This window comes from Xiphophorus hellerii, chromosome 15 (genome assembly GCF_003331165.1).
Source record: "Xiphophorus hellerii strain 12219 chromosome 15, Xiphophorus_hellerii-4.1, whole genome shotgun sequence".
NCBI lineage: Eukaryota > Metazoa > Chordata > Actinopteri > Cyprinodontiformes > Poeciliidae > Xiphophorus > Xiphophorus hellerii.
In genome coordinates this window covers 15,490,519-15,734,311 of record NC_045686.1, presented here as the reverse complement: position 1 = coordinate 15,734,311, position 243,793 = coordinate 15,490,519, and the positions used below count along the sequence as shown (strand labels likewise).

At 38.9% G+C, this 243,793-nt stretch overlaps 12 protein-coding genes across 31 annotated transcripts; 5 read left to right on the top strand and 7 right to left on the bottom strand.

The window, feature by feature from the left end:
- The first annotated feature begins 334 nt into the window (after window positions 1-334).
- itsn2a (intersectin 2a) lies at window positions 335-35,852 on the top strand. 6 transcript variants are annotated; one of them, XM_032585144.1, is made up of 40 exons: window positions 335-460; window positions 6,252-6,324; window positions 10,833-10,925; window positions 12,045-12,108; window positions 12,526-12,701; window positions 12,845-13,066; window positions 14,704-14,797; window positions 16,939-17,081; window positions 17,221-17,284; window positions 18,493-18,630; window positions 18,709-18,815; window positions 18,906-19,168; window positions 19,246-19,395; window positions 19,476-19,616; window positions 19,693-19,780; window positions 19,858-19,997; window positions 21,276-21,356; window positions 21,755-21,894; window positions 22,001-22,385; window positions 22,995-23,149; window positions 23,276-23,336; window positions 24,056-24,276; window positions 24,369-24,403; window positions 24,611-24,696; window positions 25,298-25,331; window positions 25,440-25,561; window positions 26,127-26,223; window positions 26,387-26,578; window positions 26,805-26,849; window positions 29,936-30,057; window positions 30,156-30,262; window positions 31,706-31,889; window positions 31,974-32,072; window positions 32,166-32,333; window positions 32,953-33,165; window positions 33,249-33,370; window positions 33,463-33,545; window positions 34,171-34,254; window positions 34,341-34,514; window positions 35,415-35,852. In XM_032585144.1, exons 2-40 carry the CDS (start codon window positions 6,318-6,320, stop codon window positions 35,564-35,566), a joined length of 5,052 nt encoding a protein of 1,683 aa, XP_032441035.1. In that variant the 5' UTR covers window positions 335-460; window positions 6,252-6,317; the 3' UTR covers window positions 35,567-35,852. The 6 variants fall into 6 exon arrangements, with proteins under 6 accessions (XP_032441035.1, XP_032441032.1, XP_032441036.1 ...); XM_032585141.1 differs by having other exon boundaries at window positions 24,530-24,696; XM_032585145.1 differs by lacking the exon at window positions 12,845-13,066 and having other exon boundaries at window positions 24,530-24,696.
- A 370-nt stretch (window positions 35,853-36,222) lies between these two features.
- fam228a (family with sequence similarity 228 member A) lies at window positions 36,223-41,574 on the bottom strand. 2 transcript variants are annotated; one of them, XM_032585148.1, is made up of 6 exons: window positions 39,234-41,574; window positions 37,739-37,924; window positions 37,583-37,660; window positions 36,733-36,927; window positions 36,538-36,625; window positions 36,223-36,446 (listed from the first exon to the last, which is right to left on the bottom strand). In XM_032585148.1, exons 2-6 carry the CDS (start codon window positions 37,916-37,918, stop codon window positions 36,364-36,366), a joined length of 624 nt encoding a protein of 207 aa, XP_032441039.1. In that variant the 5' UTR covers window positions 37,919-37,924; window positions 39,234-41,574; the 3' UTR covers window positions 36,223-36,363. The 2 variants fall into 2 exon arrangements, with proteins under 2 accessions (XP_032441039.1, XP_032441038.1); XM_032585147.1 differs by having other exon boundaries at window positions 37,739-41,574.
- Window positions 41,575-43,411: 1,837 nt separating this feature from the next.
- Window positions 43,412-51,599, bottom strand: gnpat2 (glyceronephosphate O-acyltransferase 2). Of its 2 annotated transcripts, none has more exons than XM_032585632.1 (16): window positions 51,468-51,599; window positions 49,890-50,090; window positions 49,615-49,791; window positions 48,851-48,980; window positions 48,608-48,735; window positions 47,933-48,008; window positions 47,634-47,785; window positions 47,289-47,419; window positions 46,123-46,361; window positions 45,504-45,761; window positions 45,348-45,427; window positions 44,852-44,992; window positions 44,481-44,580; window positions 44,292-44,385; window positions 44,108-44,169; window positions 43,412-44,012 (listed from the first exon to the last, which is right to left on the bottom strand). In XM_032585632.1, the coding sequence occupies exons 1-16, from the start codon at window positions 51,477-51,479 to the stop codon at window positions 43,960-43,962; spliced, it is 2,034 nt and encodes a 677-aa protein (XP_032441523.1). In that variant the 5' UTR covers window positions 51,480-51,599; the 3' UTR covers window positions 43,412-43,959. The 2 variants fall into 2 exon arrangements, with proteins under 2 accessions (XP_032441523.1, XP_032441524.1); XM_032585633.1 differs by having other exon boundaries at window positions 49,890-50,085; window positions 51,468-51,594.
- On the bottom strand, window positions 48,015-68,148 carry lpin1b (lipin 1b). 3 transcript variants are annotated; one of them, XR_004342206.1, is made up of 21 exons: window positions 67,954-68,148; window positions 62,174-62,377; window positions 61,986-62,081; window positions 60,316-60,602; window positions 59,880-59,993; window positions 59,040-59,163; window positions 58,626-58,923; window positions 57,896-57,989; window positions 57,609-57,793; window positions 57,434-57,527; window positions 57,211-57,280; window positions 56,617-56,709; window positions 56,475-56,533; window positions 55,777-55,915; window positions 55,522-55,670; window positions 55,209-55,295; window positions 54,168-54,320; window positions 53,958-54,072; window positions 53,762-53,865; window positions 53,421-53,667; window positions 48,015-48,596 (listed from the first exon to the last, which is right to left on the bottom strand). XR_004342206.1 is itself a non-coding variant. In XM_032585630.1 (20 exons), exons 1-20 carry the CDS (start codon window positions 68,023-68,025, stop codon window positions 53,496-53,498), a joined length of 2,709 nt encoding a protein of 902 aa, XP_032441521.1. In that variant the 5' UTR covers window positions 68,026-68,148; the 3' UTR covers window positions 52,396-53,495. The 3 variants fall into 3 exon arrangements, 2 of the variants coding, with proteins under 2 accessions (XP_032441521.1, XP_032441522.1); XM_032585630.1 differs by lacking the exon at window positions 48,015-48,596 and having other exon boundaries at window positions 52,396-53,667; XM_032585631.1 differs by lacking the exons at window positions 48,015-48,596; window positions 67,954-68,148 and adding an exon at window positions 64,295-64,499 and having other exon boundaries at window positions 52,396-53,667.
- Window positions 68,149-69,743: 1,595 nt separating this feature from the next.
- gpatch2 (G patch domain containing 2) lies at window positions 69,744-76,395 on the top strand. 2 transcript variants are annotated; one of them, XM_032585977.1, is made up of 10 exons: window positions 69,744-69,908; window positions 70,593-70,836; window positions 71,657-72,207; window positions 72,375-72,439; window positions 72,870-73,067; window positions 73,384-73,483; window positions 73,872-73,911; window positions 74,062-74,126; window positions 74,244-74,332; window positions 75,594-76,395. In XM_032585977.1, the coding sequence occupies exons 1-10, from the start codon at window positions 69,859-69,861 to the stop codon at window positions 75,761-75,763; spliced, it is 1,572 nt and encodes a 523-aa protein (XP_032441868.1). In that variant the 5' UTR covers window positions 69,744-69,858; the 3' UTR covers window positions 75,764-76,395. The 2 variants fall into 2 exon arrangements, with proteins under 2 accessions (XP_032441868.1, XP_032441869.1); XM_032585978.1 differs by having other exon boundaries at window positions 69,745-69,908; window positions 71,657-72,204.
- Window positions 76,396-77,224: 829 nt separating this feature from the next.
- LOC116733617 (estrogen-related receptor gamma-like) lies at window positions 77,225-115,641 on the top strand. 3 transcript variants are annotated; one of them, XM_032584392.1, is made up of 8 exons: window positions 77,225-77,583; window positions 93,969-94,217; window positions 94,311-94,468; window positions 95,426-95,542; window positions 103,931-104,041; window positions 106,050-106,229; window positions 112,628-112,897; window positions 112,992-115,641. In XM_032584392.1, exons 2-8 carry the CDS (start codon window positions 93,982-93,984, stop codon window positions 113,234-113,236), a joined length of 1,317 nt encoding a protein of 438 aa, XP_032440283.1. In that variant the 5' UTR covers window positions 77,225-77,583; window positions 93,969-93,981; the 3' UTR covers window positions 113,237-115,641. The 3 variants fall into 3 exon arrangements, with proteins under 3 accessions (XP_032440283.1, XP_032440282.1, XP_032440281.1); XM_032584391.1 differs by lacking the exon at window positions 77,225-77,583 and adding an exon at window positions 87,004-87,316 and having other exon boundaries at window positions 106,059-106,229; XM_032584390.1 differs by lacking the exon at window positions 77,225-77,583 and adding an exon at window positions 87,004-87,316.
- A 3,155-nt stretch (window positions 115,642-118,796) lies between these two features.
- LOC116733811 (usherin) lies at window positions 118,797-121,644 on the top strand. Its single transcript, XM_032584668.1, has 5 exons — window positions 118,797-119,125; window positions 119,199-119,303; window positions 119,679-119,750; window positions 120,665-120,838; window positions 121,004-121,644. The coding sequence occupies exons 1-5, from the start codon at window positions 119,069-119,071 to the stop codon at window positions 121,091-121,093; spliced, it is 498 nt and encodes a 165-aa protein (XP_032440559.1). The 5' UTR covers window positions 118,797-119,068; the 3' UTR covers window positions 121,094-121,644.
- Window positions 121,645-122,836: 1,192 nt separating this feature from the next.
- On the bottom strand, window positions 122,837-139,402 carry fez2b (fasciculation and elongation protein zeta 2b). 3 transcript variants are annotated; one of them, XM_032585219.1, is made up of 11 exons: window positions 139,022-139,402; window positions 135,418-135,526; window positions 134,497-134,625; window positions 131,752-131,893; window positions 131,239-131,366; window positions 129,894-130,043; window positions 129,556-129,636; window positions 128,796-128,871; window positions 128,608-128,673; window positions 127,084-127,111; window positions 122,837-126,695 (listed from the first exon to the last, which is right to left on the bottom strand). In XM_032585219.1, the coding sequence occupies exons 1-10, from the start codon at window positions 139,324-139,326 to the stop codon at window positions 127,101-127,103; spliced, it is 1,197 nt and encodes a 398-aa protein (XP_032441110.1). In that variant the 5' UTR covers window positions 139,327-139,402; the 3' UTR covers window positions 122,837-126,695; window positions 127,084-127,100. The 3 variants fall into 3 exon arrangements, with proteins under 3 accessions (XP_032441110.1, XP_032441109.1, XP_032441111.1); XM_032585218.1 differs by lacking the exon at window positions 127,084-127,111; XM_032585220.1 differs by lacking the exons at window positions 127,084-127,111; window positions 129,556-129,636 and having other exon boundaries at window positions 139,022-139,401.
- Window positions 139,403-141,753: 2,351 nt separating this feature from the next.
- wdr26b (WD repeat domain 26b) lies at window positions 141,754-162,402 on the bottom strand. The gene is made up of 14 exons (XM_032584710.1): window positions 161,688-162,402; window positions 159,453-159,552; window positions 157,373-157,429; window positions 153,960-154,096; window positions 151,805-151,902; window positions 151,531-151,687; window positions 149,885-150,023; window positions 148,942-149,082; window positions 148,274-148,393; window positions 146,737-146,882; window positions 146,568-146,646; window positions 146,298-146,427; window positions 145,306-145,500; window positions 141,754-145,221 (listed from the first exon to the last, which is right to left on the bottom strand). Exons 1-14 carry the CDS (start codon window positions 161,993-161,995, stop codon window positions 145,196-145,198), a joined length of 1,833 nt encoding a protein of 610 aa, XP_032440601.1. The 5' UTR covers window positions 161,996-162,402; the 3' UTR covers window positions 141,754-145,195.
- Window positions 162,403-163,985: 1,583 nt separating this feature from the next.
- adcy3b (adenylate cyclase 3b) lies at window positions 163,986-178,646 on the bottom strand. 2 transcript variants are annotated; one of them, XM_032584708.1, is made up of 22 exons: window positions 178,545-178,646; window positions 175,080-177,101; window positions 174,254-174,986; window positions 173,478-173,627; window positions 172,389-172,528; window positions 172,164-172,275; window positions 170,968-171,095; window positions 170,593-170,751; window positions 170,359-170,518; window positions 170,138-170,245; window positions 169,902-169,978; window positions 169,611-169,769; window positions 169,402-169,489; window positions 169,146-169,262; window positions 167,491-167,762; window positions 167,290-167,371; window positions 167,032-167,190; window positions 166,285-166,431; window positions 165,598-165,714; window positions 165,380-165,506; window positions 165,177-165,301; window positions 164,644-164,826 (listed from the first exon to the last, which is right to left on the bottom strand). In XM_032584708.1, exons 3-22 carry the CDS (start codon window positions 174,929-174,931, stop codon window positions 164,644-164,646), a joined length of 3,288 nt encoding a protein of 1,095 aa, XP_032440599.1. In that variant the 5' UTR covers window positions 174,932-174,986; window positions 175,080-177,101; window positions 178,545-178,646. The 2 variants fall into 2 exon arrangements, with proteins under 2 accessions (XP_032440600.1, XP_032440599.1); XM_032584709.1 differs by having other exon boundaries at window positions 163,986-164,826; window positions 174,254-177,101.
- Window positions 178,647-179,821: 1,175 nt separating this feature from the next.
- Window positions 179,822-184,859, top strand: naga (N-acetylgalactosaminidase, alpha). 2 transcript variants are annotated; one of them, XM_032586123.1, is made up of 9 exons: window positions 179,822-179,975; window positions 181,023-181,179; window positions 181,389-181,529; window positions 181,904-182,115; window positions 182,208-182,302; window positions 182,618-182,779; window positions 183,600-183,797; window positions 183,909-184,049; window positions 184,190-184,378. In XM_032586123.1, the coding sequence occupies exons 2-9, from the start codon at window positions 181,025-181,027 to the stop codon at window positions 184,376-184,378; spliced, it is 1,293 nt and encodes a 430-aa protein (XP_032442014.1). In that variant the 5' UTR covers window positions 179,822-179,975; window positions 181,023-181,024. The 2 variants fall into 2 exon arrangements, with proteins under 2 accessions (XP_032442014.1, XP_032442013.1); XM_032586122.1 differs by lacking the exon at window positions 179,822-179,975 and having other exon boundaries at window positions 181,025-181,179; window positions 184,190-184,859.
- A 38,322-nt stretch (window positions 184,860-223,181) lies between these two features.
- Window positions 223,182-242,196, bottom strand: vegfab (vascular endothelial growth factor Ab). Of its 4 annotated transcripts, XM_032585149.1 has the most exons (8): window positions 241,451-242,193; window positions 239,040-239,082; window positions 237,964-238,160; window positions 236,320-236,396; window positions 232,824-232,856; window positions 229,096-229,170; window positions 227,389-227,532; window positions 223,182-224,997 (listed from the first exon to the last, which is right to left on the bottom strand). In XM_032585149.1, exons 1-8 carry the CDS (start codon window positions 241,502-241,504, stop codon window positions 224,976-224,978), a joined length of 645 nt encoding a protein of 214 aa, XP_032441040.1. In that variant the 5' UTR covers window positions 241,505-242,193; the 3' UTR covers window positions 223,182-224,975. The 4 variants fall into 4 exon arrangements, with proteins under 4 accessions (XP_032441040.1, XP_032441043.1, XP_032441044.1 ...); XM_032585152.1 differs by lacking the exon at window positions 229,096-229,170 and having other exon boundaries at window positions 241,451-242,190; XM_032585153.1 differs by lacking the exons at window positions 227,389-227,532; window positions 229,096-229,170.
- Window positions 242,197-243,793: the final 1,597 nt, after the last annotated feature.

Here is a 243,793-nt window from a genome sequence, read left to right as displayed (position 1 = left end):
GATTTCAGATTGCTTGCGAGACTGGCTGCTACCTGCACATAGCATCATCATTCACAGCGACTCATTTAAGATACTTGGATTACACGAGTTTGGAAAACAGTCAATATACCCTTTGAATTAAGTACGGTATTTTTTAAGCGAATTGAACTGAATTTACTTTTCTGGTGTTTATCAATCGAAGTATGTAGCGTACCACATAGGCCTGTTGGGTAAAAAAAAAAAAAAAAAACTTCATTCAAATCCCAATTTCTTCTTTCTTTTTTTTCTTTTCTTTAGGCAAATTAACTTTATTTTTTAAGACCGACGGAAATACTTAGGGTAACCCACCGAGCTTGACTCGGAGCTGGAGACGCCCATTTTCAGTCGGCGCCCGCCCCGGCTGCTGGAACGGTTCCTCCTTCTCTACGAGCTTTGATTGTCAGCCTGGATGTTGATCCCCGCCGCTATTCCACCGCAACAGGTAAATTATTAAACATCATTTTACTGCTTTAAAAAAAAAAGGGAAAGGAAAGGAAAAACACCACATAACGTAGCACCTCTTCCAATTAGTTGTCGTGAATGTGATGTGGATTTTTTTTTATGATTATTTATTAAACCTGTTCCTTTGAGGTAGGTGGGATGTCCTGCTTTTATTAAATGAAATACGGAGCCTAAAAGCGATGCGGCGACGCGTATTAACGCCGTGGGTTGATTTGCTGCAGTGGACCTGCCGTCCTGACAAGATGTGGGTTTTATGAAACCTGTCCTGAAAAGCGACCTATTGTCTGCGTTTGAGAGAAGGGAACACACCATATGGCTACAAAAAAATAAAAAATGTTTCCTGTAAATGACAAACTTAAAATTAAACTTCCTAAGTCATAGTCTGTTGGCTGCAAAAACGCGATTTTGTTGTCTGATGAGGGCTAAAGGGGATTAATACTTTAAGTGATTTTCAACTAATTATCTTGAGATGTCGTGTCACATGACATCACTGTTTGAAGACAACACATCTCATTCTGGAGGTTAATAATCCCGTTTCCCGAGAAAGAGACTCAATCTGACGCCGACAGTGACCTGGTAAATCATTAAATCCAGATTTATAAAGGAGGGAAAATACACCTGAAGCGTAACCTGTTTATTTATTTTGTTATAGTGCGGTAGTTGTATCTATTATCTTACTGCTGTATCCCTTTGCAGCACCTGACAGGTAAGCTTGTCTTCAGATGAGAGCCTATTTTCAATACTGAACTTGACAACTGGAACAAATTAAGCTGTTTAGGTAGGCACACTCACTGCAGTGGAGAAGACGAATTACAGAGATAGCTTACAGTGTGTCTTGTGTGTGTGTGTGTGTGTGTGTGTGTGCGTGCGCATTGGTTCTTTTGCTGCTTGGAGGTTTTCTTTGCTGAAGTGACAAAGTCCATTTAAACCGCAGCAGTTGTGACATCTGGCCCAATCTCAGCTGAGGCTGTTAAATATCCACCTGCCAAGACATGACATAACCACAGAGCCTTGCAGGAATATTCATACTTTGACATGTGACAGGCCAACACAAGTAGAGCAATATTGTAAACTGGATGACTGGATTGATTTCTGCATTTTTTTCCCCTCGCCATTTGTATTTAGCCCCTCTATGTCAAAACTTTACAAAACCATTTACAGCTGCAAGTCTCCAGCGGCTTTACACATAGGAACACTGAAACAACTCTCTTTTATTCTTTCTAAAAGAAACGTCTTCAGTTCAGTAAGATTAAATCTGTGAACATCGCCTTTTCTGGGCCACAAATTCTCAACTGGACTTTATGCATAAACATAAATACGCTTTAATCCTAACCATTCCATTCTAGTTCTGGCTGTATGTTTAGGATTATTTTGTTATTGAGGCACTTTTCTGAGATTGCCCTGAAATGATCTCACACCATCTAACCTTCAACTCTAAACAGTTTACGTGTCTTTGTTGAAGAAAATCACCTCCTCTGCATGTTGCTGCTACCGCCGTTTTTCTCTGGGAAAAAGATTTGTCTCCTTGCCCTGGCCAGACAGTGTTGATGGACTGCCATGTCTTATAACCCGTGTGACGCTCTTAATATTTTCAGATGATGGTAAATGATTACACTGCATTTAATTTATGAGTATCAGAGACTATACAGGAATTAAGGTCACACGTTTTGTTATCTGTTCAAAAATCTTGAAAACAACCTAGCATTTTTGTTGCTTTTCACAAACATCTTTGTGTTCTTTCCACCACATAACATTCCAGTGAAACCCAGTTGATGTCTGTGGTTGTAATGTGACAAAATGTGGACGAAGGGATTGAGATTTTTTGCAAGAGGTCATACACAAGTCCATTGTCCATTTATTGTGGTCATACAAGTGGCCAGAAAAGGACTGTCAGTGTCAAGTTTTTTCTGACATTTTCATATAAATATATATGGACATAAATACCAGTTAATTTGACCTTAATCTTAAGGCAACAAAACTAAACTAAACAAAAATAAAAACAACATATAGAAAAACCGCTGAGGTAGGACATGCTGTTATGTGTATTGGGGGATGGAGCATTTTGTGTTAAAGAGAAAACAGTTATTTATTGAGTTGACCTGTAACTGTGACATAAAGATATGAATGAGTGTCCTAGCAGAAACGTCCTGGATTTTACCAGAACAGAGGAAGACGTATATGTCTGTGTGTCTGTGCATCCGTCTGCTCGTGTGAACTGGCAAAACACACAGTGCTTACACTCACACACACGCGCGCCCCCACGCACACACCCACACACACACTGGGGTCTTTATTTCCACAGTTCCGCAAGGCTTCCTGGACTGTGTCAGCCAGAACAGGCCCCTCTTCTGTGCTTGCAGGGTGTGTTGGACACACTCGTGCGCACAGGCCGAAGCATTGATATGCCACATCCATCTAGCCTGGAGTGGTGCACACAGGTGTCAATCAGCATGCTGGTTAGAGTGAAAGGATCTTTGATTTGTTCGTGACCTCTGTGTGATGGGCCAGGAAACAAATCCACTATCCCTCTTTTGATATACCCAATGCCTCAAATCCAGCTTGGAAACTGTTTATATAGAAAAAAAATCTAAACACGTTCTGTTGATATAAAGGGTGTCTTTGTTTCCTTTTGTTGATTCATTATTGGATCTATCCAGGATATGTCCTGTTTAAACAGTGAAGGCTGTCTTCCATAGCCAACAGGAGGTAATATACCTCACACACTTCAAGACATTCAAGTGTTTGTGCATGAGGGCGGATAAGTGTACTAAATACTACACGAGTTTGCATACGACATTTAAAGGCACACATAAACAGCACATCCAGATAATTTTTTTTTTTTTTGTATGTGTGTGCTTTACAAAAGTATTGTAAAAAAAATTTCCAAACTGCATCTTAGTATGATTTTTATGTGGGGTATCAGTGTGTGCATTATTGATGTCACAGAAGATTGTCTGGAATGCAAGAATTGCTGGCTTATATATTAAGTGTCATAAATTCACAGTTTGCATGTCGGAGTGCTGTTTAGCCTATTGCACTCGCTGCAGTAAACATACACACCTCACATAGATTAAAGTGTTTTAAAAATGATACTGACATAACAATGTTTACCAACAGTGTCACAATCACATGGTTTTGTAATGATGAGCCCCAGTGATGAAGCAACATAGTAGTGCACCATTGTGGACTGGATGAAAAAGGACAGCTTGATTTCAATTGTATTTTTCAAAATAATCTGTAATCTCTTCCCATTTTTCCAGGTTTATTACTGGCAAGAGTCTTTTTTAGAGGAGTCTAACATTGGTCAGTGGACCAATGTTAGTGGACAGGAATTGACCAGGGTCACCTAAACCAACCCCATTGCAAATTTACATTCGAGTTCAATGTTTCACATTCAAGTCTACATCCCAAACTCAAACCTAAACTGCCTCAATTTGAAGTCATTCTTACAAAAAAGGGCTGAATTGTGAATGTTTCCTGAATTAATTAAAAAAGCTTAAAGGGTTCGTGTTCTCTCATGTTTCTAATTTATTTTTAGAATTTTATTTTGAAATGGGGTCTGTGCCTTCTCCTACACCATGAACAGGTTTGTCCATAAATGACTCCATAGATTAAATCAGGAGCATGCAGGGACAGATGACACAATGGGTGGTTTAGTGCTCTTAAGTAAGTGGCAGAGCTGGTGTGTACAGACACTATTTTATATTACGAAATAATCGCAGTGTCCCCTGTAGTCACACATTAAAAAACAGGAAAGACAAATTTAAGCAAACAAAAGGGAAAATCTCCCTTTCTTTTCTAAATTGTGGTAGGGAGGGGAATCCTGGACAATTGCTGAAGAATAAACCTGAATTAATAGGAAGGAAAAGATTAAACGTTTGAATCTGAACTTTGGAGGATTTTATTATTTTTATCAATTGTGCCAATTTTCTCCTGACAGAGCTTTGTAAATATGACCTGCACTTTCTGCAGCCATGAATCCACATTGGTTTCTGCTACAGGCTTTATAAGGACATTTCTTTACTTTAGTAACATTCATACATTTTCATCCTAACCACTTGAGTCTAAGCCTCTGCTTATTTTTCCTAAGCTCTGCATGATGAGTAAGGTAGCAATAGAGGAACTAGCACCATCTGACTGTCAGTCAGTAGTTAGCTACATTTAACTCAGTGCCTCAGGTAATGTTTTCCATGAAAATAAGACTCCTTATTATCCAGTGGCCTCTCCTTACCCTCTGTATCCACATAAACATCTCTCTCCATTACGTCACAGTGATGACGCTCTGTTATTAAAGCAGCTTCTCTCTGCTGCTGACCAGCCCACATATTTTTTCTGACAGACTGGGAGCTTTTAGCGCAAAGAGTCATAGCAATGGTTCTGTACGTGTAGCCTTAAAAAAGAACTAGCTTACTTAAATTTGTTGCATCATTAAAAACCGAAACCAAATCCATTTGAATTTGACAGCAGAGGTTTTATTTTATGTCATTCTTCTTCCAAGAATAAAAGGGAATTGAGATTTGTAAACCAGTAGGGTCTCAACCACAAAGGTTTGGAATAAACCAAATTCATTGCTGTCAGCTACTTCCAGGACTGAAGTTTTGTAAAACATTGACCTGGCAGTTTTGATGTTAAATTTTATTCACTCCCCAACCCAAAGTGTTAATTGTTATTTTTAGTTTCACTGAAAATGTGTCTAGTCATTCTAAAGTGTTTGCAATGGGGAAAAAAAGGTAATTTTTTCTAGACTTGAAACATTTAAGAGCTTTTTCTCTCTGTTACTGTACAGAGACCAAAAACATAGACTAAATCCCTTCAAATTGTTTTAGTTTTCATGTAGGCATTGTAGTAACAGCTATTAGATGGGTAATTAGTTGGCTGTCTGCTGGTGCCTGCAGTCGGCTGCTCACCAAACATGATGCTTATCGCTAGGTGCTCTTTCATTTCACACATGATGAGTGTCCACATTCTTTCATAACCGGAAACACACTCTAAAGGCTTTATATGTCGAGAGCAAGGGGAAAACCTGGTTGCCTTTCTTCAGCTTGCTAACCAGCAACGCTCAGCAATAGCTGTGTTACTCAATGCAGTTAGAGATGGAGAAAAACATTAAACTGTATGAGCTGGATGATGGGGAAATTTGCTCGGTTTTTCTAACTGTGACCTTTTAAATTGTTGACATACCTTGATGCTGCTTATGAATTCTGTGCTTTTTTTCACTTCTCTACCGATTTATCACATTTCTAACAATGAGTGATGTTAGTTTAACAGAAAATGAACGGTTGGCTTTTATCTAAAATCCAATACAACCAGGAAATAGGTGGATTTTTGAGGTATTAGATGCAACGCATGTGAGACAAACTGAATTATCTCTTGTCTCCAGCTAAGAAGTTGGTGCTTACTAGTTTGTTTTTGTTTTTTTTGGTGAAGCCACATCTGTCAAAATAAGCAAAATAAAATAAATAACACACAGACACAAACCAAAGCAGCCTGTTTCTCACACACCATCACTTCAGCAGCCTGTTTTCTGTTGACATCATCTGTCTCTGTTTTCTCTCTTCCCTTCCCATCTGTCCTATTGCCATTATCATCCTTATTAGCCATTCACTGTTTTTCCATTGCATTTCTGGAAAGTGATTGGTTTTGTCTTACTTTTTTCCTCCCCCTTTTTCAATATTTTTCTCCTTCGTTCACCCCAAACAGATTCCTACACCTCTGTTACTTTGTGACTCACACACAATCACACTCGGATCTCTGTCTTTTTTTTTCTGCAGATGTCTGATAGCTAGCCAACTGAGTAGAGGACCTCCCTCTCTGCTGGGAGCCTTCCACCTGCAGCCATGAATGGTGAGGACACAGTTTAAAATCTTGTGCATGATGTGCATCTCTATTGAAAATACATAGGGATGAAGAAGTAAATAAAATTACACTCAACAGATATGAGGGTAGGTATTTCAGGGCCTATTTTTAACATTATGATTGTTTATTTATCGTTCAGGTCATCAAGACAAAGTAGTTCATTGATTTGCTGCCAGTAATAATTACTTGTCTTTGTACTATGTTGGGCTACTGTAGCTTATTGGTATGCATTCAGGGATAAAAGGTCTTATAGGACTTATACTAAGTCCTTTTTTTTATTTTTTGTTTATTCATGAAATTGGTCTTATAGATGCTTAGTATAAGTCCTATAAAAGGTCTTATAGGACTTACACTAAGTCCTTTTTTTATTTTTTGTTTATTCATGAAATTGGTCCCATATTAAGTTTTCAATTTGAACACAAAACTTTAATTGCTTTTGGGTAAAATATAAATTTTTTGGTCTCTATTTCCTGTACTGAAACCTTTGTTTTGTTGTCTTTAGACATGTCTTAAATTTTTTTAAGACTGATTATGATCTAAGTTGCTACATATTGGAAAAAAAATGTGCAAAACTTAGTTTTCCTCATACTATTATTACTGTTATTTTCCATTCCATGAAATAGCACAGGAAGAAAAGAAAAGCAGTTTGCATTTCTGTGCTCTCACTGAAGCAGTTTCTCAAAGTCAATTCCTCAACCACGTGGACAGTATGCAGCAAGCCTTTAAAAAAAACACACACACGCACAGGTAACTTGGGTATCTAAAACGCTGCAGTGTGCAGAGACTATTGATCCACCATCTGGAACATAAACCGATGAGTCTCAGGTGAAGTGTTTGATATGTAAATATTGAGGAAAGCCTTGCTGTGTTCTCCTCCATAGACGGGAGCGGTACACTCAGGGGACAGACTCGAGTATCTCCCAAGTGAGGACCTTACAGTACCTAGACAACAGCACACAGGCCAACAAAGGGAAAAGTCAGAAGGCAGAGTCTATGTGCAGCAGCTGCTGTGGAGGCAAGATGCGGTGCAGGTGCTTTAAATTCAGCTCCGGTGATGTTGCTATAGAAGCCATTCTATATGTGTTTACAGTGGTGCTTTAACTGTTATTAGTCCATTTCATGTCAGTGGTACTGGTGAGACCTCTGATCTGAGGATTTATTATATCTGAGCCGCTTTAGTGAAGTTGTTTTAAATGCACTGAAGAAAACGGATAACAGTGGAATTAATAAATTGTAATAGTAGAGTTCAGTATCTTCCACCATGCCTGCCTTTTAGTCAGCAAATCCTGTTCCCTAACTATACAAAACTGTCTGTGAAATTCCGGAAATATAAAACCAACTGCCTTCAGAAGTTAACAAAAGGAAAATAGGGACTATCTGGATACATTTTGCATAAATGCAGCTGTTGTGTGAAGGCCTCAGAGGTTTGTTAGAGAACATTAGTCGAGAGGTCAGGGACTAAGTTGTAGACACATTTAAGATGAATGTGCACTCCACAAATCTGACCTTCCTTAAAGATTGATTATAAAAAGTCTTTATTTATTTATCTTTATTTTATCACAAATTAATACTCAATCACCAGTATTAATTTGTGAGCAATAACGTAAACGTTAATTCAATGACATTAGCTGCTGGAAATTAGACACAAGTGTCAGTGAGTCTTTCTCTTTGCGCTAGATTTATTACGGTAGCAATGCATAAATCTGGCATGTTTTCATGTGGCCTATCATAGAACATCTATAGGTCTCCAGCAGCACAAATGTCAATCCGTAGTGGCCTCTTTTGAAGCTTTGCACTGTCCCAGTTACTCACAGACCATCAGGCCTGCTCTGATACATGCAGCGCGGCGACTGACAGTCTGTGGATGTGGCCATGCTAGCTGCATGTCCCAGTGGCCCTGTGCTGAATGTCTTTTCATTTGCAATAACTCCAAACGGGGGGCTGGTGCAGCCATCCAGACAATGTGGAGAATACTCACATCTTTCTATGAGATTAATTACTTTCTTATTGTCTACAGCAGCTTTTTGCTGAAGATGCCAAAAGTAGGCCAGGCTCTCTGAGTTGCTATAGCATCAGCTTTGTCAGGGGGGAAAAAAACGCACACCTGAACAGCTGTTGCTGCTGTGGTTTAGGGCAGCTTGTTTAGACAGAAATACCAGATTGTGGACAAGTTGTCTGCTTTTTACTCACAACACTTTTTTTGGCTGCTTTTTGTGCTGCTATTAAATTCCAGATTTCTAAAGTGATATTCTTCGTCCAAGACTGTGTATAGCTGCCACAGTCTTGTAGGTTGTTTGGGTTTGTTGCCAGGGTGGAAGTTCCATCATGGGCAGGGTGGCATTTCCTGGGTTTGTAGAGTAAATTACAGCCTAGACACCATATCTCTGCAGATATGCACCCACAGTGCATGTTCTTCTTATCTAAGATGAAAAAACATATTTTTTCTAGTACATAGCTGGCACATCAAAATTATCAGCCTAAGATCAGTGTGTGTGACACTGCAATCCCAAAGGAACGCTTGGACGCTGTATTTGCTCGGCAAATGTATCATTCTCTGTATACTGGTAATATATTCAGCCTTAGATCACAGTTCTGTTGACCCCATGAAGCTAGAGCTCAAAGAGAGCTTTAGCTGTGGACATTGTAGCATTGGAAAAGAAAGAGATTAGTGACAAAAATGCAACTTAATTGCAGTTGATACTGTCATTCCAATCATGTGTTTTCTTAAACAAATTAGAGGTAACTTTTTATCCAGTGCTGCTAACAGGTCACCAAAACCATCAACAATATTTTTATTTGCAAGTATTAATAAGGAAATATATTGTATGTAATGTCTCTTATATTTAATTGCCATAGCATAAAAATATTTTCATTATATTTCTTTGGCGAAACCTATGAAGGACCTTGACCACAATCATTTGCCTCAATATTCAATATCGGCTACTGATGTCTGCCCATTGAATGTATGTTACAATTCATAGAACACATGAATAATAATCTGGCATAATTATGTCTTAAAGCAGAATAAAAGAAAGATTAGTGTCTCCTGAATTCAATGTTTAAGATGAGAAGCCCATAATGTTTTACCAGTTTATCCATTCTGTTGGTAAAACATGTGAAATTCTGAACTTTCCATAAAAGAAGGAACACTGGTTAAAAACTGGTTTCAATATGAAGCACTTAATCAGATTAAGTCACAACCTTGAATTTTTTATTTTATTTTTTTTTGCAAATGCTGCACACAGTTTCAGATGAAATTTACTCATTTTGTTTGCAATCTGCGATCACCATGGCAGCAGTGCTTGGCATCAGGAAAGCCCATCTGTTGAGCAGCAAGGGATGAAAGGTTTGAGAAGCCAGCTCAGATTGAGCAGTTCTTTTTTTAGCTGTCCCATATTACTGCTTCATTTATGTTTCAGTTGATTTAATGGTTGAATTATAATTAATACTCCTTAATGAGTTGTATCTGTTGCATCACCAATATTTGTTTTTCTGCTGTTTGACAAAGTAGCAGCTCTGCTAGAAGTTTTTCTGCTTTGTAAAGACTTTTCCCCACAAGTCTTACAAGGCCTTAAAGGATTATTCACACCCTTTTTAAAAAATGTGTACATTTTGTGATGTTATGGCCACAGCTTTCAGTGTACTTTGAACACAAAGTACATTTAAACGCATTTTCAAGGGTATGACTGTAACACTGTACCTGTCCTTGTCTGCTTGTCTCCCAATCAGGTGAAATCTGTCCTCTGGCATGAACTTTTTTTTTTTTTGTAATATATTGTTTTATTCTCACAGAAAACAATAGTGAAATATTTTAAATGTGAACTGGTGTTAGAATTTACATTTGCATTAATACGTACTGAAGGCAGGATGTTTCAGTGAGAGCAGAGTGAGTGGGGTGAAAAGTAGCTGCGTGGACACTTTTATAAATTAATAATCTTCAGTTGAAAGTTTGCTGAGGTTCCATTTGGAATACAAATTATGAATGCATTATTGAATGGCAAATTGAATTCTGCGTGTGCGATGAAGTCAGTATAATCATTTCAGCTTTTTGAAGGTTTATCATTGGCTTTTGGTTGCTTGTGGTAAATAACCTGTCCTCGTATAGCGCTTTGTCAAGTCCAGAGGACCCCAAAGCACTTCACAGTACATCCAGTCACACGCACTGATAGTGGTAAGCTACAGGATTGTAGCCACACCTGCTCTGGGGCAGTCTGACAGTGGCACCACTGGGCCCTCTGACCACCACCAGCAGCCAAAATGGGTGAAGTGTTTTGCCCAAGGACACAATGACCTTAGTTGAAATCTGTGTGACTTTTTCTCTAACACAAAAGCAACAATTAGAATATTGTTGCTGCCAAAACCACATTCATGAGAGTAGCATCATGAGAAATGATGTAGTAAAGAACTAATCTAATTAGATCCACGGGATCTAATACTGTGTGACAAGTTTTCAGCCCCTTTCAGAATCGCCTTTTTGCTCCTATACTTTCTTTCAGGTGGTTCCAGCGTTTGGGCCATCACTCCAGAGGAGAGAGGGAAGCATGATAAACAGTTTGACACCCTCGCACCGATCCTTGGCTACATCTCGGGTAGGCTGATCTAACAAAAAGGTTCAACACGTTGATCAGATAAAACAGTATGTCCACTGTCAGCTAAAGTGACCCTGCTTATCTCTTCATGATTCTGCAGGGATCTTTTTGCATTCCTGGTATTCCTTCATAAGTTTATTAGATACAGATAAAATCTCAACTCTTACGTAGAAGCTGTGCCTCCCTGCAGAACATCCTCAGTAATGCTTTAAAAAGCACAATAAAGAATCTGATGTGGTTACTCAGCCTCTGAGCTCCCAGGATGCTAGACTGATGTAATCTGATGCTATCAGTGAGAAGTTGGCTCAACGTTTCTCCCAGAAGACCATCTGATACGGACACCAAAAGACAGAAACGAAAGCTGCGAAAGCTGTGTTTAGAGTAAAAAACCAGGGGCCCCACGCTGTTTTGAAAAGTCTGGAATTTCCCTCATTCTTTTTCTAAGGAACAGAAGTACAGACAATTTTAATGAATGCAATAGTTTTACACCGATTCATTTTCAGTTTACTGGTGTCACCACATCCGATGCTAATTTTAGTATTCTAATGATTTGTGCTGTGCGTTTTTACTTGCTGAAACAAAATAAAGTTATAGAAATCCACCAATGAGCTTTAAAGGATCTACAATTAGTCCAGCAACCTTCATTTCATATAGATTTTTTAAATAGAGTTAATCAAGTTAATCCAGATGCTTCAAAGGCAGTGGGCTTTATATCAGCCATTCATCCATAAATCCATTCAAAAATCCATTGCAGGTTCATTGAGGAGTAAGAGGCAGGGTGCATCCTTTGAGATCGCCACTCCATCATAGGAGTCTATAAAGATATGTAATAATTAAAAGTTTGATCAGTGTTGTTTTATTATGTATGGAAGCTACAGAGTACAAGGCTCAGCTACTTGCAAAGGAGCTTTAAAGTTACTCACAGTCAAATGTAGTGAATTTTGTTAAAACTGTAGAAACGTTTTTGTGAAAATTTAAGTCTGGAATTCAGCAGCTCCTGGATAAAGAAGCCTCCTTAGTATTAGGTCATAACGTTGTGGTTTAAACCATTTTTACATCTCATAAAAGATCTGTATCAGATTCCCATCTCTCAGCCCCCCTGTCATTGTTTGCCCGCAGGGGAGCAAGCGAGGAAATTCTTTCTCCAGTCTGGCCTGCCGGCTTCTGTCTTGGCGGAGATCTGGTAACTAAAAATTCTGTAAATCGTCATCAGAATACATTTTTTAGGCTGTAGCAACTGGGTCAGTGGGTCCAAGGCTTTGTGTTTTGCCGGCGTCAGTTTAATTCATCGAGTTGTTTTTGACTTCCTGTTGAGAGCTCATTTCCTTCACTGCCTGCCACACCTAGTAAACTGTGTATATGTGTGTTGGGCGGGGGTGCAGGGCGAGTATTGAGTGTACTCTGTAGTCAGAAGTGTGTGTGTGTGTATGTGCTTGTTGTTTTTGTGTAAAGAAAAATGTTGCTGGAATTCAATTCCACCAGCGCCTTGTTCCTTGTGTGACTGGCCTTTTCTATTGTCTCTCCGAAGGGGGAAACAAACCCCAGGAATAAACAGCTCACTGGACTCTATGCACCAGTTTTACCAGTTTCTCTCCTACAGGAACCTGGCTGACATGGACAGTGATGGGAAGATGGACAGATTGGAGTTTTCCATCGCTATGAAGCTTATTAAACTTACGCTTCAGGGCAGGAACTTACCCTCATCCTTGCCAGTTACCATGAAGCAACCTCCGACTTTAAACAGCAGCTCAAACATGTCTTCTTCAGCACGGTTTGGTAATATTCTTGAATCATGCACTGTATCTGAGTTTCACCTTGATTACCTGTAAAAAAAAAACAAAAAAAAACATACAACATGAAAGTGACTCACTTTAACATCATGATGTCTGCATGTTTACCTGTGTGCTTCCTTTGTATAGGAATGGGATCCATGCCAAACCTGTCAGTCGGTCTTTCATCCATGCCAACTATTTCCACCATGCCCGTTCTAACACCCATGCTAGCTAATCGTCCTTTACCCTCTGTGCAACCCCTGGTGCCAGTGCCAATGACCCTGCCCTTGATCACCTCATTCGGGAGCTCTGGGCTCCCCAATGGCACTGTCAGCCTCCTCACCTCGCCACTTGTTCCCAGCAATGCAGGTCGGTTCTACACTAGAACCATTCAGATCTTACTCTTGGACAAATCAGAGTTATGCTGACAAGTGGATTGGTAATGACTCAGTTGGGTTGTACATCCAAAATATTGGGATGTGTCATCTATTTATTCAATTACTCTTACTAGATTTAGTATATGTAATAGCTATTTGTGAACAGCTCTGGAGACGTGGGCCACTTACCAGTATTAGGGCATATCGCGATTTTGAAATGTTACAACTTTAAAATTGCTAAAACTGATGCCTCTCTCCTACCTGTTGCTGTGCATTGCCGGTCAACTGATTGGAATAAGGCAATAACAATTTTTCCCTCAGTTACAAAATGACAGTTTAGAACGAAAATTAAAGTCGTATGTTTTCCTTTTCAATACATAGTGTTTTTACTTTGATCAAAGTGTCAAAATAAAAGTAACCTTGACATAATGAAATATAACACAATTTCAGCAACAGTAGCAATAATTGTTACTTTTCTGTTCTTAGTCAAAACAATTAGACAGTGTAGTAATTTTTGTTTTGTTTTTTAAGCAATGGCTTATGGTAGATACCCTAGCCAGGGCAAAAGCTAGCTGAATGGTAGTCTTAAATGTACAAACGAGTACAGAAAACAATGTATTTCTTTATTGGCAACAAGGCTAACACCAACGTTGTTGAGGGTTAAATGAAGCTTAATCTCCACTTTTTTTTATTCTTGTACAACATAGCTTTAGCAGCCTAGCACAGATTTCTGCTACATGACTTAGACAAGCTGCAGACTTAGTTTGGAAAACTAAGACCATGAATCACAGATTCACACATCTTGGAAATCCCATTAGTCCAGTGGCTGATGCGATGTAAGGCTAAAGCAAGGTCACATCGGAACTTTATTGGAAGTATGATTACATAAAATTAATTCCCGCTCATCATTTGGGGATGTTTCCTTTTAACTCAGCATAAAACAGTTTGCGGGTAACATGTTGGTAAGCTGGTGAAGTCCTTTAGAAACCATATGTTTCATAATATGTTTGCAATAAACCTAAAACAGAAAAACACAAACACTGTTAGATATTTGACTACATACTTTAAGCCATTTTTTATTGTGATCATTTGCAATGAATAAAGGATACACCAACATTGTTGCACTTGTTCAGATCATGCTGCCCTACATCTTGGTTTAAGAACAAGCCTTTTCTAAAGAGCTTAAAAACAGTCTAGAAAAAACTGTATTTATTTATTTATTTATTTATTTTTGTATCTCATGTGTCTCCTTTTGTTACTCTCTCATATCTTTTACAAGTTTCCCAATTATATAACCAGTTTGACTGGGAATTCATTACATTAGATCATTTAGGCCACTGCCTCTTTAAAGTAGTCCTGAAATCAACCATGAAAATGTATTTATTTTGAGCTACATGTCAATCTCCTTTCTGTTTGAGCTCAATGTACTCAGTCTATAAAATACAAAAAGATAAGATTAGATGTGCTCAAAGTCAAGGACAACTGTAATTAAGAAAGTTTCCAGATTATTTTATACTATTTTATGGAACTTGCATTCTCTCTATCTGACTTTAAATATCATTATTGAAACATTATCTTGATATTTGATTTCTTTTTTCCCAAACTAAAAATAAACTGCCCTATATACAGGTACTCCAATGTCAGGCTTTTCATCCCCTATGGCTTTTTCCCCATCTCCGGGTGTGTCAAAAGCCAACTCTCTTTTGGACCTTGGATCCAGCAGGTATGCCTATTTTATTATTATTATTATTTTTACAATACCATTAATCTCTATGACTGTGTTCAATGGTAAAACTGAAACATAAATATAGACTCAAATGTACCATATCTATGAAAGATTTTGCAGTCCCATCTGTGTAATTTACAAGCACCAAATTTACATTTTCTCATCGTGGGCATTCATTTCAGGCATTCGAAGATAAATTGGAATTGTTCTTCACGCAGATGGATTGATTATAGAAAACTTTAATGAATTTCAAAATGATCTGGGTGTGCACATTCAAATTTATGTAGGATTTTCAAAATGACAAGAAATAAAAGTTTGAAATGTATCACCCTATGTGTAATAAGTCTATATAAAGTATGAGTTACACTTTCTGAAATTAGATTTTCAACCAATTTTTTTGAGACATACTTGTATTTACTGCTTATTGTTTTAATCTCAAATTATTCTCTCAATAATGTTTCTGCTGCAGAATGTTTGACTTCAACTTTACATGTTTAAGGCAAGATAAAATACTGCAACAGCTACTTGTCAACATCTGGCTTTTTGTGAAACATCAAATCTCTTCCTGGAATAGGTGTAGTGAGAAGAAAAGAAAGACGATGCCAGGATGTATAAAGGTTTTGTGTTAACCCAGATTCTTTGTGGCTATCTTGTAACCAAGTGACTCCTCCTGGCATTTTTGCGTGGGTTTGAAGAAAGGATAGAAATGGGATCTTCACTAATTTCACAGCTTCAAATAACATGATGTCTCTATAACCTCAAATGTAGGCGGCAGGCTGTACGTAAGGTGCAAGTATGCAGGGAAAAAAATACAAGCTAATCCATATTTACCTCTTTCTGTATTACAAATCAAGTTTTCATAACACTGTATAATATGAAAACACATTTGTGGATATCCTGGATCTACTTTTTACTGTTGTCTCAAAGAATGCATTGGTTACCAAAGAAATTTTAGACTCAGTAATTTTCTCTGCTCCCCTCCCTGATTTGACCAGTGACAACATAGTTAGCCGTTTGTCACTGCTGAATGTTTTTTGAAGTCAGACATGTGTTGTGAATTTGCTCTATATCAGTAAACTGAATTGAATTTAGTTTGTGCCTTACTTTAGTAATGTTTTAAACCATCATTCATGTAAATGTTGACAGCCAATATGGCCCCACGCTCTGTCCTTGGTACAAGGGAGAGCAAACAACTCAAAAACCCAAACGGCAAAGCGATCAGGCGCAAGGTATTTTATTACCAAAAAATAATAATAAAAGTCACGAATAGTGGCACAATAAAACCGCCCTCTTGTCCTCAATAAAATCCAGGGCTCAGTAATTGTCTAAAAGTCACCAATCCGAGGCCACAGGCTGGGCTCCGCTTCTTAGGTTGCTTCTGGTGGAGGTAATCCGTCTGCAGCGCACTCCGTCGCCAATCCCCAGCTGACGGGACGATGCTCCAGCACCGCTCCACTCTTCGGCGTGCAACGCCCCTCTTCCGCCCGATCCAGCTAAAAGAAAGAGCAGGAAAGCGCCAGCATCCCCGCACCAAAACTCCGCCGGAAGACGTACTTCCTGCTAATGGCTACTCTCTGATCAAAATAGAGCACTACTTACAGGCGCGGGCAGAGGTTCTCCTCTGCCCTAATCCTCTGTACTGGGCCGTTTATCTAGCTCCCGGTCTTCTGCGCCTGACGTGCAGATTCCGTCTTCCCCTCGCTCCGCAGCGTGTCGGTTTCTGTAGCCTACGGAAACAGGTTGTTTGTTCCTCTCCCCTCCTTCCATCCAGGCTCCTTTTATTTTGGCTTTAATCAGCCTCTGCTGACACCTGTATCGGCGGCCAATTAGTGCGCTCCGCCTCCCTAGACAAGCACCTTCAGTCTAGTGCGTTTGGATTGTTAACGGGAAAAAAAAGAAAAACAAACCCCAAGCATGCAAAGCACAACAAAAATAAAAACACAATCATATTTTCCCCTGTACAACATAAAATCCCTCTCTGGCTTAGTAAGAGCAAATAAAAAGCAGCAGGGAGCCTGTCATTTAAAAGTTTGGGTTTGGATTGGAGCAGAAAAATGCTGACTTCCAATTTATTTTGTCTTTAGTTAAGAACTTGCAATATTATAAAATTTTGTTTTCTTCTTTTCTTTTTTCCTTAGTTCAAACTCTTCCTCCACCACATCACTGGCCAGCAACTCTCCAAAAATGGGTTCAGGGGACTGGGCCGTTCCACAGGCCTCGAGACTCAAGTACCGTCAGCAGTTCAATACACTCGACAAACTCATGAGCGGCTACTTGTCAGGTCGGTCCAACTAAGTGAACTCAAAGGTCTTGGTACCAATTGGCTGCTCATAAGTGGTCTAGACTGTTATACAGATACATATTTTATCCAAATTCACATTTTATGTATTGAGTGTGTTTTCTTTATTTTTACTTTGCAGGACCTCAGGTTAGAAATGCGCTGATGGCATCAAACTTGACCCAAACTCAACTGGCTACCATCTGGTACGTATGATGTCTGCTTTGTAATTCCTGCCTGGCGTTGTTTCATCTTTAAAGTTCAATTTCTATTTTCTGGTATCACTATTTTTACTATTTAGTCAAATTTATTTCTCTCTGTTTTAAAACAAACAAGCTGGTTAGAGCAGCATTAAAGAAATTGTCTTAAGTTTCTTTCCTTCCTTCAGAAGTTGGGTTGGACGATTTGGATCAGATTTTTCTGCTGGTTCTGCTGGTTTAAACATTTGTATTTGTCCAACAAACAAAAAATGGGTAACTGCAAATATACCAAGAAAAACTATTAAAAAAAAATTATGCGTATTACGGCACAATGTAAGCATTACTGTATATACAAATGCTTTAGAAATGAAATGCACCCACAATAAAGTTGGCTAACCAATGTGTAAAACAATCTTTTATTATAGTAGGACGATCTAAGTAATGTTAATTTTAAAAAATCACACATTGAAATAAATAATTTTAACTGTCCATGTCAAAAAATGAATATAAGTAACATTTTTAAATTGTTCTTTTTTAATCTGATCAGAATTTTCTGAAACTTTTATCAATCTGTGACTTCCTGTTTGATGGGGTATAAATATGAGGGCTTCTTTAATAGGCAAAAAAATACAAACATACCATTTAAGCAAGGCAGATTTTTATTAAGTTCACCTTTACACCGCCAGAGAGGAGAACATTAAAAGTCTACAAGCAGTTTAATGTCCAAACCTGCTATCAGATTCTCTCTACACGTCCAGTCTGTTTGTTTTTGAGAAATATGTAAGAAAAAAAAACGTATCTTAGTGCATCATATCTCAAACATAAACTTGTGAAGTTTGCCAACCTCTGACTGCATTTATAACAGGGGTCTCAAACTCCAGGCCTCGAGGGCCGCAGTCCTGCAGTTTTTAGACGTGCCACAGGTACAAAACACTGGAATGAAATGACTTAATTACCTCCTCCTTGTGTAGATCAGTTTTCCAGAGCCTTAATGACCTAAGCAGAGGCACATCTAAAAGTTGCAGGACTGCGGCCCTCGAGGACTGGAGTTTGAGACCCCTGATTTATAACTTGAACTTTGTGCTTTGGTCAGATTTGACTGTATTTGAGATTTTTGGCAACAAACACCACAGGTGTTTAAAAAACGCCTTTAGAGAATGTTTGCCTTCTGTTAAGTGAGAAATACTTTACAATTATGTGTCATTTGTGCACAGGAGCCTGGCAGATGTTGATAAGGACGGTCAGCTGCGGGCTGAGGAGTTCATACTGGCTATGCACCTGGTGGACATGGCGAAGACTGGACATCCACTTCCCCTCACTCTGCCTCAGGACCTGATACCCCCCTCCCTCAGGTAGAACAGAGAGTTTGGTTTGAATATGCAAAGACAAGCAGCTTAATACAGCAAACAAGGCTCTTCTTTTCATTTCAGAGGAGGAATTAAGTCCAGCGAGCTTCTCAATGGAACAGGACCCTACATAAGTCCAAGTTTAATAGACACAACAGAGATCGAACCTCCTCAGAAGAACAAGAGCAGTGGTGCGGCCATCTTCACGGTTCATGATTTTATTTTATTTTTTTAAGGTATCTTCTCTGGTCTCGTTACGTCTCTGGTTCTCGTCCCTTCAGTGTCCTATGAGGACAAGCTCAAGGAGAACTTTGCGCGCGGCAGTGCTGAGCTGGAGAAAAGGCGGCTGGCTCTGGTGGAGGAGCAGAGGAAGGAGAGGGAGCGCCGGGAGCGGGAGGAGAAGGAGGCCCAAGACCGGCGGGAGAGGGAGGCCAGGGAGCTGGAGAACAGGAGGAGGCTGGAGGAGGAGAGGCGGATGGAGCGGCAGAGAGAGATGGAAAGGCAAAGGGAGGAGGAGAGGCTGAGGGAGCTGGAGAGGAAGGAGGCGAGTGGGAGCCGTTTTCAGATGGACAAGCGTCGAGATGTCTGCTTTTCGCTAACCGCCTGTTATTGTACGTTCAGGCGGCGAAGCAGGAAATGGAGCGCCAGAGGAGGGAAGAGTGGGAGCGAGCGAAGTTAGAGGAGCTGGGAAGGAGAAAAGAGACAGAGCAAGAGGAGATCATTCGACTTAGGGCAAGAAAGAAGAGCCTCGAGTTAGAGCTGGAGGCAGTGGTGAGGCTGCGCTAATGTTGATGTTTAAACCCCTCCTGGTCAAATCTGGTCAGTTTGACACCTAGTTTATTGTTTATCAGGGCAACAAGCACAAGCAGATCTCAGACCGTCTCCGTGACGCTCAGAGCAAGAGACGGATCCAGAAGGCCGAGGTGGACCTCATCAATCAGAAGAGAGACGTCCGCATTGCTGAGATCAACACTCTTCAGCTTGAGTTTGAGGTCCGAACCTTTCTCTGGCCTCTTCCAGCTCTACTCTTCTGTCAGTAATGGTTGCAAATAATACTATTATTATTAGGAATGGCAGAGGAAGCTGTCACAGCTAGTTCCAGAGCAACAGCAACTGTCTGAGAAGCTGCGAAACATCAGTCTCAAGAAACTGCCCTGTGAGTCAGACGGCCACAACATCCAGACACGACACGGGTGGCTGAATTGTCTCTGACCTCTGACCTGTGTTACGTAGCGGCCACTTTGACATCTCTCATGGGGAGCGCCGCAGAGTCGAGTGGGAACTGCCGCCGTCTCAAAGATCAGCTGGACATCCTGGAAAAGGAAACAACAGACAAACTGACCCAGATGGAGCAGTACAACAAGGAGCTCAAGGTCAGTGGTCAGCAGCACACAGAGCTGAAGACTCTTCACTCAGGTTCAATGAGTTAACTCAGATGTTAGCATATTTCTCAAAGAAATCCAAAATAGATGCTACCTTTAATTTGCATCTCTTGTTGAGGTTATTGCAAATCGGGTGTAGGAAGCGTTGCAGTGTTGAACTTTCAAGTTGGAGCCAGAAATATTAAGGAATTTTCTTCAGGTTTTAATTGGAGATTTTTTTAGATAAATTCCTGAATAGAGGGTTTTGTATATTTTATTCAGCCCATTTTTAGGCTTACATGCAAAACATTATGTTGATGGAAATTGTCTGCAAATCACTCAGACAAACTCCATCCCTGCTATTATTGTGGGCAGTTTTGTGAGGAAAAACAATCCTTCTTTAAGGAATTGATGTCCTGAAGAAACAGGTTTTTCAGAGCAGTATTTGTGTTTGCCCATGACTGCATTGCAGTTGCTAAGAAAAGACAGCAAGATTCTATTATTTTATTTCATAATTACCTCAATAAATATCACAGAATATTATGATAAAAGTCAATATTCCCCTTCCTTACTCTGCTGTTTTTTTTTTTTTCTTACATCACTGTCATGCGCTGCTGGATTCATTAAGATTAGCTGCACAGATTTGTGGCCCTGCGCAACCTTCCTGCTCATTGCCAGGTTTAAATGGTTTACCTCTTTTGTTTAATTGCAAATTGTGTCCTTTCTTTCCCATATTTCCCACCACATTGACTGCGAAACGGTAGATTAAAAAATGCCTCTCGAGCTAAATGAAAAATAAAACAGCTGGATAAGATTTTGCAGCACAGAAAACCATGTCTTGTAATTATTTTTAAGAACCTACCGACTCAGAAACATATATTAGCTGCTAAACCATCCGTGGTTCAGTACAGGCGTAAAGTAGGGCCCTGTCACGGGCAAATGTTTATGTAATTCTCAGACTTGCAGCAGCATCAAAAATTGTCATCCTTCCTCCGTTTCGGTTTAACGTAACGATTTCTTGACTGCTGTTGGAGCTTTTAACTCTTTGTCTTCTTCTTCTTTCTCTTTCTTGCTGCCAAACCTGGATCTTTTTGTACTTCATGTTTTTTTTAATGCATCCAATGTTCCATCTTTCCACTTCCTCAATCTTTTCTCATATCCTCCTTGAAATGATGTTTTTCCATCTTTTATTGGATTCACCCCATTTACTGTCCTTCGCTTTCACCGCCTCCATCCACTTTTCTCCTCTATTTTCTTTTTTATCGTTCCGACTTGTGTTTTACTGCATAGCTTGGGGATATGGATGACTGCCTCCTGCGAGGCCTCCTCTCCCTGCTGGCCTGCCTCAGCCAGCTCTTCCTCCTCATCAAGGTCATCCCTCATCCTTTCTTTGCCTCCCACTCTATTATCTTTTTCGGCAACCCCTCTGAGCTGTCTTTTTTTTTCTTTCTCGGACATCTTCACCTCCTGTGTTCTCTCTAGCCACAATCTTTACTCTTTTCCCATTTTCATCCAACAATAACATGTTTTTTTTTTCTTTGTAAACAGGATGTTCCCTCAGGGTAAAACCCACGTACACACGCACAATGTTAAATTTGCTCCTTTTCTGTTCTAGAACGCATACACATCCACACACAGCACATCCAAAATGTCTGCATGTCACTTTAAGTTTCCAAGTAAACACCAGTTTATGATGACTTGTAAATACAGAATATTAGTGGGATTTTACGTTGTTCTGAGAGAAATCCTCATGTTGTTGCCTGAACCAGGAGCTGCGGGAGAAGCAGACGAAGCAGCAGGCCGTCCTGGATGACCTGCACAGAGTCAAAGAGGAGAAGCTGAGGGAGCTGCAGAGGCGCATGGAGGAGGAGAGGGAGCGGAGGAGGAGAGAGGAAGCAGAAGCAGCAAGGTGAATCCCAGTGATCTCTTAAATCAATCCCCGTCTGCATTTCTCCTGTGAAACTGCGCGTTTGTCACCTAGGCCGGGTTACAAAAACACGCTTTGATTCTTGCAGACTGGCGAAGGTGGAGGAGGAGAAGCGCGAGCAGGAGCGGAGAGAACAGGAGAGGAGGGAGAGGGAGGAAGAGGAGGCCCGACAGAGGAGGCTCCAGGAGGAGCAGAGGGCCAGGCAGAGGGAGGAGGAGGAGAGAGAGGCGCAGGCTCGCCTCCGAGCGGCTCAGGAGAAGGCGCAGGAGGAGGAGAGGAGACGGAGGGATGAGGAGGAGAGGAAGAAGAGGGAGCTAGAAGAGGAGATGAAACAGAAAGAAATGGAGGAGGAAAAGAGGAAGAAACAAGAACAGGAGAGGGGAGCAGCCCAGCTGACCTCATACAGAGCCCTGTACTCCTTTCTCGGCCGCAACGCAGATGAGCTGAGTATAGATGCAGACTGTCTCATAGAGGTGAGAGGCGCACACTCTGCTAAATAAGCGCTTCCCTCTGCCAGCAAGTGTCCCGAGCAGCAGCTCAAGCCAAAACATAATCGACCCTCTGAGAGGTTTTTCTCTCTTTTTGCATCTTATTTTCTCCAAACATAACATTGCTAATTCACCCCAAGAATCCACTACATCTTCCTGAAAGAGTTTTTGGTAGTGAGTGACCAAAAAAAAAAAAGTATTTACTTTTCACCCAGTAACTCATTTCACACTGCTTTTATTTTTAACAATTTTTTTTGTTATGCTGTCAAATACAGACATGCTCCTTTAAAAATGTAAATAAATATTTAGACTCCGATTTTGGAGAACGGTTTGTCATTCTGTCACAGTAATTTATCATTTCTAAGACTTTTGCAAGTAATTGTATTTCTATATTTATGTAAAGATGAATATATATTTAATTTAAAATTTTCTTTTATATGCTATTGACCTATTTCTGCTCCGACATGTAGATTATCACTGTAACATGTTTGTGTGGCAGGTGTTTGAAACGCTAAAACATATTGTGTTTATCACCTGACCATCAGCCTTTTGGCTTTGAATTACTGAGATCAAAGTGTGTTTCTCGTGATGCAGGTGGACGAGCACACTGTCGGTGAACCCGGCTGGCTGTGTGGGAACTACCGAGGAAAAAGGGGCTGGTTCCCCCAGAGTTATGCAGAGAAATGTCCCACGCCTCCCACCTCTGAGATGGCCCCTGCCTCGTCAAGTCTTCCTCCTTTAAATGCAAGGTAGCGAGAAGCAGCAAAATCCAATTGATGCTGTTGGTCAAACTTTTACTTCCTAAGTAGAAATGTGTGGAAGTCCCAAAAGGCCTCAGTGATATTAGAGCGATCTCTCCTTCCTGTTTTATCTAGAAACGTTGCCGTGGATGCCACAGAGGATAGCAGGGTTCCTTTGTTTCCAGCAGCTTCACAGGTGAGGCAAGCTTCACTAAGTTGTGTCGTAATCCCAGACACATTGTTTTATTAACGCTGCTGTTGCACTGCTTCTTGTAGTGCAACACCAGCGTGAGTATATATATGTGAGTGTGTATAAAAATGTATTTCACATTTTAACTGAAGCTTTGTAAATACTGCAATCTGAAAATTGCACACAAATTCTTATTTTTTTTTTTGTTTTCAATATTTAAATGAAAGTCTAAGGCTCTATGCACAAAATCTAAGGTGGTCCAAGTGTTAAAGGATTACCCAAATTTATCAAAAAATAGTCCAGCTCCCCTGCAATGTCAGACACTCTAAGCATTCAGCATGGCCAAGTGAGTTAATCTTCATCAGTGTAGACCGAGCTTCTGCATAGTTTAGCATGAGATTAAGTAAAATTGTTTTTGGATCATTGCTGTACATTTAAGTATACATACATTAGTAGCGATGTATGTATATATGGCAGTATGTTTTAACCCCAATTTTAAGGAGTTAAAATAACATTTCCTGTTATTTTAACAACTACTTCACTTGGCTAGCATGTTAGTAGAGATGACAGGTCTTTATGCAAACAAATGTGAAAAAATTCAAAATAAATACTTATGCAGGGTGCCATAAATATGTTTTTTGGCTACATTAGTCCTGTTTCTAAAGGGTTTAGCTGTCACTAATTATGGTGACTCTAATCTTGGCTCCTGTATTTTGCCTTTCTAGTCCACGGTTCTCGCCGCTCGAGCCGTCTCTTCATGGTCGCCTGCTTCAGAAACTCATCTCAATCTCTCGCCGGACATGGGCGGAGCTCTGCTGAGCTTCTCGCAGGGCGACCTCATAAGCGTGCTGCAGCAGAGGGACGACTGGTGGTTGGGACAGCTCAACGGGACGCGGGGATGGTTCCCAAAAAGCCACGTCACTCCGGAGCCAGGCAGCAACACAGAGTACGAAGACGCACATCAGAACACAGACTTAAGTGTAGCTTTGAAATTTAATCGATTGCTGGACTCTAATAAATGTGTTATTCTAATTGTAGCGTGGACACAACAGACTCAAGTGTTCAGCTAGGAGGTGAGTTTCATTCATCATCCTGTCTGTACAAAAACAAAAAAAATCATAGCCGTGGCACAGCTGTGCCAAAAGAGGCTTCGTATGGACTCTTTATAGTTTATTCTGATCAGAGTTTGTCTGAACTAGAGTATGTGGCCCTGTACACATACGAGAGCCCAGAGACAGGTGACTTGACGTTTGATGAAGGAGACGTAATTATGGTGACAGAGAGAGAAGGAGAGTGGTGGAGAGGATGCATCGGTGACCAGACAGGACTGTTTCCCTCCAACTACGTCCGTCCCGTTGAGCCAGAGGTGAGAACAATCTGGTCGCTTTTCAAAACGTGGTGTTGCTCCGTACCTTTATATCTATAAAAATGCAATTATGTCAAATGATTATATTTCTGAATGCTAGAGAAATTATGCCTTTGTTTAACAGCTTCTTGTGAAAGTTTTTTTTTTCATTTCCATTTTCAATTTTCTACATTTTGCTTCAACCATATTCTATTGAAACTGTATCCAATGGGCTTATGTATTTAGTATTTATTACCTAAAGAAAATACTTTGAAGAACCACTTTTTGCCCTAACAAGTCTGTTGGGAATGCTGGCGAACTGTATTTTACTAATTAGGTGGGGTTAAAGGGGCTGAATACAACAGTACAACATACTTTTATTTTCATTTACAAAAAAAAAGATTTATCACTTTTCCTTCATTTTACAGTTTTATTCTTCTTTATGTTGATTCTTGGAGTTAACCTTTAATAAAATACACATGAAAAAATTTATGAGTAACTAAAACATTTTGTTGCACGATAAATGTTTTTGGTAATAAATAAAAATAATCTAAGATTAGTCATTTCCTATTTGTTATTGCTATGTCCTAACGCCTTTTTTCATTTCGCTAACTAATTTCAGGCATCAAAATCTGGAGTTTCAATCAAAAAACCTGGTGAGACAACGGCCTTTCACTCTGTTCCATTCAACTCAAAGACAAACACAGTCAGGTGGACAAATGTTGATTTAATTTCATTTTTGGATATTTCTGCTTGATTACCAGAGATTGTTCAGGCTGTCACTGCCACAGAGGCCCCAATGGCTTATCAGCTGACTCTGTCTCCAGGACAACTGATTGTGGTCAGAGCCAAAAACTCCACCGGGTGGTGGCTCGGAGAACTGCAGGTCAGATATCACAGCCTTGGATCCTATTTTTAAATATGACCGTATAGAAATTATTTTGTATTTATTAACCAAAAGATTTTTTCTAAATACCACACTTTCTGATTACTGCTCAGTGAGTTTGGTGTGGTTAATTATCTTTTTTTTTTTTTTTTTTCTACTGTGTAATGATCACGGTAATTAATTTCATTGATAGCCAATTGTAGCTCAGTGTGTGTTGCTGCTTTAATCATTATAAGTAAAAAGTAAAGAAAATAATAAATGAAGAAATTTTCTATTTTTTTATTTGTGAAGAATACATTGACATTTTTTTGAAAAATTAAGTCATATTTTTCACCGAATTATTTAACATTCTTTATTTTTCACTTAACAGTATTTTGAGGTTTGTTTCTTTTGCGACTGGGAACCCACACATATTTGGGAATACATTTTTGACTTCTTGTTCCTTTGAAATTGTTAATGTTCCTTTAAACTTGTAAAAATCAATTAATTTCATTTTTATTTAGAATCCAAAACAGATGAAGCTGTTGAAAAATGGACTCCTGGTCACTATTTTTCATACTTCCAGGCTCGGGGCAAAAAGAGACAGAAAGGCTGGTTTCACTCGTCCCATGTCAAGCTACTGGGACCGTCCAGTACCAAGACCTGCCTCTCCCCTCTGCCAGGTGACTGCCACCACACTCTGCGCCCAAAGATTTGTTGCTACCCAACATGGAGTTTACTCATAAATGCATGTGTCTGATATTAAAACCTAATAACCAGGACTCGTCTCCTCCTTGTAAGCTGACACCTCATTAACACACCGTATTTCTCCCTCGTGTATCCCAGTGTGCCAAGTTATCGCAATGTACGACTACGCTGCTGCTAATCAGGACGAGCTGAGCTTCTCCAAGGGTCAGCTCATCAACATCCTCGACAAGACCAACCCCGACTGGTGGAAAGGTGAAATCAACGGGGTCACGGGCCTGCTGCCCACCAATTATGTCAAGATGACAACAGAGTCAGACCCCAGCCAGCAGTGTAAGTAAACCTCGCGCTTTTGTTTTTTTTTCCCCCTTTTGAACAAACAATTCTCGTAGAAAAGGCGTTTCTTCCATCGCAGCATTTAAGAGAAAAAGCAGTAATTGACACCAGCAGCTGGGAAAAACTGTGTGAGAGCTTCCTCTAAGGAGAAAATAAAAGCTGCAAATACAGAGAAAAACATTGAAAGTTTTACTTTCTTATCGATTACCTTGGTTTGATCCAGGTACATTAAATTCCTCATCCTTATCAGAGCTTGGAGGTGGTCATGGTAAGCCAGATTTTTTTTTCAGTAACAGAGGGACTTGGTGTTCTCCAGCGCTTAAAAGGCCTGATTCCAGACATTTCTCACTGATTGCTGCAGAAATTAATGAGTAATTTTAACCTTTGCAGTAACAAATTAGGAAAAAGGAGGAATCAGGCTTTTTAAGCCAACTCGCTTCAAAGATCATTTGAAGGAATAATACAACATATTCATGATAAACTTTTTTGCCAAGAGTCTCTTGAACTCTATAAATTCATCAATCTCTGGGCAAAAAAGTTAAATGTAATTTCTATAATTTTAGATTCTTACAATTTGCTATGACAATCAAGAAGAAAAATCACTGATAACCTGCCACATTAATCATTTCGCTCACATTTCTGGAAATTTAATTGAAGAGGTGATTCCATTGGACATTTAGCACTGATTTATGAGCGCAGCACTTTCTACAAATATTCAAACTTCTTTACTTGTTTTATATATATATATATTACTTGTTTTATATATATATATGTATGTATGTAGGTAGGTAGGTATGTGTCAACACATTACAACCACAATTTCTAACATAATTTTACATCATTGGTCAACACAAATCAGTACCTAATTGTGAAACGGAAGGAAAATGAGGCGTGTCTTTGAAATGTGTCTAAAATGTTGCGTCCATTTCCTTCCACCTCATAATGATGTACCATAAATAAGTAAAACACATAGAAGGTCTTGGTTGTGACATGACAAAATGAAGCAAACTCAATATTTTAGCAAGATGCTGTAGCTGGGTTTAAGCATCTGTTTAATGAGAGGAGCGCGTTCGAATTAGTATTCATAGGATGTGTGTTTTTCGCCCACCGCAGCACATTTCTTGTTAACAAGAGCGAACACAGTTGACATTTAATTAGGCTGAGCCACGCTCACTAAAAACAATGAAATTTTCACTTTAATGAACGTCTTCCTGATGGACGCACACGCAGCCCCGGCACACACACACGCCCACACGCACACTCTGCGCTACGGTGCAGAAATGAGAGGCGATAAAAGGTGGGCACGCACCAGCTCGTAATGATTAGTAACAACATTTACATTTCCAGAAATGCATTATTAATGCATGTGCATGTTAAGACTCCTGCATTAATATTAAAACAATATTAACCGTCTGCTGTCTCTCTTCCCCTTTTTTTCCATCTCACTCATCTCCCCGCCTCCTCTGCTTCATCCACTTTTTTTTCTCCTTCTGTAGGACAGTAGTGCTGGTTTTACTCTCTTCTTCTTCCTCTCCTCTTCCTCTGTCTTGCCCCTCCCTCCTCCACCACCACCACCCCTGTCTGAGCGAATAGCCCTGAGGCAAAAGGGAACCCGGCAGCCAGCGAGAGCAGAACTGCCCAGCTCCTCACTTTCCTCTTGAATTATTTGGGACTGTGGTGTCCTCTGCTCCTCTGTTACAATTCCTCTTTTGATTGTTTTGCTTCTTACCTTTTCCTGTTAGACTATTGATTTCTTGCCCTTCACTTCTTCCTGTTCCCCTCCACTAATTAACCAGGGTGAGTGTGAGGTGGAGGCAACTCGACACAAGCAGGGGGGAGGTTTTGTACCTTTAACACAGAAATATGGAAAGTCTAGTTTTAATTTTTTTTTTTTTTTAAATCAATCATTCCCAAAATCATTCGTGTACATGCCAAATTTTGATTTGCTGGGGAATTTTTTAAGTTAGTAAACTATTTTGTTAATGACTCAGAATGATATAAACAAGTGGAAAATAGATTTGATTATTTATTAATGCATTTATTATTATATCTGTTGTTAAAAATGCAATAGTTATAGGTTTCTGCAAACTTTTAAATCACTTAATAAAAGCTTACATTTGGTATTTCCACAATTAAGCATTTCTTACCCTTCACAGTCATTGGCAAACTGGTGAAGCATTTTGCTTAGTAGTTTTGAAGCACCTTAAATTGAACTAAATTTCTCCTGTAGCAGGCTAATCTCATAAGTAATAGGAAAATCCAACCTTTAATGTTGTGAAAAATTTAAGATTCCTTTTCAAATCAAAAGCTCAAAAATAATTTGCACTCAAACGGATTTCAATAAAAGAAATGTAAATGTAACAATCCCCAGCAGAATGCATGCACATATATGATGGAAAAAGGGAAAGAGAAGCAAATAAAAAAAATATTCCAAAATATGACAATTTATGTCATTTTAGCTATAAACTCAAAGATCAATGCAAAAATTAACAATAAATTCTAGCAAACTTTTGACATCCATGTGGGTTATTTTGGGCCAAACTCTAAAAGAATCTGGAAGAAATTAGCTGCAAGGTATTAAATACACTATTTAAGTAACTAGTTTTCTACACTAAGCTTGTGTATTAGAGGTATAATAGTATTTTAATAGGGTCACTCATTCTTGCACTAATACTAAACTTTACTGAACTGGACCAATGAGAAGATTCACTGTTGCTTAAATCTCCTCCTCGCTGCTCGCTGCCACATAGCAACTACTTGAATGGTATTTTTATGACTCAGTTCTTAGGCGCTCTTATTTACATTACTGCTTCATAGTTTAAATTTTAAGTACTCAACTGTGATATCACCAGCAAAAAAAAAAAGAGAGAGAGAGAGAGAAAACATAAGCATACAAAGCAACATTGCAGACACTGAAAGGACAGTGCTGTGCTGACATTTACATGTAAGTATTGCCACGTTTGAACCTCAAAGACTTGAACTACCAGCTGAGTCTTCCGCGGCTCTTTTGCTTCAGCTCTTCTGCTACTTTTTCATTTACACCTATGCAATCATCAGGAGAGGGCTCTCTGATGTAAGAGGTGCTTTAATTTAATGCAGTCTTCTTGGTAGCACTCTTGTTAACATCGCTTAGTATGTTGTGTTCATTCATGCACTGCAGCTACAATGTGCCTCACTCGGTGCGACAACTGTAAATATAACATTAAAGGACTGATAATAAAAGAGGATTTTGACACGTGCGCTTGTGGAGTGTTTTTATATGCTTTGTTGTGTGCCATCCACCTCTTATGCTTGTGTGAATCTGTGTGTATTTGCACGTGCATGCGTTTGGGTGCGTGTGTGTGTGTGAAATAGGGTGTGCAGACCTGATCACGTTGGACACAATGACTCCTCAGGAAAGGAAGAGACAGGGTTATATTCATGAGCTCTTCCACACTGAGGAGACCTATGTGGACGATCTGGAGCTGGTCCTAGAGGTACAAAACAAATGTTTGTTTGTTTTCTTTTAAGACTAATTGAATTTCTTGATCTACAACGGCTTAATTGACTTTTTGGACTGTTGACGGGTGCTCAGGTGTTCCACAAGCCCATGTCCGAGTCAGGTCGCCTGACAGAAGCTGAGATGGCAACAATCTTTGTCAACTGGAGGGAGTTGATTATGTGCAACACCAGATTGCTCAAGTAGGTACCAAGTGTCACAAAAAGAGAGAGAGAAAACATAAGCATATGTTTTCTTATGAAAGTATTTCAGCCTTTCATAAGAAAGTATGAAAGTATTTGTAGCCCTTGAAGTCTTCCATACTTTGTCCCTTTAAAAAAATAAAAATAAATCAAATGTAGAGACTTGAATCACAATGTCAAAAAAGAACATACCTGTCCATCCAAGGGCAACACAGGGCAATAATTTTGTTATAAAAGTATTACTGATTAAACTTTAAAAAATATGAAGCTTTATGTTATTAAAGCTAAAGTTTAATCAGTAATACTTTTATAACAAATTTATGTCAGCTCATGATTCCTTGGTTAATGTCAAGCTGTCATAGCAAAGACATTTTGAATAATGTCAACTTTGTATTAAAAGTGTCATGATTTACCAAATGACACTTTATGACAACAGTCATAAATATTCATGAAGACTTATTCATGTTCATGACAGGTTGTTATGTCATGTTTATGACAGTGTCATGACAGCCTTATTCACAACCCGTCAAATAACGTGTTACCCAATTATTTATAAAAGAATTTTTATATAATTAATAGCATTTTCTGTCTTTGAAACACTTGTCTTATACAACATATTTCCCAATTAGTTCCTTTTTAAGCAGCTTTTTAAGCTGGTTTATTTTTGTACCTTTTTTGAACTCATCATTCAAACCATTCCATAAATTTACTCCACACACTGATAAACAAAAACTCTTTTTGGTTGTTCTAATACACTGTTTTTTTTTAAATGTCCATATCCTCTTAAATTATAGCCCCTCCCTCTCTGTCACAAAACATTTTTTGTATTTTGTGTGGAAGTCACCCTGATGGTGATGGCAGTAACATGCTGTGCTCCAAGGAAGGAGAACGTGCTAAAAGTCGATAGGCCGATGCATGGAAATAAACACATAAACACAACTCTGGAGAAAAAAAAACGTTAGAGGAAGAACTGTAGTCCTGACTACAGTGATTTTTTCTTTTTTAAATCAAAGCATAATCATATTTTGGAATGGCCCAGTCAAAGTCAAAGCCTAAATCCAAACTAGAATCTCTAGCAAGACTTGAAAATTGGTTTTGTACAAAGTCTTCAACCAATAGGCAGGGAGAAAAAAGTGGAGCAATTTCTGTCTTTACAGGTGCAAAGCTGGTAGAAACATACCCTAAAAGGCATGTAGCTTTATTTTGACTGGATGTCTCGATGGACTTTTCAGACTCTTATTGCAAAATTGTGGAAAACTGTAATTTCTCCAATTAATGCACTAAATTATGTTGGAGTCTCACACAAGATTCACAGGGGTTTGATTTGGTTATGTGAAAAGATGTGACAAACTTCCAAGTGGCATGAACACTTTAGCAAGGCACCGCATGTACAAACAAAATCTGTAAAATGTGTAAAACATCCTCATCATTTGTGTGCGCCAGTGCTCTGCGTGAACGCAAGCAAACGGGAGGAGAGAACATGCCGGTCCAGCTGATTGGAGACCTGCTGGCTTCAGAGCTCGCTCACATGCAGCCGTACGTTTGCTTCTGCTCCTCCCAGCTCAACGCTGCCGCTCTCCTGCAGACCAAAACCCACAATCAGCCTGAGTTCAAAAATTTCCTCAAGGTACAAATGATAAATACTCAATTCACGGGCAAATGTTTTTTCACGATATCTATTTTCCTAATATTTTCCTTCCTTTTTGAGCAGAAGGTTGCCACAAACTACCGCTGCAAAGGAATGCCACTGTCCAGCTTCCTGCTGAAGCCCATGCAGAGGCTCACCCGCTACCCTCTGCTCATAAAGAATGTACATTCATCACATCCTATTTATCGCCATCTCTCTCCTTTCTCCTTTACTTCCTGTGGTAACCTTGCGCCTCATTGTCTTCCCGTTGCTCAGATCCTTGAGCACACTCCAGACGGCCATGAGGACCGCGAGCCGCTCCGTGAAGCCCTGGAGCGAGCCGAGGAGCTGTGCTCTCAGGTCAACGAGGCGGTCAGAGAAAAGGAGAATGCTGACCGCCTGGAGTGGATACAGAACCACATTCAGTGTGAGGGCCCTATAGAGGTAAACACACACAAACGTGGCAGATCTTTGTCGAGCCAGGGCTTAAAGGGGGCAATAAGCTAATATTTTTTGGTGTCTGGAAAACCTCACATTTGATGGGCACTGCGCCGTTACCTAGCAACCCCAGCAGAGCCCAGCCCTTCACCTAGCAAACCAAGCGGAGCTCCAGCCCATTTGGTCAGCTGGTTTTACTTCTGTATACACTGTACAATGGCTGCTGGAAAAGACAAATGTTATATTGTTGACTTCCCATTCAAAAGTCTTTTTGCTGCTTTGTTGTTGGTTGTGCAGGAAGTCCCACTTTTGCTTTTCAAAAGTGGGACTTTTGATGTATACTGTAGTTGTACAATTGCACATCTGTTTGCAGCTGTTTTCACATGCGAGTGTAAACATTGAGTTGAGGGGCGTGGTCACCCGCAGCTTATTTGGATTTAAAGGAACAAGTGACCTTAAAACAACTAGAAATAGAAAGAACTGAGCAGATTAAAATCTCATTATCTGAGAAGGAGTTTGTGCAAAACATGTAGCGACCACGTTTTGTGGAACCCATAGATCCATCCTAACTTGTTCAAGAAAGCATATTAGGTCACCTTTAAGCTTCTCTCCATCTGTATTGCAGCACCTGGTCTTCAGCTCTTTGACTAACTGCCTCGGGCCCCGCAAGCTGCTCCACAGCGGCCGGCTGTTCAAAACCAAAAGCAGCAGAGAGCTGTGGACTTTCCTCTTCAATGATTTCCTCCTCCTCACACACAGCGCCAAGCCTTTCTCCTCCTCAGGATCAGAAAAACTGTTCAGCCCCAAAACCAACATGCAGCTGAAGATATACAAGACGGTACGCCTTTAAGGGAAGGCTTCTGGAGAGTGATAGTTTTTAAAAAATTTTTTTAGGTGTTTACATATTGTGTGTCTTCCCAGCCACTGTTTCTCAATGAGGTTTTGGTAAAAATGCCGGCGGACCCGTCCAGTGATGAGCCGCTCTTTCACGTCTCGCACATTGACCGAGTCTACACCCTGAAAACAGAGACTTTAAGCGAGAGGTAGCCATGAGCGGATGCTGCTCTTCAAAGCACTATGACCTGTAGTAATGATGATATCCCTGGGTGTTAACATGTCTTCTTTGTTTTGGTAGGACAGCGTGGGTCCAAAAAATTAAAGCAGCCTCTGAACATTTCATAGAAACAGAGAAGAAAAAGAGAGAGAAGGCATACCAAGGTTAAACACATGCTATTGGGCGCATTTGCAATCTGTCTGAATGTTCAACTTGAGTGGGATTTTAAATGTCCTGCAGAAGCATTCACATTTTTTAAAAATATTGGAAGTGTTGTATGAATGACGACTAGATCAAAATTTAATTGACTTGAACAAAACAAAGCAACAAGTTCTTGCATGATTACAACTTGAACAATTTTGGCAGATTCTGTTCCAACAGAGCCTCAGGTTTTGCAAAGTCTTTAGGCATGAAATGACTATGGTAATGCACATGTAAAATCTGTAATTTCTTAAATGACATTTTAACGAAACGGTTAAATCTGTTTACACTTGAGATGTTTAGGAAGACCTCATAAGCAAACACCATCCTGACTGAAAAAAAAGACTGAAAGTTACTGAGTTTTGAGAAAATCCAATGTAAAGACATGAACCAAAATGTAAAAAATACACAAAGATTAAATTCCTTTACTAGAGTATTTTTTGTAATGGACATATATAGCTTTTACTCCAAGCTCTTCAAACTCTGAGACTGAATTGCATGATATAAGAACCTGTTTTAATAATTTTGCTCTACACAATGAGCAAAATGTGTCCTTTGTTTACATCAATTCTTTCCTATTTATTTCAGCACGCTCCTTAAAGTCTAGTGGAATCGGTCGCCTGCTGGTGACGGTCATAGAAGCTCAGGAGCTGAAGGCCTGCAAGCCCAACGGTGAGACAGAAACAACAGAAGGCAAATCAGTTTCCATCAATTAATAATCAATGTTAAGAGAAGCTGAAATCTACCTCTTTCTTTAGGTAAGAGCAATCCATACTGTGAGCTGACCATGGGGGCTCAGTGCTACACGTCACGGCCGGTCTTGGACACTCTGAACCCAAAGTGGAACTTCAATTGTCAGTTTTTCATCAAAGACATCTACCAGGACGTCCTGAGCATCACTGTGTTCGAGAAAGACCAATTCTCACCCGACGGTCAGTGATATGTGAGAACATGAGATGTGTCGGCCTTTAATCGTTTTCTAACAATCTACCAGACATATCAGCAAGGTTTGTTTAGTTAAAGGATCAGCTAACTGCTAAGTTAGCAGTACTTTCTAGAGAGAACACAAACTTGAAAGCAGCAAAAATTAAGGATTGTCTTAGATATGTAAATACTTCCTTTAATTGTATCCTGGGATAATTAAAGATCTCAAAATTGAAAAATTAAATTATTGAAAGTGAACAGAGACAAAAAAAAAAATAAAGGAAGCCATAAAATACTGTATGTTGTTGTCCAAATCTACAGTTTATGTATGTGTTGTCTGGACTGGATTTTGCTATTGTACAAACTGTCAATTATAGCTGGTAAATGTGATTTAGATGAATTTTTTGTTTGGCCAAAGCTGAATAACAGATTATTAGTCTGTGAATGGGTGTACTTACATATTTGAAACTGTATGTTTCATTATGCTTATTTTAAAGCTTACACCAAAAATAAATGCTGCACATTTAGTTCTATTTTTTTTATAAGTAATACTGTAAAGTAATTCTGGTTCAGAAAATAAATAGGAAGTCATTTAAACCACAGTATTACCCTAACATTAACAATTCCATATAAAAGGGATGTGCAGGTAATCCTACATTAGCTAATGAGTCTCAAACTCATCCAGATACCAAAAAGCAAACAACAGTCAAAACTTAGACAAAATAATATCGGAAGGGTCATTTTTATGTTACTGTTTTCATCTTTTCACCAATTTTGTTCTAAACCAAAATTAATCAAACATCCACCCTGCTAGCCTCAAATATTCACAATCAACTGAGATTTAGAAGCAGCTGACGATGATGAAGTCTGAAGCAGCTCACTGGCGTGACAGATGTCTTTCCCTTCAGATTTTCTGGGTCGCGCTGAGGTTCCTGTGGCGACTATAAAGAAAGACATGGACAGTAAAGGAGCGGCAACCCGTCGCCTGCTCCTGCACGAAGTCCCAACTGGAGAAGTGTCGGTCAAACTGGACCTCCAGCTGTACGAGGCAACCAAATGAACCCCATTGGACATCTGACCCTTAGCTTATTGATGGAGGAGATTTATGTGCTGAAAGTGCCTGTCTGTTGTAAATTATGCAGCTGAATAGTTTGGGTTCTGCTGTCCCTACTGTGTTTTTCATTAGCAATCAAGGCGTTTTATAATCAATTCCAGTCTTAAATGTAGCAAAAAAAATTGCCAATATTTTCTTATTCACAGTGAAATCAAAATCTTTAAAAAAAAAAAAAAGCTTTTGAATCAAACCATATAGTTTTGCTAAATGGATCAATTTTTGCAACTAAATATATTAACCAATATATTTGACTAGGGCTATTTTATCACCAGCAGAAGAGATGAAATATCACAAGCAACATTGCCAAATATAAATATAGTTGCACAGTTCCTTCCATGTCAATATGCAGTAGTACACAGCACCTGATGTTGCACACAACTTCAACTTGTAATCCTGAAATTCAGAATTTCAAATTTCATTTGAAAATATACCAATAAATGTGCACAGTAGAATAAATGAAACTGTTTTTGTCCCTTTCACTGTTACCAAGTAGTTCAATTATTTGAGTCTTGAAGCTCTCAAAGGTAGCTTTAAATGACAGTTTACGTGACAGTTAGCAACATAAGTAGGTTTTATTTGGATGCAGTCACTGGTAAGGGTGAGTTTAGATGCGGTAAACCTCTTGGTTGGAAGCATTCACATCTAGAAAGCCGGCAGCTTCTTCGATTTCCTTGACTTCATCCTTTTCTGGAGCATTGATGAATGTAGGAAACAGATGAGACTATAAGGTCTGAAGAAGCTGGTTAGTCTTGAGACATCAGAGAGTTGGTAAGAGAGGAACCAGTCTGAGGTCGCTCCAAGGTTTTATTGGAGGTGGGTTTAGATCCTACAGCAAAGGGGGGGCATAAAACACGTAACATAATAAAGCATAACACAACTAACTTATTAAACTAGCAACTGATTAGTGCTCATATTACCTGCTTGACAAGCACAAGATGGTCTCTTAAGTTTTTTTTTTAATTGAAGATTTAATTGACGTATCTCCCTTGAGCCCGATGTTCTTATCTATGGATGGAGGAGAGAATGTAATTGTCAGATCATTGCATGTTTTAAGTCTCTTTATGTTGTTGATGACAGAAGGATGTTTTAGTGATCACCACAATTGAGTTCACCTTAGATTGACAGTGTAGGAGGTAATGACTGTGCATGATTTGGTGTCTCATGGAGTCCATGAAGTAGCAGGAGGAGGTATGGTTCTCCACTCTCATCTGGATGGGAAACCACACGTTTTCAGTCCAGCGCTTGTGTATGAGCTCCTTCTTCCTGAGCTCTTCTATGTTTCTCTGAGTCAGGAAAGACTCCTTCTCCTACAAAACAAAAAGAGGGAGATTTCAGCCAGAATGAGAGGAGCAGGTGAATAGGTTGCACAGTGTCAGATCCCTCTAACTCTTTCTATGTTTTGTTATATTGCAAACACAAGCTTCTCTGTATTTGGGTGGAATTTGTGTGATACATCAAAACGAAGTAGGACATTTGTTATGAACAAGGAAAATGATGCATGCCTTTACCAACTTTTTTGACACCTTAACCCAAAAAAGCTGATGTAAAAACGGAATGCAGGCATTCCGCTGCTTAAGATACAATCTGTAAAGCCTGTTATATATTTGTATTCAGACCCCTGGTCCAATGAAATGTAGAACAACTTTCTGTGCAACTATAGCACAGAAAATGCTATAGTTGTGTCTTAGGACACAAGATATCCCATCTTGGGATATCTTAAGACTGAAATTTTAGGCCATTCTTTGCAAGATAGCTCAGACTCAGACTGGTTGAATGAAAAGTATTTATGGACATTTCTGAGTTTTGAGTCTGAGATTTGTTATGTTCATTTAGCTCTTATACTTTTTTTTGCAAATACTTTTGAAAACCATGTTTCTTTTTTTTTTTTCAGTTCACAATTATGCGTGTTGGTCTGTCAAAACGCAAAATGTCCGATCAAATGAACCATTTTCAAGGCCTTACCTTCATGAACCCATTTTCTCGATTTGATAAACGCTCAAGTAATTCTTGTACCTCCTCGTTTTCCTCTTTTATCTTAGCCTAAGCAATAACACAAGAAGTGAGGAAAATACACAGGCTTTCTTTGTCAGGAACACTAAGCTGGGATGAATGTAGTACCTGCAGTTGCCTGAAGGAGGGATGACAGAGCTGATCCTGTTTAAAGCTGTACCTTGGCCCGCAAAGAGATGGGACCAGATTCCATGTTCCTGGTTTGACACACGCCAAACTGCTCTTTGCCCTCACACTCGGCTGAGCTATACTCCATCTCCTTTCTGTGGTTTCTTTCACAGCAGCCATGTAGTTCTGAAACATAATTTGTATGAATTAGGTAGCCTGTTACTGCTTTTGAATAAAGGGATCAGTTTAATCTCCATATACTGAGAACTGTTTATAAGCAGATCCTAGTCAGAAGCTCACAGGTAAAGTGGTTTGCTACCACATCCGGTTTAAAGATACAAAATAGAGGAATAAAAAAATAGAAATTGCTAAGGTTGGAGTGAAACATAATCCGTCACTGAATGAATGCCACCCAGAGCTCACAGAACATGGAACATAAACACGCAGGTGAGCAGGGGAGAGCTGAAGTCAGCACAACAGATACAGCCCATCACAGCCTGGAAACATGATCTGCTTCCTTTTGTTATGCAAATGTTGCAAGTAGAACATGAATGTTATTTCAAGTGTATTCAAAATTGTTTCTTCAATGTGTTTCTTCCTGTAGTCCAACATAAGTTGCAGCATCCCTCAGAAACCTAAGATCTTCTTATTCATTTAGTTGCTCAGCAAGAACATCCCCCCCACACATACAACCTCCCTGACATTCGGAGAGTGGTGATAAATTATTAGTTGATAGGAATTTACAGGCTTGTACTCTTAATTAGAGCACAAAAGTACATGCAGAAAAATTATGCTAAACTACAATGGGAAGTGCAGTAAGACTACACATAATCAGAAAGTTAAAGTTTGATCGCAGAACCTTCAACTTTCAGCATCATCATTTTGAAATATAGAAATTGCTGTGGAATCTTTTTCTGCTATTTGCTGAAAAAATGGAAGGTCCTGTGACATTTTGCTTAATAATCTCACTACACTTTCCACGTTTTAGATTGCTGCAATTTAAAAAGCCCACTTTTCTGTATGACGTCTTTAGGTCCCCCCCCCCCCACACACACAGACAACCCCAGTTTTTAATACTTTTTTTTTTTCCTTCAGGAAATTAATTGTGCTTGTCAAAATGGACAAGGGAAAATGATCAATCTTACTTATCCTAAAAAAAATTTGATAAAACTGATGTTAAGTTTTGACTAAACAAAAGAACAATGCAATTTAGGTACTTAATAAAATCATTTAAATTAACTGGTTTGAAATATTTTCAGAGGTAAATTAAATTGAGTTAAAGTTTGTAACCACGTGGTATTTCAAAGTGGTTGAACGCTCATTTTTATTTGCTGATACTGTTGAACTTTAGTGCCAATGACTGATACCAAAATGAACACAAAATACCGTACATTAAAAACGATTTATCGAAAAATAGTTAAAAGGTCAATTTTAGAGTTTCATTTGCTCAGGAAGCTCACTTGCCACTCACAATATGGCGAACGTTACGACCTACCGTTTCTACTTGCAATCAAGTGTTCCTCCTCTTCGTCTTTTGTCGCAGTATTAAATCTAAATATCCGCACACAGGCTAGAGCTGACGTGTGGTTTCCAACTACTCCGACTGTCTTAGAACAGACTTTAACTTGCATAGGAAGGAGGAGGGAGCCAAGGTTCCTTTCAGCCTCCAGGTGTCCTACCAACCTAAAGCTTTCCGTTACCATGACGACCGCGGAACGCACCTAAAAGGCTTTGAATTTGAACGTCTCAATCTGGTTGGGCCTTATTGGAACGTATGTTTCTGGATAATAACTGGACCTGTTTACATATAAAGCGTCCGCGGTTAGGCAAATTGAACATTTATTTATGTAGGCTTCCATATAAACCATGTGTGAATACTTTACGGTGCAGCTGGAAGAGAACCTGAACAGAGGAGTTGAGGGAAAATTACTAATAATGAAACGAAATGACATGAGACTTATATTGAGCTTTTCAGGACCTTCAAAGTTGCTTTACAATAAAATAGTCATTCCCATTCAAGTACACATTCACACACTGACTGCTGGATTGTAGGCGCAGCTGCCCTGGGGCAGATTGTAAACAGAGAAATACACACAAACGGCATGGAGGATCAAAACTAATTAAAAACAAAAGCAGAAATCTGCATTGTTTGTTCTTCCTTTTCCTTACACCCTACATATAAGGGAAGTGCAGAAAAACACAAAAAACTAATCATAGGATGAGAATCTAAACCAAAACCCTGGGAACACAAATAACTAAGCTCTTCAACACAAAGAAATAATTTTTGGTTATTGCAAAGAAAATCAATAACCAAAAATAAACCAAATACAAAACCAATTACAGTTCATACCAGATTTCATAGTGACTGAAACACATATGTTGCAAAATTATTTTTGAGAAACTAAACTTTTTGTTTTTATTAGCTGCATGTATACCACAATCATTAAAATAAACTAAGGAATCTGAAATTATTCCTCTTTTGAAGGAAATTACTGAGCTATATAATTTTTTTTAATAATCCAGTAAATTTATGCCATTCATTTTTTTTACCTAAGTTCAGCTTTTTCAGCAGGGCTGCTGTTTCCCCATAAGCAAAAGCATCCACAATACACTTTTAAAAATGCCTTTTTAACCATATATATCATCCCCCAATTCTAGTTTCTTAAAAAAAACACACATTGCTGAACATATTGAAAGAGATGAAGTTAAGAGGAACATTTTCTTTTAAGGCTTGTGCAAATGTAAAAGTTGGCAGTGTTTGTAATTTTCTTCTGGAAGCAATCATTGATCAAATGAAGTTGTCCTACAACACACAGGCTGTAATCCAGCGTAAGTAGCTGTCTGTAATGGTTTGTGACACGAGTCAGAGTGTTAAATCAGTCTCCAAATCACCCATGTTTGAGGTATCACCATGCTCTTTCATGCTCTCACCAAAACCACTTGTACCATCGATCTGCAGCACCAGACTCCCACCCATTTAGCTGATCAACTGGGTGGTACGTGATCCGTCATGTCCAGTAGAGTTCATCCCTTACGTCCAGCAGGACTCCTTGGAATGACTGCAAAATTAATGGGGGCTGCCATTTGGAGGTTTCCCCTCTTCTTTTTGAACAGGTCTTTTCATAAATATGTTATTAAAATCATTTCAAAATAAGACAGCCAATAAAGTAATATAGATAACTTTCGACACTAAAGCAGCATGTTGCATATTCTCTCTATTACTTGTAATGTGCACATTAAATGCATGTGCAGGAGTTGCCAAAAGCCACAAGCTGCGGTAAATTTACACATTTACCCTCCTTTCCTTCATTCATGCCACGACTGGGAAGCTAAATGACTGAGCTAATGAATGGATTGCTTCACAAACATGTGACATGTGAATCGCAACAGTTAGTTTCTTTACATGAGCTCTTAGCGTAGTTCCACTGAATCAATATACATCATCATTAGCAAGTTGGCGGATGTTGATGTTTATCATTTTGAGATGGTCATACCACCCTGTCTACATAAAAATAAAAAGATTGCCAAAAATTTGTCAGTACTTTTTATTTAGATTTATTGAAAGGATATGCCTGCACAGCCTGGGAACGGAACTGAACTTAGAGGTCACCTTCAAGACATCAACATTAATACTCCAGAACCTGAACCTGGGGTCCTGGACATTAAAATGTGTAAGGATGCTTCGAGGTGACAAAGCAGATAATTTTACATTAAAACAAAAGAGACAACAAGGATAGATGTCATGGTTGGAGATTCTTTAGAGCTGCAGGCCTCAAAAGCAGGCAGTCGAGACAGCCTGCAGGAGGTCTAAGGTCTTAATGCGACCTCTATTAGCTAAGGAGTTCTTATTAGGTGACCATTTGGACACCTTTAGAGAAAGCGCCTGTGACATCTTTGGGTATTAACTGCGCACCGACAGGCGGGGCAGGGCTTGGCCAGGTCATAGCATATCTTTTCACCTCCTTCTTACTTTCTTTTTGTTGGTGGATCCGGGACGGGACAGGGGGGAGGCCACATGGATTGGTGGACTTGGTTGGCAGCGAGTATTGCTCTACTCTGGATAGTCTGCTTCATAGACGGTAGGTCAAAGCTGTTGGTAGACATCTGAGAGTTTCACTTCGATATGTGGCAAGGCTGCTGCTGACTTACTTTGGCTGCAATTATTGTTGGTATTAGAAGGTAAAACAAAGAAATTAATCTTATAAATGGGTTTATTTTTGATTAAATCAACTTCAGTGACTATCTGATACAGAGCTGACAAACGGTGGATCTGTGCTTCCTATTTATGTGACTAGAACAGGTGAACAAGAGCACGTCATCACATTTTAAAGTTTAAAATATTATGGTGTTATTAGAGTCAAGTAAAAAAATAAAAATAAAAAAAATACACCCTTGTTGGAAAAACTCAAAAATTTGTGAATTCTTTTAAGTTTGTAATATTGGTTGTTTTGTTCTGCATGGATAGCAGCATGGGTTTGTCCGAGCAGCCTTTAATCCAGCAGTAGACACTGTTTGTAATGGTTTGTGACACTAGTCACAGAGTTAAATTAGTCTCCAGCTGACCCGGCTCCCGTCTTATCTCCAGGTAACGCCGTGCTTGAGCTGCGGTTGCTCTTCCATGCTCTCACCAAAGCCGCTTGCCACCTGTACCTGGCCCTGCTCCCGCTGCGCAGGGCCGCCACCCACTTCGCCGACTGCGCGCGGTACCTGCTCAATCATGCCCAGCAGAGTCCGTCCCTCCAACACGGATACCTCCACCAGGGCCAGCAGCAGCCGCTGGCCAAGAAAGGCACGCTGCACTTCCTGGAGGGCCTGTGCGTAGTGTGCGAGACGGTGCCCAACCTGATGGGCGCGGCGCTCAGTGTGGGCGCCGCCTTCTGCCACATGTTGCAGGGAGGCTTTTACATCCTGGCCGCAACGCTGCGCACCATCCAGATCAACCTCTTCTCTCAGATGAACGGCGAGAAGGAGAGGTGGGACAAGGAGCGAGTCAGGGCCAAGGAGAGCGAGAAAAAGCTGAATTGCAAAGTGCTGGAGTACATCTCGGTGTTCTGTCAAGACCCTGTCAGCGCTTTACGCATCAAGGTGGACGTGCCACCTGTGTACAGATAAGCGTTTGTCTGCTTAAGTGGCACTTAAGAGGCCTTCTCTGAACTGGTCACAGGTTAAAGGTACACTTGATGGGTTTGATCCGATAGGAGGGACACCTTTGACCACTGGCTTTAACTTACTGTTGAAGTCAACCATCTTACTTGGTTATGGAAGAGGACCACTACCTATGGTGCGTTTTGTTATACCCATTTTGATTTTGTTGAAATGAAAATAAATCTCTCAAACAAATCAAAGTTGAGATCTTATCTTAAAAGGTGCTAGTCCAACTTTTTCATAAAAATACTCCTGTTCACTTTAAATCTAGATTGTTGCTTGCAGAACGTCACCTCATGGGCTTTTCAGTTGGTTTTGAAAGTTATTTAATGAAGATTAAATCAAATCAAAACCTCTCGAAAGTCACTGTTCACCCATAATGTATCAAAACGCTAACTTAGGTCCATTTTTAATGCGTCTTGTGATGTCGACCTTAATTCACACAAAGCAGAATTAGAAAAGTTCATTTTCAAGTAACTAAAAGCACAATGAAACATTCAACTCAATAAGACCTCTACAGTGACTGGCTTAATTAATCCGGTTTATTTTTAAAGTGCCCTGTTGTTCATTCACAGTCAGTCAACAATAAATCTAACATACATTTAAGAAAATCAAAGAATAACTGAGAATTGATAATGCTGGTTAAAAATATCCTTAATTCCTTGTTAAAATAATTAGAATATCTAACATTTGTGTCAATGTTGTAAAAATTTATTAGGCAAAAACTAGCATTTTTACACATCTTTACATTCACTAAGCTTTATTATTAAGAAATATGGTTTCTGACTTAATTTTGCATGGTGAAAAAAAATTTAGTAAAAACATGTACCTATTAAATCACAATGAAAAAAAACATTAAACATGACATGATTAATAAATATGAAAAAATGATTTATTCATTCAAATGTTTTCATTGACTTACTATCCCTATTTTGTGTTTAAGCAGCAATTTTTCAGTGGTACAAAGTTTAGTTTTACACTTCCGGCATTAGCAGGGAGGTATAAAAATATGTAGAGGCCCCAGAAGAGCAGAAGTCGGGCATCAAGTGATGAGAAAGGATCAGTTCCAGCTGAGACTACAGTCTGGCATCAGGTGCAGCCTGGACAATCTGCGGAGGGATTCTTCCAGCTGCAGCAAGAAAAAAAAAAAAATACCCAGAAGATGTCAGGGTGTTGGTGTGATCTTGGGGGGGGGGGGGGGGGGGGGGATTTTACTACACTTACCAAGCATGTCTCCAGTTCTTCTCACAGCTGATTTGTTCACTTTATATTCATTATTCTCAGATCTGCAATCAGGCAAGAATAAAATCTTGAATAACTGTTGTAATAACGCAATATCTGAACCACCAAATAAAGTGAGTTTAAATTAAATAAAACAGATTTTCAGGGCCCGATCTCATTAACTCACATCTCTGTCTTAGTGACGGCCCCCAGCCTCCGCAGCGATGACAAAACGTTTTTCTGCATGTCCGATGAGAGGGCTTCATAGGTGTGGAGTTCCCCTAAAAAAAAAAAAAGAAGACCAAAAACAAACTGATTTGTGAGCAGCTGGAGGGAGGGCAGTTGTCATTTTTACTTTTTTTTTTTTTTTTTTTACCTGAGACGATGAGTTTTGTAGCCAGAGTTCGCACACCAGACAGGAAGTCTTTCTCTCTGAATACACAGTCTCTCTCCTCACAGAGGAATCTGAACATCAGCTGCTCATAAAAAAAAAAAAAAACATACATATTAGATCCTCAGGCATGATCACTTTAACATAATAGTCTATGTAAAAATCCCCTTTTTATTTCTGATTTTTGAAAAATGACATGAATTTCGGATTTATGAGACAAACATAAATGATCAAAATTAAATAAAAAATTTTAATATATCACTGTGTGTATTTAACCTGCGTGTTTCACTTTTTGAATTGAATGACTGAAATAAATTGATATGATCCTAATTAGTAACACAGATTGTAAAGGACACCTGATAGGACTCTATGAAGGGTTTCAGCAGCTCCTGCAGGAAAGACAACACCTCCAGTCCTGTGTCTGAATCCGTCACTTCCCACTGACTGACATGGACTGCTTTACATTCGTGTAGCAGAGAGCATGCCTCATCAAAGTCCTACATATTGGGGAAAAAAAACCAAAACATGCTCATAAAAAAAAAAGAACATTTGTGGAAATCTTTGGAGTCCCCCCCAGCCCCAAATCAACTAACTTTCTGTCATTTAATTTAAAAAAAAACAAATAAATGTGTTTGTTCAAATTTCTGTACTGACATTTGGGCATTTTTACCCAATGTCAATACATTGGGTAAAAATGTACCAATGTACATGTACATTGGTACTTAATTCCTATGTGTAGCAGTGTAGTACTGCTACACCCCATAGTTTCTGCCATGAGAGCATGTTGAGTTTAATACAAGCATTTTAATTTAAAGAATAATTAATATCTGAGCTGACAACGAGGGGATTTACCTGAGAAGATTTGCCAGGAATGAAAACAAATTCGTTGGAGAAAACTTCTTGCAGGAAGCAGAAGCATGTGAGGAGCTCATCTGTGAACAGACAGTGAGCTATTTACATGAGTTACTAGAAAAAGTTAATGATGTCACGTCCTTTCAAACTCCCCACCTTTCCTTGTGCTTTTTCTGATACTCATGGCCAAAGCAAGCAGCGCAGGACGCACAAAAACATGCAGGCACTGATTTCTGTATGAAGCCAGCATCAGGAACGCAGCCGCCGTCCTCATCATGTCGTCCTCTGGGACGATCGAGTGTTTCCTCTCAAGCTCATCGTTTCGCGTCAAAAAGACACGTCCCGCTTTACGGTAAACAACAGATCGATGGAGAGCCACGGTGGAAGACATTACATCTGAATCTGGGACTTTTTCTGCAAAAAAAACAAACAAACAAAAAAAAACAGTTCAGATATTGCACTCTTAGCATTAGTCCTAAATCACTAGAAGTGCTTTAATCCAGTGAATATGCTCTAAGTGAGCGTGAGCACTTGTGCCAACTCACATTCATCTAATCTGTCTGATCTACTTCAGACCAGATCAAGGAACCCGTTTGTCCTGAAAGTGTTACCTCACTGTGTGGCCTCCACCATCACATGCCAAAACAAATGCCACCTACTAGCCATTGAAGGAAAACATAAGTCAAAAAGCCTATAAATGCATTTACTGCAAGTAACCTGTACATAAAAGACAATAACATTTGTAGAATATATGTGAAAAGCACCTTACACCCACCAGGCCTAAGATGAGCCCTAAAATCCAGCGCCAGCTTCCTGAGCCAGAGGGTTTGCTCTGTGAGCTGGTGAAACAGCAGACCCTCTTCTGTTAAGACTGTAGTAGGAACCTGGAGCAAGATGCAGGCCATCAGAGACCAGGGGCTGGTCAGAGCGCCCTCCTCTTGGAGCCGTACAATCATATGAGCCAGCCAGCTTCCACAGGCTTGAGCCTCTGCATTGGGTTTCTGAGGAAGATCCCTGAACAACGGGAACAGAGAGCTGGATGAGACAGATCATCATATTTGACTACAGCCAATTTAAAATTTAAATGACTACAGTTTTTCCAGCTACATCAATGTTTCTTTTTCCCAGTTTCTTGGACATTTATGCAGTATATATTTAAACGTTACATTACAAGAGAACCCATTTGTTACATCTGAGCTCTAAATTTAAAACCCATACACAGGTCAGGCAGGAGAATCCGTAAACTATTGTCGCAAGCCAAGATGGGGACATAGCAAACATGTGAAAGAGGGTGCTCTGGCCAGTCCAGTCACCCTGAACGTGTGTCTCTTTGGTCAAAAATGGTGGTGGCAGCATAGTGCTGGGGAGATGCTTTTCTTCAACAGGAACCAGGAAAATGGGAAGAGTTGATAGAAAGATGGAAGATACTAAAAACAGGGTAATAATAAACAAAACAAATTGCAAGAGGCTGCAGAAAACCAGGGAGGTAATTTCTAGTGTGACCCAGTAAAAGACCAGTCCTACATCCAACTGGTAATAAATAGGAATGCATGAAAATTTATGTTCTCCTTCTAATCTGACTGAAACTAACCTTTTTTGTGCAAAGATTTAAGTCATTTTTACGTTTCGGGGCAAAAGACTTAAAAGCCACAATTGCAGCCTAAGGTTGTACTTACAGAATAACTCAGAGGAAATAAACAGAGTTGCAAGAAACACCTTCAAACTTTCAATTACCAACCGAGTAGTATTGTACTTACGCCACAAAAATTATGCAGCATTTTGTTTTGGTCTGTTAAATGAAATATATTTAAATCAGCTTTTTTTTTTTTTTTAATGAAGTAGCAAAACAAATATGTGAAATATGGATGTTTTTGTTTAAAAAGCTGTTGATACTGCAGGTCACTAGTGAACTATATATGCTCAGCAGGTGATTTTCTCTACCTAGGTATAAGGTTGTACTGGCAGCGATTTATCTTGCCCTCACACAGCTGTCGGACAGACAAGGGACGGCCAAAGTTCACGTGCATGCAGCCGTAGTTCTCCTGCAGAACTTTGCTGGCCTTCAATAGACCCTGCAGAGAGAATGAGACCAATCATAACAAAAGGAAAAACTGCTGATATGTGCAGTATGCATCATCTCAGACCAGATCTAATGATGGTTGAGCTGGTATTATATTCACCCTATTTCTGTGTTTATAAATTGTGATCTTTGGCAAACCTACTGTAGGAACTTAAAGAAAATACATTCTGAGAGCTGAATGGATTTATAAAAATAGCAGGTCATACCACGGTGCTTTCTCTGGGTTTGGGGACACCCAGTAGCTCATGTGCGAGCAGCGACTCCTCCAGCACCCGGTCGTAGCTTATACTGATGGGCAGCAAGGTGATGTCATACACCTCGCCTTTAAAGAATGGCTCCAGGATCATGTTCATCATACCTGCAGACATTTCCAGATACCATAATGCATTTGGAACCAGAGAACCCAATAACGAAAAGAAAGATCAGAATGTAGTAAAAATATTAAGACATACTCTTTAAAACGGAGAATTGACTAAATGGCGTCGACAGATGTGAGTGAGCTCACCTAACTTCGGTGGGAGGGACTTCAGTGTTCGACTCCGGAGACCTTCCACGAAAAACTCCAGAGGGGCAAATCCTGTCTACAGAAAACATTTCAAAATGTTAGTTTGCCTCTTAGCAGATATCAAAAACTGAAGTGGGAATATGGGATCAATTTATTGTAAACACAGTTGCCAACATGGGCTTCCTCTTGTGGACAAATCTTAGTTATAGCTTGAAGATGTCAATGTTGGAACAGAAACATCAGTCTTGGTTTACTCTCCAAGTCCAGGTTAATACAAAACAGGCTTCAATCTGAACAGCAGTTTTCCAGAAGTCTCCATTTTATAGCATAACTTGAACAGAGAGTGGTAACTGGATTGTTCTTGAACATCCTAACAAATTTTCCTTTTTCTGAGGATGACAGCTTGGGTCAGACAGCCGAAACCTGGAGAAAAATCTGGTGTTCCACAGGAAAATTATTCTTAAAGGAGGCCAACATTAAGCCTCTGGAACCTCATATTAACTTAAAAAGATTTTTGGTCTATGCTAAAGGCGCAATTGGCGTAACCCCCCCCAAAAAAACAACTAGTTTAACAAAGCTCTCCCTGTCTGCTTTATGATTACATCTATTTTTGAATGGAACTGTAGTTAAAGCAGTTTGACATTACATCATCCACCAAATCATCATATGCCTTACTCTGACAATTGTTCGAACATATTCTGACAGCACAGCCCAGTAGAGTTTGTCAGAGCGAATGGCACGTCGGATAAAGAAAGCCCCGGAACGACGCAGTATCTCTCCCACAATCTTCATCCCTGCAAGAGCTTTAAGGAGGAAAAACAAAACAGAACAGGATAAGAAAACTGTGAGACTGCTTGTCAGAATAATTTCTGACTGTTCTAATTATAATGGATCGGTCCAAACTGAATAGATACTTGCGAATTCCTGCAGCAATTACGGGCACTGGAATGTCGTAGTTGAACAAGATGTAGGAGACAACAAGGAAATCGATGTAACTCCTGTGATTGGGCATCAGGATAACGGGGAACTCTTGAGTGGCTTGTTGGAGCTGCAAAGAAGAAAAGAAATAAGAAAAAAAACATCTTGTTTGATAAATCAACTGATGAGTATTGACAAAATATATATCAAAAGGCAATAGACGAAAAAAAAAAAAGACTGTAGCCCACACAACAGTAACTCCTCTACTTCTACAGTAGACTGGAATTTTTAAAAAAAGAACATTATTTCATATCAGAAGAGAAGAAAAAAAGAAATATCCCATAAGAACTGATAAAAAGTTGACACTACTACTTTTTATTTGTACAGATAAAGTGACGCACTTAGTGCACAGGTGGAAATAAAAATACTTAAAAGCAAAACTGCACTGGTTACCAATGACAGAGATCAAAAACGTAAAACTACCTCCCACATGTGTCAAAGCAGTTTGGGTTTTTTTTCTGTTTCTGAACACGACCTACAATTTAAATTTAGAATTCTGTACTTTGTAACTCCTGGAACATTGGCAATTTCATATGATATTTGGGCCAGTTTAAATATGTGTGAGAGAGCGCCTAAGAATCTCGTTATCGAGAGTAGATACTTATTTCTGTATAGAAGTTTCTTCATGCATCAGTGTGAGTGAACCACAAAAAATAAATAAATAAAAAATGGTATTCAGTGTATTAATCCCATCTCATTCTCACCGCCTGGAGTCCTTCCATGTTGACATAAATGGCGCTGAAGAGTCTCTTGAACACCTTTCTGAATGTGAACCCCATCAGCCTGATGAACCTCAGCTGCAAATTTTGAGACATTTCCCGCATAATTCTGCATACTTTGTCTCTCACTTCCTCCACAGATGACTCCGTCTCCAAAGCAACCTAAGCAGGGAAAGAAGGGTTGAAGTCAGACTGCCTGCCGATGTTGCTACAACGTCACACTTCACATGGTTGCAACTTTTCGGATTGCTCAATCGCACCTCTTTTATAACGTAGCGAAGATACTGAGACTCCAGCACGGCTTGGTTAAGTTCAGCAGAGGAGCAGGCGGGCGCTCCTTTATACGGTGGAGGACTAAAGGTCCTGAAGGCAAATCTCAAGTCATTGCAGTGCCTCTTGTCCTCCAGGATGTCCACAAATTCCTCTTCATCTTGCAGACGAACTTTATCCAAGACTCTATACTGGAGGAGAGAATAATGTTTGTGTTAAAATGATTAACTTTTAACAACCATAACACTACATTATGATCACATTTAAAATATGTGTGAAGCAAAAAGAGCATGCAGAAAGCATATGGATTTGGTTATTACAGGAAAGTTGAATGGAAGGAAAAAGTGTACAAGGAACATAAATAAAATTGGTGTAAGTTACATAGAGGTGGGCTTAATTGTTGTATTTCCTGTAGTAAAGCACTCCTGGTCAAGAGGCTGTCAGAAGTGTCTTACCTAGGCTAATGAGGAAAATGACTGCTGTTCACTGTTCCAAATTCCTCTTTACAGAGGCAAGAACGTGATGCGTTAAATTCACAAATCAAGGTGAAAAGAGTTTGGAGAAGCAGTGGAGAGGCACAGAATCCAAACTGCTTGACATACAGTGTGACGCTTCCACTATCAGTGATGGCTTGGAGTCATCTGATGGTGTTGGTTCACTGTGTTTTATTAACTCTAAAGTCCACGCAGATGTCGACAAGTTCATTTCCAGCAGGACTTGGCATCTGCCTTTGTTGGCAAAAGTATCAATACCTGGTTTAATCACTATGGTAACACTGCTTGATTGGCCATCTTTATTTTGTCCTGGAATAACCTGAAAGGCAGAGTTGTAGTTCCAGCAAACAGTGAAACTGAATTTCAATTTAGGCCATAATAATCAAAATTAATTAAACCAAATCAGTGATCAGTGAGCAGTGATCTTATGATGACTAAGATCACTGCTTTTTGAATGGGGTTATTGAAATTAATTTTCTTATAGTTCAAATAGCTGAGAACCTTGTGCTCCATGTTGTATTTTTGTGGGCAATCAGAAAATTAGAAAGCTGCGTGCACCGTTTTATTTTCGCCTGATGCTGTAGGTTTTTCTAAGTTTACTTTTATGACATTATAGAACTTTAAAAATCTTTTTGTAGGGCAATGTGTTGCAATACACACATTTGAGAAAATAATTTGTACAGCTTTAAGATTATTAGGCGGAGGGATATTTGGGGGTTAAACGGAACCTTTCCTTGGTGTTAAGCAATGTAAAGCATTAAGGTTATCGAGGTAACCCAGAAGGTTTTTCAGTTCTGTACTATGACCCAAATAGCTGCCTATTAAGCAACAAGTGGCGTGCTTAGAAACACTGAACAACTTTAAGTGGGCCAAAGTTTGAGCAGCTAAAGTCGACCCCGTTCTGCACTTTTAACAGCTCATTTATTTTCTCAGGTTTAACCATTACTTCTACTCTCTTCAACAATACAACTTCGTGTAAACATAACAGTAAAAAGGTACGGTACGGCTAGGGTACGGTAAATGTCGCGGCTGAATACAAGAGCATATTAATGCCATACTAACAAGGTATCTTACCGTGTTTGCCATTATTTACAAAAATCCGTCCTTCCCTGCTGTTGACGATCCTTTTTCTGACTTTCGGTTTTTGTCTCTTCAGTACTTCACACAAAACAGCAAATGCCTCGCAGCTGAAGCAACATGAGCCGCAAGCCAATAGAGTTGCTGAATTTCGGAAACTCCTCCCCGCCCGCTTGAAACCAGCAGCTCTTTATTTTTGCCCTGGAATAACCTGAGGGTCCCCTGAAAGGCAGAGATGTACTGTAGTTCCAGCAGTTGTTCACAAGATGAAAGTGTTTCTCTTATTCACTGTATAACCTTCTTTTATTCCAATGGTGATTATCTTCTGCTGTCATTAGGCTAGACTAGAGACGCCATGGACAAGTCACCTGTCCATCACAGGTCAAGACACACAGGACAAACTACATAGTTTTTTTTCCTTTTTTTTTTAAATTTCAAAAATCTGTTTTTATTGTGAGGATTATCTTTGGTGTGTTGCGTTCACCCATTCGTATGGTCCTGTCCTTAATTTCTTACGTACACTAACAATTTTATATTACTTGATGTTCCACTTTTTGGATAGATTTTGTCAAAATGAGTGCAAGTAGCTTTAATCTCTGTTGCATTGTAATTTATATTTCCATCATTTCCAAAGTCTTTCTATCTTAGTCAGTTTCTACTGGTTGTGGTCCTGATTTAGAGTTTGGGTCTGACGCCTAATTAATTATTATAGTCATGTCACCGCAATCTTTAATTCGAAACAATGAGCAACTGTTGATTTACAGTTGCTCATTGTAAATGAGTCTGAAAAATCTGCAAAAGCATGAATTCATAAAAACCAAAATGAAAAAACCTCTGGTTTAAATATCATAATTTAATGCTTATGTGTCATGCAGATGAGTAAGTTGAGATCACTCTGTTATTGATTAAAGAAACAAAAAACACATTCCCTGTATACCAGTGTAATTTAATATATTTAATGAGACCACTTTGACAATAAACTGGTCAGTGCAGGCCAGTAGGGGAGCGTTTCACAGTTTGAGGCAAAGATTAAAAGAATGTCAATCTGTTTTAGCTCTTTCATGGAAAGAATAAAAACATTTATCACAGAGCTACACATCCTCTCTCATAAACAATACTGCAGGTTTGATGCTTTTACACAGCTCAGGTATATACCTGTCTCGAAAACTGCTATAACAGTGGTTCCTGCTTGTATTCAACCTCATACTGTCTCTGGCGTCATCAAACAAAAAGATTACTACACAGAAAAACATTCAAACATTCCTGTCCAAACTGTGACCAGCTGTCTTTTTAGATGCTGCAATAAAAAAAGCCACACAACTTTAAGGTCTATTTTAAATTGCACCAGTCATGTAGTTAATTAAAGGAGATAAATTGGACGGAATAAGGTTGTTCTAGTTATACCTGTGATATAAAAGACATCTGAACACATGCGCACAAGTTTGGATAGAAAAATAAACATTATTCAACAAATCATCTTACAGATAAAACACTGCAGGGAGCTATTGGCTACAGCTAATAGTGCTGTGCTTTTATGTTCTGTATAGTTGCAAATAAAGCTACCGGTACATAGATGATTGTTTTTAAACCTCGTTTTCAGAAATGTTGTTACACAGCAACTTTTCAGCAAACAGCACCTGGAATCAGTCAAACTTTGGCACACATTTGAGTAACTTGCAAAGCTGGACTGTAAGCTCACACAGTGCATCTATTGAAATAAATAAGAAGTCTAACCATTGAAATAAGGTAATCTCCAAAATAAAAACTCTGCTAAGCTGCCTGAATACATACATGATAATTCATTCTAAATATACACATCCAGTATTTTGATAAAAGAGCACCTTTGGCTCTTAAGACTAAACAGAATATTGTCTTTGTTGGTTGTCTCTATACGAAAGTGCATAAGAATACTTGACCTATAATCAGATACATCACAAGGAACTATCACTGTCCACATCACGGCTGCATTTCAAGGACGCTATCAGTCATTCAGAGCTCTTTTTGCTGGTGACGTTCAGGTCGGAATCAGCTGGAGCTCATAGTCTGTGGACATGTAGTTTCCTCCTCTTCCACTTGGGGGAGCTGCTCCCTCCAGTATGTGAAATGGCTGTAGGTGTCGGAGCAGGGGAAGTCTGAGGAGCAGGAACGCATCTTGAGGGGGAACACGTGGTCTACAACCTCACTAAGACGTGCATACCTGGAAAATAGATTAGAAAGAGGTGGCTGTATTGAGACAATGTGATTTAAGACAAAATATTGTCATAATAATAATAAAGATCAAGCACACTTACGATGAGATGTTAGTCTTAGCATGTTCCTGCACTAGCTCCCCTTTAGGATTTACTGTAAAAATCCGGTTCAGTGGCACCCCTACTTCCTTATAAGAATACACATCCTACAAATGTAAAAGAAAAAATATCTCCAATGACTTATTTCTTTAGATCAAATGTTATTTATTATATGTGTCTAAAATATATGATTCCATACCGTGGATCTGTTGCCAAATGCTGCGTAGAAAGGTTCTGTGTTTGGGAAAAACAGGTGTCTGATATCTGTGAGACACTCCACCTTGAATTTCTCAGGTTTCTTCTCAATCACTTCCCTGTTGCATAAAAAAAGCATGGTTTCCCCTGCTTCTGATCTCTTTCTGATAATGTTAAATAAATACAGAGAAGTGGGTAAGGGTTGGAAAATTACCTGTGCAGGGCTGAAAAAAGGCTGGATGGGCTGAGAAGGACAGGGCCCATAGGAAGCATGGTGCCTCTCTCATTGACCCAGTTGAGGTAGCCTCTGGTCATGTCAGCCATGCCGATTGCTCGAGCTGAACAATATAGAAACTTGTAGCCATTTCTGTTAGACAGACAAAGAGGTTAGCAAACAACAAAACCCCCCTAGAAATAGAATATGTCCAGAACTACAGAATATCAACTGGCATGAGGTGTGTACATTAAAAATACTTTATGTATTTTCTGCTAGATATCTAAAAAAAGAAACTGTGAAACGCTCCCCTACTGGCCTCCACTGACCAGTTTATTGTCAAAGTGGTCTCATTAAACATATTAAATTACACTAGTATACAGGGAATGTGTTTTTTGTTTCTTTAATCAATAACAGAGCTGTAAGTGATCTCAACTTACTCATCTGCTTGACACATAAGCATTAAATTATGATATTTAAACCAAAGGGGTTTTTCATTTTAGTTTTTATGAATTCATACTTTTGCAGATTTTTCAGACTTTTGTGTTACTTTGCTTCCACTTTTACAAGTGTTGATTTGTAAGTGTCAACAATTGTTGACTCTTGACTTTTACTCATTGCAAACTGTTGATTTACAATGAGCAACTATAAATCAACAGTTGCTCATTGTTTCCAATTAAAAATTGTGGTGACATAACTATAATAATTACTATCTACCAGAAATGGGTCACGCATCACTTTTTTTTTTTTAGTTTTAGTTTTATGAGCATAATCCAACACTAAGAAATGCTGAAAATGTTATTCATTAATTTAACTACGGTTATGGATCTTACGTAATTATTGGTGCCTCAACATTTTTTTATTTTTTCAGTGTGAGATTGTACTATTGGAAAAAAGAAATAATTATTTCAAGACTCTTTACGCATCTTTACTTTGCTTGTATGTTTGTACAAACATTAAACTACGTTTTGCTTCACTTCATATTTATAGTTTATAAAGTATTTGGACATTAGGGGTTCAAATAAGAATAAAAATGCTTACTGGCTGACTTTGTGGTAGAGTTGTGCAATTCCCTGGTGAGTCCAGTCTTTCCCCAGTGTGGGCAGGATGTGACCCAACGTGTCGGACCTGAAATGAAGTTGAGAGGAGTTTTTAATTTAGACAGACTGCTATTTCCAGAAACTGTGTAAATGACCACATGGGTTAGGTGAATAAGTGTGAACCAAATGCAACTACTCTAAGGAAATATTAGGCAACAATAAAGCATACAGAATGGAAATTTTATTCCATTCTACTCCAAATAAGCACAGTTTTATTGTAGTAGAGGTGTTTCATTTGCTAAAGCATCAAACACCTGGTAATGGTTCCATCTATGTCAGAGATGATTATCTTGTCGTCCCAGTTCCAGAGGTAGATGGTTCCCTGACAGCGACAGGTTCCCTGGTACTGAGTGGTCACACTAAACACAACATCATTAGGACCATCCTGCAACTGAAGGGACAGCTGCGTGTATGAGAGGGAGAAGAGACAGGAAAGAAATTAAAACCATAATTCAGCTATATGGAGAAGAAAATTAGATTGAAAGTTGTAGTCAAACTAAGGTCCTCACCAGCTGCTCTGACGTGAGGCGGAGAGTTTTCTTATAAGACACGCCCCCTGAAGAGACCCCAGGTTCTGACTGGATGATGGAGGAGGTTTGATTGCCTGCAATGTGATCTTCATCGCTAGATGATGACTCTTCTTTCAGTCTGCCATCAAAGAGGTTATAAAATACTAAATGATGCAGCTCAATAAAGTAAAATGTCATTGATAAATTCACTTTAAGATGGATGACTTGACTGTTATCCACCAGACACTCATTGAATAAGCGGACTGTTCACAGAGTGCTGTTTCCAAGCCCATAAACGGAAAGTTAAATGGAAGGATAATGGGTTGCGGAGTAAGGTGCACAACCATCAGGGATAACCGTAGCCTTAGAAGAATCATGAAGCAAAGCTTCCTTAGTTGGAGCCAGGGAATTAAAAAGCGCATATACAGATATATTCAGGACAAAGATTACAACTGTTGAACTCCATGGATTTAGCAACTTTTGAATGAAAGACAACATCAGACGTGTGGGCTAGTTACAAAAAACTTAACTGTAGCTCAGAAGGCATAATCATCAAAATTAACTAAAATAAATGCTAGAAATATATCACTCACTGTACCATGAACCTATATATTACATGGGCTTCACTTTTTAACCTTTAAACATTAAATATTAAGATGGATCGATGGAAGTTTTCTGAGTTCGAATTCTTTACTAACCTGCTTTTCATTTTTCCAACCTCAGCAGTACCACAAGCCCCACATTCAGCGACTGAATCCTAAAAGAAAAGATGTTTGCTCATTCAGAAATAAAATGCCAAAGACAATTTCTTTTGGATATGAACAGAGAGGAAGAACTTACTGATTTTGCATTATTATTCCTGCCTCTCCACGAGAACCACCACCTCCCTCCTTTCTTAGGCATCTTCTCCTTCATGATGTTCTCCACCGTGGCCTGAGGAGGAACACATACACCGCCCCAACATCCACGACACACCATTAAATAAGAAAAACGTAAAAAAGTAAAACACAAGGAGTTTATAAATCAACTAATGATAACGCAAAACTAAACCTTCAACTAATTGGGAAAAATGAGTGTGACAGACTGACAGGGAGGATTTGTGAGTGACATGAGACTGACAATAAATTAAACAAGAGCAGGGTGGAGTCTTTTCAAACATACAGAGCTGAAGCTGAAAACACTAGTCAGACAACAGAGGAGGAAATCCAAGGATGAGAGTAAATAACTGAGGCATGAGGACTAATATGTGAAAGGAGGGGTGGAAACAAGAATGAAACAAGAGGAGCACAGAACACAGAGAAGACAAATTTAATCAGATTAGGTTGACTGATGTTACCTAATATAAAACTTATTTTGAGGGTGCAGAACTAAACGTGGTTACAGGGTGGTGTTGTAAACACATGACTGAGTACATCTGTATGAGCGTGCCATCACCTTTGGGAGAGGTTTCTGAAAGGCTTGTATGGCGAGCACGAGTGGGGCTGCGGTGCTCCAGTTATAGTACCTACGTGAGACGGCAAAATATATTTTTAATTCAATCAGGAAATACATTAAAAGAGGCATAGATAGACAGTATTTCTGCAAAACTCTCCCAAATATGATTAGGGTTAATTGTTAAATGGCAACTTTATGCATAATTTATTTAAGAGTTTCTTACTTTGAACCGATTTTAACAACTAAGTTTGGGTCGTCTATGATGGAGGGGTTTTCTGCAAATTGCTGATAGGAGACGATCTTATCACAGAATTGCTCTAAAAGAAACAAAAGCAAACAGTCAACAATCAGATTCTGAAGTGTCTCGTGGAGTTGATTTGTCACTTGTGATAACGTACCTTTAGTAATCTCCTTGTTGTCAGTGAGCCCCCCACACAGGGAGATGACCATTGATGGCATGTCAGACATGGGGTCACAGTAGCTGTCCACACCGCTGTCGCCCCCCGAACTCATAGACTGTGGGGACAAGCTGGTGCTGTGGAGCCCCGGGTCGGAGATACTTCTCATGGCTGAAGCGCTCTCACTGCAAGTTTTAAGTGTTAAAATGATCACGTCAGATTATACTGAACTGATTGATCAGAGTTATCACTGTGTAGTCTGTGTGTGCGTGTATCTGTTTTTGTACCTCTTAGGAAAATAAAGAGCAGCAACTTCAGGCTCTAACTCTGTAATGTCGTCCAAGTAAATTCCATCGGAACCAAGATGGCGGCTTCTTTTGTCTGCAGGAGAGAAGACGAAATCAGGTTTCCTCATCTGTACTTCTAGTAAGATTACCCATTGGAAAATAATTTCTTATAGGTTGGTCTAAAAGATTTATTTCTTGTATTTGATTGATTGAGTTTAGGGGAATCCTCTCCCAGAAGTTTAGGCAAATTGAATGGTTGGTCTGGTTTGCCATTTGGGGATATGACAGAAATAGGAAATTCCTATAGATGTACAGTTATGTGTTGCACATGAACATATTCACCTTATGCTTAAAACAAACACAATTCCTCTCACTTCAAAACGTCCTTGCAGACCTTTTAGTCACAACTATTCGCTCACACTGTTGGCCTTGCCTGGCCGAGTCTGAGCCAGGACTGATATTATTGAGTTAGAGATTTTTGCTCCCATCATAGCCTTTGATACACTGGCCTAATTTTGAGTTAAGTTTCTGCAAGGTTTTTTGTTTTCCTTCATGTCTTAGATGTTTTTAGTGCTGCTAAATAACTTTCATTAAGCACAGCACCTTATTCTGAAACCTTAAAATTATTTTAAAAGTCAGTAACAGAAGAGACCGACACCATTTTTCTTATTGGAATAAACTCTGGGAAGATCATAGAAGCGCTTTCTTTATAGACTAACAGCACTTTTACCCTTTTTCTTTGATGGAGAGTCTGTTTTGCTGGATGTACAAGTCGCTGTTTCCTCTGAAGGTAGCATCTGAGTCTCCATCCTCATGGATTCTGATTCCATCGTGACCGGGTCCGGTGTTCCCCTTTTGACCTCAGCTTCCTCCTCAATCAGCAAAGAGGGAGCTTGTGTTTTAGAGCTTGGCGCACATTGGTCTGAAGGTGTCTGATGAGGGATCGCTCGGAAATGTGTACTTTTGGACACGGGAATGGATACGGGGCAAACATGTGACCCGGTAGGCTTCAGTGAGAGAAACAAAGGCTAAAGGGGTGGAAAAGGAGAGAGGTGTGAGAGTTGAAAATTGAAAACTGCAACAAGATGTCTTTATTTCTATAGTGTTAGATTTTTAGATGTGTGCATGGTGGACATTTGCTTACCGCAGCAGCCTGGGGCAGCTCTCCCCAAGCCCAGTGCATGGCTGGATTCTGACTGTCTGCTTCTGAATGATTGGTGATCAGCTCTGAATCACTCTTTGGAGAGGTGGGGCGAGAGTTATCACGACTGGAGGGGAAAGAAATATTGTACAAAAATTAAACATCTCCTTGTCAACAAAAAGAAGAGTAGAGTATCTTGGACCCGCATTGGGAAAGTGTGTGAAAAGAAATAAAAAAAATTTTGTAGTGCATATTCTCAAACGACAAATCTTTTTTTGAAAAATTCAGCTTTTAATTTGAGCACAATTAGATAATGCATATCATTATTTCTACTTTTCTATTAACACCATGTTAACCAGAAGTGGTATTTTTATTGAAGTTTACTAAACAGTGAGAATTTCAATGTAGTACATGCTGAGGTGGTACTAGTAACAACGAATGTAAAAACTTAATTCTTGTCATTTATTAGTTACATTTTCAAATTGGTCACATTGATGTTAAACCAATTTTTGTTGAAATGTGGCTCACTTCTTTTTACTGGCCTACAAAATGGGAAACAGAAGGGTACGTACCATCATAAACAACACATACGACATATATTTGATTATGTTTCTTTTGGAAATCATAACATTTCTAATAAAAAACAATTGAGTGCTCTTAGCATTCATATATGTAGAGTTAAAAAGAAGACTGAAATGGGTTTATTTTGTCCCAAAACGAGGAGGCCGATAGGGAAGGTAGGAGCAACACAATTGTCCAAAGTTCTCTGCTTTAGAACTACAACAAATACAACTAGAATAAAATGTTATTATTTTCATTGAAAAGGCTTTTGTTTAGAATTACCTATGAATCGGGCTCCACTCTCCATCTGAACGAGTGTAGAGCCCAGCCTGTTTAAAAGAACAGATCCCTGAAGCCACTGTTGGTTCGTCTTGTAAGGCGTCCCTTGGTAAAGACCTGCAACAAAAACACAATATCTGAGCTTGTGTTTCAATCTACTTGCATGACAGCATGTCTTGTAGCCAATCAAGGTTAGCATGTTTACATCTATCAGTTACGAAAACATGCATTTGTCCTTTTTCTACTTAAAATATTGTGTATTTGAAAGTATTTTGAATTAACTTTAACAGCTGAGCTGATTCACATCACACTCAATCATGTCTATTAGATAGAAGTCAGTTGGTTCATCTCTCCATCCTCGTACAGTCATAATATATCTCATTCCCTTTCATATTTGCTTTGCCACATCTCTTCTTCTTCACCCTTTCTTTTTCTTTACCTGCTGCTCTCCATTTCAGTCTCTTCATCAGAACTGATGTCTATTGAAAACATGTCTTCATCTGCTGAGTAGTCACCACTCTCCTCCCTCCTTGTGCTCTCTGCCCGACTCTTCCTCCTCCTTTTCCTCCTCTTCTTTGTTATTGCGCCACTGCTCTCGCCATTGCTCCCTAAGGAGCCCAGGGTCTGCGCAGGAGCCCCTGAGCTCTTCCCCATCAGCGGGGAGCTCATTGAAAAGGTAGCATCCGACAAGATGGGAGAAGTAGCCAAGTAGGAGGGAACCACTTCCTGTTAAGATGGCAAACACAAGAAAGATGATAAGTTATCTCACTAGAACAGTTACCTGAAGACATAGACATAAAGGTCTTTAAACATGGAAGACCTCACACAGTTCAAACTAGAAATCAATGAAGGCCATTCTAACTCCTTAAAACAGCTAAAGGTAAAATATCTCAAAAACATTTGAAGTCGATACTTCACACTGGTTTATGGCGAGTTTCCCCATATTTTTGCATTTTGGTAAACATTCTCAAGCTTCCTGAGAAAGTTAAAACATCTGCATGAAGTGAATGCAGGTGAAAGACAGAATGAGCTCTGTCTGACTGTATTTGCATATTTAATGATGAGCGCAAATGGGCCTTTAAAATGTTTAACAAAACTAAACACTTTGTCTGAAAGTTACATTTTTCTTGACATGCATCTCAAGCTTATGTTATGCTGAGCTACAAAAACGCAAGCAACAGGAATATGTTACACAGTTTGAGCCTGTAACAGGCTGAATTTCTATGAAAGGAAAACAGTTTCAAGAAAAGCAGGGTTTTTTTCCAGACCTATGGAAAAAAGGAAAGAAAAACATATGTTTAACCACATGATTTGTGGTCTGACAGTACTGCCTCCCGTTTTTGCTCTGTGGTGCTTCTCAACCAGTCTACTGGTTGAGAAGCAGTAGACTCCTCCTATCTTCTTTGCCTCATCAAGTCTGGGAAATCTGACACCAGTCTGGAGAACATACGGCACCCACTTCCTTTGTCTGAGCCAGCCACTATTCAGCTTTTTTATTACTTTTGGCAGACCACATTTCTATCAGGTTTAAAAAGTAAGTACCCAAGCTGCATTAACTTGTTCGCAAAGGAAAACCTTGACAAGTCCTACGTAATTGCAGCAGCTTCCCAAAACAAAGGATTAAATACGCTTTTTAAACAAACTGAGTTTGTTTAACTCAGTCTCTTTTTTTTATTTCTATGACATATTTTCTAACAGCAACGCTAAACGTGTGAAGTTCTTAAAGGTCTGTAGGTATATTTTCACTGTGAGACATACAGCTGCAACATCATGAAATGCAGGTATAACTGGCTCCAATAATAAATGCTGCCTTTATAAGTCTCTCTCTCGTAAATAGAGAAAGGTTGTTATAAAAAAAGGAAACTAAAAAAATCCAAGATGGGCTGCACACAGCCTGACTGATTTTCTGCGATGAAATGTAAGGAGGAAAAGTGTTTAAAGCTTTGTGGTGAAATATATGAGTGGTTGGGGTATACCTTTTTGATTTACCCATTCAGCTAAACAGAAATATTCTTGAAATGGCAAATAATTATCAAACTCTTTTTACCCTTTCCAGCTGATATGGCATGACCAAAGAACCCATACAAAAGGTGTTATCCTGATTATTACCTGATCATTGTTTGTTTGTTGCACAAAGAATGCCTCTCCATTGTCGCCCAGCTTCATGTGCAGATCCACTGGTTCTCCATTGATTTCTATGTCAACCTAAAGAGGAGAAAATATTTTTTAAAATAACAAACTAAAACATTCATTACCGTGACAAAATCCACAAGTTTGTCCCATTTGAGCCTCCTTACCACTTTCTCTCGGGACCGGAGGACGCCCATTTTGCCAAAGCGAACATGGAAGGGCGAGCAATGCAGCGAGCCATCAGGATGTCTCACAACGATGACGTCGATGCAGCCAGAAAGCGTTGCAGGGTTGAGTCCTCGGTACAGCTCTTTGACCTGGACGAACACCTGACCTGCGAGCTGGCCCACGTAGTTCATGGTTTGACGGGTCTGTAAAAATGGACATTGAAAATGGGAAAATGAAAGAGGAGAAAATAATTGATTTAGGATTTGTCCCTTGATTAATAACAAACAGACCAACAAAAATGAGTAATGGAAAAAATGAAGAAAAAGGTGACATTTTTTTTTTTATTTTTGACAAACAAAAATCTGAAATGCATTTATATTTGGCACTCCTGAGGCATGACTTAGCAGAAACACCCTTTGCTGTAGTTACAGCAGCTCGTCTGCTGGGTTTTGTCTCCACCAGAGTAACAGTCCCGCTGTAAAGTGCCCTCTGCCCCACTTGCATGTTTTTTGCAGCGTCAAACTTATCTTGTTGCATGGCACACTAATTCAATAACTATTTCAGGGTATCAGAGTTAATCAGGCTGAATTACAATGCTTTCCACACTTTTCAAATCTCTCATTAGAAACCTTTTTTTCTTACTTTTACAATTATGCACTACTTTTTTTTGTCCATCATATAAAATCCCAATAAATCCCATTAAAGTTTGTGGCTGCAACATAACATATGACAAATTTGACTGGTATGACTACTTTTTCAAATCGCCATATGCTGTGCTATTTATTTCTACTTCACATTGCCACCCATCTCACTCCTTCTCCCGTATGGAAATTACATCCAACTGTTTTCCAGTCAGTAACCCCAGACACCAGAGCTCAAACAACACACTTAAGCCTGCCACCACTTCTCAAGCGATCATTTGATCATAACTGTTCATGTCTTAAATTAGCTGAGCTCAACTTGCAGCGTCACGACATTGAGAACACCAGAAAGACACAGTTACACAACAATCCATTAAAATATCAAAAATAGCATCTCTGCCACTGCTGACGTCTGCATTATCTCCCTGGAACACAATTTTACATTCAAGTGAGCTCCTTCTTAAAGCATTATGCAAATAAGGGGCTATCTTGAACAGGCTTGAATGTAGCATGCAGGCTGATTTTATGACTTGAGGCATTTTAAATTCCAGATGAGGTGTAAAAAGACAGGAAACGTAACCTAAGCATGTCAAAGTTGGATTATAAACAGACAAGGTGAATCCGACCTTGATTTATTTGGCAGATGCCCCCATCCTATTAAAGACTGATATGTGCCTCATCTCTTTTTTATGATCAGGACACCTCTTGAATAACAAGAACCCTGAGTTTCAAGCAGTAGGTCAGACTGAGAATCTGTACTGTCACCTGAAACATTTATTGTAAATAACACCCCCCCCCTACATCTAAGCTGATACTAGAACACAGTGCTGAACAGATGAGTCTAAAAATAAACTGTCTGCTGTGAGGGAATTTTTTTTAAAAAGAGGAAGAGTGGCATAAAACGCCCTTGACAGCTTTTGGTTTCACAAGTATGTTTAAGAAAAAAAACTCAAGTTCAAACAGTGACTTTAATAGAGCTATGCTCACGAGATTCATGAGGTTAACAATCACAAGTTGCAGATGGAATTTCATTGGTCCACTCCGAAGATATTATGGACTGAGTCTTTTGTTGTCAGCCAAGTCTCATATTACAACACAGACAAACGTAATCCTCTGAAAATTAAACTCATCGTATTAATTTATTATTGAAGTGAGCTTGGTCAGTTTTTAAATGGGAATATTTAATAACCAAGGCAATAAATTATTACAAAATGGACCAATACATGCCAGTACACTAGACTGGGGCAAGCAGCCAATCAGCTTCTTAAAAAACCATGAAATTTTTAAAACAATTAAGTTCAGGAAAAATAGTTGAGACATATTTATCCAGCGTGTACGAAAATGACTATTATGAACGATAACAACTATGTAAGGACAAGAATATGACATGAGAACCCAAAGATGCAGTAAAAATTTCCATTCATACATTTGAAGGAACAGACTTGAGGACGTAGCCCATTTATAAAAGCACGCACATACCTGTTTGTAATGAATATGCCAGTCTTTAACGAACACTTCCTCAAGGTGGAGCAAAACAAAAATGTTTAAAAGTTCCGTTTCCCTAACAGAGCGTTACATTGCCTTGTGTTTTCGTCAAACAGCCGCAGTGGTAGACTCTTTAAGTGAAAGCGAATCACATTTCTCCATCCTTGTTTATTCTCTTTAACTCTTCGTGTAACCTAGTAGACGATAATGTCACATGCAGCAAAACCGGCCATCTTGTCGGCCAATCAGCTTCGAGCTGGCCAGCTTACTTTATGGCAAACCATTTGTATAAATAGTTCATGTCCTCGACTGTAATTTTAGACTTTACTCATTTTATTTCCTACACTCTTAACTAGTTTTTTTTTTTAACTACTTTGAATGATCTAGTGAGGCCAAAAGTTCTACTAAATATATGGGATTTAAAAATCTGTTATCTAATTTGTTACCCATCATCGCCAAAACCTAAATTGGTTCCCAATCAGATTTTTGCAGAAACTGGCTATTTAGTCAACACAAGTGGGTTCTAAACAGGAAGTATATTATGAACACAGGGACTTTATGGGTTATGGGTCAAAATGGATGCAAAACGTCCTCTTGGTGGGTATGGCATGACCAGTTCTGGAGCACTCCTTTTCTTACATAAAAACGTAGGAAACAAACAGAAAAACATCAAAGGAACGAAATAGAGAAATGGCCATCACCAAAACAAGATCAAATATTTGCACAAACGGCTTGCCATAATACCTTTCCTAGGCCACAGAGGTACACTACTCGGTTGTAAACGGAAATCAAGTCGCGCCACTTTCTCAGAGCTTTATAAGGTCATATAAACAATTCACACTAGAATGCGCGATTTCTAAAAACGTTTAAATAACTACTGCTTTATCAAACTACAAATTGTAAGATTATATAGTTCTTTTATAGTTGTTTTATAGTGTGTAATAAAGATCCACCGCCACATGGCTTAAGTGAAACATTTTGACCACACTTTTTCAGGAGACCGTGCAGAGATTTAAAGAACATTTAACTGAGTTGCATCCTGCAGTTTTGCAGCGACGGCGGGAAGCAGTTGGGAGCTACGTCAGCGGTTACAGTCGCTCGGTGAGCGTGACGCAGTGAGGTGATCTTCCTGACCAATCACAGCCCTACCTCGCAGCACAGCCGATGTTGGCTGTTGTAGCAAGAGACCCTTCAGAGAGACTGTGTTAAAAGGATGTGGCTGACTGGTGGTTTCTGCTTCATGTTGCTCAACATTGACAAGATATTTTTATAACAACCCATCTATCGATTGTTGCACAAAATTCCCCTTCTTTACATAGCACACAAAATATGTTCACTTTGTTCATCCCTCTTAGGATTTGTCTACTAGCTTTACACAAGTAAGTTTTTGCCAGTTCTTCTCTCTTCTTGTCTCTATTACCTTTGATTAAATTTGAATAGTTTAGAAGACAGCAATTTTCCAGACTTGTCAAATTCTTAACTAGATATAAATTTGGACTTTGACTGGACCATTCAAACAGGAATATGTTTTGATGCTATTCCTCAATAGATAATATTCCTCATGTGTGTCTGTGCAGCTCTTTTGACACACGAGATTAATTAGGCCCTCCAAAATGGCTAATAATTTGGGTCAAAGATGCAATTTAAATATCTTTTACAAATAAGTGACAACCAGCAATCTTTGACTTCTTCTTTTTTTTTTTTTTGGCAAAAACGTTTTACAAACAAAAAAACTGTTGCAAGTGGTCTGCATTTGTTTATGGCCTTGGGACTCCAAAGTGCTTTAAAGTATAATAAATCATTCACCCATTCAAATACATGTTTACACGCTGATGGTGGTAAGCTACCAGTTCCTCAGACCACCATCAGCAGGTGTGAAACTACATAGACTGTAACAGTTTTCCATCAACAGGGGCATCAGTAATTTTACTAAAATATATATATTTCTTAATCTTTTCTAAACATGGGATTTTAGATCCACTTCTAAATGTCAGTGAACATGTTCATCTTTATGAAAAAGAAGCATTCTGCCAAAAGACTTAACCCCAAACCCGATAGCTAACATATCTCTCAGCTGGATGGTTTACTTATACAAATATGGTCTGACATCCCATCAGTCTTTCTGTCAGTTTCAGAGGGACCTCTTAGGATATATGAGCTTCACAGCTGTCTTTACTGACATGTTTCTAAGAACAAGTCCACTGAGAGTTGATGTAAACAACTCATGCTGGAAGCTTCGTGCTCAACATGTTTAATCACTTAGATGAGGAATATCATAAAGAAAAGACAGTTTTGATGGCACATTTAAAAAAAATAAATAAAACAAAAAGCACAAACATTTATGTTAGTCTGCTTGATTATGCACACAAAAGTGCAACACTGTTTGTCACATGACTGAAAATACTGAATTATCAGAACCATCTTTTGGCTTGCATACCAATTAAATGTCAGATACTGTAGCGGTCAGCTGGAACTCTCAATGTGTTAGCCAGATTCTCATGTCTACCAAGGATGTACAAGTATTTTCAGACTGTTTGTTTTATTATTTTATTTATTTATTTGTATTTTGCAAAGAAACCATTATAACAAGTACTTTGCTTAACCTTATTATATGTGATCATTTCTAGTTTGCTCATCTCACATTTTTATTTTGATATGCTTTTATTCAAAGAAACACTAGCACACATTTTTATCAGAAACTCACAAAACTCGCAAAATCAGGCAGATTTTGCCCGAAAGCCCTCAAATACAACACGTTCTGTTAAAATTAATAAGCAAGGGTGGATTGTTTTAACAGATACAACGCTTTATGTTGTGACAAGTCAGACTAATATTAAAGCTGCTCTGACTGACTTATGCTGCTCTGGCCTGAAAGTCGCAGGGCTTGAAAGAAACATTGATTCAGAGGTTAAGTTAACCTCTGAATCAATGTAATTTACCCTCTTAAACCTCTGTAACCTCTTAAACCTCTGTAACCTCTTAAAGCAAGCTTTAAGAGGTTACAGGAAACCATTTTGATGGCACATTTTCCCAAAGGGCCACCGGTTATTGTATTTAATTTAAAAGACATTGTGTTAAAACAAAAAAGCTTCCCTCAAAGCGCACAGACTCACCACATTTTATTGAATTTGCATAAACATAGCCAGAGTTATGGAATAATAATTCCACCATAATATAAAGGAACTTAAGAGGGTTGAATAAAAAGTGATTTTGAAAGAAAAATGTTGCCCTTATACATTTTAAAACTTTTCAGTCTGAGCTAGAAGTTGTCATCTTGTGTGATAAATGTGTTGCTTTGATCACATGATCTTCTCATGAACAGGGTCAGAAGATCACGTGATCGCTGGAGCGTTTACCCCGTCCACCAACCCAGCCTGGCAACCTGTTACCCCCACCTCTTCTGGCCTCTTGACACTCTTCCCAGATTTCACTTGTACCAGGTCGCTTTACATGTGGGATTATCTAAACACACCCGGCAGCTTGGACGGCCCCTGTTATTTGAACCTATTGGGTGACTTCTATAACAGGTCTTCAATATTTAACTCAGACCTAAATTTGCATTGGAACAGAATGCACTAGCTGGAAAGGACAAAGTGCTGTAATCCCTGTTGATGTCTCTTTCATACACGCTTATAATTTGTAAAACACGTTACCCAGCTCCAGGTGGTGTCAGTAGAATATTGCTGAACGGCCTCATCGAGCTCCTCTTCGTCCACTGATATCATGTGTTAAATCTCAGAAATAGGAAGGCTGGAATGTCCTCAAAGTGGATGTTTGTATTTTGCAGAAACTCCACAGGTCTTAGTTGCGTTCTTGAACATGCGTCTGTACTCTCCGAGCTCGGCAAGTGTCTGACTGTCAAGTGCAAGTGAACTAAATTTACCTGGGACCCCCAGTTGGAAACCTGAGTCAGCCCTTGAGTGTGCATCTTCCATTGGAACCTCTGACTTCTTAGGCATTTGTTGGGATTGCTGGGATATTTTGACGTAATGTTATTCCTAGAGGTTTTACATGATTTCACAGCTGACCTTCCCACTGAGGAGTTCAAATGCATGCCTGTCAGTCTTCTCAATAAGTTAATTTCCTTAATTACTTAGGAGAAAGGCTATAATATGTGTGACATTTATTGCCCCATGGAAGACCACAATATTGTCGTCAGTCACATTCATATAAGGCCACCTGTTATGTGAGCACATGGTCCTACTGGTACACAGTGACCACTGTAAATAATATGACCCTGTTATCGCCCATGTGCTTTGTGTGACAAGAGAATTAACGCCATAATACAGTGCCTTGCCAAAGTATTCATTCTGCCTTAATTTTAAAATTATGTTTAAAGTTACACCCACAAACTTTAATATATTTTCTTGGGATTTTGTATGACAAACCAACACAATACAGAGCATAATTGTGAAGTTGAAGGTAAAGATATATTTTAATTAGAAAACTATCTCAAGAGAGCATCAGGCATTTGTTTTCAGCCCCTTTCGTACTGATGCCACTAAATGAAACTTAGTGAAGCAAAAAACAAAAACAAAAAAACCCAGCAACGCCAAGGGTAACTCTGGAGGAGGTGTGGAAATTAATATCTCAGGTGGAAAAATATGCCAACAGAATATTAGTTGTGCACTTCACATGTCTACATGGAAAATGACAAGAAAAACCGTTTTTGCGAAAGAAAGTCACAACTCCTGTTTGCTGTTTACATCCAATCCAATGACCAAATCCTGAACTTGATCTGAAAATTTTATAACCAATAGGTTGCAGGTTCGAACCCGCACTTTATCTACTTCAGTTGTCTCCTTGGGCAAAACAACTGCTTGTGGTGGTCAGAGGGCCATGAATGAATGTGTATGAGTGAGTGACTGATCGTAATGTAAAATCCTTGGACTAGATGAAGTGCTGTACAAACACAGGTCTCTTAAAATCTCTGAAAAGGTCAGTCTCTGGATGTTCAAAGCTAGTAGAGTTGAGTCATTCAGTTTTTCCCTGAGTCAAAGCAACTAAACACAAATTAACCAAATGTATAATTTCCCTTGCAGGTCATATTTATATCTTGATTTATGTTTAGAATTTAAATTCATGAGAAAATCCACCGAAGTTTGTAGTTGTAACAGGGCAAATGTGTTAAAAGTTAAAGGGGTATAAAACAGCTTTAACACTGTGGTGGGAAAACTTGTGACTACAGCTCACTCTGGTGTTTAATGCGTGTATATACATTCTAGTACAAATTAAAAATTGCCTTCACTTTTTTCTGTTTGTCACATAGCCAATTAAATGTTTTTAGCATACAGAGTAATATATACGTGCGACAACATATATACAATAATGTTTTCATATAGATGGAATTCAAATTTTGAACTTTTTTGTTAAGTAAGTAACAATGAAATCTTTCTATGCCTTTTAATGTTAATGTTCCACTTTCCCGAGGTACCTGAAGGCAGCACCCGGTCTTGTCGTATATCCAGCTAACTGACTGTTAGCTTTTGTGTCAATATGGAGTCTGGCTGTTTGTTTGTTGTTTCTGGCTAATAACCCGCTGGCACTTGGTGGCTTTAATGTTTCGTGCAGGTCACCTAAAAACCATCGGCAAAGCGGGAACTGGCTGGTAGGTGGTCTTTAAAAATCACTGAGACGTAGGATAACTCATCGCTCACGTTCATTGAACTCGCGTGGATCAGCTGGTTGCAGAGCACACAGGCTAGCTACATCAACAGGCTAGCATCGAAGCTTTCTTGAATCTCGAAGGGGGTTTTAATTGTTTATCTTGACGGCGATTCTCACAGCAGAACAACCAGTTGTGTATTTACGCTTATTGCTCGCTAGACGTGAAGCAGCTATGTCTTTATCATGCGTTTATTGACGTGGACAGGTCTAACTAACAAGAAGACGTTAGCTTACGAAGCTAAGCAGTAAAACCGCTGGCGATATAAGAGATCTGCTGTAAATTCGTAGAAACGCCGCAAACAATATCTGCCGTTTTCATATATTTCTAGCAGCTGTTGCAACGTAAGTAACAGTCAATGTGCGTGTTGTTTAAACCATCCCTCTTCTAGTTAAAGAATGTCATTTAGTTGTGTCTTGTCTGTGCTTAGCTGTTTTGTTCGTCACCGTTGAATATTGTCAATAAAGGTATTGCCACTTCTGTTTGTTGTTTATGGGGTTCTGTCCGAGAGAAAGTGTATCTGCATCTCCCAAAGCAAATGCTTATCTTCACATATAAAGTGCTGACGTTTGTAAAAGACAAGCAAACGCGAATAATCATTTTTTCAACATTTGCCCTCCTTCCCAGGCACTTTCACCGGACAATGGACGAGCTGGTCCATGACCTGGTGTCGGCACTGGAGGAGAGCTCGGAGCAAGCTGCCCGGGGTGGCTTCGGCGATGGCGGGGACCACGCACTAGCAGTGGGTTGTCTGCTGAAGAGACAGGCTCGGAAACGGAGGGGCAGGAAACGACGCTCAGACAACCCCCATCCGCCCTGGGATACGGGCCACCTCAGTGAGGGTTCAGAGTCCAGTGTGGAGGAACATAAGGTGAGGCTGGGGGTGTGTCCTGGCTGCTGGAGAGGTTTTACTAGTCAGGCAGCTTCCAAGTGGATCCCACAGGTGTTTTTATTTTTGTTTGTTTAGACAATAACTTATCAGTGCAAGGTCATATTTTGCAGTACTAGCCAATGAGAGGCAGGTACTCTAATCTGTTTTCAAAAGAACCTAGTAAAACCAATCAAGATTCTCTTTCAGATAGTTCATTCAATCATTGATCTGTATTTGTTCTTTATTCTTTGCGATCAGTTGAAAGATCGCAAAGAATAAAGACATGAAACGCTTCTGATTTAACATGAATTGGTTGTTGCAGTTTTCTTTTGTATTTGAAATAATGAATGTGTTTGTACACCCATACAAAAGGATCAGTACACTGTGTCCAGCCAGATACCATTGGGTTTACAAGAAATGCCCTGAAAAACTTTTAATAAATGTTCTCTTGTTAGTGGTGCTATGGTAAATAATAAACCACGGCCCTTCAGCACTGAAGTCTGAGCTGTGTCGTCTGAAAGCATGCACAGCACCCAAATATCTACTTAACTTGTATGATGCGAATAACTAAATTGATTCATAAAAGGTGGGTATTTGTTGCATTTTTGCTTCAGTTTTCCAACTATCTACCAGATCTAGATGAAGTAAGAGTAGCTCTTGGATAAACCTAAGATTTTGTACTCTGGTCACTGTATTAGCTGCTTCCAGCGTCATTCTTTTCATCTTTAGACAGTGAACTGGATCTATCCTTGCTGACATTCGAGCACCTTTCGACGTCTCACAACTTACCGAGCATGTCACATTTCCTTGTCGCCACTAGGACTACCGTGCCAGCTCAGGAGGTGTTTCCGCTGCCAACAGCCACGCCCGTGACAACAGCGACTCTGATGACCAGCTTGGCCCCAAAAGACGACCGCCCCACGCTGCCGACCCGGGACGAAGCAAGCGGCCAATTTGGCCCGACGACCTGGCCGTCCTGGGGTCAGCAGAGGGAACTCGCAGCCTTAGACGCCGGCGTAAGGTCAAACGTATGGCTGTGGACCCGCCGGTAGAACCAGAACCTCACTCCTCCATCCTACTCGGGCCCCCGCCGGTCCCCAAGGCTCGTGTCGGCAGCAGGCCGCACAGACTCTGTGGTAACGAGAGTAGGGGCGCCATGGAGCTTTGTGGAGGTGGCCTGCTGGGGTCTGTAGGAGAAAAGAACCGTGTGAAGAAGAGAAAACTGGCAATGCAAAGACTGGGGCTGGAAGCTGCAGACGAAGGGGTGGTTGTTGAGAGTGAAGACCCTCTGTCTTCACCAAAAGAGGGATCTAAAGAGAAGATGGAGCTGGACGAGCAAAAGGGCTCAGATGAGGACATGAGTGACAGGTGGTTAGTGTTTTGGCTTTCTTTTTACTATTTCCACCGATTTTCAAGTCCCCCACCTTTGTTTCTGTTATTGACGAGAGTTTAATTTTAGATCCGGGTTGTGTTTTGACTATTTTTCCATCCATGGTGTTTAAACTGTACATTTAATGACCTTTTGTTGTCTTTTACAGTGAGACCAGCAGCGTCAGTAACAGCAGTGATGGTGGCCTCTATACTAATGATGAGGGGAGGCAAGGTGTGTATGTAGTCCTGTTCTTCTCTAGGTTTTAATCCAAATCTCTCCTTTAGAGGAACAACACGTAAATAACCTCTGATGTAAGTTATAAGTGTTTTCCTGGACTGAACAAGTAAAGAAAAAAAAGCTAAAATAGATTTATTCCCAATCTTTATTCCATGAGTCCTTTAATCATTAGATACATTCATCCTTCCAATCTGTAGTTTTTGTTGTTTCCATATTTAAATCCAAACTACTGCAGAAATATCTGCCAGCAGTTGATAGTGAAACTTTTTTTTATCCTGTTTGAAAATTGCTAAAAAAAAAAAAGAACTAACAACTTTGGAAATGTAATTATGCAAAACATTGGTTTATTACATTAACTGTGTGGGAAACCAAGCAGGCATATTTTAGTTCTACTGGGAGGTCACAGTTTCTATCTTTGCTCCAGGTGATGATGAACAGAGTGATTGGTTCTGTGACGGAGAACCGGCGTCCGGATCTGGGCCCGGGGGTGCATGTGGGATAGCAGGAGTGGTTCCCTGGTGGGAGAGGGAGGCGGCGTCGGAGGAGCTGGACCTCGCCGACCCGGTCTTCAACAGCATTCTCACAGGATCCTTTCCTCTCCTGAGCCCCGCTGCACAGAGAGGTACATTATGAACTGCTGGACCCTTAAAGATTCATGTCATTATGTCATTCTTGACCAGTAGGGAGCAAAATAAACAAAAAAAAGTGGAAAAATATATTACTTATTCTATAAAAAAAATCTTTGTTTTTTTTTTTGTCGTCTCTCAATAAGAAGAGAATACATTTAAATTCGTTTTACATTTATTTGAGCACCCTTTTTAAAAGCCAAAAAGTATGAATCCAAGATGAATTCTGAATTTAGTTTAATCTTATTGGCCAAATGAAATTAGATCAAAAGTGAGTTGATCTGTGAATAAACTTGCATTGATGTTGGGCAGGGTTCCAGGCCAGGTTGAGTCGTCTCCATGGAAACCAGCAGGGATCCGAGGCGGGATCCAGTCAGGGCTTCAGCGAAAGGCTGAGCCAAGATCCCCATGAGTGAGTTATCACCTGCTACTAAATCTGATTTATTTATTTATTTTTTTGCTTTCTTGTTTTTTAATTTCTTTTGTCACCCTTCTGAAAGTTATGTTTGTAGAGGAATTTGGGTTGTCTTTTGTATTGGAAAATATGACCAAATTATTAATAACATACGTCAACAAAGATATTTTGTCCTTTCCTACTTTATCTTTCCTTTTCTTTTGATTCATGTCCTTCCTTCCTTAGAGTTTTTTCCCCAGTCTCCAGGTTTCAAGCCTTCCTGTTGTAAAAATACAATAAATTCATTCATTATGTTCAAAATGTACATAAAATAATGTGAATTTTGAAACAAGAACAGTGAGTTTATCATTCGGATGTTTTAATTACACCATTTCTTCCTAATCAGACCTTGGTTTAACGCAAGCTCAAGGAGGGACCATGGACAGGTGAGCTATGTTTCAAACTGGTCGAAATGCTAAGTTCAAGGTTTCACCCACTGCTGCAATAAAATCTAGATGTATTGCTGGAATCGTTCAGATTGCCTAAAAGATGAAGTTTTGTCTTTTTTTCTTTCTGTCTTTTACCTGCCACTGCAGTTGCACTGGGATCCACGAACAGACAGAGGGCATCGGAGGAGCTGTTCGGTAAAAACAGCAAGCAGGTGAGAATAATTTAAAGCATATAATGTCCAGATAAATTAAAACTTTTTTTTTTTTCGTGTTGTATGCTGTCAGAGATGAAACTTAAAACCATTTTTGTTCACCCACCTGTTCTGCAGGCAGACCAGCGGACACCTCGGCTCTCTATGCACAGGCGACATCAAACGGAGGCGAAAGGCAGCTCCTCTAGGTACCGTTGTTCCCTCAGGTAACTGATGGAAACACACTCCTTCTGCTGTGTTATGCCTGATAGACTTTTCCTTTCATGGATCTATATGCATCTTATCTCACGTCTTCTTAGCTAAAAATATTGGGAGTTGGGCCATGAGACACATAGCAAATGTTGGTAATGACAGGGGAACTAGCTGTAACCAGATCACTTGGAGACCCCGGAGTGAGAAGCTTTTACTCAGCCCTGCTTACAAACGGAGGATTAAAACAGTAAGTAGTTAGCCTCTGTGACTAAAGCAAAGTTCCTAGAAAACAGAGAACAGCAAGACCATTATCCAAGGCGGAAGCTAGTCCTTACTTCTCCGGATGCAGTTGTTGCACGACAGGAAGTGTGGCTAAGTCAATTACCTGGTTACGTTTGCAGAAAGGCCGGACAAGCAAGCAAGACCGAATGTCTAATCTCTGAGATAACAGCAAGTAGCCAGGATTACAAACTTTTCAGTGGACTTTAGGTGACCAGTCTGTGGCTCGTACTATAAGGAAAATAGCAGTTGTAGCTCATGTGCCGGATACATTTGTGTGTGGCTGACTCCTTATGCTCTGACTCCATCTGAACTTTACATTTTCTGAATTGTCTCAAAACACTTGAATGAATTTGGTATCATATTCTTCCTGGGGCTGCAGGAAGAATGTGTTGTTAGAGCATTTTAAAAAAACTGTTTCTCCTTCTACTCAATTTTCTATTAATTTGCTTTGATTCAGTCTTCTGTGAGAAGTTAGATTCCTTAGCTACACCCTTTTTGGCTTATCCTTCATATAACATGTTAATAACTTTATAATTATCACACTTTGGAAAGCTGTCGGCGATAATCAGCAAAATTAACAGGAATACATGCTTAAATCACAACCGTTTGCAATGAATCTTTATTGTCAGAGTTTCACTATTTGAATTGAATTAATAAAAAATATGTATTTGTTATATTATTCTACTTTATTGAGAGGAACTTGTTTAGCACCCACCAATTTTTTGAGCCAGGCTAATTCTGTGTCAAAAATACAAAACATTCATGAAAGTAAAATCTCATGTTTGATCCACAGGAACCAACAATCTGTGTATTGATTTCAGGCACAAAAAAACGACAGTTTTTTTTAAAGGTTCCTTTTAAGTCGTAATCTTTATTTTTTCTTTATTTGTGTTCTGAAAAGACTTTTTGATTTGCTGTGTTTTTTTCCTTACAAACTTTAAATGTGCCTTTTTGTTTTTTATTTTTGTTAACTTTAGAACATTTTCTTCTCAGGTGTGGTTGGGGAAAACGCAGCTCCCATCCCTGACACGAACATGGGGAGCCGCATGTTGCAAAGCATGGGCTGGAGCCCGGGGATGGGACTCGGCCCTGAGGGGAGGGGTATCACCGAACCCATCCGGGCCACACAGAGACCCAAAGGGGCAGGTTTAGGTTTCAACTGATCTGTCGCTTCCTGGACTCTGAGACACGATACTGCAAAAAAAAAAAAAAGAACGCCAGATGAAATTCTCCTCAGGATGATTCTTAACCAAAGTCCTGCGAGCTGCAAGAATGAAACGGTTCTACCAAGAACGTCTGTGGTGACAAACTTTCCCCATATTGGGGAAACTTTTACAAAATCTGGGATTGAGACACGTGACAGTAATGGGTAGAAATGAGTTCTCCATGTTGGAGAACTTGACGGTGAAGCTTGATCACATGTTACCTCAGTGTTTAAGGGCAGACTGCTGAGTCTTTGAGCTCATTCTGGGTGTGAGCCACTAACAGTGCAACCCGTTAGTCAGCCAAACTGACTAACGGGTTGATCAGAAATGTTTTTTGTTTTTTTTTTTCTCTGAGATTGCACAAGAGTTTTTGAATCAAATATTTGATTGGGCCATACCTCAACACACCTTTTTAAGTTGCTTATTTTATCGTAATGAAGTTGGCATACTTTACTTTAATGTGAGCAGATTTATCTGGATGTCTGTAATAATCCATTTTCTTGATTTAATTGAGGAATTTGTGTCATTAGAAAGTTTTTACTTCTCCACAAACAGGGAAAATAATAATAAAAAAAAAAGATCTAAATTTGTTTTTGTGTCATTTAGTGGATTTGCATGTGCCCCCTTGATTAGAGTTCAGTTTTTTCAATTAATTATTTTAGATTTGTTATTTAGTCTTGCACATTTTAAAGGGTTTTGCTAAAAGTTAACATTTATTACTCACTACACATTTCACATTGTATTTTAAAGTCAAAAGAAATATCTTATCTGTTCTGGCCAGAGAAAGTATTTGAAACACATTGCAAAGTCATTTTACACCCAAACCTATATGTTTGTTTTTGTAGAAAACATTAAAAAACCCAAACACACCAGGATCCTAACATAATGTTTAATTTTCTACAACTAGACCTTAAGGATTAATAAGTGTTACGCTGCTAATGGCCTATTTCTAACATTTTACCTACCCTAAAGGAACATTTGGGTATAATTTCTGTTTGGCTTTTTGGTTTGGTTCCCTATCTAACAACAACTTTTGTTATCTCATATATCTGCTAGCTAAAATAATGATTACAAAAGAAAAAAACCCCACCAACAATTACTCAAAGTGTGTAATACCTGACCCAATTTATGGTGTCAAATGGTGAAATGAACAACTTTTCACTGTGGTCTCATTAAAGATTTAACCCTTTTTTTAAACCAGAAAATCCCTACACCCTTCCTCTTTTTTCATGAAATAATTAACCCTAAGCTCTGAGTATTTCCAGCTCTAATAAAACACACGCTGACTCAACATTGCCTAAAATACAATTCAAGAATCCTCTGTGTCCTTCTTTTCCCCCTCACATATTTAGCATGGCTGCAACAGAAAACCCTCCTCTGACTGCATCCAGAGAGAAGCAGGAGCACCGTGTGTCCTCTGCCCGTCGGTCCACCCCGCATTTAAAGGGGGGAGCATTCAGCTGGGTCCTCCCTCCTTCCCTCCCTCCCTTAGACACACTTTCTGTCTGACACGCTCACTCAGGACTCCCCTGTGAGCGAACCGGGGCAGGTGAACTCAGCACTGGATCTGAGCGAGATGCTGAGAGGAAGGAAAGAGGGAGGGGGGAAATCTCTGTGTGTGTGTGTGTGTGTTTATGAATTTGTGTGCACGCTGCTGCATCGCTGAGCTACAGAGACCGGAGGCGAGGAGAGCTGGAGTGTTTGTCCTTGAGACCGACTGACTGCAGCTGGAAAGCAGAGCCACTGAACAGCCGACCAGCCAGTGGATGAAACTGACAGTAAGTACCGAGCAGAAGCTGTGAGATGAGCAAACCAGAAGGAGCAGATGTGGGTTTTATTGCAGTTGCAGCTAATGTACTGATGTCTTTTTTTTTTTTTTTTTTTTCTTTTTGCTCTTGTCTGCTTAGAAACAGTCCGGTGTGGTCTTTGAGCGGAAACGGGTGTTTGTGTGCGTATGTGTGTGGGTAAATATCTACTTTGAACCCTGGTGAACTCTGCCTTTTTATCCCATCCACACTTAATTTAAAACCTTCATGGGTGACTTTGTGAGCACTTCAGCAAAACTGTTCAGCTGCTAAATGCATCTGCAGCAGCATTTGTCCAAGTGTGCTGTATCTAAAAAAAAAAAAAACTGTCACCAAATATTACTGTCCAGAACATTTTTTCTTCCTCGTCTGTTTCTTTTGATAGATTGATTGTTATGCCTGTGTAATCGGAAGGCAATGTGTGTAATTTTGCAAATGATTAACTTTTGATTGGTGTGCCTTTGGTGTGGCTGGGAATTAGTAGGCCATCCTGGACAGGCTAACTGGGTGAGAGAATGACCAGAAGGTGGTGGTCCCTGAAAGAGCACTATGAAGAGGGAACAGAAGGAAGAACCAGGGCAAAAAACTGAAACATCCTTGTGGCACACCATAAAGAACCTAATCAATCTAATGACATGAGACCGAGAAGGAGGGACAGAAAAGAAACATGGATTGGATAGATAGGATTAAAGGAACAAGGGAAGAATTCCTTTTAAGAATTTAATTTTGGATCTTTATCATTTTTTAACAAATTCAATTCAGTTTATTTATCTAGCACTAATTCACACATCATCTCAAGCCACTTTACAAAAAAAAAGTCATTTCAATCTATAGTACATACTCTCCAACTGAACCTAGTTATCAAAGAGTTCATTAAGTTCAGGTCATCATTTTAATTTTTATTTTCCCAGTTCACTATTCAAATTGGTTAGAGTTTTTATCTAAGGAATCCCAGCAGAGTGCATCGAGTCATTGACTTCACTCTTCCTGCATGAGTATGTAGTGAGATACGATAGACTGCATTGTGTTGTTGACAGTTTACAGCAATCCTTCATACTTGACATGCATGCAGCGACAGTGGAGAGGAAAAACTCCCCTTCAACAGGAAGAAACCTCCATCAGAACCTGGCTCAGTACGAGCGGCCAGCTGCCATAACGAACAACCGGGGGTTTGAGAAGAGAGAGCAGATAAAAAGAAACAGGAGACCAGATGTAGGAGGACTTTCTAAGCTAATGAAACTTCAAAGGTTAATAGCAGAAGAGGAAGAAGCAGTTTCTTTTTTATAGGTTTTGGTTTAAATATAACTAATTCTGTCTTTTCGGAATTGGAAGGCAGAAAATTTAGATTCATCCGAGTTTCTGTGTCTTTGAGACGTGCCTGTGATCTAACTGATGGGGCTCATCAGACACTTTGTGTCACTCTGTGTGTAATGAAACCATTTGAGTTTCACTCTTTTCAACTGATTTGTAGAAATTAATTTACTTTTCAGTGATAATCTAATCTATGTAGAGATGCAGCTTTTACTACCTTTTCTGGAGCAGGACAATATCCAGCCAAAGGTGAGCAGTGGAGCTGCTGACAGTCATCAAAAAGGTGGGCAGATGGAAAGGAAGCCAGGGGCTGGACGCATAGAAGTAGCCTTATTTTCCTCTGTCTCTGTGTGTTTTCTGTTGACTTGTTCAGCCATGACATGCTGACTCTGAGCCAGAGGGCTAAATTTGCCACCTGTGGAGATAAAAGTGATATGATGAGTTCGGGAGCGTGTACATTGTCTCTGTGCGAGTGTGGGTATGTGAAAGTGTGTGGAAGAGCTCCTGACATCAGCATTAAACACGTGCGGTGCTGACTCCCAGGATTCTGTGTGTGTGCTGGACCCGCAGTGGTGGCTCCTCACCTGGGACGAGGCTGGGAACCAGGTGCAGGAGTGAAAAAGCAGCTCTGATAAGTAAGCAAGAAGCTGACACACTGGTATTATCCTCTTGTTGCAGTGAAAATCAATTGCGAGTACTTAGACTTATAGGTTGTATTTTTTAAATTAGCTCCTTCTTTTTAATCATACTTTGCATACACCAAATCCAGAAAAACATGCAACACAGAGACTGAGTAGCAGAAAGCCTGACAAAGGCACTTTCTTGCTCAACAAGGAGATGTGGAAGGTGAACTTCAGCCCATTTTTCTGACTTTTAAAACCTCTAACAGGTTTTCTTCCAGCATGTCCTCTATTTAGCTCTATCCAAATTCTCATCAACTCTGTACAATTTCCTTTACCCTGCTGGAATCTACTTATAGACTGTTTTCAGTACAGGGAAATGACTGATTTTAAATTCTTTTGATACCACATTAATTCCCTTTCCAAACTCATAAGAACTTACAGTCGTCATTCTTAAGGCTTCAGACAGCCCTTACAATCTCACTAGGGTGCTTAATTGAACTGTTAGGAGCCCCAAGATTTATAGTGGGTGAGCCTCCTTTTGAGTTCTGAGTAACAATGTGTTAATCTGATGTGTTATTTTGTCCACTGGGGGTAAAAGAGGTATTTAAGGGTGTAAATGTTAACATCAATGTAGTTTTAAGAAATGCTATGCATGCCATATGTTTTAATACCTGCATACAGAATTTTTTGTGGTTAGAATAATTATGACGACAAACCCCTAATGTATCATTTATGGCACACAAAGCTTTGAGAAAACAAGGTAATATTTCTATTTTTAAATTATTTTGTGAAGAGCAACAATTTTAGAAAGCATAGTTGTCTTTGAAAAATGTCAAATATTTAATAGCTGAAGAAAAGTGAATAATTTGCAGACATAAATCGGTTTTAGACCAGGTTTCACTGACAAGTTGACGGTCCTGTTGACAATGAAATATGAGTCTGGAACTGCTCCTTTCGCTTCCACCATATGAAGAAAAGGGGCAGAATAAGATGACCAACAGATGACCATTTAATCCAATTCTGCTTGTTGAGAATATGAAGGGTATTTGCTGCCGTAATCCTTATTATGTTGTTAGGAGAAGCTTGGTTACATAGACTAATCACCCCGAGGTTCTCCAGACTGCCAGAGGCAATATGTCCGGATGGCACGACAGAGCTGAGGGTTAAACTCTCAGTTCTGGTGAATCATCATCGTTTGTGATCAAGCTGCACTTGTTTTGTCCCTTTAATAGAAAGAATTTCTCCTCTAGGGGGCAATCTAGTCAAGTTATTACAGAACGAGCCTGAAGCTGAAAAAGGATTCATCAGTGTGCTTCCTGGTCTCAGATAGTCATTAAATGAGCTTAAATTTCTCAACATGAAATCCAGCCTGCCTGAAAGCCTTCCTGTGCGTGTAAGGTTCCCTGCATTTCCTTTGCAGTGCTACTATATGATGCACAGAGAAGTGAAAACCATTTGAGGACCATTGACCCACTGTGGAGAAGCAGCAGCAAGTCCCAGTAGATCTGAGTGACATTTCAGTGGTTTTGTTTCTTTAGGCTCCTCTCAGAGGATTTCTAGGGTTTCTGCCGTGGATGTATGTGTGAGCGAGGGAGATCTAGATCCCTATGCTGTGTGCCTCAGATCAATGTGAAACCAATCTCGGTCCGAGTGCTCATCTGTCAGCCGGTTTGTGGATCATTTCCCCCCAATCCATCTATTTAGAGCCACCAAATAGAACACCGTATAGATTCGAGATATTGTTTATTCTCACTGAATGACCTGTTTGTTTATTTATTTTTTCCTGACTGCCAGGCACCTCAGGGCCTCTCCTAACTCAAATACTTTTTAAAACTTTTATAAAGCTTTATTTTTGTTCACTGGCCTTTAAACCTGTCTAAACTGATGTCTTGACAGATCACTTTTCTGAAATGTTCTTCGTGAACATATTTACTTCAACTAATTTTTCTTTTTGTATCTCTGTGCACTTCCGGGAAATATTCAAAATCGTTTGTGGGGCGGTGGAACAGTGGTGTTCAATGGTCTTTCCCACCGTCCTGGTAATTGATAGATGGGTAAGAGTCAGCCATAAACCAACCAGATTATGTTCTTTAGTTTGGAGGCTAATGCCAAAGTGTTTGGTGGAGCCGGACTTGCAGGGTGACTGTCCGGTTTGGGAAGCAAATGCGACAGCTGTCCCCGGAGGATGAGAATCAGTGGCTGTGAGTTTAGGGATTGAAGAAAAAAGAATGAAAACATACCCACATACACACACACACAAACATTTCTCCTTTTTCTGCAGATGGCAATGTATGCATCTGGTATATGGGGTCAATAGCTGGCAGCTGGGTGCCCTGTTACAGACAGCTTCCCTCCGGAGCCGGAATTGAGCTTCTGTCTTCAGCTCAGCCTCGGTGTAAAAATATTGTTGATGTCTAGCAGCATCCATTCTTGTTGACTTTCATTCGTTGCATTTAGAGTGTGTCAGTGCTGTTTTTTTTTTTTTTTTTGCTTTGCTTCATGTCATTTGTCCCCAGTGATTTATTTTGCTTCTTTTCTCTCTTTTTTTTGGCCTGGTTTAGGTTGTTATTTCCTCAATAGTATGTTTATAGCTACTAGTCAGACTTTTCACTAACAGATTCATTATTGACCTACAGAACAACATGTAATGTTACAAATCATTAATTATGACAGAATCTACCCTTTCCTAAACAAGCCTCCACATCCACATGTATCTGATAACACCAAATGTAGCATCCATTTACATTTTACTTATTTTTGTTATTCTTTTAATCAAATTCCTTCTTTCTTTGTATGTGTCCCATGTGGCTGCAGCAAAGCATTTCAGCTAATGAAAGAGATTTGTGAAAGAGGATCAAAGCAGACTAGAATGTTCAAACTTCATTAAATCTGGACATTGACTTTGAGGGACCATTTGAATCCACTTTTTGTAAAAAGCCTAATATACTGTGTTCTTATCAAGTTTCCTGGAGAACCACTGCATTGCTGCTACTTTCTCTTGAAATGATTCCCAGGTAGACAGACTTATAATGATCCCTATCCTACCAGTTAACCCAGCAAACAATCAGATCAGGGATATAAATAGACTTCGTATTATTCTAACAAAAAAACATCCTTATTACTTCTTCTGCTTCTGCTTCATCTTCTGCATCGGTGTCCAACACAACTAAGCGGGGGTCACTGGGATAAGTCTCTAAATCAAAACATGCATAGTGTAACCCCTTGCAGATATTGAACTTGTATTTATATCACATTGTTTGCATGCAAAAAATTAGTTATTTTGTATCATGCATTTATAAAAATGTCAATGGAGAAATGAAAGCGTAGTGGGATGAGTTCTTTCTCTTACATGACCTAGTTCAGGCTGATGGTTAGTCTCCCCTGCTGTTATAGGTGAAACTCAATTATTTTGTTGAAACGATGAAATCAGAAGTTGGTAATATAATATAATTAATCCTTTGTAAGTTCAGTCTGTGAGTTTATTTCCTCTGCATAACTGTGTGGAAATAAACAGCACCTGACTGTCGATGGCAAGAGCCTCTGAGAAGATCAGAGCCACTTCATTTTAATGTCAGCATTAAAGTTTCAGAAATGGTTTACAGAAGAGGATTTCTCTTGAGATGATTTTTATGTGACGCAATTACTGTAGTAGATTTTATCATCACTCTCTAATCATGTCAGTCTTGTTGTAGTTTATGGCTCCAATAAAAAAAAATGCTCACTGTGAAATGCTCCTCTCTTTTGTTTCCCATGCCTTTGTGTTTGGCCATATATGATTCTTTATGATTTTTATGATTCCTTGATCTTTTTCCTATTGGGTCCCATTAAAACCACAAATCTCTGTGTATCTTATGTGACAGACAAACAAAAAGCAGTTCATAACTGTAAATGGGAAGGAAAATAATTTTATTTTCTTAGTTAGCTTACTTTCCAGGCTTGAAAAAATTTATACCAACGTAAGTTCCATCTAATCCCTTCAAAGTTGGTACACACACACCATTACGGCCGTAGCTGCAGCAAATATATATATATATATATATATATATATATATATATATATATATATATATATATATATATAACCCAAATCTAGCGATTCAAAGTTTTTAAATAGCCCATTTCATTTGAAAAATATTGACATGGAAAACTTTGCTCAATATACATATTAATTGCACTCAGATGATAAGTAAATAAAGTTTTAACACATATTTCAGCACTTTTTTCAATTGTATTAATGCATGCATTTCAAAATCTTTGTATTCTTTTCCATGTGCAAATATATATATATAAACTATATAACTGCTCTTTGTTGGTCTGTCACGTAAAATCCTAACAAAATATACAGAATGTTCCAGTTGCATCGTGAAATAATATACAAAATACGACAAAAGAACTTTGTGGGAACACTTTTGTAATGAACTACATTCATATTTGATTCCCAGTACGTATATGCATGTAGCTGTTATGACTTTTTTGGTTGGTTGATGTTGTTTCATGAGGTGCATAATGAGCTCACTGCATGCAATCTGCAGTCCGGCCTTCATCTCAGCAAAAATTAGCACAGGTCATTTCAACCCTGTGAAGTAAGATCAGGAAACACGGCATCATGTTGGTCAGTAAAGAAAAGAGACTGGCTGATATACCGGGAACAGCACTCTGCTGCTCACAACTGTGGCTGAAAGTATGCAAAATTCTCGAAAATTGTGCAGAAATGCATCAAAAATGATTAAATGACTAAGATGCTTACAGAAGTTCTCAGAAAGAAATTTCTAGAACTAGGTTAATGTTTATAAAACAAAATTGAGACATATTCATAGAGCAAATTAAATAGAAATCCTTCATTTTTCTACTAAACAGACAAACGTCAACAAATGAATAGATGTGTCATGCTGCTTCATAAAGTCTAAAAGCTTGGCAGCAAAAAAAAGAAAAAAAAAGTAGACAGTTGGGACTTTGGTGTAAGTGCATAGGATATATTTGACTGTATATTAGCAATGATTGTTGCATTAAATTTATGGAAAACTTCTGTTTTTTAGACTCAAGACACAAAGTGTAAAGGTCCATTCTTCATTCAAAAGAATTGAAAAAAACAAAGCAGCTCATCTCAGATTTCCTGACATCTCAGTTAGGGTGATCAGCTAGGGTGGTGTGGCTTACTGGCTCAAAATTCATCAGAGATAATATTTGGACATGCTCAGATTTATTCTGCTGGAAATACAAATGAAATTAATTCTGTAACTCATTCTTATACTTGACTAATTTTAACTGATACACTAGATTTTTCCTAATCAAAAATAGCTGAATTAATATCCCAAACAGTTTGTTTTTTTTAAAGCATTCCACTCATATCCAGATGCCAAAGTAAATGTTTCAGCCTTGACTGTTTATTCAAAGGAAAGTGGAACAAATCTAGATTTTAAAATTAATTTTACTGTTTGGTTGCAAGTTTTTGCTTAGTGTATCTCTGTAAATCAACACTTTTCTGTGAATGGACTGTAATGCTACAGTAAATAGTGATAACCTAAATATCTTTTTTTCTGGTGATACCATCTTATTTTACAATTTCTTATTGTGAGTAGCGCTGTAAAAATGCTGCATTATGTTGCACCTGCTGACCTGGACTCTGCCAACTCTCTGCCTCCCATTTTGTTTGCACGTGTGCTTTGTGAGTGAAAGGCATCATGTTAGGCACTGAGCCATAGCTGATTATCTCAGATAACAGCCCTGTAGCGGGTAAGTCAGTTTAGGCTTAAGAAGAATTTACGTTAATGTGGTTTGGAATGTGGATGTCCATATGTTTATGTGCTGTCACTGTGGACAGCAGCTAACTTTATGTTAAATTTGGGAAATAGTCTGGGTGAGAATGTTCTAAAGTTTATTTGGCGGTTTTGTGTAATGATGCCATAATATTCAAGACATATTTCATGGTATTTTGCAGTCTGTTCAAGTTTAAAATACACGATAACATGTTTCTTTTACCAAAAACCCAAATCTAGCGATTCAAAGTTTTTAAACAGCCCACTTCATTTCAAAAATACTGACATGGAAAACTTTGCTCAATATACATATTAATTGTACTCAGATGATAAGTAAATAAAGTTTTAACACATATTTCAGCACTTTTTATCAATTGTATTTATGCATGCATTTCAAAATATTTGTATTCTTTTTCATGTGTGAATTAATGAAGAAATAAGTAAAACAGCTTTAAAGAAAGAAATCTATATTGTCTAAAGTTGCAACATTGTGATGACATTATTCACAGAACACTGAGATTTATCTTCACCATAATGTTCATAGAAGAAAGTAATGATAACTCCAGCTCAAATGTGAGTTCATCAGATTAAAATTAAGTCAAATTCAAAAACACTTAATTAATCTGAAAAGGGCAATTGAGTATCTGTATATCATGTGACTCATAACATACAGGTGTCTCCAAAGAGTTGATATACTGTAGGTGCAGGGGCACATTCAAACTGCCATCAAAACTCAGGGTTGCTTGGCAGTCTCTGATTTTCCCAGTCTGAATCCCAACTTAGGGGTAATTATTGTAGTTTTTCTGCCTGGGAATTCTGAAAGTCTAACTTTGGAGGACAAAGAGAGTACTGTACAGCAAAATACGTCTTGGTGCAGATTCCACACCTACCCAGGATCATATTGTAAGCACTTTACCGCCTTCTAGTGGTCAATTGTGCTTAATTATGCCAAATTTAACTAATCGACATGCTAGACACCTTGATGCATGGGCGTAGGTTTGGGTATGGACGGTCGTGACGACCAATATTCAAGGGATATAAAATAGTCCCGACCAACTTTTGCCATATTAATTAAAAAAACAAAACATATGTATTCTTTAACAAAAACAAAATAAATAAACGAAAATCTACATTGATTAGTTTAGTAAGTTGTAAGGTCCCACCAAAACTTAGACCAAACCTACGCCCTTGCCTTGATGTATGCCTTTTATGTGCTGTATCTAAATCAGAATTTTGTTATTTAATTTAACATCTCTCTGAGAGCAGACACACAAATAATTCATCTTCTAAAGTAAAAAAATTGCTAAGCAAACTTCTATAAAGTGGCACAATGTGACTGGGAAGTACATATTACTGCCCTCTTAAAACATATCATTGATAAACTGTGAAAATATCAGTTGTGAATTGTGTGTATAAATATTTTTAGCTTTGCAATTGATGGAAAATCTTTACAGAACTTTATCTTAGTTCTCTAAAATAAATTAGAGAACTGGATTTATTTGTGTGCCTGTGTGCAATCTACGATCCCACGCTGACAGCTTAAACCTATTAAATAGGTACAGCAAGTCACTCACATCCACCTGCCCAAGTGGCTATGAGCGCAGCTGATTGGCTTAGAGGGCAGCCAATCAGCTTGCGCGATGGAGTGGCCGCTTTGGTCACAGGCAGCTCGCAGTTTTCAGTCACAACTGTCCGTCCAGACTACAAAGGCAGCGGGGAGCAGCTTTAGTGAGAAGTGAGAGTGACAGGAAGACAGGCGGACCATGAGCGGAGCTGAGAGGGAGACACGGCAGAGGAGAGGGCAGTAGATGGAGATAGAAAGTTCCCAAGCAGTAAAACTGTAATTTACAAACAGTTGAAGGGCAGGTGTAACTTAGGCTGTGAAAGGTGCTAATATAGAGAAAGGAAACAAAGCATTTCTAATTTATTATTTTATTCGGGGTATGGTAGCAGAGCGCACATGGATTTAGTCGACCTGTACCTCCCTGAGTGTTTCAGCTACCACTCTGACACAGAGTAAGTACATTTTCATTGTAATGTTATCCTATTGAGCTTTAAAGTCTCGCGTTGGTGCTGAAAAGCTCGAATAGGTCAAGTGAATGTTAATATATTGTAATTAATTTAAAATATTTTTCTTTTTTTAAAAGTTACCTGTTTATCAGGTGACGTATGTGTCTTGTATGAGGTAATTTAATTCATAATACATCTCTGACAATCACTTTTGTAGTGATTAAGAGTATTTGCGCTAAATCCAGTTACTCAAATTTTAGCCACCTTAATCATATTTAGCTTTTTCACACTCACTTAATTTGATTAGCTATGAAGTAGTATTTCTTAATTAGAAAGTATTTTTAAAATGGCCTGTAGTTAACTAAACCTGCACTGCCAAAAATATATTTGGAATGGCATAATATGACATTTTCTAGTCTGAATATTGCCCTAATAGATATGAATACAAGTATTTGCTATCCATATTGGCAAAATTTGGCATAATGCCTTCAGTATGATCCTTAGTATGGAATATCCGTCAACAGGTATTACTCGGATGAAAACTCTGCCTTGTCTGCAGAGATGGACCAAGGTATAGGCAAACACAAAATTGCGTAGAGTGCCCACTCTAGCAGGTGTAGCTCAAGAATGGCAGAATAGTCACTTAAAGTCAACTTTACAAATGTAGGAGTAATAAATTTGCATCAACTATACAAAGAGCACACTTTTGATAGTACTACAAATGCATCAATTAAATTGCCAAAGATTGAAGTTGGTCAATTTCCTCTTGATTGGCTCTGACCACTTTGCTGCACGTTATTGTGCTTAGTAACAATCCGATAAAATTGCATGTCTTCTACTAAAGACATGACAATGTTTGGAAAGTGTCCAGAGCCAGACCAAGGCATGTGCAAACTAAGCAGCTGTCCAGCTGTCCACCCCAGCAGAAATACAATTGTCACCAAAGAGAAGTTTACAAATGTAGGAGTAATAGAAAATGTGCAATGCTGTTGATGATAGAGATTCAACAAACACCCGGATTTCGAGGTTCTGTCAGTTTTCCCTAATCAGCTTCAATCAGTCTTGATGTGTAAATGGCGATAATCTTGTAATAGATTAATTTTATTTGAAATTCAAAGCTACTTCCTCTGACAAAGCACCTGCCTTTCATTTTTGTCTGTTATGTGTAAAAATCCTTATGTTAAAAAAAACAATCAGTCAGAATCAGAATCCATTCATCCATTATCTACCACTTATCCAAAGTCACATAAACCAAACCAGGTAAACCAAAGATACAGTTTTAGTTGAATGTGGTCATTCTCTGCTTAGGCAGTGTTTTCTGAACTCTAAACCAGTGGTCCCCAAACCTTTTTCCGGTAAAGACTTCGGAAATTTGCTGCGGACCAGGGGGAGGGGGAGAGGGGTGCGCGCACCGACACCGATGCTTTTGCTGCTGTTTCTAAATCATTCTGCTGCTTGTGGGCTCAGTGGTGACGCTCAAGACGTCCTTTAACCGGCAGAATCCGGTTAAAAGATTTTCAAAATAAAAGATCTTTCAGACTCAATACATAAAACGGAAGTATTTAATTATTTCTTGCGCGGACCGGTACCAATTGGTCCATGGACCGGTACCGGTCCGCGGCCCGGGGGTTGGGGACCACTGCTCTAAACGACTAAACGTTTCTGTTAACCAAACAAAAACATGTTTTAAGATTTTCACTAACTTTTTAAAACATGTTATACTACTTTGTAGTTGTATTATAAGCAACACAAATAAAGTCATTCAGCAAGGTGATACACTTTTTTGTACATTTTTTTTTTACCAACTATAAAACATAATATTCTTAAAAAGAGGTACATAAGGCATGTGTATGAGTTGAGCTGGAATGATCAAAACTTTTGGAAGGTCCCCTAATCATATTCAGATTTGAGCCTCATACAACCTGATTTTCTATTTGGTGTATAAAATTTTATTTTAAAAAACAGTGTTTAAGCTAATTAACTTCATATTAAAGCTCTCGTAAGGTCAGGAAAGTTATACAAATAGCAGCACAAGAATATTTCCCTAATCTATTTGAACTGTTTTCTGTAATTTAAAGAAAGATTTTCCCATTTTAGTCTCTCTCGCAGTGTTACTACCACTATCCTTAACATTTCGGTCACTAAAATCTGTATCAAGTGTGAATGAAATGGAAACTGCCAAAATACATATTATATTGACGCTTGAAATGTAAAAGCGTTTGTGATTACAAACACTTGCATTTCAATTGAGATTTCATGCATTATGCAGCTTAAGCTAAATTTTATTGACGATTGCTTCTAAAACATAATCAACTCAATGTTTGTGTTCAGTCCAGTTTTTTTTCCAGCAGAATATTTTACCACAAAAATGGAGTTTGGAAAAAGCTGTTCAAAGCAGGTGTTAAATTACTCACCACAGAATTGCTTTCTGATTGTCCATATTTTCTGTAATCATTTAAAAAGAAGAGCGAGAGAAAAAAAAATCTATTATCATCACTGTTCGGCTTTTATCAGTTGTGGCATAATCGCTCAGCAGATTTCAGCAGTGAGCGTTTCACGATTGAAATTAACCTTCCGCCGGCAGCGGAGAAGAAAAGACAATTAGAAGAGAGACAGAGGGAGACGGGAAGACATGTGGACGCACAGGTTGTCTGATTGCATGTGACACAAGCAATCAGATAAAGGAACCGGAAGGAGGGCAATGACAGCTGCAGATCACCCCCCTCCTCCTGCGTCCATCTCTCTCCAGAACCCGCGGGTCTGAGGATCCAGCCTCAAGTGCTTCATCTCGTGGATTCATCCAAAGCCTGCGTAAGGCTCTTAGTTGGCTGAGGGTGTCACTGATCCCAGCTCATCTCTCAATCGTTAGTAGAAAAAAAAAAGCACTACTGAGACCCCGGTGACCTAAATCACCTCTCTGCAGCCGTGTAAGATTGAGCTGAACGGATAGACGACATGCCCCGGGACATAGCTGGATTTGGCTTTTTTTTTATTTATTGCTTTTGGCAATCTTCTCTTAATTTATCTTGGTAACTTAACTCTTCTTTTATCTCTTTCTTCCCTCCAACTCCTTTTTTCTTCTGCAGTGGGCCATTGTCTGTATTATGGCTCTGCTTATAAGCCAGAAAGTGTTGCCCTCTCTTTTTTTTTCCTCAACTCCCCCCACCCCTCCCAGGTTAATGAGCCACAGGACTCTCCCTCTCTTTCTGCCCAGCTTTTTCCCACTCCCTCTTCCTGCCTGCATCTCTTTTCATTTCACGCTGCATTTTATCCTTTGTTCCCAAGGTGCAGTTAGTGTTGTTTTAGATTCTGGGGCACAAAAGAGATAACTCAGAATGGCCATTGAGACGCACACCGATTTATTCGGTTTGACCTGGGCCGATGAAGCTGCGATGTCGATCGGTTATGTGGTGTTGTAAATTAGTAATTTACCAAACTGATCAAGCATTTCATTATGAAAGCAAAGCATTGACTCAAAGCAATGTTGGGATCTTGTTGGGATGCATTCCAACAAGAGAGCTAAAAGTATGCATCTGTCAGGCTTTGCAAAGCAGCATGAACACCTATGATGGACAGATGACAACAGATTCCTCGTCTCTGTGCTGTTTTTATGGTCTTTAAATGGGATTGGAAATGGCATTTCCAGTCTTGTAACTGGAAGCCTGGCAAGGCACAGTTTGGAGAACAGTTGATCAAACCTTCCCAATAAAAAATATTTCTTACCTGGCAGGTTGCTGAAATTAAATTAATGAACCCTACCTACTCAGTAGCACTAGAAAAAGGTAAATGACAATAAAGTGGTGGAATGTATCACATTTTGTTCACCTTAACTACTTATGTTTAGTTCAAAGCAGGTACATTCCTTCTATGTTAGCATAAAACACAGTTAGTCCCAGTTTCACAGATAGTGGGATGTGTGTCAAGCAGCTGACTACAGTGTGGCTGTTTCAGCAGATAGCCTGACTAATCAACCAACTTGCTGAGCTCAGCAGAGTGGACGTCTAATACTCAAACTATTCAGAAATTTAGGTGATGTCTATTCTATGTTTACTCTCTGGTCTGCAGATCAAAATATCAATAGACAAACATTACAGATTTAAATTATTTTAACTGTCATATCATTTTTGCAAAAATGTTGTCTTTTTATCCTACTGTGAGAATTTATGTGTCATAATTAGTACACAAACATATCTGACATATTCATAAAAGGTCAGCTTCTTGGCTACTGGGAGTTTTTGAAATATCCACTCTTTGTTAAATAGTTACAGTGATTCCTCTTCTGTGGTTGTTCAGTTTTCCTCTAAATATTTTCTTGTTCATTGTTTTATCTTAAGTAGGTGTGTTTTTTATCGTGCACCTTTGCGCTTGCTTTTGTGGCTCCATAGAGGGGTCAGTAGCGCGTGGCCATGGTTTGCTCAGTGGGTGGTTTAAAACAGCCAGCCTTTTTGCCTACCAAATAGCTTATGATGGAAAGACTCATTTACATGGCAGGAAACAGATCAACATGGACATGCACCTCGCCATGCAGAGAGTAGAGACTGAGAAGTGTACATATTGTGTGTATGTGTGTTTGTGCGAGACAAAAGCAAACCTGCAGTCTCTTTTTAGAGTTGGCCTGGCGGCAAACAGTTGCATGCAAGTATGTGTCAGGGTGTTTATGAAGACATGTGTGTGCACAGGGGCTGCAACGTGTGAAGCGATTGCAGGGATCTTCATGTGAAGAGAAGAGGGGAGATGGGCTAAGCTCCTTATATTTACAGCCAGGCACAAAAGTCTGATGCCACCACCGGAGTATGTGTGTTTTCAGGATGTGTGAGAGCAGGGCGCATGCCTGCGGGCCCACTGTACACGTCAGCTGGTTTCCTCCTCAGCTTGGTGACAGAGAGTCTGCTGTGGTCACTTCTTTACTTATTAATAGGTTTATGACACACGATTTAACATGCAGGTAATCTCTTATTATTTAGATATTACGGTAGAAGTAATGGTAATTATATTAAGTGTGTGTGCTGTTTCTTTATCATTTAGAAATGTAAGGAGCAAATTCTGTTTCTGGAAGCTCTTAAAGAGCTTTTTATTTAAATTATTGTCTTTGGCTTGGAGTCCTTCAAACACTAATGAAATACTAAAAGAATAATTAGTATATGGAAATGTTTAATACCCTGCATTACACCAAAAGTACCGTAGTTCAAAAAATCAAATAGAGACCCCACAAACTTTTATTGATATATTTTTTAATCTATTTTTACAAAAAATAGATAAAAGAATATGGGCATGACTTGGTGTACAAAGCCACCTCGTATCATTGACTTTGCTGTCATTAAGTAACTTTTCTAGCTAATTTGTCAGCATGATTAGCTTGTCAAAAGACCCATTCAACCCCAAACTTTAACTTACTCTCCGCTGTCTCAGGATGTTGCTTCAATATTTCCACATAATGTCCTCTCTTCATGATCTTTTGTAAAGTACACCAGTTCCTCCAGCATCAAAACGCTCCCACAACATGTTACTCTTGGGGTTTCAAACTTCCCCTGTTTTATTTCAAATATTTTGCTTGGCCTTATGGCCAAACACTTTAATGAACACAAGATATTTCTCAAAAACTAAGATTGTTGTCAAACTGAATGAAAGTATCTGTTTATCAAAACAGAAGTACAACAAATGGATTTTTAAACAAAAAAGTAGGAAATTTTGTTTTTTATACTATAAATGAACATCAAAACAGTCCCAGATTTCTCAGGATTTGACCTCCTTCACTTTGATTAGAAAAAGCTATATTTTTCATGGACTATTTTATTTTTTAACATTCTATTGCATTTCCTACTACAATGACTATTACAACAAGCTCTTAACTTGTTTCGGTTATGATGTGTTTGACAGGTAAAGCGTCGCTGAGATGACAAGAACAAGTGTGCCATAACACTCAATACAAATATTAAAACAAAACAAGAATAAACAAACAAAAAAAAAATCAGTGGCAGGAAACAGAGTAGATTATTCCTGGCTTTTCTATTTCCCTGAGTTTGCTTAAGTAATCACCTCCTTTAAAAACAAAGTAGTGTAATGCACTGCGGCTTTGCATATGTGGTCGATCCCAAACGGCTGGTTCAGACAACACAGGGAAGGGTGGTTTGATAGACCAATGAAAGGATGTGCAAACTTAACTAAGTGCTTTAAGCAGTTAAAGCACTTAGGGTTGTTGATATACAGAGGAAAAACCTCAGAAAAGACTTGCCTGGGAGGCATCGTAATTCAGAGCTAAATTCATTTGTATGTGAAGTCTGTCTGTCTGTCTGTCTGTCTGTCTGTCTATCTAGACTGATTGAAAGTACCTTAAATGTTGCGTTTTCATAGCTGTAAGTGATTAAACCATCATAATTAATTTAAATAAAGACTTAAACATCTAAGTATGATTAATTAAGCTAACCTATTTGTATATTGATCCACTCTGTTTGGATTTTCAAAAATCTTCAGTAAGTTCAAGCTTGTTAACCTTTCTTTAAAAAAGGAATTGAAATTGTTTTTTGCTGTATTTTTTTTGGACCCTGGAAACAGCATGGTTCAAATATGCAATTACAATCCAGGTTTAATGTTCATGCTTATGAATGCAAGCTTCCACTGGTATGTTAAGAATGGTCTTCATTTGTTCTGTCTTCTCCAGGCATCCAGGCAGAATGTCAGTGAGGGGCTTGGACCCCGTCTGTCCCACCTCAATAAAACGGGAGCCCTCCAGCCCCAGCCCCAGCTCCCAGGGCGATGTCAGCCCAGCTCAGCCCAGTCCAGGTAGCTCCTCATCGGATACAAACTCCAGTTATGGTCCCCTCACCAAGGGCCTCAATCACAACAATGGGCTGGACTCGAGCCTCTGTGGTCACACAGCTAGCTTGGCCAATAATGGTGGAACCACCAGGTTGGGTGTTTAAATCGATTTCAGCTTATCTCACATGTTGTGCCACGAGCACCAACTGAACGCATTTCTCCTCACCTCTCTACTTTCATTCAGGAGGTTTGGGGACGACGAGGGCCAAGTGAAGTGTGAGTTCATGCTGGGCACTGTGGCAAAGCGGGTGTGTCTGGTGTGCGGTGACGTAGCCTCTGGCTATCATTATGGTGTGGCTTCATGTGAGGCTTGCAAGGCCTTTTTCAAGAGGACCATCCAGGGTAAGTGTCAAAAAATCTCCTACATATTCATGAAAAGAAAGATGCTCAGTTTTATAGTTTATTGTGCATGACTGGTAATTCTTTCTTGCATCATATAAACCTGTTTTACGAGCAGCATGGCACAGATGGAGTTATACCCCAAGCTTTTGTTATGGTGAAAACAAGCCCTGATCAGTTAATTCATAGCTTCCGCCTCCCACTTTTCCAAACTGCAGAAAGGCTTTAAATAAAGATCTGTTTGCAAACAGCTGATATGTGGTTAAACTTGCAGGACATTGTGTGTATAGTCAACATGTTGGGGGTTCATGGCTTTGAAGCAGCAGATAGCTGAGCTGCCTAGTGCTAAATGTGTTTGCTTTGACTTCTCCTCAGAGCTGAGAACTGGAAGCGCACAGTGTGGGTGTTTTAAAGGGATTGTCCTGCTCCCTGTCGGCTCTGGGCCCAGGTCGAGGACCTGGTGTGCCTTGTCTCGTTAAGAGCTCTGGAAGTTGGCTGCCGCAGAAAAGTTCAAAGGGTAGACTTGAGCGGCTTTCAAATCGGACAGGGAGATCTGATGTCTGGCTCATCAGAAACTTCCTGTTTCTAATGGAGGCTGGCAGTTGAGATGACCTGTACTGGCTCAATGCCATCCGGCTTAGCCGACAACTTTGGCTAGTTGATAAAATTTCAATTTTTTAATGAGAATATACTAAGCTTTTTCAAATACTCCCAATAAATCCCAGTTTTAGTCCAAGTATGAAAGTTCCCCACAAAAGAAAATGGAGTTTAGATGCCAAGACAACAAACTCAACAGGAAAAAAAAAAAAAGCTTTTTTATTTTTTCCTGTAGACGGTTGTTTGGCCATACAAAACGCTGGTAGGCCAGTTTAGGTAACTGTTTCCATATCTTTTAGGTAACTGTTTCCACATCATTGACAACCACTTTTTTCTTCCCTGTCCCTCTCTTTCCCTCTCCAGGTAACATCGAATACAGCTGCCCAGCTTCCAACGAATGTGAAATCACCAAGAGAAGGAGAAAATCCTGCCAAGCCTGTCGATTTGTGAAGTGTCTGGCAGTGGGCATGTTGAGAGAAGGTCAGCTGTGCATTAAAGTAACTTACTGTTAGCTTCACTGTGATAGATCTGATGGGAAATCTGGCAGGAGCTTCAGTCTCATCCTTATCGACTTCTGACATGGAGAGAGAAGGCCACTGGTTATTATGATGGCCTGTGCTGTAGCTGACTTATCTCCATTGATGGTGAACTTAAAGCACCCTTGTGTTGCAATATATGATATATGTGTGTGTAGGTCAGTGTATGTGGAGTAAAAACAGAACTTAACGATGAGTAACAGGGCTCTTAACTGTTCAGCCATGTCCCTCTTTGCTGAGCAGGGCCTCCAAAATAGTTTCTGGACTTTTGCCAATTTGTGAAGGTGTCATGGCAACATTCCAGCACCAAGAGAGATATTTGGGAGGAAGCTTATTCACTATGTATTTAGTTGAAAAGGGGTAGATTTTTTTGCCAGAACAACAATTAAGTTTAGGCTAACAAACCAAAGATTATTGTACTAATCGTCAATCATGGTGGTAGCAGTATCATGCTACGGGTCAGTTTAGCTACAGATTGATCTGATGCTTTGCACCAAGTGAATGAAAAGATGCAAATTATTGAACCCCTTCTTCAATCAACAGATGCATGGTTCATCTGCATCTGTGGGGGTCTCAACAGAACAATAATTAGTTAGGGGTGCACAAAGCAGGCAAAAAAAAAAAAATCCTTCCTACAGTTCCAACCTGAATGCAATTGAAAATCTTTGTAGTGTGCCAGATTTATTCCAGAAACATTTTGATGGCTACAAGATTTTTTTTTAACCTGCTTTCTACTATGAAACTTTATCACGTCTGGATAAATATTTGAAGTGGGTCTGTGCACATGCCGCAGATAGTCTCCTTTAGTCTGCCTGTATGCCTGCTGCCTGGTGACATATTGTTGTCCAGATTTAGAAGTGACTCACAGAGGAAAACATTAGCAGCCTCCTACTGTACTGGCCACTTGTCTCCTGCTGTGTGAGGCTTAGGAGAGTTACCAGAGAGGAGATAAAACACCTGAGTGTGTAAATGTTGAGCAGTTTGATCTCAGGAAAAATCCTTAATTTGTTATAAAAGTAAAAGCCTGTCAGTTTATCCTAAGTGGCTTTATGTTACATTAATGTCTGCAAATCATGATGTGTATAAATAATAAATAAAGTAGATTATGTAGGAAAAAAGAAAATACCACATTAAAGTATCCTGCACTTTACTAGACTTGTTTCACAATGTTTTCAACATTTTCTACTTTTCTGTGCCCTTTTTTCCCATTTTTCAGTGACGCTAATGTCACCTTCGGGAAATGTTTGTGTAAGATATGGTCTAGTTTTTGTTTTTGTTTCAGTCCTAATATCTGAATTGAAATATTTCTTATAATAGCAGCTCTAGAACTTGATCGTCTTATTGATTTAGGCACAAATCATTTCAGTTGTAAAGCCTGACATGGATTGGCTTTTCTCAAAAGGAGCGTGGTAACTAGAGTACTTGACCAAAGTTATGACTCAAACTGGAGGTTATAAACTTTTTATATGGAGAAAGTTAAAGCTCAGTTTGTATCCATTTTTCCTCAGCTCTATTCTTCAATGAGAAACACAGTTTTAGTTTTACCTCCTAAAGACATGCTCACAATTTCTGATTGTCTTGAATTTTTGTGTATGTTTTGAAAGTGAGCAAAAATGGATAGAAATGATTGGTACAACCCCAACTCTTCTAGACCTGAAAGATGATTTATTATTTCCTATTTGGACCTTAATGTGCAGCAGCATCTTCTAGCTGCAGCTGCATATGCACAGTGAGTTATAGATGCAACCACTTATAGCATGTTTACACATTTCTGTGTACGTTTAAACACCTTACCATGATCTCAGATGCGCACACACACCTCTGTGTGTTTTCCTCAGTGCTATCTTTTTCTATATTAGCTGCTTTTAATAGGGTTGAGGCATCAACAGCATTCCTCCTCTTTCATCCCCCCTTTGCTTCGTCCCCCTGCCTCATAAATTCCTCCAGATGCCTTGTGGGATTCCTGGACCTCCATGAAACGCGAACTGCCCCTCGTAACTCCTATCGTAAGCGCCCTCGTAACGCGCTTCATCGTGTCTCGTAATGCCCCTCTTCCCCTGGAGAGGCCGCAGTAAACAGAGACAGAGGGAGCTGTGAAATTTAATGAGAGTCAGAGTCATATTAAAAGAGCAGCTAAAAGACATATAGACCCCAGGCAGGATTTGATTAAGCCCCGTTTAGGTAACTGTTTCCACAGAAGCTTTCTCTTTCCTAGGACAATAGGACCATGGCTGCAAAATAAAAACAATATATTCTTCCTCCTTTTCTAGTTGCATTAAAGTTGCACAGTTTGTACATTGAGATGGTTCAGACCCTGCACACCATTTCCATCAGTCAATAAGAAGCTATCTGCTGTATATCGGATGCCACTAAGTTATTTTGGTGTTTGTGGAGATTACCACAACACAGCGGCACACTCCGATGTATTTTTGTAGGGTGTTATGTGACAAAACAACACAAAGTACAACTGTAAAGTAAAAAAAAAAAAGATATTATTTTATAAGTGAATGCCATTTCATTGTGGTATTCACTGGGTGGTTATAGTTGTTGTATTTATGGAAGGAGAATCTTTGCTTCATCTGCCTTCCCACATTATGACGCAGTCTCCTCCATGTTAGCATTGTTGGTTCTCTGCCACATGTTGCATTTCGTATATTGGCAAAAAAGTTTGGGTGTTGTCTCACCTGACCAGAGCACCTTCTTCCACATGTGTGCTTTGTCCTGTCAGTTTCGAAGGATGGCTTTATCTGTGTAGGTTTGCAGTAATGAACAGTACTCTGTGAGAATGTGTCATTTTGGATTAATCTAACCCTTAGGTGACCTCTGAATTCAGTCATTTGTTCAGGATAGTTTTTAAGGGTTTGAGAGAAACGGAGAATGAATATAAATTCAGAATATCTTGGCTATTTTGGATATTTATTTGTAGCAGAAATTTGAAACTCTTGTATTCTTTTCTCTTCCCTTTAAATTGCAGTAACAGATACAACCTTGAGGAAGCAATGTGACGAAAAGTGCAAAGATTTAGGATGCAGTAATACTTTAAAGCTGTATATGTGTCACCACATCGGAGATGCGTGGGATTGTTTGTGGTGAGAACATGGAGGCAGCGGCAATGGAGGTGGAGAACAGGCTAAACTGGATGAGTGGATGCTGTGGGACTTTTTTTTCTTCTTCTTCTTATGTGGAAATGCTGTAAGAATGGCTGTGTGATGAATGTGGCTGTCCTTATCAAACGCTGATGGGCAGTCCAGAAGAACGATGAGGTAGTGTGTGTGTCTCTCTCTTGTTATCCAACAAAGCTATTCTTGGCCTTTTAGTTGTCAGCACATTCCTCTATGAAACATTATACTTAGTTTTGACATTATCTTCTGTCAGAACACAAACAAACACTTGAATAAAACTTAGTTCGCCTTTAAATCAAGCATTCAGCAAATATGAAACAAACAGTTTGGAAACTAATCTACACTAAATTGTCAGCTTATAATTCATTTATTTAAATTCAAATTATGGTAGTCAAGCTAATATTTGGCAATGAAGAGCTAATACTTGCCTTATTGCTGTTGCATGTTAGCCTTCAACACTTTAAGGCTATGCTTACACGAGACCTCTGTTTGCAAACTGCTGGTATTTTCAGATGTTTACTTGGAAAAAGTTTCACGTTTAGACAGTATTGCCAAGACACCTTAGATCCGCTGTAGTTCTCATGCCAGGGAGAAATATGACGCTGTGATTTTAGCATCTCATCAAAACATGCACAGCCTTTTGGCCCTTAACTTCCACCTCAATTAGAAAACAGTAAGCTGTTTCAGATAAATCAAGTGCTAATGCTCAATATATTTATCTTCAGAAGTGGCATTAAACTGAACACGTAAAGTGGCACACACAACACAATGCTATCCACTATTGTTTGTGTTGTTATCAGCTTCTTCTTGTGTAGAACAAACCCTGTTACCCTCCACCAATCAGTACAGTCTCCAGTCCTCAAACGCTAAATGATGTCAGATCATCAAAAGATTAATTAAATATGGGGGTAATGAACACAAGAAAAGAAGAAAAAGTAGAGAAAATCATTTTTTTGTAAAGTGGCTTAAGACAACATCTGTTGTGAATTGGCACTATACAAATACGCTAAATATTGTGACAATTTTTTTATACTTTAAGCAAAGAGCCTCATATCTAAGACATACATTTCTGCTGGTTAAGTTTTAAAATATGAAAGCATGGTTAAAGGAGCACTGCATTTAATTTAGTCACAACTAGTAAAGAAGTGGCAGACTTTCCTCTATAAACTTTTATCTTTCCAGTGTGTATCAGAAACAATATTGGGCACCCATAATACAAAATATATAAATAGAAACTTAAGTCTCTGTTTAAGTTCAGTGTTTGGTTGGCTCTGGGAAAAATGGCAGCACACTGTGCTTATTCAAGTTATTAAACTATTTACAAAACTTACTTCAATGACAACATGATTATGACTTCTTGGAATCACATCTGTGTCTTTTAATCCCTAAATTATTCTCAATTATTGGTTTCTGCATTGAGGTTTCCAGTTATATGATGCCAGTGAGGCAAGTGATGAAAAGCCATTATTTTCTATTTTGGTTTCACAACAGGCTGTAATGGATACAATATGTGTCACTAACTGCTTGTTTACATAAACAACAAGAAAACAATTAAAGTCAAGAACTCTTTGTGCTTATATTAAATAATTTCTGTCTCAAAAATGTTATTTTGAACACCAGTCCTCAGCATGTTTCATATTTAAAAACTTAAATTAGACATAAGTACATTCGAATTTATGGCTTCACTCAGATTTGAAAAGTAACTTATTGTTTAAAGCTAAGTGATCCATCTGATTTGACAAAAGCTTAAATGTAACAAGTGTCTGCAAGTAAAAGTCTTATCAAAAGTTTTAGATCTGTTTTATGGTCCCGTCTGTCTTTGGACAGTTGACTTGCAAATAGGTGATTTCACTCTTGTGACTTCTTGTCCTTCTCAGAGGAAAGCTGGTAGAGGAAACTTTTTTTATGGTTTCTAGTCAGTGTCCTTCTTTGCCAATTGGTACTCTTATTTTGCTCCTACATGCAATTCCTTTATTTCATCCTGTTTTTCAAGTTGCAGGTGGTTTTTGAGGAAATCCACAGTGGCTGAGCTGAGCAAAGTTTTCAAAAGTTTTCAGTATATAATAAATAAAAAAAAGAACAGTTTTAGCTAATTTTTTGTATTTGTAAGTACTGTAAGGATTGGGTTTTACCAACAGAAAGACACAAGTAATGCAGAAAAAAGTTTTCTAATATTTGGTCATTACATTGAAAACAACGTGTTTGTTTTTATTTTATTGATGTGGAAATCATTAAAATCAATTCATTCTCATTCCATAAACTTACAGATTTTTTTCATTCTAAAACCTAAGAATTGAAAGTAATGACTCTTTCATTTAACCATAAAACAAAACAGAACTGCTGTCAGTGTAAATGTTGCCGACCCCTTGGCAAGTGGAAGCGGAGAGGTTATGACTCCTGATAAAACGTATATACCTCTCAGAGACCTCCTGCAGGTAGATACCATTAATTGGTGAAACATAGCCCTATTTAAGTGGATTATAAATGTGGCAGTTCAGGAAACTTAAAGCTGTTATAAAGCAAGTGGGACACTTAAATAAAACTCTTAAAGATGAGAAGGGCAACTGAAGAAAAGGCTTCTGGAAATCCTGGGGGAAAACAATATTAGAATTAAAAAATATTTTAATATTGGGTATGTTTTTAAAAAGTGACCAAAATCTGAAAACAATTTGAAGAATCAGGCCTTGGAAACCAACAATACGTTAGTTTTGTTTCTGTGGCAGCAGTCATATTTACTAAACAGCATTCTCCCCTTTTATGCGCACCTCGAGTAAAGATGTCTTTAAAGCCTCTAAATAAATTAAGCTTTTATTGCAGCAACAAAAATGACCAACTTTTACTTTTATGACATTTGTTCAGTGAAAATCCCAGTTAAAAACATTATAAAAACACTTTGTTCCCAAATTTTATTTTACCCAACAATTTCAATCAAATAAATGTAACTGAAGCATTTTTTTATTTACACTTTACTTGTCTAAGTTAAGTAATATGAATTTTATTTATTTGTGTCCTGTTTCTCATTGACAAACAGGCATATTTATCTTATGTGTTCTTCAAAATGGCAAAGACAAGAAAACATGGCATTCTAGTCAGGCAGCTGCATTGAACTTCATGAGTCAGGAAATCTGAATATGTAGACATTTTTGCTGGGAAACATGTTTTAATTTAGATTTAATTCATAATGGGATCTTCAAACATAACAATGATTATACATTTTATTTCTCAGGACAACATATATTCTTTTTAAGCGTACTTTATTTGTCATAAGGGTTGTAAGGCACATAATTCATACCAACACTGTTATCCACAATTCTCTCTTGCATTTAATATCTATTCATGGGACATTAACTGATAAAGCATTATATCAAATTTATAGTTGTAGTAATGGCAGACATATAAAATAAAACAAAATAGCTTTACAAGTCAATGGCACGGAACTAATAAAACCCCACAAATCTTTACACGCCCGATTAAGAAGACACTGCTATTTTTTATTTTTTTTTTACTTCTTAATTTTTGCTGCGTGTTCTGTAAAAATATCTGTACAAGTCAGAATAACAAGTTAAAGGGACGGAATATTGCTGGGAGGTGTCAAGAGGGGAAATAATAGCCTCAATGTGTCTCTTACAGATGCCATTATAGATCTATTCAGGGACACTATGGCTATTTACACTCTGCAGACCCAGAAACCCAACACCACTACTGAAGGCTTCCTGAGTCACATTCACACCCCCTGCATAAAGCAATTTCTCCGCAGTTGGTGAGATTCACAGTGTCTGTTCCTCCTCTGTGAACATGACCGGCCTCTCCCCTGGCTGACACACACACACACACCCCTAAATCTCCGTCATCACGTTGTCGCAGTGCTTGTTAAGATGAGCATTTGTCACTGGCCCCTCCGAGGTTTTCGGGTGTCATCTTACAGGATGCATGTTGCCGCTCCAGCATTTGGCCCGTTCTGTCCGGTCTCCTTGAGATCGGCAGTACATGTGGGCTGTTGACTGGACAACATCCCACTGGTTTAATGGATTTAATGTGGGAGCCTTTCGCCCATTGACTGACTCGATTAAATGTCACATCAATGTCAAACACTACTCTGGCTCCAAATGTAACAGAGAAAGCAATGTTGAAGACGTTTGAATTTGGATGATCTTACTATATAAATGTTGCTCAATTTTAAATATCTTTTGAGAAATTTTCTGGAATTAATTTACAGTTAATTTATTTATCAGAAATGAAGAAAACTTTTGACAAAAAAATAATTTCAGTGAATTTAAATAAATTTGACTATAATCAATGTTCAGTTATTTCAGTATTTAAGTTAAAATGTGGTTCATTGCATACCAAGTGACATATTTCAAGTGTTTATTTCTGTATATTTTGATGATTATAGCCATAAGATAAGGGCATGAATTGGAAGTTAATGGAAGGAAAAAAAAAAATCTAGAAAAACGTTGTAGACATCACCACAACCTGGAGTAAATTATGGAGTAAAGTCAATTCAAGAGTCACTACACACAAACTTGTGTAATTAACTTGTCTTATGAGAATAAAGAGTTTGTTCAGTGGTGCAAAGATATACATTTATTTCTCATTTGCTTGAAGTCCAGCATGAAATTTACACAATAAGTGATGATTTGATAAGCCGTCCCCTCTGCTGGTCTTGGTCAAAATTCATGTTCAGTTTCCAACAAGCTTTATGGAGATAATCATGGATTTTTGTAGCAGAACATTGGACTGGCCCAAAGTACCAATACCTACTTTAATGACCTCGGCATGACTGTGACTGACTTACCAGCAAAAGAGGAAGATGAGAAGTCCCAAATGTGTACAAATATATATGAACTGAATTAATAAACCATGCCACAGTTCATGCAAAAGAAGATAAAATATAATGGATATACTTATCAAGAATGCAACATTTCTATGTTAAAAATGTTTTTCGTTGAGGTTACAAAACATTACAAATATCTGAAAATTATAATTTTGGGTGGCAGAAATAAATACTTGAAATATATTGCTGTGTGTAATTTCATACGTTTCTTTTCAATGATATGCCAATGTATTGGGACGCACCTGTATGAATTGTTTTATTTACTGTACATGTAACATTATCATATGAGGGCCTGAGTGTTTGTGTATTTATGCATTTATGGTGTGGCTAAGCAAACATCGTCATTAACATCCTGTGATTATGTTTACATATGTAGGCGTGCGCCTGGACCGGGTTCGAGGAGGCAGGCAGAAGTACAAGAGGAGAATAGATGCTGAGAACAGCCCCTATCTGCACCCACAGAACAACTTGCCACAGAAAAAAACATGTAAGTATAAAAAGAATGGGAAAGTTGTTCCTCTGATTTAATAGACTTTAATTATGGTTAGATGAGCTCCACGTTTTGTTTGAGCTTAAGACTTAGCAACAGCCAAGCTATGTTTCCTTTGAACTCTGGGAAGCTATCATTACTCACTTAACAAATTTAGATTTTTATGTGAGAACTACTTTTACATTTAAGACAAGGCAGAGACACTTTCTATTGAAATTGTTTCCCTTTCTTCCTCCTGGAGAGATAGTTTATATAAGAAAATGAACTAATATCACATTACATACAGTAGCTTCTGTCTTTTACTTAAATTGTCAAATGAAGTAATTATAAAATTTTACTTTTTTCAGTTAAGAAAAAATAAAATGCGACTTGCTTGCAGCAACCAGGAGCTTGAGTGATTTCATCAGTAATTGTTCGTCTTTCGTCTGACAATCACAGGAACTGTTGAAAATGAATGGGAGTCGATGACTGGAGCAGCCAGTTGCTACACGACGGACTATCAACATAGCAGAAAATTTACTTTCAAATGACTCATTAGTAGGCCCAACGATTTTGCATCAGTCATTACATTTACATGTACAGTTCAGTCAAGGTACAGTTAGAGCTCAAATCAAACCATCAATCTGCACTACTGTTGTTTTCTCAAGCTCCATTTCCACTGCTAAACTCCCTTCCTGTTCTTTAGTCCTGGTTGTCTTCTGGTTATTAGAGGCTTGAACTCTGTTCGTGCCCTAGAAAAATGGGAAGTTTCAGGGATCCCTGTACAACACACACACACGTCACAATGTGGAAACTGCTATGCTTTTCTGCACTTCATCCCCTTATGCAGGTGACAACAACTCTGACATGTCCTGTGTGTCGCCAGCTTGAGGCTATTCTTTGTTTTGGCACCAGTTTGGTGGCAGCAGGTGAAATGATTGATTCAGTCTTACCCTTGAATGTGCCTTGTTTTAACTGATTTTTTATCTAGCTTTGGATGTATGGTTATGATCATTGTCATTCTGTCCAGACCCAGACTCAAGTTGTTAAAGTTTTTAATGTTGTTTTTTTTTTCTTTTCTTTTCAAATATGGAGCTGGCACTTTAGCATAGCTGTTTGAGGCTCGATTGTGTGTTTCCTATGTTTCCATTAGCCATAGGTTTGTGCAAATTGAAATTACAAAAGTAAATTTGCTTAATGGAAACATGGCACTTTTGAAAATAAAAAACAAATAACTAAAACGTTTTGATAAAAAAGTGGTTGTGGTAGGATGATGTGGTTTTTTGGCCATGTCAAAATAGATGTATTTTGAAAAACTGTGCTGGAAACACTTTTTTACTTGTCAGATGAGTCACATGATAAACAGCCAAATGTTACTACTGGCAAAAACAATAAAAAATCAGTGGGAAGTTGTAGGAAGATGATGGTTTGTTTTTCAGACAATGTACAGCTGGCTCCACCAGATCTTTCACAGCATCGCACAGTACATAAAAAGTTGTGTGTCATTCCAACGTGTCGAATTCATATCTCTTCTGTAAAATCGCTGACTACAATTTTCCCAAATGCTGGATATGTAGTCGCTCCCAAGCATAAGGGGCTTGTCACTTCAACGCCTGAGTAAGACGTTTCCTCTGATGGCTTAGCCATGACTGAATTATGGTTATATCTCATATAACTGTTTAGATTTATCACTGCCATGATTTCTAATGACTCACCGCATGAACAACCTTATTCACTTGTGATTTTAATTTAATTTCTTAGTTAAAGGAAACACTACCATTGCAATTTTTGACATTAGCTGACAAAGATTTGTGCAAAGATTTCTATTGGAAACGTAGCAAGTGTCAAGAAACCTTCTGATGGTGTGGATCACTTTTCACCATTATACTTCGACAGAAATATTTTTCTGTGCATGTTTCATATTTCTTTCTGGTACTCTGACTGGTTCCAGTAATGTCTTCCCTCTTTATCTCTATTTATCTCACTGAAAAAATGAAAACCTTGTAACAATAATAAACTTTTGCAGTTTTTGTAGGTGCAGTGGAAAACAAGGTGGTATCCCTGCTGCTAGTAGCCGAGCCGGAGAGCATCTTCGCCATGCCGGACCCCACGGTACCCGAGAGCGACATCAAGGCTCTGACCACGCTGTGCGACCTGGCAGACAGAGAGCTGGTGGTCAACATCGGCTGGGCCAAACATATCCCTGGTATGAATCTCCCTCTCCCTCTCTCTCTCTCACTCATAGTTCTCTCACACAAGCCAACACACACATTAGGTTGACTAAGTCCCTAATCAGATCAGAGAAGGGATTGTTCTGACTTGTGGCTGCCAAGACGGCCCAAAAGAGCGGGGGAAAAGGGGGGGCAGGGGTTGGCTGTCTGTTATCTGTCAGTCATCCTCTATGTGTGTGTCTGTGCATGCCAGCATGCTGTAAATTGCGTGCCATGCCCTTCCTGACCAAAGTGTTCCCACACCAACCAGATGACCAATGGCCACATGGAAGTTTTAATTTGTTTCCTGGGCCGTGGCCGCCTCCCTGTCAGGTCTGAATTACAGAAATCCTCCTGGCTCTTGGAACACACTGAGCTTGTCTTCTGTCACAGAAATAGCAGATGAGACGTGCGGAGGTTTATTTATTTTTTTTTACCCCCTTCAGCTGAAGAAGTGTGTCTGTTCTCGCTGAGTAGTTAGAACAAAATGCCTGATGTACCTCTGCTCTAGACTGAGCATCCTGTTCAGCTGGGGTTTGTGTTGGGAGCACAAGCATTTTGCTAAACTCAGAAACGGAGGAGAAAAAGTCAAATGTTTCATCATTTTCTATTTGGAGAGTTTTATTGGATGTTTTTGTAGTTATGAGCCTCCAAAACTTTCATTTGAGATAAGAGTCGGTGAGCACAAAGCTCATCATCTTGGTCAAGATGATGAAAATTTTTTTATTTATATTGAGAAGTTTAGGTTTTTTTTCACATTAAAATAAAGTTTTTGTTCATAGATGGTAAATAACAGGAAATATAAATTCATAAGAAGGCACTGCAAAATAAATCTAATACCAAAAACTAGCAAACACGTTTTGAGCCATGTACATTAATGCCTGATCTAAAGCCCCAAAGGTTGTTCAGTTCAATTCACAATTTTTTTTAGTTAAAACATTTTCAGTTCACTCTTGCTTTAGTTGCAGAAACTACTTGTTAGACATCTTATAACAATGACTTGCTGTTGATGAATTATCATAGTACACCTCACTGACTTTGGCGAAGCTTTGAGACAGTGAATGTCTCGACTTTCCAGAAGCAGCTAAGCTGTTTAAAAGTAAAGGTTTTGTAGTCATTTGAACATAAATGTAATATCTGTGAACTGTAATTGTTTCCTTTAAGTAAGAGGTAAAGTTTTATTTGCAACTTTTTAGTGCTTTTCAGTGTAATTCCCAAGTCAAAGGGTTTGGTATTTAGTACTTCGTAGGTGCAGTGAAAGGAACAATGGCTTGCCCCATCTAATTTTTAACATGACTAATAATGCCAGGATTTCCACCATTACCTTCTCAAGCCATTTTAAATTGCAGCTCTTTCACAGTAATTTCCCTCAGGCAGGACATCTGCATTTTGCTGCACCACTTATATTAGTCACTTCAAATGGTTCTTATAAATTAAATAAATAGTTCCCCTTTATTTCACACTAGACTGTTAGTAAATACAGGACCTCCTCAGAACAGTAAAATATTACAATTCAAACACATAAAAGCTGCAATGCATTACTGTCATCTCATTTAAACCACCGGGATAAAAAAAAAAAAAGCCAAAGTAATCTCATTTATTAATTATGGTGCTGGCTTTTTTCTTCTTCTTCTTTTTTTTTTTTTTTTATAAATAACTCGTTTAATTTATGTTTTTGAAAAAAAATGTTTCTCAGTCTCACAGACAATGCTCTTTGCTAAATGATGAGTTTAATTTCACCTCCAGCCCAAAACTACAACTTTTATCTATAAAAAAGTGAAATTCTACACTAAACAAGGCTTTTGCTTAAAAACAGAAATTATGGTTGTTAATTTTCTCGCTCAAATATACTTTAAAGGCTAACGGCTAGCTCAAAAAGCCAAGGGGCTTCTTTTAAAACTATGGTAGAAATCCTGGATCCCGTTTACGCGTATAAGCTAATTTAAAAAAACGTCACCAAAAATACTTTCATAATTAGCGACATATGGTCGCGCTTTGTATATTTCTGTTGGTAAAATACTGGAAAGCTTCAGAGAAGTGTTTGCACAGTCCTATAAGAAACTTAAATACGGGATTCTATTTTACAGCTTTTCTTGGTTAATCAGTTCTTATCATCCCCCTTTTCTCCGCTTTATCAGCAGTGTTATTCACACCCAAAACATCACCAGCGAAACACCTGGGCTCTTTGTTGATGTCTTGTCTCTGAAATGCTTACAAAACAAACAAAACAGGTGCGTGTGAGTGCTCGTATCGTTCTACTATATTTTCCCCTGCATCTTTTTCTCAAAATTTGATAAGAGGCATTTGGCTGTTTGTTCCTCATCAGCATTTCCGTACTCTTGTTTTGGAAGAAATTCACCTCCTCCCTTTATACATCTCCCCCAGCTCGGTGCTGACTGCTCCCCCAGACAAATGGAGTCCGATTGACGGGTGTATATTTGTAGCCCTTTGCTGAGGGAGCGGAGCAGCGGTGAGCGGCGGCTGCGACCACAGCAGATACCCACCAGAGGGGTAAAGGACAGGAGAAGGAAGACATTCTTCATTCTGAAATGACACCAAAAATACATTAATCTAACAAAACCCATCAGGCAAGTTTGGAAAGAAACTAGAAATACTTAAAGGCAAAAACAGTAAAGTTAAATGGAAACCAGTATTTTGCTCCTTAGGTAACAGATTATATTCACAGAACATGGTGGTGTTGAGCAGCCTTTCAGTTTTACTTCGAGATGGAAAAAGTGACGACACCATCACTGGTAAACCTGTTTCTCAGTGAAACGTCCAAGAGCTTCTAAAATTATGTAGAAATACACTGTCGGAAAGTTCAGTGAGTAACTTTTTACATTCTAGGAAACGTGCCTGATCATTATTTTTCCCTGATTTGGATGAGTAAACCCAAACCAGTTTGACCAGCTGATGCTGGAGAAGTCTGTTTTTCTGGAAGCTGGAAGCTGGAAAAAGGATAGAGTAATTAGTCTGAACCAGTCCTACCGCAGGCATGGACTGGTTGAGGGTTTAAAATTTATAGTTTTCTGATTCTCTGGCAATAACAACGCCACAACACTTTTTCCGTTGGTTACAAAAATGTTAGAATATTATTTTCCTGGAAAAACACGTTGTGAAAACTGAAGGAACATTACTTTCTGCTCTTACCTGACTGCAAGCTGGCAGACTGAGCAGTTAGCCAGACTGATTAACCATATAATATGAATTTCTCTTGTCTGTATTTCTGAGCAGAATGACATATTAGGTCTAAATCTAATTCTATGCAAAATAACAATGTGTACTTGAGAATGACCAAATTTAGGGAGGGATATTTACTATTTTTGCTTAAATCTATGTGTCGTAATTTTCTTTGTGTCCTTCAGTTGCAGGGTTTATTGTTTTGGGAGGTTTCTTCTCTCGATTGAGCGTGTAATTGGGGGTTATGTTGGAAACTCACGTGTCCACCCAGCCGCTCCTTCTTGGGTTGTCCATGTGGCCGGCGTCTTTTTAGGCAGAGATCCAAAGCTTGCAGGACTACTGACAGTTCATTGCATGGTCACACCAAACAGTTGGAATCCTCACGACTTCTCAGATTTTGGTTGCAAAACATTCCTATATACTTTAGTCTTCAGATGGACCGGCATCTTGTTGTGGCGCAAGATTAAAGAGACCTCCCTCTCTTTAATCAGAGAGATTAAAGAGTTAATCAACATGGCCAATTTGGCCATGTTGCTTTTACAAAGGAACAAGCTTCATAGAGGGTATCATCATTAACTCAAGCCAGTGAATCAAGTCTATGCATGAGATTCAGACTCCACAATTTAATGTTATAATTGTACTATTCAACAGTTGATCCTATTTTAGCAGCAGTGGCCAAAATTCAAACAGGAAAAAGGAATTGTAATAGAGTTCATAATTTTAGTAAAGATGAGAAAAAAAACTTCCAAACGGTATAAACACTGCATGGGAACTGGAGTTAAACAGAAGGAGCAAGTGGAGAGCAATATAACCTGAGAGCTTGAATTTACTGAGGAGAAATCACAAAGGAACCAGAGGAGCTAATGACAGGGGAGTGGATACAGCTTGGGAAAAAAACCGATAGGGGAGGCTGAGGTAGAGGTGAAAAATAAAGCAAAGCAATGAGAATGAAAAGGGGGAAAGGAAACCTGAACCTAAGCAGTAAACTGTAAGAAAACCCACTCCAAAGAAATAAATACAAACATAAACAATGAGATTAACTAAACTGAAACAGGGGATAAACTAAGACGGCAAGAAATGGGGAAGCATACAATAAAGAAATGATCAGAACATAGACATTGATAAAACTTAAAGTCCAAACACCAATATAGTTAGCAGGGTTTATATATTTGAGGAAACATCTAATTACTGTTTTGGATGAGCAAACAGGATGACATCTTCCAAACTTTATTAATTACAGTTCATTGTGTAGTTATCACAATTGATATATATCTTCCCCTCTTTTTGATAAATAATGTGATTATTTTACTCATCTGATTGCAAAAATACACAATGGTTTCAAACCAGTTAATCTTAAATGTGGATGAACAAAATAAAAAATAAAAAAGTGCGATTAAACAAAGAAAAGAGGCTCAAACACAGGGAAAAGGCTACTTGAATAACAGTCCGGCCGGCCCTACCTAGCAGCGTAATGGCCGTGTCACATCAGCTCTGGATGAGTGGCAGAACACACAGCGGCCCCCGTTGCTGCTAGGCCCGGGGTCCTGGGCGAAGTGTCCCAGGCCATGTGAGTTCTTTGCCCAGGGGGAGGTGAGTGTGATGGGCGGGCTACTGCCCTGGCTGCACCCACTCCTCTGTGTCGCCTCCTATCAGGCAGATTGACAGTGATGTGGTGTGAAGTCTGAGGGGCAAACTGGAAGACGAGCTGGCTAAAGACCAACTGCCCTCTTTGGTTTTGGCCATTTTGAGTCTGCGATGCAGCACTGGCTGTGAAATATGTGTGTGATTAAAGCGACTGTTGGGTGACAACTGTCTTAACATGTGGAGATATAAACTAGCTGTGCTTCTCTTTATATGTCAAGCAAATGTGGAGGGTATATTTGACATGTTTCTGTCTGGAGGGAAAATGTTTCCTATGTAGAGTTTGGAGCAAACAAACTAATTTGCTTAGTGTCTTCAAGAATATTTCCTGGAGAACTTAAGAGTTACTTTAAATGAGCTGGTACTGGGGACTGAAATTTGAAAATGAAATTTGAAACTCACAAAAGTGGTGGGTTATTTTGGATCTTTTCTTAATAGTTTTACATTTTATAGGCCAAATTGAACCAAAAAGCTTTTAGTTTAGCTGTTTCTGTCCCACTTTTTGATATTTTATGCCTCAATTAAATTTATCATGAACAACTTCTTCGTTTATCTGAAACGTTGCCCTTATCAACAATTTAACTTTTATCATTCGATTTATCAATAACGTGCTTGAGATTTCATCTAGCACAGATTCACACAGGTCTCCTGATCAATGGCTCTGCTACAGAATACTGATCCCTATCGACGTATGAAATTGTGCACTCACAGCGTTTCCAATCCATCTCGGGGCCAGGGTGGGGAAACGGGGCGCTGGCGCCGCTGCAGGGATTTTAAAGAGCCGTGGATTCTGATAGCAATCAAGGGTGGTGTCAAAAATACAAACAACATGCCCTCCCCTCCCTTCTTCTGTAAAATCTTCTGTTTAATTACAGTAAACCTGTGCGTGGGTGTGCGTGTGTGTGTGGAGGTACATGCGAGGCAGTAAGTGGGTTTAATAACCTCCAGCTGGATGTAATTGTCAATCAAAGTTGACGTGTCCTGCAGGGACTCATCAAATGTGCCACAAAATCCTTCTGTCCTTCGTTATGCCCTTTACTGTGTGGCTATTTCAAAAGTAAAATTAAATTTCTGCAGGTATATTTTGCGGTAATAGTAATGAATATTTCGCACAAAAAAACACCTAAGCTTTCTGTCAAACCTTTTATACCTTGCAAAGCTTCTAAACATGTTATAAAATGGATTTAAACTTTTTTTGCATTTTGTCACTTAACAACCACAAATTTAAATGCATTTTGTTGTGATTATATGACAGATCAACATCAAGTTGATCATCTTTGTGAAGTAGACTTTGCTCATACGGATACCCGTTCTTTTTTATAAAATAGCTTAGACTCAATCCGATTGGACAGAAACTGCCTGTGAACATTACTTTTTAAATTTCTCCTCATGTGAAACAGCATTTTGCTTCCACTACCATGTTTCACTCTGGGTATGGAGTGTTTAGGATGTTAGATTTTGAAGACCATATCTAGTTTTTCTTCAGATTATTCTACCTCACCTGCTCAGGCTTCCCCCATTCTATCCCTGGCAAACGCCGTAAATGTGTTCTTTCATTTGTTTCTTTTTCTAGGCTTCCCCACCCTCTCCTTAGCCGACCAGATGAGTCTCCTGCAAAGCGGATGGATGGAGATCCTGATCCTTCGGGTGGTGTTTCGCTCGCTGGTCATGGAGGACAAACTGGTTTATGCCGAGGACTACATTATGGACGAGGAGCAATCCAAACTGGCTGGGCTGTTTGATCTGAACAATGCAATCCTGCAGCTGGTAAAGAAGTACAAAAGCATGGGTCTGGAAAAGGAGGAGTTTGTGCTCCTCAAGGCCATCGCTCTCGCAAATTCAGGTACTACTTTTGATTTGACTCTGAATCCATGCCTTTCATTTAAAAAAAATAAATAAATCTTTCACAGCTTTAACCTGGTCCTTTTTACTTTCAGACTCCATGCAAATCGAGGACTCTGAGGCAGTGCAGAGACTTCAAGACGTCCTTCATGGGGCCCTGCAGGACCATGAGGCCACGCACCACCCTGAGGACTGTCGGCGTGCCGGAAAGCTGATCATGACCCTCCCTCTTCTCCGTCAGACGGCCGCTCGCGCCGTCCAGCATTTCTGCAGCATCAAACAGGACGGCCGCGTGCCGATGCACAAACTCTTCCTCGAGCTCCTTGAGGCCAAAGCTTGATCAGAAACAGAGCAGTCCGCTGCTTTGTGAGAAGAAGCGAGGCATATTGGTAAATAGTGGGTTCGCGACTCTGTGTATTCGTCCATTTTAGCTCGCTTCCTAATTAATATTCTTTTCTTTTTTGGAGACACAGCCCTCTTGTTTCCTATAAAAAACAGTGAAATTGGTTCAAGTGTGCTAACTTATGGGACAGATGGCTTAAAAGCAGAAGAATCGCGCCTTCTTCAGATATTTACAATTATATGCCAAACCTTATTTCTTTAAAATCATTTTAAGAAACACTTGATACTTGAAGATCCTTCTGGATTATTTTGCTCATCTTGAAGCCTGTATAATCTGCATCCTAGTGGTTTAGAGAACATTAATGATAAGATTTTTTTTGTTGTTGTTGTAATGGTAGTTATATACTGTTAGTCTTGCCAAAGAGTAAAGACTCTTTATTATTGAGTTATACCAGCAGATGTCCATGATATTTTGATGTGGCCTATGAAATGTTCATAAACCCTGCTCCCTTGCTTTATTGTATAGCAAAAGCATCTATCTCCCTTCATGCACAGGTGAAGGAGGGGATTGTTATTATTATTATTATTATTACTAGCATTAATATTTTACCAGGCATTTTCAGGGAAAGAGTACTTATCTTCACGATGCAACAGTACTACAGCAAAGTAATATTTATTTATTTGTGGCTCTGTTCTGTTTCTTTTATTTACAAATGGGCTGTTGCAGCAAGAGGATAATTTTTTAAGATTTTTAACTAATATTATTGTGAGATAATTTTTTTACTAGCTTCTCTGCTGCAGCACAGATAACTGACACCATATCATGATATTACCATTGAAGTGCATAATATCATAGAGTTGTGCAGAACAGTAATATGACTTCATGTAAAACAAACAAACAAACAAAAAAAAAAGGCTGCCATAATGTATAGTTCACTTCAAAAGTTTACACGCTGTGTTAACTTCGGACCTTTAATGATTCATATGAACTGTTTTTATTGAACTTGGTTGATATTTTTTAATTATTTAAAATCTGGAAGAATTTTGAATTTATGGAGGACTTTCTCTCATCCATAAAGGTCTAATTATATGCATACCCTCTAACAACTAAGGCTTTGCTAAATGTTTCTTAGGAAATCGCACCTCGGCCACAGTTTGTGTAGCCTGCGTCAACATAAGCATAGTCCATACATTTTCAACAGGGGCGAGAAAAGGAACATTACAGAGGCTTCATATTAACCTGCTTTATTGCTTCTAAAACCAGTTTAAATGTGTGGGGACATCCAACTGTGTCCAAGTTTCAACCATCTAGCTGTTGGTTTGTGGTGAAGTTGGTTCACCTATGACATTGTCCCGTTTACTGTACGAGTACAAATGACTACAAAACTTCTCCACAGTATGGCACCACAGCCACCATGCTTTACAGATGTTCTTAGATTTAAAAGCCTTACCTTGACTCATCCAAACAAACCTTTTGTCACTGACCAAATAGTGTAATCTGTGTCTCAAATGATTGTCCAGGGAGAAGAAGAGGAATTTTGACTGTATATTTGGTGTTGATTTGGTAGAGGATTCTTCTTTTTCTAAATACTCATTCAGTCCATGTTGATGTTAAACTGGCTTCACTAGATAGTGATGCTAATGTTTAGCAATCTTCCAGTTTAATCCTGGTTTCTTTAATCTGAATACAGCTGGGTATTCTAACAAGTCAATGATTCCAATGGGAGATGGGGAAAACAACAGGCTAACGCCATGTTATGAATTTGCATGTAAGCATAATTTTGTACCTCTATGGATCAGAGAAAATGTACAATTAACACAAACTTGCGTGTGCACATTTTGTGTTTTCAAAAAATGCCCTGGGCAAAAAAAAAAAAAAAAAGGAACAGTTCACATGCATCTTTAAAGGACCAAACTTACAGTCATGCACCTGAAACGTTTCTGTAAACTTCTGACCAGAACTGTAGATCTGTAATTAGGGAAGCAAGTTGATGTCTTTTCTATAGTAGAAGTCTGTGTGTAGGATCAAACGTGTGCACTGATTTCATTTTAGCCATAATGTTTGGGGAACCTGGTGGTGGCACTCTGTTAATCTGCTAGCGTGTGTTTGTTGTGTGAAGAGTCTCTGAAATTTGTCTCCCGCCACACGTCTCGAAGGAGGAGTGTGTGGTGGGAGGACGGTGGGGGGGCGAACCTTTCAGATTTAGGGTCAAACGGCACCAATATGGTCGGTTTTAGATGTTTGTCATGTAAGATTTGCTGTATGTACATCATGTCTTATGCCAACAGCGGGGTTTTACAGATGTGAGCGGATTCTTCTCTCCCCTGCAGGAACTGAGCAGTGCTGTTTCATTCTCAGGTGGATTCTTGGGCAATAAAGACGATCCCCTTAATGCAAAGCTCCTAATATCTGAGTGTCTTCTTCCTCAATAAAAGCGAAGGGAATTCATTAAGAGCTGGTAAGTGGGCGCAGTCTATTCTGCCTCAGCCTGACAATGAACTCTTATTTCCATGTTCGGCCCATTATGGCACATTTAGGCCATCCGAGCCCAGTTGGATGAAGATTTATAATTAACAGCGGTAATGTAATGAAGTCGAAAAGTGGGCCCAAAGAGAGAGAGAGAGAGAGATGTCTGTATTGAACTTAACATCGTACTCATTGCCTTGTCATGTAGAGATCCTGAGGGGGAAAAAAATCATCTCTTAGCTTCTGATTTTAGCAGAAATATTGTTTAAAAGCTGCAAAGATGAGGGCAGGTCAGCTAAACCTTAAACCAGTGTCCGAAGGCAGTCCTCAAGGTTTCGTATCTGGCATGCTCTGGTCTAACACAGCCGAATCAAATGATGCTTCTCCAGCAGGCCTCTGCAGAACAATATAACATGCTGAGAAGGTAGTTGGACCATTTCCATCAGCCGTGTCGGAGCAGAGACGCATCTAAAAACGGCACGACTTGAGGACCGGGGTCCGAGACTCCTGCCTTAAACAATGAAGATGGATGAAGTGACCCAAGCCGATCCAAATCCAACTGAACCCTCACCCACCCCCGTTTCTGCCAGCTGAATTCATCTGTCCTTAAAACGTCGTTGAACGCTCCGGGGGATTTGGGGACAAGCTGGAGAATTTTCACCACATCAGCTGTCAGTAAGCGAGTTAGCCATCTTGAGTGATGTATTCCCGTATGTTCCTGTGTGTAAATGGGTTAGTATGTGTCGGGGCGACACACACCTCCGCTGATGGATGAGGCCTCCCGAGGAGATGGGCTGTAAAAAAAAAAAAAAGGCTGATTCTGGCACTCAAGGGTGAGATCACTTCCTCAATAAAAAAGCATTGTCCCGAATCATCACAGCAAGGTATGAATGCTGATTAGGGTATTAAGCAGAGAATAGCTGCTCTGTGAAAATAAATCAAATGAGGTGAGGCTTTATTTAAGAGGGAGAGGGGGGCTTTGAAACGGAGCAGCGATGGTTGGGCTACAGGCTCAAGGAGTCTAAAATAATTATTTAATTGTCTATGGCTTCCTTGTTTTGCTGTTCTACAAGGCTTCCTTTTACAAACTCACTACTTAGTCTGGAAAAGTCTGGAATTTGATTCTAAGCATTTCCCAGGTTTGGAAAATGTGTAGAATTTATTCATCATCACCATCCATCCATCTGTCCATCCATCCAGACTTCCATCCATCCAAACACACTCATTTATCTTCAGAATTTAGAACTCTGTTCTTTAAAATTATTATGTATAAAATATATACAATTATACTGTATGTTTGACGTAAGTTATGAGAGAGTTTATTGCTGCTTGAACAGATATTTGGTCTCGATATGAAGTTTAAAATATGTTGTATTGGATCAAAACAAAATAGAAAGTGGGATTTTTATTTATTTATTTTTTATTATTATTTTTTACTTTACATTTCCTTTTGGAAGGAAATTGTAGAGATTAAAGAATTTAATAAGACCAAAGACTTTAAACATTATGACTCTACATTCCTGGAGGGTTTTCCGTCTTCATAGCTGGTTACGGCTGCAGAGCATGCTAACCTGTATGAAGACAGCATGCAGCTGTTTTCAGGACTGCAGAGCGTCACAGGCCCCCCTGCAGCTTCCTTTGCACAGCGACTCCATGCATTCAGCTGGACAGCTCCATCTAGTAGCTGCTGCATGCTGCCATCATCTGGTTTGACAGCGTACTACAGGAGACACCATATTGACCAATGGCTTCACGTTATTCTCCAGCATATTAGGAGCTCACTATATGCTCAGATGACATATTAGGAGCATACTGCAGCTTTTTAAAAAAAAAATATATATATATACCTTTCTCATTACCATTTGCATTAATGCAAGGTTTTTTTCCCCAGCATGAAACAAATAAAGCATTACACTACAAAGTTTGCAAAACAACAGTGTAACTCAGGTGTACATTTGATGCAAACTTACCTGCAAATACCTGCAACATCAACTTTCATTCACATGAACGTTTCTTTAATAAACTTGGTGACTAATTTAAACATTCAGTATGTGATTTCATAAGAATAGACATACACATGAATAGTGTATAAGAAGAGCTTCACGTCTCTGCAGGTAAACTGAAAGCCGACACCCGGCTGTTACCATGGCACCTGCCGAGGAAAAGCCAAGGCTGATGGGAGCTTTAGAGGCACTCAGGAACATGAATGCAGTCGGTTCCAAGCTCTTTGACTCTTGACCCTGTCTGGGAATTATCGGTCCTGGGTAGGGAATGACCACAGCAAACTTTTTTGACACATTTTGACTACTTAATGTCCAAAGGAAAAGGTCAAGATGGGGCTACAGGTGAGATCCTAAACCCTGTGTAGGTCTGTGGCCTTGCGATTGATGTCACACAGCGAAGGGCCGCCAGCCTCCCCAACACAGGCCGAACCACGGACCTCAGCACTGGTGAGTCCAACGCCCTCGACACAAAGCTTCTGCGCCTATCACTTATCACTGAATAAACTTACACTTTCACAAAAGGTTTCCCTAATAAATAAGCTAAAAGTGACCAACTGCGCATCATCGCGGCATTATTGGATGCCTGAACTAGGCCTTGCAGGTAAACATGTCTCCAGTTACAAAGTTATCTCTCCGTCGGTGCACAACATGATCGTCTTTCATTCACACTGTGTTGATTTCAGATCCACAAGTTCATTTTTCTCTGAGAGCTATTTTAGCCGATAACCCAAACACTTTTCAGAAAATTATGCTTAAAATTATACAACTTAAAATGTGATCCGTATGACAGAAAACTTTGCAATTGTTTTAACATTATATTTTAGGTGGTTTCTTGTAAAAAAAAAAAAAAAACACAAACAAACAAACACACTGCCTAAGAAGATATTTTACCAGAAAAAAATGTTGGGAATTTGTTAATTGATTAGCATACAAAGCAAAAGCAGTAATTCTCCAATTGCACTGTGCAACATGGTGACAATTAAATGTAGTTTTCTTTTTTTTAATGATTTTGTCATTTTTAATAGCGTTATTATTTTTTTTATATCCAACGTTACGACTTCTTAATCCACTTTACCATGTGTTTAAGTTGAGCATCTGATAGTTAAATACTTGTCTAACATTTACTCGTCTATTTGTAGACTTTTGAGTTATATTCACAAAATTCTCTCTACGTTTCGTGCTCTCATAATCGACAAAGCTTAAAAACTGCTTGGTATGTTTTTTTCCACAAGTTCTGTTTTCTCCAGACTCACCGAGCCCCACTCCTCCTGGAGGAGGCGGCGGCGTTGCCGGGGGTGACCGGGCAGACGGAGGCCGGCGAGAGCATCATGTCGTCCAGGAGCTTTGGTTCATCGTGGTGATGGCCGCCATCGCCCTGCTGCTGCTGGCCGTCGTGTTAGGAGTCGTGCTTCACAGGGTAAAGAGACCAGGCTCCTTTTCCGCTCTCTTTAAATGCAAAGCCGTCATGTTGCAGCTTCATGTTCCGCCAGGCCCTGAATAAACCCCCCCTCACCAGGGCGAGGCCTCCTCTGGTCGCTCTCCCCATGCAGAAGAGGAGCCCCATGGCTGTGTACCCGCCCAGCAACTCTGTCCTGGTAAGAGCAACTTTTACCCCCGGGTCTTTATTCTCTGATCCCCGAAAACATTGTAGAAACTAGGTCATCACAGCTTACAAAGGTGTCAGACGAGTTAGTGTTGTTTTTTTTTTAAACAATAGCCTTGCTCTATTTCACACGGTGCCCCAGAAAGTCAGGACAAAAAGCACGTCGCCAGACCTAAAACAAAGCTTTACATTTATGAGGGTTTGCAACATGGCCTGTTTTCTTTCAATGCGTTCTCACTGAACCTTTTGAGCATCTTGAGCTGCCATACTGTACATTACATGAGCAACAGGATGCATCTCTGTGTCAATGCTGCTTTTTATTTTATTTTATTTTAAATAACTGCCAGTGTTGCTCTCTCTGTTTCAGTTCGACATGGTGCCAGACACTACCGGCTTCTCCAGCAGCGTGACCCTGAAGGGATTCTCCATGAAGATTGAGGTAAAACGCCAAACAATGTGTGCGCGTGTGGGTGTGTGTGTGTGTGTGTGGGGGTGTGTGGGTGTGTGTACGGTCCTGGCAAGTGGAGTAGCATGTGACACAAATATTTCATTTCAACGTTGCGTCGTTAGCTTCAGTTTCTGTTAATTCATTGCAGAGAGGGACTTCCTTGAAGGTTTGAATCAAAAACAGATTTTCATTAGTCATATCGTCATATCATGCACTAGAAATGTTTCTGCGCTGAGACATGAATTTAAGTTTGTATCCAATTTTAACCAGTATAGCGACTGCTTTAATTAATAAGTCAGATTTAATTGCCTTCATTTTAGTCCTTTTAACTCCAAAATTATCAGCTAAAAAAAAAAAAAAAGGTTTCTCAAAAACTGATGAAAAATATTTTTTATTTGATTTATTTTTCAACTTTTAGTCTTTACAACCACTGCACCCTGAAACATTCAAAGTGAAGGTTATTAAATTTTCAAGTCCAGGAGGTTTAACTAGCTCCACAGCTTTATATTAGAAGATAAATAATATCCATAAACTACATTTTCGTATTATAATTAGTAGATCTGAGACTGTTTATTGCCTGGCAGCAACATTTGTCTTGATTTATCATTATTCCTGAGAGAATGTTGTATTTAAAAAAAGTCACACACAAGGCATTTAGTGTGAAAACGTTAGTTTCCAAAAAAAAACTGCAATATGTAATTTTTTCTGCTTTACATGAGAAACTTACACTCCAGCCTTGAATGTCAATATAATTACATTGCTGCCCAAAAACGCCATCATTAATGAAAAATAAAAGTAGAATCAAATGAACTTGAAAAGAGAAATTTCAGTGTGATAAAGCATTTGGTCTCAAGATCTTTTTTTTTTCTTTCTTCTTTTTTTACGTGTGTTTTGTGTTCATCCAGGAGATTCTGGAGGCTAAATGCGAGCCCACCGAAGAGATCGTTGCAGGAGAGGAAGAGGGCGTTCTCAGTGTGAACTCCCTGCGGCGCAGCATCAGCCAGGTGATCGACGGGAAGTCTCTCGCAGGAGACGACGACGTCTGGGACCCCAACATCTCAGCCCATGACAGCGGGATGGTGAGAGACCCCAAAAATGTAGGCTGAACATGTCAAAAAAAAATGATGCAAAGCACTTAAAAGTATACAAAAAAAAATGTAGGTGAAAAGTTAAAAAGAAAAAAAAACAAGCAAAACTATTTTTATATGAATAGAAGTTCGAGCGTGCCCTATTTTACTTTGCAGTTCATGGATGACGAGGAATTTGTGGACACCATCAAAGGCTTCAGCACTGTGAGGAAAGAGCACACGATGTTCACAGACACCAACCTGTGACCCCACAAAAAACATTTGGTCCCCACAGCTCAGTCAGGAGGGCAATAGCATCAGTCATGATGAGGCGTGTCACCACAGGGGCTCACAGAAGAGAAGCTTCATGTGAAGATCCAGTGGAAGAAGAAGAAACATCTCTTTATTTAAACACAACTGGAAGAAAATCCATTTTATTGACGTGAAGGAAGCAGCAGGACAAGCAGAATCCCGTAGAAGATACTTTAGTCTCCATATTCTACTCTGGTGTTCATAGATTCAGGACCCTGAAGCAGGTCCTGAATCACCTTTTTATTTTTGTGGACGATTTAGGACCTAATGAGGGAGACATGTAAACCCCAGTGTTGTGAAGTCGGCTTCCAGGTGCCATCATGTTCATCAGAAGCTGGAAAAGCATTTCATTTTTTTTTTGTAACCATGTACTTTCTGGACATGCAGATTTATTGGCGCGCCAGATTTTCTCCAGCAGTGATTTCTAGAAATTGCTTGTGCCGTTTCTAACTTACAAATTAAAAGACACCTGTCAAATAAACAAAAGACATCTTTCCTATTTTGAACAGTTTGTGAGATAATTTGGCCTTGGTATTAAATAATGGTCTTTGGGGAAAAAAATTAAGTTGGCCTGACACACAGTGTGCCAATTACCCAAATTACAAAAAACGCTGAAGCTGCATTCACTTTGTAAGAACTGTTGAGTATTGTATTACACCTAATATTGAAGCAGAAAAAGATGATTTGATGGATTTATACCCATCTTTACCCAAGATTATCACAAATGTTCAAATCTCCACAGAGCAGGAAATGTTATTTATTGATTTCGTAGCCATCATTCTGTGTTTGGACATCATGACTGGCATTACTTATACATTTCAGATAATTTAAACGTCATCTTAAAAAAAGCTTACTAAACTGGATGACACTTCAGTTGTGATTCTTTGCTCACCACAAGAGGGCGACTGTGTACCATCTTCAGGATAGTCAGGTAAAAGAGGTTTTGCTAAAGTGACTGTTTGCTGCTTCACCGTGAAAAAAACAAGCTTAAGCGTCAGACCCAGGCCAACATTAAGATTAAGTCAAATTCTAATAAGGCTGGACTAAAGAGTCAGACATAAATAAGGGTTATATAAAAAAATAACTTTACTACATTGTTGCTCCTGGAACACAATTTTACCAAAAACAAAAACTGATCAAACAGACTGACAGAAGACAGGAGATGCAACAGTGAAGCCGTCTATAAGAAAGGACGGAGCAGGATGTATTCCTTCAGGAAGCTAAGGTCCTTCAAGGTCGGCAGCAAGATGCTGCAGATCTTCTCTAAGCCTGTTACTGAGTCTCATCTCTTCTGCCGCCGTCTCGTGGTACAGTAGCATCAGAGGTGATTCTGCTCTGGGGACGACTGTGGAACCTCTGGAGATGATGATGGACTCTTCATAAAAAAATCAAGAAAGTTATGGACAACCCTAACTGTCCTCTTTATGAAATTGTTTTGGGAAAACAATGCGTCTTCAGTCAGAGGCTTCTTCAAATTTGCTGTAGTACAGGCTGCTACAAGAGATCTTTCCTGCCAACAGCCGTCACCGTCTACAATAACTCTGAAGAATTTGAATTAGATAAGTAATTATGAATTTGATCAATGAAATCATTGTTGCTAACTACGGGTTTATTTGAATACAAAACACAAAGCATATATGAATATATGTAATAAAATTAGACAAAGAATGTTTTACAAAGTAAACCATACACGCCAAGGTGTTTAAATATATAATTTCTTTTTATTTGAAATGTGTTGCAATGCAATAATGTGGGCACAAAACACTTGCACCATTACAGTCGAGATCATGGTTACAAAACATTCACATAATAAATTACTATACTGCAGTACCACATGAGACAGTAAACATAATCCCCCCCCCCTAGCTAGGGAAATAAATTGCATTAGGTACATGAGTTTAATAAATGTACAAAATATTTTTACAGGCATTTAACAAAGGCAGCCTCTTGTTTTTGTTAGTTTTTTTTTTACTTGTTCGTCATTTATAAATATAAATCTCTAACCTGGAGTTAGACTGATATGTTTGTCAAAATGGCCAGAGATCCTTCAGTGACATGAGGGCTGAAAGCCATTTCACTTCTAAACCATTGCTGATAAAATTTACATTTTTCATTAACGCATTTGATTCAACAGACATTACAAAACCCCTTTAAGCTTTAAAAATATTCAATGCTTGTTTCCTTTCCAGTTTTCTTGATATTGCTGCAACGTGCACTTTTCCCTTTAGTGTGATATTTAAATATGTCTGTAAACAAATCACTAATCATTGGAAATGTGTTTTCTGCAGCAGCAGCAGTAAAGTGCATGCAGCACATGCTGGGTTGAAAATAGCTGGCATCTGTAGAAACATGTCACATACAAATATTTAAATATATATATATTGTTTTGAAACAATAGAAGAAAAACAAAATCATTACCTCTTACTTTTTTGCAAATCGATGTGCAATCTTCCCCAACGCCCACTTCACCCACCGAAACATTTTCCTTCTTGGAGTCTCCCAATCCGGTAGCGCTTCACAATACAGCCCATATTTTCCACAGAACTTAGTGGTTCATCTCCAGAATGGAATTCGTTGGTTACTTTCCCAGAACTGAGAGGATACTTTCAACAATTGGGCTGTGTTATGAGGTGGCTAATAATTTACTAGTGCCATCCTGGGACTTAAAAATTTACTTTTCTGAAACCTTCAGAAAGCTTAGTAGTTATTTCCATGCAAGGTCCTAGAAAGTAACCAGAATGTTTCTGGGAAGTAACCAGAAAGTTCCCTTAAAGCGTAAGAAAAATATCTTTTAAGATCCAGAAAGCATTTAATAAGTTCAAGGAAAATACTCAGTAAGATCCGGGAAGGTAACCAGCGAGTTCCATTAAAGTTTTGGGAAAGTAACTGCAAAGTTCCTGAATGTACCCATCAAGTTTCAGAAAAGCTTCGGAAAGTACCTAGCATTGTCTGAGAGAGTTTCAGAAAGTTTGGGCAGTAATATGTAATGTGATCGACTTTGGTGACATATCTAACATTGCTACACTGAAGCAGACGCAGTGAAAACACCACCTGAGCCATTACACAGGAAGCTTCTCCTGGGACGTTTTCTGCAAAACGCGTCTTTGATCATGTTTTATTATCATCATGCAGGTGACACGAATCAAGTCCTTATAGAAACTCTGACAAGACTAGACATGTAAACTGAGTTGGGAATGTTTTATCTACCAGAACAAGAACGTTAAAGTACCGACACTGACGACTGTACCTGAGACCTAAGCGACACCTGACCTGAATGTTTGCGTACCAACTTCATCTGTGATCACACACCGGTGATTCCCTGCAGGACTCATAGCTTTAAGTCGGCACAAGCCATAAGGAAACTAGGCAGCTGCTAGTAAAATATTTTTTTCATGTTTTAGCCGTTTCTAATGTTTCACCCCAATTCACTTCACTGTCAACATTTCAGGCAGCACGCAAATTCTGACTGGATCTTAAAAGTGTAAAACTAGAATTCTAAAAGACAATAAAACTGGGATTTCATATATAGATGTTAAAATGCAACTGACTTGACTGGCTAAAATTTAGACTTAAACTATCATAGGATACGTTTACATTCAACTAAACATAAAAAAACTATCAGCCACAACTACCCAACCTTCACAATCTTTAACCAAGTTACATACATTTAGACTACTATAGTCTACAGCCTTTCAATGAAGGATTTCCAATTTCCTCATTGAATCTTTTAAATGTTTAGTCCGATAACATTAATTATAATCACAGAACCTCCTCAAATCATTTCTGTCACTGACTTTACTAAAGAGAAAACTGAGCGGAAATGTTGTTCACTAACGTTTCTCTTGAAAAACCAGAGGAATGCTCATTTAAAATGATTCCATTTTGACAAAGATTTTTCATCGTTCGCTGATGAGATCCACTCTGTGCTATATTCTGCAGAACTCCACCTTTGTACCATCAGGTCACTGATAAAGTGCAACCCCGCTGTCCCTAAAGCCAATGTCCTAAAACACAGATAACTTATGTGACAGAACAACAATTAATGCCGACGTAAACTTAGTTAATACATTATTTCCCACCAATGCACATATGAAACAAGAGGAATCTGCAAACTAATCCTACGTGGAAGTGGTGAATTTGTTGGGGTTGACATCACAACATCTATAAAAATCATTCCAATCCCTCATCTTGTTAACTTAAAAAAAAAAAATTTCTTATCCAAAAATATTTTTTTCACGACTTTGATCATTTTTGTCCCTTTTTCAAACTGTGCAATCCCTCTCAGTCATGTAGAGAACGTCTCATTTTAAACATTCAGCTTCACACCGCTTGTACCTGAAACTAACATGCAACAAACAGTTTTAAAGTTTTAAATTAAAGGGCTTCCTCTTTGATTTTGAGAGAGCTGAGCTTAAAAATCGTGCAATAAATCATGGGGATAATCAATGCTTGATGCCTTCGACTTGCCTGGCACTTTTTCACCGATCACACCAGGACTTGTTTTCCCTGTCAGGCAGCTGAGGGAAAGTGGATTTGATAATCAAAGCAGGACTGCATTTCCCTTGCAGAGGCCTGCCGATGGATTTCAGCGGATAAAAAAACCCAAAACACCTTCAAGGATCGTTTGTTTTTCTCCAATAGCACCTGGCTAATCAGGAAGTGAGGTGTTCAGGCTAACACTGATTACTGGCATCCACACACGAGTCGTTACAAGTGCATCTCAATATATTCGAGTATCATTGAAAAGCTGATTTCAGCAGTTCAGCTTGAGAAAGAAATGCCGGATATGAGTTTTTAACATCGAGTTGATATGTTTCAAATGTTTATTTATGCCAGTTTGGATGATTGTTGCCTGTAGTTGCTGAAAACCCCCAAATTATTTTCACAAGATATTAAAATATTATTTAAGACTGAAATAAGAGGATTATCACTAAGGTGGAATATTAGTAATAGTACCACTTTTACTTTTTGCTTGTGGACCTTTTTACTACTGCACTTTTTCCTTCCACTCAACCTTCTCTTAATATGCTGGGATACAAAATTCTGAACAGCAAACGTCTTCAGCAATGCCATTTTGTGGCTTACTCATTAGATGGATGGTAAATTTGGTTTTTGCATAAGTTGTAAGCCATAATCATCGAAAACGAACAGAAACAAACAATTGAAATTTATCATTCTGTGTGTAGAGAATTCATATAAAATGAGTTTCTCCTTAGCAACGACTTACATCATCAAAAAGTTTACTTTAGTATCAATTATTGAGATGCACCTGTGTAAAGTCACAATATGAAAACATGGAGCACTGAATGAATAAAAAAACTAACTAAATATTAGAACTTAAAAAGAACTACAAAAGACTTAAGAGTCGTATCAAAAGTAAAGAATACGAGGAGAGAGGCAGAGCAGAAAGTTCCACGAGGAAAACTGAGAAGAAAAAAAAGGAAAGAAGGTTTGGATTTAAATCAGTTCCTGTGTTTTTCCAAAACTGAAACCCTCCTCTGCCGCTCGACGCTGAAGAGGCAAAAGCTTCCCGTCTGAATTTACGTGGGACAAAGAACTGTGGAGAAAAAAAAAATATAGATAAACAGCTGGTGAGAATCGCTGCAGCGCAGGAGGCAGCAGAGGTGTGGAGTATGGCAGAGCAGCTACAGCCGGGAGGAATGTGTGGTTAGAGGCGAGGAAACCCCCGACTACAGGTGAGAAGCAAGCACACCAACAGCTGCTACTACAAGCTGGCAGAGCGAGGGGAAATTATGAGCGCGAGTGGGCTGTGTTTTTCAGAGTGGGTGTAGCACGGCTAGAAGCACCATACAGCACAACTGGCACCACGGCAGAGAGCGACGGAGGGGTGGGAGGCTGATTGCTCTGGTTAAAAAGGGAATATTGTGCAGACAGGGAGGAAGATGAGGCGTTCAATGTCAATGAGCGGGGTTAGCCTCACGAACCTCAGGTTCCTCCGCTTTCATACGAGAGCTACCCGAAGGACAGAGCAGCACAGGCGAGAGGGAAAGGAAGGCACATGTCAACAACAGACACATTCACCGTTAAAGCTCACGGATTTATCGGGCTGGGGAAGTTGTGGAGGAAAAGCAGCTGAAACGCTGGTCACTGAATTTTATGACGTTCAAAGCAAAGAGGGAAGCTTATGAAGCAGGAGACCAGTTGTTTTTTTTCACACATGAATGACTAGGACCAGACTGGAATAAGTTTTGAGCCAAATTATCAACGAGTCATATAAAAACGCAGAGGAAGCAGCTTCATGTTAGGCTTGAACTGTATTCAATAAATGAGAATATTCGTCCAGATGAGTCTCGCTTGTCAGATTGAAAGTATCTTTTGAAAAAGTGCTTTTCATTAAGCTCACATTTCTCTTTTAATTTTTTTCTTTTTCATTAGTGTAATGTAAGATTCTAAGTATAAAATGTGCTTTCATTCATGGTAAGCAGAAACTCATCATGATTAGAAAAATACTGGTAAGACATCAGTTTTCTCTATTTAATCTATATAATGTGTTTTACTTGATGGAGTTACTAAAATAAATGGACTTTTCAATTATCTAACTTACTGAATGGGTCTGAAGAGTGTCCTTCACTTCATTGCTGAGTAAGTTAAATGGGTCAAATCACATAACTAATCTAGATTTTAGAATGATGGTGAAATTAAAAAGCTTGAATCAGTGCTGGGAAGAAAATAAATCCTGATTTGGGCATTTCTAACAACCAGCATGCTTCAACTATTATATTGTAGCAAGTATTGCTTGTGTGACTGTATTCATATTAGGAAGACAACTGTGATTCCATTTTGTGCACCTTTACTTTTACTAAACCATTAAGTTTAAGCAGTTGTGTTATTTGTGGTACTTCTAGATTATATAAAGTAGCAAGTCTTTGCTTTATACACAAATTAAAAACACTATTCATGTTTTTTTTTTTCACATTTTGAAATGTCATCAATGAAATTATTTTGGCCCTATAAATTTAACAACAAACCCACATTTCTGGTCCTGGACATCCTGTGTTTTTACTATAACTAACCAACACATTTAGCTTCCTCTCTTTACTGTAAGTTGTACTGTAACCTTTTGCTTGTTTATGCAACCAAATGCACAGCAGTTCCCCTTCGTTATAATTCCACTTTCTGTGTTCATACTTTAGCTGCGGCTGAAATGGTCAGTGGGTGTGGCCACAGAGTGAGACATTATGTCAACACTTCTGATGAGACTTATTACTTCTTTAGTGCAAATCTATCAAACAGAGAACTAAGACTTAAGTATAAAATACACTTCTGGATGGAAGTCAAGACTTTTAACTTTTTTATTTTGTAGGTACATGTGACTGCTTAAGTACGAATTAGTCTCATGGTTTTACAGTTAAAAAAAAAAAGCATTTTACTGAAGTTATTACAATATATTTTTTCTTAATCTTGTTGCCTTGCTTGGGCAAAAGCCTTAAAATAAAAGTCATGTTTACCTTTCAGTATGTAATCTGTTAGGAGGGCTGGTACCTTCTCGCTGTCATCCCTCATGGCATGAAGGACTGATATGGAAAGAGAAGGACAGAGGAGTCAGAGACGTAAACAAAATCTGACTAATGACACGTCCCCTTTCCTCATTGGTTCACCGCTCGGTGATCTCCTATGTTCTTGTTCATGGACTCACTCTTTGTCAGGATCTGGAGGTCTTCTACAGAAGGAGAGCCTGCTTTCTTTTCATAGGGGATCACCGTGGTCAGATACTAAAGAGATAAATATGTATATGCATTACAAATACACCAACTGATTAAATTTAACTTTAGTGTAATTTTGGAATTAAGTGTTGTGTTAAAGTTACAGAACATGCAAAGGATTTTTGTAGAAAATAAAGGAGGGCAAAAAATATTTCAATACAAAAAAAAAAAAAAATGACTGGGTGATTGTATTTTGTCACAATGCAAGCACAAACTTTAACGTGATACATCTGGATTTTATGTAACAGACTACAACAAAGTAGTGCATAATATGCATTGGTAGATGCATTACTTTAGGTGGAAAGCCGTATACTTTAATGTCAACTATAAGACAATCTGATCAAAACAACAAAATAAAAAACTTTGCTTTAAATTTCTGCACAAATTCACCCCCTGACCTCTCTGCTGTGTCCCTTAGTTTGTTCACTAATGTTCTCATTGAAGTTTGTGTTTGTAACAAGACAAAATGTGAAAAGTTCAGGGAGCACGAACACTTTTGCAAGGCACTGTAAGGAATTTAATTTTTTTAAAAAAAGGAAAAGACAAAAATTTAATGCAACAAAAGGACAAACTGAACAAAAATTATGGAGCAAAAAAAAAAAGAAAAAAAGAATGCGCATGCCAGTTGAAACCCAAGAGGTGAAAAAGCAGCACAGAAAAGAATCCGCAGTTGGAAGAAAGAGCAGGGGGCACCTGTTTATCCCCTCCTGAGTGGCCAAAAGTTTGACGGAGACCATTTTGAATGACATTGGAGAGTCCCTCCAGAGTGAGGAGCTACAAGGAGTGAGAGGAAGGAGGAAAAAAAAGAGATTTGACGAAAGATGAGGAGGCTCTCTATGACAGGAAGGAAAGGCGCTGGTGCTGATAAGAGGGTGACTACAGTGAAAACTCTTCAGCCGGGTCATGCATCTCTTTTCCTAACTTGGAAGTAGTGCGTGGCGCGTCACACGTGTGGTTATGTCGTTAACCTTCAAACCATGATAATGCTTTTATTTTGTGTGTTTTCGGTGAATACCTCCCTGCTGACTCACCGTGCCTGGTATGTGTGTGCTGTTTGTCCTCTGACCGTTGGGCCCCGTCGTGGTTGTACTACGGATTTTCTTCTTCTTGCGCAGCAGTTCGCGGTGCTCCTTCTGTTTGTTCTGCACGTCGATCAGCAGCGAAATAAAGCTGTTCTTGACCTGCACCATACGCAACATTTCAGTAAACTACGGCAGGGGTTTGGAAAATACAAAGCTGAAGGAATGAAACTGACTGATTATCTTAGTTAGTTAATAGTTTTCAGAGCTTTTATTTCAATTAACAGAATTGACTAAAAAAGCAAAAAAATAAATAAATAAAAAAATTACAAGATAAAGGAGAATTAAAGTATGAAGCAAAAGAATTCGTACTTCAAAATGCGAGATTTTTCACATTTTGACACATTACAACCCCAACTGGTTGGACTTTATGTAATAGATCAACATTACGTAGGCACCAAATTGTGAGAAGGAAGGAAAATTATACATAGGCAACTTCTGAAGGTAATCGATTGAACTGGATTTTATTGATTGTAACAGAGTAAAAGGGGTCTGGAGACGAATTTAAGGCACACTTATTAAAACATTTTAAAAGCCATGCATCTTTTTTTTTTACCTCTTTAAAATTACACCCTATGTTGTGTTGATCAATCACATAAAAACCCAGTAAAATAAATGTTTGTTTATGGGTGCAAGCATGATAAAATATTAGAATAAGGGGGGGGGGGATATTTTTGCAAGAAACTAAGTCGCATACTAATAACCAAACAGTTGTCTTTACTGCCTTGGTAGTTGAGGAATAACGTGCATTATAGATACCATAAAGTAATGTTTGCCTGTTTTTCCAGTAAATTATTTGTTTATAACTACGCATTTTATTAATTAGTGATGCAGTTAAGGTTGACAAGAAACATTGGGATAAAAACACTGGCAATTAATACATTTACAGCAGTGAGCTGCTTATGATAAAGGCTCATCTGAATGGTTTTTTTTGAGGCTACAGATGATAAATCTAATAATTTAATATTCTCAGTATCCTTGTGATCTGTACAAATATCACTCAAGTGTTTATTTTTTTTTTTTTAGATTCTGTCAAATCTACTCAGAGTGAATCATGACACAGAGAAAAACATACAAATAAAGCTGCTGGCAGTTCTGACCTCATGGTAACAGAAGGCAGAGGGTGCTGCCGTCTGTTCTCACCAAACACAACGTGCGTGTGTGCGTGTGTGGGTGTGTGCGTGTGTGTTGCTTAAAGCTCTCTGAATGCTTCAAAGCTGCTCTGCTTTAGCAACATCTCTGCAAACGTTTCTGGTTGATCTGAGTTTGGAGTTAATGTGCGATCAGATTTAAGTACCTCCTTCTCAAAGTCCAGCTCGTCTCGCAGCGCCAGAGCTTGGATCAGCTCCTCGCTGTAGCGGCGGATGGCCGCCTCCACTTCCTCCAGGGTCCGGCTGAGCTCCGACACAGACAGCTGACGAAGCCCTGCGGACCAAACGTGGGGCGGAAACGGGAAGAGCAGATTTAATGTAGAGAAGAAGCTCGGTGCCGGTCGAACCCCAATGAAAACCAAAAAAATAATTATAATTTATAATAAATTATAATAATTTCACACTCATCCAATTTTAGAACATTTGCATATCAAGCCGATTACATAACATTTGGGACGACACATACGCTGATTACATAACGACTATATCACATGTGCACATTTAAAAGACTCGCTACACAGAGAGTCCTATCAAAATTTTTTAAGTTATTTAGATAATCATAAAATTGTTCACATGGGCACGTTAAAACAGTACAGTAGTTTTCTATTTCTGTGTGTGTGGGGGTGTGTTTGTGTGTGTGAGAGAGCAGGTAGACTCACGTTCCTCAAAGCTGGTGTTGGAGCCGGATCGTTTCAAAGCGCCGAGGTCCTGAGAGAGCATCGACAGGTCGGACTGGGAAGGACTCTCGTCATCGTCCGGGTCGGGAGATTCCTGCATCATCTCCTCGATCTCCTCTATCACCTAAAAACACCACAACTTTCAGCCAGATGCCAACTTCCATGAACTAGTTTGACCATTTGCTCAAAAATGTAGTTTTGTAACCAGAATGCAAGTCTTACAGCATCCGATTCTTGTGCGAGAAACATCAGGTTGAGTTTTTCAGCACAGAAATGACACCAACGTCGGAGCTAATTAATCGTTTTGCGCTTTAGCTAACTTTGAAAAAGTTTAGCACACTTAGCTTCCCCTAAAGTAATTTTTCAAGATAAATTCTACATATGGGTGTTTAGAAAATTTTCAGTTGAATAATATGTAGCACCTGTGTTGAGGTTTTGGTTATCGGCTATGCAATCACACAGTGACCCTGTAGAGGGCGATGTACCATGTGGCAACATGTGTCATTGATACATGGTGGGTATCAACATGGTCCAATATAGCGCCTTAGCATTATCTTCTGTTAAATACCAAGTTTTTAGCGCTTTAGCATTAGCAAAACTAATGTTTATGATCAGAGCTTTAGGATTAGTGCAACTAACCTTTCAGTTTGCAGTGCCCACCATCTTACTAAGGAATGATGTAAAGTAGCAATATGTAAGGAGATCCTAGTGAGGTCAGCATGTTTATTATTTAACCACATCGTATGTTGATTCTGGGTGTGACATTTGCATTTGTATAAATCCAGAACAATAAACTGTCCCATAATATTTATTTATACATCCGTAACAAAACTTTCTAAACATATCCTGCTTCTGTGTTTGCTTTACTTCCCTGGCTTAGTTATGCGTCATTGAAGTAAACATGTAAATCTAATTTAAGGAAGTAGCTGATAAGCCGACAGGCTTGTATATTAAAACATACAGAAAATAAGGATTAACTGCTGTCAGTTTAATTTCATTGTTTCTTTGGGGTTTTTTTTGTTTCATTGGCATTAATTTTGGTGTTAGTTTAATTCTCCTTCCAACCAATGGAGGCTCTTAACGAGGCAGAATATTGATGGATGGGGGGGAAAGCAGGAAAGCAGGGTAGGTTTTCGCCTCCCTTTCATTTTGGATACCATCTATATTTCATGTTTGCCTTTTATTGTGGAATTCATTAATATCATTAATAAGGAAATTTAAATATATGAAGTACGCGTGAAGTACGCGGACGACACAACAGTAGTGGGTCTCATTTCAGACAACAACGAGACCCACTACAGAGAGGAGATTCTGCAGCTCACTCAGTGGTGTTCAGCCAACAACTTGGTGCTGAACACAGGGAAGACCAAGGAGGTCATTGTGGATTACAGAAGGTCCAGGAGGACGGCTCACACTCCCCTTCTCATAGATGGAGAAGTGGTGGAACGTGTGGACAACATCAAGTTCCTGGGCCTCCACATCACTTCTGACCTCTCCTGGAACACAAACACCTCCCACCTGGTGAAGAAAGCACAACAAAGGCTCTTCTTCCTCAGGAAACTGAGACGGGCTGGACTTTCCTCACGGCTGCTCGTGAACTTTTACAGGGCGATGATCGAGAGCATCCTCTGCCTCAACATGACTGTGTGGTATGGCAGCTGCACAGCACTGGAGAGGAAACAACTGACACGGGTGGTGAGAACAGCACAAGGCATTGTGGGATGCCCCCTCCCAGACCTGGACTCCATTTACACAGACCGGGTCAAGAAGAGAGCTGGATCCATAGCGATGGATTCCAGCCACCCGGGCCACAGACTGTTTGTGCCGCTGCCATCAGGCAAGCGGTACAGGAATATACGGACTACAACAAATAGACTGAGAAACAGTTTCTTCCCCACAGCCGTCAGAGCCATTACTCCCTGCCGCCCCCCCCCTCCCACACATATCATAACCTCGCAGTCACACATACATATCCCCCACCCCCACACAGCCATATTGTTCTGCACTTTGCACTGTCACATTATCTGTACTTTGCCATAATTGGACCTGCTGCTACTTCTTTGGTGTGGTTGAGTGCCTTTAGTTAATTTAGTTGTATATATTGTTATTATTATTATTGTGTGTTTGCTTATTTATACTGTATATATTTGACCTTTTGCACGGGAGCTGCAATGGAAATTTCGTTGAATTCTGTTCAATGACAATAAATGCTATCTATCTATCTATCTATCTAAATGATATATTTAAATAATTTAAATTGATTTAAATGATTTTCTTTGTGCTGAAATGTTTTCATTAAATTTATGTGCTCAGAAAATCCTCACACAATTTCAATTAATTCCTTTTTTTTTAAATAGAGAAATATTTTAAACCAGATTTCTATTTATTCCGGTTCGGTTCCACATTTTGCCCACTTGACTCTCGTGAATAATTAGAATGAGTGATCAAACCAATAAAGCTCAGTAGGTAGTAATCCACTCCTGTATGATATTAATCACTGACATGTACACTTCCTTACAGTAGATAAACAATAGAAGATATAGTATATGAATCTACGCTGCAATTAAACTCTTGGTCAGCAGAGCAGATGTAAACAGACTCTTTGGTGGGAACCGATTGACGTATGGCTAATGTAAAATGTCCAGTCGCAGCACATTGTGTGGAATAACAGTTAACAGTTATTCCACACAATAATTCAAAGTTTGAGCAGGAGTGTGAATGAACTACCTGTTCAGCGGTGAAGAGAGGCTCCTCATTAATGCAGGAGACAATGATTGAGTGCATATCCAGCTGTTCCCGCAGCTCCTCATCCTCATCGTCGGACAGATCCAAAGACTGGTTATCCGTCTTCTGTCCCTTGGGAGGAGGAGATGAGGGCAGAAATTTAGGCAAATTTTACCCGACAAGACTTTAAACTGGATTTTAAATCCAAAGCAAAAAACCTGGACAACGAAAGATTTATATCAGAATTGTTGGATTCAAGGTTTCTTTTATTTCTTTGTTGACAAGAATGGAAACTTTTGAGACTTGGTGCCACTTTGCCACAATATGATGAAAAGTGGAAAAGAACAGAAAGGCTTCTAGACCAGGAAAGTGCAGTCAAAGTAGGCTCGCCAGAATAAAAGACCATTTCAGAGAAGTTGGTAATGGGGATGTTAAGATGAACCGACAATGTGAAAGATGCCAGCAGCTGAGAAAAAGTGCAGCTTTGGGGATTAAAATCAGATCAATCTGTTTTCACCTCCTTCCATCAGTAAAACTTAATCTGTTTAATTACAAGATCCTTTACACTTTTATTTAGAACATGTTCCACTCAAATATTTGATTTTGAAAGTTGTTCCTCTAAAATAAAATATAACTGTTTGTGAAAGGTTAATTTATTAAGGTAATTAGTTTGGTAAATTCAACTTAGTATCTGTTTTTTTTCTTGTTTTTGCCCTTTTTTAATCACACTTTGAATCAAAAGAAATTGTAGATTAAGTGATGACAGAGGGACAATCAAGCGTGGATTGTTACAAGGCAAGTGACTGAAATTAATCTCTTTAATTAGGTCAAGTAGGTGCCAATTCTCTGCATTTGTGAGGTATCATTTGCTGCAATCTGCAGAAAGTGAATCACTAAATAAAAGAGTGTGCGACTGTGTAGTACCTCTTGATCTTTGAGCTTGAGGGCAGGCAGGTGCAAGGACCGAGTGTAGGACGTCTTCCAGTCCACAGGCATCACGTTTCCGTAGTTATTGGTCAAAGAGTTCCACACCCTGAATGGACGAATAAAAGAAGAGTTAAAGGTCAAAGCACAACAAAGGAGACTTTTTATAAGATGCAGATGCAACAAGGAGCGCTTCCTTCTCTTTTTTATCGTGACACAGCATTGCATGGCTGAATGCTGACCACCCCCTCACAAGCTGAGCTCTGAACACTGCTGCATTAAAACTAGTCATCAAGTATTGCAACACTTAAAAGCGAACCTCTATGAACTTTATGAAGCAGGAGAACATTTTCTCTAAGCTTAGTCGGCACATGAATAAGTGGAACCGAAGGAATAAATTCAGAGCACGCGTACCTGCTCTGCTTAGCAAAGATGGTCTGGAAAAGGGAGACGAGTGTTTACTGAAAACCTTTCCATAGCCAAATGTGCCAAGTCAGACAGTCATTTGTAAAGAAGACAAGACGTTGATGATAAATGCTAAAACTGTGTTGTTAGGCGGCGCGTTGTTAGAAACTGTCACCTAAGTAACCCCATGTGGGAACAGAGAGAAACTCAAAATATCCTGTTGTTCACCACTGACGAACAACAACAACAGTGATTAAATAAGTGAAGCACCCATGTGAACATTTTGGGACAATACCAACATTTATAATGCTATTATGGTTGATAACCAATATTTTTATTTGCTCATAAGTTGGACAAAAAGAATTTATCTGGTTTTACTTAAAGGAACAATACAATACATTAAAAAAATGGCTAGCAATAATCAACACCGATGTTATTGCTGATATTTTGGGCCTTCCATAGAATAAAATTTGAGATAATATTTAAAGATGATTTAGTTTTAGCTTTTATCCTCTCATATAAGCATGTATGCCACTTTCTTCTACAAACACGAATACTTTTTTGCACCTTTTTGGATGAGCTAGTTAAAGTATTTACTGTACATTGAGCATTTTTAAATAATCCTTTTTTTTCTGTTTCCGATAACAGAACATGGAAGAAAGTTCGAAATCCAAACATTTTTCAATATCTATGATCTTTTTTTCCATCGTTTCCCAGACTTGCATAGAAACTCCGAAGAAAATCAGCACTCACAGTAGGACTCGCATGCTCATGCAAGTGTGCTTTGGCACTTTTGGCTCCGATTGTGCATGGATGGGTGCTGTGAACCCATGTGTCACAGTTGCGCTACAATGTCCAGGACAAATGTTTATATAACATCCATGTTTCTCCCTCAAGTGTTCATGCGCTGCTCGGCGAGCTGCTAGCTTGTTCTAAATAGGACGAAGCGTGGCAGGAAACGCCGTGGGCCCCGAGCGGTGACAGCGTCTCAGGCACGTGAACGCCCGCCTAAACACACCGCCGGCTACCGTCTCAAAACAGCGACTTGACAGCGCCGCTAGAGCAAGATTATTTAATTGTTGTGACTCCAACTCACCACTCATTAGTGTGGGGCACTTTCTTGAATTTATTTGTACCGATAAAATCTTTGGTACGCAGGCAAAATCTGGAGGAGTTGGCTCCAACATAGCAGTCTAAATCCAAAGGGAGGTCCGTAAATGTCATCCTTGTTATCCTGCAGTTTGTTTCAGACACAGTATTTCAGTGGAGCTTGTTAAAGAGCTGAACACGTTCTGTAGAAGTGCAGCCATCCAGAAAAGACTCCAACTGAGTCTGGCGCTGATTTTAGGGCTGTGGAAGGCTGCGGTCCAATTATTTCATACCCTGCGTCCTGTTTCTCCCTTAAAAAAAACCAAAACAAACAAAAAACAAACACCAGTCTAAACTCCGCAAAATACATTTACCTAAACTTGAAGATTTCTTCTTTTTTTTTTAAACTTCTTATATTTACATGGGTAGTTTGGCTTAAAATGGGAAAATATGACGTATTAATCACTGTGTAATTTTAATGGTACCAAAAAGATCTTTGCCATATTGCAAAAATGCTTTCTAGTCTGAAAAAATAAACACTGCTTCAACTTTTAACCTATAGAAACAATTCAGCAAGAAAGAAATAATAAAATTTGCTGTGAATGGGATCTAATAAGACGTAGTCAAAAAAAAAAAAAAAAAAAAGGATTTTCTATCAATACATGGGATAAAAAACTAAATTCAAACACATATACAGTTTATATTTTTTAGGCTTTTAAACAACCAGTAGATTAAAGTTGATTTCCACATTTATTCTGGGGTTAAGAAGTTGACACGGGCTCTAAGTTTCAACTAAAATATAACACATTGTCAGTATGAGCTTACATATTGCCCACTCTATGTGGCCAAATCAAAGAGTCTCACAATGTTCAATGCAAAGGGCAAGAGGAGGTTGATTCATGCAACCAGCTGTGCAGAGAAAAGTAACATCTATTCCCGCGGCGCTGTAATGCCATGTTGTCATGTGAATGTGTAGCTGTGACCTTTGAGTGCCGATGAGACCCAGCAACTGCTAGAAACCTCGAAGTGGGATCCGAACAGCTCAATCTTTCTGTAATGGCACCATGGCTGCGATTGTTGTGAATAATTTTAGGGATTGTGAAAAAGGAACATGGAACTGTCTCCACCGTATTGAACGGCACGAGTTGATAGTTTTGTTGTGGAAGAATAGGCTGCTTCCGTCTTAAACCTGGTTGAACAAACATTTCCGCTTTTAGGTTTTGAAAACATTTTTTGCTCAAATCCTTTGCTCAAAATTAACTGCATCATTTTTTGTCATTTGTATTGTAAAAAACTGTTTACTCTGGGGGGTTTTTTTGGTCAATGTTTTGTTTTCCTTTGTAGCAATAAAGGTGTTAGGGAAGACTACAGCTATTTTTATAAAATTTAAATCCAGTATTTTAGTTTTGTTGACTATAATTTCAATTATATTAAACTGGCAGGATGTTCTGTAATGACACATCTATAATAATAATAATAATAATAATAATAATAATATGGACCAATAATCACAAAACTAAATTATTTCTTTTCCTTTTTGTAATTTGGCCTTACAATTTTTAACAAGTTCCAATGCAAACTAAAGGATATGAATTACTCCAAAATTTCAGCTTTACTTTTAAGGCAACATATCAGTTATTTTAATGCTTTTTTCCCACTTTAGACAGAATAGATTGCTTTCAAATACAATCTTTTTGAAAATGTACCTCCTGTAATAATTGTTCATAATTTCAAAACTGCAATAACAAGACGCATACAAAGAAACATTTCCATTCCTACGTTTTTACTCAGTGGAGTCTCGTCCCTTAACTTTGAGAAATGCTGCCTATGACCTTAAGGGAAACACTTAAATTTTAAATACTGCATGGAGTTTGTGGAATGATGTGCCTTTTTCTCGGCGTTTAATCAAATCTTGCTACAAAGAAGCAGAAAGTGAACCGTGCAACCGGTTTTTCCACTGCACTGACCGGCTGTCTTCCATCCAGACAGCTAAGATTCCCTCAGAGTGTAATATATGAATTTAGTACAGAGTTAGCTTGTGAGGCTAATGTGGCGAGCTGCGAGATTAAAAGTTACAACATAAAAGCACAGACAGGTAATTAACACTCACTCGTCGTCTTTCAGGTAATTCTCCTCTGTGATTGGTTTAACGGGAGCGATGTTTTCCGTCGCAGTGTTGTAGTTTCGGAAACACACGGTTAGCTTTTCGTCGAAGTCGTGGACCAGGTCCTCCATCGACTTGAAGCTGCAGATCTCCCCGGAGAAACTGTTGTCCAGATCGGAGAAGTCGTCTAGGCCCGATGGGTCGCCTACGTTTGAGTTCAGCTGGTCCAGCTGCTCGGCCGACTCCGAGGACGGCTTGAATTCGTTGAAGTCCTGCCAGTCCTCATCGAAGTGGGCTAACGGCGCCGCCATGGCTGCCCGGTGAACCTGTCTATGCGGTCGGTCTCTCGGTGTCCTCCCCGGTGCTCTGCTGTCTGCGTTGACGCCAGACAGTGGGGGCGGGGTATAATGACGTCAGCAACACAGCTCCTCCCATTTGCCAGCAAAACGAACCAAACATTCAAACTGTTAATGTTTTAACATTCACCGGTTTGAATGTTAAGACATTAAAACCTGGGGGCTAAGACCCACCCAAAAATGTTAAGAATTTTTTTTTTTTTTAAAGTTTTGTACATAATTGATACAAAAAGTCATGTGATCATGTAATTATTGTGCATTCCCAGGTAAAAAAAAAAAAAAAGATACATTGTACATTGATATTAATGACACAATGAGATACATTTAAGATGTATTACATTGATATATAGTGAATGCAATCATATAATTCAAATTATGAATGTCCTAAAAATACTGCTACATTGACAGTAATACCTGCATACCTAAAGTGTCAGAACTGATACACACATTTTCACAAAACTTTTTCTGTGAATATATTATGTAAGTAAGAGAAACTGTTTTAAAATCAGTAGTAAGGTACAAAACATATTTCATTTTCTTGTAAATATCCCAACACTAGGACCTTATATTCCATGAAAACACTCACTCATCTATTAGTCAACAACCCAAGAATCCTACAGTACAGTATGATTCATCTTTTAGTTTATCTCATTTGGTATTGCAAATAGTTGTTAAAAGTAAAATGTTTGATGGAGACGGAAAGGCCTCAAACACATCTAAATATGTTTACTTTTTTTCCCTTACAGGGTTAAAGTTCCTAGGAGTAACAACCAGTGAATTCCATTGGTTGGCTCCAACAGCATAAAATTACAATAAAACTAATACAGCCTTAGTCCTTTTGGCACATTCCTTTGTAATCATGAGTCAGCTTTTTGAGTTTCAGTTTGAAAAAAGATAAACTGGAATGACTTCTAAAGTTAGAAATCTAGCCTGGTAAGCTAGAGGCTTCTCACATAACCCGAAATGTGACTACAGAACTCAGAAATCTCAGCAGCCATTTTACATATCAGTTTTCTCCTCTTTCCCTTTAACACATTTTAAAATCATGCCAACATCATAATAGCCACAATCATATTATGTATTACTTAAACACTGTTAAGCTTTGGACCAATTGATATATTTCATGTTATGTAATTAGTATTACATGCTTGTTCATTTCAGTTTAATCTGCAGTAGCATTAATATTTACTTCATAAACAATAACAGTATACCCATCTTAAAATAGCTCAAAATATTTATTTTACTGATAACTCATTTATTGTTTATTGTACTTTAAGTTTCAGATTTCTTTTTTTGTTTTGTTAGTAGAGCATTTCGTTTTTATAGGTCACCTTGTTGTTTTCAATACCACCAGATGGCGCAATTTGACAAATACTTCAATTAAGAGGTTGTTTACATTTTATAACAGTAATATACTGTTATAAAATTAGTCTTTGAAAAAAAAATCTAGAAATAAAAAAATAATAATATACAATTTCAATAAATTTTCAACAGTCAACTTGTTTTTTTAAGTACTTAAAAGAGAAGTTTGCTTGTTGGGCAAACCTTTAGTCATGTAAACAAATTCTGATTTAGGTTCATATTGTTTCACTTTGGATCTTCCATTTATTTAACCACAAAAGCTTTCATCCCCTAATCATGAGCAGTAGTAAATCTGATTACACATCTTTACTTTCTACATGCTTAATAGTCACATGAACCATTTTCATGTGTCTCCTCTCTCCCTAAAATGGCAAACTCTATATAAAAATGGATGGCCAACAACAAGACTTACTTAAAAATAAGTGGAATTTATTGTCAACAGATTTTGTTATTCCTAATGCTGGTGTCAAAGCAAGCCCCCCTCTCTGTTAGACTCGATGTAGCTTTCAAGACATGTCAAAATCAAATAATTTAATACAGTAATCTAAACAAGAACAGAATCAACCCAGAATGCTTCACTGGGGCCTGAATTTAGTGATAACTTTTCACCCCTAACTTGCACGCAGGTTTTAAGCTCAAAAAAGGTTTGTTTTCCAGTCATCTTGTAAGTGTCCAAAACCTGGGCCCTGTGCCATTAAATTATTTTAGATTTGTTTTTTCAAAACCCTGAATTCTTTATTGAAAATATGCATACATAACACTTTTCCTACACAACAATACAAAACATTACAATCACTGTTGTAAATAAGACATTGAACGCAAACCAACACATCACCCACTTCCCACCCTAGAGCCCAAGGAACTTAGAGATGCTACAGTAAGCCCTTATTCCCCGCCCCGGTCCCATCCCGCCACCACCATCACCTCAGAGAAATAAGACATAGTTAAATCAGAAACAACTCCCTCGGCAAACTCCGACAGAAGAACAGAGGAGACACCGGGTTGCATACAGACATAGCATTTTGCCACCAGCAGGTGAAGGATGTTTTTTTGTTTTTACTTTTTTTCTTTACTGAATTACTTTTTTTGGGGTTTTTAAAAATGTGCATTGATTTCCATCAAGTCTTCTGAAATGGATTCATGGCATGGAAAGAGGAGTCCATTCTGTGGTTTTGGGAGAGAAGAGGTTTCTAGAGTGTGCATATCAGTCCGTGACGTACATAACCTACAAGAAAACAACTGTGTGCCTGGGATTTGGCTTCAATACAGGTCGGAAAAGTAGCAACTGACTATCTACAATGGCACACCGAGCAGAAGATATTAAAACACAGAGATGCAAGTAAGCAGAATCTTCACAGGGAGGAATTTCTTTAAAGGCGATGGGTGGACAGTTAGAACCTGATTCGATAACATTTAAACACACCATGACTCCTCCCCTGCTTCTACTGGCAAAGAGTGTTGGTGTGCATATTGTTTTGTAATTGTGGTGGTAGATAAAAATGCAACTGAATACAAACAAAAATACACGTAAAAGAAAGAGAAGTTATGTTACAAAAAAAAGAAGGACTCCAAATGTCTGGTTATATTTTAATATGATCATACAGGGATAGAGATCAACCAAAAATGATATACGTGAACAAAAAAAAAAAAAAAAAAAAAAAAAAAAAAAAATTAAGTAACAAAAAAAGTTCAATAAAAACAGACAAAAGCACTGGTTTAAACATTTTACTATATCAGTCTGTAGCGAATTGTCATTACATACCCTGAAATAAGGGAGGAAGAAAGCTTTAAATGGTGCAAAGACCACTGAATAACTTGGCTGGAGAGCAAAGGGGAGGTTGATGCCCAACTCTCTCTAAACTCCCAGAGGGGTACCTTCAAAATGAGATTGCTTTGTCTTATAATGCTGAGTTCCATCACATTTGGGCCAATCACTCACATCGGGTGCATAGAGGCATGGCGAGGACTCAGATCCTCTTGAAATCTCCTATTAGGTTTTTAAATCTTTACCAATGTAACATTTTGGGTGGCAACAGACTAAAGATTAATGCCACCGCTTTATGTGCAGGAGAGCAGAAAGACCACTCAAAGTGCCGTGAGGGAGTCATACATACCGAGGGGGCGGGGGATCTGTGCAACTATGGGAACAGGAAGGCAGTTTGTGTTGCTTTGATTCAGGATTGCAAAAGTCCCAAACTAATGCGCTCGGAGCGTGGTTTTAGCTATTGATGCCTCTTCTTTTTATAAACTTGTCGAATAATTCCAATCATCGACTTCTCTAATGAAATAACCCTTCGCTGATAACTGGTCATGGGCCGGTTTCATGGTAAAAAGTTTACCAGCGGCTTACTTTGGGAACTGAAGTAGCTCCAGCAATCACTCTTCAAAAGTAATGCTGTTTTAAAACTACAGCTGGAATGCCGTCAAGCAGACGACTGCAGGCTAGGTACCAGCACGGATAGTCCAAGTAGAAAGGTGTCAGATACTGTGCAATAATAAAACTTGGTGGGTGTTTCTATTTATATTCCAAGTCTATTGATCAATATCGGAATAATAAATAAATATTAAATACACTATTATAACTGCAATAATCAATTCGATCATATTTTTGTGGCAGTAATAATTGTTGGTATTTTGTTTAAAAATGGGGGGGGGGGGGGGGGGGGGGGGGGGGGAAGAACCTTGAGTATGTTTCTACATTTTTGTTTGGAAGTTTTCTGGAAATATTTGGATACCCTGAAGACGTGATATATTTTTCACAGAATCTCGTACCGGCCCATGCCTTTACAACTTTCAGCCTCTTTCTGGTTTCTCACTTAAATTGCTTTTTTTTTTTGTTTGTTTTTTGTATTTTGCTTTGCTTCACCCAACGAATCTTATGTCAACATATCAGTGCCATTTGAATGCTGCATCGTTGAGGACAAAACACATTCTAATGTAAAAATGAAAGCCCCACATTAAAAAAAAAAAGATTTTCTGTTTTTACAAAATGGCTCTCATTTTTTTTGTTCCACAGCTAGAGAGGTCCCTATGGGGCTTTGGATAACTCAGAATTGGTTTAAAATCTTGAACAATTTTACTATGAAAACAAGGGGATGAGGGGAGAGAATCTTCTGCTGGTGTGAGTTGCACACATACAAAAAAAAAAAAACAACAAAAGAGAACACGCGCCAATTAAATCTGCACCCAATAATGTCCACTCTCGCTCTACTGTGTGCATGCAAAAAAACACTCTTGTCACTATTACTCACACTCACACTCATCCACTCTCACACAGGAGGGACAGCAGTCACTAAGCGTGCAAATGAAGTTGCACTCCATGTCTGAAAGCGTCTCTTTCTGAGAAAGGTCTCGGTTTATATATATATGTGTGTGTTTATACATATATATATATGCGTGTCTTGATGGTGGAAAGCACACCTCGCCACTAGTGTGTGACCCCCTCACAGTGGATATGTAACCTGTGGAACACTCTGTCCTCCTCATAGGTAGATTTAACGGAGTTGTGCACAGGCTAGCTCGACAGGAGGGAGGGAATGGGGGAGCTGTCCGTGATGGATGTTAAATAAGGGGATAAAAAGGTTTTTTTTCCCCTCTTAATGCTGAGAAACAGAACATGGAATCTTCACGCTGAAGTTTTCCTTGGGCACTACATGAGCTAGGGTTCGCCTCTTAAACAAGAATGAACACTATGACTATCATTTAAAAAAAAAAACTTCAAACAGTTAGCATAGCCTATCGGTGTTCCTTATCAGCTGGTCTGTTGATGGTTTCACCGTGAATTTTCAGCTTTTGTCCAAATGACTGAAGAATCTAGCAAGTAAAAAGGGGAAAAGGAAAAACACACAGATGACCTACTATAGCCCTCGCCCACCCCACACGCACCATCCTCCTCTCTCAACAACAAGTTCCCACCCATGTCCATAGAGACATTAGAGAGTCTGAGACAAAAGGGCAGACGGACGTAGTCCGGCAAGGAGAGGGCTAGTCCGCCCCGTCCGTCTGGAGGCATCGCGAGGATGCAGCGGGCCCCAGGCTCAGGGTGGACGTGGATTTCCTCAGATACTTGCAAAGAGCTGGCATGTCTACTGACACTGGAGCAAAATGGAGGACGAGGGGGGTCAGTTAGAAGTGAGGAGAACAGCTGTTACAGTCCATCAGAGGAAGATCCCGCTGAGTTCTGACTGACTTTCCAGGCCTTTAGAAAGGGATCCAAATTTTTTTTGGGATGCGGACCCAAAATTCCAGGGAGTCCGTCATCATGTCCACCATTTGTCTAGGCCGGTCTGGAGCCATATTTTTCTCACTTTTGTTTTCTCAGATGGGTCGGTGACATTTGCTGGGTTTTTCTTCGCTTTCTCTCTGGTGATATCAAATTGTATTTGCCCATTTACGTTTTGTTATATTGTAGGATTCTTGGGTTGTTGTCAAATTGAGACGTCATCTGCTCTGTAGGTCACCATCAACTGTCCATATTACTGCTGTTTTCTGAGGAGACAAAAAGCAAGAAAAACATGCAACGTGTTATTATAGGTTGTGAGAACAGCTCATGTTTGAACGTAAACCTCTTACCGTTGAGTCCGTCTGCCTCTTGCGTATCGAGAAATGGTGCGGGACCCCAGATGCGCACTGTGCCGTCATCCGAGGCGGACGCCATGAGACCCGGGATGGCTGGGTTCCAGCTCACACAGTTAACGGTGCGTGTATGGCCTGTGAGCTCGGCAATAGGAAGTTCGCCACGCCTATGCCAGATGTACACTTTATGGTCTGGTGGGATAGATGGAAAAGGTAGTGAACAGACGGACGAAAATATATTTAGAACAGGGACAGAAATACCACCGCTCAGAGCGACGACGATAACAAAAGATTATATATCATCCTCAAATTTGAAGTCTTCCCGTAATTTCTCAAAAGAATCTTTTGCATTTTGTAAAATTTTAACCAACACATTTCGAATTGTATTTGAACAGAAATTGAATTTTAGAAATTCACGTTTTTTGTGATGAATCAACTCAAATCATAGTAGTAAATAATTATGAAGTTGAAGGAAAATTATGTTTTTTTTTCCTTTTACAAATCTTTGAGTTATTAAAAGACTGATTTTCTCTCCATAACAGAATGCACCTTGATCAAAATCAGCCCATTAAAGCTCTGGCGGTCACTGTCTCACTCGGAATCCATAATCTTTTCTTAACAGGTTTTCTTCCAGGATTACTCTGGATTTTGCTTTATTTATCTTTCTTACAATTTAAACCAGCTTTCCTCTCCCTGCTGAAGAGAGGCATCCCCACACCATGATGCTGCCACTACCATGTTTCACAGTTGGCAGGATGTGCTAATTTCCCACTATGTACATCTAAAAATAATGGGGTTTTTTTTTGTTTGTTTTAGAGACTGAATGTAGAAAAAATAGATGTTCTGTCTAAGAGTTGTTGGTTCAGAAAAAATTAATGAAAAAAACAAAAACACTTTGGTAGGAGATGCTTTCCCACATTAGGCAACCAAGTTTAGTTCTATTGTAAACTGTTTTTTGTCAATGGCCTTCATCTGCCTTTTCACTGTACCTTCGCTGCCACTGGCGATGAAGTCTTCATTGTGTCCTCCAAAGCAGGAGTGGATGGTGTAGAAGCCCTGGGTCACACCTTGGTACTTCCTCACAAGCACCCGATCTTGAAGATCCCACAGGTGCACTCCCTATAGTGAAGCATGTTGAAACCAGTTTCAATTCAAAATTCTATTTAATTTAAAAATACTTTATTAATCCCCAAATCTATTATATTTCTCCAATACATTTATTTTGCTTACAAGCAACTCGATAGAACTGATTAGCTTACCTGAGTTGCTACATTTAACAAAGCTAATCTACCGTTCTTTGAAACGGTAAAAGACATGATAGGGTGGTCCTCTTGAACTCTGTAAAAAAACATGTGAAAATAATTTATCTGCTATTAAAATGAATTACATTAAGTCCCATCTTTCATTCTCATTTCAAAATATACATACATGTTTCTGTCTGTGAGGTCCTCAAAGTTGTACCCTCTGATACGCTGATGGGTGTCCGAGGCCAGCACAGTCTTCCCATCGCTCAGGCACCACAGGCACTGAACTCTCACCCCCTCCCACGAGTCCAACAAGTTCCCGTCCAGGTCCTGATAACACAGACAGCAGGACCCTAAGCCCTTATTCTTAACAGGAAGACGGGCATACACACACGCATAGCAGGGTACCCTGTTTAGTTTTTAACTCCAAGCCAAAGCCACGACTGTCTAATCACAACCACCTACATCAAGTAGCAGCCAAATGCAAAGACTCTGGAGCTTCAAATGCCTTGCAAACTGGTCATTATGCTTACAGGGTTTGTTATGTTAAAACAAAAAACAATGGTTTTAACATTATGGTTCAGCATAATTGTGGCATGAAAGGAGCATAGAAAGGAGCATCTGAAAGGATGTTGTGCATTGGCCTTCAGCCACATTTACTCTGTTAATACTAAAAGAAACAGCAGAACGGTTAGGCATGAAACTACAAAAAAAGTTCAAAGCATTATAAGGAGAACATTATTCAGAAAATCAACCAGAAGGTCTACAGTTACTCTGGGGGAGCTGCAGGGATCCAGATGGGAAAATCATTCAACTCAATAATTATTGGTCTGGCTAATATGGAAGACTGGGAAGAAGACATTTTAAATACGATTGGGGTTTAGGGTGACCTTCCAGGAGGTCACATAAACATCTAGCCAGAGCTAAAATGAAGTTAGTGAAATATTGGTTTATAATAGGGCTGAAATGATTCCTTGAATGATTAGAGTACCTCAATTATTAAAATTCCTCAAGGAAAATGTGTCTGCCTCGAAGCTTTGCTGAATTATGTAGCGCACCATGTTCCAGCCGGATTATTATTTGTGGTGGGCAGCTCTCTTACTTCCGCCTATGAGTTGTTGTGAAATGGTAGCAGCATGGTGTTGAATTGTGCGGCGTTTTGTCAGAGTTTGGGGGACAAATAACGAGTGTTGAATTTTGTGGCGTAATGACAGCTTTTGGAGCAAACGGTAGGAATGGCGCTGAGAGAGAGAGGAAGAAAAAGAGAGTGAGAGAGAGACAGGGAGAGAGATCCGATTCCTCGGGTAATCATAAAAATATTCTATAGAGTACTCGATTACTAAAATATTCTTTTACAACAGCCCTAGTTTATAATGTTTAAATCAAAACATTAGAATGATCCAGTCAAACATCAGAAGAAGATTAAGCACAAATTTGAATGCCCAAGTATATAAAACTAGTCAAGAAACACTAAAAGACCTGCAGCTGAAATTGCAGCAATAGATAGTTTTATGAAGTTTTTAATCAGGACTAAATACAAACAAGCACCTTGCTTCAGGTCTATATGTCATAATATCCTTTCACTTCACAATTATGCACTACTTTGTGTTTGTGGATCAAATAACATCCAAATAAAACACTACAATGTTTGTGATTGTGGCAAAATGAAAAAATCCAAAGAATTGTGTTTGTAAAAGTTGGTAAATGACTGGAGGACTTACACACTGATAAAACTGCCCCCTTTGTCCACCGGTGACAAAGCGTTTGCCGTCAGGATTCCAGGCCACACTGGTAAGACTGTCTTCGTGGGACTGGGACATCTTGGTCCGCAGCTCCCCCGTCTGGCAAAGATTGGTATTTATAGAGAAACACAGAGAAGGAAATGGGGGGAAGGGAGAGAGTGAGAAGACACATTGAGCAAGAGAGGGGGAGGGATGAGTAAGAAAAAAAAAAATAGAGAGGGGAGGGGAGAAGAGAGGATGGGTGAAAAGAAAAGGTCATTGAGTACAAATAGCACACTACAGGGTATCCATAGCACTTTTCAGACTTAAGATACGATTAATGGTGCTTAGGTAACCGCGTCATACCGAGGATGGCTATGAGGAGACACACTTACTGTGTGTCAAGCTGAATGATACAGAAACTGCGATATAATGCATGAGATCAGAGTATCCCAAATAAAACCAATAGTATATAAATAAATTCTGACAGCTGAAGCATCCTATAACTGTGTAGAAGAAAATATCTCTGTATGACAATGCTCATTAATTGAGGTATGAAGCCAACAATCCGTGCCAACAGCAAAGGCCCAATTTCCTGTCTGAATGGTGTTGAAAAGAATATTTAAGGATACTTTTTTATTTTCTTTCCTTCTTTCTTTTAATTTTACCTGAACATTCCAGAGCCAGAGCTCAGAGCAATCGTCAGGTCCACAGGCGATCAGGTAGGTGTCGTCAGGACTCCAGGCTAAGTAGGAGACGCCGTATGCGTGCCCCTCCAGGGTTCGCAGCAGCTTCAGTTGGTGGCTCTCCTACATGGCAGGCACAAATGATGCATTACTGAATAGGAGACTTTATAATGGCATTTTTAACTTTATTTCATTCAGATTTACCTTTCATCAGACTACCTTTTAGAGCATTAAATAAATGCTCTAAAAGCATTTATTTTAGAACATCTTCTCTCTACTGGTTTAGTGAGAAACTCTGTTAAACTTGGATAATCTCATACAAGACAGTAGCAAGACACTTGAGAGGACATAAGGAGAACTAGATCCAGATTGCCAATTCCAGGTGTTTCAAATAGATTTTCAGCTGAATGTTTGAAGAAAGGACAACATTAAAGCAGTTCCAGTGCTTTAAGCTTGAGCTAATTCTTAACCGGTTCTATAAAAGGACCTATTTGGTTTTCCATAATCTCTGAGCTAATTTCAACCCATGTCATTGTGTTCTCATCCAGTAAATGTTTGATCTTCTCTCCATTTCCGTTTGAGGAGGATCGTGTTGCACAGAGACAGCTTAAACACACCAATCACATTATTTATCTCAGCAAACAAAAATTCTAATATCACCCTAGTTTCTTAACACCTTAGGGATAAAGCTCCGTTTTCTTACTAGTTTCTGTCTTAAATTATATTTGCTTTTGCAAAAATAGATTGTGTTGCAACAGCACATTTTAACTTTCACTCGTTATATTTTAATAGATGAGCACACATCGTCTCTTGATAATTTGAAAGTATATATTTTTCTAGTTTAGACCTAAAAAGAGACTGCAACTACTACAATCTCCAACAGACTGCAGTCAAATGAGTAAGGCGTGTATGTTTGCACACTCACCGGGTCCACTTGCCAGATTATGACAGTCGTGTCTTTGGAGCCAGTTGCTAGTTTGGTGCCATCATTTGAGAATTTGCAGAACCACACTTCATTACAATGCTCTGTCAGAATCTGCTGGGTGTAACAGGGAAACTGTTTCCTGCAGAAAGAAAACAGATTGATTTTTAAAGTCTACAAAACCCACCGGTGAATACATTTTGAAAATTCAACAACAGGATACAAACTGGCCCTCAAAATGTAGCATTTATAGTATTTTCAGATGTACGAAGAGAACAGAAATTTGAGAATGCAAAAGTGTCCACGTGATGTTCGTCCTGCATAATTCAGCTAAAAAAACACAAGCGTGGTGGGAGGAATATTGCATTTCTGTGGATCCTTGAGTAAATACTTTATTAAAGCCCATTTCCATCCAGTTTCAGTTTTTGCCAAGTCTGTCTTACAAAAGTTCTCCAAACCTATGAGATTGTGAGGACAAGCTAGGCCACTTCAAACAATACATGTTCCTCTCATCAAGAAACTATTGATTGATTTGGCTGTGAATTGTTTTTTTCCCAAGCTTTCCTTAAGATAAAAGTACATAATGAACATAGTCAATGAACATAAAAGTACATTAACAAAACAAAAAAGGAGGGGAGACATATACACAACTTGTAAATAACTTAAATTATAATAAAACTAGTACAAAGGAACACACAAATGCTTTACCACTTGAAGCAAAAACACTTGTAATTTTCATTTACTGTTATCCTGATAAAATAAAATCCCGCTTTGTAGCTGACCGACCGCTATTTGGGACTATTGGTAACTTCATCGACTTTGACTAAAAAAAAACAACACATTGCTTCCTATGTAAAAGCAGCCTATGCCTATCACAATAAAGCAATTAATCGCATGAAAAATTAAAATTAACTTGATAATTTCCATTCCGGTTAATTTTGTTCAAAGAAACACCATAATCCATTTTATTTATGGGTTCGGTTGTGTGTGGTTTGTATTTTTGTTTATTGTTTTTGGTTGTTTAGTTTTATTTGGGATATTTAAAATATCTTCCATTTTTAAGTGCTCTTCATAAAATTAAAGTTTATTGGTCTATAAGAGAGCAACCGTTTGTTGTTATGCCATTATCAATATATTACTTGGAAAATAGTCTCAAAATAACAATGTTATTGTTTATCGCAATAATTTCTAGGACAATTTATTGTCCAGTAAAAACTGTTATTGTGACAGACCAACATAGCGAATGACACCAGGGCTAATTAACTAGCTAATATATGACTGTTACTATACAAAGAGCACAGCGGTAAGAAGCGATAATATTTATCCATTTTTTATTTAAAGAAATCTTCAAGACCACTTACTGTTTTAGATGTGACAACTTCAAATTTATCTCACCATCTGTAACTGAAGTAGAATTTAATTCCGTTGACTGAATATATTAAAGCTCAGTTGAATATGTTGACAGCCTCAACAGGCAGTAATGAGGGGAAAACAAACATCACGCTTCCTGCTTGTGTCCAACCCTCCTCAAACCATTTTTTTTTTACAACACAAAAACTCACCATTTTAACAAGGTTGTGTACACTTCTCAGACCTAAGATGCATTTCCATCAACATTTTCACTTTATGACTGATGCTGCAGAACCAACCTGCTGCAGACATGATCGAGGAGAAGAGAGACTGAATCCAGGTTGTTGTCCAGCTTGGTGTTGTGATAAAGACAGCGATCCCTCTGTAGTTCCACCGCTTGCCGCAGCAAAGTGTGTAGTCGCCGAGGAGGCAGCATCACCGATGGGGGCAGGTACGCTGTAACATGGTCAGAAAGCGGGAAGATAGTTCACCTCAGCACATCAAATGTATGTGTGGAAGCTGGGCAACATGTGCTAGCTCCACAGGCTTATTAAATGGAAAGCATCTCCTCACTCTGTAATTTATCCAGGAGCCTGGAGCGAGAGGCTGTGCCCTTGCCCTCCCACTCTGCCTTGGCTCGGAGGTCGTCGGCGTGGCTACACATTAGGTACCTGCAAGAAAATACAAGGTCAAGGTTTAGGGTAAAAATTGGTTGGTAAAAATCAAAAAAACTAACATGATTCATTGCACAACCAAAACTTTATTAGATGCAACATTTCTTGTACAATATCTCATTTAACCTACAAGACTGGTCAGAGTAAATCAAAATGACAATTATTCTTTTTGCACAACATGCCCATGCTGTATTATGTTTATATCATTCTTGTCTGGAGGCGGACAGCAAATAACAAGGAAAAGCTAACCAAAAATGCCTTGATAGCATGTTTTTGAAGTCCATCAAAAACATGCGTAAACTGAATATTTAATAATTAAAACAATGTTTTAATGTACATTAAATGAAATGCCTGGACAAATCTAATTTAATAGTCAGTCATGACCAGGGGCAGTGCTAGTCATTTGGGCGCCCTAAACTACGAACAACACAGAAAAAGAAGTAAGGTGGACAGGAGGTGAAGCGAGACTCCACACCACACGCGATTATCAAGTCACTGTTTGTTCTTTTTCTCTTTTCCACCCACATCTCTTGATGCCTTTTGAGGGCATATTCAAACTGTCTGCTAGACTCGAGATTGAGGCATCTTTTTTATTCTTAACCAAATATTATCTTTGCATGAATTGTACCTTGCTTCACACATTTTTTAAAATGTCATTATAATTACTGTAAGTGTGACGAGTTTCCAAGAGCCTGATCATTCGGTGTCCTACGCACTGCATGTCAATCTTGAAGACACAACATTATGTATAGTCTCATATCAAGAGCTGGGTTTATAGTTATAACCATATCATTCACTGTATTAATTGAGGTAGAAGCAACCTGTTGACTTAAGAGCAGCATACTGCTAACAGGAGTATTACAGGGTAACACGGGTTTCTGAATGAAGCATACATTTAAATATCACTGACTGACTGTATTGTCACAGAGACTCGTGTAGTTTGTTTTACAACATTCTTTAACATGAGCACTGCTTATTTTCTGAAATCATGAGAAAGTACTGACGGTGCTCTCAGCCAATGAATACACATGGGTCAGTTAAGTCGTTGCTGCCAGAACCAACAGCAGCCCTTAGAGACATTTGTTGTGATTTAAAGTTGATTCCAAAAATGTCCCAGATGTAGGCTTTCTGCTACATCCCAGTAAAAATACACGGCTGGCCCAGTCTTGGCAACAACAAGGTTGTCTGAGCGACACTTAAAATAAGTAACAGTAAAGTCTTAGAGAACAAGCAAGACATGACAATAACCTATAAGCATAAGAAAGGTTGACAATTGGCACATTGGCAAAATACAAAACAGAGTAAAAAATCCTAAAGATGCAAAGTGATATTGTCGCCAAACTCATCACAGCAGGTAACAGATTAAAGAAGTAATTCTTTAACTTTAAAACCAAAATGACATGTATACAAACAGTATTAAAAACTAACAAGCTCATAATTCACAAATAAAGCAAATCAGGTCTTGATTTACTTGTCTCACTTAATGAAAATAGAAGAACAGCTAGGTCCTTTGATGTCTTTTTAATTCCTCTGCTGTTCCCTAATTCCTCCACAACACCAAGCTAACATCTCATGGCAGCTTTTAACACTCCTTGCAACAACAACTGACTACAAATTTGACCTAATTTAATCTTATATTTTGCCACAGTTTCAGCCTTTAGTTGCTTGCTTCCTACAGAAGCACTGCCCGAGTAGCCAGTGGCCGTTTTCCTCTGTTCAGTTTTTTAAGTAGCTTCTCTTTGAAGTTAATACTAAGTGTTTGAACTACTCATCTTGTTGGCTATCTCTGCTTTTTATCTTTTCATCAAAGCCCAGCTGATGACAGTTTACTTCATCTGCAAATATATATCAAAATTCAAAGTACCATAAGCTGTGTTGTGATGAATAATAAAAACAAAACAATAAAAAAGAGCATACTATAAGCTAAATAACATTTAAGAACCTAACTGCCAATATTGTGCATTTTTACAGAGAGAAATGTAAATGTGTGGAGCTGTTTAAATGTAGTACTTTGAGTGAATCATTTGTGAAATTGGTGAAACATCAGAAAGTACCCGCTGAGGACGTGGATCCGATCCGTGTTGTATTTGAGCGGCGTCAGTTCTCCCCGGAGGACCTGCAGAGCCTCCAGGACCTTGCCGTCCTCCAGATACTCTAGGTACTTCTGTTGCAGCAGCAGGAACTTCATGCGCTGAGGAAGAGAAGAAGACAACAATAAAACAATGGACAAAAGTAAAAACCCTGTTTTTATTAGATTAAAACGATTAAAGAAAGCATTAATGAATACATCCCTAAAATACTTAAAAGTACTTCACAGCAGAGGAATAGAGTTTCTAAACAGTTCTCAAAGCAAAATTTGAAATAATAGTTAGTTTACAAACTGTTTATATACTGACATCTGTAATTTATCAGCACAATCTTTAATCTTTGCCTTGAAAATACCTAAAAAGTGTTGGAATGAATCCATTTTAAGCCAAAAGTGATTTCTCCCTGCGTTTTAAAGGTGTGCTGAAGTTAAGCACTCAAAGTAAATGATATGTATAAACCCTCATGGAGAGTTGAATATTCTATTATCTGCTACTGTACTGGAAACTGTATAGAGGGAGTGGTGGGGCAGCTTCAGTCTAAGGATGCATGACCACATCTCCCACATGCTGTGCTGAATAAAGCTCCCCTACTTTGAAAAGATCCCCTGTTGAGGCAGCACACAGTGGAAGCCAGAAGCTGTTTTATGATTCTGTTTACATGTTTGAAGTTATGATTCTGCCTATAACGAGCCAGGCAGCAAGAAACCCCCCCATAAATGGCTGCCTTTTTCCATGTGATTTACTAAAAGAAAAAAAAAATTTAAACTAGGCACATATCTGAACAAAGAAAAACACTTCATGTTAATAAATTTTATAATCTCTAAATGAAGGAAAATTTAAGTACCGGTACTTGATAGTCTGACTTTTATGTAAATGAGGTGCCTTTATTAAGATCACATATTCACCCAGTATTCTAACTGGGACGTTCTGGGACACAAGTATCTGCATCAGTTTGTCACTAAACACAACCGTCCTGGGACACATTGAAGGAGAACCCACAGACATGACCTCATGACCTCTGGAAAACTCAGCATGAGGATTATTTTTAATAACCAGAGATAATAAATTTCATGGAATCCTCTTTATAGAGAGAAAAAAAAGAAGATTTTTTTCTCAAAATATGTTTTTTTATATAGACCAATAGACTTTAGAATGCTGCATGGGTGAATGTTTGTTCCTTGTACTTTTTTTAGCTAATTGCACCCACTGCAATCCTTGCATAAAAGTTAATAATTTAAAAAATGACTCACGGGAACAAAATCTGTATCTGACAAATATCTTGTCACTTTATTAGTGCAGGCTAAAACACTTTGCGCAAACAATTATAAATTATAGTTTACATTCTTCAGTGTCCGTCCACTAATATAGAGCATTTTGAGCTCTAACATTTTACTTCTCCCATAACACATCTGTTCAGCTATATATTTACGTTCATAGAGATTTTGAAGCCAAACTAAAATAGCAAAATGCAACTCATCTAAACCTCAATGATGTTAATAACTGATTAATAATGCAGCTCATGTGACTGGAAGTTTCAGAGGTAATGCGGAAACATCAGAGGACCTGCTGATGTCCAGTTTATGTCTCAGCTGGCAGCCCACCCCTGTGATGTGGCGACCTGCTCATCTGTGTGCAAAGGAAGTTACTGAAATCTGATCACGCAGGACAGAACTAAATAACAGTGCTTAGTGGGATCTACTTTTATCCGAATCAGTCAGGGTGTATTTTAATACCAGGTCTGAACATGGTCTTATAGTTGTAAAACTCATGCCATTTAATATCAGTCTAAAGTCTCACAATGTTTAACTTTAATTCAGAAAGCAACCATGGCAATGTTTTTCAACAACTGCATACCCTGACTGGTGAGGCTAGCATAGCAAGAACACAGAAGCCATATATAATAATGCAAAGGCATGATTGCTCAAATTATGGCCTTGTGTTGTAGCACTAAATAGCAACTCCATTCCCTTTTCAAGTATGTTTAAAGCCTCTTAAAAAAAGCATTACATTCAAATGTGCATTGCTGTCACGTGGAGCTTATTTTGGCATGTCGGCTGAGCTCATTTTTTAACATTACAAACAATAAATGCATTGTTTTATAGGACGCTAAATTCAACTTTCCGTTTATCAGTTTGTCAGATTGTTAAATCTGGCATTAGCTAGCTTAATAAGCCCCCTCCACCCCCCACCCACTCCCCACCCCCACAACGGTTAAAGGTTTAACCGTTTCCATAAACAGTTAACGAACCCAATAAAGAAACATGAAGAATGGCAGAGATTTAAGAGAGTAAAGAGGACAATTAGAAGGTTGGACTGCACTACAGAACAGTATAATCTTTCTGAACAGGAGAGGGAAAGTAATGGCCATTATTGGTCCTATTCTTCTCCAACTATTTATCCAACTTGATGATGTACCACTTCTTTGCCAGTGTTGCTTGTGTACTTTAAAGGGAGCAACTTTAAACATGAACTTTGAAATCAAAATGGAAATCCAGATGGCAGGATAAACACATTCAGCTACCATTTCAGGCACTGCTTCAACTTAATTTTAAAAGATTGAAAAAAAATTATAATAATAATTCAGCCAATTTCAAATAGTGAAAGCACCCGTTTCGACCCCGCACACGATATTTCCACTGTTATTTTCAATTACACTCCTACCACTGTTGAAATCAACCCTCTCCGTCTCTTTATTTCACGCTGAGGGTAACAGAAACGTGTTTACTGATCAGTGCAAGCAGAGATATCTTTGGTATTAAATTTGAGTCTTATCTCAGGGATGCAGCACGACCCCGACAACTGATACAAGCAGAGTTGAGACAACCACACATAAATTCAAGGCAGCATCCACCCACATGCTGTATTTCTAAAAGTACATGACCCTGCAGCGACCGTCTCCCAACTGCTAATTTTCACTGGGATACAGGGCAGAATATGGTTCTATCTAAATTTTTTTCCCCTTAAATTTAACCATTCTATTTATTTTTAATAGCACTGCTTTGTAATTTATGAAAGAGAGCAGAAGAAGCTTGACTCAGACATCACAGAGCATTGCAAACTAAAGCAATACATTAAAAACCAGTAGGCGCTGTAATTTGCTTTAAGTACGATTCATAAAAAATGGCAAAGTATAACAAATTGAAGAAATAAAGAAAAAAGTAAATAAGCCAAAACGAATAATTCAGCAAAATAGCATATTCCTTCCTTAAATCCAGTGTGTGGTCCATTTTTAACTCTTTATCCAGAACATTTAGGCGTTTTAAAGCTCCACAACACAGGCCCGGTTTCTACTGATACAGTTCTGGAACCTCCAGCACAGCCTGTGTGCTGACTGACTGTCATTCAGCCCAGTTCAGGGTTTGGGCAAAGCGGGTGCTTACCACAATGGCGTTGGGAGAATGCATCAGTGCTCTCAGTTCGTTGAGATCATTCTCAGCCTGGACCAAAAACAAAGGGTACATGATGGTAGGGAGACACAGAGAGAAATTGTTAGCTCAGCAGTTTCAATGCATGCAGAAGAGGAGAAAAAAAAAATAGCAATATGAACATTAAGTGGTAGAGATGGTATGGCTACTGTCCACGAGGCTTTCACAGTTTCCATGTTCTTTGATAAAAACTGAGCAGAACAATCACATCTTAGATTTACAAGTAGCTTTGTGGGAAGAACAAACCTTCCACCCACATGCACAAATTTACAACCACTTGACTTAAGCAAACACTGAATGCTTTTGGCTTAAGTTCATCATTTTGCAATGCTTCTTTTTAATAAGGTCTGAATTTTTCTAAGCCTAGCTTAAGCTCTAGAAAGGAAGAAATGCAACAAAGCTTGAAAATTAAAAGAATGTGATAAAATGTACGTCAGACTGTGTTAAATTCTGGAACAGAATTTTCAGCAGTGCTGAACTCATTACTGGATTTAATATAATGTTCTGATCAAATAATACATATTTTATACAATTCTAAAATTTAAAACATGTATTATTAACTATCATACAATTACAAAACTATCCAATAGAGTAAACCCTTAGTACAAAGCAATATTGTTATGGAGATAAAAACAGTATTTATAGCATTCATATTTTTATTGTTGTAGATCACCTGATTTCTTAGCAAAACAAACGTTCTAAAAATGCCAACACATCACCTGAAATTATGCAGTCCATAGTATTTTTCATCAGCATCTTGCAAAAATATTTATATAACTGAAACTTTTTCCTATAGTAAAACCACAGATTTCAAGGTATTTTATTAGGAGTTTATATGATGGACAGATACAGTAGAGCATACTAAGGATGCACATTTCTATGTTTTATTTCTTTATACAAAAAGTAGATGAAAAGTGAGACTGCATGCACACAGAGAACTAAACTAAGTTTTTTGGGGGCAAAGCAGGAGCTTTCCTATTTTGTTTCAGGAAAGTTCAAGCTTAGTCAAAATAGATAAAGAGTGCTCTCAAATTTAATTCCTCTAATATGCTGTTAAAAATAAGGCCTAGAGTTTGATTGGAAAATTCTAACACTAAGATGCTTTGATCAAAACCTTCCAAATGTCCCAGTGGAGGTTACTATTGGAAGGTGGACCCTCTCAACAGGCTGCAGTCTTTTGCAGTCTCTAAGGATTTCTTCCAGGATCAGCCTGTATTTAGCTCTGAACATCTTCCATGTCTCTGCTGAAGAGAAGCACTGCTGGACCACCAACTCTGTGTTTTACTCAGGGGAGGTTGTTTTCTGCCATACAGCATTCTGCATGGAGGGTATAGAGTTCAGTTTTGGTTTGATCTGACCAAAGTAACCTTCTTACATGTGCTTGATGTGTCTCTTATATGGCTTACGGTAAAATACAAACAGGACTTCTTCTGTGTTTCTTTCAAAAATGGCTTTATAGTAGCCAATCTTCCTTAAGGGTCAGGTTTGTACAGTGGATGACTGATAGCTGTCCAGCTGCAGGTCAATAATATTCATGCCTGGTTGGTTTGCAGCTGGGTTACACTCTTTCCATTTTTGGAAGTTGGACTGAGCATTGCTCTTTCAGGTGTTGAAAACTTAGGGATTCTTTAGCGTGACTACAATGTTAGAGAAAAGCAGTAAGTCGTACTAAATGTTATTTTATACAATAAGGCTTGTGGTTTTAACATGACCAATTATAGATTTTTGTTTGAAATGTATGAAATTTTTTTGCATGTTTATTGACTATATAACAAATTAAAAATGTCAAATACACTAATTAATAACTGGAGAACAAAATTAAACTTGTATAACAGATAAACCACAAAGGTAGGTCAATGCCTTTCTATACAACCTGAAAGAACCTCTAATAAGATTTATGTCCTTTATTATATACAATTTTTAAACAAACACATTTATATTTTTAAAGTGTGAATAGCACAACAGATTCAAAGCACATTCCCACATTCCATGTTTATCAAACCTTAACTCATCAATAATAGCCATCCAAACTAACCTTGTCCCACTCCCCCTCCATGACGTGGTTGCGGAATTTGGACGCTGAAGGGTGCTCCAGTCTGCAGCCTGATTCCTGCATCAGCAGGTCCACCGTCTGACTGCAGACACACACACACACAGACAGAGGGGAGGGGTGAGGGGTTGGAGGAGAAGCAGACAAAGTTATGCTGATGTATAGACAGAAGACAGTAAAAAAAAGAAGAAAAGTAGGGGATGGGTGACTTTGAAATTAAGCATGAAGGAGGCATCTCAGTGTCAGCAGTGAGTGGGTAATCAGAACTGTGAGCTCAGTCAGCAGGATGTCGAAATGTCAGAACATGATTATATGAAGTGACATATCGGAGCTATTTATTATCATCGTCGCATTTCTTTTTGCAACAAAATGCAACTGAAAGGGTTAAAATCAGAGGCACGGTGGTCTGTGAGAACACTTTAATGCAGAGGGGGCATCATCAACTCTACCTGGTGACATAAACTTAATAGCTCCCTATATCTGAGGGAAACCAACACAGAGCACTTGTGTCATGACCGGAGCATTATGTGTGGACAGTAGGAGGTTCATTAACATGGGGTGAGCTTTCTCTGCAGTTGACATCACCCTCTCAGCTTGTCAACCATGAACCATTACCATCTGTCCAAACAGCATCTCCCAGCTAAGGACACCATAAATGCGCTTGCCGAGATGAAAACGAGGAGGCGCGGGGTGGCGGGGGAAGGAGGTGTGGGAGGTGTTGAAGGGGGGAGCAGACACCTTTCAGCATGATGACATCATTCTCAGGTATCAATGAAGTGGCGCAGCAGCTTCGTGTTGAGCCTCTCACCCAGCTGACTGCAATACTGATTTATCCTGTATTTCCCCTGCTGAAATATAGGGGCTCTGTTTCATACCAGGCAATGCCATGTATCCCCCCCCCCCCAGTCCCCCTACCCCCATCTCAATGGATAGAGCAACATTAAGGCTGTCTTTTATAAAACCCTGTAATGGCTGCTTTTACTTTCTCAGCTGGACAGCACAGATCAGCGCAGGTTTAAGCTTATATACAACAGTCACTTTGAAAACGATGAGTGCACACACACATGCATATCCTGAAACCCCCACCGCGGCTATAATTAGATTCAAGCAAAGCGTTTCCATCTAAAACAGCTGGTAGAGAGCGCATTCCTCAGCCGCCATGAAACCATCTGATTCTGCTCATTTCAGGAACAAATGCCCGTGTGCCGTCTTCAAATAAACACATGCCCTCAATAAAATGCATGTCACAGGTTCTGGCTGACTGTTGACAAATATCTGTGACGATGAGACACGGGAATTAGGGCATTAATGCTAGAGAGACATAATCTGCAGGAGACAGTCGTATAAAAACGAGACGGGGGAAACAAATACCTAAATCTACAAAGCTTCACAAAATGACGGATATAAAGAAATGCGGAGTTGGAAAAGACGAGGAATAATAACCAGATGCTGCCTTGTTATTACAGTGCTTTTACGCATTACACTATTATTTATATTGCGCCGGAGGTTAAAAATATATTTTGCAGCAGAGCAAAAACAATACACGAAAACCTCGAATCGCGCTGGCTTGACAATCTATACATTAACCTTAACATTTCTCCGCAATTTTTTTGCGCAACAGCCTTTGAACCGCAAACAGGTACCCAACAAACTCGATAATCCTGCTTTAGCACATCATTAAGAAGCTGCAACAACATCCCCTTTAACACAAATAAAACACTTCATATTGATGTGTTGTGAATAGATCGTACGAAAAAGTTAAGCCTTGTTAAGTGTGAATAAACGGTACTAACGTTGGATGATGTAATGCTTTTATCCAGTGCGAAATCCATATATGTTGACAGTACATCATGTCCTAATTTCAAAAACGTGCTTCGTGTTGCGTTACATGTGATGAGCTGTTAAACTGTAGCTTGTGTTTTATGTTGTGTTAAATATCTGATGTCAGGGCACAGCACCTCAGCGCAGCCAAATGCTATTAGCTTTGAAGCTAACTGTTATTGTGCAAGATGGACCCCTTCTTCCTACCAACTGCCGAGCTCACAGGCTAACTTACTACCCCATCCCCCCATGTTTGTGTGTCAAGCGCTCCTAATAGCGCTTTTAGCAACTGCACTATCACAAGAAAAAACAGTGATGTGGATTATACTTGAAATGTTCATCGCTAATATTTGATGTCTGCTGAAGTTTTTCTACGACTGACACATTGGATAAACTTACTTCAGCCCTAGTCCGTGGAGATGTTGTCCTATTAATCGTATGACATCTTCCTCCGTCTGCGACAGCCGTTTCTTCTTTTTCAACGAGCCCACCTCCGAACCTGAGGCCGTGGAGGTAGCCGAAGTCCCCGAACAAGGTCCAACAGAAGACCCGTTACTGGTACCGACACCGTTACCGTTGTCTGCGTTGGACAGAAGCCCGTTTGAGTGGGTTCCACCGGCCGAGGATGATGACTCCCCGTTTTGTGCGCTGTTCAGGCAGGGAAGCTCAGAGGATTCTTGTCCCTGTCCTGCCCCGTTTGACTGCATGCTGTTGCTAAAGTTGTTAACAACACTTCGATTAAAGTGGATGGTAGAGGTGGTTTGAGAGTGTGCGGCAAGTCCTAGGACAACTCCAGAGAGGCCTGTTACAACGGCTGAAGCCCCGGGCTCTCCTGCTCCCTCCGCCGCCGAGGCTCGGTGTTTCTTCCGCGGGGGCGGCGACGCTCCGCCGGTGTCCGAGTCGGAGGAGGAGGAAGCGGAGGCCAGAGTTTCCTCACCGAGAGCGGCCGTGGTTAGAAACCGGCGAAGCTCCGGGTGGGAAATGTAGGTTACGCTTCCAGATTGAAGGCCTTGTTGCCAGACTCAGAGCCTAATGTCAGCTCGTTTTTGTTGATGTTTCTCTCAAAACAGCTGCAACTCTAATGGAGTCCTGACGCCCTGACGTAGCCGGAAATTCCTACACTAGCAGGCTTCCGAGTAGAATATAATCCATGGGTGGTGCATGGGAACATAGTTAGCATAATAACTAAATATTTGACAAAACAGAAGATACAAAAGTGTACAAATGTTGTTTTTATGACATATGTATTTTTTAAACTAATATAATGTTTTTGTAGATTTTACACAAATCTTTTAAAGCAGTGAACTGACAAATTGCAACAATGTGTTGAAATGAGTTAATTATGCTTAAACTGTAGAAAAAATTATTTAAATAATGTAATGTTAACGTTTAGTTCCAAAATGTCTTTAAAAATGTAATACTGAGAAACAATTTGTGTTTTATCATCAAAGTGATTGAGAAATTATGAAATATAACTCCAAAAGCTATTCTATGCTGACAGTTTCTTTGCAGTTTGCAGCTTTCTATAATGTATCTGTTCTATTCATTAGCCAGTACCAACAAAACGATACTTATAATGCTAGTGTGCAAATGCCTAAATTCATTACAAGAGTCACACATTAACAAGATATTCTGAAGGAATAGCAGTCATCCCACTTTAACTTGTTAAATAAACCTTTGATCAATAGTGAAACACTGCTTGATTAATGAGTTACTGATTGGCTAAGCAAATGTCAATGCATCAGAAAGTCTTCCACCTAGTTATTATCTGATTAGTTTAAACAAGTTAAATCAATCAATTTAACTTAATCATACAGAACAAATAGGCATCATTGAGCAGATATACACATTCCCAAATACTCTGTTTCAGATGATTACAACTTAGACACTTTCTTCAGGCCCATCTCTTCAATGTGGTACACAAATTGGTCACCAGCATGGCTGCTGTTTCTTACCTCACAACATCATGAAAAAGTCATAATCTTCTTTATTTATAGCAAATTATGCTGAGAAACTAATACAAATCTGAATGGGAGATATGATTAACTTTTCAATATTAGATGATGTTTGGGATTCAGTTCCTACACATAATAAATTGTGCAGGCTACTCTTACAATTGCAATATGAGGTATTATGCCCAATTGAACAGTTAGCCAGAATCTACTAGGGTTTGAATATTTACTGTGACTCTGACACTTAACCTTTTACTTTCTCTATTTTGAATACAGGGGCTGAGCAAGTATAGTTTAGATGAGATGAAGACTGTTGCCCTGCTACACAAACTCTGTGGTGTTTAAACATCATGCCTTGGATAAGTTATGAAAAAAGCATCAGGCAACTTTAACATCATGAAGGTCCCATGTATCCTTTCCAGGGTAGATGTGAGTCAGTATCAGGTAACAGGTTTGGTGTGAAACAGTCTGGAGGAGTCACTATTTTATATTTATTGCCTCAACTGCCCATGTTTTTTTTTTTTTTTTGGTTTTGTTTTTTTGTATGTTTTGGTGTATATGTATTTATCCACTGGAATGGGGTTTTGATTCTGATCATTTCAATTTTAAAGAAAAAAAAAGCTCTAAATATGAATAATTTCAGTAAATAAAGCAATCACTCCGGTTTAGTAACTAGTTTTCATTGACTAGGATGCCACTTATATTGGCACAACATTCAAAACATTGTAAAATAATTTGAAACACAAAGACTAAATATAATTTATTAAAAGTGTAAATGCAATGTAATTAGCCACAAGGTAAAACAAAGTATGTTACATGTTTGTTACATACATCCATGGAATTATAAACACAGATTTACATTCTGACTCTTGCGGCATTCTTAGATATCTTTGTGTTTTACTTAAATGTGGAGTATGATGACATCACGCTCCTTAATATCAACAAATAAAAAAATAATAATGAGGCATTTATGTCATTGGTGAGAGTAAGGCAAGCTCTGTGTTCACCTAACGAAAAAAATCATTCCTGCATCAATTGATGTTTCCAAACGGATTCTACATGCTACATTTACACAAAGAAAATGGAAAAGTGTTTCTTTTATTTGAGAATGTCACCTATGTTTCTTGGCACTTTTTAGAAAAGACCGTAGGTTTGTTTGTTCTGATGTCATCAGTGTGGGACCTATTGCATTACTTTGCAAAAATTTAATGCAGTTTTCTAATAGTCATAATCATTGTGCAGTGGCATTTGAATTTATTGGTTTGTGTACTTTTTTGCTGCTAACATAAGTGGCAGAGTTTATAAAAACATGCTGAAAAACAACTGCACAAGAAAAGTGGAGCAAAGCTATTATTGCCCTGAAATCGGTTTGCATGTTAATTGAAATATGCAGGTGAAAAAAGTCAGGAAAGGTCCTCTACTTGGTGCGGAAGAGCAGTTGTTCCCGGACCTGCTTTGCCTCTAGACTTGTCTTTCCCTTTCATGAAAAAGGTAAGCAGCTCTCCTTTTCCCTTGACAAATATGGGCCCTCTTCGAATGAAGCGGAAGCCATATTCCTTCAGGATGTTATAGCAGTCCTCCACCACCTGATGGCAAAACAGGACAAATATTTACATGAATGCTACTCTGAGAACCTAAAACTTTCAAACTTACAGAATGTTGCATTGGTTTATTCAGTTGTCACTATGTATGGCAATGGGAGTTTATAAAACCAGAAAAAACTTATCAGTGTTTTCTTCAAAATGGTATTTAGATTGTGGTTACTCATACATAAAGAAATATTTAAGGGTCTAGATTTAGCTTTACGGTTAGGATTGTTAATATTTGACATTTAGAAATGACTGTTAAAGGTTAGGGAAATGGTGGGTGGTAAAGATCATTTGAAAGTCAATTTTCCCATTCAACATATAAAGATGTCTGTCTATGTTTAAGCTACCTGGATGTTGCCCATCACTCCAGTTGACTCCATTCTACTGGCCACATTGACTGTGTTACCCCAGATGTCATAGTGAGGTTTACGGGCTCCAATTACTCCAGCCAGAACAGCTCCTTTATTCAAACCTGAAGGAATCGACATGAACAAATTGTAACATGTGCAAAGACTCAAAAAGAGAGGCACCTTCTTCCAGGTTCACTGACCAATCCGTAGCATGAAGTTGTTGAAGGATTGCTTGTTGAGGTTATCAAGAGTGACCTTCATGGCCAGGGCAAAATCTGCCAGTCCAGACAGGTGCTGCCAGCGTTCAATGAGCGACTGGTCTTCTGGCTGTGAAACAACAGAATGCAACTTTGTTGTGCTAATATCCCTTTGTGTGGCACAAATTGAAGTATGTAGATAAAACAAGATAGGATCACACCTTTCGGCTGCCATATCCATTGGTGTTGCTTTCGGGCGTTAGTCCAGAGGCAGCCATGTATGTGCTTCCTATCGTCTTGATCTTTGTGATACACCTGAACTCATCTCGGTCCAATAACTGGTGAACAAAAGAGGTATTTGCTATTCTTAATTTAAGTATTACAAAAACAACAATCAATCTATCCATTCACCCATCTATCCATCCATCTGTTCCCTCATCGGTTGACTATTCCCCTTTATCATTGCATTGCTGCAGGGTACAAAAAACATTTTTAATATAGTTCTGATCACATCGTTACATTCATTCGACAATGGTCTGAATGTAATAATTATTTTACTTTTTTGATAGTGCATTTCAAAAGCCTTTTTTTCCATGGTGAAAGGACCACACAACATAAATGATGTTTAAATATGTGGGATAGGATGTGCCATAATCCAGGATAACTAAATAAACACATATACATTAATATTTGGTTAAGTATCTCACAACACATTCCAGAGAATCTGCCTATAGCCATCTCCAAGGCTGTGAAATACTTAAATCTGGACATTTAACCTCTCTTCTGAGCATAAATGGTAGAGGTCATTTGAGTTGTTTAGCTATGCAAGTAAAAACGTTTTTGCACCATGGGGAAAAAAAATGCAAACAGATCATTCATGTCCATTATGATAGGACGCCACAACTCACACTGTCAAAATCTGAAATGATTTCATTGAGGATCCTGAGACACTCGATGCCTCCGTTGTTGATGCTCTCTTCAGTGTAGAAATCAGAAAAGTTTGGAATGGAGGCAAACATCACACCAATTTCATCATAAGACTGGCTGTACAGCTCCTGCAACAAAATAATTACATTAAAGTAGCTTGTGCTGACTTTTATGATAATACATATTTTTATATTTCAGAAGATTAAATATGTAATTATGGAACAAACCACAAGATGGCGCTAAAATGCAATGGATTGCATAGTAATAGAATCTAAACACTTTCATGACACATTGATTGCATTTCAAAAGAATGGCAAAAAACACAATGTAGGTAAAAACAAACATGTTATATTCCCAAATGGTTTGGATGCATTGCAGGATGCATGCATTTTTAAAAAATGTACTTTCATTTATTTCTGTTAAACTGATCTGTTAATTTTGTTGTAAGCAAACCAACTCAGATCCATCATGCCATTGATTCATTAGATTCTTACACACATTCAGTTGCAAGGAACCTTGTAATCTTCAACACATATTCTGTGTAGCAGTTTGTACCAGTACCATCGGGCCAAAGGTATTGTTATTCGTTTATTCAACTTTTTATTTTTTTATTGTTATGATAGTGATGAGTTACACCTTGAGCAGCACTTTGATCAACTATTTTGTTATATTGTTGTTTTAAATGTGCTATGGAAATAAACTTGGACTTGACTTGGCTTGATTTGTACCTCATCTCTCATTTTAGTGCCCAGAAAGTGTTTGGCCACATGCTCTGGCAGCATGTTGGTCACCAGTGCCTCGTTCCAGCGCCTCATCTCGAACACCCTCTCCTTCTGGTCATGAACCCCAATCTTCCACAAGAACAGCTTCCTCGACTGACGCTCCAGCTACACAAATACAAGTTTGATAGAAGGGAAGTCATAAAACAAGAATATTTTGAAATCAGTAGTGAAAGTGTCATTAAATGTTCCCCTCGTTTTACTCACATGGCGAGCAAAGAAGTAAAAGCTTATCATCATGATAATAATCATCATTGTCATGAGATACTTTGATGGCACTATGGATGTTCTGAAAATACATGGAGAGGGCCAACATTAGAAATGACATGTGCACACACCACTAAACATCCATAGCAAAATGCAGGAACAGGCAAAAAAGTCTTGTATCAATATTCCCCTCTTCCTTACCTGTAGGAGGCAAACTGTATAAAATCATACAAGTCGTATAGGTCACTCCAGCTGTAGATATTTACTGCTCCTGTTGCTGTGACAACTAACACCATGAGGCCCAGTTTGATCAGGTGGCTGACCTGAACCAACATGGCGGTTGCGATGAGTGACATCACAGCCATGAAGCTGTAATACTTTGGATTTTCTGCACAGCCTCGGTCGCCAAGAGACTCCAGCATCGGGCCAACGGTACTGTTAAAGAGCCTCAGTGAAGGTGGGACACAACTTAGCTGAAAAATCAAAGATACAAAGAACATTGACAACAGGAGTAATGGGTGTTAATTCATATAAAAATTGTATTGAAAAACATTACGACATCTGACACTAATTACTTTATATTTTTTATGTTACAAGCTAAAATACTGTCAGAAAGACATTAAATAGTTTTAAAAAAATCGAGTTGAAAAAATAAAACTGTGGAAGTGAATTAAAAACTTCATTGCCAGTAAGTTTTACTTGGGACATGATTTCACAACAAGTAGTTATGGGATAATGAGCTTATTTCTTTCCCCTGTGGAAAAGGTAATTACCTCCCTAGACCTTAGTCACTGGTATGTGTTTACATACAAAGCCATTTTGGATGTTATCCCTGCTGTTGCGACATACCTTTTAACAAATAAATGTGAAACGTACAATCTGCGATTACAACAGTAATGTAACAACTTAACTAGATGAGAAAGTATTTAGGTTTTTGGCATCAAATGTATGAACTAAATGACAAATTTAGCTACTGCAAAATTGTTGGAATCCACCTCAGTTGTGTGAAAGTGATTTTAATAGAAACAATTCTTAATATTCTTCATCTTTTGTTGCAAAATGTAATGTATTTATGTTGCTGCCTCCTTGCCCAGCTGTCCTGATCTAAATGAGAATATTTTGATTAGATAAATGTTATAAATAGCTCTTATTTAATTTGTTTTTTATAATTATTATTATTATTATTATTATATTTTTTGCAAAAAGATCAAATCTGTGTTTACATTTATGTCTCCCATTGCATTTTCCATTGGGTTGTCCTGCTTCTGAGAAGTTATTGAAAAATACATTCAACCCTTTAAGTTTTTTGCCCCAATTTGTAAAGTATTTTGAAGCCTAGTGTTTAGGCTTCAAAATATTAATATTGTACAATATCTGGTATTGCCCCATAGCAAATTCTAAATCAAGGTGCAACATTACATACACATTGGTGCACTTTTTGAGGAAATAAAAGGTACATGATTTTAGGGGCTCTTTGAAGATGGACTGTCGTCCATGCCTGACACAAAAATGAAGGATCACTCTGCATCTACGTGACAAAACTCAGCAGTGTGTGTAGCAGGTTTCCCTGTGAGGCTGTGACAAATTAGGCACCAGGCAGGGAGACAGACAGCTAATGGACTCCGCTGGGAGCATGCAGTGAAAAGTGTAGCAGGCAGTGATAACCTGATGATAGGAAAGTGGAAACTCACTAATGGAAATCAACACACACAATACAACCGCTTGGAATGGTGAAATCTTTCAGCTCTGAATAAAGGGAGATAAAAGTGTACAACATAAAATGGATTCATTCCTTCGATTGCAACAGTCAGCATTCACAAAGATTCTGCGTTTGTCAAGATGTCCTTCAGTCTTACCATGTCAGCTATTACGGCCATGGTTAGAACAAATATGGCTGCCATGGCCCACGTGTTCCGAGCCCACCGCGTGCGGTCGATCCACATTGAGAAGGAAACCAACCTTTTAGAGAACATCTGGAACAAGCAAAACATAAATAACACAAATCAAGAAATGGAAAAATTGAAAATAGACTTTTTATTTGTCTTTAAAGCATAAAAAAATAAACAGGCTTGTGGTTAAGAATGATTAATAGATTAATGCTTAATTTCCCACCCTAGGAAAGATTGCAGCTAGGGAGCAAACTGTGAGAATAAGCAACAACAGCTGTCCAACAGCGAGAGTCACGTAGTTCACAACCAACCTGGGTAAAGAACGCATGAAACAATTAAAATCACTACAAAAGAAAATGAATGCTCATAAGTTCCAAATAAATTGAGAATTAGATACTTGCAACAACATTCAGTGATTAAACACCAACTCACAATGGGTCAATAAACACTTCCATTGCTGTGATGAAAAAGAGCACAATGACACAGCAGCTGAAGGCCGCACCACTTCTCTTCTCCTTCTCCGAGGAGTAGTGCTCCTCCAACTTCCCATCCACAAAGCGCAGTGAAACGGGATTGATTTGATCCTTCATTCTGTTTCAAAACAACACAACTCAACACTGAATACTGGAAAATGATGTATAAAAAATGGCATCCACATAGGGATGACAACTATACTAGATGTTTGCTTTTAAAGTTCACTAAATAATTGATGACACATCTTACATTTGCTGAGACTCTCTGTCCAGAAGTTCCTGCTGCAGTCGTTTGTTGATTACTTGTTCATCAGCCATTTTATTTCTCTAAGATTGTTTGCAACAAAACAGAAATCAAATGTGCATATAAGGTTATTAAGTTATCTCATAGATTTTTCAGTTATTCTAATGCCTAGGTTGCGTACAACATTAGTCTTTGCAAACAAAAAAGTAGACAACAAAAATCAGACATACAATTTTATTTACCTCCTGCTTAGGGCTAGTCAGCATTGACTGAGGGGAGACTGTGCTCCCATTGGTTATTGTTGTATTGATCACCTGATTTGAATTTCTGCTGGTCAGTGCCCCAGGTGTCTGAGGTAAAAAAAGAAAGGGATATTTAAACATGACATTAAAACCAACTTTTGTTTATTTTCATCTTTACTACAGGCTAGCATCAATGTTCTTTTTAGCTAAAAATAACTTACGGTTCCATTGAGTCCATTTGCTTCCTCTTTGGGTTTGAGAACCAGGTAAGTGTCAATTCCTTTCTCCAGCAGGTACTCACACCTCTCTGCTCCATTTCCAGGCTCAACCTCAAATTCCCCATGCAGACTGTCCTTAGTGCTCTGGGAAATGTGCACTCTCCTGTGCAGCATATAAATGTTTTAAGACACAAGGACTTAACTGCTAGGTGTAAGATCTTATTTTTATTTTTCTACCCAGGGATTCCTCCAGACTCCATCTTATTGGCCACAGTGACATCTGTTGACCAAACATCAAACTGCCAACGCTTCTGACCGAGGACGCCACCGAGCACAGTGCCTGTGTGAACACCCACGCGCATGTCCACGTCGGTTTTTGTCTTTTCGCGCACATACCTGTTGAAATAGAGAAAGAATTATTTTCTACACATATTTGACTGTTCACACCATACTTCAATACCCTGACCTTCATTATTTGCTGTCAAGGTTTTCTGTTATTTGATGTTTACTTTATCCCTCTTTATTGTTCATTTTTACATTATCTCCATATCAGGGAAGCACAGAGCTATTTTCTTTATCGCTTTGCATATTTTTAAAGGAGGCACTACTTACGAAATAGCTTCCACCATTGAAAGGCCCATCATTATAGAGCAAACAGCATGGTCTTCCCTGAAGTCTGGCAGACCACAGATGCAGTAGTAACAGTCTCCAAGAATCTTAATTCTCAGTTGGTGATGTTGCTGCACAATAATAGAAACATTTCATTTGCAAAAGTTTCTATAAAAAGAGATTGGGCCTTAAGAAAACAATTATTAATACAGAGAACTGTATTAATAATTGCGTCTTAGGTCTGTGCAAATTCATAGAAATTTCAGTGGGTTTTGTAGATTTTTTTTGTATAGATATATCTATTGAGAATGCACAACCAATTAAAAATTAAAATGAGTGTGCCACAGTACATTCTATTCTGATTTAAAAACTTGCTACAAAAATAACACACTGACATTTTCAAAATTTAACCTTTCAACGACTGTACTCTGTTGGCTGTGTGTTGGGTTTTCATTCAGCCATTGGCAATCCTAATATAAAAAGATCAAGGATGCCTATTTTAGGCTAATTTTACAAGTTTTTTTTTTAGGATTTTAGTCTGGACACAAGATGGCGAAGAAGGAAGTATGATTTTGTTCAGACCAAAAATGCTTTATTTTTTGACTTGCCTTCCAAAAAACTGATTGGCACATTGATAGCATTTATTGGTTGTCTTAACATTTAGTCAAGACAAAATAACAACAGAAACATAAAAGAAGACACAAAGAAAAAAAAAAAAACCTTCTAGCTATCAATTTGAATAACTTCTATATCTATAAACAAAGATCTCAGAACAAAGGCACAAGTATTCTTGCTGAACACTGTTTTTCAGCTGTTGCTCAAGGTTGAAAGTATTGGTAACAAGGCCTGTCAAAAAACAGTAAAAATCAGTCCTTCATACTAAAAGTAAAAAAAAACAACCCATTAAAGCAACAGATTTTGAATTCTACTGTTTCTTGATCAAGATGTCTGAACAGTTCATGTGAAATCTGTTATAATTGTTTATTTATTTTAAAAGCATTACTATTAATACAGATGATTTTGCAACAGGTGATTGTTTTTCTATATTTAACAGTGCAAACACAGAATTTTTGTTATTGTTTCAAGATTATACTACTGCATAAAAAGATTCATTTAAAATATAGGCAGCAGGGTGCTAATAACTGTTTACAGCACTAAAGAAACATGATTAAGGTAATTCATTCATTGCTGATACTCACTGAGGCCAGTTTATCGAAGCGGGCAAATAGTTCGTTGAGCAGCTTTACCAGCTCTTGTGCACTACAGGCTGAGGATAACTGGGTGAAGCCCACAATGTCTGCAAACAGTATACTGAAACAAAAAGGCATATATAGAGGAGAAACAACATGACCTCCAGCATACATTTTTCACTTACAAAAATCACAACTCTTGTGTAGCATTAAAGTTGATTTTGTGATCCAGACCTGACGTTTTCATGGCGGTACATGTACATGGTGTTGAACTGCTGCTGCTGCTGGACCTCGTTCTGATTGGCCTGGTTCTTCATGCCCTGCAGCATCTCATCTGCAATATGCTTTGGCAGGATGGAGAGCAACAGTTCCTCCTACAATGGGGGGAAAGGGAAAGGTGTGTGTGTTCAATTAACATGAAGCAGAAAAAGATTTCTGAGAGCCCAACATGTAAAGCTATTAATCAGTGGTTCTGAAAATATTCTGGTCAGGTTTGGTGAAGCTGACATATTTCTTATCTCTTTTATTTTTATCACTAAACATGTTATTTGGGATTTTGTTTGCAACTCTATTTTTCTAAACGGCAAGAAAGACAGCTCTTTTAAAGTTTAAATGTTTTTCAATTAGCTTCACAAATTTCAACATTCACGACTTTTATTGAGATTTTATGCTACAGACCAACAAAATAACCAATGTATTGTATTGCATAGTTGTGAAGAGGAAGAAAAAAAAATAACACGGTTTTCAAATATTTTTACAAAATAAAAAAAAAATAAATAAAAAGTGTGATAAGCACTTGTATTCACTGATTTCTGAGTAGGCCATTCTAGCATATAAACATGCTTTGACATTTCTACATAAGTAGATGCAACAGAAACAAAACGCAATACTAAATGTAAAATTGTAAAGCTGAGTTAAAATAAATATTTGATAAGCTAACTAAATAGTCAGCTTAATTGGTATGTTGCCCAAGAGACACAAAACATATCTGCATTTATTGCCCAACAGCTAAGATGACATTATTTTTACAAGTCCCTGATGACTGATCCACAGATGAAAACAACGGCCTATTAGCCAGCAGCAGAGGAAAACACAGGGCAATTAAGGAGCACAGGGCGTTCTGTCATCTTATCTATTTGGGTGTAGGTTCATGGGAAAGTGCATAAAGAATGTCTCTATGATGTAAACAATTACACTGTGTGTCAGTTAAGGTCACAATATTAGGATGAATGATAGGTTACGATTAGGAGGGAAAGCAGTGGCTAAGGTTAGTTTAGGTCTCCTGAAGAGTGAAAGTCACATTGTTCTCCTGAGTCATCTTACCTGCTGGGTGCTCTGGTCCTCCAGAGTCAGTTTAACCTGCAGAGACTGACGAGCTTCCAAAAACGCTGTTCTGTACTTCCTGTCGGCCATGTAAAATGACATCACACCCACCATGGCTGCACACAGGTACAGCATCACATTGGCCAGCAGCTGAAGAAAAAGAGGAAATGCCATATTTGTCTTCCTGTAGTTAGGTGATCTCCACTCTTTGTCTGTAATAATATGATAATTTGCTGCTTTCAGCTAAATATTGATGGACTCCGAAATGTGAGAGTCATATACTGTATGAATGATAAATGCAGTGTGTACTAGGGTATATTACAGTTTTTATCAATGAAATATTACAAATAACAAATAAACACAGAGTCATGCAACATCTGCAGACACAGGTATGGAAAGGAAAGTTCTTAAAATGACTACTTTTGTCTTTCATTGTCGAGTCTTGGTCACACTGCCATATTACTATTAGAGCATGTGTCAAACTTAAGGCCCGCTGGCCAAATCTGGCCTACCATAGATATTTCTGTGGTCTTCAAAACTCTAGAGATCTTCAAGATAATAGTTGAGCTCTTAAGCATTATTTTATCAGTGAAATCAAATCAGTTTTTATTTATGTCTTTTTCTAACTGTATTTCTACAGTGACATCAAACATGTTGAGACTTGCAAAGTTTCAGTAGGAGCTGCTGTTTTGTGAAATATGTCATTTCTAAATTGTTGTGACATTTTATTTGTCCCAGTTCAACTGTGACCTTTTGTGACACCTGCATTTCTTTACCTGTCTCACCAGCATGGCCCCCTGAAGATTATCCCCAAACCTTTGAGCCACAGTGACCCCCAGTGTCAGGGTGTGTATCCCAGAGGAGAGCGTTGCGAGGAGGACAAGGGGCACCAAATTCAGCGGTAAAGTCAGAAAGCTGGAGAAACTGAAGAAAGCCTGCCAACCCACAGCGTCGCTTGCATCAGAGAATCGCTTGTAGTTCAGTCCCATGTAACATAAGACATGGATGGTGACTATCAGCCACAGCACATATGGCACCGCTCCTCTTGCCATAGGGGTTGTAGGGAGTTTTTGGAACCAGCAGAGCAGGTAGAGAACTACATCCACTGCCAGCCCCACAACGGCGACCACCACCATGGCCAGCTTGTCCTCGGTGTACACCACCGCACACATAATGATAATGAAGCTGTTGAAGAGGGCTGCAAATAACACCAAGACCAGCAGGTTCTCTTCTCTCTGCCTACGAAAGTAGTTCTGGTAAAGGCTCTCCAAGGACCCAGGGGTAAAGGTAAGTCGCACTGACCGGGGCAGGCAGCGGCAGCAGCCAGACTGGAGGACAGCCACATCCCGGGTATGGCTCGGATCACTGGGAGCCGGTCCTGAATACTCTGCAGAGCACTCGGTGGAGTGCTCTGTGTTTGTTGTATTGACACGGTCCACAGACATGCTGTTCATTTAAAGGTAATCCATTTGGTTTCTCCGACGGTATTCCCAAATGTATTGTAAAATCCTTTGAAAAGATGCAAAGGTTTCCATCAAATGTATGAAAAGAAAAAAAAATCAGTCCCTGGGTGAATATAAATGCATCATGAAAGGTTCTTACCTTTTATGACATTTAGGATCATTTGATTATTCTTGTTCTTCACAAGCTAAAACTTCATAGTGAAAATATGGCCTGCAGAATCCAAATCCTGTTGAATTTGCAGTAGAAAGGAGCCATGCACAGCTACCAATTTGAAAGTAATGCATGTTCAAAACGGTTAAACGGCATTACAAGGTTGTATCTAAAAACCAGAATCACTTCTCTGGTGCTCTTCTGTGCTCCGATAAGTCCTGTGTTACCTCCCACCCCCAACATCTCCCACTGGTAAACAGCTAATCCTCTGGTACTGTTGTTAAGATGACACTGAAGTCTCACAGTCATGTCTTGGGAAATGTGATGTGTGCAGAAGTGAGAAAAAGACAGAAGAGGGGGTCTCATTAAGCCATATGAGAAAAAAAGTGTTTTTATTAATTCTCAATCATGTTACAGAAAATAATTTAAGTCCTGAAAAGGACACAAATACCAATGTTTACTGGTGGACAAAACTATATGGTTCGTATGACACACAAATACAAAATATCTACACAAAACAAAAAATATTATCATTCCTCTTTGTTGGAAAAACACCAGCAGCAGCAACATGCTGGAGTTTGATTCCAGTTGTAGAAACAGATGTAAACTCAGTTGTCATTCAGTCTCTGTGTGTGTTGGTTGTTGATGGTGATTTTCCTAGCATACCACTGAGAGCGCTTCCCAAAGCCAACACTATAGCCACCAGAACTCCTACGGTCCCCAGCGTCCCCAGAGCTGCCGTGCCTAATGCTGCGGCCCCCAGAGCTCCGGCTCCAATAGGCGCCGCTGCTGCGGTGACCGTCTCCATGCCGATTCCTTTAATTAGCTCCGTTCCTGTGAGAAGCCCCTGCTGTAGATTCACCTTAGTGTGGAATGGGCTCTTTGGTGCACCCAAGACGAATGCCCCTACTGCAGTGAATGTCACTGTTATCAGTTCAGAGGTTGTCAGCTGTGTTGATGTCAGTCCTGGAACCTTGAGGGCTACAAGTACACCCAAGATAACGGAACCTAAAAGTACCAATGTTGAATTCCTAGACGCAAATGTTTGCTTTGCTGCAACACTCGCAGCACCCAGTGACACTCCTGCAGCTGTAGTTGCTCCTAAAGCTGCTCCGGAGCAGCTTCTCAGTCCTAGAGCAGAGCTCAAAAGTACAACAGCTTTCAAAGCTATTGATGTTAATACCACAGCTCCCACACCAACCTTTCCAGCCACCTCTGGCCCCAGTCCAACCGTGGCCACAGTTCCCAGGCCAGCCCCCAACAGTCCCACAGACAGAAATCCCACCCAAAGGACTGATTGTAGCATTAAAATCACTTGTGTTTTTGTACCTTCTTCTGCCCCACCTGAACCCAAACCAACAAAAAATCCCAAAATTGCCACAAAAACAGAGTAGAAGAAGATCCTCTCTAACAATTTGCACCTGGTTTTAGATTCTGGTTTTGGTGGCGATCTTGCTGTTAGAGTTCGTCGTAGAGCAAAGAGAACGATAATGCTCAGTCCCATACAGAAGAACCCAAGGATGGCGCCCAATCGTCCAAATATAACACTGGCGTACAGAGTGGTGAAGATGATTAACAGAGCTGTTGTCATGTCATTGATGTTGGAGTATGAGTACACGATAAGAACCAGAGTGGCCTGAACCATGATATAGATCCAAGGTGGTATGATACCCTCCAACCCTCCGGTGACGACTGCACCCAATGCGACTGATGCCCCGGACATGGCTCCTATCAACCATGGCAGGGTCACACCTGCTTTATTGAGCAGCTTCAGCACCATGGCACTGAAAAGGAAACCCAGTCCAAGAGAAAGGAGTGCTGATGTAAACATGAGGCATGCTGCCACGACCGCTACACCGGTTGAACCAGCACGTCCAGCAGCTCGAGTGGCAGCGTTCAGCAGAGTGACGTCTTCAGTCAGAGAGGGCTTGACTGCATATGAGGCAGCTTGTCCGAACACAAAACCAGCTGCTGTACCTCCGAGGAGGGTCTTCACCACACGGAAGGAACCTACAGACAAAATCCAGTCATTTAATAGTATTCAAACTACTATTTAATTTACATCTTAAAATGTACATGCTATTCAGAACTACTTTATGGAAAAGGTATAAAGTTATTATGCTTACAACAACCCCCTCAATAGATCTGTTAACAATATTTTTTGAAATTTTATTGATGAATTTCAATAAATAAATTAATTAATTAAGCAGAGATCTAACTGCTCAAGCAAAAGATTTACCCACTGGTTAAACAGAAGATTCATAAACATATTTAGAGTCTTCATTAAGTGGTTTAAATATAATTTTCATTTGAATCAGATCTGTTTATAGACAAAGGTCCCAGATAACAAAGAGACATTTTTTTTCATTTGAACAGATGGATAAAACGGATATTTATTCATGGCATAAACGGTTTTGCGTCAATATCAGAAAGATAAAAATGCATGATATTTTAATGAGATCGTTATCTCAATAATGAAAATCCTCAAGTATCTAATAATGGTGTTATGTGGAAGCTTATATGCAGTGTTGTGAAAAAAAAATTTGGGGAGAAAAAAGTCTTTGACATCTATCAGTTTGGAAATGGGACAGTAAGCAAATCATCATGCGAGGCATTGTCCATAAATGGGAGAAAAAAAATCATTACACAGTGGTGAGTCTTACCAGCAGGGCCAAGTCTACCAATATTACTACAAAAACACCATTGATGGCTCATGCAGACTTGTCCCAGAACCCAGAAAAACATCATTAGTCTGGACAAACTTTGGCCCTTAATGAATGAAATCATTGAAGTTTTTATTTATGTAGGTTATTTTTGTCTGAAATAAATATTTTTTTACAACTATTTTCTACAGGGCATTAATTATTTTTCGAAACTGGTATTTCTTGAAAGTTCAGGACATTGGATTGACTCTGGAATTTCATATCTTGCTTTGAGACTTGACTTGATATTTGATTGTAAAGATTTAAGCCTTACTTTTCAAAACAAAGCCACTCATCTGACTCTCTGGTAGAGCTGGTAAACAACTGATGTGAAGTAAAACTGAAGTATTTGCAACTATTTCACAACTGCTTTGCTGCTCTGATACAACATATTAAACTAAAACTGATCATCTATAATCAATACCCCATTAAGAACGGTTACAAAGGATTTTGTTCCAAACTGTGGTAGTATGGCAGTCCTCCCTTAATTCTTGTATTATCTCCCAGTTTCAATTTTGTTCAGATCTGTTCCTGTTACTTTAACATGAAAGTAAAATATGTCTGAGTAGTTCCACGCTGAAACCTAAAACCAGGAAGTCTGTCTGCTGTACAAAAGAAAAACAAGCATTTCAGTGGACCATGTCAGTACAGCTGCTGCTCTGCAACTAACACGCCACCAAACAGATATCATATTCAGCTTTCACAGCGTCTGAGGTTGTGTGTGAAGCTCAGGATGGTGTTATCATCTTACCCAGGCTTGTTTCTGCCATTTCTCCCTGAGCGGTGTGCACCTCACTGACATTACAAGCTCTTCCTGTTCACGGTTAGGCGTCAGACGACCTCACGTTGAGAGGAGCCAATCAGAAAAAAGATACCAGCTCCTGCGTCTTTACCATGTGACAGCCTCACTGTTGCCCACATTTATATCAATGAACACAATCAACTATTTTCTTTATTAATATAAAAAGAACGTGCTTAGAAAGGATTATTCATGATGTTCAGCATCATTACAGTGATATAAATAAGGATGTCAAAGTTAAATAAAATTTGAACTACCACTTCACGCGTCAGGCAACATAATGCCAATCCGTCATTTCCATGCCCTACATTTTAATTACGTTTATAGCATACACCTGTTTAAAACAATTTTATTGGCTAAATATTAGTGAATGAATAAACAAATATTCGTAAATATGTCATGTATTAATGCGCCCCCTGTTGGATAGGCTCCCCCCCTCAAAATAAAATAATTGAGTAATACAAGCATGATAAAAGCAACAAAGTGATTTGATTCCTCATTTTTCACAGAGTTTGATCAGTTTGATTTGCACTGAAACAACAAAATCTTGTCACCTTGTGGCTGATAGATAATGCAAACATGAAACCTTGCCTCAAAAGGCGATCATTTACGCAGGTTACTTTTCATGACACAATACCTCTAGATGCCACCACATAAAAACTCTGAAGAAGGACGTTAATATAAATTATTAGTGACTTCTACCTTGAAACTATTTCTCATCGTTTTTCTCTCTCTAGCCATACTAAAAAGTGGTGGAAACGATTGTCGTTTCATAGCATTATAGCATAGTTTACGTTATCATGTAAGAATTTTGTTTTAGATTGGGAGAATGTTGTTTTTGGTTTTCACAAGTATTAAAGAAAACCAAAAACAAAACAAGCAAGCAAGCAAAAAAAAAAAAAAAAGAAAAAGAAAAAAAGAGAAAAGAACAATGAATTTTGTTGATGTTTTTTTAAAAAAAAAAAAAAAAAAAAAAAATAATAATAATATAAAATGATCCTGTTTTATATTATTTTATTCCAATTCAATAAGAAAAGTAATTTTTTTAAATTTAAATTTTTAAATTTCTTTTTAAATTTCGAAAAATTATCTTAATGAAAAGTATCTATCTTACTTCAAATACCGCTTGACAAAGCTTGTTTTTTGTCGATTTGTTATAATAAACATTAAAAAGCAACGTCCCGTCTCTCTTGTTCTAACTTCCGGTGTATTGTCACCTGACAGCAGGAGTCATGTGAGCACCACTTCCGTGTTTATAGTCTCGACTCCGGACAACTGATGCTTCTGTGCCTCGCGTTTTTTAGACACTTAACTTCTGAGCAAAGTGAAGACTAAAGCAGAAACCAAAATAAGAAGAATATCGACAGAGGCCTTGGCGCAACAGTAAGTTTATAGTTTTACTTTCATTCTTAGGAATTACTTTAAAAAAATTGTTATAACGCGAATGTATAGCTATTTTTGTCCACATTACTTCCCAAAATATTATTGATTAAATAAATAAGTGCAACTATTGCGCAGTGTTGTTTTTTTGCCACAGTATTTAGACTTACACTACAAAATTAAAAAGTTTTTCATGGTCAGATAACAGCTAAACACATCACAATGAAAATTGTCACTCAGCAAGTTGGTGTTGCTGGCTGCTCCCAGTCAGCTGAGACTCACGAGGTTTAAGGTGTCTGTCAAGGTAAAACACACCTAGAAAATATCATCACACCGTCGATGTGTAAATAGCTGTTTGATGTTGATGCAATCCAGCACATTGCATGTACTGTTCTTGCAAAATTATTTGCAAGAATGGTCCATTTCATTGGACCATTCATGAAATGGTCCAATGCTTGTTTTTTATAGACTGTGTACATTAATTGTGATTTATGTTGTAAAACAGTTTGTGACTTTGTTTGTGAATTGTGCTTTATAAATAAACTTGTCATTGAAGAAAACATGTTACAGACTGCTAAAGACCTGAAACAGGACAATAGTTCTTAACATTCAGCCAATGAAATGGTTTAGATCATTGGCATGTGCTGAAGTTGCCCTAAAACCAACTGAAAATCTTTGACTTCTAATCTAAATGAGCCTCAGCTGTTTTCTAAGCATAAATGAAAAAAAACCACAAAAAAATCTTCCCAAGAGGTGAAAAGGCAGTAGAGACAAAACCCAAAAGTGTAGCAGCTGGAATTGCAACAAAAGGTGCAAGCTCAGCTTTTTATTTGTGAGAAATGTTGATTACCATGCAATTTCCCCCTGTGTTTTGGTTTCTGACATAAAATCCCAATGACAATTTGCAGCTGAAGCCTAACAAAAGTACAAAAAGGATTTTATGCATAGTTTTTGTTCTTAGTTGTGGTTTTTCTGTTTTTCTTTTATTCATGTATTTACAGGCCTGTGTCAGCATCATCTGTATCATCAGATTTTTCTTTTTCACTTCAGGAATGCATTTCTCAGTGCTCATTTTTGCCTCTGTGGCCACCATGACCGCCTTCGCCCTTGACAATGGACTGATGAGAACGCCTCCAATGGGCTGGTTGGCATGGGAACGATTCCGCTGTGACATTGACTGCACAAACGACCCAAAGAACTGCATCAGGCAAGCAGGCTTTTAATAAATGAACACGCCTAAAATAACGTTACTACACAGAAGCAGTCAAGAAATGTTCAATAAACAGAAAAGTGTGTCTTTTAATAGTAATAGTGGATGAAAATTTTATTCAAATGCAGCATTAATTCATTAGATGTTTACAAACCGTACATCTTGTTCGGGTCAGTGCTAAACATTGCTGTCCTTCCTCCCTCCAGTGAGAATTTGTTTATAGACATGGCAGACAGACTGTATGAGGACGGCTGGAAGGAACTGGGCTACGTCTACGTGAACATAGATGACTGCTGGTCGTCCATGGACAGAGACAAAGATGGACGGCTACAGGCTGACCCTAAGAGGTATAGCCTGGACACATTCAGACAGGAGCGCTCTTTTGTAAAAACAACATTATCATATCCAGGCCAATAAGACAAAAGGAGTGGCAGTACAGCAATTTCACAATCACAGCAAAGTGCATTTGTCTATAGCTTTTCTGCAGGTATCTTCAAATCAGAGTCAGTAGATAAAAACAAGTGTGATAAAAACAATGACCTTTGAGATCTGTGGGAAGCTGTGATAAGTGCCTGACCTGCTTTTTAAAACATGAGAACATATTGCTCTCTTATGACTGTGTAATCATGACCTTAGCAACTAGCATTGTTGGTAATGTGGAAGACCTGCACTTATTCAACAGTTTCAACAGGTAATGTTTAATTTTCTATGTTAAAATCAGGTTTCCAGGGGGAATCAATAAGCTGGCGCGCTACATGCATGACAGAGGCCTCAAACTGGGCATCTATGGGGACATGGGCACCCACACCTGCGGTGGGTACCCTGGGACGACGGTGGATAAGATTGAAATAGATGCTCAGACATTCGCTGACTGGGAGGTGGACATGTTTAAATTTGATGGCTGTTACTCCAATGCTATTGAGCAGGAGCTGGGTAAGAAAACATGAGTCATTAGTTTAATGGTATGAATTCAGAGGTGATTCACCATCTGATATTAATCGACTCTTATTGTTTTTTCCTGGCAGGTTATCCTCTGATGTCAAAGGCTTTAAACGCAACGGGCCGCCCCATTGCCTACTCCTGCAGCTGGCCTGCTTACCAGGGTGGACTTCCACCGAAGGTGTTTATCACTGGCAAATGTTTTGAACACTGTTCTAATACAATCAGGAAACTTTTTAGAGCTAAATGCATTCTTAAGACATGTCTCTTTTCTTTGGCCTTTGAGATAATCTGAGATGTTGAATTTGTTGTCCTGTATTGTGTTATTTTTACAATTACTTGTGTATACTATTGCTATTATGAATTTACCGATTGATCATATTTGTATTTTATGATTTTGTACAGCACTTTGGTCCTGTGGGGGGGTATAACTTGCTCTATAAATATAATTGGTATGTAATGGTATGGTGGTTTAATATTGCTCTTGATGTTTCAGGTGAATTACACTCAGCTCGGGCAGATCTGCAACCTTTGGCGTAACTATGGCGACATCCAGGACTCTTGGAGCAGTGTGCTGAGCATTGCTGATTGGTTTTTTGAAAACCAGGATGTCCTGGCACCTGCAGCCGGACCTGGAAGATGGAACGACCCTGACATGGTTTGTCCCACCGGCCTAACAAATGTTACTGTTTTCCCATTATTTTTCCATCCATTGTTACTTACGGTACTTAGTTCCTTATTTTAGTGGGCTACTCAGTTTCTTGTTACATATTTAGTTAGTTTCGTAGGTATGTACTAGTCATTTTGCTACTTAGTTACTCATCAAGTTACTTAGTTACATTCTTATTTCTTACAAGCTTAGAAAGAAACCTAGTTGCTTCTTTAGCAACTTATTGGTATTTAATTTTTTTTTTTTTACTGCCTCTAACCAAACATACTTAGTTAGTATTTAGTTAGTTACTCATGCTGTTGGTTCCTAAGTTACTTAATTATGTAGCTAGTTACTTAGTCATTACTTAGAGGCTTAGTTAAGTATTTTATTACTTTGTTAGTTTGTTACTTATATCTAAAGTTACCTACTTAAGTATTACTTACTGAATGACTTGGTTCCTTATTTCCCTGCTTACTTAATTAATGAATTAACAAGTTGTTTGGACAGTTACTCCCAGACTTTGGTTTTTGTTATTTTAGTATTTATAGCTTAACTATGGTGGGAATAGCCACAATAAACATATTTGCATATTTCCAGCTTTTGTATTTATACTTTAAACTTTGCTTGAAGAGCCATGAGAACTTTTGAAAGTTGGAGTCCAGAAACGTGTTGGTTACTGAAATGTCTGGGAACTCAGTGTCTCTATTTATAACGCAGTCAGGCTCATAATGACAGGTAGGCACATAGTGGTTGTCAAAAAGGTCTGAATTTCTACTAATAAATGTAATCTCTCTTAATTGTGTGATCATTTTTTTTCTTTCACCAGCTGGTTATCGGAGATTTTGGTCTCAGTATGGACCAGTCTCGTTCTCAGATGGCTTTGTGGGCAATCATGGCCGCTCCCCTGTTCATGTCCAACGACCTTCGCACAATCAGCAGTGGAGCCCAGAGCATCCTTCAGAACAAGATGATCATCAGCATCAACCAGGACTCCCTGGGTATTCAGGGAAGACGCATTCTCAAGGTGTGGATTGTGCTGCTGTTTTGGCATTGACTGTGAGGAAAATAAGACGGATATGGCAATGAAAAGCGTTTTCGTGTCTCATTGTCAATGAAATTGCTTTCCGTCTTCAAGGAGAAGTCTGGCATCGAGGTGTTCTGGCGCCCCCTGTCAAACAACGCCAGCGCCTTAGTGTTCTTCAGCCGCCGTACTGACATGCCCTATCGCTACGAAACCTCCTTGAGCAAACTCAACTACACCACTGGCAGCTACAAGGTAGGTCTCAGAGATTTTGTTTTTTACCGTTTAATAGTACAAGGTTGTAACTCAGGCTTTGACAGAAGACATTTTTTAATGTGGAGGTTTTCTTCCACGACTCACTTCTGTTTTCTGTTTTTTTTTTTTCTTTTTTCAAGGTCACTGATGTCTACACTGACCAGACTGATGTGCTGAAAGACTCCACTGAGTTTGTGGTTTCAGTGAACCCAACAGGTGTGGTCATGTGGTATGTCTCAGCGCCCGGCAAACTACAGTACCATCAGTTTATCAGAGGGGACAAACTCCGCAGACATAAATATGATGCGAAGCAAAACAACTTCCTTTGAAATTTTATTATCTTTTAATATCTCTAGGGGTTTGGCTTTGGTGTCATTGTCCCTGCTGGGTCAACGACAACGACATTTTGCTGAATTCACACATGATCTTTCTGCATGAGTTTTTTTCTACCTCAGAATGATTCAGGTTTAATTTTTACTTTTCATAAAATATCAACTTTTATAATAACAAATCGGGTTTGGTTGATAAGGTCTTCTTAAAACTCAAGAGATTATATTCTAGATAGTGATTTTATTGTCTCACATACAAGGCTGTTTAAAGCAGAATTATGTTCCGTCTAGTTTTTTTTTTTCTTCTTTCAGCAAATCATCTTTCTCAAGGAACTAAAGCACTGAGAATCATGGGTGCCATCTGCAATTACCACCATTGTTTTTCTTTAGAATTATATTTAGATAGTTATCAATAATGTTTTGCCAAAATTGTCAAATTTTCTAAATCTTTTTGGAATAAAAAGAAATTTTCTAAGAAGTGCTCCTTTGATTTATTGTTTTGTTCCTTCAGGAAGTTTCAGGAATAGGAGTCCAAAGGACTTATTTTACTGCTGCTACTTGGATTTTCTGTGAAATTCAGTAAACTGTAAAATGTTTTAGTGTACTTCTGAAATGTTGACCAGGTGTAAATATTAAATGTAGTTTAAGTTTAACTAAATGAAAGCAGACTTAAAGAAAGTCTTTGTAAAGGATGCACAACTAGTTAAAATACCTGGATCCCATGGCTGTGGTGCTCTGCATATCTAAAATTAAAATAGGTATGATATTTTAATAGCATACCCATTAAAATAGGTGGGCTTAATACCCTTTTCAGTAGGTATTAAGCGTAATACCTATTGTGCTGATTTTTTTTCTCATTGAAAGAAAATCCTTCTGATCTTATAAACATACTCGTTAGTCTATACCAGGGGTGGGCAATCCTGGTCCTCGAGGGCCGGTGTCCTGCAAATCTTAGAAATCTCCCTGGTCCAACACACTTGAATCCAATAACTGAATCACCTCCTAAGTGCAGTCAAGTTCTCCAGAGTCCTGCTAATGACCTCATTATTTGACTCAGGTGTGTTCATATTCATTTTTTCCTATTTTATTTCATAAACACTTGCATTTTAAAGCCCCTCTCGCAAGAGTGTCCTGGCCAAGACAGCAGCACAGAAACGGTTTTAGACACAATTTGTAAGATAAAAAAAAGCATATAATAAAAATAAGCACATGTTTTAAAAGCAGCTAGAATAATATGTACTTACTTCCAAATCCTTGAACTCTTTTAAACGTGTTCAGACACAACAGCTGCTGGAGACGTGCTCCATATTTTCCGTCTCCGTCTTTTCGTCACGTAATAATGTCTGTCTTCACTTCGCCAGAGTACACATGTAATCCTGTGGAAGTATTTCTCCTGACTGCTGCCTCCGAACAATGAGAACATTTTGATCCTCTAATCTTTCTGCAAACTATGGCGTTAGGTTATGGAAGCATAATTCAAGAAAATCCTACTAGGACAGCTGCACTGCGTTTGTAATCAGATTCATTTTAAACGATGGTAGGTGTGAATTCAAGAAGACGGAATGCAAATCAAAACCTGCTTCAGTAAAGCGTTAAAGTCCAGAGGACCGCAATGCACTTTACACTGACATTCAGTCAGTCACCCATTCACACACACATATTTTCACTTTTATGGTGGCAAGCTACCACATTGTAGCCACAGCTTCCCTTGGGCAGTCTGACAGATACTCTGGTCATGTCTCTGGAGGACCAGGGTCATGACCAAGGGACCTGCTGGGTCATCCTATCCAGCAGGTAGGATGACTCTGGAGAATAATGTGACTCTCATCTAACCTTAGCTTACCCGGTTAATCCTAACTTAACCTGCTGTCTAATATTCTGACCTTAACTGACATCCGAACACACAAATTTAACAATAAGGTAAATAGGAAGCGCATGCAAGTATGTTGTTAAAATATTCAACTTGATGACAAAGTATTTTTCAAAGTACTAAGATCAGAATTGCATACATTAAGGTCTTGCTGTCTAATCATTTTAAATGGTGACACTTATGATTTAGTTTGTGTGGTTCATCAACTATTACTGACAGGCTCAGTTGATAAAAATCAAAGGTGTTCATGACATTACATTTAAGATGACTTTGGATTATTTTCGACCCACATGTGGATGTTGGAGTTTTGTAAAATATCCCCCCAAAGAATTTTTACTTGTATTCAGCTCCTTTTTGGGGGGATCTATCAGGAATAAGAAACTGCAACTCAATCAACTGTTAAAGGACAGCAGTTAAAATATTTCTGCAGACATGGGCAGAAAAATGTTTTTCATTTCTAGTTTTCACTTCATTTTTTTTTATTGAACATCTGCAGAAAACATTCCGACGCCAGTTCTGCTTCTTTGAGTGCTTTTGTTCTGATTGGCTTCGTTGTGGAAACACAAGTCTTCTAGTCATCTTTATTTCCACGACGTTGTGCAAAAATGCAAGTGTTTGTAGAAAGCAATAAGAGAGAAAAATAGTGTGCATGTTGATTGAAATCTTACTTTTTATGAGACGCAATTTTAATTATATTTCATTATTTTTGAGAAGTTGTGAACTTTCTGTGAACATAACTCTCAGGTGGTTGTCTTTCTGCAGTGCCTTTAAAAAAGCGTAATCTGCCTTAAAACAAAAACAAACTCTAATATATTTACTTTTATATGTACTAACACAAAGTTATGCAAAATATAATGAAATTAAAATTTGTGCTTTTAAATTGTTTAACAAATTAAAATTTTGAAGCATGATTTATACATTTTTACAGCCAACTGAGCCAGTTGCACAGTCATAAAGTTTCTGGGTTTGTTCTTCTCGGCATTGCATGTTTCTTGCCCATTCTTTGCAAAATAACTCACTACATGGGTGACTTCTAAAGATAACTGAGTGATCGCTTTGTATTTTCTTTGGGAGTTTTAATGTAACGTGGGGCTAAAAATGAGTATATTTAACAATTTTTAGATTTTGTGAATACCTTTGCGAGAAGCTGTATATATATATATATATATATATATATATATATTGCCATGCAAGCTCAGAGTAAACGTTTGCACTTGTTTCAACACATTCCCTCTGAGCCTGTAGAGGTCAGCATCGTTCTTCTGCCTGTAATCATGGCAATGTGTGACTGCCAGTCCCATCCTTTGCCAAGAAATGCACCTGCTCAACGGCACAAGGACAATCAGCCCATTGAGTTCGCTCATTTATCTCTCTGCTATGATTTGCTCTCTGCTGAAACCACCTTGCCCAGTTTTTGCACATTTACTACAATGTATAAACTGCTTTTATGTTCAATTTTGTCCTTGAATCCTCTGATCTCTTCATTGTATTCATTCTATTGCCTAAGCTACGCTTCTTTCTTCCTCCTCCCTCTTGTCTCCTCCTGCTCGATCTTTTGCATGTCACCTCTGACCTTGGCCTTAAAGCCCAGTGTTTGCTCACTCTTAACATGCTGGAGTTGTCACGTGAACCTATGGTGTGGCATGCATGCATAAAAACGAGTTAACTTGCTTTTAGTGATGTGCAGACACACACACACACACGCCCACGCCCACACACACATGGCTCTCGTCTATCTTTTCAGGCCAAATTGGCCGTGCGTGCGTGTGGGAAACCAGATCTTCGCCTTCTTTTCTTCCCCATTCAGTCGGCTCAGATATCTGTTGGCTGGCTGAGCAGAGCCCATCTCTCTCCGGTCCAGGTCCGTGCCGCTTGGCAACTTGACGTGGGAGAGAAGTGAAGGGAGTTATGACTGAAATAACGAGAGAACAGTGGAAGAAGGATTTGCACAAAGGAGGGAGGCGGGGGCCCTCAAAAAGTCTATACGGAGGTGCAAATGAGTGAGGCAGCGAGGGGGAGAGATGAGAGAGCGGGTAAGGGAGGGGCGGAGAGAGGAGAAGAGCGTTCCTGCCGATGCTCACGTAGGCCCACAGCTGCAGAGAGGCGCAGTTGCCAGTCTCGTCTTTGTGTCGCACTAACACCCCTGATTCTGTTCTGTTCAGCCCTCCCTCCTACAGCCATCCCACTCATTTCTGTCACGCTGCTAGTCACACTCCCTGCCTCGCGCTCCGAAATCCCACACATAAAGGGGATTCTGACATTAAATGCATGCAGACGAGACTTTGTATATATGTCAGGATAACTGCACTGTCTCAGAAAAGGGGAACGGGGAGGGGGCTGAGACTACTCAGGTTCAGCTACGGTGAAAGGAAAGGGAGGAGTTTGATAGTTACTTCTATGCTCATGCATTGCCTCTGGAACTGCAGGTAGAAGGAAAAAAAAAAGTCTGTCCACACATTCCTATTTGTGCAGAGATACAAGCTGGATTGTTTCTCTGCATAAAGAAACTGAAACACTTGTTTCCATGCACCTGATCCTGGTAACATCATCACCCCATCTGACGCTTCCAGTCTGCTTGGCTGGCTGCTAACTCGTGACATCACCATCCCTTAACACGATCCAATGCTAGGAAGCTGATAGGCACATACGCCATAATCTCATCTCTCTTTTGATTGTGTTATGATCCTCGTTGACTCCAAACCTTAGAAGCAATAAAACCTGATCTTATGATCCACCAACAGGAACAAAAGATTTCTCTGATCTTTTGTTTTGAATTGTGATCTGAATTGAAAAATAACTGATTTTTAAACTTGTTTTGGCGCCATACTCATGCTTGTATCATGCGTGATACTGACTTCGCTTTAAGGGCTGCATAGTCGTGCAACTGTTGGCCTACACAGCAAGTAGGTACTAGGAATGGATGGATGGATGACTTCAGTATGTTTGCACAGTCAGCACAAAACCCTATATAGAATCCAATCTAGCCTGCTTGGAATCTAATTCATGTTTTTACTATCAGAGTTAAATTTAAATCCAAGAATATAGAGTGGGATTTAAATTATTTCCAGATTTATTGTTTGAGTCATTGGAAAATAAAAAAAGTAAGCAAAACTGTATTGTTTTGACTAATTTCAGTAGAAATTAGTCTTTGCTTAATTTCTAGAGATCCTCCATGTGCCAGTAGAGTAAATCTAAAGTGCCTTGCAAAAATATTTACACCCTTCAAACTTCCTCGCATCTGTAGGGGGCAATAAGGTATTTAGTTAAATCAACATTTTGGCGCTTTCTATCATGTTATAATGTAAACAATCATAAACTAACTCTGCCTGTTTACCTAAAGCTCCTCCTTGGAGGTGTCTCTACCAGATTTACAAACCGATTGTTTTACTTATTATTCTTTGACAACAGCTCAACCTACATCAGATTAAAAGGAAAATTTTAACAACATTTTGGGAGTGATTTGTTGTTCAGTTTAGGCTAAAAACATAAATTTTGATCTCAACTCTCCTGGGCGTTTTATTCCAAATGCTTACATGGCTTGGAGGATGCAAACTGATTTTTTGGGACTTTTTTTCCACAATTGTTTTTTTTCTCTCACTTCTTTTGACATGCTCTGTATGTGATGCATAGCTAATAGTTGAATTCAAATAGACTTCACAAATTTCTGTTGGTTAAAAGAAAAAAAAATTAAGCTTACATTATTTTCCTTCAACTTTGTAATAATACACTATGTGTTGGTCTGTGACACAAAATCCCATAAAGCACATTGGTATTTTTGGCTGTAATCTGACAAAATACAAAACAAGTTAAAAGAGTATGAATATTTTTTCAAGGCACTAAAACCAGTACTTGGAGGAAGAACACAGAAGAATGTAATGGAGTTTATGGTGCTGGGACGGAGTAATAGCAATGTAGGAATTAGTGGTTTGTGGGACGGGGTCTATGCGAAATATGCTTGCTTCACCTCATATTTCTGTCTGGTGTGCATTAATGCTGGCGGAAAACTTCTGACTCCTTTTTTTGTGTGTCTTTTGAAACATTACTCTGCAGTTTTTAGGCTAACTTCCTCAGTCCTGCTGGTGTACGGTCAAAGGTTGGCCATATGGATTTGCAAAAATGTTTATTTAGGTGGCAAGTGTCAAAGTAACATCCAGATGCAGTTTTCCCCAGCTGAACCTCGCATTGACACACTGGTACAACTAATTGGATTTGCAAGTAGTCATAATTTTCTGCCACAAGCAGTAATCCCAAGCAAAATGAATGTGTTCTTTGATTTTCATGAGCATGCAGAAACATAGAATGCTTAAACAGCAAAAGAGTGAACAAGCAGAACTGGACCACCTGGGTTTTTTGAACCAGATCTTTGTGTCCCTGGCATCAAAGATGAAGCAAAGTCATCTGAGCTCCTTTCTATTACAAAGTAGCTTCTGACATTGCAGGTGTTAAAAACTAGGGCATCTCTCTATAAGGGCAATAAGACTCCTTTTATGCTAACATTTTGGGTAAAAATAGGAAAAACATAACTTTTCAAATCAGAAAATTACAGTACGATTAAGTTTTAATTGAAAATACAAGTGTGATTAATATCATGAAGTGTGAATTGACAGGTGCAGCTATTTTTATTGCTGATATTAGTAATATATTTGATAGCATTTTAATTGCTTTTCAGAAGCAATCATAGTTACTGTAGAAGATGTCATCATAGAATTTTATCTCAGACAAATGTTTAGCACCGTTTGAATGAAATATTTTAAAGTTACAGTAAATGTGTATGTTTAGGCCCAACTGTTAGGATATCTGGTGAAAAGTAAAGTTGATTCTTAGGTAGACTGGACCATTACCCATTGCATTTTGCAGATATGGACTTTATAAAAGTCTGGCAAAAAGAAAGCAATAAGAAATCTTATTTGCAAGTTTGCCACCAACCAAAGCAAACAGATGAGACCAAAATTAACCTTTCTGGTCCAAATGCAAAAAACAACAACAAAACAAATAAAACTAAGCGTGGCAAAATATGGTCAAGAATTGTGCATCACGCTGAACATTCCACAGTTCCCGTATCATGCTGTGTGAATGATGTGAAGAACCAGAGAAAAAAATATATTCTTTTGACCTGGTTATACAGTGGGCCCCTGCCTACTTAGATTCACCTATTTGCAGATTTTTCAGTGGAACATGACTGCAAGTTTTCTATGAAAATCCACCTTGACATGTCAATGGCTGGCATTTGCAAAACAACCAATCCTGGAGTGGCATTTATTTTCCTTGCCGCTCATTGGCTGTACCCCCCAAGAGCAGAAATAAGGAAGAAAAACATATTAATAATTTATGCAGTAGTGCCAGAATGATTTAAACTGTGAGCATTAATACATATTAATACATATTTGGTGTTTGAACTTCAGCAGAAGCGTTCTTGGAGGGAGTCTTAGCTATTCCCTGGTAGCTGGGCTCCTTCACATCCTTGAATAGCTGGAGTCCACTGTAACCCCTATTTCATTGTTCTCCCGAATGCTGAAGATTAATTATATAATAGTTTCTTATGGTACAATCCTACAGATGTAGTGAGGTTGACAATGGAATGGCTTAATGTGAACAGAATCATACTGGCTTTCCCATTAGTGCACAGTACACTGGTCATCCTGCGCAGCTTAGGTTTAGCCAACATGAATCATTGATTCGTCATTTTCTTTCTTCTGAAAGTTTAGTCGAGACATCACTTTTAGCAAACATGGAAAGTCCTGCAGCGCATTACCTAACAGGAACTTATTTTGCTCTCCGTCACTCTGGCGTCTTCTGTGACCCTCTGCTATATTTTTCCTTCTACATTTAATTGCTTATGCATTCACTGACGACTGGATGCTGTCACCTCTGGGGTCAGACCACGCTCACTCTCCCCTCCCCTGTTGTACTCTGTGACCCGCGAGGCACACCACGCCAAGCCTCGCTGGAGAGACTTACTATTTGATCTGCCGTAAGCAGCAATCCCAGGAAAACTGCACGCATTCTTTGACTTTTAGGAGCATGCAGAAACACGCACAATTCTTGAATATCTAAAGACCTGGCCCACCTGGGTTTTTTATTTATTTATTTATTTTTTACCAGATTTTTGTGCAAAGTCATCTAAGCTCCTTTCTATTAGTAAGGAGGTACTGGTAGGTGTTTAAGAATAGGGCATCCTTATGTGAGGCCAATAAGACATTTCATTCTAACATTTTAGGTTTAAAAATAAAAGCAAAAAATGTAGCCCCTCCCTGAGTCTGGTGCATTTACGGTAACTGATATTGTTTCAGAATCCCAGTGGCTGGTGTGAGTTGTTCTGTTATAAATGAATGCAACAGAGGATGAAGTGTCTGTGTGAAGGTTTATTATTTCAGCTGGAGCCAGATTCTGTGCATATAGCTTCTAAGACATGAACACACGGGGGGTGTGGGAGGAAGACACGTAGGATGTACATCATACGCTACGTCTGCAGCTGGTAGATGGGGGGTGGAGTGTCTGATTCATGCATGACTCATGGGACTTTCACTCCTCTAGATTTTCCTTATGGCAGCCACTAAATTTGGTGTCTGTAGATTTTATGAATGAATGTCATGACTTGTCCACCAGTGGCTGCTGTTGACTCAGTAAAACAGACGTGCCTGGTAACTGTTTCTTTGACGCCGCTGCGTACGAGGCAGGCTGCACGTTGCCGAAGTGTTTGGGAGCCGGCCAAAATGTCAGCTGCCTTCTTACTGGCAGTCTGTGTGGGTCAAAGTCAGAGACTCCAGCTTCTCCCGCTTACACACTCGCACAGATGCACACTGTGCCATGAGCTCATTCTTTCCCTTTAACTCTATATCTTCCCTTTTTGACTTTGCACTCTCGGTCACACACTGTCCTTCTCATATTCTCTTGCTGCCTTCTGCTCATTTCACATCTCAGAGCTCCTCAATCTGAGACCACACAGGGAACTCTCAGACTCTTCTGCAGACATTCCTCACATCTGTCCACTCTGAGGTCTGCCTGAGGTTTCCTCATTAGATTCCGCTACCTTTCTAGGCAACAGATCAGTAAGAATAAAATCTACTTTTAGCTTTTGGAGCCACGCACAGCCAACCCAGCTGCAGGGTCTGGCTCAAGCTAGGTTCGGAGGAAAATGGTTAGAGAGAGCTGGAAAGGGCAGGTGGAGTTCCTTGGAAAATGAATTTTGTGGGTGTGAGAACTCCAACAGACATTTGACAAGCTCTCGCACAGCAGCAATTTGTCACCTGCTTTCCATAATCGGGTCTATTTTGGGGGAAAAGCCATATAAAGCCCTCAGCAGGATGCAGCAGAAACTTTGATGAGATTAGTGTACAAAAGGGAGACCTGTTGCAGGAGGCCGACAAAAATAGATGCATGGCCGGTCAACAATGCTCCTCATAACCTTTTGTCTGGCCTGTCCGAATCCCTGCATGGTTTTGTGTCCTATTTTTGCTTGTGTCTAATAGCAGGTGAACTTTCTGTTTTTAATGCAGCTGACCTCTCCGGCTTGCTGGCCTGCCTGTCTGTCAGTTGTTTGTACAGTATCACTATGAAGAGCTAAGGGATCCACGTGACACGAAGGTCAAAGCTGACTATGATAATTCAATTTGCGCCATAGAAATCCACAGCACTCGGTATCTGTCCCTTTCAGCAACACATTGCACTGATGCCGCACTTGATTTGTCTTAGAAGTCAAAACTCTGATCTTATAATGACGTCGCAAATAAACACGGCATGATCCAGAATAGAATAGAAACAGACTTCATTGTCCTGGTAAGTTGGAAATCCAGGTGTAACAGCTGCAAAAGATATAACGATTCACTAGTTGGAATACCAGAAGAATTTATTTTTTTGGTTCTAATTGTTAGCAATGCAAAACAACGTTGCACTTTTCCCCGTTTGTGCTCTAACAAGTTCTGTTTTCAATTTGTCTCTGTAACTGGAGCTTGAAGCTGAGAATGAGATCATATCCAAGTTGAGTCCATTATAGTTCCAGATTGAAACTGCGGGATTTACTACTTGTTTTACTTCTGTCTAATATTAGCAATACTTGTCAATAAAAAGTTTTTTGACTTCTAAGTTCAAGTGGTTTGCACTGTAGACCACAGCGACTGTTTGACTACGTCACTAAGCACGATTAGCTAACATGGCAGAAGATCTTAGGATAAAATCTTAGGATTTTCCTTTATCTTGTGGCTTTGGTATTTGTGTGAAATGACTCGATAATGATGGTGTATTGTTCAAGAGTTTTGTCCCGCAAGTTTGTTTTTGGTTTTAGTTTTAATGAGTACTTTGCAACATAAGTACTTTGAGAAAAAAAAAAAAAAACGGCCTGGTTTGAAACCACCTTTAAATTATATTAAAACAGCAAGAAAAAGAAATAGGTTCAAGTTTCTAAAGTACAGAGTAATTGAAAAAAAAAATAACTTAATTTGTTTGTGAGATACTGATAAAATGCATGTGACACAGCAGATGTGGTTTCTAGCACACCTACAAGCTAGCATGCAGGTGTTGCTAGCACCTATATGTGTGCTAGCAACCACAAAACCAATAGTACAATTTTTCTCTTATTTTCTTAGTCTGGTTCATATTGTTATGGTAAGGTTTCAGTTAAACTTGAGCTTTGTGTGGAAAAGAAAGAAACTCTCAAAAAATCTACATCGTGATGTAGTTTTATACATTTGTGCTCAACTGAACTGTAACTAATCGCACTGCATTTTAACAGTGCTTTAAGATAATTTTGGTTTCAAATTGACTTTAAACCAATAAAGCTGAATTTATTGCAGCTGAACTGCCTGAGGTCTTATCTGGACTTTATACTTGGGAGCATGGTAACAGCAGCTCTTGAGTTTATGGAATATTTAATCATTTCTTTGTATAAAATGTAGTTTACACTGCTCAGAAGGTTCTAAATGAGCTGCTTCCATTTAATATAATCTTTGATGTGAATGCGCTGAAAAACAGAAAAATATTGGTTGGTAATAAAAACACAATTATTTACAAAATAGTTTCACATTTAGAAATAAGGCATTAATAAAGTTAGAAGTGGTTTCCCAAAACTGTTACTTTCAACAAGTTAATTTCTGATGAAAGAAATTGACAAATTAAATGAGGAGTGAGTCGGATTGAAAATCGACTTGATACCCTGCTTAGCAACTGGGGTCCTCTCTCCCTTTTACAACATATGTCTGTTGTTGACTGAGTCAGCTGCTGAGACTATAAGGCCAAGTCAGTTGGGCTGCTGTTGGTTGGAACGACCACACAACGCTATGTGTGGGTCATCAGCCAGCTGTTAGGACTGGGCTGCCCTACAGAGCTGCATCCCCTCCAACCCCAGCGCTTAAATCTACGTGGTTTTGGGTCTATTTTAAAGAGATCACATGGAACATGTGGGCCTGACCTTCAGCCAACTGCTGCATGTGTCTCAGCGGGCATAATGCGTCTAAACATTAACTCCAGGGACTCGGCACAGTTTAGTCTAATGGAGCTGACATGAATGAGTGTCCATGGAGTGCATGTTCTCCCACTCACCTGTTGTGCAAGACTTTATGAAGCAGACTAAAAGCAGAGACAACAAACATTTATTTAATGCATGTCAGCAGAAGGAAGCAGATGTTATAAATTGACACTGCAAATGGAGGCAGGGTGAAGATGCTGCCTCACTGTCTACCCTAACCAGACAATTGCCGGGAAGCAGACTGCACCTGCGTCGCTGGCACCTGCGGTCTGTCTGGCTCCACCGAGGGTGGAGATGCAGCTGCAGAGCTCCACCTGTGCTGCTGCTGCCTCGACACTGGGGGCCCCCGCTGCCACCTGCAGCAATGGGAGTGGGGGGAGTTTTTTTTTTTCTTCTTCTTCTGCTTCTTCTTCTTCCACCACCACCAAGAGTGGCTCACAGTTTTGGAGCAGACATGCCAGCAGCTGTTCTTTCACTCCATTATGAGCACAGTCGAGGCTTTGTGCGGCGTGAAGAAAAGAGCTACTTGTCGAAGCGGTGACGCAAAAAGTCCCCCCTCTCTGTGTCAAAGTGTCAGGGAAGTTTTGGGTCAACTTGCGAGCCATGTGTGAAAACTGTCACGTACGGCGCTGTAAATGACTCATGGCTGATTATTGTCAGCCAGGTATCAAATTTGCTTTATCTGGGATTGCTCACTGTCCCTTTGGAGCTGCAAAGTTCTTCATGAGATTAAATCACACGATGAATAATTCGCAAGATTGTAACTTGCTATCTAGCTGTGTTGCACTCATTTTGTTCCCATCTCACCCTCGACTGAAAAATGACTTACTACTTCTTTCAAATATCCCAAGGAGCTTATTTCTGAAAATAAATTCAGTTAAAACTCCACTTCTTCACTCAACCCTTCACTCAACCCCTCATTTTTTAAGTCCGGTTGACCAGGTCAGTGCACTGAAGTGACCCATTAGCATTAGCTCCATGGCCACAGGGGGGCAGTACGGTATAGAATCAGCAGTTGCGCAGGATTTACCCTCAAGTAACTCAGGTAGTCTCCCCCCTCCCAACCCCCAAGAAAATTCTGAGCCACATGTCCTCTGATGAAATGACCCATACCTCCATGAATGACTGGCATTTGAAGTGACATCAGTTATAGCTGTGACCTTGTCTCCAATGCCCTGGCTACACTCACTGACTGCACCACACTTCAAAAACAATTCTTTCTGCTAACCTTTGCTGCTGTTTTTCAAAAATTTTGATCGTTTGCTCTCGCTTTTTCCATTTTTCTTTTTGAACTCGAGACGTGCATAGCTGGAAAATGGTCGCCTCATGTGGACTTTCCTGGAAGGTTAGCACTCTCCTGTAATTTTGCTCCTCTGGTCACATTAGGTTAAACAAAATGGAAGTGTGGCATCGGACAGAAATGAAAGGCAATGATTTAGAGACCCGTATATAACATCTTTGTGGACCTTAGTGTTCATTGTACGTGTTTATAAACCACCAGCGGTTGACCTTCTGACATTTTGCAACACCCAGAGACTCCTTCCAAGTCCGCTGGTTGCTCAGTCCAGCAGCAGCTGCAGGGCAAAAGAGCTTTTTTCTGAATGGAAACATCTGATAAGCTCTAATCTCACCTTGATATTTTATGGCACAAAGCAATCCATTCTCACCCCCTCGGACTCTTTTAAGTCCTGAAAAGCGACCATTGTTTGTTTTAGAAGACTGTGCAAAGGAAACAAAATCTGGTTTCTGGTTTGTGGTTATGTAAAAAAAAAAAGAAAATGAAAATGTGAAAATGGGAATCGGGTTTGAAAATGCACAGAATAGAGGAAGAATAAGTGGCTTTTGAAAATGTGTCACTTTTATTGCTGTGATTTGCAGGGCGAAGTGTGGAAATATTGGAGAAGGAGAATTTATAGTTGTTAAGGGTGGGAAAACTGAAAAACATTGCACTAACAAAGGGAAAAAATAAGATAAATGTGATAGATTTAAGTTTCTATCTGATGATCTCTTTCCTGCTTAATACACAGTTAAGCAGTTTATGCACACAGAATGTGAATATCTTAAAGTGTCTGGTTTAGAAACATTGTTGGGTACAACAGCAGCCTTGATTACAACACTTGCGGAAAAAGTGACTGTATAAAGCCATGAGACTAAAGCTGCAATTAGAGTGTGTCGAATATTTCACTTTGTCATAACTTCTGCCTGTTTCTCTCAACGTCTCATCCACACGCATAAACACAGATTCCCATTTTCTCCCCAAAGTCTTTGGCATTATCACAGCAATGCATTCCCTAAACCTTGTCATTATAATTCTGCAACTCCAGCCTTAAAATTTGTCTTAATCTGAAAGTAAAACGTTTTGTAAATTATTCTTTAAAGGTCATGTCTCTTTTTTTTTTTTTTTTTTTTACAACTTTGCTTTCCAGTTGTCTTAAAGCTTGTTGGTTGGAATTGCTTTGTTTATTTTAATGTCTGAAACTCAGAAATATATCATAAATGTAGTGGCTAAATGTCTGCTTTTTGCCTTTTAAGCACTTTGTATTGCACCTGACTGTATGAAACGTGCTCTTGCTTTGAGTGATAGCTAAGCACACAAGTTGCTGAAGAGTGATGATGTCACATATCACCAAACAATTCATGCCACCACGATCACCCAAGAACAAAGAAGTAGTGACACTGACAAAACCTTTACCTCAAACAAGAATACAATATGTAGGGCAGGTTGTCTGTCAAGAGAAAGAAAGCAAGAAGAAATCTTTTCTAAGGCAGTTGCATGGAGAAGTTGTAGACCGCCACCTTACCCAGATATTTAAAAGCTCTTCATAACGGTATCGAAATGATGAATGCCTGTAATGTGCCACAGCGGCAATAACTGCTTGCAAAATTTAAATGCAAAACAATAAAATTCTTATAACTTAGAAATTTTTTGTTCTTGTTCTGTTGAGAATGTTTGATCTGTTGTGCACAAGACTGAACAAATGCTGCTTTTTTTCCCCCTCAAATGACTATGTCACTGGAACCTTTTATACTAGTGAGTTGTGCTGTGATTGCAGCAAGCACAGGAGCAGTGAATGGAAGCAGCTGAAAGTCTTGAGATTCCACACCTTAGTAAGTTTTCTTGCAGTGGTTAAAACTGTAGCTATAGTAACTGTAAGCTTCATTTTAAAGATACCATCTGTCCTGCTTCTAAACTCTACATTTAGAGCTACATGTAATCTGTAGCTCTAAAGACAATTTTAAGCTAATGCTAAGGGGTAGAATGGAAGTTAAACACTGTTACACAAGCATAACTCTCATTCATTTGGCTCACACACAGAGAATAATGAGTTCCTACTGCAGCTAATTATTGTGGGGAAAACTTTATAGGAAGAATATTGGGAAAGAATTATACTTTATTTATGAGATGGGAGGAATCTGTTGATCTTTGTAGACGTTTTTTTATTTACAAATGAAAATTACTTGTTTGTTTTGACAAACAATGTAAATTAGATTATAATCATATAATTTGTTTTAGCATAATCAGGAATGATAAGTTTTCTATCTCTAGTAGAAAACAAGCAAACACTCTAAATGTAAGCCTTGCCAGAACTGCAGGCGCTCTGCTTTCAGCTCACATGAATATTTTACCACCCCTGCCCTCCTCCACAAATTCCCTGAACTTTGGATCTTTAGTTTGGCCCCGTGACAACTTTGAAAAATATTTATCAGACCCATTCTTCAGGACAAACAGAGTCCTTTTGTGGCATGAATTCAAATGTATTCAATTTGTACTTTTTGCCACTTTTTGTTACGACATTACAAAAAGTAAGTGCACCCTGTTTTACTTCCATGGTTCTATTTATCAGCACATGTATGAAAAAATATCTGAGCCTCATCTGGTCTCAAAATGAGAAATTTAAAAGCTCAAATAAATGATTGAACTATGTTGTTATGTGTTTAACGAAATCCAAGCCCAAAGTTGCAATGTGGAAAACCCCGGTTCATCTGTGCAGTTGTTTTACTGATTATCATTAAAACACTATAGTGCAGCTTTACTGCACCTGTTTTGCTGCAGTGGAGCATTATTGGCATTTAAAGACAGAAAAAAATAATCTTATAGGAGCAGTTGTTAGTTTTTCTCAAGAAGCGTGACAAGGCATTTTCCAATCGATTTTCATGCCTAAACAAGCTTATCGTTGTTTAGTGGAAAGAACGATTAGAAATTGGAAAACATCCCAGACAGTTGCCAGCCTTTCCATTAATGAACACCTCTTTCTATACCAGCTTTCACACTCGCCCTGAGGTCAAACTGTTCATTGCCCAGAGAATTTACCAAAGACCCAAGAGATTCAACTAGTCTTGACTAGCATAATGAATGTTAAAGGTCACATAAGCACAAATAGTCTTGTTCTGAATTATCACCCAAAATCTTAAAGCTAAAAATCTCAGGTATGGGAGGAATTCAGATAAGCTATGGAGAAAGACTTTTGGTTGACTGTGAGAAACTAGAACCCAGAGAAAAGAATGAATGGTCTTTGGTTTGGGTAGAACTGCAGATCTGAACTGGGAATGTTGTCAGGTGGAGAAGGAGAACTGTGAGATGCTGAAAATAACATATTCTCCCCAGATGAATAGATCCAAACAGCCTTTACAGATAACATTTCAATCTTACTTGCTGGGTTAGAAAACAATACTATCAAGTACGCAAGCTTTTCTCCATCCATACCCTTTCTGGCTTTCACCTTCATGTACTGGGGTGAGTGTAACTACTATCCTGAAATGGTTATTAAAAACTATCTGGGAAAGTAGGTTTAATTGTACTGAAAAAACAACAAAAAAAGTAATTAAACAAAAAAAAAAGTAAGAATGGTGATTCTATGATGACCTGACCAGGTTGTGTTGCGGCAAAACATCTCCACACCAGGACACTTTCAGCTTATGCTTCTTGGTTGGTATGAGTTTCCTGTCCTGAAATACTGTATTCATGCCAAATATATCCTCCGTTCTGGTGTTCAACTAATTCAGCTTTAAATTCTCCTATCCAAAGAACATTATTCTTCAAGTCCAGATTTTTGTGAACTGACTTTCTGGAAAACTTCAATCTGCAAATATCGGATTAAAGGTGAACCTGTGCCATCGCTTTCTGGTTGTACAGGCAAGCACAGTAGTAATATCAGTAGTAGTTGGTCGCATGATGTCATTTTAGGACTCTCAGAGACTTCTTTGGCATTTTATGGTCTTCTTTTATGCATACATAAATGTGATTGGATGACTGGAATAAACTGGGATACCCAGTGTCTAGGTTTCCCTCATGAATCTTTTATCGATATAATCCCATTACCAATAACTGTAAGTGAATTGATAGGTGGATGATTAGGTGGATAGTCAATAATTTCTTTCAATTAATCTGTACTTATGGGACCAAACTCTTGAGTCATAAGCTAAAACCGAATCTCTATCATGTAATCGTCCTACTGCAAAGTGTTTATTTATTTGCAAAACAAAGGTGACACCCTCATAATTATGCCCTAAATTGTCACTTATGTAAGTAGCTTTGAGGATTAGTCATAAAAAAGATCCACATGCCACATAGTAACTGAATTATTGCAGGCAGAAGACAAAGGTTAATCTGGAAAAAAACAACTCCACAGCCAAATAAAGGAATGATATAATGTTTTATGACATTCAGCTCTTCCCTGCTGCTGATCCTAATGCACGATAGATGCCAGGAATGAGGATATCCATTCAAACTTTACAGCCTGAGTCAACTCCATTACCAGGAACCTGATGGATATTTTAGACAGCAGCTCTAAGCACTGCAGAATGTAGATAAACACATGCCATTTAGGTTTCCTGTTATAATGCCACAGTCAGCAATCCTTCCCTGGCAACAGCGCACTGCTCTTTTACAATGCTAAGTCACAATTACGGTATCTCTAATTGCAGGGTTACCTCGGTGGATGTGTGTGAGTTTAAATCTCTGTGGTTGTGCCCGGCTGCGCCAATGTCAGAGAGTGGCAGAGCTCTGGAGAGGTGGCTGGAGGGCAAGAGGAATCCCTTAGGTGCATCTATCATGCTTGGAAATGTATTTTAATTAGCTGCGTCTGAAATTGCACAGACGCTGGTGCCTGCTCACACACACAAAAAAAAATCAATAAAAAAATCAATACAAAGGCAGAAAATTATACCAGAGAAATGAGGCTGGTTTGGAGATTTTGCTGAGTCACTGTAACATGCTTTCTAAGAAAAACTGCTTCCTTGGTTTTACTCAATTTAGATCACACAACTCCGGAGTTATATTTGGCCCGTGTTGCTCTGCTCTGTCTTTCTGTGCAACTGGCCTTTGTCTTTGCTTCCCATAGCGGTGGTGAGAGATGTAACAGTCTTGCAGGAGTGCAGGCAGGCTACATACACACATTGATTAAGTTTACATGCTGTGTTAAAACACCTTAGCTCAAAGTGGAGCAACTCACTGACAGATTTTCAACAAATCGATTGAAAATCCAATCAATGTTGACTCAGTAGGCTGCAAATAAAAATAAGTTTATGGTTTGATATTCACATTTTTCTGCAAAAGGAAACAGGTTATTTTCTGTCTGTGTTGTGGCAGCTTGACCAGCCACAATGGTATTTTGGAGCTTTGAGCTAAAAACATCCAATCACATCGAGAAGAAAGCGAGACTCTTTGGCTGAGAAGCCTGACCAGGTCCAGCTGTCTGAACATGCTGATCCTTTTAAAACGCTACAACCCATGTATTCTCTGGAGCATAACCATTTGATCAACAGAGCAAGGGTGGGTTATACCCTGAACTGGTTAATGACCCATTACAGGGCTATCATTTACTTTACCATTAAAATGAAAATCAACTTCCACCCTGTCTTCAGGGTGGAGGTTGATGTTTTATTCCAGGATTTTTCTTTAATTATCTCCATCCATGTCTCAGCTAGAAGAAAATATCTCCACACTATCTCCCTTATTTCACCTTTAGTGTTTGTGTGTTTAGCGTAAGATGTATCAGTTTTCAAGTCCTGCCACTGATTCACATTTGGTTTTAGGTCTGGGTTTTGTTTGGGTCATTTTTAGCACACGCAATGAACCTCCACTGGTTTTAAGTCTTGACACCCTCCATCCTATCTTCCTTTTAACCCGTACCAGCTTTGCTCTCCTTGCTAAAGGAAAAAAAAAATAATTCACCACCATGATTCACAATGGGGATGGATGATTTTAGGATGATGTGTGTATGTAGGCTAAAAACTTCCATTTTGGTCTGTGATGACCAGACACATTATTTCCCATCTTTGCTGTCTATTTGGAAGAGAAGAAGAAGGAAAATTAGCAAAGCAGCAAGTATTAAAATTCTCTCTCAACAGGATATGGTTGATGTTTTTTTTTTTTTTTTTTGAGATTTCAGGAGACTGGGAGGTATTAGAGAGATTCACTACCAGAAATAAAATGATGAAAAGAAAGCAGCCAACACAGCAGTATTAGAGAGAGAGTTGAGACTTTTAAATACCTAAGGGAAAATGGATAAAAGGCTCCATGAACTAAAGAGCAATCAAGGAAACAGAAGAAAAAGCTGAAACCTTCTAGGAAGGAAGTCAGATTCATAATAAAAGCGGAGATGAATCAGCTGAAAATATTTTTAGTGAGTCACTGAGATAAAAACAGCAGGAAAAGGAAATAAAATCTCAGCTTTGAGACATAGTTACTGTTAAAGCTCTTGTACTCTTGTTCACTAAAATGCAAAGTTGTTGCTGCTCCTCAATCTGAGATTCTGTTGCTCACGCTCCTGAAGCCACGGTCAAGTATGACTTACATTTTATACAAGTACAAAAATACTAGTGTTTATAGTTTGTTTATATTTAAAAAATGTCTTAAATAAATGCACAGTGCATATTCTGCAGAATTGCCAATGAAACATTTGAATTATATATATGCATCCACTTTTGTAAGCTGCTTGGTGTGGTTTATCTCTGCCCAGAAATTGTCTCTAGAGCATGTACAGCATTTTTTTCTGAAGCCTGGGCTGCAACATTGACATTATCTCTGCAGAAGCAGTAGGACTCTACACGAAGGGGTTGCCGAAAAAAAAAATGTAAAAAAATCAAAGCAGTTACAGAATGACATGTGAATAAAAATAGCATGTGCTCAGAAGAGTTCCACACATTTCATTCTCATGTTCTACCTCTGAAAGTTCTTTGTTGTGCATCCAATTTTTTTTTCGATTTATAACCTGAAAGCTGCGACCAATAGATCAGGCCGCCCTGGTCCTCTGGAAAGCATCAGGTTTGTAGTTGAGTGGTCGGGTGTGTATTGGAAGGCCAGTTGGGAACACATGCCATACCAAGAACTCCACAGGACCACAGGATCTGATGACAGCGACTCTTCTACAGAAAGTCAGAGCTAAACTGAGACACACTTTAGTTAGGGGGAGAGTTGGAGGAACGGGAGTTTTGAGAGGCTAAGGGAAAATGATGGACTGTCGGTTGGGAGAAAAGGAGACGTATAACTCAGAGATGTATTGAATTCGGTGAACTCGCCCTCGCTAATATCTCCAAAATTAGCCAACTGACCTTCTTGTAAACTAGATTAAGCACCGTTCATCCAGTGTTTGGACACCGCTCGAAATGAAATCTCATTACAGCTCACCTGGCTCCTGCTGAGATTAGTTACATTGACACCGTCTGACGTGGGAAGCATGTTATGACCAAAAATAACATAGAAAGTTCCTTTAAATAGCATCTACATCCATGCATGCATAGTCTCTTCTCACTTTGACCAGTTCAGGGAGTCAGCATGAGGTGGGACTCCCTCCATCCCCCAAAAAGGCTAACACAAGGCTAACACAGACACAAAACAAGCTTGTGCATAATAGCTGATATACAATAAACAGCTAGCTGGAGTATCTGGAGAAAGTAATTCTGTTAGTTAGTTAGTTAGTTAGTTAGTTAGTTAGTTAGTTAGTTAGTTAGTTAGTTAGTTAGTTAGTTAGGTAGGTAGGTAGGTAGGTAGGTAAGTAGGTAGGTAGGTAGCAGACAAAACATTAAGAACAAATTCTTATTTATTCTGCAAGTGCTAAAACACTTGAAAGGAGTTAACATTGTTCTAACATTCCAACAAGTTGCACACAGAATAGTCCCAGCTGAGATCATATCCTAAAATTTTGAGTAAGTCTTCTTTTTATTGGTCTTATCTAATAGTTTTATGTTCTAGGAAACTTTTTTTTATTAGCTTAAAGCCTGAATCATCAAAATTACTGAAATAATTCTTGGAACGCTACATATAATGAACCTACATTGCATACTAATATCAGTTTTAAAATGAAATTAGTAGAAATAAATACACTGAGACTGACATTGAGACTGACTCTTTAAGATGCAGATCAAGCATAAATACGTACTTGTGTTAGTAATTTTGAACTCTTTAAAAAGCTACTCGACAAGATCTTGAAAGGCCACGTTTCAATCCTTCTAAACTTTTCCCTGAATTTGATAAATATTTAATTTAGTCTTGGAAGCTTGTGTGTGTGTGCGTGTGTGTGCGTGTGTGGGTGTGCGTGTGTTTGTGGGGGTGTGTGTGGGTGTGTGTGTGTGTGTGTGAGCCCTCTTATCTGTCTGTCCTTGAGTTGGAGTCTGCCTGACAGACCTGGTCAAACCTGCAAACAGTCAGTATAGACACAGTCATGTCTAAAACTGTGCTGGTGCAGTTTACGCGGTCCGTGTCCAAATGAAACCACATAGCTGAGTGGAGAAGATAAGCCAAATCTTCCAAGTTGCCCGTGCCAGGAGTCACGTTAGTGTGACAAGAGTTTTATGGCTCACTGAAGATGCCAAGCTTGTTCTAGGACTAGCAGAGCTTGTTATGAGAATAAGTCTGAAGAGCCTTCACCTAATGAAACCGAGATGATTTAATTTATTGCAGACTCAAATGCTCTGAATAGCAGGAGCAGTTCCAGTCTTGCAAGAGGGAGCCTTTCCCAGAGAGACGTCCTTTGTCCCCTGGAGGTAGGTGCAGTTAGGGTGGTGACAGGAGCTTGTGGAAAAGGGAAAGCACTGGTTTATAATAGAGAGGAGACACAATATGAGGTCTGACGGCTTTACAGTGACTGAATCTGGATAATTTGGAGAATCAAAGATAAGCCGGACAAGAAGAGGAATGCTGTTTCTTACTGTTTAATTTACCTTAAAGTTGGAGTTACAGTGCTTTGCAAAAGCATTCAAGCACCTGTAGCTTTTGCATATTTGGTGGTGGTACAACCACAAAACTTTTATGGAGTTTGAGAGAAAATTATATGTAGTGGTCAAAGTTCTGTTTGCAAAACAAAAAATAAAAATTTTATTGAAGCCTTCCCGCTGATACCCTTGAATAAAATCCAGCACAACCAAGCACCTTCAGATGTTACCCATTTAGCAAACAAAGTCAACCTGTATGTAACCTGATCTCAGCATAAACTCATTGGTTGTTCCATGAGGTTTGTCAGAAACCATTAGTGAACAAGGAGCAACACGCAGACAGCTGAGAGATAAACCTGAGGAGAAATCTAAAGCAGACTTAACTTATAAAACAATTTGTATACCAAAATAATTTTTTTGTCCATGCCATTTAAAAAAATCAAATTAAAAACATGTTCTGATGATTTATTATCAAATTTACAGTTTGTGACATTTAAAAAAAAAATTATCAAGCTAATTTGGCACTATCAAACTATTTAGTTTGCATTAATAGCTTCTGTTTGCAGTTACAATAATGTCAAAGTACACTGAAATATGTGACTTGGTCTTTAATCATCCTGTTTTACACATGTTGTGTTTAATTTACTTTAATGTCAGCCAACCCTTGAAATCTTGAGTGCCTTATAGTCATTGATATTACTGCTGCAGGAAAGTTTTTAAGGAAATATTAACTGAACTGCCTGGGAACTAGACTAACCAGCAAAAAGGTGGTGCTGATTAATTGATTTTCAGTCTGCCAATGGTTTTATTGTGGGCTTTGTAAAAATGAATCAGGGAGCTGGAGCTCATCCAAAAAGCTGCTACCAGCAAATGGCATAGGTAAGGACAGACTCCCTGTTTGGACATGGACAGGTCGCAAAATCTTAGTTTGGGTCCACAAAGCTCTGAATGGTCCTTGACCTAAATACATGTCAGAGTTTCAGGTCAGATGTGATCCATTTAAATCCCTCAGACCTGTTCACTCAGTGTTCCCAGGAGCAGCACTAAACAAAGGGAGGCAGCATTCAGTGTCTTTTCTCCTCAGCCTCCTGAGAACCTGACATGTACAGTAAATGTTGGCGCCTTTAAATCCAGACTAAAAACCTATTACTGATCATTGCAGGTTTCCCATAAAGCCCCACACATAGATTATCAATTCATTTTTAGCATGTTTTAGTGACTTGTTTTAAGGTAGCACTGCTGCTTGGTTTCTTTCTCTGTGATGCTTACATTTTTCTTTCGCTTTTATGTACCGTTTTAATCAATATCCAGTCTTTATTTTGTTTTTCTTTACATCTGCTTCTTTATTTTTTCTGTAGAGTGCTTTGAACTTCCTTGTGTATAGATAGTGCTATATAAATACACTTATCTTGTCTTTTGTTGTCAATAAGACAGCAATAGGTAATGCATGTAAAAATGGCTGAATTAGCTAAAAGAACATAAACATTTATGATCTGATCATTGTGACTCCAAATATCTCAGATACCAGCCTGGAGGGATTGGTTGGCATCTGCATGGGGCAAACCCAAAATACACAAGGCTCAAAGAATCACTTTGTAACATCAACATGCCAAACACTCCAAGACCTCCTGAGACAATCTTTTTCACCAGTTAAGATCTTTATGCGATCCAGATCTAATCAATGAAGACATTTTAAATTTAAGCTGTCTCTGTGGAAAATGTGGAAAAATGTTTTTATTGTCTCATGTATGATTTCATATATGAATATAGAAGGATTAAAGAAACGTTTTGCTCTTCAGCTCCCCCTACAGTTATTAGACGTGATAGCACACCTATTTTTACTCCCATGCAAACAAATCTGTTGTTAAAGAAAGCTGTAGTTAAGAGAAAGGATGTACCCACATATGACACAAAAAATGAAAAAAGAAAAACAGGAGCACAAATTGCTCTCCGCAAATGACAGGTTTACAGTTTCTGAATCTGGGATTGCGTCTAATATGAGTAAATGCACAACAGTCTTGATCATGCCATCAACTCACCTGGCAAGTATCAGGCTAGTTTAAGTAGCACATAATTTTAGTGAGATGTTGAGGTTGAAATGTACACAATAACTACTATTTTGCCCAAAGACAATTCAAGCAAATAACACAATATGCCAGTTCACACAGTCTGCATTAGCTGTGTTGCATTAAAACTGTTATTAAATAAACATTCCATTGTTGTGACAAACAGCGTAATAGACGCAAAAGTGTTTCCAGTGCAATTGCAACATATCCAATGCTCTTTATCACCCGTAGAAACCAGGATGTAGTGCAACCATGTTTTAAGTGGGACATATTTACCTCTCAGTGCAGTAGAATAAAGCCTACCACCCCCACTACACGGATCTTGTGGCTCAAGAACAATGCCACCCTTCTTCCACTATTGTTCCACAGAGGAGTCTCAATCATTATAGCCGCTTCACTTAGGCGCTTTTCCGAGGAGTACAATAGTGGCTTATTTGTGTCATATACTTGGTGTCCTGATAGACTAGATCTATCACAGTGAAAAAAAAGTATGTGAAAAAAAGAATGTGAAAGGAGGAAAAGGTGGATTTGAGCAGATTAATGTATTTTTTTTTAACTTAGACAAAAGCAGGGTCTCTTAACTTAAAGATTAGTGAGAAAATAACTAATGTGTTGCTGCTACGTAGTGCTTGGAAAAAAATAGTACTTTTTTAAACGTTTTCTATTTTGTCATGTTACAGAAGCATAAATATATTTTTTTAATTGTATATGTTAGACGGACACAAAGAGTCGAATAATTGTGAAATGGAAGCATAATTACAGGATTTTAAAAAAAAATCTGACTAGCTTGAAACATGCCTTTTTATTAATCCTCCCCAAATAAAATCCATTGTAACTTGCTATCAGAAGTCACTTAATCAGAATCCACTTGTAAGTGAAACATGATTATAGCTGCTTTGACTATCTCAGATGTTTGGTTAAGACATTAGTAAAAAATTTTGCTTTGAAGACCAAGGAAATATCTGAGAGGTCAGGGGAAATGTTGCAGAGACGCTTAAGGCAGACCTAGGTTACAAAACAATATACCATGCTTTCACTACTATGCAGCAGAATCATGATGTTGGGAAACGTATTTTACAAAATATATTTGTTTCTGTGAGTGCAAATGCTGTATAATGCACGTCATAGTCAGCACTCCATCCACCTTGTGAAAAGCATCCTGACATAATGAGGTGAAGATGCTTTTCTTTAGCATGAACAAGGAGGCTGATCAGAGCTTATGGTAAGATGGATAGAGCTATTTACAGGCTAATCCTTGGAAGAAAACCTGTTAGAGGCTAGGAAACAATTAAAAACTGGAAAGGATACTTTCTAGCAGGACTGCAACCCTATAGGTAGAGCCAGAGTTTCAAAGGAATAGGAACTGATCGAAGCATATTCATGTGCTAGAACGGCCCAGCTGAAATTCAGATTTAAGTGAAAATCTGTTGGAAAACCAGAAAGTTGTTCTCAAAATGTAATCTGATTGAGTTTGAGATGTCTTGCAGAAGAACAAGGACAGGAGCAAATCAGTAGTTATGAAAAGCTAGTCGATAAAACCACAAAAGGCCTAGAGCTGTAATTGCAACAAAAGCTTATGATAAAAAGAACTGACTCAGAAAAACATTAGCATTCAAAACCTCTAAGTTCTTCCCCTCTTTGGTGTACATCGGTGAACCAGGATCTCACCGTACAAGATCCTGCAATATTGAAACATTGCAATATTTCTGTTTGAGGTGGTTGCTGTCTTGAAAACACCAGCCATGGCACCACCCGATGATGTTGGAATAAAGGACGCCCCAACTACTCTGAAATCATTTGTTTGGCAGCATTTTGGGTTTCCAGTACAAACAAGACACAAACAATATGCAAGGAGAGCAAGTTTCTCAGACACTGAAGGAAGCAGATTGCATTGCTAAAGGACCGATAGCCACGTTGCGCTACATCGCAATCACATCACACCCTATGAGTAGCAACTGGGGAGTAGTATTTGTTGTGTTGCAGATCATTCAGAGTTGAAACACTGTCCTAAGGACGGAAGAGAAAAAAAATCAGAAGAAGAAAGATGTCAATTTGCACCCGTAGATTTGGAGTTTTCTGCAAAATCTATAAAAATGCAGAATGAAGGCCTTTTTGCACCACAAGCTTGATCTATGAGTTTAGTTGAAAGTAATATTACAATGTTGCCTCGTTGTGTCTCGTCTCGTCTTGTGAGCTTTGGACAATCTTTACACCGCTGGTGTACATTCATCTGTACATAACAGGTATTACAAATATTTTATTTATTTATTTTTGCTGTTTTCTTTCCTCATAGGGACATGTATTTCTGTCTACTGAGTTGTCAGTACATGTGAAGTGGAGGAGTGGCTTGAATGCGGCCCATGTGTCCAGTTAACTACCAGAACAGATGTACTGTAATGATGGGTTAATGTGAATCGGCTGCTGTGATGCAACAGCTCGCTCTGTGATGCAGCCCCAACTGTTGGACATGCGATATGGCTGCCTTGTGATCCATGGTTTCCCCTTCAGGTTGCGTCTGTCATGTTGCCTCTCCTGAGAAGTGCTGTGACCGTGGGTTTTTTGTGAAGCAGCACTTTATATTGTGATGTTGAAGAGGGCCATTTGGCGCTGCGGTGAAACCTGGCAGGCCAGAGCAGCTCCGGGTGAAAGTTTTCCTGACCGGATTTGGAAGCAGCCATCAATACGTGTACGTGAACAGTAGGCGTACAGTAAGGAGATTACACCTAATCCACTTAGGAGTTAGGATATTAGCCTGGAGTAATATATAGGCAATAGTAATACAGTACAGACCACAACAGGACACCTAATGCGATAAGGTCACATATTATGAGTTAAATCAGGAGCTTTTGGTGTCAAGTAGCATCTAAACTAAGGTGTTTGTAATTAAAGTACAGCAACATGAGTGTAATATATGCTCTGCAAAGTGTATATGAAAGTTTTGTAATACTTGTGCATGCACTGGAAGTTCATTATGGAAGACCACCACTGAAGTTTAATATACACTCACACACACGGGCTTCAGATTACTGACTATTGGGGTCATGCTAAAATTAGAGATCTGCACCAAATATATTTAAGCATTAACCTGAACCCTGCCTCCTTCTGACAAGTTAATAACCTAAACATGGCATGTCAACCTTTTCTTTGTGTTTTGACATATGATTTGAGGCCTCAGTGACGTGAAAATAATCACGTTAATGATTTAACTGGTCAGAAAAGGGGCCGATTTCACCGGAAACCTGCTGGGAATGTTTTAAGATCACCATTTAGAGGCCCCCCCCTCAGACTGCTGATCTTTCTGACATATCTCCGGCTCCAGGATACCACGTTTTCTGAGCTACATGTTAGCAGCAATTAGCCACGACCAATTAGCTCCAGTTTGTGAACGATAAAGCAATAAGACATTGCTCAGCGGCGGGGGACTTCTCACTGTCTCAGTTACAGAGTTTCAAAACCAGCTTTTAATTATGGATAACTCTTGTACCCTAAGCGTTGCTGTAATCCAGATGTTGTCCTTAAGGGTTATATCAGCCAATGAAGTTGAGTATATAAAGACTAAATGTCTTTAATTTCAAGCATTTAACAGAAGAAACACAGTAAATCAGATTAAGTCATAAACCAATCAGGTTCAAACTGGAGCTCTTTTTCCTGACACTATCATAATATGATTTGTTGCAGCTCAGTCTTGCAAATCTATTATTAATAATCATTAATTTAATTTTATTTACATTTGAATTGGTCATGACCATCTCTGATAATTTGTACATTTAATTTAATTTAATATTCCATCATCCTCAGGATTCTTAATCATTAAGCAATGAATGACATGAAAAAGAAATAACAACAAAAAAAGTTACGGTTTTGTTCAGTAAACTGGACTATGCTTTCTTCCTGGCAGGCATAATGTGGATGGATGTATGTGTGTTTTTTTTTTTAATTTTACACAGTGTTTCAGTTCAATTATACACAATACAGCAGAAATGGTGGAAAACAAATAAAAAACAAAGAGCCACAAACCTCTTTAGTTGGATTTTTTTTTCACACACAGTGCATGATCTAGAATAAAGTACTATTATATTCCTCCTTAACGATAATAAAATGATTTTAAAAATTTGCTATTTTGCTTTTTTAAGGTTGTGAGATTGTGAGATTTTTAAGGTTGTGAAATTTAACACATTCAACCAAAAATGTACAAATGCAAATGTGCACAAAAACTACCACTGTATGATATCACAACTTGGCTATGCATATTTACATCCAAGGCGTGCTATTTGTTTTAATAACTCATCTAAATTTCAATAACATGCTTTATTTATATGGTCTTCTCTGTAAACCCAGCCACAGTCCCTCTCCTTTTATACACAGTATACATTTTCCAAAAAAATCACCTCAATAATCTTACAGCCTCGGGCAGCGTAATGCTGGGTTTGAAGTTACAGTGAAATATTATCCAGCGTGTGAGGCATCAAATTTTGGTTTATTATGGGAAAAGTCAAAGATCCCATCAGCAGCCTGTTTGTTGTCCTGAGAAGCTGATGCCAGTAAAACGTCCTGGTCAAAGTTTGTTGTGGTCCGTCAGAGGGGGGTAAAAGTGTCCCGTGTTTTCCCTTTGGGACAGAGATGAGTGAGTCACTCACTAACAAAACATAAGAAGGAGGTTAGGGTTGACACACTAGAAGGATCAACTTTGGCTGAATGACTTCAGCTGAAACACATGTCCAAGTGATGTGGCAGTGTTACTGTGTAACTGTAGCTATAGCAGATGTATGAAAGCAAATGCCGTATTTTCTGGACAATAGAGCGCACCTTACTGTAAGCCGCACCTACAAAGTTAAAAAAATAAAAATAAAAATGGAAACGTACATACTGTATATAAGCCGCTGATATCTCCGCTGCTCTCGGTTTTTCCTTTTTAATAAATCTGCTATTAAGGACGTTCTCCAACCTCGAACCATGGATCCGTTCACACTGAGCTTACGTGGAGTGGCTATCGATCTGTACTGCCAGATCGATAGCCCTCAACTTAAAAGCTGCATCATATGAACCTCTTCGTGTTGTTTCCATGATGAGGGGGTATGAGTTTGAAAACATTTCTCCGTCGTGGCCGCTGCTAGCATGTGCTTGTTCTAAATGAAAATTAGCACTTTCTTCTTTGATTTCCAATTTTCTTGATCTGCTTTTCATTACATCAACTCTTTATAATCATCAGTAAATCAAAATACAAGAATCCTTACTTTATAATCATTAATAAAACAAAATACAAGAATACATTTTTTATAATCAGTCAGTAAATTAAAATGCAAGATTACTTATGTCTCCCAGGCCTTTTTGGTCTGTTTTCTGCGTATACCTGGAAAGATCTCACCACTCTATACCAGTTTTCACGACAATGTGCTGATATTTATGGTGGCAATCTGCAAAGAATGTAGAAAGTTTGTTGGACATGTAACTCATTTAAATGTTGTTTATTTCTGTAGAAATGGGGGGAAAACATGACAGTTGAGCAACGTTTGTGATCTGTCTCCAACTGAGCTGGTCACTTCCAGAGTTAGCAGGAAAGAACATCTCTTGTCAGTAAGGATGGAAACTTGCAGTTGAAGACCTCAGTTCTCAGGATATTCAGTTTTTCTTGTAATATAATATTCAGGATTACACAATCTATTTTTCCCTAGAGCTGCCACTCCTTTTTGACTTTTGCCGCTTTCTCAGCAGTCATGTCATGGTGATACTCGTGCATATTCCTGAAATTCCTGCTATGTCGGTTTCTCCTGGCTCTTCCAGCTTATTTTACGGTGATCTCAGTTTCCCACTGTTGATCATTGACAGAAATCTTAAAAACTCCCTCCTTGCCTTTTGTTTGGCTTCTGCCCAAAACTGTTTTTCTTAAGATTTATTGAGTTTGGAAAGCTCAATAGACTACTTAAAATTGTATTGCAGAACCTTTCTGCTTTGTGATAGACACCCAGAGGGTTATTCATGTTTCTAGTTCAAATTCTACACTTTTTAAATTCCCAGAGTTCATTATCCTTTTCTTGATTTACCATTAACAAAGAAGACTCACCCATCAGGCATCAACGACTATTGACCTGATATCCTGACATCCCACATCATGAAGGTTCTGGACAGACTCCATACATTTGCCACTCCAGATCCGTTGCAGGAGTTTGTCCTTTCCTTTAAGATTAGAATATTACATCAGACCAATGATAAAAGACTTCTGGGCACAAATGTAAGCTTAATGAAACGCCTGTATGACACCTGCTGTAAAGTTATTTTCATAAAGTACTTTTCCTCAAACAGAGAGGCATCACAGGAACATATTGTAATTTACTGAGATGAACTTTTCCTTGTATTTTATTGTTACACATCCAGAAAATACCTGAATTAAATTTCTATCTTTTTTACACCACAGCAGGCTATGCTTAGTGAAGCTTGTTGCTAAATAAAGATAAGGGAAAGAATGTGGGTTTACAGTGTGCATGGTAAAAAGAGATAAATGTTTATACAGTGCAGGGCCTTCCAGTAAGGAGCTGGGGGCTTAAGCAGAAACCTACTTTTTTGCTGTTAAAAAAAGAATCAGATAAAAACTTATTTTAAAGGTTCAGATGAAAATGAGATTAATAGACTTCATACATCTTGCAAATCATGCCATAATTTTTGCTGTAAGAATCTAAGCAAAAACACATTTTGGTTAGCTCGAGACGCTCGACGAGAGGATCAATGTTGTCTTCCATAAATGGCTTTAAAGGCTGTTTTACAATATAATAAACAAACAGTGAAGAAAGGCAGATAAGAAGTCAAACAGTAACTTGCAGGGATGCCAGTGCAAAAGGGATTCAGTCAAAAGTCCCTTTTTGGACTTTGGGATTCCAAGAATCAGGTTTCACTGTGAGAACTGTCTTTTATCCACCTTCAACAAAGAAAAAAGCCCCTAATTCCCCAGCATCACTGTTCGTCTAATTACCGATATCATTTTGGAGAATAAATACTAATCTGAAATGTCATTCTTTTTCAAGTTGGTTCCCTTGCCTGTTTCTTTCTTTCTTTTTTTCTTGAGTGATTTGGGGTTGATCAAGAGCTTGTGAGGTTCTGCCAGTTTTTTTCTTTAATTTAACACTGAGCCTTTGTGGATTCTCTAACAAGGCCAGGCCTCTCTTAATACAAGAACACGCAAATCCAGCTCATTTCTACCTGATCTGCAGTAAGTCCATAAGCTCACATCACTTGCTCACAGCGCTATGCTCTCTCAGCACAGAGCCACTGGTAGAATCTCATCAGTATTCTTGGCACCAAATGACACCGTGGTTCAAATTTAGAAAAATAAAAAAAGATTCAAGTTGAGTTTTCTCTCTTTTTATATGCGAGTATAAGTAGAAATTTTTATTTTATACAAGACTTATCATGCCATTAGTTTAATTAGTTTAGCACAACAGATTCTTCTATCTTGAAAACTGACCATTTGTCTCTAAAAAAAAAAAAATCATCCTAAAACCGTCCCATCATCAGTGGAGGGACGGAGTGCAGAATAAAGAGTAACGGTTTCCAGTTAATCTATATCTATCTGCATCTGTACATATCTAAATAAATGCAGGGACATGCACAGAAGCACTGTTGTGATCATGAATATGCCTAGTGAGTGGTAATGCTGTGGTAATGAGGGTAATCTGGACTACACCCATGTGAGGGTTGAGTGGGTGCAGCGGAACCAGGCAAACAAACTACAACTGGCCAGTATGACCCCTTGCAGCACAGCAGAGTCTTGAAACGGTGGTTCTACTTCCTCAGGGCTTTTTCATTTTGTCACTATACAAGCACAAACTTCATAAAATTGATCAGAATTGTACGTGACAGACAAACACAAAGTACTTTAAAACTGTGAAAGTGAAATCTGCAAAGTCAGACATGCGGTTTTATTCAGCCCCCCGAGTTGACACTTTCTTTGTAGCTACAGCTACAAGCCGTTTGGAGTCTCTACTAATGTCGAGCATCTGAAAACGAAAATTTATGATCATACTTTTTTTGCAAAACGTAAGGTCAAATGCCAATGTCCAAGCCAGAGATTCTCATATTTAGCTCCATTCGTCTTCGCTCTGATTCTGTTGAAGAAAAGCATCCCCACAGCATGATGCTGCTAACACCATGCTTTACTGTGGTGTTCTGTTTGATTTACAGTGTTAGTTTTCTCCACACAATTTAGTATTATGCTTTCTCATCTGACTAGATTAAATCATATTTGCTGTGTCCCCTACATGTTTTGTGTAAAAACATATAGGACTTCTATCACTATCTTTGTATTTTAAAAAATATTTTTTTTTCCTGCCAGTGTCTCAAACTGACATTAAGTTACACATATTCCAGGTGGTCAACAAGCACCATACTTTGCGGATTTTCATTTGTAAGCAAAATTGAAAACGACCTAAGCTTTTTCTTTCACTTCAGAATTATGCGCCACCTTATGTTGGTATCTCATAAAAGCCCAGTAAAATGCATTGAATTCTGTAGTTGTAAAGTGATAAAATATGAAACGCTTGCAAGTTCCTGTAAATAAGATGAAAGAAAACAGTGGAATATGTTTTTATGGGGACATTTAGAAGGAACGAATGTTACATGTTCATATCGGTTTCCATTTTTAGGATGAACAACATCAGTAAAATCCTTCTTTGTCTTGGCCAGTTGTCTCATTCCTTTCTTAGTCATGATCCCCTCTGCACCACATATATCCTCTTTTCTGCTCCCCCTTCACCTCAATTAGTCTCTTCTGCACTCTGCTCCAATGATCCCTCTTTAAACTGATTTTAGTCTTATTCCCTTTCCCTCCCTCCCCGTCTCTCTCTCATCCTCTCCCCTGTTGCTTGCCCCATGACTTATGTAGAATATCTTTCCGGCGTCACAATCAGCCATAAAACGTGGGCAAATATAGATTGGAGGCCTTAAAGATGTAGTACGTGTGAGTGTGCACATTCTGACCCGACAACACACCTCAGGGAGGGGTTTTTTGCAGACTTGTGATTTATCTCGCTTTAGTGCTGCAGCATGTAGTGATTTACCTGCTTTTAAGCACGTAGCCTTTGCTGGCAGGGCTTCAGTCCCACCTGTCTCTATTGTCCTACTTCTTGTCTCTTTCGTTTCTCACTGTCACACCTGATTCCCTCCAGGGTCATTTTTGAACACAATCCGTTTTTTTTTCTTATTTTTATGCCATGTCTCTGTAAGACACAGAAAGAGCAACACTTTCAGCATGTGTCTGGATTTGTCCGGCCAGAAATAATACCCTTGAATTGGACATTGTGACTTATGTCACATAATCACTTAAGTTAGCATACAGACATAACACGAGCAAGGTCAAGAGAATTAACAAAAATAGTGAAAAGAGACCTAATCAAAATAACAAAAACAACGGCAACTAACATAAACAACTAGCAATTGTAAAGCCTTGTACGATTAATCAAAGTCTTAAATGACATCCTGCACTTTATAGGGTTTGAATTATCTACTCTGGATGCTATTGTATCAACCAATAAGACTGGTTAATCAGACAGGAGAGAAACTCAGACATATTCCCCACCAGCAAGACCTTCCAGGTCATTGTTGGGAATCCCTAGATGTTTGAGAAAAATTACCTTAACAAGAGTCTGGATGATAAAAAGTAAGATTAAGACTTTAAACCTTGCAATGACAGAACAAAGGAGTCTGTCAAGTCTGCTCTGACTAACAGTGGATTCTGGCTACCTTTAATAGGTACGGGGCTTGATTGAACTGTAGATGTGAATCTTTGATTGTTATGCAATACAGCAAGGACTCTGTGGAACCCAACACAGATGGTCTTGTCATTTGTAAATTCTAAAGGAAATGGAGTTATGTTATAAAGAGGACAGTTTGATGCCTATAAGTTCTGAGTCAGGAAAGTAACACTTAGTCTCGAGCATCAAGGACCTCTTCCCTGCTGTTATATGACACTCTGGAGGTCAATGTAAGAACAACTGACTAAGCACATTAATTTTCCATGATATGTTCCAATGCCAAAAGGCAAATATAGTTCCTACCATGTGTTTGGGGTCTGCCTTAGGGCCTCTGTCCAATTGCATGTGCCCAGAAAACATTTGCTGGAAGGTGTCATAGCACCTCAACTCAACCGTACCCAGTGATGTGAATTCACACCAAGCTCACTCCAGATGACAGAGCTCCTTGCCCCCTCTCTAAGATGGAATCCAGCCAACCTGCAGAGGGACTGATTTCATCCACTTGCAGATGTTTCGATTCTTGCCTAAAGAACAGGGATTTCTTGGTGATAAGAGGGAACTTTTTATCAACAGATGTCACATGCTTCCTGTGCAGTAGACTGGATTCCGAAAAGAAAGTACGCTTGCTCTTTCTTATTCATTCATTCATTCATTCATTCATTCATTCATTCATTCATTCATTCATTTATATTCAGTCATATTGAATTACTTACTGTACATTACTCTTAGGTACATGAGGATCTTATAAAAATCTCTTACTGTTTTATTTGCATTATTAATATTTAGCAACTTGGATGGAGTAGCTTGTCAACTAGTATGCATGTTTCCCTTGGGGATCAATAAAGTATATTCTATTCTATTCTACCACCTGACAACATCCTCAATCTAGTTCTGCTGTCCCCTCTTCAACCCAGTTTCAATCACAACTACCTTCCACTAACAGGTTTGTCTAGCTTTTCTTATGATTTGCCCTCAGGCTGCAGCCACGCTGAGCTACAGCTAATGGAGGATGTTCAGACTGGATTTCCCCAACGAACCTTGGAAGGTGAGAAGCTCCTCCAGAGGTGAGAGTTGAAGCTCTTCCGCTCTGGGTCCTCTCCCAGCCATCCCAAATACACCCTTACCTCGTTTAGTTTCCTTTTGGGATCAATTAAGTATTTTCAAATTGAATTTGAAGTACCAGTCATTTTGGTTTTCTGGGTGTGTCCCCTCCCAACCTTTGGATCCAACTCACCAGCAGGTGGTTGTCACAGTTCAGTCACAGTTCAGTAAGGAAACAGTGTCAAGATAAAACAGTAGGTGAAGTAAAACATACTGTGAAACTAAGTAAATCAAAATTAAAACTCTAGAATGGCTGTAAAACAACTACTCAAATTTACTAAATACCATAACAAATACTGTGATGTAACAAATAGTATTCTCATACAGCTTGAATGAGCTCTGTTATGCCTCTTCCTCACCATAGCAATGTGAAGGTTATCTAGACAAGGAAATGCAAAAACATATTGATAACTGACATGAAACATTTTAATAGAAAAGACAACAAATAAGGAATGCTGTGTGATGTGTTTTGTTGTCACTCCTGTCTCATTTTTGTACACTTGCACATTATGGCTAACCAATCAGAGGGTTCTCTCTCTCTCTTTCTATAGGACTAAACCTTTGCCAACTAAGCATTTTAAATTATTTAAAGAGAAAGTCACTTTCTATTTCCAGTGGTCATTGGACAAGAGGTGTGGTACACGTTTCATGCTAAATTCATAAAGTTCATCAATCAAACAAGACAGGTCATGCTACGTTCTAGTTTCTTGGTAAATCATTGATTACATGGTTTATGACATTCTTTGAGGTGTTTTACCCAGGGGAGCTGGGCCCCTCAATTACATACAAGGATCACAAGGTGTTCTTTATATTAAGGTATGCACATAAAGAGCATGAGAAAAAGAGAGAGAGAGGAGATTTTGCATTGGGAGCATTAGCTTGAAGCAGAAACTAATCCAGCAGAAAATGGCAATGAACGTGTGTAAGAGGGGGAGAAAATACTGCCAAAGACTCCAAAACCTTCACCTAATCTACGGTCACAGGGGTCAGATTTGGTGCAGGCGCCTAAAGATCAGCAACTGCTCAAGTGTTAATTCGCAAGTGGTTTGCTATAACTGCTCTTTGTCTAACAATTGCAGGATTAAGTGAAGTCGGGAGACATGTTGATGTTTCATTCGAAGCAGACAAGTTTGCTCGTGTTCTTTTGTTTTTAACAAAAGGTATCGGTTAAATAGGTAGCAGGTAAAATAGAAAGTGAGAAATAAATTCCATCTTTTATAAGAGGGACTTAAGAAAAGCCTATTTTAAAAAAAAATCCCAGAATCTCATTTCCATGCAATAGGTTTGAATTCTCAAAAAAGGTCTTCCTGGAAAATCTCTGGCAATGCAAATAGGCAGTCAAACCAGGAGTATCATCTGGCTTAACACACTTGAATGAGTAGATATGAATATGTCTGAAGGGGGACGATTCAACCGCACTAATCCGGTAGTTGTGAGAAACACTGGCAGATGATCAACCACACATTTTGAATGTTTCACAGTTGTCATTCAAACTCTGTTTGATGTTGAATAACTTCAGTGAGTGTTGCAAATGAGACACGATGTTGCGTCAGGCAGTGTGAAGAGAAGAAAATGGGATCTTGTTAGCTAGTTTACGTCATTGCTTAGTGAGAAGTAAGGCTTAGAGCAATATAAAGCATTACAAGACAGTACAAGGAAATATTTTACTTTGTCAGAGTTAATCCTCCTGGAAATAATCATTATCCAACAACCACAACCTGTTACATCAGTTCTGCAACGGGAGCAACATGGTTGATTTACCAAACATTTCTGTATTAACTGCAGCGACAAAGGTTAGGCTTAAGCCCTAGAAGAGAAACTGAACTGTTTTTTTGTTTATTCTTTTTAAGAAGCCAGTGCTTTATTTAAACCCTTTTGCCGTGGTTTGTGTGTCCTCCGGGATGAGAATATATAATAGATTTTTGCTAAAATTACTACAAAACCCTGATGTGCTAAATCATATGCTGCTTATAAAATAGTCACATATGTTGTTTTAATAAGGCTGAAATTGACAAGAGTGCCAATGAATAGTTTATACAGTACTTGCAACTTTGATTATGTTTTATATGCCTGACATCCATAATAGAGACAAAACCTGGGACTGCTTTGTGATGTCTACCATTCTCTGTGAAATTTCACATTTTAAGAATTTTCTTGCTGCATTTCTGACTGGAAACCCAGAAAATCTGACTTTCAGAAACCTAATTCTGGGAATTTTTAAATATGTTGAGTTTAGCAGATCATCGAATTTTGTGGTCTATGGACAAAGAAGCATTAAAACTGAACAGAGTCTTGATGTGACACGATTGTTGTAGTGCAGCAGTTTTAGGATTAGGAGTCAGATGTTTTAACATGTTTTAAAATCCTTGTTGTTAAATGCTAATCTGCTATGTCACTGAACAGTATGTATCTAGAAGCAGAATATTAAAACTTAAGCCAATTAAGTAAAGTTTATTTATAGCACATTGCAGCAACAAGGCAATTCAAGATGCTTTACACCAGAAAAACATAATGCAGTAGCCAATTGTGAAACAATTTTGTGCCATGCCATCATCAAAATCATCAAGCATATATACATCAAATATTTTGACCAGAGTTCCAGTTATTATTAATTAAAGACAACTTTAAACAGGTGAGTTTTAAGCCTTGATTGAAAGGAACTCAGTGTTTCGGCTGTTTTGCAGATTTTTGAAGGTTTGTTCCAGATTAAAGCTGCTTTTCACCATAAAAGCAAAAAGTGGTCTGGTTCCGGCTCTGGAGATGCAGGGTAGAACTTCCCTCAAAGACAGAGAGCTCTGCTTTTTTCAGCTCTTTATGAGTTACAGTTTTCTAGACTTACAGGACATTTTTTAGGTACACCGTACTAGTACTGGATTGGTTCTCCTTCTACCTTCAGAACTCCTTTAAATCTTTGTGGTATAGATTCAACAAGGTATTTTGGTCCATGTTGACAGAACTGCATCAAATAGTTATTGCAAAATTTTCAGCTGCACAACCATGAGGTTGTTTATTCCCCTACATGTCAGGATCCTGGGTGTTTTTTTTTCTAGGCTTATAGTTTTGTTCATTTGTTATCTGTGTTTTGCTCTAATTATTCTTTATTTTGATTGGATCAGTCTTGTGTCTTATTTTACTTTAGTTCATTCTTAGTTTATTTAGATAATTTTTATTATTCCTTTCTTGTGCTTAAGTAGTTTTTGCAATGATTAGATTTGCTTCCAGGCCCCGATACTCTCTCCTTTTGCCTCCCTCAGCCTGCCTTCTGCTCTCCCCTCACAGCTGCAGGCCCTGATTTTAACCACCTGTCCTTCAAGTTCTTGTTTTATCATTTTTCATAAAATTATTCCCCTTCACTCACCACCTTCTCAGCATTTTGGGTCCTACTTCCATCTTCACTACCACACTTCGTGACACCACAACCCCCAGTCAGACTGTGAGCTGCTGTTTTTGGAAGCTGTTGGAGTGCATTGAAATCATTGTCATGTTTAAGGATTCTGCTTAGGATGATTTGAGCTTTGTAACACGGTGCATTACTCTGCTAAAAGTAGTCACTGGATAATGGATACAATGCGGCCATAAAGTGATGGAGACAGTTAATAGAAACAGTTGACACAGTTGGTACTAAGGGCCCCAGAAGGTGCCCAGAACATATTATCCACACCATTGTACCACCAACAATCTCAAGCATTGGTACAAGGCTGAAAGAATCGATTCTTTCACGATTGATCCCTCCACGTATTTGCCGCAGGTTAAATCAACACACGTTGAGACGATGTTTTTCCCAATTGTTGCCTTGTAAATCTGTTACTATCCAATTTCGCTGAGCCAGCAGTGAGTCAGGACGTCAGTTTCCTCTTCTTAGCGACCAGCGGTGACATCCGTTGTGGTCTTTTGCTGCTGTAGCACATATGCTTGAAGGTTCGACGTGATGTGGGGAGGGGAGTTGTACTGGTTGGTTATCTGAGCTACTGCCAGTGTTTTGTACTCTCCTGCAAATTTTCTTTGCAGATGTGACAAAACAAGGCCTCTCCTTCCACACAAGTGTCGCTCATTGGATGTTTTCACTTTTTCAAAGCATTCTCTGTAAGGCTGAGGGAAGACTGAATGTGAAAATTCAAGTAGACCAGTGGTTTTTGAAATACTCAGACCAGCCTTTCTGGCACCAACAACAATGCCACAGTCAGAGTTGCTTAAATACCCTTTCTTCTCCACTCTGATGCTTGGCTTGAGTTGTCTTCAGCATGTCTAGATGCCTACATGCATGGATTTGCTCTTTCAGTTGCTATTTGAGTTACAATGCAACCGAACCAACCAACAAAGTGGTGTAAAATGATCTAAGAACAGTCTTTTTTGTCTAAATTGCACTACATAATAATTTGTTACATTTGATTTAACCGATTAAATTACTGAACACTTTGTCAAAGTGTGTGTTTATTCATATGGCTGAATGCCTGTCGGTCATTAAAAGGGTGAAGGAATCTATTTTCTCTAGTTCGTCTTCTTCCACATTACATTTGCAACAGAGAATCCAAGTATTTGCGTAAGTAGCACTTTATGAAAATAAAATCCTCAAACTGTTGCCTAATTAACTGTCATGAAAACACAGCATTCACAACACTGCAACCTTTTCCTTATTTTATATAAAAACAATATGATTTGAAAATAAATATGCTTTACTGTTTTACATAGACACAAAAAAACATGTTAAAAGTGTAGAAGACACAAAAATATCTTATAATAGAGGCTCTAAGACTGATGGCTGTCAGAATGGAGATCCAATTTTAAATTTGCGGTAGTGCTATAGTAGTGTATACTTAGCTACTAGCAGTAGTTTATTGTAGTAGAGTAATTCCATTTTGCACAATGAACAAAACACAAGCTTGCTACTTTCTTAAATACAATTTAGTAACTCCTACGGGCAGGTGAACACTTTCATTCGACCACACATTCATACCAGACACACGCATAAAAGTTAAAACTCTACATGGCACTTGCCCCCTTAGATGACAAGGGCTTGAAATAGAGATGTCATTGGTAAGGCAGTACAAATAATCCATTTAGGGAATGTTAACATATCATTTTTGATTTTTTTTAAAAAAACTGGTTTTATAGAAAAGAACAGAGAGCCTCCATGCTGAGCATAACCATCAGTGACCTTACACATATGGAAAAAAAGACAGCTACAAGTACATAACACAGCATACATAAATAGACCGAATTAAATATGTGTACACGACTGAATACTGAAAAATACTCTATAACATTATAAATTATCTAGAATGGACGATGGCATAAAGGGATATTGACTATGTACAAGTACAGAGGCGATGTATAATCTATGAATTTGTAGTGTTCCATAAAGAAAACAACTTTGACAATCTCCTCTTTGAAAAGGAAACAAGAAATAATTTAAAAAGCACTCAACAATATTTCTCAGTACATTGTGTCAGGCACAGTTTTCAAATGGAATCAAACTACAGTATATAGGATATTTTCAGTGGTTTTCTTGTAGCACATCGCAAAACATTAAATGCTATATCAACAACCAGTATCCCTTTGAAAGTATATGGCACCATCATTCTAGAGTCCCGTCCGAGCGCAACATTGTCAATGTGAGAGTCCACAGGACTCCTGCAGGAGTCCTCAGAGTGAAGCATTCTCGAGCAGAGACAGGTTTCCCTCCGCTGTCCCATTTGTCGAGTCCGTTTTCTCCAAACATGTCAGCCAACGAAAGTCCAACCATTATCTCAGAAAGCAAAGCACACCCATGTCTTCTTCAGTCTCACCCGCCGTTTTAGAAGTTAAATATATCTAGAGGTTTTGCTTGTTATGACTGACGTACAACCACAGTAGACTCGTATCCAGTGAAGTAATCTCGCACAATGAATTGACAATAAGACCACATCTGCATCGAAAGCCTGTTAGAGATGCAAAACCACATGACGGCTACTTTGCTTTTAGTCAAATGATGGGTTTAGTTATTTGTTTCTGTAGCAGCATAACAAATCTGTACTTTTTTATCTTTTAATATGATCTATATATACACAGATATACAGAGGGAGGAAACTTCAGTCTTTCTCTTTGTTCTGTCAGTCCAGGGGGAATGCTTTCCACAGTAAAGAGCTTAGGGTATAAAGGTCAAAGTGCTGTGCTGTGAAATATCTTTAAAATGTTCCTTCATCTTGTACATCTGGTGCTGGCACCCCTCTCATCTTCTCGGCTTGTCACATCTAAACAGGAAGAGACAACAAAAAGATAAAAAAAGAACATCAGTTAAACAGTTAAGAGCCAAGGGAAGATAGCTGAAGAATAACAACAAGAAGACAAGTGAATTTGTCTTCTTGTGCACAAAAATGGAATTCAGAAAGTGAAAATCAGAAAGTGAAAAGTTAGTGATGCCTCAAGCTTGCATCACCTGGTGCTATTAAATGTCTCACAGCTGTGACAACTTATTTGGCCACTTGGAGCAGCTATTGCTTGGTTTTAAGCAGTGGTTTAGCATTTTGCATTTGGTCTTTATCTTCAAAAAAGTCCCAGGACCCATCATTGCCATATTGGAAAAAAAATAAAATAAGTAAGTGTCCTTCTTTACACCAACATGGTGATATTAATTTTCTTCATGGTGACAAAATGGATAAATATATTGTACCACTGAAGATAATAAGTCAAAAAAGAATCTGACCAAGAACAGAAATTAAAGCTAGTCATCACGCTAACAGTTCAGCAACTTGTCAAGCTCCTTGTCAATCTAAATCTAAAACCATAATTTACCAACTGAATATACTGTAATACCATACCAACAATGTCAAATGAACTATTCCCCTGAGGCACAAGGAATTTGTTTACCATGCAAGCCGGCAAAGTGAGATTTAATTTCAACTAGATCTCTCGAGTTTCTGACGCTTTGGCTGGTAAATATTTTTTTTTTTTAAAGGTTTTGTTGCCTCTAGTGGCCTTTATTTGAAAGTAGTTTGACAGGAAACAGGGTAATCAGAGAGGGGGAAGACATGCGGCAAACGTCGCCAGGCCGGGAATCGAACCTACGACCACCGCTACAAGGACTAAGGCCTCAACGTGGGCCATGCTTTGCCCCTGCGCCACCACATAACCCCGGTAAATAATTTTTAAGAACTTTAGTACCAAATTCAGTCAATTGCAAACAAGTTTAATGTACCATGAGCAGATCTAATTTCTTTTGCGCGTTTTCCAAACACATCATTTGACACAAGAAAACAGTGACTGCGACATCATTCTCTCCAGGAGTAGAACAAGCTCACAAGGATTGCAGGCATTAAAGGAAACTACTTTTGTTTCCTTTAGTGTCTTTTATGAATAAAAACATTGTTTTTTAAACTTTCTCAGTATTTCTAGCACTCCGTCCCAAATTTAGACCACAGTTTTTCATGGTCAGAATTTGCCACTACCCAGTAATATGGTTTAAGGTTGTAGCTATACCAGTCAAAAATGTTACTCTCTTTAAGAGAGAAAACCTATAAAGATGATACGAGAAATGTGTAGATGTAGAAAAGGAAATGACATGCAACACAGGTACAATGCTCCACTGCTTTGTTAGTCTAACCCCTTGTTAACACCAGGCGCAGTTGCAACGAATTTCTGATGTCTGTGTCGGTTGCATCCACTCTGGTCTACGTCTCTGTTTTGACCAAAACTTTCCGCGGGGTTGGCGAGTCTTTGGAGGCTGCTGTGTGCTGAATGACTTGAACAAGAAGTCGGAAACACCATTTCGACTAAAATAAACTTTTCTTCCATACTGGAACATCACCACATTGGTGGAATCAGCTGAGGATTTCTTTCATGGATGAAGAGAGATTAAGCAGTTGGGGGGCCACCTCCCTCTGCCAACATGTGAATGTGGGCCCCATAATGTATTTTGCTCCGGCTGGAACGAAGTGGGACCGGACAAACAATGAGCTTCTTGTATGAGGCCCTCTTGGCTCTCCTAAATGCAAACGTATCTGCAAAACCCTACGTGGGTCTTAGCTGGATCTCAGTTTAAATTGTGCAATACGTCCATATTGGTTCTCCCTTTTAAAGAAGAGTTGCCATGCAAAAAAAAAACAAAACTATACAGACCATCAACAGGTTCATTATGCAACATGTGGACAATCCCATCTGTGGAGCATTTTTTTCCTATTTTCCTCTCATATTTGCCTTAGCTATGAATTTTGACTGGATATTACATGACAGCATTGACAATGCCATAGATCATGGGTTGTTAAAATTCCCTGCAGGAGTTTCAGAAGTAGAAAGCAAGGGGAAAGTTATTTCATAACTTCCAGATAGACGCAAAGCGCAGAAAAGTGATATTTAGCTTGAATTCATTCAACGTGCACAGTCCAACAGCTGCTATGCTCTCTTTCTGAGGTGATTTCTGGCCGTGATATTAAACCGCAAGATGAATCGCACAAAGTACCCAGAATACAATGCAACTGCGTCCAATGGAAACAAGGGGTAACAAGCCAACTACAGTAGCTGCTACAAGTTTCACAGCTGAATGTTCAGTTAGTTGTGTTATTTAAAAAAAAAAGCCATCTATGTCTTCTAGTTCCGTTTAAAGACAATCTGCAAAAGTTAACTTCAGCTATAGCAGCAGCGCTTACTTGCAGGTCTTCTCGTTGAGCTCTAGCTGGCGTTCTTTACAGTATTCAACTGTGTGTTTGCAGGAGCACCGGCAGGTTGAAGGGTCCTGCACAAACAAACGCTTTCTCCTCTCTGTGCAGTTATCACAACATGGCTCACAGACACTGGACAGACAGAAACAAAGACAGAGATGGGGAGGAAGAGGGAGAGGCAGATTATAACAGGATACTATTACCACCTGTGACAGGTCGCCCTAAGGTCAACCCTTTTTTTATGCCCCAGTTGCTCCTCCAGGCCACTGCCAGGAATCCCTGCATGTGACACTTTGGTAGTATTGCACACAGGTTCCCACAGAGCAAGCAAAAGGAAAAAAAAAAAAATCAAGCTTTAAAAATGAAACCTGATCTCCCATCCCTTCCACATTGATCGAACCACTCACAAAAAAGTTGGGTTAGACATGCAGTGAGCGAAGCTCTAGACCACTTCATGCACAGCAGAATGACACGTAACAGCACTGAGCTGCAGGTAAATGACAGCACACTTCTTGCTCTCGCTCTTCTGATAAAGAATACTCAAGGGTCTGTTTTGTGCACCATTAAGAAAGTTTAAATTTTATTGAGTAAAACTGAAAACTGTGATTCTCACAGATTGACATGAGATTCAAAACAGAAGCGGAAAAGGTTTAAATTACATTTCGGAATAAGGCTCAGAAATTCCACTGACATCAATATACAAATAACAACCAAACATACAGACAGAATATGTTCACAATATCTCCACTGGAGAAACATGAGGTCATCTTTATGTTAGTTTTTGAATAAAATTTGAATTACTTGAACGATCTCAGACACAAAAGTAGGCAACAAGGAAACAAAAACACTGTACTTGTCAAACAAACCAAAGGAAGAAAAAAAAAAGGAAATAAAGGCAATAGATAGCAATCATTCATATCTTCACATTACATAAAATGTACCAGCATTAGGCTCAGGACAACAAAAACAGTTTTTTAAGATGAAAAGAACAGAGAGAGGCAAAGAGACACAGCAAAGCGACACAGACTCAACACTGAGGACAGGACCATGATTACAATCTCGCTGATCCCAGCACAGATAACAGAATAGTATGAGGCAGTCTAAAGCCATGCTGGTGGATCTGTGATCTGTTGTAGGAAAAGGTCTGTGCTACAGCTAGCAGCTCTTTTCAAATCAGCTCACTACAGATTTCTTAAGCATCCCTATCCATATTTTAAGCCAACTATCGGACAAGGCATTTGATCCTCCGGTTTCTGCTGCTGAATCTGATCCCGATCATTGGTCCAGTCTTTGTCATAAAGGTGTGGAGTGGGGACATACTTGCAAATATTTCTGCACAAATTAGTTGGTGTTTTTGGAGAAGGTGAAATGGGTTATATGGCTTATTTTTACAAGGTTGAATATGGCAAACTCTTCCATGTGTGTATTATGTGTAAGGTTTTGCAAGAACACATTAGCAGCAATACCCAGCAAACAGGCCAGCTCAGACATATGTGGTCTCAGAATTATGAAAAGCATGACTGACGAGACAAAGTTAGGACAAGTACATGGAAGTGACATGCTAACTTGTATGGCGGATGGATAAATTAAATGGCACAAAATTAAAAAGGGCAAAAGAGCTCCTCCCAAATTAGCTTAATTATGAGAAGCGCAACACTCAGGTGCAGGTAGGTGGAGAAGGCGGAGCTGACATACGCATCGTGAATTGTTTTGTCACGGTTTTTCTTTCGCTTTCTCTTTAGGCCTTTGCCTTTGCCTGTCCGGGGTTTTCTGCAAGAGAAAAAGGACAACAACCCAAAGAAATGCCTGAGAGACTGGCGATAAAGATGGACTGGTACGCTTACATCTTAAACTGATGATAACTATAGCCAACATTGATATTTTTTGTATGATGGTAAAAGAAAATGATTCCATTTGAATGAGAAATTTCTGCTTGTATTAATAAGAGGAAAGACATATCCCAGTGTGGATAACATGCTTTCCTTGAAATTGGTAAAACAAGAGACACACCCAGATCCAGCCACATCCTGCCTTTTTTAAATATAATGGACTATCTGTGAGAAAATTATTTCATTGTCCAGCTTGGCTTCAAAGGCCTTTTTTCCCAGGATGATTGGTCTTATAAAATGGTACAATGACTCTGGAGAGAGTGAAACCAATTAACGGTTGTGAGGCTTTGCCGTGGGCGGAAATTTACCGGATGAATCGAGGACAAAAGGCTTGGACTTCACCAAAACGGCATCTTTCAACATATCTGGGTCAACTCTTTAGGGCCGATTCAACTTGTTTCAGAATGGAGCACAATGAGAACAAACAGAAGTGTGCTTATCAAGCGTACACAAGGGGCTGGATGCATAAACGATGTGTGGGCACAACAATCATGAGTACGCTTTTCTTCCCAAAATACTAAAACTTGTAAAGGAAGATTGTGGAGGGAAAATCTTCCCAACATATTGATTACACCATGTGTTTTTAAATTTGACAAAGTGAAAAGAAGCATTTATTTTTCCTCTTGGTGTCTTAGCTTCAAATTCACTAGCTTTGTGTTTTTTCTTTGCAGTTGTGTTCATTGATATATCTAATGACGTGATGCTAACAGAGCTTTTTATATGCAAATGACTCACGATGTTATATATATCTGTATTCACTCATGGGTCAAGATTGGAATGCAAGGCAGATATTACAAATGTGTTCATAAAAAGATTTTGTTGAGTATCTACACAGTTTTACGCACTCGGCCCCTTGTGTTTCACAAGTGCAGGCTGTAGTTAGACAAAATTTTGTGTTCTCGTGTTATTGTAAATCACGGCAGACACGTTAAAGACTTTATAGTTCTAAAGTGCAAAAGGAAAACATTAACTCTGTTTCTGCAAGGGAGATTTTGCCACCAAGTTTCCACATCAAGATACGAACCCACAACCCTCCAAATATTTGGAATCCATGGACGTTTTTTGTGTGGCTGTTTAGTTTATATTTCTTGTCTTTGTTTAGCCAAAAAAATTTATCGATTGTTGATAGTATTTGTATGCATGTTCTATCTAAATCCAGCCAAACAAAAACATTCAGTCAAAGTTCTGTTTCACCTGATTTTTGTCGAAACGAGTCAATTTAGCAGTTCGAAAGAGTGATGTACCGATTACAGTCAGATAGCAACCAGATAGCTGGGTGATTTAAGGCCTATGCTGCTCGGCAAGAGACGAGAAATTTGTTACCGCGTGAGAGAGACTACAAATTTTTTATTTGCATGATGTCCCTCTGAATTACAAGGTCTTTCCTTTCACAGTGCTAGCTTAATTTGTGATGCATGGAGGACTGATTAGAGATTATTTCTCTTTAAGGATTCCCACAAATGTTCTATTCCAAAGTTGTGTTCTAGATTTTAAGATCAGTTTTTGACATTTGGTTTGCCAAAAATAAATGTTATCATCTAAATAAAAGCCCATCCAAGAAGTCTCTGCATTTCTCAAATTCAGATTATTCATCTAAAACAAATCAGGAAACTCATACTTTTGTCCGTATGTCATCTTAAATTTTTTATACTTATCCAAACTTGGAAAAAAATCTAATCAAGCTCCATAGTTTTATCTTTCAAAGCATTGAAACAAATATACAAATATCTTTGTTCTCAATAGTGTGTGTTTTTATGAGGAGAATGAATTGCAATTCTGTAAAATGTTTGATGCACAGGTGAAAGCTGATTATTGCTATCCTTGAACATCTGCCATCATATTACTTCATTCAAACAGAACAATTTTTTTTATTTCTGCATTTTTTTCATCTCTGATTCTGCTTATTAACCCCAAACAGATTGGCAATGTAGGCCTTATTCAAGGAGAAACTTAGCACCAGCCGCAAAGACGTGAAGCCATGCTCACAGCACAGTGAGAATTTGCTACGTGACAGTATTAGCATGGTAATGTTTGGCAGCTTTCTATTCAACAAGTTTAGCCTTGTAGTTAGCACTCAAACAGTTGGTAATTGGTGTTACGGAGGCCTCACTGGAATGTTGGTTGATCATCAATCAAAGCAATTTTTGTTCATGAGAACCTTTCATAAGAGGTTGAGGAATTGATTCATTACAACGCATCTTCTGCAGCTCATGAATATGTGTCCCAGATTTCATCTCTTTCATCAAATATTTCACAATGAACGGCGACCATTAGACTCACTGAGACATTGGAGGAAAAGTAAGAGTTCGCAAAAGCCAGGCATATTCCTCTGAGGGCCGTGGATGTCTAATGTAATCACAACCAATGACTGTGGTGAACTTTCTTCTAGAACAAAGTAGAGCGCCGACTGGCAAAACAAAGCAAGGCTAGTATCAATATTCCACAAGCACTTCTGCTAGCAAAACCACAAATTTAGTTTACATTTTTCAAGGAAACACTTTGCATCCTAGTAACATTAACAGTCCGGAAGCCTCCAGTTGGACCAGATGCGGAACAGGATGGTAAATATGCCACTAACCGATCCACAAAACAGGATGTGTGCACATGTAAAGGCTTCCTCTTAAATGTCAGAAACCAGGTCTGTTTTCCTAGTTGGACGTTGACAGTTTACTTGTTTCACAACCTCAGCAGCATGACTCACCCTGACAGACTCTGGGACCTCAGGAGAAGCTAGCAGGCAGTGATAAAACTAGAAAGAACATCTGAAAGCGTCAGAAGCAGAAGTTGAATGACCCCCAGGATCATCCCATTGTCGAAGCACACCACCAATGACAGACTTGTAAACAGTTGAGACAAGGTCAAAGAGAAGGTCTTAAATCTGAGCCTTATCTATATGACAGACGGGCTGACATAAAAACCAAAATATGGCCGACATCAACAGCCACACAATGGAAAAATATTAACAAGTACTCACAGAGGGAGATTAAAGAGCCTTAATGACCATTAGAGCAGCGACTCGTGTGGCGTGGGATAAGCAGTATCACTAAAGGCGGACCATGAACCAAACAGCTTAACAGAACTTCAAAAAACACTTATCTATATCAGAGCAATTAGAAGCGGGAGTAACAGAAGTTAAGTGGGATGTAAACAGGTTGAGGCTAGAGAGGAGGATTATAAAAAATGCGATAGAAAAGTCAGGAAAAGGTGTTGGTGGGGCAATGGCCTCATCAAGTCAGTCATTCACCTGTTGATTTAGTCAGCATTCTCCGCATTTATCAACTGAACACAGCATGCTAATCCCTGATGATCCTATGTGTCGTATCCACTGAGTGTAAATTATTGATATGGAGTGTTTTGTGTTGAATTTAACAAAACATTGCAATACGCACACAAAAGGAAGGCAAAATTAACTGGTACATCACTTGAGAGTGTAGAGTGAGGTTACACAGATTAAGAGAGAGATCATTTGCAAAGCAACATGAGACCTGAATTTTCCCCTCCCAATCTCCATGCAGAGAGAGCTGTGGTACTCACTTTTCTTTCTTTTCTCGGACTTCTGTCTTTAACCTGAAAGAGAGCAACAGAAATACGAAATTAGGACACAATGAGTTGCCTGTTCAGCTGGCAAACAGATGCGTATCAAAACCATCGAGGCTATACTTCAGCACGAGTTGACACACATTAATCTTCTCAAATCATGTTACATCACTGCAATGACATTTACAAGAAACGGTGCTAAAACTAGCTTCCACTTTCAAATGCCTTGCACTTGGTCAATGAAACAAAGTGGTTGGGAAATAAAGCAGATCACTGTAGACTCAGGCACGGGGATTGGAAGGGTGCGAGGCGGGTGTGGTGTTCGTCGACGGATACATACCTACAAACACGTCCACAATTGAGAACTAAGAGGTTTGTTTCACTTTTTGTGACAGCTCTTGCCAATAAGAGAGTGTGGAGCAATAACTGCTGGCAACCTCCCCAGGAAGCCGTCTGCCAATAAAGTTAGGAAACAGTCTGAGACGGTCTCAGACTCATGGCCAATGTTTGGTTTGACAAACTGTTGCAAAATCCCCACATTTCAAGTATATTGGATGAATAAATTAAGAATAAATAATGCAAACGTGCATTATTTAGAGGGTGACGCCTCCTGCATCAGACAGAGACTATCTGGTTATTGTGTCTGGATGCTTCAGCAAGGCCAATGTCACATTTTGCAGGAACACACTGAAATGTACTTGCATTAAATTTACCAGATTTCTTTTTTTGGCCTTGGTTCATTTCTGCACCATATTTAAAGGAACTAATTCGAACAGCTGAAGAGTTATAATGTTGATAAGATGGGAAACGCGCAAATAAAACTTGGGCTAAAATATTTTGTAGTTATCTGCTAAAGGTTTTCAAGAAATGACAAAAGTCTTCTGTGACAATGGATTTTTGGTGGCACACTTAAAAAAAGCTGTAAAATACTGATAATTTGAAGCATTATTGTATTTATAAAATAAAGTAAATTTTCTTTAAAGGCTTTTAAAGTCTTGGCTGTATTATGAATCTAAGCGAAAGGTTCATTATTTTGTCTGCTGCTCCTGTTTTTAGGTTTTATATCATTAGAAAAATGGTTGTAGTTAAAAGAAATCTTTTGAAATTGACATTGAAATAAATCTATTTCTTACTTTTTTACTTTATGATTTTGTTGGATTTGTAGAAGATTGTACAATGAGGTCATAAATTTATATCTAAAGGGCTGGGAGGATACAGGAGGAGTGATAATCAAAAATCTAAAATGATGCTGTCTTCTTTTAGGGGAGCAGGAACAAAAATCAGAAGAACCAAAATATTGGCCACCAACTTTTGTGGCTAATATAGATTTTTGCTTTTCTTTCAAATCTGACCTCCTGCCTCCAATGGGGTTTTTTTTCTATGGATTTTAAGAAATAAAAGAGACAAAAACCATACCAGTAGCCCTTTTGAATCTAACCAAAAATGGAAGAGATGCAACATGATCTGCCTTTTCTGATTTATTATTAAAACTCTAAAACATGCATCCAATTATATGACATAGGTTTGTTGTTCTACAAACCAAAAACGGTGGGAGTTCTTATTTTTGATTCACTTAATTAAGTAATAAAAAGGTTGAGATAGGATCAAAGCGGATAGTATCTTCTTCTCTCCTTAAATTATGTTCCTAAAGAAATATCCATGGAAGATTGTAATAATCCAGGTCTTCTCAAGGTGGATTGTAAGAACATAAATCTAAATGGCAATGCTTACCATTCAAGGTTATTCACAATGAGATCTCTGACAAACGCATAGGCTCCAGTTTGAACTAACTGCGCAAACATGGGGCGTAGAGAAGCAGTTGTGAAACTTTTTGGGCCTTGGTCGGTATCCCTGCGTTGTTTGTTTTCTTTTCAGATTTTTCTGTAACATGGGAGGACGAGGCAAGTCCCCTCTGAGCTGCTGCGTCATTGCTCAAACCCCTACTACCATCATAATCAGAAAAAAAGTCTTCAGTAGTAAACAGAAACTCAAGGACAGAAAAGGGCTCTGTCAATGATTAGCGGGGACACAGCTATTCATTAGTTGGAGATGATGATGTTTGTTCCAGGTTTTGTCACATTTAGATTTGATTACTCCAGTTTTAACATTTATGTTCTGTTTTTAACATTAACACAGTCCTTTCTATGGAAAACAGCCAATAAAACAAAACAAAAAATAGGCAAAGAAAAGAAGCAGGAAGGTATTTTTGAGTTTACTGACCTCAATTTAAGAGGAATATTTGCTAAGCTTCTGAAATTAATCATTACATTAAGATAAGATGCTTATGTTATTTAATACTTCCTCAAAGGTCCTTCACAACCTTTGTGTCTAACTGCACCAGCCAATAGCCATTGATCAAAGGCAGCAACATTCCTGCCACTCCTTTGATCAATGGAGATGTTTTATATATGAATGCTTCAACCAAATGCCTTCAATCATTGAATGCTGTGTATCATTGTGCTTTAAGGTTTGTAACCGGTAGCAGACGTCTTACACATCATTGTGAGTTGTATGCAAAAGCTGAATGGCCTCCTTTAAGAGTACGGAGAAACAATCACCTGATGATCCTGATTTATAAATCTCTACTCGGGTTGGCTCCAGCATACTTAAACTCTCTCTTACATAGATCTGTTATTTCCCATTCTTTACGCTCTAATAACAATTTTTCTTTTGCATGTTCCATATGTTCGAACTGAAAAGGGGGAAGCAAGCATTCAGTGTGATGGAATCAGCTCCAGTCTGAACTCAAGATGTCAGAATTGATTTTATTGGATTTATTTCGAGCGGCTCTTAAAAACAGGCAACGGGATTCTATTCAACAGTGTCACTGCTTTTAAATTGTTTTCTATTGTTTTACACTTGTGCATATGTATTAATTAGTTTTATTTTGTAACCAGGTTGCTGTGTATTGCAGACTTCTGCCCAGGTCCCTCTTGAAAATAAGATCTAGATCTCAACAGGGTTTACTTGGTTAAATAAAGGGGAAAAAAACCTCCTGATACACTACGCCATCTCTAATTGTTACCATTTGTTCGTTGCACTAGAAATGACATCTGTGCAATTCTCTGACTGACGTTATGGCTCAGGAAGTGACCAAGAACAAGACTCCTACATAACCACAGTGGTCCGAGCCATGGCATGTGGTTCCAGGCAGGACCTGTTACATGCCACAGAACCGCAGCTATTCTCTGGAAAGATGATAAATTCAAAACTCGGCAGACGTCGGCTGTGATATGTTGGAACCTGTTCAGGACTTTCCTTTAAAAAGGCCCAGCCAAGTGGAAGAAGGCAAGATAAGATACCAATCTGGATGATTTGCATACATTGAATGTGTCAGGGGCAACCTGCAAACAATGACTTAACATGACGTATTTGGGTGACCTTGACTCTGCTGCACAATGGTGCAGTGATTTGCTTTATAGAGATGCTGTGTGTGTGTGTGCGGGGGTGTGTGGGGGTGTGTGGGGGTGTGTGTGTGTTCGAGGTTTCTTACCTACACTCACATGCGCTGTGTTCTGTAAAACTCATGAAAATGTCATTTTGTTGCCTTTGGAGTTTTATTCTTTTAATCTGTAAAAGAGGAGAGAGATTTTAATTAGAGTTACATTCTGTACTTCATATTTCTTGAACTTTTCTTTTTTTTTTTTTTACATTTCATTATGTTGCAATGATAAGCATAAAAAAGTTAAAACAAGCACAATTTAACATTTTCTTCAGAGATGAACCAGAATGGAGTAGTTTGCATCCGTGTTCAGCTCATTTTACTCTGACACTCCAGAATAAAGTCTTGGATTCCTAGATAAAATTTTTATCTGTAAATAGAGTTCACCTGAGTGCAACTTAGAATATAAATACTGCTGTTCTGTGGAGGTGGTGGCAGCATCATGATGTGGTGCGGCATGGACAGGGAAGCTGACTGCTGAAAGCATTGACCCAGGGAGACAATTCAAGAGGTCTGAATAGTTCTTGCAATTTGATCACTAATTTTAAATAACTTTAAGGGTAAATCATAAAGTTTTGGTCTGAGCCTAAAGTTCATTTTGACTTCAAATTTTACGAGCGTTGAGTAAGAGAACACATTGGATTGTTTTATGTGATGGTTTGTGATGTTGTTATCAGTAATAGTTTTCTAATCTGTAGTGGAGTGATGTCATTTAAGCAAATAAATCCGAGTGGTATGAGGTTTAAAGCTATTCATAAGTCCTCAATGTTTTAGCTGATGCCAACTGTTAAAATGACTCAAGCAAATACAATATACTGTTGCGTTTTCTTCGCCAAATCCGAGTTACTATGCTTAAGTTGCTGGGCACTGTATAATCCGCCTTATCAATTGCCCCACAAGTTCATTCCACTCTAAGTCCGCCAGAGTGGAATGAACTTTTGGATTTTGCGACGTGATGTCAATTGTGCAATGTAATCTAAGCTGGTGATTTCCCGGTTCAGGAGTTGTTTGAAAATTATCCCGGTGGACTCACGATCAGCTGATTAGGCTCAACCAGCTTCGGTTGACGCAACCTTCGCACAGAAACTCTAAAACTGAACACAGAGACAAATTAAGTCTTAGGTCTCATCTGAAAGTACAGGCCCACACCCTGTATTTCCACAAACTTTAACTGTTTCCGTTTGCGTTGTTTTGATTTAATAAACTTAGGGAATCTTTCTGACATGATACTAACCTGATAATGCTTCTACAAACTTAAAGCAAAATGGAATCTGTCTATAATCGATAACGGTACAGTTCCTAATAACAGTTTTACAAAACCTCACTCCAGAAAGTCTGTTAACTGGTACCAGGTAGATCAGGAACTGAGAGATACAAAGTCTTGATGGGAGAAAAACAAATGTTCTTCTAAAGATTTATTAAGACATTTTCTTTATTTCTGATGCACACCAAAACTGTTCACGTCAATGAAATTTTTTTTTAGTGAGTGAAACGAATTCTGGCAAATTCAGATTATGTAAGCATATCATTTTGAAAAGCTCTTTGAGCTTTACGCACTTGGATGGATCAAAGGGGATTTCTAAATGCCAAGCTCTGTTGGGCCTTTCTGTTCAGAATCTCTAATGTGGAAAATGAAGACAAATTGCTTGTGAATTAAAACTTCAACGTGTCAGTGTTGCGCATACGAATGCTGACCTCCATTGTGACGTTATACATGGCTGTCGGGGTGCACTGTAGCATCTCATCGCTGCAGCAGCCGGCGCAGCGCTTCAGCACCACACAGGACGGGATGAAGATGTGCTCCACCTCCTCTGGATACTCCTGCAGGATATCCACCAGCACCTCTCGGGGCTGACACAAACTCTTGTTGTACACCTCCATTAAGGGGATCACTGGGGAGACACAGGTAGTGGGATCGGAGTTATAAACGTGGACACGCATCTGATTGGAAATTTGAATAAAATGCAGGCATGTTGTGCAGTGGACAGGCTTTAATTCCTAGCTTTCAAAAGTACTTGGTTTATGTAAGACAAAAAAAAAAACTAACTGCCCCACCTTACAAGCACTTACATAATTTATCATAAACATTAACAAGTTATTTTTTATCTATACAGCTACAATTTAGACTTAAACATCACCTCTTTGCACTGCTTTCCTTGATCATTTACATGCTACAGAGCTACAATAACAACTTTTTCACCTTCAAACTACTCCCCTCCACCCTTTGTCTTTGCAGGAGTCCTGATCTTGTGAAAGATATTAGCAAATGGACTGACAACACCTCTGAAACACTGTGGAGGCCATTACAGAGGCTGAAACAACCCAGAGGCCATCGGACCTCAGGGAAACTAAACCAGCCATGCTGTGTCTGAGCAATATCATGAAGCCTGGCTTATGATTGTTCAAATTAGATTGGGCAATGCTGGGATTGTGCAAAATGAAATTTTTGGAGCCAAGAGGGTGACATTCCTTTCTATAAAAGAGTCTGGTGACCATAATACTTCCCCAGGTTAACCTCAAGTGGGACTGGACGCCACAAATTACATTTAAGGAGGGAAACTGTTCTGGTTTACAGAGGAAAGGGAAAGCTAAATCTGAAGACACAAATCTCAGGGACATAAAGGGTCAGGCTACATGGAAATCCGGTAGGGGGCGATGATTTCCTTTTTAATGTCAAGGTGAAATTCAAACCAGCCCTCTGTGATTGGCTGCGAGCCCAGCAGAGAGCCCAGCACAGACTGTATTCCCACGGTGCCCTGTGGGACACCTACCGTCATGTGGACGTCTCTCTGTTTTCTCCGGTATGTGGGCACTCTGCAAGGGGGAAAAAAGAAAAAAAAAAGATTGCAGTTAGTTACAGTAGATTGTGCAAGAACAGTGCAAGAAAAGGTCCCTGCTATTGCCCTTTGCTTATCCAATTCTGAGAAAGAACATGTTTGCATTTTGACATTTCTGTGGAACGTTGCTAAAAGAGAAAAGCAACACTGGACACAATTCTGGGGACAAGTCATTGTTTCATACCCTGTCTATCATCATTCTTTTGAATAGAAAATGAAATTCAGCCAAGAATTACATGGACATCAGCACACATCTTTTTTTTTTTTAAGGTTGGCCAGTTATTGTTTATATCTAGTCTATAAAAGCACCTCTAAAATTGGATATTCTTAGTCAATATTCAAATTCAGTTGTAACAATTTTGTTGAAAATCACACCTAGTCACCCCAAATAAAAGTCTTCAAAAGAGCCAACCCAAACTATAAGCAAACTATGCTGCAGCTTAGAGCCCATCATTCCCTTACATCTTCAAAATGGTGATTTTCTGTTAAACTTCCTCTAACGGTGACAAATTCAAAAGAATTTAAAATTATTATAAAATTTTAAATTTAGGTTCAGTCACAATATAAAATACCAGACAAATGCACAATAGTTACTGTGTCTGAGTAAAACATAAATAGGTTTCACGGAAACGCTGTACTTTGGAGGGCAAAATGAGTAGACTAGAGGGACCTTTGTCTCCACCACTATTTTGAAGCCATTTATTTACAGTTGGTGCAGTTGAATTAACTGCTAGTAAATCATGAAACTAAGCGTGTTAAATGCACAACATGAACAAAATCAAGAAAAAAAAGTCCAAATTCTGCCCAAGGCCCCAAGTAATCTTTGACCAGCCCTGGTCCAAACACATTTTCACATTGTTTAGACAAAAAAATATATATATGTTTATTTAGCTAGATGTTGCAGTTGGAGAGTGCTTATTAACTGTTATATTGCTGCAGGGTGTTCGCTAAGTGGGCTCTTTGAGCAGAAGATATCCTCATATAACTTCACTGTATCTTCATACAATGAGCCGACTGGAAGTTCTGCCTCATCAGCTACGTGGCAAAACTTTATAAACTTCGGAACCGCTGTTGGTTTGGTTTCAGCTTTCAAACCTTTTTAATGTGTGGCTCCGCAGCGAACCACGTTGTAATAACCGCTGCCATTAAAAACCATAGGGAATGTCGGCTTGCTCCTCTCTGGGTGTAGCTGTCACCACACCAGAGGGGCAATAGGATTTTTTTTTCTGGCAACTTTCCATTTGTTCGTTACGCGCAAGGTCTTGTCACCTCCTATATAGGCATACACACCCTATTTTTTTTTTTACCCCCACCTCTGCCCCCTCCCCCTCGATCACATAGAAAACGCCCGCTCATCTCGCGCAATACCTCGCCAACATTGCACGAGAAGCTGCTCCTGTTCGACCGGCATGCGCTCAATGAGATTCAATTCATTAATGAAAAGTATAGGAAAAAAAGAGAAAGGGCTTGTGCGCATGCAGGCTCCGCCCCCTTTCTGGTGGCGTGAGCGGGTCCAACCTTGTGGGTTGAGAGAGAAAGAGAGAGTCCCCCCCAATTCCAACATCGTCACCCCCCAACCTTCCCCTTTAAACACCCACATTTACTGTATTAGGGTGTCAAGCTGCGAACACAGACCCTTTAACTGAGTGACGATATGCCGGTTGATAAATTAGCAGTTCGGCCGTAGGTATTAGTCGGAGTCTTTCCAAGATTCTGCAGCGAAATCAGGAAGATTCAGAGAAAGGAAATCAGAGGAAGCGACCGCGAATTATCTTTTAAAGCCTAATCAAGGAGCGGAGAAAACGCGCAACCTCCCTGTCCAGTTTTTATTTTTTTTTCCTTTTCACCTTGAAACCTTTGCTCACTTGCTTAATGATTATATAGAAAGCTTCTCTCCGTGTCTGCCTCACTCTGCAAGCCGGACTCGGTCTCCACCGCCACCGGGAGTGAACCTGCTCCTGATTCAGAATAGAGCCACTGCGCCTTTAAAGCGTAATAATATCTCCAAGGTGGTTTTGGAGCCGGCCTACAATATACCCCCGCGTCAAACTTCACAACATAATCTTAAAAGAAAAAAAAAATTAAATAAAAACAAAATTCGTCTAGGCAGCATTTGGAGTGGAACCAAGAAAAGAATGATCCGAACCACCCACGAGTAATTGGGATTGGTTTATACAGTGTCAGCTTTGTAATGACTGTTTAAAGCTCCCACAAAACATTTCGGCTTGTTTAAACATGAACGATGACCTAGACAGACGAAAGACAAGGGCAAAGCTACACATGAATGACCAATGACTAGTGCATGTATGTTCCACACCTTCCATTAGGAAAAAGCACACACTCACCTTGACAGCTGACAGCGTCAAAAATAATAGTGTCAAACTGTCAATAAAGTTCATGGTGTTGGAAATCCAGTCCAAAATAAAGCAAGGGCAGAGCGACGGTTTCCAAAACTTTTAAGCAGCCGATGCGGCTGTTTGTTATCAAGCAAAAAAACTTTCTTTAGGGAAAATAATAATATTAATATCAGAAAACAGGGGCCGGGAGGTGTAAATCCATTGCTGGTCCCAAGGTTGGAGCAATATGAACGTACACACACAATCGTTTAAAAAAAAAAAAAAAAAAAAAAAAAAAAAAATCCCCTCTCTTCTCAACTGTTGCCAACGATTTTCAAGATATCCAGAAATGCGAGAATCCAAGACGCGCAACGTCTCACATCGTTCCGCAGCAGATCCTTATTTTCTCGCCACATTTGACGAATAATCCCATGCTTGTGGGCCAGCCGCCTCCAAAGGTCTGCCCATTAGAAACTTGCAGCTTGCTCCTATATGTGTAACTTGAAGCCGTGGAGCCGCTTGACGTTCACAGAGAAACCCGGTAAGGCAGATCAAGACAAAATAAAATGAAAAAATTAAAAAAAGAAAAAGAAGAGATCGTTGACTGTATATCGTCCCAGAAAAAAAAAAAGTTAGTCTAATTGCTTCGGGTGTTTTATCCCTGTGTCATTACGATTTAAAGCGGGTCAGCAGGGGAACTGAGCGTGTTCTCCCCTCTCTCGATTTCACCGTTCTGTGACTGAGCAGTGCCTGCGCATATGGGCATCCGGGTGATTGGAGGAGGCTCCAGAGTGGGTGGTGTCTTGTCTTTATTGTGTTGACACAGCACGATTGGGCTCCTGAGTCTTAGTTGAAGGTTTGGGACGCGTGATAGCATCACAAGCAAAAGCTATTTAAAAACTATCGTGTGTTCAGGTGTGTGGCTCCATTTTTTCCCCCTCTTTACACATTATCTGTACGTGACAAAAGGCAGATAAAGCCTTGTGGTTGAGAAATATCTCAACCACAAAATCAGGGATATTGAGATATTTCAATACCACCATTCCCTTGATCAGTCTTGATGCAATTCTTTTTTGATAGGGTATATAATTGCTTAGCTTAGACCTTCAATTTTAAATGTAATGTATAATTAAAGAGGCCACCACCTGTGATCATGAAACAAATATGGAAAACGGAATGTCTGAAGCATTTCAGTAAATGTGAAGCAGTGAATTAATAAAGATATAGTTTTAAAATTTGACTTCTGATAACATCCAGATGATGTCTCTTATCTAGACTACTTGGTCGCAGAAGTAAAGGCTAATTGTTAGTCCAAGAGGGGCCAGGACATGGACAACATCCCCAAATGTTTCCCAATGGTTTAGTGTTTTAGGCAAACGCTATTTTACACACCTGTCAATCATTGTCATGTTTACATTGGCAAACAAAACAAAAGTTCAGAAATGTCAATAGATTTGAGATTTTAGTTATTTTTATGGCATTAGAATGCTTTGGTGTTGACCTCTGTCTGAGCTGTACCTTTAAGGTACAGCTTTACCTTTTAAGGCTATTCTTTTATACCGCCCACAGTCGCACTGACGCTGTAGAACAATTGGGTTAAAATGAAACCGGATGACCAGTCAGAGTTGGTGTGTGGGCCGCCATTTTTTTTATTATTATTATTTTTTTAACTGAACCAAAACACAACTTTTTCCTGAACATGTTATCTAGTTGTCATAGTGTTGACAAGTAGCAACAAAGCCCTGCCTCCTTTTTTTCTTTAATATATCATGCGTGCAATTAAGATTTAGCTCGTTATCACATGCGTTACCTTTAAACCAGTGTGGTTTCATGCCCTCCAGCCGGGAGCTGGGGGAAACGGGAGAATTGGGGTGAGGAGGGGCGACGCCCTGACGTCACGTTGCCACGAATTCTTTGATGGCGGTAGGAAATCACCTGCTTGTAGCTTCTCACCAGCACTTCTTCAGAAATTCACAACTATCCCTTTAAGATACGTTCATAAGCGCCAGACTCAATTTCCATAGACCATAATACATTATGTTTTAGTTTGACAAGGACGTAATTATTTATAAAGTCAACCATTGGAAACAAACGATATAGATTTTTTTTAATGGTTTTATTTTTCATTGATTTGTGTGAAATCTAATTTTAGGGGAGCTCAGACTCTCAGGTCGCAGCAAGAGCGCCACACCACTCTGACAGGGTGGGGGGATATTTTCCAGTCTTGTGGCTTTACCCCTCGTTGCGCGCCTTCAGTAGCCTCACCCTCTCTTTCCATGAAAGCAGTAGTCCGAGCTGGCAGTGGCAGGGGAGAGTGTGTGGCCGCCAAACACGTAGCTTAATTGGCTGCTA

What these genes read in the sequence shown, in the direction of transcription:
- vegfab (XM_032585149.1), bottom strand. Translation starts at nt 241,504, where the DNA reads ATGAACTTTATTGACAGTTTGACACTATTATTTTTGACGCTGTCAGCT. An exon ending in AGAGAGACGTCCACATGACG is followed by an intron (nt 238,161 to 239,039) that starts GTAGGTGTCCCA and finishes GTGTCTCCCCAG; the next exon opens with TGATCCCCTTAATGGAGGTG. An exon ending in CTCAACGAGAAGACCTGCAA is followed by an intron (nt 224,998 to 227,388) that starts GTAAGCGCTGCT and finishes CTTCCTGTTTAG; the next exon opens with ATGTGACAAGCCGAGAAGAT.
- lpin1b (XM_032585630.1), bottom strand. Translation starts at nt 68,025, where the DNA reads ATGATATCAGTGGACGAAGAGGAGCTCGATGAGGCCGTTCAGCAATAT. An exon ending in ACTGAAATGGAGAGCAGCAG is followed by an intron (nt 59,994 to 60,315) that starts GTAAAGAAAAAG and finishes TTTTTGTTGCAG; the next exon opens with GTCTTTACCAAGGGACGCCT. An exon ending in CATTTGGCAACAGATCCACG is followed by an intron (nt 53,866 to 53,957) that starts GTATGGAATCAT and finishes TTACATTTGTAG; the next exon opens with GATGTGTATTCTTATAAGGA.
- adcy3b (XM_032584709.1), bottom strand. Translation starts at nt 174,931, where the DNA reads ATGAACAGCATGTCTGTGGACCGTGTCAATACAACAAACACAGAGCAC. An exon ending in TAGCTGCAATCTTTCCTAGG is followed by an intron (nt 169,263 to 169,401) that starts GTGGGAAATTAA and finishes TGCTTGTTCCAG; the next exon opens with ATGTTCTCTAAAAGGTTGGT. An exon ending in ATACAGTTTGCCTCCTACAG is followed by an intron (nt 167,372 to 167,490) that starts GTAAGGAAGAGG and finishes ATGTATTTTCAG; the next exon opens with AACATCCATAGTGCCATCAA.
- wdr26b (XM_032584710.1), bottom strand. Translation starts at nt 161,995, where the DNA reads ATGCAGTCAAACGGGGCAGGACAGGGACAAGAATCCTCTGAGCTTCCC. An exon ending in CGGATCCACGTCCTCAGCGG is followed by an intron (nt 151,903 to 153,959) that starts GTACTTTCTGAT and finishes ATTTTCTTGCAG; the next exon opens with GTACCTAATGTGTAGCCACG. An exon ending in CATCGCCAGTGGCAGCGAAG is followed by an intron (nt 145,501 to 146,297) that starts GTACAGTGAAAA and finishes CTATCCCACCAG; the next exon opens with ACCATAAAGTGTACATCTGG.
- gpatch2 (XM_032585977.1), top strand. Translation starts at nt 69,859, where the DNA reads ATGTTTCGTGCAGGTCACCTAAAAACCATCGGCAAAGCGGGAACTGGC. An exon ending in CTGAGCCAAGATCCCCATGA is followed by an intron (nt 73,484 to 73,871) that starts GTGAGTTATCAC and finishes CTTCCTAATCAG; the next exon opens with ACCTTGGTTTAACGCAAGCT. An exon ending in AGGTACCGTTGTTCCCTCAG is followed by an intron (nt 74,333 to 75,593) that starts GTAACTGATGGA and finishes TTTTCTTCTCAG; the next exon opens with GTGTGGTTGGGGAAAACGCA.
- fam228a (XM_032585147.1), bottom strand. Translation starts at nt 37,933, where the DNA reads ATGTTTCAGAACTACATGGCTGCTGTGAAAGAAACCACAGAAAGGAGA. An exon ending in GAGAAAATGGGTTCATGAAG is followed by an intron (nt 36,928 to 37,582) that starts GTAAGGCCTTGA and finishes TTTGTTTTGTAG; the next exon opens with GAGAAGGAGTCTTTCCTGAC. An exon ending in TCCTACACTGTCAATCTAAG is followed by an intron (nt 36,626 to 36,732) that starts GTGAACTCAATT and finishes CTCCATCCATAG; the next exon opens with ATAAGAACATCGGGCTCAAG.
- fez2b (XM_032585218.1), bottom strand. Translation starts at nt 139,326, where the DNA reads ATGGCGGCGCCGTTAGCCCACTTCGATGAGGACTGGCAGGACTTCAAC. An exon ending in AATTACCTGAAAGACGACGA is followed by an intron (nt 135,527 to 139,021) that starts GTGAGTGTTAAT and finishes TCGTCCATTCAG; the next exon opens with GGTGTGGAACTCTTTGACCA. An exon ending in CTCTCTTCACCGCTGAACAG is followed by an intron (nt 131,894 to 134,496) that starts GTAGTTCATTCA and finishes TGGTGTTTTTAG; the next exon opens with GTGATAGAGGAGATCGAGGA.
- LOC116733617 (XM_032584390.1), top strand. Translation starts at nt 87,261, where the DNA reads ATGGATTTAGTCGACCTGTACCTCCCTGAGTGTTTCAGCTACCACTCT. An exon ending in AGCTACCACTCTGACACAGA is followed by an intron (nt 87,317 to 93,968) that starts GTAAGTACATTT and finishes TGTCTTCTCCAG; the next exon opens with GCATCCAGGCAGAATGTCAG. An exon ending in AGTGGGCATGTTGAGAGAAG is followed by an intron (nt 95,543 to 103,930) that starts GTCAGCTGTGCA and finishes TTACATATGTAG; the next exon opens with GCGTGCGCCTGGACCGGGTT.
- gnpat2 (XM_032585632.1), bottom strand. An exon ending in TAGGGCTCATCTTAGGCCTG is followed by an intron (nt 45,762 to 46,122) that starts GTGGGTGTAAGG and finishes TTTTTTTTGCAG; the next exon opens with AAAAAGTCCCAGATTCAGAT. An exon ending in TTCCTGGCAAATCTTCTCAG is followed by an intron (nt 44,993 to 45,347) that starts GTAAATCCCCTC and finishes CCCAATATGTAG; the next exon opens with GACTTTGATGAGGCATGCTC.
- naga (XM_032586122.1), top strand. Translation starts at nt 181,025, where the DNA reads ATGCATTTCTCAGTGCTCATTTTTGCCTCTGTGGCCACCATGACCGCC. An exon ending in AGGGAAGACGCATTCTCAAG is followed by an intron (nt 183,798 to 183,908) that starts GTGTGGATTGTG and finishes TCCGTCTTCAAG; the next exon opens with GAGAAGTCTGGCATCGAGGT. An exon ending in ACACCACTGGCAGCTACAAG is followed by an intron (nt 184,050 to 184,189) that starts GTAGGTCTCAGA and finishes TCTTTTTTCAAG; the next exon opens with GTCACTGATGTCTACACTGA.
- LOC116733811 (XM_032584668.1), top strand. Translation starts at nt 119,069, where the DNA reads ATGGCCGCCATCGCCCTGCTGCTGCTGGCCGTCGTGTTAGGAGTCGTG. An exon ending in CGCCCAGCAACTCTGTCCTG is followed by an intron (nt 119,304 to 119,678) that starts GTAAGAGCAACT and finishes TCTCTGTTTCAG; the next exon opens with TTCGACATGGTGCCAGACAC. An exon ending in CAGCCCATGACAGCGGGATG is followed by an intron (nt 120,839 to 121,003) that starts GTGAGAGACCCC and finishes TTTACTTTGCAG; the next exon opens with TTCATGGATGACGAGGAATT.
- itsn2a (XM_032585141.1), top strand. An exon ending in CTCTTCAGCTTGAGTTTGAG is followed by an intron (nt 19,617 to 19,692) that starts GTCCGAACCTTT and finishes TATTATTATTAG; the next exon opens with GAATGGCAGAGGAAGCTGTC. An exon ending in AGACCAATTCTCACCCGACG is followed by an intron (nt 34,515 to 35,414) that starts GTCAGTGATATG and finishes CTTTCCCTTCAG; the next exon opens with ATTTTCTGGGTCGCGCTGAG.